Consider the following 281,374-nt stretch of genomic DNA (forward strand, 5'->3'; position numbering starts at 1 on the left):
GAGACAACAATTTCCCTTTATTTAATCTCCATATTCACGTCCCCTAAATATATATATTTGGTATTTTGTTAGAAGAAAGGAGATTGGGGATTAGGTATTAACACACATGGGGTGCAGAAAAAGCCCACTACAATTGCTTGCTTTGGCAGAGTAGGACCTGGTCCCAGTCTCTCATCAGGATGTGGTTGGCAGATCCTCAAGGAGGACAAAAGACTGGCAGATGCTGAGCTCACAAAGGAAACTTGAGACTATGGAGAATAAATAAATCCCTATTGCTTCTTAGACTTTTCAAACATAATCCCTACAAGATGAAGATCAAACCAGGGCTTCAAAATCCCATAAGGAAGAAACTCGGACCAAAGAGACAAGCCAGGTGAATGAAACAAAAGACCAGAGATACCACACAGTACAAAATAGTAATTATTTATATTTTCAAAAAGAAAAAGTTAACATTTGGAAGTCTCCCCTTTGGAAGAGGGGCTAATCAGAAGTGACAGGACTGGCTCCTATGCAGGCGACAAGTCAGATACAAACAGCCAGGCAATCTGGGCTGGGATTTTTTTCACATAGCAATAATAATAAAATTTCCTTTTCTCTTCTTTTTGTTTTATGCATTTTTTTGGATTTGTTTCTTCTTCTTCTTCTTTTTTTTTTTTTTAGAAAAAAAGGGAAGGAGAAGGGAAGAAAAAAAAATCAGAGAAAAATGAAAAAAAAAAAAAAAAAAAAAAGACAGTTTCCACGATATCTAAAAACAGAACCATAGTTCTTGTCAAGACAGTATGAATTCTGAATGAATTATTTTTTCCAGTTTTCAACACCAATAAAGATTTTTGCAAAAGCTACTACCATGAAAACTCATCTTCTGGATCAAATGGCCTCCTTCCCCCTTTGCCTTCACGCACCACTCTTCACGAGAGGACAAAAGGCTGGCTCTGCTCCTGCAGAGTAAGTGCTAACGAGAGAGCTCTTCTGATACTTGTACGGTGCAGTGAGGAGTTTCACAAATATCCAAGGTTTAGCACAGTTGGAAGGACTAAAATTTGCTTCTTTCAACATAAATACTACTGGAATCCACAAACTGATTTTTGAAAAAATTCTTCTCTCCTTTTCTCTTCTCTTAAAACTAAATGTCCTTTTTTTGTTTGTTTGTTTTTTCCTTTTTGCTCCAGGCACCTGACGATTTGTTCTGCTCAGTCAGATGCAGGCGGGTTTCTCCCAAGTACCGCTGCTGGGATGTGCTTGGGGCCAGCGCCTAAACTGAATCCCAGTGTCAAACTCGGTCAGGCCAAAGGGAACACGGTGACACAGCAACAGGGATTTTATTAGGTTGAGCAGCCCCGAGTCCTGGGCCCTTCCCTCCCCCCGTCCCCTAAGTTATTTAGTGCTGTTTGAAAGTCTGGGTCATGGTGCAGTCTTTCCCCCGACACAGTAAAAGCTCCACAGATTGCACTGTCTACCTGGTGGTCAGTGGCAGCAACAGTGGCTGCTGCTTCTGGAAAATAAACGGAGTCTCAGAACTGGCAGGATCTTAGGATTGCTTCAGGCGTTTGCGTGGGGGGCCCAGGAAAGGGCATTGTGCTGAAGCCAGAGAGCGGTAAGCTTCAGCCACTAAGTGGGGATGTGACACCACCATTGACTTCCACCCAGAGGTCTCCAAGACATCCGAAGCATGACTAGGAGAAATGTGGAGAGAGAGGTTACCAAAGGGAGTGTTCAAATGGACCAAACAGCTACCTATGTTTCCAGAGTTTGGTGTGAAGAGGTTAATGCAATAAGCACTAGCCAAACGAAACCCTTAACGTGCATAAGAATGTGCTTGCCAGACAATTTGCAGACCGGAAGACTGGGCTGTGGCTCTTCTAATTCCCAAAACTTGGACTCTGAGGTACTGCACTCTCAAAACGTGCTTGTTCATCAGACTCTTAACATTGTTGATGGCATTTACATTCCTGGATGCTAATAAAGAGAAAGAGCAAGCAAGGGCTCCCTCATTGTCCACCTCTGAGCGCCCACCTGGTGTTGCCATTTACTAGTCTTGTTGACCACAACGTACATCATGGCCAGGGCCTATCTGACGGTCAGAAAAGAGAAGAGCATAGCCACCTTTTGCTCAATGGCTGAGTCACCTTCTGAAAAGTAACAACTGCCTGTTCACCACAGTGAGCACACCTGACACTTACTGGTCCTTCCCTTCCTCCTCTGTCTCAGGCTAACATCTTAGAAACAACCATGTAGCTAGACCTAGAAGACATTATTTTCCCATATCTGGATATTTTCTGTATTAAAATTGTTCACTCATTTACCTGAACCTCTTAGATTTGTTAACCCCAAGGTGCTGTTGTGAAGGCTTTTCCCCCCCTCCAAATTTGGCTCCCCATCAGGCAAGGGAATAGTAAAGTACGTCCCAAGTAGAGAAGAAGGGCTATAGTCATAAGCTGTCTTAGCAACTCCAAACTACTTTAGAAAGTACTGTGGTGAGGTCACCTGTCACTGGGAATGAAATGACAGGTCTGGTGGACTGTTTGCTTTTCAAAATTGTCTTAACAACCAGTTAATGTCCATCAATTCTCTTTCCCTGAGCCTAACAGAGACTACAAAACATTTTTATTTTTCAGTAATTCATAAAAGATGAACCTCTATTCTAGAATCTCTCAGTCTTTCATCTTGCCAGTGAAAGTAAAATGAGATTGCTGTCATTTGGGGCACACAGCTTTTCCAGTCCAGCTAGTTATCACTACTAAGTTCTACCACTGTTTGGAACTAAGGAGCTTCACTCACAACTAGAACCTGATCCATGTAAGCAAAACCATGTAAGCTTACACACTGTGTAAGCTGAATGAAAAGATGAAAATTCTCTCTTACTACCAAAAGGTTAAGGGAGCTACTTGCTCACTTTATTCACTAACCCAAAGTCTTTCTTATTTCTTTATCCCAATTATTCTGAAAGAGTAACTTTGAAGATGCTACTTACTAGTTGATGAAATCCACTGCCTGAGTTTTCAGTTGATCGGCACTGTGGAGGTCAGCCAGGATGAGAATTTCTGCAGCGTTCTCCACGGAGAGGTTACTGCAGAGGGCGTCCTCGCACATGACCTTCAAGCGCTCCAGGGCGTACTGTAAAACAAGCAGTGCTCCGTCAGAGCAGCACTCTCTCAGGGCTAACTGCTACTCAAGTTGTTCTCCTTAGTGGTGCTGCTGGGTAACTGGGTATCTGAACAGAACGGCAGAGCAGGAGAAGCCAACACAGCAGTTATAAATGTACGCTCTGAAGGCCAGTTGTTTAAGCTTGACGTGGAGAGAACTGAAACAATGTGGACAGGGTCATCTATCAAGTTCTAAAGCTTACCTGTTAGAAAATGGCAATCAGAGCAGATTTATATTCCAAAGTTCTCTTTATCACCTGCTTTTTTCTTCTTCTTTTTACATTCTATACTTTTAAAAATTATTGATTTATTACTTATTACAATTTATTCACAAATTTAATTTATACAGTCTCCCGACTGTAGCACTCTCCCTCTCTTTTGTCCCCTTATGCCCCTTCCCTAGTCCACTGACAGTAGAAATCCTCCTCCCCTACTCTCTGACCCTAGCCTATTAGGTCTCATCAGGACTTGGTGTATCTTCTTCCTCTGTGGTCTGGCAAGACTGCCCCCCAAACAAGGTGAGGTGATCAAAGAGCAAGCCACTGAGTCCAGTCAGAGACAGTCCTTGCTCCTCTTACTAGGAAACCCACATAAAGACTGAGCTGCCTATGGTCTACATCTGAGCAGGGGGTCACCTGCCTTTCTTAAGCAATCACCACCTAACCTGACAGTGAGGCACTAGCCAGCTACAAGCCAGGAAAACACTGTATTACATCTTCTGCAGTCCTACTGCTTATAGCCAACTGAGCTGAAGCACAGGTTTTTTTGTTGTTGTTGTTTGTTTGTTTGTTTGAGACTGTGTAGCCCTGAATGTCCTGGAACTGTCTTTGTAAACCAGGCTGGCCTCGAACTCAGAGATCCGCCTGCCTCTGCCTCTGGAGTGTGAGGTTAAAGGCATATACCCCCACCACACCTGACACAGTTCTTTTTACTTAAGCATTGTCAATGCCCTGCCAAGATACCCCAACTGACCCATCAAGCTGTGAAAAGGGACTCTATGGTGGTTTTCATCAGCATCCCGGACACACATTGTTGCTGAGTGAGGGTGAAACCAAGGGCTTCTCTAAAACAGGAAAAGATAAATCAAGTTCTGTTTTATTGGGGTTGAGGTTAAGATTCCTAAGGTAAAAGGACAAAGCAGCAGAAATCTTGGTTTTGGCTTTAGTTTAAATACTCCTATTTTCTAAATAAATATCACAAACTTTCTGAAAATGGAAGATCTAGGTTAATGCTGGGCACACTGATCCAGCTGATTAGGTCTGATGCCATTGCTCCTTGCTCTCTAACATAGCATGAACTTACTAAGGAATAAAGGCATGAAACACAATGAATTAACAGGAGAAGCATTTGCTATGAGGCTTTCCACAGTCTCTCTATAGGGCCTCCAGCCTCAGGGCCTTAGAATTCAATGACAGAATGGCCCTCCAAGGCTGAATCATGGCAATCAAAACAAGACAATTTTATTATGAATTTCAGGCAAAGAGGTATACCTGCTGGCACTGTGATCTCCTGCAGTAAAAAAGAACTTTTATTGGTTTTGGTGCTGCTTTAATTTCTTATGTTCAAGCAACTGGAAACAGTTTTCATTGGAAAAGGGGAAATGACACTAGACAAGCAAGAAATGAGGGCGCTGGGGAAAGCTGAGTAGACGGTCAGTCTTTCTACAGAGCTAGAGACTGGCTCTCTTCTCCTGCTTTACACATTCCTTTAAAAGGACTTCTGCTGTGAATAGCTCTGATCCCGCCTGCATAATTAAACAAAAGTAGCCACTCTTGTCTCGTGGGGGGACAAAGTTTTTTTTTCCCCCCCTTAATTATGCTTCTGAAAACCCTGCCTAATGGCAGTACTTACTCGGGAGATTGAAACTGTGTCTCCTAGGCCTGGCCAGCATGTTTTGTTTTGTTTTTGGTCTAATTATACATGTCCCCAGGAGATTGGAAAGGCTCAGAAGAAGCTGTTTCAGCCTCCTGGGTAAATTCTAGGTGTTTAGATCCTTCCATGAAAGACTTCTTACTCTGTTTTACAAAACTCACAGAGAGGTATAAACATAAGGCATACCTTCAAACAGGCTTGGAGCAAAGGCCGCGCAGTGGGAAATTCTGAGTGGAATCTGAGAGTGCACATAGCAGCTTTTGATTACCCCACCCCATGCACTGGACAGGCTATGGTGTTCTTGGCTAGAGCCATTTTTTTCCTCAGAGACCCAGGACAAAGGCAGGTAGGCTCTGGACTCTAGCTAATGTGCCTCTACAATGAAAGTCAGTTCCCATTGTGTTCTCAGTCTTCTAATTAGATGTGATTCTTGAGGAAAGTGCTTCCAGGGTCAACTAAGCTGGAGAAATGCTGTCTGTTATTACTTGCTTTCAGAAATCTCTTAGTAAACTAAGTGGTGATATTCACTTTTGATCCCAGCCAGCACTTGGGAGGCAGAGGAAGACAGATTTAGAGTTCAAGGCCAGCCTGGTCTATAGTGCAAGTTCCAGGACAGTTAGGGCTACACGGAGAAACTCTTGTCTTGAAAAACCAGGTGATGGGGTGGGTGAAGGAGAGAAAATCTCAACTATCTTATCCTATCTATCTACTCTATCATATCTACGTACCCATCCATCCATCCATCCATCTAATTATCTATCTATCTATCTATCTATCTATCTATCTATCTATCTATCTATCTATCTAATTACCTACCTATCCATTCATCCACCCATCCATCCATCTATCTAATTATCTATCTATCTACCTACCTATCTATCTAATTATCTATCTATCTATCTATCTATCTAATTACCTATGTACCTACCTATTTATCCATCTATCTAATTACCTATGTACCTACCTATTTATCCATCTATCCATCCATCCATCCATCTATCTATCTATCTATCTATCTATCTATCTATCTATCTAATTACCTACCTATCTATCTATTGTAGAACTCAAAGGACAACTTGTAGTAGTCAGTTTCCCTACTCAGTGAATTCTGGGAATTGAACTCAGAGCTTCAGGCTTGGCAGCAAAGCACCCTTACCCACTGAGTACCTCACAGGCTCAAGACTATATATATTCTCTTTGATAAAGTTTGATAAGTGAATGATGTAAAAAAATCTTGAAAATTAGAAAGTACAGTGTAAATGTATTACCTAAATTTTTATTATTGATGAGGTTAAATTTAGCGTAGAATAAGAGGGGTGAATATCAAACATACCCTTCTTTTCCATAGTAGGGTGACCCTGATAGTTTACTATTCGGAGCAGGACACTTTTAGTACTGAAAGGTTATACATGTGTTGGAACAACATATATAAGTTAAGTTGTTCTGCCTAAATTAAGATGTATGTATGCTCACTTCACCCCTATATTAAGCCCTTTCAAAAAAACTGAAGGGGTCATAGTAACACCTGGTCCTGCGATTATTTTCCTATTTATGTCTTACCTTGTCAGCAGCTGCCAGCAAATCATCAGCCATTTTGTCAAGGTTTGGCGCTTTCCCCGTGTAGATGAAGCACATCATTTCCTTAAAAACTTCAGGTTCTACATCGTTAATTTCAACCCGATTCTATGCCAGAAAAGCCGAGAATGAGAAACATCCCCCCAAAACAAAATTCCCAAACTATTCATGATTTTAAGTTCTGGTGAGCAACTAAACCCTAACATGGTTAGAAAATGTCTCTCTCCTGACTGTTTTTTTAAGTAGCTTTCCTCCCATCACTGTAAACTACCTTTATTTCCTCAAATACAGTGTAGAACAACTACATATGTGATTTTTTTTTTTTTTTTTAAATCTCTGGACTTTCTAATATCCCAAACTGTTCAGATGACCTGCTGAGCACTAAGTAAGTCCACTTCACCTGAGATACTCCCAGGCAACCTCTCTGTTCTCAGGAGGTTATCTGTTCAAGAAAAACTCTACTTAATGACACGGCAAGAAAAAGATAATTAGGAAAATAAATCTGCCAGACTGGGAAAGGTCTGATTTTAATCACTGGGTTAAAAAGATGCATGTCCAACCTGTTACACACCTTTTTGCTCTCCTCCATTTCATGTTCAAACATGGCACTGAAAACTGGAGACCGAGCTAAAAGTAAGAGCGAAACAATGAGGTTATCACGTGGGAACTTTCAATTACCCCAGTAAGAATAAAGATCTTTGTTCTTCCTGTCCTATTCCCAAAGAAATGCTCTTGGACTCAAATCACATTGGAATTACAAAACATAAACATATGTTTTCAAAACATTTCACTGGCTCTATTTTAATAATCTACATTTTAAGAAAATTATCTGTGTGCCACAACAGTGGTAGAATATACTACTTGTATAGACTTTGAAATTCAAATGGAAGGTAGCCATGGTCTGAGTAGGGTGCTCTAATGCCTGGGTTTTGGCTGACACAAAGGTACCTCTATAGAGACCACAGAGCAAGAAGGTCAAAAGCTGGTTCAATGGCATACACTTGCTTGATAATGAAAGTTTAAGGCAAGTTGTCTGTTACTCTGGCTATGGGTTCTCAGTGACATTGATATCATCCCCAAAAAGGCTGTAAACAGCCTTACGTGGTATAATGGTTTACAGCCCTTCAAAACTCTCTTTACTTGATAGAATCATCTTCTTTAGCATTTAATTTCTTTCATTATGGAGAATTCAGTTTTTCTCTTTAGAAATGGGAATGAAGAAAAACAGTCAAGAAACAGAGCTATGGCCCATATACCTTTAATGAACACCCATGACACCTATGAAATGGTGCGCACGCATGCGCGCGCGCACACACACACTCACTCACAGAAATAACCTACTTTCAATCACAAGAAGTAATAAAATGACTAAGAACTCAAAAATGTTCATGTTGCTAAGTAAATCAAAGGTTGGGGTCAAAGTTGAAAGTCCAACCCTGTACCCAAGAGTGGGAGGACAGATGGAGAGGTAGGAAGGTGGAAAGAGACGTAGAACTTTTGGCCTGCAGTTTATGTGAGAAAGAACTAATTTTAGCTCTGTCATTTTCTAACCATCTTCTTGAGAAAATTATTTAACCTTCTGAATCTTTTCTTTTTTTAATTTATAAATGAACTAGGCATAGTAGCACACACCTGTAAGGCAGGATAATTCTGAGTGTGAGATCAGACTGGGTTACAAAGCAGAAATTTCTCCCTACTTTTTCAGCTTTCAATTGTGAACCTCAGTATTTTCATCTATTTCAGAAGGTGATATCTCGACATTCTTATCTCAAAAGAGTTACAGGCTCTATGGTACTCATGGGGTGGTGCTTTAACACAAGGAAGGGGTCCACATCAGCAGGGAGGGCTTAGAAAGTCACCAGCAGACAGACCACAGCTGATGCAATGGGAACAGAATCCCTGAGAGAACAGAGGGAATACTGAAGCAGACCCTTATGGCTAGCTGGTATCTGAAGGGAAAAGGAAGAGGGAGTGAAGCCACAGCATAGAAATAGCTGGGATGGAGTGCATGCCAAGCACACATGGGGCTCAGGGTTCAATTTTCTGAGCTGTAAGGGGAAAGAACAAGGTAGTCAAAGAACTGGGAGAAAAGTGGAACATGGAATCAACTAGTACATGATTGAGCCTCTCAAACTTAGAAACTAACAGGCCATTCACGTATCTTTAGAAAACTGCTTTCCTGGCAAGGAGGTGAACTGAGGACAATGTGTGGAAAGAAAGTAGACAGCGAGTGTGCTACCTCAAGATACTCAGCTCAGGTATGTGGGGGGAAAGAGAGCATATGCACTGAGAGAAAAAGGCTTCTGGAAAGGCAGGATGAGCTTCAGAGAGCAGAACTTCCATTCTGAAGTTGAGGATACCTCCTTGCCACTCAAAAGGCAGGTGGGCGGACAATAAGCATCAAGGGCCTCCTGCAAGGAATCACGGGCAAAGGCATCCTGTAGGAGTTGGAAGAGGTTGGAGGGGAATGGCTGAAGTCTGAAGTATCTACTGTTGGGAAAAAGAAAGGAAGCTAACTGCATCTACAGAAAGACATGGGGGGAGGGCAGGGGAATGGCTCAGTGGATAAAATAGTTGCTGTATATAAGTATGAAGACCTCTGGATCCCTAACACCACCTAAAAACCAGGTATGTATCCATAACTCCAGCACTGGGTGGAGACATGGGTGGGACACAAGTGGATCGCTGAGCCTCACTGACCAGTCAGTCCAGTAAAAATGGTAAGCTCCATACGACTGAGATGCCCTATCTCAAAAAGTGATGCAGAAAGTGACAGAAGAAGATATTCAACCTCTGTCCTCTGCTCATACACACAAAGTACATGTACTTTCATAGGCATGTGCAAATACAAGTTTGTACCACACACACAAGTAAGAGATAAATATTAAAAAGCGCATTGACAGCAATACTTAGTTGAGGCAGAAATGGGAAGTTGTCACATGAGTCAGGCTGAACTTATCTCAAGTGTGTACTTTAGAATGATGGCACTGAGACATCTCAGCAAAGGAGTCTTGGGAAAAAGTTTGCTACTTGGAGAGTCACTCGATCCTCTCACATGCTCTGTGGTCTGCAGAGCAGTGTGTGGCTAGAGCTCCCCTTCTATAACATGAAGTGAGCTCTCTTAGTTCCTCCTCTCATGTCTTTCTGGCCTTAAAAGATCAAGGACCTGACAGAACAAGACCTGATCCTCTGGGTCAGTAGCAATAGGCTCATTTTTCTTGCATGTTTATAGTGGACAGACAACTATCTGAGGCCTAGTCTCAGCTTGACAGCACTTTGTCTTTAGACTAGACTCCTTTTCACTGCATCAGAGCCCAACTAGGAGCTACCACCTGCTCTTAGGTACGCCAAGAGCTACCTTCCCAGTACAAAGATAAGCAATACCTTTGTATAACCATCGATTATACTTTGTCTACTCAAGACAAACCAGAAATGGTATTTCTATGGAGAATAGCCTTTTTTATGAAGACTGCCTTCAGAATATAAAAATACAGTCCAGGTATGGTGGCATACACATATTACTTCAGCACTAGGGGTAGAGGTAGGGGCTGAGGACTCAAAGTTTGAGGATAGTCTGGGCTAACAAGTTCCAAGTCAGCCTAAGCTATAAAGTGAGACCCTATCTCAAAACACCAAAATGAAAATGAATTTTAAAAATTTATTTAGGTGCAGAGTTCAAAAGTTGAAGTTGTTCCAAAGGGAATTTTGTAGCCACTATTTTTCCTATTGCATCAAAATTATAAAGTGAACCATGAATAAATACCAACCTGCTAAGATAGCCTTGTGAGCCTGGAATTCCTGGCCAGCCACACACAAGCAGCAGTCTGTGAATCGGGAATTCTCCCACAGCCCTCCTAACTCATCTGCCAACCGGCACTCAGGAACCTTTACCATGTTCATGGTATTCTGTCCAGAAATATTGACAGAATCTTGTACTACACTCACCTGTGAAATATAAGGAGACAAAAACAAAGCTTTTGTTACCAGCAACAGAGAGAGAATTTCTCCTTCAGTGCTACAGATAATTAGATACCACATTTTCTTGAAACTATCTCCACATATCAAGACTTTCTCCTTTGGATCAATTATTTCCTCATTTATTATAACCACACCTCCTTTATGCCATACTTCAGGACAATGACAGCCCCACAGTATAAGTTTTCCTCCAGTTCTAAGAAGTTCCATCCCCTTCCAAACCTAAGCACATCCACCAAGTAGAAACTGACAAGAACATATGCTTAACTTCAAGTATACCCCTTACCCAGCCTTAAAAAAAAAGTCACACACAAAGAGCTGTACAGAGGTCACCATATAAAACTCTGTAAAGAAATCAAGTAACTTAAGCCCAAAAGCATTTCACTTACTTTAGTTAGGTCAGGAAACACAGGTAAAGCATACTTTTTATAGGACTTGGTAAATAACTGGCATTTCTCAACAATGTTTGATTAATGAACATGATGGCCCAATGCCCAATGAAGACAGAGCTAGGAAGGCCTTCCAGTAGGGATAACTGGGCAGGTATACCCGAAGTTTTACACCTGAACTCAGTCATCTGTGACAATGACATTCAAGATGGCTAACTGCAGGTTACACATGTGTTTATAACCCTGGAATAGAAGGACAGAGCCAATCATACGGAAGGCTCCAACTTCCCACTCTGCCTTCAGTAACATGTTCCAACTAGTTGAATTAATTTAACCTAGATAGAAACCAAGCTAAATTTATAGATGGGTTATTGGAAGTCAGATGTTAAGATACCAATTATAAAGATTTACAAATCACATTAACATTATAAAATATGCCAGTCATCATACAAAAAATAAAATCCTGCAGTCATGCAACCATTATATCTACTGTATTTTCTCTCCTATAATATATTATGTTAGAAAAGTTAAGTCTAAGCAGAACGCAAGCCCTGAGAATTGACTTCCTTCTCTTCTACTGCTAAGAGTCTGATGAGAAAGACAGTTTAAGAACATCCTTGATGACCCAGATTTCTTTTGACCTTCAAGATGCAAGTCATCCTTTAGCTGCAGTCATAGACCCAGAGGCAAAGTTAATGCTTGATCCAAATGACCTATAATGCCGTCTGTGTAAGAGTGAGACATTTACTACCAGGTCAAGAAACTTATTCATTTGTTTAAAACCAGCTGTTACAATCTTGCACAAGGAGGCAGTCAAGTTAATCAGTTATGAATGTTCAGCATTAGAGCATACTTATCAGACATAGTTCATAACAGTATTCTAATAACAAGAACCCAGCACAGACCACCCCACAGGAGCCTCTCCTGTCCTTTCTAAGATTTCTAATATGGCTCAACCATTTTCTCATATTAATAGCACTCTCTTTTCTTTGATATAATATTAACACTAAAAGTGAAAGTTGTCAGTTCCCAGTTATAGTTCTAAATTCTGGTTTTAAAAAGAGGAAAAGACCAGTTAAACCCAACCTCCTCAAAGGGAAAGTCAGGAGCCCCAGGGACGGCCAATGAAGGGAATGGAGAAAGCTTTTGGCACTATGTTGCTGGTTTGAATTAAACCAGGCTGACAGGGGCCCAAAATCATTAGCGCTTAATAGCAACTGAGTAGACGGGGTAAAATGAATTGGCAAAAGCTAAGCTGAATGTCCAATGAACTACGGTTACCAGTGGACCTTCTGCTGGCTAGGTACATGCTTTGTAATGAGTGGGGCCCAAGAACGTGACACCTCTCAGGATGGCACTCCTTCTCTCTGGACACAGGAACACAGCAGCAAAGAGAATGTACCTTTCCTGTGTGAGCCGTGCTTATTCTGTAGATATATGGATGCTTGGACTCTCCAGAGCTCTGAATGTCTGGCACCTCTTACCAACATTAAATTCGCTTAATTAAAAATAAATTTTAAATGGCACTCACAAATGAGTCTTCAGAGCCCAAACTTTTAGCTTAGAGAGGGATTGTTTTCCTCTACAAATGATTATGCTAAAATGAGACCATTTGGAGAAAAACGAAAGACTTTTTTTATGCCTATAAAGTTGACTATGGAGACTCATTCAGAACTGCAGCTGTGAAGATGATGTGACTGTGACATTTATTTCGTCTTATAAATGAATGCATGAAAATGTCTCAGGAAGGCTGTATAATCTCCCAAGCTTCAAGTTATAGGAGGGTCTCACTTTTAAAGTCAACTTCTCTTTCCTCTCTCTCTCTCTCTCTCTTTTTTTTTTTGTTTTTTGAGACAGGTTTTTTTTTTTTTTCCTATGTAGCCCTGGCTGTCCTCAGATTCAGAGATATGCCTGCCTCTGCCTCCTGAGTATGGAATTAAAGGCTTGGGTCAGAATGCCCAGCTTCAACTTCTCTTTCCAAGAAAATGAAATCTAAAAATAAAAATTTAAAAAGAAAATTCATGAATGACTGAGGACTGTCAAGTGTTATATGTTCATCCACATAAAAGGGAAATCCATGAAAACATTTAATACTTATGAAAGACTAAGGACTATAGAATCTTGTACATTCATCTCCATAAATGGGAAAATCCACAGAACACTAGTGTCTCTGTAACTAAAAACTGGACCTAAGGTTTTTACAGTGTTTACAGTGCAGCGCATCGTTCAAAGCAAAACAATCACGAAGAACAAACTCTATAACCACAAAAGAGACTGCACTAAAAATAAACTGTGATTACATATAAAGTCCAAGTTTTAGAAACAATGTTAAAACAATAAAAGCAAGTCCTAAATGACAATAGTCAACAGTTTCATAAAACTCAAAACCAAGTAAATCTGAAGATTGTATTGTTTAGGCGTACCCTCACAGAATAATGTAAAAACTGACGTGACTTCCTTGCTCTCTGAGGGTCAGGGGACAGTAAGGGAACAGCACACACAGGCTTTCTTCACATTACTGACATCCTGGTGATATGTGTTTATTACATCAACATGCTTTATGACCTACAAATTTGCTGCATTATCACGTTAACGTCTTTGCGCATCAAGAGAAAATATTGGTTGTTTCATACAGTGCAATTAATGCATACCAACAATTCACTAGTAAAAAGGAAAAATGAATAGACATTTATTTAAAATTGGACAAAAGTACATAGTCTCAAGCAACCAAAGAAATGTTCTAGGCATGAGAATGGAAAGTGTGTTTGAGAAGCAAAAGCTAATGTCTGGCTACTTTGTAAGTGGTATTTCACACGGTGTTTCTATTTCTTTTTAACTACCACCTTACAAAGAGGACTCTTCCATCTGCACAGGCAATGAAGGGGGGGATATGTGCACCTTCACTGCTAACGAATATTTGTTTTCAATATAAGTAGCTGGAAAGGGTTAACTGAAGCTAAAAATGTTCACAAAGATTTTTCTATGGCCCAAATTATTAAGGAGAAAATTAAAATAATTTAAACTTTTTTTTAATGTTCTCCATTTCATTACCAAAGTAAATAGTCTCTGTTAAGAAAACTTGCTCTCCTGGGTGAATGGCATTCAGCTCTACTGAGTACAACATAGCAGACAGGAAGTGGGAAATGGAGAGCTGACATGGCCTTGACATTAATTTGCTGTACAACGTTAGGAAAAATTACCTGACCTCCCGAGGCACTGCTTTTCTCGGTGTAACAAGAAATGAAAAAACAAAACAAAACAACAGCAACAACAAAAAAAACAGAACTAACCCAGCTCAAAAGATTGTGATAAAGGATGATTCAAGAAATGCTTAGAAAATACTTGTAAGTATGTTAATTAAACAAAATCAACTTGGAAGAATCGCCATATTTCCTAATAGACACAAATCACCAAGACTTGAAGGTGGACCCCCTGCGGCACATTCTAAACCAGACCACCCACCTGATAGTTTCTGCTTACACGCTGACTTAAACTCTCAGCGGTAGTAACACCGCTGAAACAAAGGCTCAACACCCATGGGTGTGGCTCTCTGTCTTTCACTTAGGGTTCCCTCCTGACCTCTGACAGGACCCAGAACCTTTGAAGCAGTTTTTCTTAGTGCACATGAGGATAGCACAAAGTATCTGGGCACAGTCTGAGGGTGCAATGCAGCACAGTAGGTTCTTGCACCTCAATTTCAATGTGGATATCCTTTCATAAAAACCTCGAAATAATTAGAAAAAAATTAATAGAAAATAAAATATACACGAATTAGAATAAACTTATTTATAACTACTCTGCCAACACAGGAGAAACAGGTCAAAGTAATAGGACTTAAATGAAAAATGGTCTAGCTGTGAAAAGTGCTAAAAACTTGGATGAATTGCAGACATTTTAAAAACCCACACATCCAATACACACCCCCACGCAGCCGTCTTGCAGTGTTGAATGCTACTAAGTCCACAGAGAGCCTTGGAACAGGATCGAGTCTCACTAGGCACAAGACCAAGTATGAGAAGCAACACTCGGCACCTGTGGCCAACTGGGAAGTGTGAGAGGAACAGATGGCACACCTGGTTCTATGGCGAGAAAGCACGGCATCAGCAGAACCCAGCAGACGTTTCCCTGTTCAACATCTCCTCATTTCCAATGTGTCATCTCACTTCCCTTCTAAGTCAGTAAGGCAAATCTAAACTTAACCACAGGATTTCTCCTAAGAGAATTTCATCTGAGGAAGTGAAGAGAGAATGCTGGAACTCAGCCGCAGACCTAACCATCGGATAAGAGTAACCAAGTAAGGGCAGGCCAAATGGAACAGTATCGGGAAAGAGGAAGCAGCACAGAAGAAAAAGGATGGACCCACTCAGACCTGCAAATGCTACAAGTCACAGCACTGCCTAAATGCCAGAGGTAATATTTAGTGAAGATTTGCTTCAGAAAAGCTTGAAGACTGGCTTTCATTTCTAACAAAATTATAATTTTACACTATCTTAGAGTTTTTCTTGAAACACAAGTCTTCAGCACTCAGGAGGCTAAGCAGAAAGATAGCGGTGAGCTTGAGGTCCACCCTAGGCTACAGAGAAACCTGCTTAAAAAAAGAGGCGAGTGGGGGCTGGTCACGGTGGTGCACACCTTTAATCCCAGCACATTCAAGAGGCAGAGGCAGGTAGATCTCTGTGAGTTTGAGGATAGCCTGGTCTACAAAGAGTCCAGGATAGTCAAGGCTCTGTTACACAGAGAAACCCTGTCCGGAAAGGCCAAAAACAAAAAATTAAACAAAGAAACCCCCCACAAATCCCTAGGATAGGCAACAGGTAAAGATGGAAACTGATGTTGTTTATATAACATCTAAGCTCAAACAAAGCCGTTATAGTCATTCTCATTGTACTGCTCAGGCAAGTGAGTGTGACCTAACGCTAACAGGACATATGTTCATTAAACATAAAACAAGTGCCGTATGTCACATATTGATACAGATGCTGATATTCTACCATTTCATCCAGTCACTCTGCAATTAAAATGGAGAGGGAATTGCTATTATGCAAACTAAATTTTACCTTTTCAGTGTGCAAAGTTTCTTAATCATTAGCAATTATTTGTTACAATCCACAAGCATACTACTGCTGGCCATGCTTCTTTCCTGAAAGGGCAAGATTCCTAAGGGCTAAGTTTCTGGACTACACAGGTGTGGTACGCCTTTAGAATGGTCATTAACTCGCAGTACAAGCCTATTATTCGATGAGCTAGCTGACAATTGGGACTCTTGGCTGCACTCTGCCTCACGAAAGTACAATGGTTATTTGCTTGACTCTCAGACGTTTTCTGACTATGAGATGTACAGGAGTACTAATACTCTAGTTTACAGGGTAGAGCTTTTTCTTGTCAACCCAAGTTGCTTACATTCTAGTTGTATGGAAAATGGCATGAAATGACTCATTAAAATATACACTATCCATATTAAAAACCCCCTTTTAATTGGATCTTGGGTCAAGGAATTTTTCAAAGCTTCTTCAGAGGCTCTTAGGCCTCTGGTGAGAGAGACTGACCTTCCATTCTGACAATAGCCATCTCTCCCCCTCTAAGGTACACGTTTCCACAGTTTTCACCCTAGAAAAACTGGCCCCCCACTCTCCAACTCCAGCAAGACAAACCATGCACACCCAACTCCTGGAACACCTAGTTTACAGAGCAGGAAATGAGAGCACCACAGTCAAACACCTGGACTCGCCACTAAACAAGGAGCCAGGAACTTTAAGCAACAGATATACAAATTTAGTTGCAGATGCTAGCCGCTGCTCAGCTTGAAGTGTCAGACCTTCAAATATTGTTTGAAAAAAAAACAAAAACAAAAACAAAAAACAAAACCCACAGTTAAGAAAGAAAGAAAGAAAGAAAGAAAGAAAGAAAAAAAAAAAAAACAAAAAAAAAACAGTGAGGATCCTGACTCAAGCAACTCAAAACTGACAGATACAATCTTTGTTCCTATGAACAGTAACAAGTGGAGAGCTCAAGTGCCCAGCAACCTTGAAATCATAAGGCAGTTCAATCAGTCACATAAATAACGTTTGTGCAGAACCACTCCCCTTGGGAATTTTTCTCATTCCACATCCTTGACACAATACAATTAAGCTTACCAATACACACCAGGTCAGGGAATTGCCAGTCTCAAAGCAGAGCAAAAGGACTCACCTCGCAGAAGAGGGTGAGCTTGTCATCAGGGAGAAGCCCATTGGCCTCGTCCAAGAGAAAATCTCTACGGATGAATTTTTTGAATCCCCAGTCTTTGCCTTGCACGAACCTATAAGCTCGCTGACTCTCTGGGATGAAAAATGGAAAGAGTCATATTTAGAGTTACTTAAAGACCAACTCAAATACACAACTTATCGGTGTATGAAGGCACTGGAGGTGAAAGTAGAAAAACATTTACCCATAGCTTTGGTTTCTTCTCCCTTGGCATTCAGGATGGAGAACTTGAACTTTGCTCGAACTTCACTCTTTGGACAGCTGACCAACAGCAGATAAAGCGACAGGTAATCTTTGCTTTCTTCATCTAGCCCTTTCGGGTTTACTCGCAAACACCTGCTCAACACAGAAACCAAAGTGGGTCAAAAGAACAGTTATAGTTCCTGCACTCTAGCATGGAACATCAGAACCCAGAGAGTGTTTCTGTTTGTGCTGTTATAAGGTTTCGTTTTGTCAAACTCTTAGCCCCTTACCAGGACACTGGTTCAATAGAAACTTTTCTATAGCTTTTAAAAAACAGACAAAAATAAAAGGACATCCACATCCCTTACCTCTGCCATCCCTTTACAACTGCCAAGTCATTCACTTGCCTTACTCTAAAATATTTAAAAGTTGTTCAGGCTAGTCTTTCTTCACTCTTCTATCTCAGAAATGGTAGCCCTTAGTTTCTCATCAAGAAATAATTTTTTTAAAAAGTCAGGAGAGAGCCTTTTAGTAACACTGTGGGAAATTATTCTGGAGACTATAAACATAGTAACACTTTTTTGTTTGTTTGCTTTTCTAGACAGGGTTTCTCTGTGTAACAAACCTGGCTATGCTAGAACTTGCTGTGTAGACACGGCTGGCCTTGAACTCACAAAGATCCACCTGCTTCTCCTTCCCAGGTGTTGGGATTAAAGGCACATATCATCACCCCTGGCTGATACATACTCTTTTTATAGGTATTTTTTTGCATATGTGCACATGTGTGTGTGTGTGTGTGTGAGAGAGAGAGAGAGAGAGAGAGAGAGAGAGAGAGATCTATGGAGGTCAAAGACACGGGATTCCTCTAGAGCTGGAGTCAGGGGCTTGTGAGCCATCCAATGTGTACACTAGGAACTAAACTCAGATCCTCTGCAAGAATAGCAAGTATTCTCACCTGCTGAGCCACTTCTCTAACCTCCAGAAATTATATTTTAAGATTTAAAATAGCAGGGGCATTATGGAAGAAGCACAGATAAAAGTAAAACTCTTATTCTACAGGGGAATGTTTTAAGCTTGGCTTCTAAATATGAGTTTGAAATGCCAATCTGTTAAAGATGATTCAAAACAGAACTTAGACTGAACTTAATAGGTTCAACTGAGTGAAGTTGCAAATGCCATTAGCTGAAGTGCATGTAGTTCAAACACTGTTCTACCACACAGAATACACAAGCCACGTGTATCTTCAGGCCTAGCCAAAGTTATGTCACTTCTCTCAAACAGGTGGTCTAATCTAGTGCCTCTCTAGGGAGTACAGATGCCATATATATCACTGTACAAGATGTTAAAGAGGTTTAAATATAATGCCTGGGGAATAACATTTCGCTCTGTACTTAGTCTGCCGTTGAATGTACAAAGTCAACAAATATTAAATTAATAAACTCTTCAGTGGGTTATCAGAGATCAACGTGGTGGTTCAGAGACAAAATGTTTTGATCATTGCTGGGGACATATAGTTGTATCCTTAGCTACCTGCTCCTATTCCTCAAGATGACACTGAGGTTAGAAGGCACTCATCCTCATTCCCAGATCATATTTACCTGGCAATAGGCACTTATCCAGGGATCCCAGACTCAATCCATTTGTGCGTGAGCAACACACTCTTGACTATGCAGTCAATTCAGAGAACACTCAAAGACTTGTTGGCATGTGGTAGATATGCCCATTGTTACTTCAAGTATAGGGAAGCTATATTTAAGACATTTAATAGCATGGGGATAAGGTCTGCAATGCAACAATGTGTCTCCTGGATGAAATTTATCTCCATCCTGCCACTTACAAGGCCAAATAAATCTCTTATTGTGAAAAAGTAGGCTATTATTATTATCTGAGATAGGATCTTATGTGGTTCAGGCTGGCCTCAAACTCTCTATATAGTAAGGATGACTTTGAACCTTTGCCCTGCTCTCCTTTTTGAGAAACAGTCTCACTATAAAACCCTGGTTACCCTGGAACTTGCTATAGACCAGGTTGACCCTGAATTCAGAGATCCACTCTGGCCCCCGAGTTCAGGGATGAAAGGCCTGTGCCAGCATACCCAACCTCCCCAGGAACTTTTGTGAGAGGCGGAGAACCTCACCACCCCTGAGTGGTGGGATTCCAAGTGTCTACTGCTACGCCTCATGAGCTCTGGAGATGGAGTCTAAGTCTCCATGTGTGTGCAGACAACTTAAAAGTCAAGATTTTGTGTTAAAAAAATTTACATGTGTTGCCAGACAGGATGGCACATGCCTTTAATCTCAGCATTCAGGAAGTAGAGGCAGGTGGACCATCGTGAGTTCAAGGTTAGTCTGGCCTACATGGTGAGTTTCAGGCCAGCCAACACTACATAGTGAGATTGCATCTCAAAACAAACAAAAAGAAACCCAGAAAAATTGGACTTACTGCTTTTTTTTTTTTGAAAAGCCAGACAATCTGGTGGTAGTTGGCCCTTCACACAGAGTTCTGGTTAGCTAGAGCTGGGTGGCTGCCAGGTCTGCAGGTACTCACTGCAGTACCAAGAACAAGCCTTAACCCTCACACTGACAGATGAGCCGTCTGCTGCTGAGCTACACGCCCAGCCCTCCTTTAAAAATTTAAATTACCTTTATTAATTCCTTTTGTTTACCTGTAAGTGGGTCCATGAGTGCCACAGTTTGAGTGTGGAGGTCAGAGGACAACTTGAACAAATCAGTTCTTTTCCTTCCACCATGCGGGCCCCAGGGAGCAAACGTGGATCTTCAGGTAACACCAGCCCTCTTTTTTTCACTTTTATCAGCCTACACAACTTGAGTTTACTAAACTATACTAAACTCATTAAATTATTTCAACCACTTGTTAGTTAGCACCTACTGTGTCTGGCCCTACTATTGGCAATGGGGGATAAGAAACTAAAATCCTGCCTTTAAGAATTTACATTCTATCCATATCCTATTAAACCAGGAAACACAGCGACTTATAGAAAAAGTTTACAACTAGAGGCATTCTTCCTCACCATTTCAGTTTATCATTGGCTCCTGATGAAAAAGTTGAACTTTTTATGACTTCACCCATTTCCTCCCGGCAAAAACTAAAGTTATTGATGGTCCACATGTAGGAGAATTTCACTACCTTGATCTGTTGATAGAAAATTAGGAAGGAATTAAATAGGATGTGGGCAACCTGGAAAAAACAGGCTGAAGATCAGACAAGCATCCTTCCCTTATCCCCACAGGAAGACATCAGTTCATTATAAGAAATTAAAGAAATCTCAGTGACCTACTGTTTGATAACTTTTTCAACTTCTGAAAACACTGGCTGGAAGTAAGACAAGCACAGTCAAGGGAAGAACAGCAACAATAACAACAACAGATGGACAGGGTAGGTTGGGAATGTTAAAGCTCCGCCGCCCTTAAAAAGCCCATAACTTGAGATGCTGATGCCATCCCTAGGGCCGGGAATCTAAGCACTGCTCTGAGCTTTAGGACACCCTATCAAGGAGGACGTAAAAGATCCGGCCAAAGAGTCCCCCTGAAACCACCATAGAAAAGCACTACCCTTGGGAATTCAGATTGTATGTCAGAAAAACAAGAAATGCAAGGCTAAAAAGGACCTCATCTTGTGCTATTTGGCAGATACGCCCCAGAGAAACTAGGAAACTCAAGAGTTAGAAAGTGATTATGTTGCTTTTACCACTAGTGAAAACACAAACTTACCTGTGTATAGCACCAGCTCTCAGCCACGGGACCACTCGACATTTCTGCCGGAGGTGGAGGACTTGGAACCCTTGACATCGCCAGTTTGAAGGTTAAACTGGGTTTCCAAAGTCAGGAGGCAAAGATTTCTGGTTTTTCTTCACCCTGGTAAGACCCAATAATTAAAAAGATTTATTAGACTTTATTTTAGAATGGATTACTTTAATATTTTTAAATTTTTAAAAATTTATTCACTTTACATCCCGATCATAGGCCCTTCCTGATTCTACCCTCCCTCTTTCCTCCTTCCCCTCCCCAACTCCTCAGAAAGGGGGAACCCTCCTCTCCTACCAACTGAGCCCAGCCTATCAAGCCTCATCAGGACTGCCCAAATCCTCTTCCTCTGTACCAAGGGGAAGTGATTGAAGAGGGGCAACAGAGTCCATGTCAGAGACAGCTCCTGTTCCCTTATTAGGCCACCCACATGGTGACTGAGCTGCCTATCAGCTAACATCTGAGCAGGGGCCCTAGATCCTCTCCATACATGGTCCTCGGTTGGTACAACAGTCTCCACAGGCCTCCTGGGCCCAGATTTGTTGCCTCTGTTGGGGAGTTCCTGTCTCTTCCAGGTCCTTCTATCCCCCCATTTTCCCATAAGACTCTGGGTGCTCTGCCCAAAGTCTGGCTGTGAGTCTCAGCATCTGCTTTGATCCCTGCTGGGTGGAATCTTTCAGAAGACATTTGTGGTAGGCGAACATCCTGTTCTCTCTTTCAATTGCTTCCAGTGCTCCACCATACAACAACTATGTTCATAGCAGCTTTATTCATAAGAGCCAGAATCTGGAAGCAACCCAGATGTCCCTCAGATGAAGAATGGATAAACTGTGGTACATCTACACAATGGAATACTAGTCAGCTATTTAAAACAAGGACATCATTAAATTTGCAGGAAAATGAATAGACCTGGAAAAGTTCACCCTAAGTGAGGTAACCCAGACCCAGAAAGACACACATGGATATATATTCACTTCTAAGCGAGTATTAGCCATATAATACAGGAAAATCAGACCTACAATCCAGACCTGAAGAAACTAAGTAACAAGGGGGACCATAGGGAGGATGCTTAATTCTTATTCAGGTCAAATAGGATTACTTTAATGTTAATCTCAACTTTTAAATTCTTCTCTCAAATAATACATCCCAACTACAGTTTCCCCTCCCTCCACTCTTCCCAGTCTCCTTCCCCCTACTATCCTATTATTTGTTTCATCTTCTAAGAGACTAGAAACTTCGTGGCCTGCCTGAAATGTTCTATCCTGATTTAACTTCAGAGAAGACCATGTAGCCTCATAGGTAAAATTACATTATTGTCTAGGCATAGTGGCTTATACCTCTAATCCCAGCACACAGGAGGCAGACATAGGTGAATCTCTGTGAATGTGAGGCCTGCACAGCAAGTTCTAGGCCAGCCAGGGATACATGAGACCCTGTTTCAAATAAATGAATGAACTGAATAAATAAATAAAATACCCATCTGCATAATACTCAACATCATCTTTAAAAAACTGCTGGGCAGGGTGGCACACACTACCTCCCAACCCAGCACTCTAGAAATAGATGGTGGGTTTCTTGAATTTGAGGCCAACCTAGTCTACACAGCCAGGATCAAGTCAACATGTGCTATAGAGTGAAACAACACAACAACAACAACAACAAAAAGAGACAAACCTAACCAAAGGATATATTAAAGCACATTTCTGAAAAGGCTACTTAACAAAGAGTCAGCACAGTTAATACTAGATACCTCCTTGCCACCAGAACCTTCCCTTAGGACACAAATGCTCTACGCCTATTGAAAATGACCTTGGTAGCCTACCCTCCAATTTTTCTGGTCTCCTGTGCTTCACTGCAAACTTCAGAACAGCCTTCTGTTCCACTCCTCTGCCAGCTGCTCTCTTAAAGGGCAATGTCTTTACACTTCCTTTAGATATGTTCCTTTCTCTGTAACACCAAGTCAAAAATTTCACCTGACTCTCTAGATTTTTCTTGCTTTTTCTGCTAATCACCTCAATCTCAATTTCTATTTCTTTTTTCTTTTTAGATAGAGTCTCTCTATTATGTAGCTATGGCTGGTCTGGAACTCTCTACATAGATCAGAATGCCTGGAATTCAGAGATCTACCTTACCTGCCTCTGCCTTCCCAGTACTGGTATTAACAGTGTGTGCCAGGGCTAGAGAGATTAAGGTTAAGAGTACTGGCTGCTCTTCCAGAGGTCCTAAGTTCAATTCCCAGCAACCACATGCTGGCTCATAACCATCTATAACGAGATCTGGTTCCCTCTTCTGGACTGCAGGCAGAACACTGTATACATAATAAATAAATAAATCTTAAAAAAAAAAAAAGGTGTATGCTACCACATCTGGCACTCAATTTTTTTTTTTATTGGACTTTCTTTGTTACTCCACATGGTTAAATTCTTAATATACATTCTTAGGACAGTTATAATCCTTTCAACCGTATCAAATTTCTGTCAGCACACATTCCCAAGTCCCTTTAACTTACACTTCTCTCATGGCCCCAAACCCCTTTCAAACAGCTGCCATACATTTTGATGGGATGCACTACTAGTAAATAAAATCCAACTCAAATTATTTTTAAAATATTAAGTCATGGACCATTATGATGGTTTGGCAGATAAAGGAGCATGCCACCAAGCCTACTGATCTGATTTCAGCCCTAGACTACATAAGGTAGAAGGAAAGAACCAAGTCCCACATGACGTCCTCAGACCACATGTGTGCTGTAGTATAGGCATGGCATTTTTACAAAATAGAGCAAATAAGTGTAATAAAATTGTTAAAAATGCCTGATAGGACCTGATAGGCTAGGGTCAGATGGAAGGGGAGGAGGACCACCCCTATCAGTGGATTGGGGGAGGAGCAAGGGAGGAGAAGAGGGAGGGAGGATGGGACTGGAAGGGGATGAGGGAGGGAGCTACAGCTGGGATACAAAGTGAATAAATTGTAATTAATAAAAATTAAAAATTATTAAAAATGTAAGTTAGGACATGTGTGCTACTATACACCTGTGTCTCCGCACAGGAGTCAGAAGCAGCAGACCTTTGTGAGTTCAAGGCTAGTGTAGTCTACATAAAGAGTTCTAGGCCAGCCAGGGGTGAACAATGAGACCCTGTCTCAAAACAAACAGACAGACAGACAAACAAATGTATGTCCAAGGATGCAAAGTTGCAGAGATACAGGACAGCCACAGAGACTCTCTCAAACTCTTGGTGAGACAGTGAGTCAAGAAGTATACTTGACAGGCGATGGTGGCACACACCTTTAATGCCAGCACTTGGGAGGCAGAGGAACCAAATTATATTATGTGTGTAGGAATCTGGTCATATCTAGCAAGGTTTAAAGTACACATGCCACAGAATTTAGTACTCCCACTTTGAACAGAATGCACACTACAGCAGGGATTGCCAGGTTTGGAAGGCAACAGAATTACCTCTTAAGAAGCATGTTTATAGTACCCCCAAGCTTCTGACTTAGCAGTTTGGGATGGGCCCAAGAGACTGCATTTCTAGCAAGGTCCCAGGTGACCCTGCTTTGCTAGCCCTGGAACCACAGTGAGAGCCACTGCCCTAGAGAAATTCTACACTATGCACAAGACACGGTAGAGTGCCAATGTGACACAGTAAAAGCCAGAAGCTAACTAAAAACCCTTTAGTAAGGGACAGGTGAGTAAACTGAGTTATTTCCACATAATGGAAAACTCTTTTTAAGATTTAACAACTAGATCTGTAACACCATGGTTATCAAACAGAGTGCCAAAAAGGTGTTTGAAAGAGATAAGCCCTACTCTCTAGCTGGGCTGCCCTGTCTGGCCTCAATGGGAGATGATGCACTTAGGTCTGCTGTGCTTTGATATGCCAGGGTGGGTTGGTACCCATAGGGGGCCTCCTCTTCTCTGAGAAGAAAGGGAAGGAAGTGAAAGGGTATAAGGGTGAGACTGGGAGGAGAGGAAGGAGGGACCTTTAGTCAGGCTGTAAACTGATCAATCAAACAAACAAATGAAAAGATAAGTGTAGTACATTATTTCTGCAAATGTAAGCACTGGTAGAGATTAAAGCATGTTGTAGAAAAAACAAAAATAACAAAAACATGACAAGTTGTTACCAGAGAAAATGGGATTTGAAAAGAATAGAAGACACTTTGTCTCTCATGTTTTTGTTCTTAAAGATTTATTTTTATTTTGTGTATATAGGAATTTTTGCCTATTGTACACATATATGTGGCTGGTGCCCAAGAAGACCTGAAGAGGAAACCAGATCCCCTGGAACTGGAGTTACAACAGTTATGAGTTGCTATGTGGGTGCTGGGAATTGAACCCAGATCCTCTGGAAAAGCATCCTGTGCTACTAACCACTGAGCCATCTCTCCAGGCCCTCCAATGTTTGCTTTAAAATTAGGATGATAGGAAGCAAATAAAATGATACAAAGCTGCTTGAGTACCTACTATTCTTTAAATTGTTTGGCTTAAGTAATTTTAAAAATTATGATGATAGTGTATTGTGTGTGTGTGTGTGCAAAAATGAGTATATGTGTGTGAGCACATGCATGCTATGTATGTGGAAGTTAGAGGACAACTCTTTAAAGTCAGTTTTCTCTTCTCCATTTTACATGGATTTCAGGGATTGAACTCAGGCAGTCAGGTTTGCATTGTAAGTAAGTACTTACCCTCTTGAGCTATCTCACCAATATGCTACTTAAACGATCTATGACAAAATTTTTGACTCATCTCTTAAAATGACACTGTATATTCCTATTCTAAAAGCTTTGTTTTATATGTAATGATGCATTCAATCTACATCAGTTTAAATTTCATGAATTTTCTTTGCCTCTTTGCTATAATTCTCTGAGCTTTTCTGTTTCTTTTTTGAGGTAGTTTCTCTGTGTGTAGCTCTCACTGTCCTGGAACTTACTTTGTAGACCAGGCTGACCTGGAACTCACAGAGATCCGCCTGCCTCTGCCTCCCAAGTGCTGGGATTAAAGGTGTGCTCCAGCATTACGTGGCTGAACTATTATATTTTACGTGTGTGTGTGTGCGCACGCGCGCCTTCGTGCCAGAAGGTGATAAACAGTACCATCGATGGCTCACCACATTACTTTTTAAGATAGGATTTCTCCCTGAAACTAGAACTCAGAGATTCAACTAGGCTAGCTCTCTAGGAAACCTCCAGTCTCTGCCTCCCCAGTGCTGGCTTTTCATGGGTGCTAGGGAGCAGAACTCAGACCTTCATGATTACATGCATGTTTACTGACTGAGCTGTCTCCCGAGTATTTTTCCAGTCTTCCACAAATCCTGGTAGAAAATGCTATAAATAAATAACAGAAAAGAAAAAGAAAAAGAAATCAAAAGTAATTCAACACACAAATATTTGCTTAAAATATCACTGGCAGTGTTAATAAGATATATTTATACTACCCAGAATAAATATACTTATAAACGTAATTAAATGTTCCACTGGTCATAAACACTACCCTAGAAGTATTCAGAACGAAAGCACCATTCGCTGTCACAGATGAAGTTAACTGTCTTATAAACATGGCAAGCTGCTTCCTTGAACCTTTCAAACCACCGCATTTACTGGCCTGTGCAAACTTGTTCAAGTCGTGAGCACCAGTCTCATAGACTCGTTTGTCTAGGACAAGTAATATCCCTTAGGCAGTTTACACATCCCAGTTATCACTGCTGCTGAGAATGATGCTTCGGATTTCCTGTTTCTGGGCAGCCCAGCTAAGAAGATGTGAATTTTACATGTGAGGTAAGAGCTTAAAACCTGGCTCATGAGGCGTGTGTTGGAGGCTACACTCTACATCGAGTCATCACAAAATACTGATCTAAGCTGATTTTGAAGTTATTTTGCTTTTTAACCTTCAAATTCATATACCAAGCAACCATCTGCAGGGCTGGGCCTGGACTGGGTAGCAGAGAGCCTTCTCAGCCCCAGGCTCAATACCTATCATTTCAACAAATACAAATTAAAAAAAAAAAAAAAAAAAAGTCCAGAAAAAAGATCTTTTTCGAAGGACATTTTATTAATTCCCTAGTTTCTTTCCACTGAATATTATTCCATTATGAGAAAGAAATGCTATTTTGTTAGGATTGGGCAAGTGTTTGTTTGGATGCCTACTTTAATCTAGCAGCATGATGTTTTTGTTAGTTTATTACAACAAAGTGATTTTATTTAAAAAATTAAAATAATGTTTTAAAAAAGAAATATTATTTTGGTCTTGGCCATTTCCCCCCCCCCCCTTTTTATTTTTTTGAGAAAATAAAATAAAACACCACTTATTTAAATGTCCAGCACAGCACCTAAGAGAATTGGAGACTCGATCTCAGCTCTAACCATATAACCTGCTGGGAGGAAAATTGGCTAGGATAACAGAAGTCTAATTAATTTCACTCATAATGGGCACCATGGGCAAAGCGTCCATGAGCAAGGTAACCTGGTGCTGCATGAACTTGACAGCATTTCATGCCAACTGCTGCAGAAGCTCAACAAAAACAGTCTTGGGAAGAAGAGACCTATTTGAAGGCCATAGTTTGAGAATGCTTGCAAGAGACAACTAGAGCCAAAATATATTGTTCACAGCTTCAAACAAGTTAAGACACAACCACCCACGTTCTCTAATGAGAAAATGAGTTTCCCAAGCTTACCAAACTTTATTGCACTGACAACTCTAAACTGAGGGTGCCTTTATGTACCACCATTTATTTTTCTGCAGATTTTATAAAATCCTGACCTATAAGGAAAGACCTCTGTGGCAATTACACAGAAAAAATGTACTTCAGTACCTTCCTCTCAGCTCCAATGCTGGAGGCAGGGTTACTAGCTTGTGTCCACCTCTGATGGGAAGCTTCCTAGCCCTACTCTAAGACCCTGACATCACCAACCATCTTCTGGAAGGAGATTTAAGTCAATAAATATCATATATATATATATATATGTATATATATATGTGTGTGTGTATGATATTTATTGAAATAAATATATTTCAATATATATATTTATATATATATTTATAAATTTATATATATATATATATATATGTTAAACTAGAAGGTTAAAGTGTGGAAGGGAAAAGATTAATGCTATCGTGTGGAAACAGTGCTTTGGCCTGAGCCTGCACAGCTCACTTTCAGCTGGACCACCTCTTCCCGCCTTCTTGTAGGCTTACAAACACCCTGCTGCCTGTAGCAGAGTCTAAAGTCACTTAGAAATCGTTTCTATCTGCTCTTTGTGTCCACCCCTTACCATCTAGCATAGTGTCACGAAACAGAGGTATTACTCACTCAGTAAAAATATCCCCGTACATTAAGTTAGTTAACTTTTCTGATTTTTGTTGTTCCTTTTTGACAGACCTCTAAAACAGGCTTTCAAATAACACTAAGAACATCGGGTGTGTGTTGCAATGACAATCAGTAATTTGTTTTTTTGGATAAATTATAAATATTGGAAATGAGGGTTCTGGCCAGGATGAAGTGTGTCTTTCTTTCACAAAGGAAGAAAGATTGACTAATTTCCTTCATTTTAGCAATATAAATCAAGTGGGCTAATTGGTTGGGGTTAGTCAATAATTAATTTGGGCTAACTTCTTATACAATCAGAATTCTTCCAAGATAGATATAGACAGATTCCATTAATAGTAAACAGAACAGCCAATAGTTTATGCATGCTATTCGCTGAGCTAAGACAATATCTCTGGGAAGTGTAAAGCAGACAGCTTGTGCAATTATCTTCTTTAATTTTTCATAAGCGTTCCTTCATCATCAATCTAAGCTACTCATCCGGAGAATTAAATAAACAAATCAGTTCACACAGACATATCTCACTTGCGCTGCATACATGTTACCCGAGTTAGCCTTATGTCCACCAGTTTTTAAATGATAGGAACACTATCATGAAGATACTAAGTTGAACCATAAAACTTGTTTTGCATGCCAAAACAGGTGCATATTGGCACCTCCACGCGGTACAATGGATAATGCCCAGCACAAATGAGCTAGGAATAGTGTGAGCTTGGAACAGAGCTTTCTGACAGAGAGCAGTTAAGAACTTTAAAGTCTGCCTTTCTTAACAGCTTGAACAATTTCTAAAGGAAATTTCCAAGGCCATACCTATTTTAAACCTGAGAGACATTTCCATTTTCTAAAATATAAGATGCCAAAAACAACACTGTTGATTAAAAAGAAAAAATAGCAAAAACATATAAAAGACTTGGGTATATTCATTTTCAAGAGGCTAATGTGACCTAAAAGAAGTGTGTTTCTTCTGTTAGTGTGCTCCAGCATATTCAGCCCAGGGGGTAATTTTTCATTACCTTGGGGACAGGTCATATTGACATATTGACATATTTGAGTGAGTTTTGAGTGAGTTTAAAAGTAAACTCTCTGTATGTTTGGTCTAATCTAATGAAATATTAAAAACACAGGCTCTTCTTTTTTAATATAGAGACACTTCTTAAAATGAAACTACGAGTACTGAAGAGCAATCTCAATCAGCAAAGGAAAGGATGGGATTTCTTGTATGTCTCTAGCCAGTTTATAGTCTGTACAATCTTGTAAGACTACTGCTTTTTTGTTTTGATCATAAAAGTATCCTATGTACCTATAGAAGGACTTAGCAATAGTAAATGGATCTAGAGGCTGAAAAAAAAAAAACAAAAACAAAACAAAACAACAACAAAAATCCAGCTACTTCTAGCGTGGCCACGGCAGCCAATGCAACCATGAACACAATGCAGTTCTGAGGCTAAAGCTTATGGAAAAATGTATAGGATCAACAATTCACATTGTGATAAAAAAAATTGTTGGTACACCTCTAGCATTTATGACCTTGTCAATATGGTGCTGAAAGATGTCACAGAGTTTAAAGTTACACCAGGAGGAAAAAAAATTTACATTACATCAGATTTTACTAATGGAAATGATATAATAACATTGGTTCCTGGAGTAGAAGGGCCTAAAGTATAAATAGACTGTGCCAGATTCTGGCTGTTTTAAAATTTAACTTTTTATGGATTCTTTATGAATCCCACATCATGCACCCCAATCCCACTTATCTCCCTTCATATCTGCCCTCTGCTCTTGCAAGCTCTCTCTCCAAAAGAAAAGGAAAATCTTGTTGTGTAAGCTATAGCGTGTCACAGTATACCGTTTGTCCACACATCTCTTCTTGTTAATGTTCTCTGCAATGAGTCACTGGTCTGGTTTGGGGCCTCTGGCTTCTGCTCCACTATCAATACTGGATCCTCACTGGAACTGCTCTCGGACAGCCTGTTGTTACCTGTGTCATACAGCTTTGGATCTGCAGGACCAGCCTCTTCACATACTCCAGTAGATCATAGATGGGGTAAATGTTGGGGTGGGCCACCTCAAAGCCTGAATCTGGGCCTGGGGGGTAGCTGAGCTCACCATCTCCCCTGCACCCATACCACTAGGGTGAGCTCTCCAGCACTGGTCCTGCAATCCCACCCAATGCTGTAGCTGGCAAGGAGCAGGGCCAACTCTCCATGCTCCTGCTACCAGGGCCAGCTTTACTGTGCTGCTCAGGTAAAGTGCAGGGCCAGCTCTCTGGAGTTCTGAAGCTGGTAACGGGCGAGGCCAGCTTTGCACAGCCCTCTGACACCAACATGGCCCCAGGTGGCAGCCCAAACCAGAGACATCCACCTGGCTTTTGGTGGTAACAGACCCCTGCTGCTGCAGGGCCACAGACCTAGACATGGCCCGTGGACCTCACCATGGCCTTAGGTGGGGTCTTTGGCTACTCATATCAGGCTGTTCCTCGTTACCCTTGAATCTCCAGTTCTGTCTCTCTTTATTGTGTACACATCCTGTTTCTCTTTCTCTTCCATCTCTTTACTTCTTGCTTGCTCATGTTAGTGGCCATCAGGCCCTTTGGGTGTCTGGGGTTGTCTCAGGAGTGCTATGCCCCACCCATGTCTTGGCACAGGGCAGGGATTATCTTGGGCATGGTCTGCCTACCTGCGACCTGTGGCACCAGGCGGGGTTGTCTCAGGCTTGCTCTGCCTGCTCAGGTTGGGTGGCACTTGGCAGGGGACAAGGGTTATGAATCTGTCCCCCCCACCTTTTTATTTTTTTATTTTTTGGTCTTTAGAGACAGGGTCTCTCTGTATAACACTACTGGCTGTTCTGGAACTCACTCTGTAGACCAGGCTGGCCTCAAACTCACAGGGATCCACCTGCCTCTGCCTCCCAAGTGCTGAGATTAAAAGCTTGGGCCACTATGCCTGGCTGATGCTGGCTTTTAAAAAAAGCATAAGGACCTGAGTTCAGATCCCCACACCCTCATAGAGACTGAGTATGGCAGCACACATGCACACTTCCAGCGCTCAGGAGGCAGGAGGAAGCGGATCCCTGCATCTATAGCTAGCTAGTCTTGCCAAGTAGGTGAGCTCCAGGCTTGATAAGAGATCCTCTCTCAAAAAAGAAAAAAGCAAGAAAGAAAAAAGCTGGAGAACAATAGAGAAAGAACCCAGAGACCTACCTCAACATACAGTTTATACTGTTCTGAGTAAAATAAGCCTTCTAGTCCTGACCACCATGGCCTCTCTGCCTCATAACAATGCCTGCAGTTCTTTTTAATCAATATGCTTTATTTTATCTTTAATTCTATTGGCACAAATCACTACTGAGCACATGAACTTTCTCCTCAGCCTACAGAGCTTTCTCTCCTCATGTTCCCCCAATAGAGGACAGGGGTTGAGATAGGGTCTCACTCTGTAGCCCAGGTTGGCCTTCATCTCACTGTGAGCTTCTTGCCGTGGCCTCCTAAGTGTTGGGACTAGATAGCTGAGGCATGGTATCCATCAGGTGAGGCATGGCTCCATCAGGTCTTTATAGCTGACTCCTTCCTGTTATTTAGGTGTCCCATAAATAGTAGTATCCTAAGGTATCCTCTTACTGATCACCAGCTCTGGGGCAGTCCTCACTTCTAAGCCCATTTCCTTTTTTCCTTTATTGACAGTAACTAAAATTGCCTTGCTTTGTATTTCCACACGCGTCTCGTCTTCCCCACTAAAATTTATGTTCCATGGGAGAATAGCATCTCCCTGTGTCTCCAATTGTAACATGGCAGGCACTCAATAATATTTGTTCCATCAGCCTCTTGTTAAATAGCTAGAATCTTTGGGATATATTTTTCCTTAGTGTGTTCTACTTGGTAAATTAAACTCCATGAACTACTGAGTTAGTACAGATATACAAACTGTGGCATACCCTTACATAGATATGTAATTGCTTATTATATATGTATATATAAAGGTATATATATGCATGTGTGGTATGCAAGCATATATGTGTGTTCACGTGAGTGGGTGCGTGCGTGTGTGTGTGCAGGTGAGCCTGCTCTTATATATACATGTGCATAGGCCAAATCTGATGTCAGGTATCTTCCATCTCTCTCCCGTTCATTTACTAAGGTAGGACTATCACTGAATCCAGTAGCCTGCCAATTCTTCTTTGCCTAATAAGCCGGCTTGTCCCTGGATCCTGTTTCTGTCTGCTGGGATTACACGTGGCTACTGAAGGCAGGGGCAAGTGGATCTCTGAGTTTGAGGGCAGCCTGGTCCACATAATGACTTCCAGGACAGCCAGGGCTACACACAGAGAGCCCATTATTGATAAAACAAAACAAAAACCTATGAAAAGAGAAAGTAGCATTAAAGAAAGAAAGTAGTACTACCGTGTGCTTCTGCCAGGGTGCCAGTCTAAATCAAAGTTAAATTTCAAGTTAAATTCTATATAATAAAATTCCAATAAAATAATCAAATTGAGGCAGGTAGCATTTATTTAGATTTAACCTATAATTTTCCTATTTGACACAGCTTGATTACCTTAAAATTAACATATAAAACTGATAATTAAATGTGCACAAATATGTACAATGGTAGACACATCTATGTCTAGACACTTCACTAAGTTTCTCTAAACCAAGCTAAGATGTAGAGTATTTTTCTGGCATAGCCAAATATGTCTCTAACCAAGATTCAAGCCCAAGCATGGCAGTGTATAACTCCAGTCTCAGTTCCTTGGAAGGCTGAGGCAGAAGAATCAGTTGAGTGTTGGAGCTCAAGACCAGCCTATTCAGTGTCACCTCAAAGAGTTAAATTGTTTTTCAAACTACTGTATATGTGGAAAACTCTGAAACAAAGGTGGCATTTAGTGTACAAGTCAGTACCTTTAAGCAACATTTTTTCCTTCTTCTCCAGCATCATAAGCTAGAGTTTTACAGAAATAGACTGGTAGGATTCATGCTTACAAGTTAAGCTAGCAATGAACAAGTAGGTATATGAAAGACTATCAAGTTTTTCCCCAAATGTAATTGGTTAACAGCAGAATGTTCCTATTCATTCCAAGCATCAGGGTATGGTTTACAGCCTTACTGCCCTCCTCAGAAGGCAGTAAGTTATACATTACCACAAACTGTCCTTGTTTCTAAGGAGATCTAGCAGGTGTCTCAAAGGTTAAGATATAAAATAATGTTCACTTTAGATACGACTTTTCCAGATAGCAATAAAATAAAAAAGCAAAATAAAAATAAATACTGCCAATTTAGGGGTCTGGAAGTAATTTCCTTCCCCTAAAATCCATCCACCACTTTAAGTTACTGATACAATCATACAGGCATCAACCTGTACTCACAAAATATGCTGGGCAAAAGCAATGCATCTATACTCCAACTCAGAAGCTTGCCCTGGGAAGGAGATTCCATTCAACCACCTTGTTAAGTAGACCCTGGTATTAGCCAATACTACCAAGGCTCACCACATGTGTGCCCACACACAAGATACATAAGATGCGAGAGAAAACACAGATTGTATAAAGTTTTTATAGGCCTAGTTGAAGAAAGAATGGAAAGATCATAATATCAAGTCAAACAAGTGTAGGAGTTTTGACTCACAAAAAAATTCTCATTCACTCATTGATTCATTCATTCATCGTATGGAGTGTTGTACACACACACCAGGAACAAAACACACTGTGGGAGCTGGTTCTCTCCTACCATGTGGTTCCTAAGAATCGACTCGGGTCAGCAATCTTGGGGACAAGGGCCTTTAACCACTAACCATCTTGCTGGCTGAACCAAAACCTAAACATAGTAAACACACTCGAGAGATGTTTCAGCAGTTAAGAGCCATACAGCTCTTAAAGGAGACCCAAGTTTGGTTCTCAGTACCCAGTTCATGTGCCTCAAAACCCCCAGTAATTCCAGCTCCAGAGGGGGAATCCCAGCCCCCAGCATCCACAGGCACCTACTTACACACAAACACACACACACAGTATAGTTAAGAATACTTTTTAAGCTGGGCAGTGGTGGTGCATGGTTTTAATCCCAGCAATTGGGAGGCAAAGGGAGGTGGATCTCTTGTGAGTTTGGGGCCAGCCTGGTCTACAGAGAAGACAACCAGTGCTACAACAAAGAAACTCTGTCTCAAAAAGACAAAAAACAAACAAAACAAAAAACAAAAACAACAAAAAGAATACTTAAAAAAAAAAAGATTACCTCTATTGCTATGTATGTGTGTCTAGCACACAAGAATAAAAATTTTATTTTTTGTACATTGGTGTTTTGCCTGTATACATTTCTATGTGAGAGTGTCAGATCCCTGGAACTGGAGTCATAGCAGTTGTGAGCTACCATGTGGGTACTTGGAATTGAACCCAGGTCCTCTGGAAGAGCAGCCAGTGCTCTTAACTGCTGAACCATTTCTCCATCCCCCACATGCAAGGAATTAAAAAACTGAAACCATTTCACAAAAAAAGGAGAGCTGCCTATAACCCCATAATATCATCTAGTCTTATAGGAAGAAAACATTTAAGATACTTATTGCTAATAAAAATTGGCCAGATAGGGGGCCCACAGAATAAACATAAAAGGAAAGAGTCAGACTCACTACTGGGATATAGAGTATGGTAAATTCAATAACTTGGAAAAGAAAAGGCTCATGTGCTCCAGGGCATTTACCATACTACAAAAGCAAACATTGTGTTCTGAATTAACTACTATAACCTATCAGGGAACTCAATTTTCCTCAGAAACACTTTTTGAAAGGAAAAGCCCCAGTAACCCCTCCAACTAGGATAGACAAGCACTCTACCATAAAGCTACCTTCCCAGCCTCTTTGTGTGTGTGTGTAGTGTGTGGTGGGTTTGGGGTGGTGTGTATGTATGTATGTGTGTGCTGAGCTTAACATATTTTTCTTTAGGGTTATAACTAAATAATCTCCTGATTAAATGAAGCAAGACGCCTTATCTAAAAACTAAACACAGAATATAAATTCCTTCTTAAAAATAACCAAATTCGGGAGGGGGGAGGGTGGGATCGGGAGGGGAGGAGGGAGGGACTTATGGGGGGACGCAGAATGAATAAAGTGTATTTGATGAAAAATTAAACAAATAAAAATAAATAAAAAAAAAAACCAAATTCTAGGCTGGGCATGGAGCTCAGTTGGTGGAGTTCTTGCCTAGTATACATGAAGCTCTGGATTTGATTCTGGCACCACATAAACTGGTTATAATAGCACATGTCCAGGTGGCACACACTTTTAATCCCAGCACTCAGGAGGCAGAGACAGGCAGATCTCTGTGAGCACAAGGCCAGCTTGGTCTACAAAGCTAGTACAGTCAGGGTTACATTACACAGAGAAAACCTGTCTTAAAAAACAAACAAACAAAAAAGCACATGTCAGTAATCTCAGCATTTGGAAAGTGGAAGCAGAAACGTCCAACGGTTAAAAGGTCATCTTCAGTCACATTGTTTGAGGCCAGGAATAAGTGAGATTCTGTATGGGTGTGTGTGTTGGAGATGGTGGGGGGATGAAACAGAGAGATAGGAGAGGGGAGAAACAGATAGGGGGAACACTCAGAGGAGATGGCTCTTTGGGTAAAGTGTTACCAGAGACCTAGACTGGGAATCCAGCACTTGGAGGTAGATAAGGAGAGTCTTGGGAACTCAATGGACAGCCAGTCTAGTCAGGCATTGAACTATGTTAAGGATCTAAATAAACTCAACAGAACAAAGGAAAACCAGCATTCATTCCAAATTCCTGAGTCAAAGGGAAAGTAAAACACATAGGTAGACAAAACAGGGAAAAGCTGGACAGGATGTCCATCTTAAGAGAATGTCCTTAGTTCCTGATGACCTTTGTCAAAAAGATTACAATGCAGTAATACCTATTTTTTGCCCAGTAAAACTATGTAAAAAGTATACATAAAGGTTTGGGGCGAAAACCAGAGCACAGAGAGCATACTTTAAAAGAGCTGCCATTTGGTAGCAAGATTTTAAGTCAACATTAAAGAGCTGAGTTCTAAGGTACAATATAAAAAGGCAAATTGCTCAAAATTCTAACTCCTTTTACAGACCAAAAAAGCCACCACACCGCTTACGGCCTTTTGCTTTGTGAACTGTAATCCTAAGCCTCAGAGAAGTTCTTCTTACTCTGTTCCCATATCATGTATTAACCCTTGATTAAAAATTTAAACCTTGCTGGGACTGCTGGCATACACCTATAATCCTAGCCTTTGAGAGGGCTGAGGCAGAAGAAAGTGAGTTTGAGGACAGCCTGTGCTATACAGTGTCACTATGTCTCAAAAAAAAAAAAAATTTCAAATAGAAACATAATTGCTTCCCCCACCATTAGTAAGTATAATCTTTTCCTAGTATATAATAGTCACCAGAAAAGATACGACTAAAAGACTCCAGGAAATTCCCAGCAGGTATATTTAAGATAAAGCCTTTATTGAAGTAAAAAAAAAAAAAAAGTTTCTTTGGTTGGGCTGGGGAGATGGCTCAGTTGGTAAAGCTTGGCATGGTGGCACTCCTTGGAATCCCAGACTATCCTAATTGCTAACTCCAGGCCAGTGAGAGGCCTTTGTCTCACAGGAAATGGCTACTGCTGCTGAGGATGACTGAGACTGTCCTCTGCCCTCCACCTGCACATTTACACACATACAAGTACACACACATTAAAAAGAAAATTTACATTTTCCTTATACGATTTCAGTTTTACCTTCCATATGCACTAAAATCAAACAGTAGGTTTTACTAAAGATGTGGGTTTTCAGTCATAGGAAATATTTCTGTCTATTTTATTCTGCTTTACCCATTCAAGATTATATTGTATAAATAAAACTATATAAAAACCCACCAAGTCCAATCAGTTGGAAAACTCTAATTTGTCTTGTCTAGTAGCAAATCTCTGCTAGAAATAGAGATGATGAATCAGCTTACCTAGACTCTGAGTCTCAGACATGTCTTACTTTGGCTGTTCTTAAAAGGGAAAAAGGATCACAAAAATCAGGTGATATATTTACAATGAAATGACTGGTAAAAGGACTTAGAAGACAAAATTATTATTCTAACATCTCTAGCCTGAACGATCTATTTCTTGTTCAGAAAGAATACAATTAAAAAAAAAGAGTACACTTAAAATGAAAGTCAGAAAACCATAGTTGATTCTAACAAGCAAAAATGAAATATCATTTGCCCTGTGTTAATATTGAGAAAATATTATTACAAAGTATAAAATATCCTTTTATTAAAGGTACTATGTAGCTAAATTACACCAAGGCAAGACACATTTAAACAAAGTCATTTATCCTATGGTTTTAGGGAATAGCAGGGGGGAGCCCACAGAAGACCAGGTTATTAATATTGATTGTACAAGGGAGAGAAAGAAGTTTCTGCTGAAGACTGGTATCTTGGCTGCTGTCTGCAGCACAACTGCTCTAAAAATCTATCACATATCCTACAACAAGAATTGGGCTTCTAGGAACAGAACCTAGTCAAAGATAGGGAAGAGGGAGAGCCTATTCTTCCTTTCATGTAGGAAAATGAAGCACTGTATAAATCACTGCTTAGTCTTCAAAGTCTCTAAACTGTGGCACATGAACTGTAACACACTGGGATTATTTCCCTCAAGACCATAACAGATCTTGGTAAAACCAAATGTAGTTACTATTGGTAACAGAAAGGGCCATCACATCACCCTAAACAGGATGCTAGGGCAAAACAGCTTTAATCAGATACCATAAAACAAAAGTTAGAAAAATGTCACAAAGTTCTATCAACAGAACAGCAGTTAGATCAAATCTATTCAACAAACATTTGGTGAGCACCACTGTTCAAGACTTTTTTTTTTTTTTAATGGAAGTAGTGAATGGGACACAGCTCCTGACATCCCAAAGGCAGCAAGACAAATGCTTTAAAGTACTAACTTCCAAGCAGTAGGTAACCAACTTTTACAAATGAAAATTCTCTAAATATGTATGATTTTTTTTTCTTCTTCTGGAGACAGGGTCTCCCTACATAGCTCTGTCTGTCCTGAAACTCACTATGTAGAATAGGCTGACCTCTAACTCACAGAGAGCTACCTGCCTCTGCTTCTTGCATGCTGAGATGAAAGGCATGTGCCACCATGCCCAGTTTATAGGGGTGGTTCTTAAAACCTTTAGTCCTTTCCTTACTTTTTCTTAAGTTTCTGGGGTTTGTCTTCAACTAAAATTTCAGAATTAACATTTTTAGGCCCTAAACATCAGAAGAAATTAGAGAACCTGATGATACTAGCAAGGGCTAGAAGATGCAGAGACATTCGGTACTGATATAAAGACAAATGAGTGTCACTGTTTGGCAAATAAGCTTATTTTTTAAAATCTTGAAATTGGGCTGGCAAAATGACTCTGTGGGTAAAGGTTCCTGCCTTCCAGGCCTCATGACATGAGTTCAATTCTGCAGAATCAATAGGTTAAAGAGAAATGACTTGTTGCCAAATTATCTTCTGACCTCTATACGTCTGCTATAGCACAAGCATGTACACACACACACACACACACACACACACACAACAAAACTAAAATATAATAAAGTTTCATTTAAAAGCCTTTTTTTATGTTCTTTGTTTTTTTTTAATATTTATTTTATTGTGTATACAATATTTTGCCTGCATGTACACCTGAATGCCAGAAGAGGGCAACAGATTTCCTTATAGATGGTTATGAGCCACCATGTGGTTGCTGGGAATTGAACTCAGAACCTCTGGGAGAGCAAGCAGTGCCCTTAACCTCTGAGCCATTGCTCCAGCCCCATTTAAAAGCTTTTAAATTGACAAAAGAATTATACATTTATGAAGTTGAATGTGGTATCTTAATATTTATGTACAATAAACAACGATCAAACTAGGATAGTTAATATACCCCATCAACTCATTTTTATTTTCTCCCAAGACAAGAGTTTCTTTGCATAGCACCTGGCTGTCCTAGAACTCCTTCTGTAGACTGGGCTGGCCTTCAACTCAAAGTTACGATCTAGCCAGACATAGAGAGTGTCCTTCTGATGCAGGCAATGATGTATTTCTAGGCATTTAACTGATGGTTATGTAATTATTTGCTTTTTTTAAAATACTTAATCTTTAAACTATAAAGCCATATGTGCTGGTTAGTTTTTGTCAATTTGATACAAACTGGAATCAACTGGGAAGAGCCAACTGAGAAACTGTCTCCACTAGATCAGCCTGTGGGCATGACTGAGGTTTTTTTTTTTAATATTAATGATAGATATGGGAGGGCTCAGTGCATGCACTGTGGGCTGTGCCACCCTTGGGGAGGTGGTCCTGGGTTGTGTAAGAAGGCAAGATGAGAAAGCCAGGACAATGTTCCTCCTTGATCTCTGCTTCAGATCTTGCCTCCAGAGTCCTTGCTTTGAGCGCCTGCTTTGGCTCTCCTGGATAATAAACAATAAGCTATAAGCCAAATAAGTCCTTTCATTTGTGAGGTGCTTTTGGTCAGAGCAGTTTATCACAGCAACAGGAAACTAACCAGGACACCATGCTCTTGTGTACTTTTCTGTGTCATAATACATAATAAAAATGTTTGAAGCATACATTGTTAAAGTGACATTATGGTATATAGATATCTAGCTCCCTCAACTATAACAGTGAATAAAAGGTCTCCTACAGAACACACCTTTGTCTTTTTTCAAAAATGATTCAGGATTGAGAACTTGGTAATAAAGCAGGGTCACACAAGAATAAATACCTACAGCCTGTTATCTTATCATATTGCTTAAAATTTAATTTTAATACCTAAGATCTGTATTTCAGAAGTTTCCTCTATTGACATAAGTATTGAAATCACACATGTGTGACTATTCCCCAGAAACTATTACTTAATACTCCAATTATTTTAAGAAACAAACCTTCTGAAAAAAGCAAAATGAGGACAGAGTGGGTTTTTATGATTGTTTTTTTGTTGTTGGTTGGTTGGTTGGTTGGGTTTTTGTTTTGTTTTGCTTTGTGGAATGTCGCTGTGGTTGAAGAACTTTTTAATCACCCCTACCTTACTCTGAGCAAAAGCCACAGTCTGTACAATGGCCCAAAGGGCCCTGCACAAGCTGTGCTCTATCACCTCTCTGGTCTCTTCTCCAACTACATCTCCTGAGCTGTTCCAGCCATTCCACCTTTCTTTGTGGTAGATCCTCATAGCACAGGCCCATTCCTGCCTCGGGGCTTTGTGCTTACAGTGTGCTGTCTGGTTAATGTTTCCAGTCCCCAAGAGATTATCGGGGCATACTACCCACCACTGCCGACGCCATCTCTTTGAGAAGGTTCCCAGATACCCTTGAAATGCAGTCCTCTCTCCAGGAACAGTCTCACTTCTGCCTCATTTTTTTTCCTATGCTAGATAAAGTAAGTCATCTAGCAAAGTATATAGTTTTTACAATCTATTTCCTCTAACTGAAAAATAAGCTGTACAAAGGCAGACTTATGTGTTTTGTTGCTGCACCTAGACAGTGTCTGACACATGGCAGGCCAGAAACAAACCTATTTTAATAAATAGCTGAATTCAACTTTCGTTCTGACTTCCATCGTTTAAAGACTTTACAATAATGCTATATACATTCCTGTGGTGGCACATGTCTGTCATCCCAGCACAAGGAAAGATGAGGCCTGAGGATAAGTGTGAGGTCAGGGAGGGTTACAGACTAAAGCTTCCACCCAGCTTGAAATACATAAAGATACCCTGTCTCAAGACAAACAAACAAAAACTAACCTTTCTATAAATCAGCAATTTTTTGTTTTGGTTTGGGACAGGGTTTCCCTGCGAAGTCCTGACTATCCTGGAACTATGAGACCAGGCTAACTCAGAGATCTGCCTGCTTCTGCCTCTGAGTGCTGGGATTAAAGGAGTGTACCACCATGACTGGATTTAAAGATCTATCTATCTATCTATCTATCTATCTATCTATCTATCTATCTATCTATCTAATGTAAGCAGATATTTTTTTCTGCATGTATGTCTGCACAATAGAAGAGAACATCAGATCCCATGGGACTGCAGTTATAAATGGTTGTGAGCTGCCACGTGGGTGCTGGGAAATGAACCCAAGACCTTTGGAAGAGCAGCCATCTTAACCACTGAGCCATTTCTCCAGCCTCTTAAAATTAGCAATTTTTAATTAACAAGTTTTAGGTTTATGCATTTTATATTAATGGAACATGATTCCAGAACATTGATAAAAGTATAATTATATTTTCTCCCATCAAAGCAAAATAACAGTTTTAAATGATAATATCCTTGAGGGCAAAGAGTTAAGAAACCCCATGTTATGGGAACTATTTGACAATACACAACAGTGTTCCCTTTGTATCTTTTGTTATTTTTAAGTGTGTAAAAACTGAGCATGGATCAGGGGCCTCGAAGGCACAGCAATTATGCCTGCCTCTGCCTCCCTGAGTGCTGGGATTAAAGGCATGTGCCACCGCACCCAGCTTCCTTTATTTTTTTATACCATATTTTTAAAGATTTAGTTTTATTATGTATACATAAAGTGTTTTGCCTACATATGTGTGTGTGTGTGTGCTATGTGTGTGCTGTGCCTGCTAGAGACCAGAAGAGAGCACTGAATCCCCTGGTCTGGAGTTAACAGATGACTGTAATCTACTATCTGGGGCTGGGAACTGAACCCAGGTCTTCTGCAAAGGCAATTTCTCCAGCACCAAGACAAAGTTCCTGTTTTTTGCATTTATTTGTGTGTGTTTTATTGTGTGAGCATCAACATTAGAGTGGACATGTAAAGAGGACATTTGCAGGAGCACATTCTATCCTTTAACCATGTGGTTCCCAGGGAACAAACTCAGGTTGTCAGTCTTGGCAGCCACACCTTTATCTTTCACTGAGCCATCTTACTGGTCTGTAAGAAAAAAAATTCTTTTGTATTTTGATTGCCAAAGAATAACAGATGCTGTTATACATCCAGATGAAACAGCCCAAGAGGGTGATTAGAGTTAAAAAATACATATTTTGACTAAAAGAGATTCATTGAAATTTCTAGAACAGAAAGAACACTCCACAGTGTTAGTGTGAAGATGAAAGGTACAAACATGTTGTTGGGCTGGTGAGGCAGCCTAGTGGTCAAGAGCAAATAGTGCTCTTGCAGAGGACTCAAGTTTGTTTTCCAGCACCCACACTGGGCAGCTCACAACTGTCTGTAACTCCAGCTTCAGGGGAATCTGAGGACTCGGGACTCCAAAGGCAGACGCACATACCCAGACATACATACATTTAAGCAACCTAAAAAACAAACAAACAAACAAACAAAAATATCTTTGCAAAATAAAATGTAAAATGTGGAGCTGATGTGACAAAGAACAGGTAGGTTACCAATTCTATTTTAACTCCATGATTACCACGGTATAAGGAAGAATAATCACTAAATAAAACTGCCTAGTAGATGACATGAGACACATTATTTCAGCCTGTAGACAGCATTTGTTACTATGCTTATTCAATTCATTCATTCATTTTTGTGCAGGGTCTGGTTGTATAGCCCAGGCTTATCTAAAACTCTCCATTCTCCAGCCTTCCAAGCGCTGGGATTACAGGCTGGCAACAAGCCTCACTGCGTTTGCACTTTTGATGAAATACTTCATCCATGTAAAAGTGAGAATAAGCCTAGATCAAAGGAACTCTCCAACCCTGGTACTTACGATCTGAACCACAACCTAAAATGAGAACAAATCTGAAAGAACACTGACATCTGGGACTCTAGTTTTACTTATTACTGTGGTTTCCAATTCAAGGTCATATTTGTTATTAAAAAAACACCCAGTATGTAAGTTCTTCCCAAATTCTTAGATAGTCCAAATATTCATGAGACAGGTTTCTGCCCAAGGTAGTTGTTAGAGGAAGTCCTGCTTGACACTTGCAACAGGCAGTGTGTGTTATTAGAGAAGAGTAACAGTTTTCATTGTAACACTTTTAGATTCAAGTGCTGGAAACTCTGAATAGGATCCAGGTTTAAAGAGGGAAAAACATGCAGGGTGAAAATTAAAAATATACTCAACCTTTCAGTGACAAATAAAGCACAGCAAATTAAAGACCACAGAGAAAATATTTAAAGTGAAAATGATTGGTCACCAAAATATACGATCCCTTGGACAAAGTTTATATGTGGTAATTCTAAACGAATATCAATGAAAAATTATATTTTTAAAATGCTACCCTTGTCATTAAATCTGAGGGAGGCAGAAGGATGAGAAAAATCTTCCATAATTCAGAATATTAGTCCTCTGTTACTAGGGTGAGGCTCTGAAGTTTTCTTTCCTTATAGATTCTTTTAAGAATTTGATATCACGATAGCACTGCATTTTTAATTAGTAGCTACAACTAGGACACACAAGAACTGCACAAACCTGGTCAGAGGTCATTAAATAGTACCACACTGTAAATTAAAGTATCTGAGTAGTTAAAAATCAGGAAAAGAGCTGAGCATGGTGGTACAGCCTGTAATCCCAGCTCTTTGGAATCTGCTTCTGCAGGTTCAAGCACAGTTCAAGCAAGTTCACCACAAGTTCAAGACCAGCCTAGTTTATATAGAAGAAGCAAATCTCAATAGTTATGGAAGTTTATGGAAAACAGATTAGATATAAGACAATAAAATATTAAAATGCAAAGCTGTCATTATCAAATTTTCTGAAGAGTCCATAAAGAAAATTTTACCACCTTTCACACCAGTTTAAAAAAAAAAGTATTACATATATTTTAAAAGCTTTTCCTCATTCTTCTCCCTCCTCTCACCCAGAAAGAGGGGGGGGGGAGAGGAGGGTAGTGGGTGGTGGGATACCTGAATTCTTTGATGTTTTGTCTGTAATGGCAAATTAAATAACCATCAACAGAATTGTGATACTATGAAATAAAAATAGTATCATTAGAACAAGAAGCCTAGGGGCCGGCATGGTGATGCATGTCTTTAATTCTGGAACTCACCAGACAGAGGCAGGCGGATCTCTGTGAGTTCAAGGCCAACCTGGCCCACATACTGAGTTTCAGATTAGCCAGAGATACATAATGAGATCCTGTCTCAAAAAACAAACAAACAAAAAACCCCAACAACCAAAAACCAAAACAAACAGAACATACATGTCTGAGTATATATATACCAAAGTGGATAAGTGGTCAGAAAAATAAAAATAAATGAAAAAGTGCTTGCTGTAGAACCTTTCATTAAGTGTGGTAATCCCAGCCAGAGGCATTAGTATCTCTGAGTTCAAGACCAACCTGCTCTATGCTCTACATAGAAAGCTCCAGGACAATAAAAACTACATAGAGAGAGACTGTCTAGGAGAAAAGAAAAAGAATCTCCAAATAGATACAGTATATATATACACACATACACACACTACATGTGTCTACACATAAGTACTCACACATCCATATAAAATTTATTATATGAAGAACAAACACATAAAGCAATACATTTTCATATACATATGTACATAAATATATACACTACACCGAAAAAAATACATATTACATTTTCTGTGGAGCAAAGGTGGAAAACAAAGGATGACTTCTTTAACTGATAGTATCTCTCAATCTTTCTTTATTTGGCTTTGTAAAAAAGTCGGGAAGGAAGACCTCCCCTATCAGTGGACTAAGGGAGGAGCATAGGAGGGAGAAGAGGGAGGAAGATGGGAGTGGGAAGAGATGAGGGAGGGGGACTGTGGCAGGGTTACAAAGTGAAAAAATTGTAATAAGTAATAATAAAAGAAAAAGCTTAATCAAAGGAAATGGAGAATTAGAAGAGCTAAAACGGAGTAATCTTTTAAATAGACAATAATGTAGTGGAGCCCCACCACATCCTCAAAGCCAATGAATCTAACCAGATCTCATTAATGGAGACCTTGTTAGTGATTGATACCAATAATATTGCACTGGGTGACCTAAGCAGAGAGTCGAAAGAGACTGGCTCCATTTTAGTAAGGAAGCGTGTTTTAAACAAAAGTAATGCTCACAGAAATGCAATATGCCTCCAAAAAGGCTTGGTCTCTGTAGGAAATGTTCTTCACAGAGTTCCTCCTCACTCCTCTCTACCACGATACCCTGAAGAAGACCCTCTCTTCTCTGAAAACCAATCCTCCTCCTCTAATTTTAGTGTGTGGAAAAAAAAAAATGGGGATTTTTTTTTTGAAGGGAGAGAACTTAAAAAAAAAATTAAGTCTTTTTTTTCTTTCTAATGTTTTCTCCTTTCTTTACTTTTTCTGTTTGTTCTGTCTCTGGCAAACAAAATTTGTATTTTTCACTTCTTGATTGAAAATGTAATTCCAAATAAATCAAGTGAAATTCCACTTCACAGTCCAAATCTAAACTAAAGGGAGAAAAGGAGAAAAAGTAAGAAAAAAAACCACCTAACTTCATTTTGCTCTCTTCCTTTTAGTAATAAGTCTAGAAATAAAGTTCTGATTATCAAGTCAAAATTACTTGTACATCCTAACATTCAATTAATTCCGAGCCACCTCTTTCACAAATCACTTTACGAATGATAAAGCCCCTTGAATAGGTCTATGTATGTAACTGAATCTGTAACTTCAAAATTCAGAGCGAGGATACACTGATGTATCTCTACTTCATCCTCCTGGGCTCCTCCAAGGCCTTGCCTCCCAAGCCCTTTAGATCACGGCTCTGGACTATATAAGGACTCCCTCAAAAGCAGAGTTATACTCAGTGGCTTCAGTCTTGTTTTCAAAGCGCTCTGACATTCATGAACTTATTTGGGATTTTTACCAACTTGGTGAATCATGCAGAACAAGCATTTCACAAACAAGGAAATAGGCTTCCCAGCTGTCCTAGTCACATGGTTATTAAGAAGCTTAAGTTAGAGTACAAGCCTTTTAACTACTAATCTAATAGTCTAATCCTTTGACTTCCTGATTCTTACATAAGGTTATATATAAGAATATGTCTTTTATTCAACATGTAGAAGATTGGAGAAATATCTCACAGACAGCATGTTAATATATTCCAGCTTGAAGTTTGATTTGATTTTTATTTCATTTTTTGTTTTTTAGATAGGATCTTATGAGCACAGGCTCGCCTCCAAGTCCCTATGTAACTGAGGATGGCTTTTAAATTCTGATTGTTGCCTTGGCCTCCTTGGTGCTGGAATGTGTACGTTTTTAAGCGGCAACTCTGTACAAATGGTCTTAGCATTCTGAGCATCATTGTCCATGGAGACATAGCAGCCTACTGACTGGATTCATACCTTCCTCTAAGAACAGATACTATATACTTAATTCTTGCAGAATAGCTCTCAACACCTTAACACTTCATCAGCAGTTCTTTACAATAAAATGTTTATATTCCAACCTGTCAGAATAATATGCTACTGATCCCAGGAAACCTTTCCTTATAAAGACCTCTACCGCTCCCTTTCCAGTTACAGAACTAAAAAGCAGAATTTCTACAGTTCTTTAACTATATTTATCTATGCTATCTAGCATAACTACAATATTAACCGCCACAACCTTCAACACAGCTGCTCAGGCCAAACTTCTGTGTTTGCACATCCCACCCATTATCAAGTCCTACCAATCCCAAGGCTTCTTTAATCCCTACTGTCCACTGTGTCCAAGCCACAGTGTCTGCTTTCCGCTCACCTGAACAGTGGCAGCTGGTCCCTAAATGATCTCTTAGCTTCCTCTGTATCTCAGCTTATTCTCCACAAAATTGCCACGTTAAGTTTTTTAAAATGCCAACCAGATCACGCCATTTTTCCTCTTAACCACATTTAAAATAAAATTTAGCCTCTATAGGACCCTTACATATAGAAAACAGCATATGTTAAATTTCTGGCCTGCCTTTCTTCCTCATCTTTGACTCTACAATCACTGGCTTTCTACAAACATGCCAAGCTTATTTCCATCTCAGGACTTGCTCTTCCTTGCTGAGAAGTTCCTTAAAGACCATTTTCCTAAAAATTTACATTACTAGCTCCTTTATGTTATTTTTGTTTTTGGAGACTGGGTCTCACTATGTAGCCCTGGATGGCCTGGAACCCACTATGTAGGCTGGGCTTGCCTATTTAGACCTGGCTGACCTCATAAGAGATTCCTCTTGCTCTGCTTCTGCCTCCCAGAGCTGAGACTGAAGGTATGCATCACCACACTGGATCATTGCTATCTTCTTGCTACTAACTCAAGTCACCTCTTAAGAGGTAGGAAGAAAGGGGCTGGCGAGGGAAAAAGTGTCCTTTTTATAAAAACTTTCTGACCTCAATCAAAAGGAACAGCCTGGCCTCTACTCCTTTGGATGATTTCTTTCATAAGCATTAACACACTATGCTGTGTACATGCTAAAGTTCAATCATCATCTTGGTGCAGCTATGCCGTTCTAGTCAGTTGTGGTCTCACGTGCCTATAATTCCAGCTCTCTAGAGGCGAGCGTTCAAGGACAGCTTGAGCTATCTAGCCAGACCCTATAGAAACAAACAAAAAGCAACAGCAACAAAGACATTCTGTTCCTACAGAGCTGAGAACCAGGGCAAGGCACTGAGGCTCTCCTTAGAAAATGCTCATTTTTACACAGTGGCTTGCTTCTTTTCTTTTTGGTACCCAGTAGGATTTTCTCTTTCTTGGTCATAAACTTTTAAACAAAGCCACAGAGTTATGATATAGATTAGATAAACTGAGAGAGGAATTCACCATGCTACCTAGATTATGCCAATCTCCCAAGGTCAAGTGACCCTCCTACTTCAGCTTCCTGAGTAGCTGAAGGTGGTGCATGCCTCTATGTCCAACTCTAGGCCATCTTAAGCTCAGAAAATCCTGTTATATACAATTATTTAGGTCTGATTTTCAAAAATATTTTCAATTATTAGGCCTCTAGACTTTGTCTTTCTCTTTTGAGCCACGGAATCCAATTAGTGTGGTCCACATGCACAGGGACACGAAGAACCTACCAGCAGCTATACTTGTGAAGACAACCAACTCTTCCCTTCTCCAGCAGCCATCAACTGCCAATCACTAGCTCCTCAGCCAGCATGGTGGGGCTTCCTGAGCTGCTGCTTCTGCTCTTCTCTGACTGTGTGTGTCTCTGTAGGCACACATATGCCCGTGTGCACATGGAAGTCAAAGGACAACTTTCGGGAGTTGGTTCTCTCCTTCCATCTTGGGTTCTATGGATAGAACACTCAGGTTGCTAGGCTGCAAAAGAAGTGACTTTACACACAAGCCATCCAGCTAACCTCTGCCCTACTCCTACAATCCCCCTCCACTTCAAGAGAGATCATTAATTTAGGGCTGAGGGCATGGCTCCATGGTAGAGCTCCTGCCTAGCATTCTAAAGGCCCTGGACTCACCCCTACTACAGGAAGAATGAAAAGAGGGATGAAGGCAGGGAGGAGGGAAAAGGCAGACTATTCTTTTTGACCACTGACTCTCTACCTTACGTGTATGTGTATTTTGTCTACAAGTATGTCTGTACACCATGTGCATGCCTCGTGCCCAAGGATAACAGAGAAGATATATCAAATCTCCTGGGTTTGAAGTTACAAATGGGTGATGAGGCACCATGTAGATACGGGAAATAGAAGCCCAGCCTTCTACAAGAGCAACCGGTGCTCTTGACTGCTGAGTCATCTCTCCAGTTCTCTAAGCATTAACTCTTACTCTACAGATCTATGTAATGGATTCCAGGCCAGCCAGAGCTATCTAGTGATACTCTGTCTCAAAAAAGAAACAAAACAACTAATCATAATGAAACATGACAAAAACACCGTAATCTGTTCCCCAGGACGGAAACTTGCTTATAAAGTGGTGGGAGAGGTAGTAACATGAGTATTTTGGGAGATTAAGCCTCTATTCCTATTTTCCCTCTCCTGTACTCTCTTGTCCTCTCCCTGTCTCTCTACCCTGTTCCTCCTAACACATTGGGTCCAATTAGTTCTGTCCATAGCACATAGGCATGGGTCATTCACTGGGGCATGAGAACCAACCTGTGAGCACATGGTAAAACAAAACAAAAACAAAAAAACACACTGACCCTCCCTTCCTGCATCAACCATCTTAACAAATGTCTTATAACGTAAAAATGGAGAGAATTTGCTAATACTAATTTCTCAGAAGTAAAAGACTAAATTTATCTGAAGAAAGCAAAGGAAGTTCTTCGCAATGAATTCAACTACTCTCTTGAGAGAAAAGGACTTTACCAGAACATCCTCTACTGTGCCTGGCACAGAAAATGCACTCTATAAATGTTTGATTACTTAATAAAATAACACAGAGTTAAAAAAAAATTAAAAATCACTCTAAAGATATATCTAGCAACATAATTTTGTACTGCAGATCAGGAAGCTGAACTCCAAAGCAACTGAGTAGCTTGCCAAATGTGATATTGACACTGAAGCCAATAGCAGAGTTGAGACCAAACACAGTTCTATTGGGAAAGGGGAGTACTAGGCTGAAGAATTTCAGAGTGAGCAAAGGAAAGATAACACACTGATGACATACCATCCGACTGTAGCTAAGAACACTAGATTCATGGCGATGGGTAGGTTAAAAGCAATACCACAAAGCCTCTGTTGAGGTATTAGCTACCCATTACACAGAGTACAAATGCACTAAGCAAACCCTCTTCGTTATGAGGAAAGGTGCCATCAGCAAGTCAAACACAAATGCAGCACTGACCTTGCCCATGCTAGCTTTCCAGTCTACTGAATGTAACTGCTCAGCTTAAGTGAACTGTCAAGCCGCCTAGTCCACTGCTCAGTCACACCCACAACAAACTGGACTCCTCCCTAAGGATATGAGAGTATAAAGATAAATCTGGAAATCTATTTGCTCTTGACCACAGTAGCCCTTTTCCTTCACAATGCAACTAATTGTTACTGATTAAAACAGCACCTGCATAGTTTGACTCTGATGTTCAAAATATAAAAGGGCTTCCCCTCAAAACTCTCTTTCAAGCAGATTCATCCTATCAGCTAAATCAAATTACTTGAACTATTATCAAATATCTACAGCTCCCATTTGAGATAGGCCTGTGATTTACTTACATTTTATAAACATTTTCCCCACTCCTATTAGCAGTAAGGTTATGAGACAGATTTTTTTTTAAAAAAAAAATCCTAAATCTAACTTATTGTAACATTAGTAAATATGTTTCTACTGCTTGAGCCCTAAAGTCAATCAACCATAAAAATATTTATTGAAGGCTAGAGAGATGGCTCAAAGGTTAACAGCACTGGCTGGTTCTTGCAGAAGACCGGAGTACAATTCCAGCATCCACATACCATAACCATCTGTATCTCCAGACCTAGGAAACCCAATGCCCTCTTCTCTCCTCCTTGGGCACCAGACACATACATTGTGCATAGACATACAGGCATAAAAAACATTCACTCACACACATGCGATTTAAAAAAGCAATTTATTGAATGTAACCTGAATATCCAATCCTATATTGAGCTATCAAGTTCACCATTATTCATTTCCCTGCTTGGCATGAATAGAAAACGTTTTTGGCCTTGAAGAAGTAGGAAGACTCAAGTTATAGATAAAAGAAAAAGCATTTTCAAGAACTAAGAGCTTCTCCACAATATACATATTTTTTCCTCTTGAACAATTCCTAATCTCTTTTAAAGGGTTTGTTTTTAGACAACAAATCATTTAGAAGTCAGAGAATATTCATACCCTGGCATAGAAGATTGAATTTTTTAAAACATCATAAAATTAATCTAAAAATTTAGAATACGTAACTACTTAACTGGCTATTCAATAACTAGTTAACTAGTTCAATAAAAAAGAAAGCACTAGACTTTAGACATTTCATTCAAATAACAACGTAAAGATCTCATAAGTACATATACCTTTAAGGGGTCAATGGAATCCCTCAAACTTACAAATCATCAGAGGAATGACACCATTTCATCATGACTGGAAGACATAGTTACTTTAAAACTCGTCTTGTAGGTCCAACACTTTATTGGGTCTTCCAAGAAAATGGGAAATAGTCATTAGTTAAATAAACTTAAAAAAAAAAAAAGCAGGAGTTGCCAAAATATTCATAAGCTACTGCATTCTGGCACCTGAATTCTAGTGCATCCTACACATACATTCCTAAATCTGAATGTTCTAAACTGAGGGCAATAGCGTAAGACAGTCACAGAGACTATCTAATCTATTCACCCTGGGTACGAAATGAAATAAAAACAGTAAAATCCAGACTAGTCAGACACTAAAGTTCATCTGATTTCCCGTGATTACTTTCTGCGCCCTGGTGGAAATACTGTAAGAATTGTTACCTGGCTCTCTTTATAAATGAGTTTAAAAGCAGTTTATGTGATTCAAAAGTTATAAGAAGCATGGTGGCACAAGTCTACAACCTCTGTGATCCCTGCACTTGGGAAGCTGAGGTGTGATTTCTCACTGAGTATCTACCCATTCAAGATGGCCAGAGAAAGGGGGGAATGGAAAAGGGTCAGTGAGATTTAGACTAAAACAAAACAAACAGGTCGAATTGTCTTTCATGGACTAAGCGAGAAACTTCAACCAGAACCACAGCAGATGTGCTGCTCGGCCTGCCTATCGTCTGTCTGTAAGGTCCAGGTGCTGATGTTGACAGCAAGTGCATTACCACTCAGAGGGCAGGGAAACACCATGTGTTATGAATTCTACCAACCACAAAAAAAGGTCAGTTCTGTCTCAGATCAGGACGTATTTTACTAAGACACACGCTAATTTGGCCACTTTTGCTCAGAATGGGCTTCCAGCATAGTAAATATAATTTAGTTCCTTGCCTTTCTTACTTAGAATTCCTATGAATTCAGCTGACTTCTGCACATTAGTCTACGATTCTAAAGGTACTAAATGTGCTAACAAACAGGAAGAAGCTCTTGGTATTGCTACAGTTTTAAAATTAACAATTCATGTAACATCTAACGTAATAGATGTCCAGTAATAACTGATTTAGTTCATGGCATCTATTTTGGGTACTGTAATCTAATTTTTGTAATGGGAGTATTTGCAAAAAAACATGTAAATACCAGACAATCCTAAGAGCTTATATGTGTGGGGGAAAGGGTCATAAGAGTTCTTAAAAGCAAGATAAAACAAACTTCTTAATTTATTTCTCTGTAATTTGCTATTGTATACATTTATGAAACTTCAACTGTAGCATACTACCAGGTTTTAGAGGGAAATTAAAAATATTGTTTCAAGGAGGCTAAGGTAGAAAAATTGGGAACTAAAGGTCAGCCTGGGCTACAAAGCTAGGGCCACTATCAAAAAATAAAAACATTTTCAGCAAACGCTCTCTCTAGTTTAATATGGAAGAAAAAAACAATATATGACTACTCTCAATATAGTCTTTCTTCCTCACCTATGTAAAGCAACTATATCTAACATTTAAACTACTTAAGAAAATTGCCTCTCATTTCTGTTAGTATCAGGGATCAGCAACGTACAAGCTTCATAGTTGTAGACATTAATAGGAAGTACTCAGAATCAAGGGCAAGCTTATAGTCATCTACCGGTAAACTAACTATGCTGAAGGCCAGAACTTGTTCTCCAAATGAGACTTGTCTCTTAGCCCTTGTTCTTGTATCAGAACAGGACCCAACTGCGACATGGACTCACAGTACTAGAAGTATCATTCTAGTCACCCACAGAGACATCAAGAAGTACATTAGTTGGCTGGAATGTCAAATAAGGGGCAAGGGTGATGACTTGACCTTATAAACATGAGTTCCTAAGTTCAATTCCCAGTATCCCTGTTTGCTTGCTTGTTTGTTGGGGGGGGGATAATTTATATTTTTTAAATGCCCAAAGTGGTAGCACACACTTGTAATTCATGAACTGGGGGGCAGAGAAAGGCATTTCCCTGGGGCTTGCCAACCAGCCACCGTATGTAATTATTGAGCCATAAGTACTAGTGAGGGATAATGTTTCAAAAAACAAAGTGGGACAGATGCAGAGGAACAATACCAAGGTTGACCTTTGGCCTCCACACACATGTACACCCAGAAACATACAAGCAACCACACACAAAAGAAAGTAATTGGTCTGGCACACACCTTTAATTCCAGCATTTAGAATGTAGAAGCAGGTGAAGCTCTAAGAACAAGGCCAGCCTGATCTATATAACAAGATTCAGGCCAACCAGATAAAGTCAAAGAAAGATTACTTGGAAAATGATTAACAAAAAGTGTGGGTGGTCCCCAAATTCTGAGATGATTAAGCCTTGACCTGTAGGCTTTTGACTTGACTTTTAAGGCTTTTAAGAATTGACTGCAAGCTGAAGAAAAACTGAAGTCTTGTAGATGTGTTGGCAAATTTTACCTAATAGTTCAACATCCCATTTACCAGACAAATTCTACACATTAACAAGTAAGAATTTTCAAGTAAAAAAAAATTGAGCCAAAAAACTCCAAATATTCTAATCATAAAATGAACTGAGATAATATATGGTTTCTAAGACACAAAAACATACATCTTAGACTTAGGAATAGTGTTAAGTAGCAGTGGCTCAAGGAAAGAAAAATAAGCTACCTGATATTAATCCAAACAGCAAATCCAAAGATATCCAACACAACACTGACATGCCTACAGTGTAAAGAACACACTAAAGCAATTTTAGGCTGTGGCTGGCTATACACTGCCTGATAATTAAGCTGCATATACACTGGCTGCTATCCATTAGCACCAAAAAATTTTATCCAACCAGATTACATAATGCAAATCACTTACAAAAATACGTGACTTTAAAACTAATCACCAATGTTTTGATACTTTCATAGTATTTATAACTGACTCAATTGCTTTTATAAACTTTAAACTTTAATTTTCTCAAATTATATTGTTATATTATGGTTAGAAACAAAGATGATACTGTTTATTCTTTATTCTGGAATGAAATTATGACCTTGATTTATAATATCAGCCATAGTTGAATGAGCTCAAGAGCTCATTCAAAAATATTGAAAACACATTACTTTTGGCCAGGTGTGATAGTTTACACTTGTAATCCTAGCACTTGGCATGGAGAAGTAGGGATAATAAATTTAAGGTCACCTCAGCTACACTGTAAGAGGAAGGCTAGCCTCCCTCTTAAAAGAAACAAACAAAAAATATTTAGTGCATGCCTTTAATTCCAACACTTGGGAGGCAAAGGCAGGTGAATCTCTGTAAGTTTGAGGCCAGTATGGTCTACAAAGCAGAAAGAGGGAGAGAAAACAGAAGGGAAAGGGGAGAGAGGAGAGGGGAGAGGAGAAAGAGAAGAGGGGAGAGGGGAAAAGAGGAGAGAGGAGAAAGACAAGAGAGGAGAGAGGAAAGAGAGAAGAGAGTAGAGACTGAGATTAATTTAAAATAAATAAAATTAGGTTTTTAATATCATAAAAAGATCTAACTATATGCTGTCCAAGGGCCATAGACAGTAAAATATCCACAGAACTCTGAGCTAATATTTTTGTTACAATTTTACACCTTTTGGCACATAGTTCTGTAAACTCTTACATATATCTATAGTCATGCCACCCCAACCAAGACACAAAGCAATAGAGAGGTAAATTTCAGGACAACCACCTGATAAGAGCTAACCATTTATTTCAGTAGCTTTTTTTTTTTTTTTTTTTTTTTTTTACCAAGTTTGAAGCAGATAAATCAGATCTAAAAGTTTAGACCAGAAATAGGCATGGTAATATACACCTTTAATACATCACTCAGCAGGCAGATCTCGGAGTTCCAGGCCAGCCAGAGCTTCACAGTAAGACCCTGTCTCAAAATTTATATCAACAAAATAAAAATTTAAATGTGGATTTAATTAAAACAGAGAAATGGCCCATTCTCTACTTCTAATCCTGTCTGTAAGTCAGTCCAAACTACCCTATAATCCACCCATTTCACTGAGCTGAAAGCTTGCCTATCTCTGTAACTTTCTGCTACTCAAACAGCTCTCTATTTCTCCATTTTCTACTTAAAAAGTCTTTCCACAAAAAACCTGATTATCTTCCACAGTGATCCTACTATACATCCAAGAAGTCAGACGTGATGGTGTATGCCTTTTATCCCAGCACTCTAGAGACAGAGGCAGGGAGATCTCTGTAAATTCAGAACAGGCAGGGCTGTTCCTGTCTCAGAATCAAAAAAAAAAAAAAAAATTGTTGCAGGATATTTGATCCCACTGTGAACCCTGAGACTGTAAACTGTAAAAACCTATTTCTAAGGTGGTATGTCTCCATCTTTGCTCCTAGAGCTTTCTGTTTACTGTAACCAAGTACTTGCGGTGTGGCTCAGCCCTAGCACATACCTTTAATCCAAGAGTTAAATAAAGTAAACCTAGGTCAAGAGGCAGAGTAAGCAATCAGAATGACAGGAAGTGAGCATGGGGAAAAAACCATAAAGAGTGAGAGGAAGTCCAGAGAATGGATAGAGAAACACACAGGAAGTAGAATGGAGAGACTTTGAGTTGAAGAGTATTTAAGACAGCATGAAGAATGAGAAAGAACTTTTTCCTTCTGGGATGTAGCTGTGGCTTTTTCCTTCTGAGATGTCAGTTGGGTACTTTCTCTGCCTCTCTGAGATAGCAGGTTTTCACCCCAGCATCCAGCTCCTGAGTCTTTATTTACACAAAATAGTCAAACTAAAATCCCAGGAGTCAGCCTTCACTCCCCACTCTCTTCTCCCATCCCTACCTCAACTCCCCACCACCCAATTCTAGTCAATATTATCTTAGAAATACATCTGAAACTAATCTCTTTTTCTTGATCTATGTATCAGTCCAGAACACCAATATTCTAAAATGTTATTTTAAATGCAATACTACTCTCTCATTCCTACTAATAGTGAGCTCATTTTTGCTATGGCATCTTTGAAAGTTTTTCTTCTATCCGGAATGCTTTCAGTTCATCTTTGCAAACACCTTGTGATCTTTCCAAGGAAAATTAAATGCTTCCTCCTTACTCTCAATGTGGGTATCACTTCTTGTTGTAATTATTATTATTCTTTCCCACTAGACTGAGACTCCCTGGAGAACACATCCTATGTTGCATTAACCTTAGTAAGTCTGGTGTCTCAGCAGTAGTACCCAGCAAACTATAGGTGCTTAATAAACATGTGAAAAGGGAACGAGCATGTACACCGTGATTTAGAAAAGTCGGCCTGTAGCCATTTACTTTCCTTGGCTAAGACTTCAGGCTTAACCATGGAGTAGCGATTGTTTGATTACAGCAGAGAATATTAGTTATTAGATCGCAGCAAGTTACTTAAAAAAACCTTTCTGTGTTTTTCAGACTCTTCACCTGTAAAATACAGAGGAGAATATCTTATCAGAGTGCGATGAACATTGAATGAGCTAAACACATGTAAAATGTCTACTGCCATGCTTGACACTCCTGCTCAAATGTTCAGTAACTATTTTTAGCACTACTATGTCTCTAGGAAGGGAAAGGACCAAACAGAGAAGTGGTCTCTACTACAGACAATACTCTGAAGTACACTGACAAAATGCTATTCTAGTTTCTCTGTCATTCCCTGTGCGCTTAGTTACCTAAGAAAGTGCCCCTAGAAGAGAAATAAAGCAAGTGAATAATTGGCTTTCAGCATAATTATGTACTTTAGTAGGAATCTGGAGTTTTTGTTTTGTAAGGTTTTCCAAGACAGGGTTTCTCTGTGTAGCCTTGGATGAAACTCACTCTGTAGACCAGGCTGGCCTCTACCTCACAAAGACTTGACTGCCTCTGCTTTGAGAGCTGGGATTAAAGGTGTGCTCCACCACAGCCCGGCTGAAAGCTCTTGAGTCTATAAATTACTATTATTATCTGTAACAAGTATAAAAAATATGAATAATTAAAAATACTAAAAAAAAACTTTTAACATCTTACTTTCAAATGTTCTAACATAATTTTTCCTAAAGATTTATACCCAAATTATCTCCTCTATGAAATAATAATTTACATATCCTTGATATACATTAAAGCTATCATGGGCATGATAAAATAGGAAGCCAGCATGGGTAAATTGAAAACAATTATAATAACTCCTTTTGAACTCCTATTATCCTCCTGCTGCTTGCTCTCAGCCATAGGACACTTTAAAAGGAGACTCTCTGGGGAAGCAATGTGGCTCAGTGGGTAAGTTCTCCTGTGTCACCAAATATGAGGAACTAAGTTACAACCTTGATCTACATTGTAGAAGGACAGAACTGCCACAGGTTTGTCCTCTGACCACCACTCAACAACCATGGCATGCACATGTGCGTGAACACACACACACAAATATTATAAAAAAAATTAAAATCTCTAAATGGCATTTAAAAATGAAAGATTGAGAAAAAGCAAGTTGCGTGGAGTACTACTGTGCCTAAGAAGCCAGAAATGGGTACCAAACATGAATACAGACCAGTCATTTCATAAACCTCTTAATCCTCAAAAGTTCTGTAATAATTTCACTGTCAGAAAAGCTAAATAAACCCTTTAATTTTAAAGGAGAGTAAGATCCACAATAGTGGCAATGTGTCTACAAAATATACAGTAAAATAAATATTTGTTGTTTGGAAGTTCACTGTTTAAGTAATTTACACATAAATAAACCTTAATCTTTATTTCTTATAAAAACTGACTATACTGTTTCTAGTTTGTTTAAAATTGGGCTATGGCTGTCTACTTTATCTTGTATCTCTACACTATACAACTTAAATGTACTAAAAATAAAATGACTCTCCTGAGATACAACATAGCCCTCATAAAGCCTTTCAACTACATCACAAATAAACTCTCCTTTCCAACTAGCGGACTGTGGCCTCTTTGTCATCTCACTCACCTGCCTCTCTCAAATTGACTCACAGCACTCTGAAAGCTAAAAGCATTCTTCTTCCTCTCATCAGAATATTACTTCTCGAGATCCAGGTCAAGTTCCACCTTGCCGCCCCAGTTCGCGCTGAACTCCTATTACACTTACTGTAACGAACTTAGAAGTCAGGAGCCAACAAATAACTGGAAAGCCCGGAACTGTAGTTGCTCTATAAAGTCCTTCCTAAATTTCATATACCCCCTTTAAAATATTTAATTATTTAATGTGTCTGACTGTTTGCCTGCCAGGAGGACAGAGAGGGTGTATCCCCTGCAGTTAGTTATGGACAGCTGAAAATTGCCACGTGGGGGCTGCGAACCACACGCCAGTCCTCTGCAGTAAGAAGTGCTCTTAAGCGCTGACCCAGCTCTCTAGCCTCCTACATACACTTTTGCTAGAGCCAATGACACCGAGGAGAAGTGCTTATGAAAAAATAAAAAACGAGGGGCTGAAGAGATGGCTTGGAAGTGAGTCTTAGCATCAGGCACCTTTATCTACTGAACCATCTAATGGGTTCTGTTGCTCACACTTTCACAAAATAATAATGTCATTTCAGAAACCAATCCTAAGAGATCAGCATATGCACAAGGATGTCCATGACAGTATAATTTACAGATAAAACTAGAAAAAAAGTTTAATTAATAGAAAGTTGGTTAAATGGAGTATTATGTATTCAGGGACTAGGGATGCACCTCAATTAGTGGAGTATTTGGCTCGCATGCACAAAGCCCTGGGTTCTATTCTGAGAACCACATAAACTAGACATGATACATGCCTGTACTCCCAGCACTCACAGAGTTAAAGATAAAAGGATCAGAAGTTCAAAGTTATTCTTGGCCACACAGCAAGTTCCATGATAGTTCACATTACATGAGACCCTGTCTCAAAAATGAAACAACCCAACTAACTTAAAAAACAAGCAAACAAAACAACCCTAACTAAACAAAACACTAACATATTATGTATTCGCACAACAGATGTCTATGATTCCTTTACTTGTGTTTGTCTGTGCGTATGTGTGGCTTATGTGTAGTGTATGCACCTGAGTATGTAGGTCTGAGCAAGACAGTGTACATATGTAGAGGCCAGATGAAGATGTCACTTTTTTTTTTGTCTGTCATTCTTTGCTTTATTTCCTTCAGACAGTGTCTGTCATTGAATCAGAAGATCACAGTTTTCCCCATGGTGACTGGCCAATGAACCCACCAAGATTCCAGTTTCTAATGCTGGGGTTACAGGCATATACAGCAATGTGAAGCTTTTTATAGTTCTGGGGATTTGAACTCAGATCCTCATGGTTACACAGGAAGCATTTTCCTACCACACCATCTCCTTTGCACTGTTTTTGTTCTCATTTGAAACAAGATCACATGCAACCCAATCTTTAAGGCTGGTCTTAAAGTTCCTATAAGGGTAATACTGGTTTGAACTCATGATCCTCCTGCCTTCATCTCTCAAGTGCTGAGCTTACAAGAGTGTGCCAATATACTCTGCTTTCTATGGCGTTACTTTAAGAAATCTTTGTGGCCCCTACCTTTAATCCCAGCACAGGCAGATCTCCGAGTTCAAAGCCAACTTGGTCTACAAAGTGAGTTCGAGGACAGCCAAGACTACCCAAAGACACCTTGCCTCAAAAAGCCGAAATAAATAAATACATAAACCGTGTTTTCATCAACATGGAAAAAACACTGGTATTTTGAGATTTTATTTTGTGTACACGAGTGTTTCTGACTGGCATGTAAGTGCACATGTACATCCAGTGCCCATGGAGACCAGAGGAGGGCACTGGATCCCCTGGGACTGGCGGTGCAGCTGTGGGCTGCCACGTATGCTGGGGTTGAGCAGCTGAGCCATCTCCCCAGCCCTGATATAGGGAATTTTTAAGGCACTCTTTATTTTTTAAAACAGGGCTTCCTCATGTAGCCCTACCTGGCCTCTTACACATATCAGTCTGCCTCTGTCTTCTGAGTCTTGGAATTACGCATGTGCCAACACATCTAGCTCTAAAGGCAAATTTTAAAATAACTTATAATTCAATTTTTGAAAAAAATATATCTTTACGTAAATATATAATACATACATATGGATACTTAAAGAAACGCCCAATAAGAGTTAGTCAATATTGGGCTTATGAGATGGCTCACTGGGTAATCTCTGTCACTAAAAAAAAAGAAAGAGTGGGCTAGAGAGATGGCTACCGGTGTGTACTGCTCTTCCAGGGGACCCAAGTTTGATTCCCAGCACCCAAGTCAGGCAGCTCCCAACTGCCTGTAACTCAAGCTCCTGTGGGATCTAATGTCTTTGGCCTATGAGAGTACCTGCACTTATGTGAACAAGCCCACACAGTCATATACAATCCTACCTATTCTGCTGCTCCCACTGCCTTCACTGTGAGACAGGGGGCTAAGCGAGGAAAATCATGCAGAAGCTTGCGGACCAACTATCCTAGAGTAGACAGAGGCAGAAACAACACAAACCCTGCCTCAACACAGGACAAGATGAGAAATGACTCCTGAAAATTGTCTTTAACCTCCACATACCACAAATGGCATGTACATGCACACCCACAAACTTGCACTTAGACACAAACAGAAACAAACAAATGGTTTAGAAAAATGAAAATGTCAACCTCTGTTAATTCCATGTGATGGGTCTTGGGGTAATCTTTTCCACGTTTATTTATTTATTTTATGAACTATTTTAGAACGAGAAAAAGAGAATGCTTTTATTCTAAAAAAATATATAGGTTTTTCAAAAATTCTTTAAGGACTAGAATATGGGTCAATCACTCCATTTGCTATTATCACCACTACTTAAAGAGTGACAAAGTAGCTCATGAAGAGTGGTACTCACTAACAGTGTATCAAAGTTGGTTTAGCTAAATTTTCAGATTTTTTTTCTTTTTTTTCTTTTTCTTTTCCTCCATGCAATCCAGTCTGGCTTTCAACTTACTCTACCTGCCTGTTCCTACACCTCATTTAGAGACATACAGCACCACACCCAATTTATTTCTTGCTGGGGATCAAATTCAGAGCTTCTAGCATGCCAGGGAAGCACTGTGCCAACTGAGCTATACAGTTAGCTATCTTCTTCATAGTATTTCCAGAATTTTCTAAAATAATTTGGAGTCATTTTCACTGAAGGAAGTTTTTCACCCCTGTAAAAATTATTTCCATAAACAGGATGGATGACCATGAATCAAGTTATCACTGAATCAACTTATATTTCAAAGGTTAACCATCACTATCTTTCCAATGCTTTGGTGCCTTTGTGTAGACAGGGTTTCACCTTCACCAGTTTTCACAGCCATTCCATTTCAAATGCTTATCTGTACTACCATATCTTTAAAAAAAATTAATTTCATTTATTTATGTGTGTCTGAATGAATGCATACATATATGTGTGTCTGTATACACCCATGTGCATGTGAAGGCCAGAAGAGAAAGTTGGATCCCTCAGAGCTAGAGATACAGGCATATGTCAGATGCCTCGCTTATTAAATCGGTCCTGGGATCTGAACTCCAGTTTTCATGACTGTGCTCCAAGCTCTTAACCACTGAACTATCTCTCCTGCCCCTACTCCTATACCTAACTTTGGAAACTTTCTCCTCAGATACTAACTTCTGAAAAGTTACAAGGGAAAAATTAACTGGAAACACTAGAAACAGAAAAGACAGTACATCTCAAGTTGGTGACCAACGGGAAGCACTCCATTAAACAAAAGCAAGCAAGGACACGTGTCAGCAGGCTAACACATCAAAACTGGCTGTAGAAGTTGCTATTTTTATAAATCTTGGTGAATCACTTTTATACTAATGAAATTGTTTCATGGAAATGAATTCTAGAATTGTGTTTTGAACTTCATTTGCCCTTCTAAAACCCAGTGCAAAAAATCCAAACTGCCTGCTGCTGGGAATGTGTCCACTAAACGTTAACACATCAAAAGCCAACTACTTCCCAAACCAGCCACTTCTGACTGTTTTATATTGGCCAACAGACCCACTATTCATCCAAGGTTGACATTCCAAAGCTAGCTTCAATTCCTTGCCCACTGTGTCCGTCCATCTCCACAGGTCCTCAGATCTCCAATCTTCTCTCTGCTCTATCCACCAACACCACCCTCATTCACACTATCACCACTTCTTGTTCAGATAACTGCAAGAAGCTAACTAGTTCCCACAGTCCCAGATCTTCCTCCATCAAACTTACCTCATGTAAGATGTCATTTAGACACTGTAAACACCATCAATAAGCAGATGGTATACAAATGTATTACCTTAAGGTCTGATTTCACTTGAAGCTCCACTCATATATTTGCCTACTTAACATATTTATACTTAGCCTCATTAATATCCCAAATTTGACATATCTAAAATTTGACTCCTGAGTTTTGATCTTCCATCTAAATCCCACACCTACTCCCATTCTTCTTTATCTTTCAGTCTCAACTCAGTAAATGACACCTCTACCCATCCAGTTGCTTGAGCCAGAAACCTGGAATCATTCATGACACTTCCCTTTTCCTCAACCCCCACATTCAATCTATAATTAAATGGATTCCTTCTTTGACATACTTCTCAAATGCAGTCACTTCTCTCCCTCTTCTCTGCCACAGTCCCACCTGCAAAGATTTCTACTTCATCATACAGGTAGAGACCAGGAATTAGGACTCTTGCAGGCTACCCAGATCTGCTAAACCTAACAAGCAGCCAGCTACAGGAACTAGATGCATTAGCCTCTTCATTTCTACTTTTGTCTCACCTCATCCTAGGCATGCTGGCCTCCTTGCTGGGTCTCTGAACACACCAGATACTAGCATGCTCCATAGCTTTTGCCCTCTTGTCTCTTTGCCCTCCAAAAGACATTTCCTTAAATCTTATCTTTACAGAGATTTCAAGAGGCCCTCTCTAACTAAACCTAGGATTACAACCCAATACTCCCCATTTCCATAGTTTTGCTCCTCGAATTTTCTGTCTAAATTTCCCTTTCCCTTCTCTGCCAATCAAAAGTCAATATTTCTTGATTCCTAGGACCCATATGGTATACGGAGAGAACTGACTCCCCCAAATTGTTCTCTGGCTTGCACACATACATGTGCAAACACAAAATAAACAAAGATGCACTTAAATTTTTTTAATTTTTGAAAAAATGTTAATTTTATGTACTATAAGACATAAATATGTTATTAGTTTATGCCAAGAATATCACATACTTGAAAGAATATCTATCTCTTAAACTCTAGTATTTGAAAATGTTAATTCCTAGGATATGTTTCTGAGAAAGAAATCTAAACCATTTTATGCACTTCTAAAATACAGTATTCATTTTGACGTCATGTTCAGGAACTCAAAGTGACTACACTAGCAACCCAGTAAGATTACACCGTGATGCACTTGTCTCTACGTCATACACTTGCTTCTCCTCCTAAGACTGCAGTTCTCAAAGTATGGTATGCCAATGCTTGGCAGGGACCTTTTGAAAGGTCTTCAAAGTCATAACTATTTCAATAATAATAAGTTGTTGTTTAACTTTATAACTATATTGACATTTGTTCTGATGACACAAAGTAATCATGAACAGAAACTGCTGTGCCTTACATAAAGCAGGGGAAGTGGCATTAAATCAACGTCATCCACTAACAACTTAGAAATAAAGTCAACTGCACTAAGAATGTTCCTTCCGTTTTGTTGAGACAGGATCTAGTGTAGGCTGACCTTCAACCAAACTTCAGATCCTCTTCCTCAACTTCTGGAATGCTAGGATTACAAATGTAGACCACCATGCCTGGCTCAGGAATGTTCTTGATGAAGTAATAAAAATAAACCCATGAATATCTGTGAACAGACAGCACTTCTTAGTTTCTCGAGGACAATGGTTTTGAGGAAAAGAACTTGTGACTGGGTTTTCAGCTCAACTAGCTTCTTTTTCATGAAACACTACTTTTTTCTTGGAAAAAGAACAAACTAGTTATTCAGACATAAATACCTAGCAGACATTTTCTTGAAAATGAAGTGAGTCTGTCACATTAAGGAAAACAACTGACAGTATTTGTTGCCAATGATAAAATCTGAGTGTTTAATTAAAAAAATACAATTTTAGATAATTGTAGCTGCTCGACAGTTTCCCCAACACTGATTTTTTTTCATGAAAAGGATAGTGATCATAACTAAAGTGTTTCTTGAAAATAAGATGTTCTAGACATGTAGATCTGCTGAACTCAGTGAGTAAATAATTTTCCCAGTGACCAGTGCCTAACACTATTGGTAAATCCATCCAACTGTGAACTTGTTCCGACTCTCAGGGAGTTGAGAAAGATCCCTTGAAAGAGTTTGGAGCCAGTCTGGGCGACACGAGGAGATACTATCTCTTTAAATAAGTAATCCATTCAAATGCAAGACATACCAACATATGTCAACGTAACAGTTGCATCAATATAATTTGCAGATCAACACTGAAACCCAGCTTACAAGGAAACTAACATTTGTCAAGTTTTATTATAATATCAAATGTTTGTGATTGCCTGAAATGGCTATAAAATACCTCTCCCTTTTCTAATTGTCCTTTGAGACTACATTTGCTTCCCGTATTTCAACCAAAATTATCTACCACATCAGATTGAACACAGAAGCAGAGGGTCAGGAACATGGCTCAGCTGGTAAAAGTACTTGGCAGGAAGGCCCGACAACCTTGACCCCGAGTTGTCAGACTTCTGCAGCCCCAGCACTGCGATGCGGAGATGGGAGGCTCTCCCCACAGAATCACCCAGAGGCTCAGAAGCTGGCTAAACTGAAGCAAGCAGCCCTGTGGAGACGAGAGGCTCGTCCTCAGAAACAGGGTAGCAGGCGAGAGATCACTTCTCAAAGTCTGGTTCTTACTTACTCACACTGCACATATGTGCTCATGTTCTCTCGCAAATATACAAACACACTAAGCACATACAAACAACAACAATAATGCCTCACATGGGAGGCAGGGTTACATGGATTTCTGTGAGTTCGAGGACAGCCAGGGCTAAAGCAGAGAAACCCTGTCTCAAAAAACAAAAACAAAACAAACAAACAAAAACCCAAGAATATAGAACCTGATATGAAAATTTAACTTGTCTTCCATTAAGCTAGACATTAAAAGGATTTCAAAAATGTGTAAAAAAAAAAAAAAAGCCAATCTCACTACATTTTCAAGGTTTTGTTTGTTTGTCTCTTGAGACAGGATTTCCTTGTGTAGCCTTGGCTGTCCTTGAACTTACTTTTTAGACCAGGTTGGCCTCAAACTCATAGAGATCCATGTGAAACTCAGCCAATGGAATTAAAGGTATATGCCATCACCACCTGACTCAAGTTATTTTTTTTCTTTTTAAATACGATTTAGTGCCTAGGCCCCCCTGCACACATGTAGCTGATGGGAAGCTTTGTCTTCAAATGGGTCACCTGGCAAGTGGAGGGGGGGTTCTAACATGGATTCTATGGCTTGCTTTTGGATCACTTCTTCCTGGCAGGGCTGCCTTGCCTGGCCTCAGAGATGAAGATATGTGCAGTCCTAACGTGACATGATGTGCTGGGGAAGGTTAATATGGGCAGGGGAAGGGGAGAAGGCTCCCCTTTCTAGGGGAAAAGGGAGAGTAGAAGGGGGAAGGAAAAGAAGTGGGGGGACTGGGAAGAGGGGGGTACCCACAGGATGTAAAGTAAATAAACTAATATAAAATTTAAAAATAAAAGAAAAAATATGGCTGACCAAAAAAATACTATTTAGTGTAATATGAGATAAGTTCAGTTAGTTTGTTTATTTATTTTGAGACAGGGTCTTACTATATAGTCTTACTATAGTCCTGGCTGTCCTAGAACTCACTATAGACCAGGCTAACCTCAAACTCATGAGATCCACCTGCCTGTGTGCTGGGATTAAAGGCATTCCTCACCATGCCTTTAATGGTGATATGACTTTATGCACTCTGGGAGGCAGAGGCAGATGGATCTCTGTGAGTTCAAGGCCAGCCTGATGGGTTTTTTTTAAGAGTTATTTATTTTTTATACACTATTCTGCTTGCATATATGCCCTTCATGCCAGAGGAGGGCAACATTATAGATGGTGGTGAGCCACCACGTGGTTGCTGGGAATTGAACTCAGGACCTCTGGAAGAGCAGCCAGTGCTCTTAACCTCTGAGCCACCTCTCCAGTCCAAGGCCAGCCTGATTTACAAAACCAGGACAGCCATGGACCCATGTTTTGCACAATGTTTTCTTTTTTCTTTATTACATGTATTTAGCGTGTATATGCATGGCATGCTCAGTGAAGGTAAGAGGACAACTTGTAGAAGTTAATTCTCTTCTTCTGCCACAGTGGTGGTGAACACCTTTCTGTTGAGCCATCTGTGTTCTACGTTGTAATTTAGTAATGACCAATAGATATAACCCACATTCAAAAAAAGAAAACAAAGTTCTTTTTTTTTTTCTTTTGGTTTTTTTGAGACAGGGCTTCTCTGTGTAGCCTTGGCTGTCCTGGACTTGCTTTGTAAACCAGGCTGTCCTCAAACTCAAAGAGATCCACCTGGCTTCTGCCTCCCTGAGTGCTGGGATTACAGGCATGTGCCAGAATGCCTGGCTGAAAACAAAATTATTTAAGATACTCAAAAATTTTAAGATTATAAGGAGTCCTAAGATTCGTCATTACTCAAAAAAAAAAAAAAAAAAAAATCTGTCTTAATTCCAGCCATTCCCCAAATTTCTATTATATCAAACTTCCCCTTCCCCATAAACAACTGAAGTTGAACCTGAGGCACATATGAGGCCCATGGGAAATCAAGCCTTGGCCTGACCAAATCAGATCTCCCTTAGGAATCTGAATTAAGCTTCATGGAAACTAAAGCTTATTTATAGAGCACCAGAGTCTTCCAGTTCTTATTGCTGAAATCCCTGTGACTGTTCTGGTTCCAGGACTTTCTGAAACCTGGTTGTTTAGCTTTCCTTGTACTATACAGCTGATATATATCTTTTTGATAATTTCTTTGTTTAAATAGGTTCCATTATCCTTATAATCAAGGTTTTAATACTACTGGGCAGGGTGACTCACTTGTAATTCCAACTTTTAGGAAGTTGAGTCAGGAGGATTGCCACCAATTAGAAGCCAGTCTGAGATAAACTGAGATCATGTCTCAAAAACAAAAACAAAAAAAGGAGGAGGAAAGAAATCTTTAGCAGCATCAATTTCAATACTAATGCCATTACAAAACTGTTTTACTGTTGTTTTAATACAATCATACCAAGTCATCTTCCATGTGAAGATCTTATCTTTATATAAAAATTTTAAAAAAACCACACAAACGAAACAAAAGCGAATTGAAATTATAGGCTCATTCAGAACAAGTAATCAGTTGTTTGATAAGGAAGGAAGGCTTAATTTTCCCCCATTTTGGAGGCCACAATAACATCACAAGAACATATTTTAACAGTAAATGACTACATTAAAATGTAACAACCAACCAGACCAGGTTTTTTTAAGGAGCTTGATGAACATAAGAAAGAAAAAGATACTTGCTTATCAGAAAGAACAATCACTGTAAGTTTCTGATCATGAAAGCAGTATAGTAACAGCTCACAGGCAAGCTGGCCAAAGGCACAGAAAAGAAAATAGAGAGGCAATCCTCATATACATAAACAAACACAAATGACATTTTAACAAGAGTAGAGAACAGATGAATTATCCAAAACATAGGGCTGGGTCATTGGGTTATCCTCATGCAAAATTAGATTCATATTTTAGGAATATTCTTATAGAAAGGAAGAAGTTTTATCTTTTCCACACTGAATATCAAAATAAATTGAAGGTACAGACCTATACGTAAAAACTATAAAACATGTAGGAGAAAACAAGACTTAATCATTAGCCTAATATAAAAGAGAATTCCTTCTGTAACACACACACACACACACACACACGTATAGTGGCATATGCCTGGAATCCTAGCACTAGGGAGCCTGAAGCAGAAAGATCACAAGTTTGAAGCCAGCCTGTGTTATACTGCTCGAGAGACTCTGTTTCAAACAAACAAACATCAAAAGGAGCACAAAATACGTCTGACTGTTGTAAAGTTTATCCTGGTCACGAAGACCCACACTTGTAATCTAGAATCTAGTACCCGAGACACTAAGGAAGGAGGATCATGAGTTTCAAGCCAGCCTGGGCTACCAAGTGCAACTTTGTTCACCTCCCCCCCAAACAAAACAAAACTAAACCCTTGGGAACTGGAGAGATGGCTCAGCAGTTAAGAGTAGGTACTGCTCTTCTGGAGAACCAGAGTTGGTTCCAACATCATGGGGCTCAAAATCACCTCTAACTCCAACTCCAAGGAATATTGCGCCCTCTTCTGGCCCCCTGGGCACCCATATACTCATAGCACACAGACACATACACATAAATAAACAAAATTATGATGAATCTTTAAAAAATTAAAAATAAGTAAAACTTAAGACTCAACTTCAATAAAAGAAAAGCTAAAAAAGAATTTAATGACACCCAGTAGGACACCACTACCAAGAAGAAAAAAAACGTGCCAGCAAGGATGTGGAAAATTTGGAACATCTGCGTACTGTTGAAGGGAATGTAAAATGATACAGGCACCATGGAAAACAGAACGAAGGATCTTGAAAAAAAAATCAAAAATAGAACTACCATATGATTTATCAATTCCAACTCTAGATATACACTAAAGAACTGAAAGCAACATTTTGAAGAAAAGTTTGTATACCTATTATCAGAGCATTTCTAACTTAGATTCTGAAAAAGCAACACAAAAATGTCAGGCACTGGGGCTGGAGAAATAAATGGCTCAGCTGTTGAGAGCACTGATTGCTCTTACAGAGAACCAAGGTTTGGGTACGAGCATCCACAAGGCAATCCACAACTACCTGTAATTTCTGCTCCAGGTGATCCAACACCCTCTACTGGCCTTTGGAGACACACATGGTGAACACACATACTTTCAGGCAAACACTCATAAACTAAAAATAAATAAATATTTTTAATAAATGACTTTTTAAAAAAGGTTGGGCCCCATGGCTTAGGCTTGTAATCCCAGTGCTGTGTAGACAAAAGGATCCCTAGGGTAGCTTGCTGGCTAGCCAGTCTATACCAATTGCTCATAAGCTCCAGGCCAATTAGCGACCTCTCTCAAAGAAGTTGGTTTTGTTCCTGGCAATGGGACCCAAAGTTGTCCTCTGGCCTTCACACACACATATACACATGTAAAAAATGATTTCATATAGTTGGGTGGTGGTATACAATGGAACTACCCTCTCTGCTTTTCAACATGTTTAAAGTATTTTATACTCAAGATTATTTATTATTTTGGGGTAGTGAATATGGGTGCACGTGGAGGAAAAGGTTAATGTCAGGCACCTTCTTCAATCACTTCACGGTGTGCTTAGAGACAGAATCTTTCACTGAACCTACAGTTCGCTGATTTGGCTAGACTGTCTGTCAAGAAAGCCCCAGCAATCCTCCTGTCTCTGCCACCTGGCACTGTGATTATGGATACAAGGTGCCATGCTGGCTTTTTCTGGGTGCTAGCGATCCCAATTCAATCTACCAACTGAGTTTTCCCTAGCCCCTAAAACATAGACCAGACTGGGCTGGAATCTGAGGCAACCCTACCACGCTGCCTCTACCCTCCAAGCACTGAACTACTGGTGTGCACCACTACACTCAAATTATAATGTAAAATTTAGGGCAGGCAGTATAAATGGCGTCCTATATTAAAAAGCTTATTTTTATTTATAGCAATCTTCTACGTGTTGCCTTTTAATAAATATCAGGTAAAAGAGTATATACATCTCAATCTAGGGAGATAAATAATTACATTTTCCCTCTTACAAATAAAAAAGCAGATCTGCAGACAGGGGAAATGAGAAGTTTTTGGAAAACTTATGCAACCCCTCTCTGAGGTAGCTGGTGATGGCAGGAAAATTTATGGCAGCAGCTTCTCAGGAACAGTCAAGACTAATGGTCACTGTCTCAAGGAAGACTTACTCTGTTTAATTTCCACTCTTAAGAGCTGTATGCAGCTACCCTAAAGCTGCATAACCAGCTTTGCCACACGCAGAGAGCACCTCAGCAACTTCTGTCAACGTGAAAATGTGACTCTCAGACCTATGAGGTAGCTCAGTTGGTAGAGGCACTTGCTGTGAAGCCTAACAACCTGAGTTTCATCCCTGGGACCCACATGTTAGAAACTGAGAACCAACTCTGACTGCCACACACACACTGTGGCACACATGTACCCAAACATGCACACACTTACACACACACACATACAAACAAATAAATATAATTTTAAATAAATAAAATGTGGCTATAGGAATAAGAATGATGGCCCAAGAGTTCATTCAAAACTCTACTTCTAAAGTATTTTCCAATGATGGGAGCTTTACAAAAACAAAAGTGAAAAAAGCAACTGGATCCAATTTATTAGCAAATGTGTCCACAGAGCCTTTCAGAGTAATTTTACCATGCCTGAAAACAAACACAAGAAACAGGTGTGCTTCCTCAAATACACAAGCAGAATTTAATGTGGAGCCAGAAATGTTATGAAACCAAACTAGAATAAATAACCGTGTAAATATGAGATGATGGTAAAAAGAACTTGGGAAATGGCTTTCAAATAAGTATCAGAATATTGTTACTGTCTGCAATGCTTTGAGTAACCTGAAATCTGGGAGATTATTCAAACTATCACTGCATAGAAAGATCTAATTAAACATTTTTTTTACTAAGGCAAGAATTAGTTCCCACCCTAAGACCAGCTACAAAGTGTGGCTCTAGTGTAGCTTTTCTTTATGTTAGTCTTCATTAGTGTGACAGAATTGCAGAAAGTACTCAAATAAGCAGACATTTTCCCTGAGTCTACAGTACATAGTATTACAGGACACAGCAATGTTCCAGACCCCGAGTTAAGACAACTGGGAATCAGAGGTCATGGTTTGGCTGAAAATTTTCCCTAATTAAGAACAATTTGTCTTGCTCCTTTTTAAAGATGAAAAATCTAATGATAATGAAAAAAAATATGCTATAACAGCAGAATCTTACATAACATTCATGTAGGGAAATATATATAGAAATTTTAAAAGACATACTTTAAATGAAGAAAAGGAAAGAAAAGCAAATACTTATACACATACCCACAAAGACTTTTATATAATGTTAAAACACCACATGCTCCAAAAAGTTTGTGTGACAAACTCCCTATGTAGCTAAAGGCTGCCTTAAACTTCTCCTCCGGCTTCACATTCCAAGTGCTAGCTCATAGTTGTGGACCGCATGCCCAGTTTATGTGGTGCTGGGAATCAAATCCAGGGCTTCCTGCATGCTAAGCACATAGGTAAGCACTCTAAGAACTGAGCTACATTTCATATATTTCATCTCAGAAAAAAAAAAGGACCTCCAATGTTTCCTATAGCCAACTTTATGTTCACATACGAGATAGCAATGCTGTCACTTGGGACACTACCTAACTGTCACAAAGAATATTCAAGACAAATTGTGAGTTCTAAGATCTAGATCCCAGCAAAGCCAGTAGCAGAGAAGTGAGTCAAACACTGGGAATACAGAGTTAAAATAATGACAACTTCGTTTTTTAGAATTTAGCTACAGAACCCCATAAAGGAATGAACAACCTAATTTGCTGAAAAGGAAGCTATAGAAAGGTAAAGTGGGGGACTGGAGAGATGGCTCACTGGCTAAGAACACCAGCTGCTCTTCTAGAGGACTGGAGTTCAATTCCCAGCACCCACACTGCAGTTCATAACTGTTCAGGGGATTCCCTCTTCTAGTCTCCAACGGCACTGCATGAGTAAGGTGCACAGACACACATACAAGCAAAAGACCATGCACATAAAATAAAAATAAAGGTAAAAAAAAAAAAAATACAAAGGGGAAAAAGAAAGGTAAAATAAGGGTTGCACATCTGGGAGAGAAAAATTACAGAGCCAGAAACTTCTTACGGCAGAAAGCAAGGGTGCGCTCAGATGCTGAGCTGACAGGGCTCCGGAGGCAAAACAAGGGACATCCTGTGCATCGTAAAGAATGCTGTAACTGTTGGTAAGACAAATATATTAAAAGCCATGCATGCAAGATGGTACTAACAGAAAGAAAAAGAAGCTACTCATTTGCTACCAGTAAGGATGACTATTTGAGCTATGGGGATGACCTAAGGTAGAGCATTTACTTGTCTCCCGTGTTCCAGGCCTTCAATAAATCCCCAGGACTGCTGTTGATCTGTGGCCTTTCTAGCTGTCTATTAATTAAACCACCTCCTTACTCAGAAAATATTAAATGGAAAGAAAGATCCATCTCAACTTTTTTGTAGAAACTGTAATTTACTACTAACTAACTAGGGAGAAATTTATAGAAAATCGAAAATTAGTCAAAGGAAAAGAATGGCAGGATTTAAAAATCACCATTTTGCAACTACCGAATTAACTAAGGTTGGAACTGTCATCTTGCTGGAGAGATGGCTCAGCGCCTAAGAGCGCAGCTCTGCTCTTGCAGAGGTCCTCAGTTCAGTTCACGGCAGCCACATGGTGGCTCACCACCATCTATAATGCGGTCTGATGCCCTCTTTTGTCCTGCAGGTGCACATGCACATAAAGCACTCATACATTAAATAAATAAATAAATATTTTTAAAAAAACTGTCATCTTAAGAGAAAGGCTACTGGAAAAATAACAGTAGCCAAAGTGGGACCACTCTAAAGACTACCTGCTGATTATAAAAGGAGGGGATTTCACTGAGGAGTCTGGGCTTCTTCACCTAAAACACACAACCAAGCCCCATATCATTAACAGAGGACTCTGGTGCTATGCTTTCTCTAAAATTGTTCAATCAGACTCTAACCAAACCTTTCGGTCTCAGTATCAGCTTATACTGATAAAAGAACAAATTTATTGAAACAAACAAACAACAAAAAAAATTAGAAAATTCCAAGAGATGATATACAATGGAACACAAATGGCTGGTCTCTTCAAAAAGCAAACGCTGCTAATCCTGCGTGGCTTCAGATGGTTCTGAGACTAAAGAGACAAGTTTGAAACAGGGAAAACAAACAATGGCGGGAATGATGGTAATTGCCTTTGATCCCAGCACTTGAGAGGTAGAGGCAGGTGGCTTTCTATGAATTAAGCCAGTCTGGTCTACATAGTGAGACCTTGTCTCAAAATATAAAATAAAATTTGAAATTACTCATAATTGCTTTGTGACAAACACTGTAAGAACGACTGAGTAAAACAATGTATTTCAAGAAGATGCATCTAAAGGGTAAAATATATCTGCAATATATGTTTGTATATTATACATCCTAACATATATATCACATACAAATTTAAAAATACAGCAAAAGTGTGAACAATTGATGTGGAAAACAGAAGGGTAATAATTGTAGCATCCTTTCGTTATTTTGTCTTTTTTTTTTTTTTTTCCAGAGCTGAGGACTGAACCCAGACCCCTGTGCTTGCTAGGCAAACGCTCTACCATTGAGCTAAATCCCCAAATCCATGTAACATCCTCTCTACTTTGCTGAATGTTTAAACTTTCATTTCAACAGTTGGATAAAAACAGAAACCTCAGCATACACTTCCTCCAGAATCTTTTCATTCATTCATCTTTTGGGGGGAGAGGGAAGTAGGGTGGGTGGGGTCTCACTATGAAGTCCTGACTGGCCTTAAATCCCCAGAGACCTGCCTGCCTCTGCCTCCTGAGTGCTGGGATTAAAGGTGTGTGCCACCATAGCCAGCCTTCTCTGTTTCTTTACAGCTCATAGTAAGGTACTCTGCAATGAGAAGACTGCTAAGACCAACATTTTGATGGAGATAATAAACACTTGGTAAAGTACCTTAACCACTGGGTTGCCTTTTTGATTCAACAAAAAGCAGTTCACCTGCTTTTGGTCATAGCTGCCAAATATATTTGAGGCAAAACATCAAACGTAACTTTTGAAGTTCCACACAAAGAAACTAGAATCTGAGAGTAAAAAGGAAGAAACTGGAACTCAGGTCTCATATGCTCTCCTAGGACTGCCATGGGTTTACTGTTACCCAGGTGTGCGACGTCACTCTTATGGCATTGTCCTTCCACCGAGGAGTGTTCTCTAATGCTCCTGACACACAAAACAGTGACAATTCGTCCACAACGCAACGGAATGAAACTATATAACCAACTTAAAATCTCAGAGAAAACACTGCATAAGATTTATTTTTAAAGTATGAGAATGTTGATTAGGAAACAGGCAGATGAGCTGTTGGCAACAATATAAATTCATAAATCTCTGTGGAAAACAATTCAGTAATACTGCCAGTATTAAAATGCATTCATCTATTGGTCTGGCACATTCACACAAAATTAATCCAAGAGACACAGAAAAAAATGAATTGTGGCTCTGTGAGCCTAATGTTAGGTAAGAACTGGCTGATGGTGGAACATCATAATGCAATGCAACCCTTGTCACTTTTTAAAAAGGAGATAATAACACACACTATATGAAATGATCACCAAGATAAACTGAGTGAAAAAGTGAAAAATGGATATAGCACCTTACCATTTGTAGGGAAAAAAAAAAAAAAAAGATACCAGAGACTATGTAGGTGACTGGGCATGGTGGCACATGCTGTAAACCCAGCACTTGGGAGGCAGAGGCAGGCGGATCTTTGTGAGTTCAAGGCCAGCCTGGTCTACAGAGTTGAGTTCCAGGACAGCCAGGGCTACACAGAGAAACCCTGTCTCAGAAAAAGAAAGAGACAGAAAGAAAGAGAGAAAGAAAGGAAGGAAGGAAGGAAGGAAGGAAAGAGTATCTTAGTAGAAGTGGCACATACCTTTAATCCCAGCACTTAGGAAGCAGAGATAGGTGGATTTCTACGAGTTCAAGTCCAGCCTGATTTAGAAAGCAAGTTACTGGACAGCCAGAGCTACACAGAGAAACCCTGTCTCAGGCAAAAAAGAAAGAGAACAAGAAAGAAAAAAGAAAGAGTAACAGGAAGACTATGTAAATAGACTCTAGAAGCAGAAGATGCTACCTTTGGAAAGGTTAATTTGATGGACAGGAGGAGAATGATGGAAGGTTTTTCATTCTCACTGTGTACCTTTTGAATTTTTTCACATCTGTATTGCCTTTTATTTTTAAAACAAGTTTCAGCACCAATAAGAATTAATTAACAACTTATCTTAATCCTAAAAGTGTTCCATGCTTTTGTACCATCAAAAATTTAAATAAGGCTTTAGTGTATTCAAAGACAAAATGCTTCCAGATAAGAACAAAGCATCCTAGACGAAGAAAGCCTACTGTGAAGAAAGACGAGCATTACCCCAATAGTTTCACTTCTAGATTTTACAAGAGCCTGATCCAAGTGTGGAAGAAATGTGGGGCTGACACAATAACTTATATTACAGGTGGGGGATGGAAGCTGAGCGTCTAGCTCTTTCCCAACAGAATGATATACCCACCCACCCTGGCAACCACTGTGCTTCTTCTGTGTAATCTCCTAGTTCAAAGAGCAACATGGCAACTGAACACAGCACAATAGACAGCTGAACCACATAAAGGCCAGCATCAAATGAGGAAGTAAAACGCGTATATATACTTTAAAGCCCAGGAACATAAGGTTCTAGAGTTAAAATGGCAACCAAAACACATCTTGAAAGAATACCAAAGAAAGAACATGAAGGAAAGGGAATTTCAAAATAATGCTGAATTATATCCCACTCCCAGGAGTCTAGCCGCGGCACAGGTTAGCCAAACAACTGAAAAACAGAAAATGTCCATTCTCTCCACTGAACAATTTGGCTATTCATTTCAGTACAATAGCAAACTTCCTGCTAGTGAAGCGTTCACCTTTGGGACCCAGATGTGGTAGTGTACACCTAGCACTCAGCAGGCAGAGGTAAGCAGATCCCTGTAACTAGTCTTGAGACTCCATGGTCTGCATAGAGAGTTCCAGGCCAGCCATAGCTAAATGAGACCCTGATTGTTTCGAAGACAAACATGCAAACAACAACAACAGCAAAAAATCTTTTTCCCCTCATGGTAGACGCAAACTCTAGTGTGACAACACAGCAGCCAACTAAAAAACCAAGTATAGTCTGCCAACTAAAAGCCCAGGTCCTAAATCACTGTAATATTTTTGTAAAGTTTCTCGTTTTAATTTTTTTGGAACTTGCCAATATAAAAGAATTATCACTCGTTATTTGAAATGAATAATTCTGAACCAGTTGTTAAATTATTTCTGATTGCCTCCGTTTTCATATGGTCACAGAACATCACTGATGTACAGCTAAACTGAAACACTAAGGGAGTACTTTCTGACACACACACACACACACACACACACACACACCGCAAAGAGCCAAATAGGTCACACAAAGTAAGAGGGCTGAAATGAAGCTCCCGATCGCTTGATTTCCGTTTTGTTGTTGTTACCCCAAGCCTTAAACCGCGTGTGGCACTCATCGCTCCCTTCTCTAATTCTGTAAAGGCAACTTGGAATTTTACTAAGGAGGAATTCCCACCTCAGTTGATTTTCCATGGCCCTTAGTCCTTTCTTAACAAGGCTATCAAAATCCCCTGCCAGAGCAAATGAGTTGAACTCACTCCCAACATTGGGGAAAGTTTGTAGTAACGGTTCAGCGTGACGACAGGAGTGGTAGAGAGGGAAGTAACTCTAGAACTACAAGTTGCAGTCGGTTTCAAAAGAAGGGTCAGCGTGGGACACGCTGGCTCTAGGAAGGGTTGGTAGCCTGGGAGTCTCTAGGGCAACACCAGATGCGAAGAGTGCTTTGTCCTTAAATCCCTCGCATAATTTAAATTCTCCCTCTCGGATCGGAGCGACAAGCTCACTATTGGGTGGCAAGTCTAGCCCTGCCTGGGAAGAAGGCGGGCGCGTGGTCAAGAGGCTCTTTATCCCGCAGGTCCCTGCAACACAGCAATGCGCATGCGTCCTGAGGCAGCGACCAGGCACCCCGAGCTCCTTCACATTCGAGCATGCGCAGTTCTCCATCTCGCCGCAGGCGACAGCTCACTATTTGGCAAGGGGGATGGGGCTGGGATAGGATGGTGAGGGAGGCTGGAGGCAGGGGGCGCGTTTGTGTTTCCTGAATGCTTGAGGTAGGAAGAACGGACGGCTGACTAGGCTCTGGCTTCCTCAGGCCATGAAACCAGTGTAGGAAATGGGGCGGAGAATAATACACGAGGGAAAGTGTGTGTTGAGGGGGGGGTCAGCACTTCTCAAGGAAAACCCCCGCACCCCAACAGGCCAGCCCCCTTCCTCGACTCTTGACACACACACTCACCTGAGAACGGCGGCGACAGCTGCTGGTCCCCGTCCCCCTGCGCTCGCCTCATACTGCCCGCAACATCCGGGACCTGCGTGACCGCCGATACACAAATACACACTCTCGGAGCGCGCACACACATACAAACACACACACACACACACACACCACACATACACACACACACACACACACACACATACACACCGACACACACCGGCCTGGGCGTCCTGTCGTCAGCACGTCGACGCAGCGAGCGCGTACCCGCCGGGCCCCACCCCGCGCGGCCTCCTCCCCTGGCTTCCCGCCCCGCCCCGCCTCGCCCCGCCCCGTCCGGCCCCGCCCCGCCCCGCCCCTCTCAAAGCTAGTCCAGCTCCTCCTCCTCCTGTAAGACCCCGCCTACCTTGCCTAGTGCGCAAGCGTCGCGAGGCGGTGCCGGGGCCCGGGGATTTGAGCGGAAGGCGGGGCCAGAGTGGAAAGAGGCGGGAACTCGGAGGGGGGCGCGTGGAGCGCGCGGAAGTTCGCGCTGAGGTGCGAGGTCCGGAATGGAGAAGGCAGAGATCCAGGGACCCGGTGGGTGGAGCAGCGCAACAGGCATTTTACAACTGAAACCTGGGTGTGCAGTTTGTGGATTACAGATGATTTCGCTCGTACTTTCTTTTTTAGTCAACTCTCAGTAAAATGTTTTCTGGACTTTATAACGATTGCTAGAGACTTTAAAAAAAAAAAAAAGAACTTTTTACATTTTTGTTTTTGCATGGTTTTTGAGATAGGGTCTCACTACGTAGCACTGGCTGGCCCGGCACTCTTTGTGGACTGGCTGGCCCCAGATTCTTATGTGTGGCAAGCCTAGCCTGCAAATGCGAACAAGTACTTTGTTCCAGCGCTGTGGGACGCGGCTAAAACCCCCCAGCACTCAGGAGGCAGAGGCAGGACAACGTCTATGAGATTAAAGCCAGTTTGGTCTACATGCTGAGTTCCAGGCCAGCCAGAATTACACAGTGAGACCATGTCCCAAAAACTAACTAACTAAATTAACATTTAAAAACGACAACCAAAGAACCATTCTTTCTGGGAAAGGCAGAAGGGTGTGTGTGTGTGTGTGTGTGTGTGTGTGTGTGAGTGTGTGTGTGTGTGCGCGTGTGTGTGCGTGTGTGTGTGACCCAATGGAGAGGAAGCTGATTCTGCGACAATTTCTTGACCAGGACACCTGAGTCCCCAGTCTGCCTCATGTCTTTGCTCCCATGGACCAAAAGTGATTCCCAAGTTGAGTAGAATTATCTCAGACCATCTTAGCCCTCTAAGAAAACAGTCATCTTTACGTTGAAGTAATGATGTCAACATATTTGTTGTTACATTCTTTGATTGCCTTAAACTTAAAATAAAATTTAAAAAAAAGCCCTCAAAATCAGAAGCAGACTGTGTCTCCTGTATATACAAATCAGGCATGCAGCTAGTCCGGCCACCAAAGAGCAGCCACCCACTGACCCTGTGGGTCATGAGGTAACAAGGTTGCAGCCTATCTTGGGAACAGCTTCCTGGAGTCCTAACTGCTTTCCAGGCCTGTGGGACAGTCTCCAGGAGACTGTGCTCCTGTCTCTTGCCACATGCTTCTTGGTGAGCCTGTTCAGCAGGGAAGGCTGGCAGCCCAGGAACCGAGCCTGGGGGATGGAAAGAACCCCTGACAGCACCAAGCTGCCTTTAACTTTCAAGTACAGAGCAAACCCCATAATCCTCATTTTAAATGACCTAGGAATCACGGGCAAAACACTAGAACCCCCCAGAGCTTATACAACCTGTCTTCCAGATAAAAGTACTCTTCTTCTTCTTCTTCTTCTTCTTCTTCTTCTTCTTCTTCTTTTTTCTGCTTTATTATTTTGGGGGGTAGGGAGGGTTGTTTTGAGATGACATTACATAGTCCAGGCTAGCCCCAAACTCACTATTGTAACAGAGGATGGCTTTGAACTCCTGACTCTGAGTGCTAGGATTGTAGATGTGCTCCACCATGCCCAACCAAAATGATTTAAGCCCGGAGAGCCTAGACTCTCTAATGGTAGGGTCAGTGTGCTTGCCTCTGAAGTGAAAAGAAAGAGCTCTTGTCATCTGTTAGGCAGATGTTTGAAACTGCCCAGTTAGATTTCATTTATCATCATTATCAATAAACACTTCTCTCTTGAGCTGAAGCCAGAGAGGTGTTGGGTCCTTGTAAAAATGGAAAATGTCCCAGTGCTAACCTGGTGACCAGTTACAAGTCACTGGCTCTTCATGCCACTGAACCTGTTTAGCCACCTGTTCTGATTTCACAGGAAAAGCAGAGGGAGAAAGAGAAAGAGAGCCCCTAGGAAAAGGAGCATGGGGAAGAAGTGCAGAAAGACACGGTTACGGGAATGGACATCTGGTCCAGCTCCCTTACCATTGAGACTAATCCTTACAGTTTAACTAGACTCTGCCCAGGATATGGGAGAGGACTCCTCCGGGTCTAGAATCGGTGCCAGCAGCTTGTCCAGACTGAGCCTGAATCCCCAGTGATCCGGAGGGCCATAAGAGGTCCTGCTGCCATCTGCAGCTCGGCAGTGAGGCTCCCATTTTACTGTGAGGACCACACCACCCACCTGAGATATGATCCCACCAGCCTCTGCACAAAGGGCTTTGATTTGGTGTGGAGCTGATTAAATGATTGTAGATGTCCTTGGAAGCACTATGTGCAAGAATTTTAAACAGCTTCTCCTTTTTAATATGCACTTCCTCTTCGGTTTTAATTATTTTGTTCCTACATTTTCCCTTTCAATTTACTAAAATCTAGAAATGTAATTAGAGCAGAGGCCAGGCTCAGAGAAGGCTGCCAGGATTTCTACAGCATGATTAAATATACCAGGCATCCCTTTAGTGTGGGACTGAAAAATAAGATTCTCATTATTATCTTTCCCTTATCCAGGAAAGAATCGGCACCACGTACTGATCTGGATTTATTGAAAATGCAGCACTAATTAAAAACTCACCCAGCCTCTTGACAAGGTTTGGGTAAAGAAAAAAAAAGTTCAGTTATTTAATTATTTCCTCCATTTAATGTTTTGTTGTTGTAACCACAACAAGCAGAGAAGCCCCCGTTGCTCCTCTTTCCTCAAAATAAAATTTTTCTCTCCTCATGAGGGACTTAATGAGGCTTTTATCTATGCAACAACAATCAAGCTTACAATGGCACCAATTCAATTCACTGCTCCTTGTGAGGCTAGGAAACATGCAGAACTCATTTTCTTAATCCAAAACACAAACGACAAAATGTTCATTGGCTGTCACGAGCCACGTCTGGGCAAGGGATCTGTCCCCAAAGACCCTGGGATGTCTGCTGTTTATTTATTTTGCCAACACGGATCTTGGGCTCCATTTTACAGTTCAATAAGCAAAGGCACTTTTTTTTTTTTTTTTGGAACCATAGGGGAGGTAGAGGCAGGCCAGCCTGAAGAGAAGTATGTAAGCACTTTAAGAAGGCAGGTCTCTTGTCTTTGTAGAGTTCTTCAGTCGGTTCAATGACAGCTTTGAACCCCACCTCCCAATCCCCCCACAATGGCTGCCGTGTTGGGGTCCTTCGTAGCGATGGATTTACAGGAAGACCAGTAGGGAATACAGTTCTGGATGCTGGCAATGTCCAGCCTAAAGAAAAAGAGACAGGTGACACATTCAAAGACCCAGATGTAAGATCACAAACAAGAAAAAAAAAATCAAACAAGAAACAAGAACACATTGACAGCGCTGTTCTAGGGCCATGCCGAGGTTAATAGGAAACTGACAATGGAAACATGTTAATTGGTTGATTCAATTTCATGGTGACGCTGTGGCTTAATGAACGAGCAGGCTTCTCTGCAGACTCAAGTTCAAACCCAGCACTAACATTTACTATGATATAAATATAGATAAGCCTCCCCAAGACTCACATTTTCCAACTTATTATATGGTGATGAGGATGAGCTAAAATAATATTTGAACACAGCTCAGTCTCTGGCGCGAGAGACTTGCTTATTTATGCATGTGTCTTTGAGCGTGGATTTGGGGTAATTGTTCTCCGCTCACCTCTGTCGTCTGTGTACCCGGCTTACCCTGCGCCTCTGTGCCCTTTTGTAGAACTCTCCAGGCGGCACAGCCTCTCAGCCAGAACACTGCCTCTTGCCAATTATGGCTCCCATACAAAGTCTTCGACCTTGGAGCCAGTTTCTTTACATTTCCACAGGAGCACCCGGTTGCAAGAACTGCGCCAATTCTGGTTCCATCTACCCCAACTGGAATTTACTGAGGAAATACTGACAGGGGCTCCAGAGGCTGATTTGGAAATTCAGCTGGTAGAAGAAGAATCACCCTCAGACAGTGCGGTGAAGAGGTCCGGCCTCCGGACACTGACACAAAGTATCACCATCAGCGCTACAAAGGATACCTAATCTTTCCTCCATCCTTCCGCTCTGCTCCCTGCAGCGGCCCTGGACCCCACCTGAGAGCCGGTTCACCAAAGGGAGCGACGAGGAAGGGCTTCGCTGCTGGGGCGCATGCAGCACGCCCAGCGCTCATGTTCCACAGCAAGGGATTCACAGGAAGCAGGTCAAACGTTGGGCCACTGCCTTCCCTACCTCCTTGGCTAAATGGACCGTGCACCGTGGGATAATCCAAAGCATTGAACGATGTATTTGTTCAAAAGCTCTTGGCATATAAAAAGGTATTCTGTCATTTTGCTCTCCTCTTTAATAAAACAAAAGTCTGGGAATGATGTACTTACCTGAGTATTTGATTTCAATAAGCTTATAGATATTGAAGTTCTGAATTTTTAACCCGAGAAAATGGCTGGGAAACTTGCTGTCTGAAAGGTGGAGCGCCAGGCAAAAAAAAAAAAAAGCGCCAGTGAAAGAGCAGGGCAACTGCAGATTTAAATCCTAGGCTTTGGCTGGACCAGCCACACTGCTCCGTCTGCCTGTCTTCACTTTTCTAGATGGGTCTAAAGCCAGATGTAGCAGCTCATGCCCGTAGTCCCAGCACTTGGGATGCTGAGGCAGGTGGATCTTCCATGAGTTCAAGACCTGCCTGGGTTACACAGTGAGTTCCAGGCCACCCTGGGTGACAGAGTGAGACTGTTTCAAATCAATTAATAGTAAGTAAATGTTCTAGGAAAATCTCAGAACTCATCACTTCAGAGTAAATTATAGAAGCAGAATATTTGTTTTAAGCAAAGAATATATTGAGGTCAGGAGGCAGCGCTCCGTGAGTTGGAAACCAGACTGGTCAATATAGTCCAGAGTTGTATACTGAGACCCTATCTCAAAAAATTTTTTTTAAAAAAGGAAAGAAATGCAGAGATGGGGAAGATATACTAAAGAATTTTATCCACTTTACAACCCATTATCAATTATTATTGTGTATTTTGGGAGCGGTTGCTTTCTTATTTTATTTTTTTCTTTGAGACAAGGTCTCAGTATGTAGCCCCGGCGGCTGGCCTAGAGCTTGCCAGATAGACCAGGCTGGCCTCAAACTCAGAGAGATCTGCTTGCCTCTGCCTCCCAAGTGCTGAGGTTAAAGGTGCGGCCCTTCACACCTGGCTTTATTCTTTTTCTTTCTTTTCTGTTTTGAATGAGATTGATTCCCGGTTGACATCTGCCACAAAACAACATTTACCTAAATGGAGCTGCAGATAATTAACTTAGAAAAAAAAAAAAGGTTTTCTGCCTCCACTCACATTAGAATTACTTTGGATTTTACAATTTTTGATTAGCCTGGCCGTGGCTCTACTTTCTCCAGGTCAATTGACTTCAAATGAAAGTTTACCCTACGTTAGAATTCTTTTTGTTTTGTTTTGTTTTTCCCTGAGAATTTAATCTAAAATTCAATTATAGAAGTTTGGTACCCGAGTGAAAAGTCAACTATAGAGATTACTGAATTCTCCCTGAACATGGAGCTCCACCAGATACAACAGGATGAGTCCAAAGAAATCACAAGATTGTTCCAAATTTTCAGACTTTTCAGTCCAAAGCAGAATTAAATTACAACTGGAAGGGACCTCAGAGATTGCGGCTTGTTTCTCTGGGCTTCTGACAGTTTGCCCCGGGCTCTAAAGAAAGAGGGGACCAAGGGAGTTAGGACAGGCCAAACCTCTCTCTGCTGGTTTAGGGCAGAAGTTAGGCACAGTCTCCCAGCACCTCACACCAAATCTTTCGGGAACCCCCATAAATCCCAGTTTCAAATAGCTTCTGAATGCACAACTTTTTCACCGCCTCATTCCAGTTATAGCTAACATCCTCTTTTGCTTGAGTCTAGAAAGTCCTAACTGATCTTCTTCATCTTTTCATTTGTGTTTTTTAATTTGAGACAGGGTCTCACTATGTAGCCCTGGCCAGTCTAGCAATCTCCATGTAAACCAGGCTGGCCCCAAATTCAAAGAGGTCTGTCTCCCCAAAGAGGTCTGACATTAAAGCTATTCAACCATGCCAAGTATTTTCCTAATCTTTTATGTATTCCTTAATCTATTTTTCACTTAGCAACTAGGGCAATCTAACAAAAACTAAGGTCAAATGTAAGTCCCGATTAAAACCTTTGAATGGGCCAGGACTGGTAGGACTTGTCTGTAATCCTAGCACTGAAGAGATAGAGGCAGGAAATCAGGAGTTCAAGATCACAGTCAGCCAACAAATCAAGGCTGAGGCCAGCCTGAGATACATGAGACTCTGTCTCAAAAACAAACAAACAAACAAAACAAACAAGTGGCAACGGAAACAAGATTCTAAAGAAGGTGGCTCTTCACTTAAGAGTACATCCTGTTCTTACAAAGGACCTCGGTAAGGTTCCCAGAACCGGCAAGGTGGCCCCCAACCATCTATAATTCCAGTTCTAGGGTACCCAATGAGTCCTCCGGCTTCCTCGGGCATCAGGCAAAACACACATGCAGGTACTCACACCTACACATAAAATAAAAAAACAAATAAACCACACGAACATTTGCTCTGAACGGCCACTGCACCGAGAATGATATCCAAACATTGTGCTGCCAACTGCAGGCACCCAATGCCATGTGCCAGCCTATCAAGCAGCCTCGTTTTCTGTTCTTGCTCCGGTCCCGCTGGCCGTCTATCAGAGTGCCTAGACCCCGCGGAGCTCGCTCCCTGCACAGATCTTTGCTATTCCTGCTGCCTGAAACGCCTCCTTGGCTCTTCGCAGGACGGATTCCTTCAGGCCTCAGATTCATTTTTACATCCTCACAGGCCCTTCTCTGATCTATTCACTCTCTCCAAAATACAGATCTTCTGTTATTTTCCATCGTGGTACTCTGTTTTGTTTTGTTTCTTTTCGACACTAACAACCATTTATGCGCTTTTGTGCAATCGTTTGTTTATGAGCCTTCCCTGTTAAGATTATCAGCTCCCTGGGGAAATGTCAGTTCTGCTGTCCCTGAAGTGCTGGTATATAGCCCAGTACTGACCGTGGAGAGAAAGCGCTTAGCACATGCTTCCTGGAAGAGTGAGCAGTGACCACAACTCTGTCAGAAGGTCAGAGAAGACTTGAATGGACATAGAAGCTGTCCCACCTAGTTTGTTTTGTTTTGTTTTTTGTCAACTTGAGGCAAGGAAGAGTCATTTGGGAAGAGGAACCTCAACTGAGAAAATGCCTCCATCAGATCAACCTGTGGGCAAACCTGTGGCACATTTTCTTGATTAGTGATTCGTGTGGGAGGACCTAGAACATTGTGTGGGTTGCCGCCTCCGGGCAGGTCGTCCTGGGTGGTATATGAAAGCCAACTGAGTAAGCCATGAGGAACAAGCAGGTTTGCTCCCCTTGGCCCACGCTCCAGTCCCTGCCTCCAGGTTCTGGCCTTGATTTCCTGCTCTGACTTCTCATCCTGAAGGACTGTGAGCTATGATCTGAAATAAACCCTTTCCTCTCCAGGTTGCTCTTGGTCATGATGGTGGTTTGGTTTGGCTTGATTTTTTTGAGACAGGGGTTTCTTTGTGTAGTCCTGGCTATCCTGGAACTCACTCTATAGACCTGGCTGGCCTCGAACTCAGAGATCCGCCTGCCTCTGCACCCCAAGCATGGACTTAAAGGAGTATTCCACCACCACCACCAGGCATCGTGGCGATCTATCACAGCAATAGAAACCTAACTAGAAGAGAAATTGCTATCTGGATTGTCGGGTAGTTCTGTGACAGACCTGACTATGTTATATATTCGGGAGGATTGTGGAAGGACCTTTACTGAACTGTAGGTGTCAATATGAAATATACCCTTTTCTCCCCAAGTTGCTTTTGGTCAGTATTTAATCATGGCTCTAGGAAGCAAACTAGGGCAGAGATCTAAGTGAAAAACTGATATGGTAAGGGGTTATAGAGAAGACAAATGTGGAGGACAAACCATACAGATAGAGGCCAGGGAGGATATAGGGTATGTGTGTGTGTGTGTGTGTGCGCGCGCGCGTGCATCCATGAAAACTAGTAACTGAAGGACAGAGAGCAAGCAGGAGGGCAGTGTGAGATGGGCCAGGGGGGTGGGCAGAACCAGGCCTTGGGAGGCAAACCACAGAGATGAGGATGGGGGAGTGACGTTAAAGGGAACTTTCTAAAGGGAAGTTAAAGCACTATTGGAAAGAGAGGGAAGTCATCCCCTGAAGACCCCCAACCTTGCTTCCCCATTTCTCTCTGACTGCTTTTTCTGACACATCAGACTCTTTTCCTTAGCTATATTTGAACGCTGGCTTTCCTTGGATCTGTTCACTTCCTCTTGTCACACTGTCCTTACTTGCCTGGAGATGGCTCACTCTCTCTCAGCTCCACTGCCATCCATCTGCTAGAGAATATTTCCAATCTGCCTTGAGCCAGCCCTTCTCTCCAACCCTAGACTTACCCAGATATCTCCCTGGTGACCTAAAGACACCTAACCACAGCAGATCTGGAACCTGCTTCATCTGTCTCACCAGCAGCGCAAGCCTGGCAGCCTGGGAAGCAGGCTCAGCTCCCCCAGGCATCACTGCAGTGATCCAATGCATCACTGAGTTCTGACACTCATCCTTTGCTCATCTCTCAGTCCCACCCACTTCCTTCCACCTCTGCTGACGCATCCCCAGTTGTTCCCTGGACCACAAAGGCCTCCTCCTCCCAGGCCTCCCAGGCCTCCCAGCCCTTTGGTTCTCCACTCTCCAGCCAGAGTGAACACTCCAAATGCCAGTCTAATCTCTTCACTTGTTTGCATAAAACCCTTCCTCGGCGCCACTCCACCCTGAGGGAAATAAAGTCCAGACTCTTTCATAAAGAAGAAAGCCTCTTTGCTAAGTGACCTGTGCCCTTGTGACCTGTGCTTTGTCTCCAGGCTCCTCCTTCCCTTAGCAATGAAGTTTCTGGTCATACAGAGGCCTGCTTCCATTCCCTGAGTAGAACAGGTTCTAGCTGTTTACACATTTCCCCCTAACACCTTTCTAGGCCCTCACTCACCCACTGAGGGGCCAACAAGATGGTTCAGTGGGTAAAGAGGCTTGCCTCCAAGCCTGATGACCTGGCCTCAACTCCCTAGGTCCCCACAGGATGGAAGGAACAAACCAACAGCCCACAAGTTATTCTCTGACTTTTACGTGCAAGCCATAGCATGCAAATATGTCCTGTGGCATGCTCCCTTACACCTGCACGCACATAGAGGGAAATGAATATAATAAAAAGCCTTTAATTCTCTGCCGACTGTTGGGGCTCTTTTCCTAGCATGCCTCAGGACACTGTCTGGTGTTCACATCCCTGAGCTACTTGGTTATACCCACTGTCTCCTGCCCTGGGCTCTCCTTTTGGTTGTCATTGTCTGGTTCCTTCCTGTGTTACTGCCTAAACTATTCACTCCCACGGGTGGAGGTTTCCTTTTTTTTTTTTCTTCTTTCTCTTTCGTGATTCTACGACCAAGCAGCAAATCCAGCCCATGGCAGGTATTCGGATAAATGCCTGTGGGCTGAGTGTGTAAGTGAATGAGTGAAATAAACATTCCTCTCAAGACCGTGACTCCTGGTCTTTGGGGCACAGACGCTACCATTAGCTTCCTCTTCCTGAATCCATTGTTTAGCTGGAGCTGGTTCTGAGAACAGGATCACTCTTCCAAAAGGCTCCTTGGCTCAGCCCCTCTCCTAGGAGCCAAGCTTCCCTTAAAAGGCCACCTTATCGGAAAGTGCCCGCGATGGCATTTATGAGACCTATTTTTATCTGTGCTGGAAAGCCTCAAAGTTAATTCCCAAGCCAAGGACATTAAACTCAGGAACGTGGATGAGCAAGGATGCCTTTGAGTCAGAGCTTTGTTTTCTGTGGAAGGGCCTCGGATCCTCCCCACCACCAGCCCTTGTTTGTGAGGCCTGCCTGACTCTAAAAAGCGTTTGATCTTAACTTTTCTTAAAACTAGATCCTGTGGCCTTTCATGACCTGGACTGTGGTGTCATCTTCTCTGCTTGGCTGGAGCTCTCAGGGCAGGCAGAACACAGAGTAGCTTGCCTAACAGCTCCAGGGTTTTGGTTTTGGGTTTTTTTTTGTTGTTGTTGTTTTGTTTTGTTTTATTTTTTTTTTCAAACTGGTTTCCCAGCCCCACCCCCAAATGGAAATTAATCATTGGATGTTAGAAGGAGGCAGGATGGATCAGGGTGGCCAGAGAGAAGGGCTTCCGAGCAGCTTAGCCAGAGGGATAATTGGACAGAAGGTGCAGAAGCAAGGAGAGGAACCCAGCAGGGCTGTCTGTCAGGCAGTTGAGGGCCCGAGCCAAGGAAAGGATTCAGTGTGGTCACTCACTGCTGAGTTGGAGAAGAACACAGGAGTGTGGGGAGAAGGCCTGTTGGGAAGGGGCTTGGGAGCACCAGGAAAGAAGGGGAGGAAGGGGCAGCAAATATGGAAGGGTTCAGAGGGAAGAAAAGAGAGGGCACAGGCATCCCTCTTTAATCCAAGTGGGGTGGGAGAAAGTAGGTCAGAGTCAGGCGGTAGCCCCAGAGAGATAGCCAGTCCTGTCCTGAGCATTGACTAGAAATCTAGATGTTTGGATTAGAAATGAGAGCTGGGTTGGGCAGGGTGGTTCACACCTGTAATCTCAGCGTTTGGAAGGCTGGGACAAGAGTATTGGGATTTTCAGATCAGACTGAACTAGACAGTGAGACCCTGTCTACTGTCTAGAAAGAAAGAAAGAGAGAGAGGAGGGAAGGGAAGGGAAGGGAAGGGAAGGGAAGGGGAGGGGAGGGGAGGGGAGGGGAGGGGAGGGGAGGGGAGGGAAGGAAAGGAAAGGGAAGGGAAAAAGGGAAAGTGAGACTGTGGATTAGGCAGAGTACCGTCCAGCACACACCAAGTCCAGGGCTTATACCTCAGCACCAAGAAATCAAGCATAGGAGCACACATCTGCAATTACAGTATTCGGGAGGTACAGGCAGGAGGATCGTAAGTTCAAGGCCATCCTTGGATACATAGTGATGCTGAGGCCAGCCTGGGTTATATGAGACTCTGTCTCAAAGAAGAAAAGAAAGAAAAGAGGGAGCAAAGCAAGGAGGAGGGAGAAAGGGGTTAAGAAAAAAATGAGTAGGAAAGAAGACAGAGAAACAGAGGCAGAGAGAAAAGAAGACAGAGAAACAGAGGCAGAGAGAAATGCTAACATAAACCTGGACAATGGACTAATGAATGTTTTTGCTCCCAGACTCAACACCCAACAGACTTTATAAAGGAGTGTCCTGGTGCACTCTTATAATCTTGCCACTTGAGAGGCTGAAACAGGAGGATTATGAGTTTGAGTCCAGCCTGGGTCATAAAGCAAGATAATCCATCCAATAAATAAATAGGGGGCTGGAGAGATGGCTTAGTGGTTAACGGGACTCTGTGCTTATAGAAGACCCAGGTTTGTTTTCTATGGTGGCTCAAACCACCCGTAACTCCAGTTTCTGGGGCTCCAGGTGTTCCAGAAACTGCATGGGTGTGGTAACACATGCATACTGATCACACACACACACACACACACACACAAGTAAATATTCAAATAAATAAATGAGGGCCCGGGAGATGATTTAGTAGCTAAAGTGCTTGCCTTGCAAACATGAGGACCTGAGTTCGATCCCCAACACCCACTTAAAAAAGCCAGGCCTGATGGTATGCATCTGTCATCACACTGCTGGGGAGGCAGGCCCCAGCAGAGCCCCAGGCTCAGGGCCCAGCCAGCCTACTGGCTGTGTCATTGGTGAGGGAGAGACCCTATCTCCAAGAAACTGTGTGTGGGGCCTGAGGAACGATACCCAAGGTTGTCCTCTGTACACACACACACACATACACACACACACACACACACATACACACAAATAAATAAATACACCAGATCTTTCGTTTGCCACTATCTCTCGCCCTGGAAATTTAGGAAAGATATACCTTGTTATGTTTTATTTTGTTTTTGTTTTTGTTTTTTGAGACGGTTTCTCTGGGTAGCCCTGGCTGTCCTGGAACTCGCTCTGTAGACCAGGCTGGCCTCAAACGTACAGAGATCCACCTGCCTCTGCTTCCCCAAGTGCTGGGATCACAGGCGTGCGCCACCACACCCAGCCGGGAAGGCATACCTTGTTTTAAAAAACGCTGCAAGCTGCAAGACTGGACCACTCTGATTCTCCTTCCTCCTGGCAAAAGCCCCCCTGGCTCAGGATCTTTGTCTCATTTCCCCTTTCTCCTTCCCCTTTTTTATTCCCCTTCTCTGGTACTGTAGATGCACCGCAAGGACCACAGTTCTCTGGTACCTCTGTCTCATTTGCCACTCTGAGACAAGGACTAGACCTCGAGCTTGGAGCCTGAGCGTGTCAGAGCCGCCTGCCCTAGGGATCGCTTCCTGGAAAGTCTTGCTACAATGCTTCCTTCCCTGCCTTGCTCTGGGTGGCTGAGTCAGGCTGCGGGAGGTTGTTGTTTGTTTGTTTATTTATTTATTTATTTTCCTCATCAGAGAGAACAGCATGGAGCAGACGCTTCCAAACCCAGCCTAGAGAATAACTCCAATCTGCAGCAGCTTACCCCTGTCCCCTCTGCTCTACGCTATTCAAAAAGACTCCAGAGGCATTTCGGGGGCCAAGGTGGAGTCTCCGCTTCTCGAATGATCCGGGTACTTCGAAGATAAAATATGCCTCGGAAGCCTCAGATATCTGTTTTTCAAAGACGTGCCCTTATTCGCTGTGGCAGCGAGGATGCGTCTGGGCTGCTCTGTGTGGGCAGGAAGCAGCGTCCTCTCTAGATGAAAAGCACAGCACAGCCTTCCAGAAAAGCAGCAAGACTACGGCAGGGTCAAGCCGTAGTCAAGCGACTGTTCTGCTTCTGGGGGCCACAGTGAGGGGTGTGAGCCACCCCCGCCTTCCTTCTCTTTCACTTGCAAGTTTTGATCACTCGTACATCCTTTTCCCCCAACGCAGGCTAAGGGATCATGCTGATGATCTCATTTTGGACAAGTGAGAAGAGAAAGCTTTTTAACTCTGACCCACTCGACTGCTTGCTATGCAGTGGGCACTCTGGTATGTAGGCAGTGGGTGGCAGCAGCTGCCAGACACCTTCCCCCGGGGATGCATCAGTTGGTACCAAAAGCCTACAGAAACTCTTTCTCATCTTTATGCCAGTGGCTGCAGGTCCTGGAAGAAAGCCAGGAAGCCCTGCCTTCTTCCCCAGTCCCCCCTCCCCATCCTCCAAGAACGAGAAGGGCTAGCTGGAGAGCCCCGCCGAGAATGGAGCGGATGGTTCTTAGACGCGTCTTTCCAGCTGTCACACCTGCTAACATGGGAACTCATGTGTGTATGCACATATGCATACTCAGCAATAAATTCATTGTCAGGCTTTTGGGTTCCATCTGTTCCATGCCCAGAGCAACAGCAATAAGAGCTCCTATTCGCAAACTGTCACCCCGTCTCCTGCCTTTCTCTCTCCCTTCCTCTCTTTCACAAACATTTGTTGAACACTTAGAGCAAGCTGGTCAGTTAAAGCCCAAAAAAGCACTGATACTAGGCTCTGACAAAAGTGCTGTGGTGATGGCCGCCTGGTGGTCTTAGGACATAACTGACGAGAACGCTTGTCTGCTTTAAACTAGCGAAGAGTAAAGCGAACAAAGACCTGGGAAAGTTCTGGAAAAAGAGAGCATTTCCGCCCTCCTCCTCCCTCCATCCCCTCCCCTTCTTTTCCTTCCTTTGAGGCAGGGTCTCATGTGATCTAGGCTGACCTCAAACTCATTCTGTGTAGCTGAGAATTGGTCTTCATGCCTCTACCTTCCAAGCTCTGAGATTATGGTGACGTCTGGTTTATGAGGTCCTGGGGGTCAAATCCAGGACTTTGTGCACACTAGGTGAGCCGTTTGCCGACTGAACTATGTCCCCAGCCCTCCGTCTTCTCTTGAAGTGGCAAATGTCATTGATCCAGAGGATGTGAGGAGTTTCTGCACCCTCCAGGTGGTACATGCATCTCAGACTGTCTCAGACAGTTCCAGCCGGACCCCTTCACACCCCTTCCTTCCCTCCTGACTTCAGCCAATTATTTCGTCTACAAGTGTTCTCCAAAATGGCTGGGCAGGTGTCAGGATTTTGGACCCTTAACATGAGAGCTGTCAGAGAATCGGAGAGGGAACCCTCCATCTGGGGAAGACAGATCAGTCAACTTTTGAGCCAAGTCCAAGTACTTTGTTGTGTATTTACTTGTATCATCCTCCCCTCAGAGGGAATCACAGGGGAAGAGTTCCAGGCAGCCTTCTGCTCCACAGAGCACATTGCCACGGCCTGCCTGAGTGCATAGCACTGCAATATGTTGAACGAACAGTGTGGCTAAAAGTACCAAATGGAAAAAGGGGATTCCGAGCAAGGGAAGCTCTGGGCACAGAGGCACGACGGTAAATACCATACAAGGGAAGCTGCAAATAGTTCCTGGTGAATGAGAGTGCTGGGAACGTGAGGTGGGTGTGATGGAGCAGGCTGGAAGTCGTAGGAGTCGACGAAGGGAAAATAGACACCAGTGGGATCCTGAAGGGCTTTTTAAGCTGCATTGGGGAGGTAACGGTGGAACCTTGGAAGTGATTTCGGAGCCAAGTGACAGGATCAGGTTCTTGATCCACAGAAATAGCTCTGGCAGGGTGTTAGGTGAGACTTGAGCTCCGGGGAGGGGCGGGGGGGAGGGAAGAGGAGAGAAGCAACAAATAGAACCTTCAATTCGGTGTCACCACCTTTCCTTTCCTGAAGCCCCCAGAAATTCGCCTGGAGAATCTAATCTAGGAGAGTGGTGCCCCCTGCTGATCATGTCTGGTACTGCACCTCCCCGGGCCACCCAGGGAAATAAAAAACTTTGGCCCTGAACAAAAAGGACCTGAACGCCTGGAGCACCGAACAGCGCGACCTGAATGAAAACGAGAGCGCCTCCTTGGGAAGACAGGGGCCCACGAGAACATTTCGGGTAATGACTAATGCCAGATAAAATATAGAATGCTGGCTAAATTTGAATGCAGAGACATATACCAAAAATGTGTTGTTTATCTGAAACTCCAAGTGGGATAAGCAGCCTGTACTTTTATTCCCTGAACCTGGCAGCCCTGGAGAGCCTCTGGAGGGTCCAGGAGGAGACTGGGAATTCAGCTGGATGGGCTGCTGTGGTTGGTATCCGTGCCTTCAACCTCATCACCTCCTCATCCATACAGCCACCAAAAACAATGACCATATTTTGCAATGTGGCCTAGTTGCACTGCTCTCTTTATGAAATCACTGTGTGTGTGTGTGTGTGTGTGTGTGCACGCGAACTTGTGAATATGTAGACAAGGTCTCTCTACATATCCCAGGCTGGCCTCACAGAAATCTGCTTGCCTCTGCCTCCTGCGTGCTGGGATTAATGGTGTGTGCCACCGTGGCTGACTGGGAAGTCACTTTAAATTAAAGGAGTCCCGTGGTTATGATGGATCTTGTGTATGGAGCTCCCAGTGAATCTGAGGAGACTGTGGACCCTTTTCCACAGCCTGGAATCACACACACACACACACACACACACACACACACACACACACACACACTCTTCATGGAGTTCCCAGCCTTCATGTACAGAGCATGCCTGCGGCTACTGTCCAGTATGTTCCGGATGACATGGGAAGCTGTATGAGTGAAGCCAGTCTGAACATACTGTAAGGTTTCAGGAAAAGTCACAGGAGACCCCTTACAGTCCCTCTCAGGAAGTCCCGGAGCCTCCACAGCCTGTCCTCCACCTGGCCCCACAGAGGGGGCAGAGGCCAGGGGAGGTCACCTGGGGCTCTCAGATTGCTCTGAATCATGGACTTTTCCATCCCAGGTTGCTCCCTTGTGTCTTTTCCAGCGCACTTGACACTGCCCCTCGGTTGCACTGTGGAACACTGCAGGGGGTTGTACTTTTCCAGCACCAGGACTTGAACGCAAGGCCTCACTTATGCTAGGTAAATGCTCTGCCACTGAGCTACAGCCCCAGCCTTTTTGTAATTTCTGCTTTGAGACAGGGTCTTGCTAAGTTGCCTCGGCTGGCCTTGAACTTGCAATGTTCTGGCCTCTGCCCCTCAGTGGCTAATATTACCAGGAGCCAGCCACTGCACTAGCACAAACTGAAAACTGCACCACGTGAACACTCAGAGTAAAATACCGTGCGGTGTCTAATTGGAGAAAACATTAATGCAGGGGTGGGGACTGAGCCTAGGGCTTCACAAATGAGAGGCAAGTGCTCTGCCCCTGAGCTGTACCCCCGTCCCTGCTCCCCTTTGTTTTTGTCCTTTGAGAAAGGCTCTCATGTAGCCGAGGTTAACCTCAAGCCTGCTATTTAGTTAAGGATGATCCTTCTGCTCCCTCCTCCCCTCACTCCTGCGAGGGCTGGGGAGGCAGGCATGCTCTACCATGTCTGGTTTTGTGCTGTTCTGGCAATCTAAACTGGAGTTCACGCATACTCAGGCAAGAGCCCTGGCAAGCGCACTGCATCTCCAGGCCCGAGTCTCCCATTCCCCAGTCTGATCTTGAACTCTGTGCGGAGACAGGGATTATCTTGAATTCCTCATACTCTTGTCTCCATCTTCCAAATGCTGGGATTACATGCATGGCAACCATGCCCATCCACTCTCCTTGCTCATTTTTTTTTTTTTTTGTCGAGCTCTCATTAACTTGCCCAGGATGACCTTGAATTCATAACCCACCTTAGTCTCAAGTAGCTGAAATGAGAGGCATATACTAGGCCTTCGTACAGAAAATAACATTTTGTCCAGCATCTTCTGCAACTGAAAACTGAATTTATCATTAAGATAGTGGAATAATTATATTCTTTTTGGGAGAAAATGGATAGCCCTTCCCAATTTTTTTTTTTTTAAATGTTCGTTTTAAATGTTCGTTTCTGAACTGTAGTGGTGTTGGGCATGGCATTACACACCCTGTAATCCTAGCACTTGAAAGATAAAGACAGAAGTTTGTGTGTTTCTTCATTATCTGGATGTGCCTGTGTTGGGGGTTGTGCATGTGAGCATGGGTGCCCTCAGAGGTGTGAGGGCCTCTGGACCTGGGGTCACAGGTGGCTGCAAGCAACCAACATGGGTACTGGGAACCCAAGTTCAATCCTCTGCAAGAGCAGGAAGTGCCCTCAACCCCCACGCTCTCTCTCCATCATCTAGACAGCAGCTTAAGTTTAGTCCCAAGTACTGAGTCTTAAGTCACCCTGGCCTAGATGAGACCTGTCGCAGAAAAATAAAACAAAACAAAGTCAACCGTAACAGATTTTGGTTTGTATATATAAGCTGTTATAGGATATAGAATAGTATTGTATATTATCTATTATAATGTACACATTTATGGCCTACCATAGTATTATATATAACCTATGACAGCACTATATCTTACCTATTATATACACATTTATGTATACATATATAATTTAGACTATATTTGTCAGCATTATTTGCTGTCCTTCCCCAAGTTCTTTGGAGGTTATACTAGGAACTGTCAGAAAATACAGGCAGCTGAGATCCACCAGCTCAGTTTGCTGTGGGTTAAAGCAGTCCCTGACCCGGTGTAGGGAAACAAAACAGGCTGCCTTTAGCTCACACCCCAGAAGCCCCTCCCCCAGAGCTGTGTTCAACCTTCAGCCAACGCACCTTGGTGAATTTCAGGTTTCTTTCTTCCCATATGGGAGGCTGCTGGCCCAAGCTCTCCCCAAGAGTGCCTTAAGGATAACGTGGCACAGCCTAAAGAGCGCTGGGGAAGCAGGAGTGTTATAAACATGTGAGCTCAGTGTTCCCGCAGACAGCTGCTCTGCGTGCAATGGGAAGGTCTGAATGAGCCCGCAGAGACCAGGGGCCAATTTCTCTGCCAGGGCATCTGGGGGGAAATGACCAGTTCTGCTTGTAAAACACACAAACTGTTCCCTGACAAATGGAACCAGCTATTGGAGGCAACGGGCCTCCTGAGGGGCTTCACATTCCTCCTTTGGAGGGCACACGCCCAGGAGACAACTGGAAGACATACCAGAAACCTACAGCCCATCGGTCACCTAACCTTCCGGCACTCAGGTTCTCCCGTCTCTTAAAAAAAACAGACGTTTGTTCAGTGCTCCTTCCAAGCGTGTGACAGGGGGGTGAGGGTGAAAAGTCTGTTCCTTATGCATGATCTCCAGTAACACTTAAGACTTAACACTTCTACATCCTTTTAAAAGCAATATAATTTTTTTTATTTCTATTTAATTCCAGAATAGCTTTCCCTAAGATTACACTCCAAATAGCACTTATGGGGGTCAATCTTCCCTGCTGCAGGCCGAAACGGAAAATCACTTTACCTGGAGCCCAAACACGGACCCAGGGAAGGCGGACCTGGCGCTTTGACCAAACTAGAGCTAGGTGCAGTTCAGCCTATAGTAAAAACACAGGCTCGGGGAAGTCTGCAAGCTGGGTGCCTCCCTTCTGACATAGCTGAGAATTAACTGCACAGGAGCTCCTTTGATCTTTCAAAAACCTGAGGCCTCAGGTTGCCCGGGGTTAGAGATCAACAGCACCTGTTTGAACTTGCCTGGTATTTCAGTGGCAGGCCTGGTAGAGGCTGAACAGGAGGGCGGAGTTAGTTGATTCTGGCCTTCTCTTCCCATGCTTCTGCAGGCGGGCATGCCGGGCTGAACAAAGCTTAGCTTTTAGGTATCTTGGAGAAGATTGCTGCCTCAACTGAAAACCACCGTCCCACCACGTGTTCCCACCGAAACTAACTGGGCACGGCAGAGCAGGTGAGGGTGTGAGGCAGCTGCCTTTCCTGCTTGGCACCGAAGCCAAAGCTCCTTCTGCCCCGGCTTTCATCCTCCTACACTCTAGTCAGGCCTCACCTTGCCGAGACACCTTCCTGGGTATCCTGAGTCTCCGAGACGCAGTGGTTTGTTTTCCAGCCTCCCAGAAGCAAGCACCAGTCTTAGCTACCACTGAAGCTCCTGCGTGCTCACAGGAGGGACCGCCAGATGTCAGATGAGCAGACAGGAATACCCAGGAACTGGATTCCTGAGCACCCACTTGGCAGGACAAACTGACCCTATGAGCCCTCTCACCACGAGCTGCTGAAACTGGTCTCATCTTGGTGACCAGCTCAGGGTACTTCTGAAGACAGCTCAATGGCACGGGGAAAGAGCAAGTCTGAGAGCCAGGAAAGCAATGTTTCTTGTCAGAAAATCGGACACAGATGTTGGCCACCTGTGGGGCCCTGGCCTTGCTAACAGGCTCTAACTACCATCTGACCCAAAGGAGAACACCCAGGAAGAAACTGAGTGCAGCAGAGGAGCCAACAGCGTTCTGGGTGATAAAAAGACAAGAAGGGTGGAAGAAAAAAAGCCAACTCCACCACATGCATTTAAAACCCTCCCCCAAGAGAAAGGGGTTTGAGAAGGGGCCTTTAGAGGCGGAGCTTCGTGATACCCAGCCCCTAGGGAGCATGAGGAGTTCAAGGGAAGTGCTTAACAGGCTGGGCAGAGGGTGTCAAGGCAGCGCTCAGAAAGGAGGCCAGGCTCCCATCTGGAGAGCCAAGGGGCGGGGGCTGGAACAGATGGAGGGAAAGTTGCAGCTGGTGGCAGTGCACTTTCATGTGTAAAGTTTGGTCCTTGGAGGATGGTGATCCAGCTCTGAAGGCAGCAGTAGGCAGGTGGCTCTGCTCCATGCTCCTCCTTCTCCCCCCATTACCACCCAGAGCACTTGACAGCTGCTCTGAGCCAGGACTCAGCCACCCTGCCTTCCGCCAGCATCCCTTTCAACAGGCAGAAGCTGGCATGGTGACACCTTGGCATGCCAGAATGGCAGAGGACCGAGATGCTTCTGCTGAAGGGGGAAGGGGGACAGGAGGAACAAATCCAGGCTCCCAAGAGGGGGCTGGGTGGACAGGAAGAAGGTAGGGAATCAGGAGAAGCACCTTGGAAACACGTTCATGATTCCTGCACAGATTGTAGGTTAAGTTCTGGCAGGTGGCAGCTGGGGGACGAGACAAAAACCAGTGGATTCTGAGGTCCTGGGCCCGTTTCAACCTCAAGGTGTTCCTTGAGAAAGCACCTTTCATTTTTGGCGACTCGTTTGCCGCCATGCTTTGAAGTGATTTTACATCCTCTGGCTCTAGCAGCCAGCCACCTGTCTCAGCATATTTAGAGCTGCCCGTGGGAACAGAGGCTGCTGGTTCAACCCTGCCAACTCCCAAATCTCCCTCTGCTCATACACACTTCTATGCACTTCATGGGGGGGCCTTACCACCAGTCTCGCCAAGCCCCAGCCCAGCCCAGCCCAGCCCAGAGAGCAGCACCAGGGTCTTGCTTCCAGCTTGCTTTGCTTCTCTTTATTTGTGCTAGTCTGTGCAAAACCGGGAATTCGCAACCTGTCTTGTTAAACCCCAAGTGCTTTGTTTAGAATATCTGATCTTCCTTCCTTTGATTTTTTTTTTTAATATATATATAAAAAGATTGGAACCCAGTCCCTTATCGTGACTGAGTCCATTTTTCCAAGATGTCACTGTTGGAGATAATAACTTAAGTGTTTCTGGAGTGGAGGAAGACTCTGTCTTCCTAGTGGGAGGTCTTCTTTGTTCCTTTCCCAAACTTGGCATCAAGACCGAGACCTATGGAAAGGAGAAAAGCTGCTTACAACTCCGTGGGAGGACACAAAGGCAACCAACGATTTGAGAAAGCCAGCTTAGCTTCCCACAGGTGGGGCTTACGTACAACCAACTTTGCTTTGGTTTGGTTTGGTTTGAGACAGGGTCTCACTGTGTCCTTCTGGCTTTCCTGGAGCTCACTATGAGGACAAGAGATCTGCCTCTGCTGCCCAAGTACTAGGATTAAATAGCTTCCTCAAAGACGACAGAATGTCGTCAGATGAAAAGTCACCAAGACCAAAAGAAAAATCAGAATCAAAATTTCCCAGCTATTTCTCTCGGCTGTCATATACCACCTCGGGTTGGTAGGAGTAACTGTCAGACTCTGTCCCACTCAGGACCTTGAAAGCCCGTGTCTTGGGAGACATCACCAGACAAAATGCTAGGAGGAAGGCTGCACTAGACACAATGCTTCCTTTTCTCCTTTAGGGAAGTTTTCTCTAAAATAACAAGTCTCTGCCATTTCCCCTCTGTGGTCCCCGGAGGAACCTGCTGTGACAAAACTCACCCAGAAACACCAGCACGGTGCCCACCCACTGCATGTTGCTGATGGGGTTGGCGAAGAGGATCACAGAAGCCAAGATGGTGAAGAACTTCCGTGTTGTGGTGATGATGGAGCAGGTCAGGGGACCAAAATATACCACTGTCATGAAGATAAAGCTCTGGAAAGAGAGGGGTGTGTGAGACGCCCGAGCACCGCCGTGATGTCGCAACAGACACCTGGGCCAACTGTGCTGCCCCTCTGCTCCCAGGCGGCCGCCTCCTCCGGGGAACTCACCTGACCCAGGGCACTGGTCAGGCCAAAGAGCAGGATGTTATAGATGATGGTCGGGTACCTCTCGGCGAAGCTCAAGAACTCCCAGAGCTCCCCAGTGAACAGGATCCCTGGAAAGAAAAGAAGAGGTGAACGGCCCATCTTCTGCTTACCTACGCACCTGCATGCAGCCTGCTTAAGTGCCACGAGGGAGGCTGGGGGAGGGGCCGTCTGTGGAGTTTGTTCTCAGTTTCTTGTCTAGTTACAGAGACTGATGTGATGTTCCAAGAAAGGCTAGGAAGTTAATGATCTGCTTCTATCAGAGAATGATGCTGGGTATGTTTGGCTTGTGCCTGTAATCTCAGAATCTGGGACACTGAGGCAGAGGATGCTCAGATTTGGGAAGCTGATGGGGCTGGAGAGATGGCTCAGCAGTTAATAGCACTGACTTCTCTTCCAAAGGACCCAGGTTCAATTCTCAGCACCCACACGGCAGCTTGCAACTGTCTATAACCCCAAGATCTGATACACTCACACAGACATTTAGGCAAAACACCAGAGCACAAAGAAAAAAAAAAAATGGGGGGGAAGCTAAGACAGAAGGATTATGAGTTTCAGAATAGCCTAAATTAGACTGAGAAAATGCCTCAGAAAACAAAGTAAAAACCAAAGCCAGCAATTAAAAAAGTGATTAAACACGGAGATCCTCAGATGTTGCAGACACAGTGACCCATGGGTCTCCAGCTCAAGGAAGCTCCTGGAACCGGTCATCTCCAGCTACCGTTAACCCCAGCGCACTACATGAAAAAATACTTTCCTCATGTGCCCAGATTTGAGAAAGTTAGAAACCACTGATTCCAAAGCAAAGGCCTTCATACATGAACTCCATTCAGTTTACTCGCGAGCACTATACTGATATCTCATTTGCCTCACGAGAAGGAATGTTCCTAGACACCCCTGTGTTTCACTGTCTGTCTTCCCAGGACATCTGGAGCATGTCTAACCCTATAGTGTTAGTAACAGGGAGAGGAGAGATCCTGCCAGCACAGGTCTTTCCAGGAAGGTCTCTCAGGCCTTGGACAGGAGGGCATGTTGGAACCAAGTCAGGCCCTTGGCCTGCACAAAGAGAGCAACTGGCAGCTGAGCTGCTGAGCTAGGGATAACTAGAGAGCAGCCTGCCCTCTGGTGATCTGTGCAGAGAACAGCAGAGTGGCTCCTTACCAGCACCGAGCAGCAATGTGGACCAAAGGTTGATGTTCAACATCATGTGGTTAGAACCTGTTTGGTAATGAGCCCGCATATGGTCCTGGGACACACCTGTCAGTCCATCCAGGGTCAGAGACAAGAGCTGGGAAAGGAAAAGGAGCAGCTAGCAATGAGCTGTCTAGCAGGGCCACTCCCTAACCCAGGACGCAAGATCTCCTTTCAGGCACTTCAAAAAGCTGCTACCTTAAGACAGAGTCCTCAGAACTAAAGCTGCCTGTGGTCAGGTGTAGGGAGTAGAGAGAGACCACACTAGCCTTCCTTCTGGCAGGCACTGGACTGACTAACTGCGGTCAGAGTAGGGCAGGAAGCCCACCATTGCTCAATGTCAAAGCCGACAAGCTGATGCACAGGGACCAAGACAGGCCTTGGTAAGCTGGGCACGGGCTGCCTCCTCCTGTGGGTTGGCTTTCTGGCTTAGTAAGAACTACTCTCCAGAGACTAGATTCTGTGATCAGACTGCCTGGCTGGCATCCTGAATGCCATGTAAGTGTATAACTGGGCAAGTGACTCAGCCTCTCCTCAGTTTCGTCATTTGTCAAATGGAGAGAACACAACCCATGTTAGGAGCCTGTGGTAAAAGTTAATCAGTAAAGATGTGAAGCACTTGGGAAAGGGCCTGGTACTAAACAGTAGCTCCTGTTCACTCAAGTCCGGCTTCTAGGTTGCCTGAAAACCCAGGGAAGCACAGACCAGCTCTTGGGTCTCTCTGAGCTCACACTAGGATCTATGCACAGACCTCAGAGCACTCTTCTCCTGCTTAGCTTAGGAGAGCCTGCTTAGCTACCACTAATTATTTCAGGATTCCTGTTGTAGCCATAGCAGAGCCAGGGACCTTGCAGCAAAGATCTCCAACAGGGGCCGAGGGACAACACACCTTCCCTTGGCTGTCTGCCTGCCTCACTGGGGCTGTCCTTGGTGGAATCTGCTAGAAAAGGCTGCCTTCACAACAGGACGGCATACCAGAAGCAGCTCTCCAAGGCCGACTGTGTGCTCTTCCAGCCCAACCACTTTCTTGGGCTTGTACATGAAAAGAGCCACGCCAGCCACAATCAGCAACACACATAGGTACTTGGCCACTGGGTACTTCTTCTTCAAGAGGGTCACCCCAAGGAGCATAACTATAAAACAAAAACAAAAACATTGACAAGTCGCCCTTGGTGTTAGTGACCCCAACACCCTCCTCCAGAGAGCCATGTCGAGACTGAGGGAGGAAAGAAATGTCCGAGTAAGAAGCCCTTTACAGGGTGACAGGCTGGAGGAGTGTCAGGCTGGTACCTAGATAAAGACGATTGAGCAACAGGTTTGAGTAGTGAACAGGTAGAGAAGGGCAGGGGACAAAAGTCAAAGATCCAGGAAGGAGCTGGGCAGGGGTGGAGAACAAGGGAAAGAAGACACTGAAAGAAGAAAATGTTGGCCCAAATGGGACTCAGGACGTGAGCTGACAGTGTAAACACAGGGAAACACTCCAATGACTGAGGGCACAAAATAGGCAAGGTCGGCTTCTGGGTCCTATGCCACCTGTGCGCACCTGTGCACACGGATGACAGGAAGAGCACCAGAGAGACCTATCATGGGATGCGGAAACCCAGAGCCACTCAGAGCTCTAGGAGGAAGAGGAAGAGTGGGCACAGAAGATGGAGATCATCCTCTTTGCTTACCTGGGATTGGCTTGCAGGATTTACCAAGGACCTGAAATAAAAGCGAGCAAATGCTTTTTGAGCATCTGTGATGTGTCAGGGAGTAAGCCAGGCGCTACATTAAGAGGTGTTAACATTGGACCTGTACCAGAGAGCTTGGCCTCAAGAGACAGCCCTATCAGGGACAAACCCATACCTATACCCCAACTCTCTGTCCTCACTCTACATTCTTTCTCAAGTATACTCTGCTATGACTGTTTCTTCCCCTGTGCCCCTCTTCACCCCACCCCACCTTTTAACATAGTTTCAAGTAGCCCAGGCTGGCTTTGAACTGCATATGTAGCTATAGCTAAAGATGATCCTAAACCTCTGATTCTGATGCTCCAGCCTCTACCTCCTGAGTGCTAGTACTGCAGGCATGTGACACCGTGCCTGGCTCATGCAGTGCTCGGGATGGAACGCAGGTCTTCATGCATGCTAGGCAAGCTCTACTGACCGAGCTAGATCCCTTGCCCTCTAGGGTTGTTTCCTTTTATTTAAATCACAGACCTGAGGGAAGACCCCCTAAGTCCTGTCCACACAATTTCTGAGCCAACTCTCATCTCACCCTGAGACTTCACCTGAGTTGGGTAGTTGACAAACTGGAGTGCTGAGTTGCTGGAGACCATGGCACCCACATAGGAGACAGAGCAGGCAGCATAGAGCCAGGTCCGAGTACGATCCACCCTGGCAGTGTCAAAAAACTGGATCACTGGGAGAAGACAAAAAAATAAAACAAAAACAAACAAAACATACAAGAGAAACCAGGTGGGGCAAGGATGGACCACAAAGCAAAAGCTGAGGCCTTATGAGAGGAACTTGCCTGTCAACTAAGACAGCTATTTCTAGCCTCCTAAGCTGGGAAATCTCTAAAAATTATTCATCTCCCCAGTTCCCCTTAAGCCTAACAAGACCACATGCAGAGTGGAGGTAGGGATTCATTGAGCTCAAGAAAGGAGGGCTTAACTCTGCCGATAGGCTTCAAGGAACAAAGACATGTTTGAAGCTGACACACAAAGCAAAGTCAAAGGGATAAAGGGGGAAATGTTCTAAGTATTTTCAATGGGGATTTGGAATACAGAAGACCCGGTCATTCCTGCCTCAAAAGTTGGTATAATTTAGAGGACTAATATTTTAATCTCATTTCACAGCCATTGGTTTTACAGCCTGTATAGAGGCTGTTTAAATACTCAAGGGTATGGAGATAAGGAAAACTTAGCTTTCTAAAGATGAACCCACGTCTAATGCTCAGAATGTGGGGGAAGCAAAGTGCACCCAACAAATTACTATGAGGTACTCACAGATCTTGGCAAACATAGCATTGATCACACACTGGATGAAAACCAAAGTTAAGGCAAAGGTGAACGTCTCCTGTTTGGGTCCTTCCCCATACTTTCCTCTTGTTCTACGATGAAACACATTTTAAAAAGATGGGAGAAATTAGCATGTGTCACTCGGTGTCATCAAATATGCTCAGAGCCACTGACGGCTTTCAAAGTATCGAGCTTTTGTGGATGTAGTTAAGAGTTAGTAAGAACCACTGACCTTATTTACCCAAAGGGGCTGATCTGATTTACACCTAGAGGCTAGATGGCAGCCAACTGATACCATATCCATAAAAAACACAGGTAAGGGCAACAAGGAAAGTCGGACAGCGGAAAAGTACCCCCAGTTGGAAAATAAAGCAAAGCCAAGTGCAAAAAGATTAACGGTTTACAAGCATCTGAGAGTTTAAAATACAAATAAATAAATAAAGGACCTGGATCTCAGGCAACGGAACGTTCTTGGAATCAACAAAGGTAAAAATATCTAAAGGGAGGCGGGGAGAATCGCGTCCCTAAAATCCAGTGGTTTTTTTAATTACAAGGATGCTCAGCCGGCAATGCATAATAGCAGAGTGCAAAAAAAGGTCAGAGGGCCGAGCCAGGGAAGAAGGAAATCTGTACCAGACACAGGAAGTCTGTGGACCAGACCGTAAGGCGGACGGTGGGAACTGGATACCCGCCCTAGCAAGGGGATGTTAGCAGTCCTGCCCCCCAAAGGGTCCGCTCACATCTTCTCCTGCAGGATCCCATAATAGAAATAGCAGACAAAGACACCCAAGAAGCAGAGCGGCAGGCGCAGCCGGTCAGGCACCAGGGATCTGCTAGCGGCCATGAGACGCACGGACGAGTCGGCCGGAGACCCGCTCAGAGCAGGTAGCGGTAGCGGCGGCGAAGACGAAAGCTCCAGGCGGACATCGCCGGCCGGCGGCAGGGGCCTCATAGGAGCTGCGTGCGACCGCCGGCTCGTAGGACGGAGCAGCTACCTCCAGAAATGCCAGCTCAGATCTTCCGAGAGGAAAAGGCCTCCCGCCCCTGCAGGAGCGTTCTAGGAAAGAAGGCAGGCCTTGAGACCTTGGCTCCATTCCTGGTGGCCAGAAAAGCCAGCCATATCGAGGTTAATGGCGCATTGTCTAGAGTTTCCGATCAGGCAACGCCGAGGACACCTACAACCCGGAGCTCGGCGGGGAGGCCTACGAGACGACGCGGCGCAGAGTGATGACGTGACAGTATGTGGATGTTATCAATTGGCTACACGGAGTGAAAATAGACAGGTGGGCGGAGAAAGAGGCGGTGTGGCCAAGAGAGTGAATCAAAAAGTGTTTTTAGCCGTCAGCTCTCAGGCCTCGGCTGGGTCCTAACGCCAAGAATGCTTCCTAGAGCCGTAGCGCCCTCTAGCCGCTGCCCAGCGCCAGCGCCTCCATCCCCGTCTACCGGGCGTTCAAGACCTGGCTGAGGAGTAAAGGTCCTCTTCTTCAGGCACTCCACTAGGTTTTCAGAACTCTTGTCACTTAGGGGCAGCACAGCACATGTTACTTGAATTCCAAGCCATGGTTTTCTCACTCTGTAAACACCACCCTGTCGCCCACTGAATGTTCTGAGGGTTAAATGAGCTAAGGTTTGCCGAAGTGTTTTATAAACTGTAATGAGTATGGTGCAAGTCTGAGGTATTACTAGTCATCACATATATTTTTTTTTTTTCCAGCTCCAGTCTTCCTTCCTCACCTCTTGGAAGTGAAATTTTCAAGTTTATTGAAATGCCTTAAAAAAACAAAAAAACAAAAAAAGACAGGATCTCACGTAGCTCAGGCTGTCATCGATCCTGCTATGTAAGAGAATGACGCTGAACTCACAATCCTTTTCTCCTCTCCACCTCCCTCCCAAGTACTTAAGTGAATTTGTTCAAGACTTTGCAACTCTCCAATGAAGCAGTCCCCTAACAACACACCCCTTCCTATTACTGGGCTCATCGATGGACTCCTTCCTGATCCAATAGTTGGGTCTCCACCTGCTTGGCTGGAATTGCCAAAGCAAGACTAACCCCAGCTTACTGAGTCCCCCAACTAATAGCTGTCCCACGTCGCAGGCAGTCGTGTAGGCCTTGAGGTTGCTGTTCTCTTCCAGCAGCCCTGCTCCTTTGGCACAGCTTCAGGCAAAGGAAGGAAAGGCCGGGCAGCACCACACCCATCACTAGGGACCTGACTCAGTAAAGCTTTGGGGACAAGCCAGACATCTTTCAGGGACAGGAGGACCAAGAGAAGATAGGGTCTGTCCCTTGCCTAGTTGTCTCCTTTTGGGAAGATGAATTCCCACGTGTTTACTCTCTTGCCCTTTGCCCTACTGAATCAGCGGACACTTCCAGGGAACCAAACAGTAACTGGGTGAGTCTTGGATTCCATTTCTGCCTTTTTATTTACCAACTGAGATCTCAAACAATTCACTTGACTTGGATGGTTTTCCCATGTGAAATCAATGGCAATATAATAACCAGCAGGAGAGCTCTGTGGTCAGACATCACCAGCTGTGATGGATTAGGGTTCTAATCCTTACTCCCCCACCCCCATCCCACAAGTTGGTATGGTCTTTTTGGAAAAAGTTAATCTTTTTGACCCTCCTTCACTCATGGAGTGGTCCTTATATTTCTCTTATCCAATGATTGTCATATTTTCAATGACATTTCATTTAAAGCCCCTAATTTGGTTTGCTGGTGACTACCAAACCAATGGATAGTAGCTGGAACAACATGGCCTACGGGTCATTCCTGAGATCTTCTGAGACAGATGTAATTGTGCTCATTAGGGTAAACTTGCCACCCAGTAGAATGGAAATTGTCTTTTGTGGAAATGTTTCGTAAAGTCCACACACTAACAGAACGCTGGGATGGCAATTCCCACTTTTCTCAAATATCTAAGAGCTCTTACAACGGAGAGGCTTTCATAGAACAACAACGGTTTCTCTGTCCCCTCTAAGGCTGCAAACTATGCCTTGGGTACTCACCGAGATATGGATAAGCATGGTGGTGAGAACTTTAACACTGTCCTAGCAGAATGTTATGCCCTGGTCTCGTTGCCTTGCCAATGCAAGGAGTACCTGCAATGTCAAACTGTCTCCCCTCGGTTGCCCTCATGTTCTCTCTCAAGTTCACCGACTCTTATTAGGATGGGCCCCTCCCCTCGTGACTTCCGTATCTACTCGCAGGGCACAGCATGCTCTCCATTCTAGACAGGACTTCATGTGTCTACTGTTAGTGTGTCTTTGTGAAGAGTCTCTAGCAAGGCCCATGCACACAGCAACTAGACCGTTGTGTGTGTTAAATGGAGACTCCTTCTCTTGAAAACAGACTGAAGTGACAGATAGAATACCTTCCATGCTGCCCCACTCCTCCCACCCCAGGTATTCAGGAAGCTCAAACTGCTGGAATACTTATTTATTTAATCTAGTAACATCAAGATCTGAAAAAACAAAACGAAACCAAAAAAAAAAAAAAAAAACTCTAAACACAAGGTAAGAAAACTTGAACATTAACATTCTTCAATTTTGTGTAAGCTTTGCAGTACAGAAAATATACAAACTTCAAATAGCTGCAAAAATAGTGTCTTTGGGAGAAAATAGAGTTTCTACATCGATACAAGAAAAATAGGCATTTTGCTAATCCAACCCAACCCTGGGGCAGGTGGAGGGTCCGGAGCCACTGCATGCCCCTGAAGGAATGCCAGCTTGCCCTCTTCCCACTATCCACTTTGGGCTGGGATGCTGCTTAAGACAATCTTTAGTCAGGGTAAAAGTGAGATGAAAATGCCACTTGGGAAATCTCATGGTCCCCTTCCGACAGCTGATTGGTCAAGGGTTCTGGCCCTGAGGACCATTTCTGGTCAGCTCCTCTAGGAGGGAGCCATCTGGTCCCCTCTTCTGCGTCTCTAGAGGTGGAGCTGTAAGGAAGCCTGTGGCATCTCCCCTCTCAGTCACAGCCTACTTGTTCCATGACAAGAGCCTCCTATAAGTCATTTGAGCTCACACGCTAGGCTAGAAGACTCAAGATCTTCCAGTGAATAAGGGAAGCCGTAGGTACACAAGTGTAAGTTTGTGAGCTGCCTAGCTGCTAGTGGAAAAGGTAAGTCTCCTCCCTTTTGGAGGAGCTGATGTCCACCAAAGGACCCGGGACTTTGACACAATAAATGAAAGTGCTCAAAGGCCAAGAGGGAAGGGCTCCTCCATTGCCCAGCTTGGAAAGCTAATGAGGAGCTTGCCACCAAGGCACTAGTCTCCATGGTAAAGTGTGTGTAGGAGGGGGCAGGGGCACTCAGACTACCAAGGAGCTCTGGAAAAGCACAGACTCTTCTGACGGTGGGGTGCGCTGCCATGGTTCGAATGGCAGTGAGGAGGCCTTAGAAGCTTCTGGATCCTTCCGAGGTGGTGCCCTGGGGCTGGAGGGGGGAAGGGGGGAGCCAGGGCTGGAAGGGCAGTTACGGAAGATGAAGCCCATGCTGGGGAAAAGGGGCTTGATCAAGTTGACAGGGCAGAAGGCAGAGCCAGTCGGGTTGAAATGGACTTTGTTCTTGTCAGGACAGGAAGTCAAGAAGGCCAAGTCAGGACCTGGGGACCTGAGGGATGGAGAGAGACACAGACACATAAGTACACAGGGTAAAAAAATAGTCAGTGAAAGAAAGGAGATGCTGGGCGAGGTGGCGCATGACTGTAATCCCAGCACTCAGGAAGGCAAAGGCAAGGGGATCACTGTGAGCTCCAGGTCAGCCTGGCCAGGGCTATAAAGAGAAAGCTTGCATGACTGTAATCCCAGCACTCAGAAAGGCAAAGGCAGGGGGATCACTGTGAGCTCCAGGTCAGCCTGGCCAGGGCTATACAGAAAAACCCTGTCAAAAAAAAAAAAAAAGAAAAGAAAAGAAAAAAGAAAGAAAGAAAGAAAGAAAGAAAGAAAGAAAGAAAGGAAAGGAAAGGCGAAGAAAAGAAAGGAAGCGTGGTCCCTGTTCAGGAGGACAGTAACCTGGCCAAACCCAGCAAAGCTCTGCACTTTTCAGGCCCCTGAGGTCTAATTGCTGCTGTAGTGAATTTTGCCTGAAGCAAGATTCTCAGTCTTAGCTCTGTTGACATCTGGGGTTGAACAATTTCCTGTTGCAGGGAACATGGTAGACCACACTGCCCTGCATGTCACAGGACATTGAACAGCATCCTTGGACCTCACCAACCAGGTATCAGCAGGAGAGTGTCTGCTTCACCCTAGTTATGACAACTAAAAATGTGCCTTGGGCTAGGGAGGAATGTGCAAGGCCCTGAGTTCTATGGCCCAATACAGAAATATATACATCTAAGGAACTTCCCAGTAGGAAAGTTGCTGAAATAAAAAATCCCACTTCTTAGGAAATAACTGATCAACACTGCCTTTCTTAAAGGTCTAATGCAGAGTGGGAAGCCAGAGATGACTGTGAGACTGCCTCTAGCTTCATGAATCTATGACAGAATGGGGGCCAGTCACGGCCTCACTTCCACTCGAGTTTCTGGTGAGTGAGGGAAGCTAGAAGAACCCAGCCTGCATAAGCTATGAGGGAAAGCCTCTTTCCTCCACAACGCTTCAGAGGACCAGAAGCCGGAAGAACACCAGGCGGCAGTGGGAACAGTAACAAAGTCCTGCTGACAGAGGTTCTTCCAGAGCCCACCACCATGGCTTACCCTCTCCCTCAGTTTAGATATAAATGGTGCCCTCAATGCCCCAAGCCCAGACCTAGCCAAATCTCTACTCCCACACCATGACTAAACTTCCTGGCTGCTATCGAAACCACAACTTCCAGTGTGAATCTGCCCAAATGAATATAAAGCTGCAGGAGAAAATAGAGCAAGCTCTCCCAGGCCTGCAAAGGGGGCTGGGTAGCCTCTGGAAAGGCTAAACTCAAACCCACACAGATGGTAAGAGATCAGTGGATGGCCTCTGAACCACCCAATATGACTGAAAAATATTCCAAAGTTCTTTCTTGCAAGCATTCAAAATTTCTCTCCAGAAGAGTTAACACTAGAACTGAACAGCCAGAGGGTAAAGAAATACTGGTATGTTCATTCTCTCTCTTTCTCTCTCTCTCATTTATTCATATTCATCCTCTGTCTCTGCACTCCTCTCTTTCTGCCTCTCTGTCTCTCCCTCTGATTATGGTTTAGCAAGTCCTCACACTTTCCCCACGGATGGTAGAAAAAAAAAAAAAAAGAAAGAAACAAAAGGCTTAGGTTTCAGATCTCTTTCCCTTTCAGCGCCTGCTGCGCTTGTGGCTGGCATGTGGGCAGAAAGCAGGTTTCTATGGAGATAACGATAAGCAAAGATTTAAGTGCTCAGAGTAGGTAATGTCAACAAGTTTGATCATGGAAAATTTGCGAGACTGATGGTCTGACAACACCTCTAGACTGAGAGGCTGGAGCCTGGAGAAGGACCTGTCTGGTGGGATGACATGAGCGCACCCTCCTTGCTGTCCCTCCCTCCCATGCCTCATCCACGGGATGTACTCACGTGGCCTCCTCAAATACACGCACTCTCTCACAGCCTTCCGGGGGCTCCCGTTTGAAGACATAGCTGTGATTGGGCCGAGGGGAGGCAGCGAAGGCAAGGACTGGAGATGGGCTGCTATCTTCTGGGAAGGCTGGGCGGCCTGGAGAGGAGGCTACAAACAGAGAGAGCAGCGCTGAGTCAGTGGAGACAAAGGAAAACCTCTACTGTCCTCAGCCCAAGTCTTCTGTATTATGGCTCTGCTATTTAGGCTGGTGTGTTTCATGCTATGCCATTGGGGATGTGGGGGGAGCAGTGGGGAGTAGCTTAGCTGTAGAGCACTTGCTAAACAGTATGAGGCTATTCCCAGCAGCACCACCAAAGGGGACAAAAGTTGTTGAAAGACTCTTTTCAATCCTGTATACCCAGCAGCCAAAAGAATGCCTGGATCTCTGACATAAGGGAAACACCTGCTGTCCTTCTGCCTTCTCCTGGGGCCAGTGCCCTACCTGAGAAATACCATAGCTTCATCCTGTCTGCATCTGGGGAAAGCACTCCCCTCCTTGCAGAATGTACTCCTGTATTAACTCCAAGAAGCAACCTTGGCTCTACCCCACCCAGAGGATAAAATTTCTCTCACTTTCCATCCTGTGATTTGCACGATGAGAAGGCTGCAAATATTGACTTTCTCTGTGTTTCTCTTACATTTATTCCTCCTCATCCTGTGCTCTGTTTATTTCCCTGTGTGTATTGTCAGATCGTGCCCTTGACTAGCCTACCTCATGAGGTTACTGTGAGCAGCAATGGTGTGGGCAACAGTATTTTCTAACACAGGGTGTTAGTAGGATTCCTGCCTTACTCTAAGTGGACAGCCAAGTCATGAATGGGAGAAACTAGGGATTCAGAACCAGAAGGTTAAGATGTCAAGTCCAGGTTAAGCATGCAGGACCCTGAATAAGAGACATTTTCTTATGTAATTTATAACAGCTTTGAAGCTGGATATGAGTCAAGGGGACCCTTAAACAGAGATGCACTGGCTTTCTGCCTGGGCACCCTGAACCTCAGCCAAATAACGGGAATGGGAAAGGTTGCTCTTTTGGGTAAGAGACTTTATAATATAAGCTAGGAGTCAGAGTGCTATAAGGACCATTATTGCCACAGGTATGGTGTGCAGAGCGATGATTCACAAAGATGCTGCTTGGTTCATAACGCCAGGCCTGGAAGTGCTTCCTAGCTGCGGGCAGGGGATCCCCCTTGCTGCAGCCCAGAGCAGCTCTAGTGCTTTGGCTCCATGACTTACCTTTATTACTGGGGATGGCTGTAAGCTCCTCAGTGGCATCGCGGTGCTCCTCACGGCTGGCCTGGCCAGGAGGCTGGGGGGATGCCAGCGGAATGGAGGGAGAGCTGGTCAGGTTGCCTGACTCCAGGAGGAGGAGGGGATGGTCACAGCTGCTACTCTGTGGAGGAGCTGGGGCACGGTGCCCATCAGGGACCTCAAGGATCTGATGAGGAAGGAGAAGAGACTCAGTCCAGGGCCTTCTCAGGGCTGTGACACTGCAGTGACTCTCAGGGAACTCTGTGCACCTTGTCTCTTAGCCTCGAGGACAGAAGAATGTCACTTCCTCAAGCCATTTATTCCCTGACCTACCTTCAGTCTAGGAGAAACTCTGTTTCTCCCAGAGCATGTTTGTTCTTTTTCCTCGAGGTTTCTTAGTCCAATGTACACCCATGTTCATTTCTGTGATGTGATCAGTGCCCCTCTGTGTTCGAGTCTCTTGGACACAAAGGGGATTGGTACATCGGGTGACATAATATGGCAAGGCACCCGGACACTGCACATGCCATAAGTCACTGCAGGACCAACATGCAGGTGGTTATTATATGTTGAAAACCTAGAACCCTCCTTTTTAAACATCTGATGGTATTTGGACCCCCAGTGAACTAGTTGTGTACATGTATTTGGGGCATATGAAATCCTACCTAGATCCAATTTAAAGATCAGCCAGAAGCCAAGTGTTGTAGCACCCATCCTTAATCCCAACACTTGGTAGGCAGAGGCAGGCCAATCTCTGTGAGTTGATCTCTGTGCTCTGCCTGCCAAGAACAGACTAGTTTACATAGTGAGTTCCAGGACAGTCAGAGCTACATAGTGAGAACTTGTGTCAAATGAATGAATAAATGAATAAGTGATCAATCAATCAACCAGCCAGTAGGTAAATAATAATAAACTGAGGCCTATGCCCATCAGGATTATGTGCATACAGCCCAACTGCCATTCCCTAATTGAACTGTGTCAACATAAAAATGTGCCTGAGACTGCAAAAGAGGTAGCTGGTAATTCTGTCTGAGAGTGGGACAGGAAGAAGGCTGCGAATGGCAAGCGGGCATGAAGGCCTGGTGTCTGTATGTCACCAGTGAGAGACAGACGGAGGGAAGTCGTTACTGAAAGTGAAGTGCATGAGCTGAGGTGCATGTGGGGAAGGGTGGCCAGTCCTTAGGGACCAGTCAGCTGACAGTTTCCTCCTAGCTTCGCCCTCTGTGCTTATTTGTGAGGGGTAACTGTAGAGAAGTAAGAAGCCCAGCAGAAGCAATCTCTGAGCACATGTGTGAGGCATTAACTAAACTAGGCTAACGGAGGTGGGAAGAGCCACCATTAGTGGACACGCACCATTCCAAGGCAGGGGTCCCAGCCTGAATAAAAAGCAAAGAGCAAACTGAGCACAAGCATGCACTGCTCTCTGCTTCCTGACCATGGCTGCCTCAACCTCTTGTCACCATGACTTCCCTCCATGATGGATTACACCCTGGAACTGAGAGCCAAAATAAGCATTTCCTTCCTTATGTTGCTTTGTTGGGTATTTTGTCACAGCAAAGGCAAATAATCAACATGCCTGTCCCCACCATGGGGCCTTCCCTGGTGGCACCCACCCACCCCTGCTGCTCCTGTGCTCAAGTCCATTTGAGACAAATGAACCCCATTCATGACTTCTGGAAGGTGGGTGTTCACGTGTTGTTTACAGAGCTACAGCCTGGGAGGCCCCAGAGAGTGACACCACCATCTGCCCTTCTTCCCCCATGGAGCAGCCGGTCAGAACACTCAGGGCAGCCACCACTCACCCTCAGCAGCTCCTCTTCACCCTGCTCCTTCACAAACACCTCCTCCAGCTCCTGATTGAGCCCCTCCAGGCTTCTGTGTAGGCAAGGGCTGAGTCGCAGCACAGGGGATCCTGGGGGGAAGCTGGGAAGGGATGCCTAAGGAGAGGTAAATGAAGCAATCACAAGAAGTCCCTCCACAAAAGCCCCAGCCAGTTACCGGTTATGATTGGAAGTTATGATCATGTCCTAGCTTTTTCCTTTACCATTTTTTCCAAGTGAAAAAACAAACAAACAAACAAACAAAACAGGATAAATTGCCAGCAAGCCCTTTCAGAGGGGTTTTCTCCAAGAGCTGGAGCTTTGAGACATCCAGAAGATGCTGCCAGCGTCACTGCCTTGATTGCACAGGACCAGGGGCAGAGGAGAATGACACCAAGAAGAGTGAGAGGCCCTTCCACTGCCACCCAGCTGAACCCACCTTTGGGCTAAAACTTCTCCTGACCATCCATGTGGCCACAAAGCATCAGAGTGCTCTGTGCTCAGGGCTGCAAGGCTGGAGAGAACTCTCTCCACTACAGAGGCCTGCCATGGAGACAGAGGGGAACCGGTGCTCAGGGGAGGCAGCCTACCCTCACTGCTCCCCGTACAGCATGGTCCCCTTGGACAGGGGAGCTCCGCTCCTTCTCCTTCCCGCTGCGGCTCAGCTTCGTCCTCTGCAGCTGCTGCTTCAGCTTGGTGATCTGGCAGGCAGAGAGGGAGAAGAAAGACAGGGTGAGGCAAAGCCAAAGTATACTGGTTCCTTCCCCTAGGGGAGGCCCCTGTCCATGAAGTCACATGAAAGAGACATGAACATCAATTTTTTTTTTTTTTTTTTTTTTTTTTAAATCTCAGAACAGCTCGGTGTAAATCTATGTACCACATGCATGACTGGTGCCCACAGGATTCAGAAAAGCACACTAGATCCCCTGGAACCTGAGTTACAGATGGTTGCAAACCACCATATGGGTTCTGGGACTCAAACTCAGGTCCACAGTGGGGGGTGGGGGTGCAAGTGGCAATTGCTCTTAGCCACTAAGACAAAACATTCACACATATAAATCTTTGAAAAAATTAACTTTTTTCAAAGGTTTATTTTTAACTGCGTGTGTGCATGTGTATGAGTCTGTGTGTACAGGTGAGCGCAGGAGACCACAGGCACTGGACGCCCCTGGAGCTGGAGTTACATACAGGTGGCTGTGAGCTGTCCAACACAGGTGCTGGGAACGTTGAAGGAACAAGGCATGATCTTAACTGCTGAGCCATCTATCCAACCTGGCTGACAAGGTCTCGTTCTGTGTAGCCAGGCTGGCCTTGAACACAACAATCCTCCTGCCTTAGCTTCCTGAATGCCGAGATTATAGAAATGCGCTGAAAGTGGCATTTCCGAGGGTCAATAAAGCTTCATTTCTCAAATGGTTTTCAAGTACCCCAAAGACCTTGAGACCAGGGGTCTGAACATCCATTCCTCCCCCTCATTTAAAAGTAAACTATAAAGTAGAAAGATAGGCTCTCTAGAAAAGGGGCCACATTTCATCTGAACCAACACAGGGTAGCTAACATGTTTGCAGTGGTGGAGGAACATGCCTGTTGCAATCCCAGCACTCAGGAGGCTCAGTCAGAATTTTTAGTTGGAGGCCAGCCTAGGCTATACAGTGATAGCCTACCCTCTCCTCCTGCCAAAAATCCCCAAGCCAAACAAATAAGTAGACAAACACTTCTGAATATGATTCCTATCACACTTGTAATCCTGGGCCTTGAAACCATGTGCAGGATGCAAAGGGAGCTTAATGGAATTCAGAAAGTACATCTGCTGCCCACTGCCATAACAGTTGTGACAGTCGAGAAAAAAAAAGGGCTTTTGTTTTGTTTTGTTTTTCAAGACAGGGTTTCTCTGTGTAGCCCTGGCTGTCCTGGAACTCATTCTGTAGACCAGGCTTGCCTCCCAAGTGCTGGGATTAAAGGTATGCTCCACCACCGCCTGACTTAAAAAACTGCTTTTTAAAATTATTGTTTTAGATTTATTTAGTTTATGCATGTAAGGGTTTTGCCTGCATGCATGTGTGCCTGGTATCCATGGAAGTCGAAAGAGGGCATTGAATCCCCCAGAACTGGAGTTACTGATGGTTTGTGTGCCAACATGTGGATACTGGGAACAGAAACAGCTCCAAGTACTCTTATCTTCGGAGCCATCTCTCCAGCCCCTTGAGAATGCTCTGTAATTACAGTGCTGGGGACTGAGCCCAGGGCCTCACCCATGCTAAGCAGGCGCTCTACCACTGGGGCTGCGTCTCCCAGCCAAGGATATGCTTTCAGATTGGCTATGGTGGATCAATCAGACCACGAAGACCATGACTCCCTACCCTTCCTGCCATTCAAGGCTTTAAGAACTCTTTACATTTCCTCTTGGCTTTAAGCCTCCAGTCGCTTTCCATTTTCTCAGTACTCTAAGTAACGGGGAGGACAAAAACAGCTTCCCTCTGTAGTCAGGTCAGGGATGAATCCTGGTAAGCTCAACTTTTCTTTGGGCCACATGACATGTCAGAAAAAACTGGCTTAGAAGCCCTGGAATTCCAACCTATGGCTTTTTCGCCTTGGTGTCACTGCCTCCAGCCCTCCTGAGGCAGAGGGAGGGCCAGGACAAAGTATTTAGGATTATTTTTCTCTCCTTTTAAAAGAAAACTAGGTGGATGGTTAAATACTAAATGAGGCCAGCGGCTCCTGATTCCCAGGGCCTTGTTCCCTGTCTTCCTTCAGTCTCCGACTCACTTATCAGAGTCCAGCCCTCAAAGCAAATAAGCCAGCGACTCTCCCAACCAGGATGCTGGAATTCTCAGCAGCCACTGGCTGGGCTTTCTCTAGAAAGAGGGTCTGAGGACCTAAAACCAGGGCCCGGGAAGTCTGGGAGTTAGCTGAAGAGCCAGTCCCTTAGGAAGCTGGCTGGAAGCAGGAAAGACTGGGAGCATAGCATAGACCTGATAAAGCTGTCCCACAGTGCCAGGAGACGGAGGTGGTGGAGAGGGCGGTTACCTCTTTTCGGTGGTCCGTGCTGCCCCATGATGCTGATCGCTTGTGCATACAGAAACTGGCCCGCTCACCTTCTGGCTCTTGCCAGGACAGGGGTGTCTGCAGAAAAACATGCAGTAAGACAGGCAGCTCTGCAGGCAGGAAGCAGCTAGGCGGTTTCCTGGACAGAGGCAGTGGCCAGTGAAGCCTTTGGTTCATCACATCTGTTCATCACCACCACAGACACACCCAGCCTGCTTTATTCTTCCAGGCAGGAACGCGGAATGCCACGTGCATGGCCTCATCCCGATCTTTACTCTCCAGGAGACCTTCCCCAGTGCCCAACAGTGTTGACCTTCTCTCTCTTTTATTTATTTATAATTTTTATTGTGTGTTTGGTATTAGGGATAGAACACAGGGCCTTGAAAATGCTAGGCAAGTGTTCTAGCACTGAGCTGCACCAGCCCTTCCTTATCACTCTCATTCATGTGGAATAGTCTCCAGTCAGTCTGGGAGCACTCCAATGTTGAGGCCAAGTACTGTCCCTCTCCCAAGCAGCTTCAAAAGAGCCCTATATCCTTTATTCTTTCCCCACATATCCAGCAATGCCAGGTGCCTCTGAGCCCATGGAAAATAAGTCATCAGTCAGGATTCCAAAGAGGAAACAGGAGCAAGGCCTCCATGGGTGCCCCAGGATGAAGCAGGTGGCAACCGTGCAACACCGTGCCTCAAACTTATTTCATCACATGGAGGGAGTGCCGGAGACTCCGAACAAGCAAGGAAAAAAAGACGGTTTCAGAAAATGGAGCCAGAATTCTGACTCCAGCACGGATTCTTACCCCTTGGCCTGCTCACGCGCTCCTTCCCATGGGCCTTCCTTGCTCCTCATGGGGAAGGGCTTTCCATCTGTTGCCTTCCCTCCTCTACTGTGTGAATTCAGGGGATCCAAGATGGTGGTGGAGGAGTCCCCATTGAAAGAGGAAGTTATTGGCTCAAAGCATGAAGCTCAAGACACCCAGATCCCTCCCATCACCAACATCCTACTTCCATGCCAAGGGAGGGGCGGAGGGGAGTGCTCCAGAGGGACCAGCTTCTCTCTGACTACTGTGCACAAGCTGCCAAAAACACAGGGCCTGGGAACCAGCTCCTCTAAGAGATCTGCTGACCTCCCCCGAGAGGCTGCTGCACATGGAGAGGGGGAGGATCAGGGGAAAACAAGACTCCTCACCACCCGACAGCTGCTAAGAGAAGCTCACAGGACAGTCCAAGCTAGGACGGTCCAAACAGACTGCCTTGTGCGACAGCTGCATGCAGAGAAGCCACTGCAGACTGGACTGCTGGTCCTTCCCGTCTGCAGCTGCCCATAAGTGGGACCTTTACCAGGCTGTGTGCTATAGCCAGGATGAGACAGCTGGCATCACCGTAGAGCACATCCTCAGGTTCATTCCCATCACTCTCCCTTTAGGGAATGTGCAGCCAGGAATGCAATCATGTATCCCAAAGCCCTTGGGTGACACTGGCTCTGGAAACCAAGAAGCTGATCTCCTTCCAAATGCCCATTTCTCTCTAACCCAGGGTCTCAGACCTCAGAAGAGCTACTCGGGCTGGCAGGGAGGACACAGGACTCCGCACACAGACACACACATGTCCTGGTACGCCTAAGCCGAGCTCACAGATCACCAGTGCTGCTAGTATAGTTGAGCCCCATACATCCCTGTCACCTCTGGAAAAGGAGCAAAGACCACAGACGAGATGACAGAAGCTGAGAGGATGGCATTAATTCCTCACCTCTGAGAAGGTACTATGCTCACCGTGGATGGCGAAAGAGAAGAAGCACACTGTAGGTCAGGCTGCAACTGGCCACTAACACCTCTTCAAATGTCTCAACTACCTTCTTCTAGGAGATGAAGGGGTAAAAGCGAAGTGTGGGCCGGCACAGGAGCAGAGGAACTTCTACCGCCTGCCCGTGGGGAGCATCAGCCCATCCCCCAAACCAGGCAAACTCCTCTCTCTCTCCTTTTCTTTACCTTACCCATCCCACTGGTCTCTAAGCCTCTTCCCCTTTAAGATGGGGTGCCTTGTAGCCGTTCCCAGCCTTGCCAGAGTGTCCTTGTAAGAGAGGGGCTGAAGGAGCCGGTACATGCAGAGGAGAAAGCAATGTGACCACTAAAGCAGAGGCTAGAGCAAGGTGCTACCAGCTAAGAGAAGCCAACAGCCACTGGAAGCCAGAAGAGGCAAGCAGCAGGAAGACTGTATCCTGAACCAGGTGCCATGCACTTGCATGCAATCCCAGAGCTTAGGAAACGGAGACTGTTGGATTGCAATCTTCAAGGCTACGCTGGCTTCCATAGTAAGGACCCGACCCCAAAAAGTAAAACAAAAACAGCCCGGCCCTGCCAATACATTCATGTCAAGTCACTGCAACTGAACCTGGAGACTCCTAGAATCTAAAACTCTGCTGCTTTAAGCCACGAAGCCTGGAGTAATGGTTAGAGCGGCCTGAGGAAACTACCACAGCAGGGCTGCCTCAATTCCAAGCTGCTTACAGGCCGGTATGAGCATCAAGCCTGGCAGGCACGAAGGTCTAGCCTTACGCCTTTCTTACGCAGTGGGCATGTTAAGTAGGGGGACTGTGTACCACGTTGCTCAGGATCCTTCCTAAGCCTCACTACAAAAGTCTAGATCACAGTGTCCTTGGTGGACGGTAAAGTCACGGCTAAGACCCACCTCAGGGAGGTCACCGGGATAGGGTCAGGCCAAGCTGTGGGGCAGCAGGGTAGGTGGTTACTCTAGATGCTGTTTTGTCTAGAGGAGAGTCTGGGCATAGGGGGCCAAAAAGTCATGCTCGTCAGGGGACTGAAGCATTAGAATGGACTCACTCCACACCCTGGCTAAGGGAGCAACTGAGGGAGGGATGAGGCTACCACTTACTAATGATGAGTGGAGTGGCCAGACATGCATGGGTAGAGAACGAATGCCTTGCCAGGGATTCTAAGATTCAGGGCAACATGTGGAAGGATAGATGGGGGGGGGAGGAAGACAGCCTCCCAGGGAGCTAACAGAGCAATGAAAGGAAGGAGGATGGAACCTCCACACTGGACTGTCTCTCCTGGCCTCCAACCAGCTAAGTTTCTACCTGGAGGTCATGACCAGGAGGGAAGAGTCCAGGCCCTCAAAGTCTCCAGTGACCTTGGCTCCTGAGCATGCCCCAATTGCAGAGCTGGGCTGCGTCCTGGGAACACTGCCCACTGTACCTGTTAGAAGTAAAGAGCAGATGGGACTGGCTGGGGAGCAATGGTTGGTCAGAAGCCACATGGTGAGCTCAGTTCAGAAGGGAGCCAGTCCCTTAGGACTCTGGCCAAACAAAAAGGCTCAAGGGTGGTTCACTGGCCAGCACTAGAACTCTGGCTGCAAGTGGCCAAAGCCACCATTTCTAGCTCAAGTGTGACTAGACGACCCTCAGATTTTCCATCATGGCCCCATTTTCAAGTGCTTGCTGTATTATCAAGCCATGGTCCTGGTTGCTACTTTGGAAAACAGGCTCTGTGCCCAAGCCCTCACAACCACAGAGCGAAACAGTTTTTAAAGGTCTGTGACGGTCACGCTGAATGATGTGCCATCACTGAGCACCGAGGCACTAGCTCAGGGAAAGGGAGGACTCCTCACCCTAATGCAGGGAAAAGACAGAGAGGAGTTCCGCTCCAAACATCGGGCTGCCTCCACCTCTGGCATTTGGGATGCTCGGTGATGAGGTCTGTTAAGGACTTAGACTATTTTCCCCCAAAAGAGAAGACAGAGGTAAAGGGTACCTGGGGGAGTATAGGGATGGAATCACAGAGGCTTTACCATCTTACCAACTAATGAAGCAGAGATAGGGGTGGAAAGAAGCAGAGTGTGGGTGTAACCAGGCAGGGCAGGTACCCAAGGTCCCTTCTGTGGGCAGGATGCCACCAGCTGGGGGAACTTTGCTCAAACAGTCATCCCAGCTGTGGTAAGCCCACTTCCTCCCTCCAAAAGAGTACAAGGCTCAGATGCTTTGCACAGTAAGAAGGGAGAGAGGTGACCGCAGCCACTGGCATGTGCTGCCATCACTGGCCCAGGCCTGGGCCCAGCCACTAGGGAGAGACTAAACCCAAAGCACTTGGTGCCAGCCCTGGGTCACCAAATGGCCTGGGGGAAGGGCGGGCCACAGAGGAGAAAACACACTCCAGTGAACCCAGGCAATTCTGAAAAAGCTCCTCTCAGACACAGGACTTCCCACTGAAGATGGAGACACCGCAGGGGTGCTGAGGGAGTGACTTCCCAGTCCTGCTTGGCCCAGGCCAATGCTGGGGACACGTATCCACACCTTTTACGATGTTCTGCCGGGCTCAAAACATGCCGGGCTGAATGTCTAGCTCAGGAGCTGAGCATTTGGCCAGCAGGTACGGGCCCTAGGTTCTATCCCTAACACCATCAAAGATACAGGCAACAAAGCAATACTTCCATAGTACCCCTCCACAGTTGTCAAAGTCACACACACACACACACACACACACACCCTTCTTCCTTCTTAGAATAGCTCTTTTTCCACAATAGACCTTCCCTTCATTTGTTCCTTGTACCTCAAATAAGTGAGGAAGCTAGCTCCTATGTCAACCTCTGGCTGCCTGAGGACTGGCTTTGTACTTAACTGAAACACAGAACTCGGCCAGGAAGGGGATCCTGAAATTGCTGACAACACTGCCATCGACCCAAGAGCTGAGAGTTTTGTTTTGTGTCACATGCATAGATAGGCCTGAGGTGCGCAGCACACCCAGCTCCCTAGTGGCAGGTGTTGTATGTCTGGGGCCTGGCTGACACTGGATTGGAGGGAGCAAGGCCCTGGCCCCTCTAGGAGGTTTCTGGGTAAAGAGCTGCTTAGCCTCGGCCGTAACTGAAAAGCATGTCCCCTGGGTGTGTCAGGAATGAGATGGCCTCCAACCCGGGGCGTTCAGGCACCTAAGAGAGCGGTAACAGGTACCTGCCGGTTAGGCTGGGTGAAGCAAACTATGAAATGCTCCACTGCTGTGGCTAGGAGAGAATGGGCCCAAGTGAAGGGCAGGGTGGGAATAGCTGGTTTGCTCAAAGCCACTGGAAGAGGTCTGACACCCATCCACTCCTAACGGCTGAAAAGCTTTTAATGAGCTCAGGATGCAGCTTAGTGGTAGGGCATGAGTGCTTGCCCTGCATGCTTGAGGCCCTGGGCTCTATCTCTAATACCACAAACTAACTAACTAACTAAATACACACACACACACACACACACACACACACACACACTTTCAAAGATCTAGATTCTCTCCTCCCCAGTCCCTTTTTCCATACTCCCTGAAAATTTCTTCTTTAGCCATCCTTTCTGGGTGATCTTTCACTGTTCAGAGGGAAAAAACACAAGGTCTTCTGAGGAGGTGGCAGTTGAGCCTAGGGCTTTCACAGTGTAATGCCAGCGCTAAAAATGGTAGCTTGTGCCAGGCCAGGGGCCTCAAGGAGGAATTTGAGTGGAGCCCAAACCCAGGAGCAGAAAATTCCCTGAAGAGCAGGACTGGAAGATGGGCAGAGTGCAAACTTAGGCTTGGATGCACTGATCAGAATTCTCTCGCCTGCAGCCACAATATTGACAGGTTGCTAAGAGTTCCTCGAGGGCTGGAGCCCATCCCGGGGAAGAGGAAAGCTGGAGGGCTGGGCCTTGCCAGACCCATGGAGGCACATCGCTGACCTCTGTCTTGCTGTGGCAAGAAGCCCAGACTTGTTATATAAAAGATCTGGCCTGCAGCTGGAGCCGAAGCAAAAACATGCAGCTGAGAACCCAGGCCACTTCACTTGGCCAGAGGACATCTGAGGCGAGGCCTGCCTACGGGTGACCAAGAGAAACCCACATGAGGAGTGGGATGGTCACTCTGTGGAAGGCTGGCAAACAGGAAGTGACAGAGTTGGGGATAAGTGGGCCTGATGCTCCTGAGTCAGTCCACCACTTCAAGCCCCATTCCTGCAGGAAGCTCTCCCTGATTGAGTGCATCATCTGGTCTGAGCCATAGAGAAAGGGATGTGTACTGCCAGGCCCATGAGGGAAAGAGCATATCCTTTTATCTTTTTACAAGGATAGAGGGGAACAGTGCTGGGCTCCCAGGAGGACGCCCACTCCTCTTCCCTTCCCCTTCTACCTATACATCTAGAAAGGACCACTGACGACACCTTACTGTCTTAAACTTGTTTCAATTATTTTTGGTGCAGCATAGGCATTTCTGTGTGAATCTTGCTCCTCCAAACTTTGCCAGACACTGGCCCCATGACATCCCTTGGCTGTCTGTTCACGAGCCTTCGGGGCAGGAGAAACCGGGAGCAAGGAAACTAACTCTTGTTCCCATTGGAAAGGAGTGGGCATGCTAACATTCACTAATAACATCCAAAAATGGATCTCACGAAAAGAAAGGAACCAATGGGATGTGCTGAGGAGGCAGAGTGAGTTGCATGGGGCATGGGGCATGGGGTCCACACCCCTCGGCCACCATGCAGCACGCATGTGGGCAGGGCAGGTATGCTCTACTCAGCAAGCAAAGGAAGAGCTGCCTCACCCCATCCTGTCCTGTTACCTAGAATGGAGGGCTGAGCAGAGCTGGGTGTTCTTCCCTGCATCTCCACCCATCGAGAGAAACAACTTGACTGTTTTGAAGTTGACCGGACTCTGCTTACACTGGCCCCGAAGGGAGCCTTACTCTTAGCAACTCGGCTGCTAAGAAGCCTGAAGTCCTAGGTCAGACCAAGAATTATCTTTGGGCAATTTCCAGATGAGATGACTTCTTGCTGAGGCTAACACTGTCTTATTCAAAAGATGGACACATGGACTGGGTGCTCTGTGGGGATCCCTCCTAAGGGCAGGACTCGTCGTGAAAACACAGAAGGAGAGAAAGCTGGGCTGTGCAGGCCTGGGGTTAGAGACCTGCAGCCCCTAGCTTGGCTGCTGGCAAGATGTAGTTCTTCATGGGATGCCCTACTCCTACCCTTCCAATGGGGTCCATCCTGGTTCAGCAACCTCTTTGGCCACTGCCTGCGCTTCCTAGGGCATGCAAATCGGACTGAATGCTGGCTGTGATTTAGCCCCAGAAAGGCAAATCTCATTTTAAAAATCCTAAACTCCAAAGCCAGCTGCGGAGTCCCCACGTGTAAACCCTGAGAGGCAAACTGAAAACCCCAGCTTGATGTCTCTCTTCCACCAGGCAGGTGGAACACAAACTCATTTTCAAACCCATGTTCACAAAAGAAAAACGAAAACAAAAGACCCAGGGAAATAGCAGAAGATGAAAAGCTTCTATGTACAACCAAAACCCAGGACAAATTTCGGTGACAGAACTCGTGAGTGATGGACCAGCGGCCTCCTCAGCCAGCCCTCCCGCCCATCCTGACCCCATTAGGAGGAGATGGCTGCATTACCTGGGTGGCCTTGTCATTGGTACAGCAGGTGAAGGCCCCATCGGCATCTCGTGGCCACTGGCCCAGAAGGTAGGAACTGAGGATGGTGTCCAGGGAGAATGTACGCCGGACCTGGGGTGGCTGAGGCCTACACACTGACTTTTCTGGGGCCACCGAACACGGGACACTGGCTGAAAGAGAGCACAGCCCGCAACGCCATGACATCAGCATGGAGAAAGGAGTCTTGGCAACCAGCCTCCTCTCCTCCAGGACGCCTCACCTGCCTTGTGTCTTTCCTCCCCTCCTGAAAGAATTCATAGCAGCAAAAGCACATCCTGTCTGACCAGCTTTCCTGACTTCCCTTCCTCACCAGGGACAGTTTTCTCCACTTCACACTGAAATCCGGGGTTACTTTATGCACAGCCCTTGTTCCTGCTCTGTGTCCAGAACTCCAGACTCCAGAGTTTCCACCCTGAGGCTCCTGGGAGGAGCTCTGCTGCTTAGCCTCAGAGCTCCATGTTCATAAAACTAAGCTTTCTCCCCTTCTTTATTTTCTGTCCTCCTTCCCGCCTGCTGCATCCATTTTGGAGCTTCTGCACTGCCCTTGGCTCAATTCATTCAAAAAATTCTTTTCTTCTTTTTTTGTGGTACTGGGGGTTGGACCCGGAGCCTTATATTGGCTAAGCAAGCATTCTACCACAGAACTGGGTTCCACAACTCGACATTCCCCCCTGCCTTTTTTTTAAGATAGGCTCTCGCTACATTGCCCAGGATGGCCTTGAAATGGCTGTGTAGCTCAGGCCCACCCTGAACATCCTTCCGCATGTCTCTCAGACGGCTGGGATTCTAGGTATGTACCACCTTGCCCAGCATGAAAAACTCTCCCTGTTTCCTTCGGCCTAGGTGGTCTCAGGAGGACATGGGAACTTCACGGAAAAAAACCACACAACTACCGAAAGAGGAGTCCAGTGCAGGAGAATATCCAAGTTTGCGGGTCTTCCCCAACCCCTTCTCTGCTTTTTATCTGAATGGCAAAAACACACCACACACACACAAAAGGGGGGCAATTATAAGTGCATTCATTTCACATTGGTTAAAGATTTCTGGGAAATTGAAAGTTGAAACTCAGGGTTGGAGGGATGACTCAGTGGTTTAAGAGCACTGGTTATTCTTCCAAAGGACCTGGGTTCAAATACTAAACACCCACACGGCAGTTCACAACTGTCTATGATTCCATTTCCAAGGGATTTGACACCCTCACCAAGGACACACATGGAGGCAGAACACCAATGTAAAAGAAAGAAAGGGGGAGGGAGAGAAACTCTTTTTAAAATGTAAGGGTTCTGGGATCGTCCGGATGTTTCAGTGGTCTGGGCTGACCCTGTTTTCCATGGCCACATTAAAAACACTCTACTATCTGCTGATCTATAAAGACTCTCCTTTAAACAGAACAAAATGCTTTCACATCTATAGTAATCCCTTGGTAATTTATGTGTATTCAGTACCGCAGAAAGAACTGGGAACTGTGGGTATAAATAGACTTGAAGAGGTTTATATTAAAAAAGACACAAAAAGATTGGCAGTTCCTCAAAAAATTAAACAGAGAATTCCCTTAGGATCCAGAAATTCCACCTCTAGGTATGGACTCCCATGTAAAAAAACAAAACAGAAAATACCCAAAAGCAGAGATTTGAAAAGTTATCTGTACACCTTTGATCACAGTAGCATCAATTACAAAAGCCCCAAACTGGAGTCAACTGAAAACTGAAATAAGCCAGACACAGACAGACAGGCAAAGGTTGTGTGGGTCTACCTTCACGAACCATCTGGAATAGGCAAATCCATGGGGACAAGGAGGAGAGCAGAGGTGGCCATGGGCACAGAAGGAAGAGGAGTGGGGATTTCTGTTCATAGACGCCAACTGTCTGGGATTATAAAAAATTCTAGAAATGGTATGGTGATGGCTGTACTGTAAATGTACTCATGCCATGAACTGTAAACTTAAGATGCTTAAAATGGTGATTTGCTGCCGTTGTTGTTTTGTTTTCAAGACAGGGTTTCTCTGTGTAGCCCTGGCTGTCCTGGAACTCTCTCTCTCTGTAGACCAGGCTGGCCTCGGAACTCATAGAGATCCACCTGCCTCTGCCTCCCAAGCACTGATTAAAGGTGAGCACCACTGCTGCCCAGAGGTAAATTTTACATCATTTCTGTTAGCCACGGTTTAAAATAAGAGATATCAACAATGTCATATTCTTCAAGTTAATTACTTACATATATTTTGACAGGTTTATAATCAATACAAAAATATGTTTTGCCTTGTTCCAGACATTACAAAATACCAATTCAAAGTACCAATAATCTACATATTAGCTATTTTTCAAGACTGTATGATATCAAGGAGTAATTTGTTAACCATTCCTACATTGTTGGCCATTTGGTTTCCTCATCAATGTTAGTGCATGGCCAACCTTTAGTCTTAGTTTTTAACTTAACATCTGTCATGTTTCTAAATCATCTATCTCCCTCAGCCAGCAAATAAGTACTTGCTTCGAAGAACTTAAAACTGACTTTTAACGACAAAAATGTTAAGTATGAATTGTCAAAAAGGCAAGAACTATATAAACCAAAAAAAAAAAAAAAAAAAAAAAAAAAAAGCCAAACTAAACACAGAGGCACAAAACTTCACCTCATCACCCAGAGATAATCACTGTTCCACTGGTGGCTATGGTGGCCCATGCCTTTAATCACAGCACTCAGGAGGCAGATCTCTCAGTCTGAGGCCAGCCTTACACAGTGGGTTCTAGGCTAGCCAGGGCTACATAGAGATTCTGTCTTTAAAAAAAAAAAGGCTATCATCATGTAATCCTTACCTTGTAACGAAACACATACATTTTAAACTTAAAAAATGGGCTGGGTTTTGTGGCACACACCTTTAATCCAGAGGCTCATGGATCTGAGTTGAAGGTCAGCCTGGTCTACATACAGAGTGAGTTCCAGGACAACCAGGGCTAAACAGAGAAACCTTGTCCCAACAAGAACAACAACAATAATAAATAAACAATGGAAGCACATAAGACTGTTTGGCTGTGTTTCCACCTCCTTTCTAAGTCAATATATGTTGACTACGACATACTTTTGCAAGGAAGTTGTTTTATTTTTTGCCACAGTCACTCACTATAGCACCCAGGCAGACCTTGAAGGTTTTGTTTGGTTTGTTTGTTTTCAAAGACAGGGTTTCTCTGTGTGGCCATGGCTGTCCTGGAACTTGACTTGTAGACCAATCTGGCCTTCAACTCAGAGATCTGCCTGCTCTGCCTCTCATGTGCTGGTTGGGATTAAAGGCCTGTGCTACCACAGTGATTTTGGCTTTTTCAACCTCTCTCTCTCTCTCTCTCTCTCTCTCTCTGTCTCTCTCTCTCTCTCACTGTCTCTCTCTCAGGTTTTTCAAGCTAGGGTTTCTCTGTATAGCCCTGGCTGTCCTGAACTCACTTTGTAAACCAGGCTGTCCTCGAACTCACGGAGATCCACCTGCCTCTGCCTCCAGAGTGCTGGGATTACAGGTGTGTGTCACCGCACCTGGCTTCAGCTGGACTCTTTATATAGCCTAATCAGGCCTTAATCACTCCTCCCACCTCCACCTCCCGAGGATTATGGGCATGCACCTCCATGCGTGCCAATACATTATTTGAAATGATCATAAAATCTTTATGCTGAAAGTCTAAAAGGCACCCGATGGCAAGCCTAAAGACCAAAGTTTGATGGCCAGGACCCACAGATGGAAAGAATCAGCCATCTCCTGAATGCTGTTCAGGTTGTCCTCTGACCTGCACTCTCATGCCTTGGCCGTGCATGTGTACAAGACAGAGAGACAGACACACAGACACACACACACAAAGGTGAAAAAAAAAAAAAAAGCCAAAGCCATATGTCAGAGGCTCCATGTTCTGGCCCACTAACCTGTCCTGTGCATTCCATTCCTTCCTCTACATCCCAGGCAGGGCACACTGTACCGTTTCCCACCACTGACCAGGCCTTCCCTCCTCTGCCCGGTGTTGAAATCTGAGCCATTTGCCAGGCCAGCATAACTGCCTCCACCTCCTCCCCAGCCTGCAGATCCTGGGAATCCCCTGCAAGGAGTGGCTCAGGGCGTTTTGGGTTTGCTCAGTATACTCTGTACTTTTCTTGTACTTACTGTCCTCTCTTGGGCGGCAGGTATTTGTGACTCCAAGATAATGAACAGTCTGTAAGGTCAGGCTCTGATTTATCTTTGTAGCCCCCAGTGTGTATGTACGGTGTCCGAGGCATAGAAGCTGGCGAGAACCCAAGTACTTGACTAAAATTGAAAAATCTATAGTAGAACGATAAAGCTTCTGTAATTACACCACTGAGCCTGTGCAGATCCACGCCAGCTGCTCACCTGCCACTTATCTGTCTGTCCCTGTCTGAGGCTCTGGGGGGCTCCAGCTCTTCCTTTACTTTCATGTGACCTTGTTACTACAATTAAGTTAGTGTCAGGTCCACTAGTTCAAGCCTCAGGTTTACCTTCCATGCAAGCAATTCACTTACTCACTATTCTGGGATGGGCTTAAAAAAATGGGAAAGGTGGTAGTAGTTCAACTATTTCTGGGGCTTCTGGTCTACTACAGTAACCAGCTCAGACACTGAAATGCTGTCCTAGGGGCCTCCTTTAAGACGGTTCTTAGGAGCCCAGTGAGAAGGCAGGGCCTCTAGAAAGCACCTTTGCGGGACAGATGGAGAGGCAGGGAGAAAATGTCTGGCATGTAGGCTAGGATGCCATAGTCCTGGAGGCTGCTCCTTCCCATGTCGAAGGGCGGACTGTGACTCCGAGGCTGAGGAACAGCGGTGGGGAGAGGGGTCACTCAGAGCCATCTGCCTCATCCTCTCAGCTGGAAGGCTCTCCAGAGATCCTAAAATAACTCCTGCTTAGGTGACACCTTTCCGTCTTGCTCCGTTACAATAAAGTACTTTGGTGTGAGGTCATCCTCTCCTCTCTCATCAGCCCTGGACAGGGCTACGGAGACTGAGGAGAGTCAAGGCACAGAGCGACAGTGTCTCACGCACGACACCTCACATTTCACAAAGGTGGCTGCATCCTATACCTAAACCGAGCCTCTTTTCCCACCTTGCTCTGAGGTTGCTGGTTACCTGGAGGGGAGAATGAATGCCCTTTTAGCTCCTCTCAGGCAGACACATATGAGGTAGGGACAGACCTGATTTGGGGTCTCCTGTAAATTGTACTGGTTTCCATTTGTTTCTTATGAGGCCTCCGAAGCCTGTAACCGAGGAATCTATCGCCTAGTGACAACTGCCTCCACACTGGTTTTACAGCAGTTCCCATCACCCCTCCTGGCCACCCTAGTCAGTGAACTGCTTAGCTGGGCTCCAGTTTCGCTCACAGTACTGACAGACAGGGTTCAGCAAATACCCAAACTCCTGGAGTTGGTAAGAGGATCAAGTCTCCTTGATCCTACATTCTTCCCAACTGCCTCTGATCAGAATTCTTCATAAAGGCTGTGTGATTTGTTCCTCATATATATATAAAAAATAAAAACAATTTTTTTTTCTTTAAGGAGAAAAGAGAGAAAGGGAGGTAAGGAGAACATGGAATGAAGAAACGCTGCCCTGCCTCCCCTGCTGGCAGACAGACCTGCAAAGATGTCAGCTGAGCCCACCTGCTGGACCCACCTCGCTTTCCCCACCCCCTCAGGTGAGGTCACAGCTGGGCCCTAGCCTTATCTCCACAGCGGCCACATCTCAGCCCAGGGTGCTGGCTCAGCTCCTAGCTAGCCACAAGGTAGAATTACCTCCTGTCTCAGAGTCCTTAGCAAGGCTCCTCAGCCCCTCCCAAATCCCCAAATTCTTGGCATGCCCCAGCCCCTTTGAGGAGACTAAAATGCCATGTTTCTTTCATGCCTAGGAAGTAAAGGAGAGGGCACTTTAAAGAGATTAGATTTTTGACTAGGAAAAAAATAATCTGCCGCTTATTTCATAAACCTCCCCCGAAATGGTTTGGCAAGCACCTGCTGTTTCAGGCACCAAACTGAGTAAGAGCTAAACCAAGGCATCAATTTCCCCTAAAGACAAACCAAAGCCAAAATCAGATACTGATGTGATTCTGTGCCACGCTTAAAGGGGCTGCTGACCAGTGGACTCAGTGTGGGCCTCTGATACATGACGGGGGCTACACAGACAGCAAAGCCTGTCTGACAGCCACAGCCTCACTGTGCTGCGACTACAGCCAACACTGACACCTTCATGGTCCTGCCTTCTCTTGGAGAGCAGGGCCCAATGTGGCCCACCTTACTTCCAACGGATGCTGAAGAGAAAAGAAATGCAAATCTGCTTCTGTCCCTTAGGAAGTACAGGAGAGGAGGTGGAGAAAAAGGAGATTGCTGCAAAGCCTGGTCTGAGTAGGATCTAGCCACAGTATCTGGAGGCACGCGCATTCCTAACTGGGAAGGTGCATCACAGGCCTGGGGATTGGGCCTAGGGCCTCACACACACCAGGCATGCACTCTACCTGAGCTATCACCTCCACACTCTCTTCACTCTTTAGTTTAGGACAGGGTCTCACTAACTTGCCCCGGGTAGCCTTGAACTCAGTCTTTAGCTTCAGGAAGCCTTGAATTTACATTCCTTCTGTCCCAGCCTCCTCAGCAGTTGTGATTATAAGCCTGTCTCACCAGGCCTGACTGTGAAAGTCCTTTCCTTTACTAGGGACAGTCTATTGCTGCCCCGGATATCGTCTGAGATAAGTGGTCCAGGAAGCGAGCCAGGAGGCACACACCTGCAATCCCAGCACACGGGAGGCAGAGGCATTAGGAACATGAGTTCCAGGCCAGCCTTGGCCCTACGGCGATCCCTTGTCTCAAACAAACAACAATCAATAAAGCTTCTTAGAGACTTGGACCATCGGCATCTGTGGAGGAGGGCTTAGTTTCCATTGCTTGAAAGCATCTCCTCAGTAGTCTCATGACTGAGTGTAGCAGTGGTAGGGGCTTGCGGGCATACCGGAAACACCTAGGGAGAGGGCTCTGTCCTGCACTCCTGTGATTACTGCTAAAGGATAGGAAGTGTTGACAAGTCACAACGGTTGCTTGCAGCTGGAAGATGAACCGGTTTCGTTTCTGGAAAGCGGCCCTCTCAGATTTGGGAGCCTGGGAGAGCACCACAACAATCGGCTCCTGTATCAGAGAAGACAAGCCAGTATCATGACAGGCAATGACAAAGCAGCCGGCGCTGGGGCATGGGCTGGGTGCCTGCAGGAGGGTGGAGTGTCCTGTTTACAGCACCGTGGGGTATTATCAGCCCATCGCATGCAGCAGCCACCACAGCTCAGCCACCTGGCGAGGCACCCTGGCACCAGGCCAGACCATTTCACCACGCAGCTGAGCAGTGGCAGATGCTTTGGTTCTTGGGCAACAGCAAATGGAGAAAAAAACAAAACAGCACATACTAGATAAGGAGCCTTAGGTGCTATCTTCCAGAGCCACTTGGCCCTGTCTCCCAACTACTACACTTGTATGACTTCGGGGAGAGGGGCTGAGAGGGAAGAGGCCCAGCAGTCAGGTGGTATCTGCCCTTTAGGGGACTGTCGCTGGAGCCAGCAGCACACACAGCAGACAACACCTTTAGTAAATAGGTTTGAGTGCCCACTAAGCACCAACGCTCTGATAGTCTCTGCTGATAGGAGCAGGGATAGGACAAGAAGCGACTGGCAGGGTAGACGAGGGCAAGGCCGATGCCACTGCCCCCTCAGTGCCAGCCATATATCACCGGGCACACCCCCTGGGCGCTTTTGGAAGGGCCACCAATTCATCTCTATCTCTCCCAAGACCCCTCCCCGGAAATCAACCCAAGCTTAGCCCCAGCAGAGGAGCTCCAAGGACAAGTGGTACTTCTTAGGACGAAGACTACGGACAGTGGAGGACATTAGACGCTTCTGGTTCTTCTCAGCTTAGCCAGGGGTAGGGAACCAAGCGATTTGCCAGGAGAAATCAGCCCTGATCAAAGGGTTTTGGCTGGGCATCTGGAAGAACAATTCCATCGTTTCGCTATCTTTCAGGCCATGCAGGAGGGAAAAACCCAGATGGAAAGATGCATGTACTCTTTCCTCTGCTACCAGCTTGTGCCTGGCCTTTTTAGTATAATACTCCCCCCCACCCCCACCCCCCCAAAAAATGTAGGAGAGACATAATGAGATTTTACACCCAGCAAAAACTCAACAACTAGCTGGTTGGACAAACAAGGTATGAGTCATTTTCTCATGCCGTCAGGCTTCGAAGCATTCTCAGCGCTAGCCTTCCCACCTCCCCGCCCCCTCTTTTAAAGAGAAAATGGCGCTTATAATAAATGCTGCAGATATGTTACAGGAAAAAAGAAAATGCAGATGAGCGAAAACCCCAAACTAAGAGCTATCCGTGCCCTACCCAGAGGTCACCACGGTGCTACGTGTATCCTTTGTTTTCCCCCATGCACATACGCATGCTGGTGTTTACTTTTGTTTTTCAATCACTGATCTTCACTTAGGGGTGAGTAGCAGGGAAGGCCGGGGCATTATGTTGGGACACTACGGGTGGGACAGTATGGGGGGGTCCCGCCCCACCCTGTCCACTGTGGTGCAGCACTTGAGAAATCCAGAGACTAGAAAACAACAGGGTCTCAAAACTTCTAAATATTTCCCCAAGAACAGATTCGCAGCACACAGGGGAAGTTCCTCCACACAGCCTCACAGGGGTTGCCTTTACTATTTCTGGACACGGGCTGGGACTGAACAGCGTAGGTGGCCTCACGGGCTCCCTACGCTTCAGGGCCACTTCACTGTTTAGCTCGGGGACACGTGGGTTTTGGAGAGAGGTTGTAGTAAAACGGAAACCCCCGACATCATGACCCTACGAAGGTTAGAGGACCTCCATGGAAAGCCCGTCCATCCCAGGCATTAAGGCTGGGGCTCTGAGCAGGCTATCTTCCTTCTTTTTCCCAGAGCTGAAACTTGAACTCAGGGATGCACTCTGCCTCTGCACCATAACCCCAATCCTGACTAACATTTCCTTCAACACTAAGTCACGGCTAACTTCAACCTTCACTGGGAGAAGACACTCAAGAGGACTAGACTGGAGCTGGGGGAAAAGTTCCATCATGCTTCCTCTACTGAGAAGACTTTACCCAGGAAAGAGCAGAGGTATTTGTGTACACTCGAAGAGACTTCTCGGCCAAGCCCTCCATCAATCACTCTGACTCCATATTTAAACGTACAACTCAAGAGAGAACCACGGAAACCATGTCTGGCTTCATGTCTGACTTCCCAAAATGGAGATCACAGCTGCAGGCAGCCGGGGGAATGGGCCAAGAGAAGCTTTTTTGGAGATGTCACTGTGGGAAAGAAAGTAAGGAGTACACTAACTCTGTGCATCTCCCAGGAGGCAAAGGGTAACCCCAGAGTGTATGCCCGGCCGTCGGAGAGGCAGGCTGCAAGGGCCTCTGACATTTGTTCAGTTCTCGAGAAACTGCAGTCAGAAGAAAAGGAAGTAGTGTGAACTTTTCACCCTTTATCTCAAGTCTCTGAAGAGGAGTTCTGTAGGATTGTAGCATTCTAGAGACAAAACAAACCGCCAGCAGTTACTGATGGAAGCATGTTTTCCTTTATGATCTAATGGGAGCCTCTGCAAGCAGAGCACACGCAGTAGCCTAGCCTCCTCCCATAAAACAATCCTCACCTCGTGGCTGTCTGAAACCAACAGGCTCCTTGGGGACGTACAAATTCAAAGGATGGGCAAACATCTTTCTCCTTGCTTCACTTCTAACGGTAACCTGATTTCTATCAAACACAGAAGTCATGACACCCAGTCAGCTCTGAAGTTAGCTTTTGAGGTAGATGGTAAGAAGGGAGAACCAGATTGGGGAGGTTCATCAATAATGAATTTTGCAACAGGACAACTGTGAAACTGTACCCTGCTCTCTACGCAGTTTCTGGGCACCCCACATGCTCAGGCATTTCCCATGGGGCAGAGTAAAAGAGTATATCACCTCACACTGAAAGGTGAACTCATTACTCTAAGGTCAAAGTGCAAAGTGAGGCCCTTTCTTCCCCAAATAGAAGATTTTTTTTTTTTAATCAAAAACATTTCCCACCCTTATATTTAGTCAGACTCAACTGTTTCATGGCTTCCTGGCTGCCATGGTTCAGGAAATACTATGAACCGGAAGGTTTTAGTCCCTTCCAGGTAGGAACCAGATGATCCTACCTGGGACTCGGAAACATTGCTTTAGTCACTCAGCATGTCGGTCATCTTCATCAAGAAAAGATGAAGAGGATTAAAAGTGAGAGAAATTCTAGTGAGGAAGGTAGAACCAATTAAAGGAAAATAAGCTTACAAGCTATTTTTAAACAATCAAAATAATTTCCACTTTATGAATAAACCATTAGTAATTTTAACTCTATCCAGTCTGCTTTCTTTCTGGCTTCCAGTAAACTTCTAGGCAACATATGTTTAGTTTAAACAACTAATATGCAATTCAATATAATCCAAGTTACACGAAACCTCTATGAATGCTGACAGAATTTGACAGGCCTGTCTTGCTTCCATCCACCCAAAAAGGAAAATTGTTTTTGCTATTCCTCTTGTTGATTTGGTCCTGTCAATATTCTTTTCAGTTTGTGTTCATTCAGAACTGTCTTTATGGAATTCTTAATGTAAAGAGTTAACTGATGCCAAGACGACTGGGCCAAAGGTTATGAGGAAAAGGGTATTTACACAATGCCAAAATGTCACCCCATAAACCACTGAAGAGAACAATATGCGTTTACAGTGAGATCTGGTCGTCACTACCTGAACTGGTCTAATTTAGCATGACCAGGATGGAGGTACAGCTCATAGACACAGCATTTGTGTATGAAGCCCTTGTGTTCAATCCCTGAATCCCTGTCCCATCTTCAATGACAGCATTACTACTTAGGAACAGGCTGGTACTTTATACTTCCTAAAGTAACCAGTATGAAGACACAACTTTACCCATAAAAAGCCTATTTTTGTTTTGAGACAGCATTTCACTATGTTGCCCTGGCTAGCCTCGAACTCAGATTCACCTGCCCTTGTCTTCTGAGGAAACAGGAAAAAAAATACAGGGTCTAGAAAAGCTCAAAAATGACTTTTTTGATTTGTTTGTTTTCCTTGACAGGGTTTCCCTATGTAGCCTGACTACCCTGGAACTCGCTCTGCAGGCCAGGCTGGCCTCAAACTCAGAGATCTGCCTGGCTCTGCCCCAGTGCTGCTGGGATTAAAGGCATATATGTGATGGAGAATCTAGCTTGACAATGGGACAATCTCAACTCACTCATCCACACTGTGTGAGGGAGATTTTAAAGTTGTCTGCCCCTAAATACAGCACCAGGAAGAGATTATTACAGGTTCCTGACTCAATATTTGCCCTTGAGCCGTTCCAACTCCTAAATGGTAAAGAAGAGAGCGGCTGCTGGCCAATGGAGCTCAAGTGCAATCTCAGAACTCATGTTATCATCTGGGGCACAAGAGAGAAAAAGAAAACAGGACAAAGTCAGAGGTAAACACGCACAACAGGCAGCTAAGACAGCTGTGTTACAGGCGCCCAGATGTCCTTGCCCACCTCCTCCCAAGCATAAATAGTGCTTAATTTACCTGTGTCTGGCCACAGCAGAAGGCCTGGTCACATGGCTAGGCAAGCTGCAGTAAGCACCAAGCATGCTTAGGAGCACAGAGGGCACACAGGTTGCTGGCTTGCACGGCAACTGCTCGCTACAGTTCGCTAGCTTGGACTCTGACAGAATTCACTGCACTTAACTTTGGTTTTTGATTCATTCTGGGCTGGGCTGGGCTAGGGTCACATAACAAGGAACAAGGGCTCAGTTAGGTTCCTCAGAACCAAGAATGTCAGTCACTGAATCTGCTTGGCCTCATTGGTGAAAGCCTGTGGGAAGGTGATTGGGGGAGCAGTTCAGTAGTAGGGCATCTGTCTGGCATGGCTGAGGCCCTGGGTTCAATTCCCAATGCTGCCAAGAGCAAAAACAACAACAAAAATGTGTGAGGACGATCTCGTACCACTTGCAGAAAGCCTGGATCATCTCCTCGCTCAAGTTCTGTTTCACATCCCCAGCATCACACGGGAGACAACACAAAAGCTCTGCATCCCACATCGAGACTCCCTACCTGGGCCTTGACCTTCTGGGACTGAGCTGGAAACCAGTGGCAAATTACCATACTGTGCCCTGGCTATGGAAAAACCCCAGAGTGTGCTGGGCAACATTCCAGGGCAGCCCCTGCTCTGGAGTCCTGGTCTTTGCCAGTCATTCAGATTTCCTAAGAGAGGCACAGAGGTGTTGCAGTGCCTCCGGGCTGAGCCAGCCTGAAAAGCAAGGCTAGATGGCCCCAGTTTCCAGAGCCTTGACAACTGCAACTGAGCGGCCTCCTAACAGAAGGCTGTTCCCCGGTTACCTCTCCACGGGCAGCTTCCAGAGGCTGAGGGTAGGTGACACACCAGACCTCCTGCCCCAAGCTGCTTCATGGTAATGTCACCTCCTATAAGTAAAGGCCAATCTTACTGACACAAAAGGATAATTGGACCCAGGAAAACAGTATGGGATATTATCACCCACATGTCCTAATGCAGCTCCTGAGACCCAGAAGGTGAGTCCAGGTTAGCCCTTTGGAAGCAGACAGCGATGTATTTGCACAATGGCTCCCACACAGACAACTAAGCTTCAGACAACCCCCTGGGAGGTGGAGGGGGGGCAGCTTTGGGATAGGATCCAACCAGAATAGTGGTGGACATGGGCAGATACATAAAGAGGATCATGGATCTATAAAATCTGATTGTTTCCCAAGGGCAAGCAATCGGGAACACACGGTGGATGCCCAAGGTCTACTTCACATAGCTGTCTGGACAATGAAAAAAAAAAAAACAACCCTTTAAGGACAGCTTAATTACAGCCAGGCTAACCAAACGCACATCAGCAACAGCAAGCACCAGAGATAAAGGATGCATACCAAAAACCGAAGATTTTCAGAAAACCACCTTCAAAAAGAACAAAAAGATTTATTTCTTATTTTTAAGCATTGGTGTACTTGTGTGTCTGTGTGTGGGGTTGTGTATGTGTCCACAGGCGCCTGTAAAGGCCAGAAGAGAGTGTTGGGACCCCTGAAACTGGAGCTACAGGTGGTTGGGGGCTACCCAATGTGGGTACTGGGAACTGGATTTGGCGTCTCTGTAAGAGCAGCAAGTGCTCTTAACCTGTGCCATCTCTCCAGCCACAGAAAACTATGCTACACAGCAGAGCCACATGCGGTGACATACAATCTGCAGTCCCAGCAGTCAGACAGCGGAGGCAGGAGGACGGCAAGCTCTGCAGTAGCCTGGGCTACACGGTAAGAATCTGGCTCAACTGACCAGAATAAGTAGACTAGGGTTCACTCATTCCCTGCAGCATAAGCAAAAATGACAAGAATGATTAAATGTCTTTAAGGAGCATGGCCAGATGGCTGAGGTGCTGTGGAGTGAGAGGAAAGGGTAGGATACAAGGTCTGCCTGTTCCTCTAACTCTGCTTAGTAATCCCAGACCCAGCCTCCTTGGGCCTGGGGTTAAGGGAAACGTTCTAACTCCTGCCCCACTAGGTGCGGTGTCGGGCACTAAAACCACACAAACTCCCCTGGGGCCTACCACATTCTCAAGGCAGAGGGTACAGTAACTGCCCCGAATACGGCACAGAAGAGCCATCTGGCCTAGGCCCCGTGACCTGACATCACTTTCTACGCCAACCCTGTGGATTCACCCCTCTGTCCTCTCCTCTCTAAGCAAATGAGAAGTGGCTCTGGCACAGAGGAGCCTTCCAGTTCCACGTACTTTAAAAAATGAAGAGCTCAGGTGTTGAGCAGAGGAGTATGGTACGGGCGTTTGTTTCATATCCAAGAGAGGAGGTGCATTCCCGCAGGAGGCGCGTTCCCGCAGAAGACACTGGACACACAGGGCACGCTCAGAGTGGCGGCACGTTGGGGCAACCCTGTCCATTCTAATGCTGGATCAGTGCGGAGCAGGGACTGCATCTGCAAACACACAAACTGGTGCCCAGTCCATTCCCGGGGTCTCATACCAGTTTTGTCCAGCTGGAGAAGGACAAGCTTGCAGGCTCTTGAAAGGCCATCTAACATAGAGGCAAGACCCTGGCTCCAACCCAGCATGTTATGCAAACTCAAAACAGGTCCCATAACTTCTCAGGTATCAACTGTTCCATCTGTTAAGTGGGGAGAACAAGAGATGTTACAAACAAAGGAGGAGGAGCCTGACAGTCAGAGCGGCCTAGTGTTTACTAGCTAAATGTTTACTTGGAAATGATCTGAAACTGGTTGTTCCAAGAGGGAGTACACAGGACACATACATAATCTTTACCTAGATTTGCCTGCTAGCACGCATGCCATTTGGTTTACTGATCGCTGGCTGTCGCGTGCATTTCACACCCACCCACATACTTAACACGGACATGTTCACTCAACAAATACACAGAGAGAGAGAGAGACTTTTATTTCTCGAAAGGAATAGGCAATGACAAAATGAAAGGCTGGAGATGAAGAGAAAGGAAAAGGAAGGCTTGCTAACTGGTGAGGGCTTTTGGACTCTGCTCCTTCCCCTGTAAACAGCAAGCACTCAAATGTTCTGTTTTATGTGGACAGTGACCACACAGTTTAGACGAGTTATATAAACTGATATAGTCAGTTTCTGTCTCTTTCTGTGCTGTGGTGTGCATGTACGTGTGTGTGTGTGCGCGTGTGTGTGTGTGCGCATGTGTGTGCACATGCATGCACAAGTGGAGGCCAAAGTCTCCCTCAGTTGCTTCTCCACTGAATTTTAAATTATTTTGCTTGGCCAGGTGTGGTGGCGCATGCCTTTAATCCCAACACTCAGAGGAGGCAGAGGCAGGCAGATCTCTGTGAGTTTGAGGACAGCCTGGTCTACAAAGAGAGTCCAGGACAGCCAGGGCTTGTTACACAGAGAAACCCTGTCCCAAAAAACAAAACAAACAAACAAAAAATGTTTTGGTTTTGGGGGCCAGGATCTTACAATGGAGCCTTGGCTGTCCTGCAACTCAAAGAGATTTGCCTTCCTCTGTCTCTGGAGTGCTGGAATTAAAATCGTGCTCCACCACACTGAAACTTAATTTTTAAAAATTATTTGTGTGTGGGGGGGGGGGGGACTACAGGGAACAGCATGCCATGGTGTGCACGTGGAAGTCGGAGGACAACCTTCAGGAGTCAGTTCTCTCCTTCAACAATGGGATCTGGGGACTGAAGTCAGGTCAAGCCCGGGGAAGCAAGCGCTTTTACCCACTGAGCCATCCTACTAGCTCTACCTCATTTCTGAGACATGGTCTCTCACGAAACCCGAAGCTCACAGATTCAGCTGGGCTGGCTGGCGTAGGAGCTCAGAGATCTCTCTCTCCTCCCCCCAGCGCTGGAGTAGCGGTTGCGCACCACTGCGCCCTGCCTCTGCTCGAGGGCTGGGGATCTCAATCAGGGTCTCAGGCTCGCACAGCGCGCACTTTACCGACTGAGCCATCTCCTAGCCCTTCCTTCTTTCTTGTTGTTTTTTACTCAAAGACACCAAACTTATGAAACAAACAACAACAAAACATTATATAAGCCGAAACAACTTTATTATACAGAAATGTCCTTTATAATATTTGTTAAAATGAGATTTTTTTTTTTTTTTTTGCCTTACAAGGTTGGGTAGTAACTGCAAAAGAAAGTTTACATACAAGCATACAAACATTAGGATATGACATAATTCTATAGAGACAGGAAAGTGATCCTGTAGAGGAAATTAGTAACTCCAAGAAGCCGGCCAGGTGATGCTCGCTAGATGGAGATTTCACCCATAGTTCAAGCCCTCTGTTGTCCCCACTCCTGGGAGCCACTAAATACAAGGACCCCACTTCCAGTTAACTAAGAGCAAGATGAGAGACATGCTTTGGCAGACTGTGTGCTCCAGGCTTCTTTGCCATCAGGGATGTGGGAGTGGTGGTGCCAGGGGTTGGCCACCATGGAGGACTAAGTTGTTTTCATGGCACCTGATGGCCACTTGTGCCCACGCCCTGCCATAAGAACCCACTATCCACATCTGTCTTGCCCCCCCCTCCCCGCCCCGCACTGGGTGCTTTTTATGGTTTCACATGGTCACACATAAGAAAGATACCCTCTCTTAGGCATCCCTCAGGCACGTCTTCCTCACATGATTCCAAACTCAGGATCCACAGCCATGAGGGAGGAATGTCCGTGTGCCCCCAGTTCCCTACCTGTCCCTGGTGAGTTACTCCTTCCCGGTGGTAACTGCCTATCTCAGAACAGCCAGAAGCACTAAAAGGCCGCCACAGCCATACCACACATACATGCCACCATCCTCCCACTATCTGCCAGTCTATAGTTCGCAGGATAAGCCCAAGGTGTAGGCAAACCCATTGTGTGCAAACCCTGGAATGCCGAAAGAACTGACTTATCTTTGCAGCCCATTTCCGGTTCTCTTTTAATCAGTCTACCAGATGCACCTTGTGTCTGAAATACAGATATACAAACAAAAGGGAAACAAAAGCTGGGGATGCGGGAGGCCTGGGATGCCATGCCCGGGATCAAGCTCACAACAGACTTCCATGTGTGGGAAGAGACCTTTGCTGAGTCGAGCAAAAGGGCTTTGCCAGTCACACGGCTGTGGGCAAGTTCTTTTCTGGGTCTCAGTTTCCCTATCTGCTAAAACAAGGAAACCCATCCTCAGCAGCAGGACAGCGTGAAGGCAGATGTAAAGACGTGTGAGTGTCAATCATGAGCAGCAAGAGACAGACAAACGAACACTGTCAAAACAAAGCTATTTTAAGTCTCAAGTTCTCTGAACAATACAGGTGAATTCGGGGGCCTCTCAGATTTGGAATTCTCAGCCTCTTACTATGGAAACAGCTGTTGATTGCTTTTCTGCTGCGAATGCAGAGTGGCTCGTGCGACGGCGCCACTGAGAAAGCGCCCAGTGCTTCCCTCGGGTTAAGAGGTGCTTGTCCCCTGGGAGGTGGCTCCCACGGCCCTCCTCTCTCCTCTCCCTCCATGCTATGCTGTATTCACTATACAAGCCTCTGGCTGCACATCCTCCATCATCTACGAGATCCACACTCACCTTCCCACCTACCGAGTCCTCTGTAATATCTGCTGGGCATGAATTAAGTGGTCCTGGGACAGCCTGGCAGGTTTCTGCCCAGCTACGGCTGCGGGGCAGGGAATGCACGTGTTCGCAACAGTGGTTCTCTCGAAGCCATGTGGGGCGATCAAACAGGCTCAGAGAACTCTCAAGTGGAGGGAGTACAAAGGAGGGTGGAGGGAGGAAGGAGAAGAAAGAGGGAGGACCTCGGAGGGAAGAAGGGCTGTCTGCCCTCCTGATCGCATGTCCACTCTATTCAAAGTCACACCCAGCTAGGCAGGTTTGTTAAACCATTTTGTCTAAGTCACTAGACCCGGGGTTGGAAACAGGGAAACAGACTGGATAGCAGTCTAAACGTCCAGGGTTTGGACAATGATCGTGAATACCTCTCCTACCTTTCCCCACTTTAGCAGGGAAAGAGAAGGAACAGCCATATCTGACGTTAGGGGATGGTGTCTGGCAGAGGGAAGGGGGCTTTCAACCTGATCACACTTGGAAAAGCCACCCTAGGGTTCCACTAGTGATTCTGCCTAAAAAGCCTAAAAAGCCACTGACTAATTTTGCAATTCCTGCTTTTCCTTGCTGTACAGTACAGCGCGACCAAAAACCTGGTACTAGCCTGTCTGGTGTGAAAGGACACTGGGCACTCCGTCTCCTTGACCCACCAACCATACCTACTTCTAGGCCAACGGCCAGGTAGCTCAGACTGACACTCCACCAAAATCCTTCACATTGTCTGTTTCCATGGATCCACGTGGTGACTGCCCACATTTTCCCCCGGCTTTAAGTGTGTTTGGAAGAGAACCTATAGGCCTAGCAACGACTTCCATGGAAATGCAACACCTCAACCACCAGCTGCGCTTGAAGCCCAAAAGCCAGGATCAAAAGGATTCAAAGATGGAACACTGGCGCTTTGGGGAGCAGGCAGGTTGTCCTGCAAGTAACTGAAAAGGTAATCTAGAGGGGGACCAGAGCGTATGGGGACCAGGAGTGGGAAAGGCCCTTTCACATGAGCCTGTGCTGGAGGTGTGGCTCCCTTCTACACTCCACTGCATTTCCAGCAACTCAATCCAACAAGTATTTATTGAGGATGACACTCCCCATCAGCCCCAGGCCCTCCCTCAGTAAAAGCACTCAAATCTCTTCAAGCTGTGGGGTGGGTTCCACTGCCCTTGAAACATGAGGTACCTGCTTCTTAAAAAGGCACACACACAACTTCCAGGATGGGGCAGAATGAGCTACAGAGATTTGAGAACACTCCCGACTAGACAAGACTACAGCAATGGCACTCTGTGTATGGGGGTGGGGGTGGGGGTGGGGGTGGGGGTGGGGGTGGGTGCTCGTACGCACGTGTATGCACTGTTGGGGACAAACACAAAGTTTTGCACATGCTAAGCACACGATTTACCACTGCACTATATCCCAGGCTCCAAAAGATATTACTTTTGAAGGAGAAAGGAAAGAAGACAATAGACACCTATTTAACTTTAGGGAAAACACACTGGCCAACAGGAAGGAAGGAAGGGAGGGAGGGAGGGAGGGAGGGAGGAAGAAGAGAGGGAGGGAGGGAAAGAAAAGGAAGAAAGAAAAGAAGGAAAATAAAGGAAGGAAGGAAGGACCGACTGACAGACGAGGAAGGAAGGAAGGAAGGAAGGAAGGAAGGAAGGAAGGAAGGAAGGAAGGAAGGAAGGAAGGAAGGGATATTCAAAACCCTGTAGTTCTATAATTAGCCTTAACACACACTGACTATTCCTTTATTCTGTGCCTTCTCCAGCTTGCATTTATAATTCATTTGCTTGTGGATCTGATAGCACCTGCTTTCAGAGCGGTGTGTCAAATCCTACCTTTGACCTTAACACCTCAGTGCTCTTCTGAAGGTTGTCATTTCAGATCATGGGATAAGGGTCTTAGGTGGCAGAGCTGCTCGCACACTCACCTGTTCCCTAACAAGATGGTTCTCTGGAAAACGCTGCCGGCCATTAGCAGATAAGGAGCTACGGTCAGGGATGGGGGTGGGGGTGCCCTAAATTTACGACTTTGCCCTGCCGAATACTGTCCACCTTTTAAGATGACACATTCTGGCAGCCTCCAGTAGAACGCATCCACAGTTCTTAATCATGGCCCGACTGCCTGAGAGCAATCAAATCCTTCAGAAGAATCTTCCCAGGCTTCCACACGCTCCTTTTAATAGGGAGGTGGAAACACAAACTGCTAATGTGCAGGCGGGTGAAGCCTGAGGCACTCTGGCCTCCTCCTGTGTCAGCTGTCTCAGGCCCATGAGCGAATCTGCAGACCTGTGTGCCTCAACAGGGCAGGGTAAGTGTCTGTACATGGCCAAGACTTCGGTTCCAGGTCCCCTGGGGCTGGACTTGCAGTTTTCTTATTATGAAATACTCCGATAGCGTTCTTTTAAGTTCACTTAAGCTGTTCTTGATTGGCTGCGGTACTCCCACGCAGGAGAATCAACTGAAGCTTACTCAGCCCGAGGATAACCATTTAAATGGCTCCAAAGCCAGGCACGCGGCTTCGTTGTAACTCTAGGGAGGAAGCAAAGTGCTGGAAAGCTAGGATGTCCAGTGGGCACCGTGAGCTGGAAGTCTTCGCGTTCACGGCCAGCTGTGCCCAGGAACGACAGCCCAGCCGGAGCTCCAGAAGGAACTGGAGCACGGATAATTTATGAAGTTCAGATAGTATCCTCAACTCTTCCCTCCCTGAGACCAGGATTTGTTTTTGACCTAACCTTGTGAATAGATTTGGCTAGTGTTTGGTTAATTCATACTCTGCAAGCCAAATAATGGAATCTCTGTGAGGCTGTAACTCAGGCAGAGGAGAAAGCTGAGCTCGGTTCTTACTTGGCTCCTCTTGGCTTCTAAGACAGGGAGTAGGACAACTTCCATATCAGGAGGGCAGAAATTCCACATCAGGAAGGCAGAAATTATAAAGTCATCACGAGATTGTCCAACACTCCTTAAACTAGCTTGCTGCTGGGCATCTGTGCTGGTTAATTGTGATTGCCACCTTGTCCGGGTCTAGGATCATGGGAGAAGCAGGCCTCTGGGTACATCTCTGAGGGACTGCTTATACATATTAAGTTAATTGAAGTGGGGACACCTACCCTGAAAGTCTGGGTGGCACCATTCCTTGGTCTGCCTGGAAAGAAAGTGAGCGGTTTTTCCCTCTCTGCCTCCCTAGTGCAGCCGGGACAAGGGCATCGAGCTCCTACTCTGCGCTTCCCTGTCCTTTTGGGCTCTACCCTTGAACTGCAAGCCAAAATGAACTCCTCCTTCCTTTTTGGTCAGGTATCTTGTCTCAGCGACAAGATAAGTAACAAATATCCACTTGTCCTGTGAAACAGGAAAGAAACACCAGGTTTACTTTTCCAGGCCTTAAAAGGGCTCCAAGCTGCCCACAGGTAAGACCGGGCGAGACCAGGTAAGACCAGGCAGAACACTCGAGCTAGTATTGTTACAGGGCTTGATACACGTGACAGGATCTATTAAAAACTCCAAAGCTAGACCTGTCAGAAAATGTCAGGTTGCGACGTCAGAAGGACTCAGAGTGACACTTGGTAAGAACCTAGAGGCAGCTGCTTAATTCTTAACAGTCCTACTGGGATCAAGAGGATAGTGTGGACCTGGGGCCTACCGTGTGAGTCAGAACACGCTGACTTCAGCAGAGAGTGCAGGCAGAGTTCTCCTGGCTATCAAGCCCACCAACTGCTTTGGCAACACTCAAATCCACTTCGTAGCTATGAAAATTTTGTTTCCTAGAGATCTGTGTCTGGACCAGGAAGAACGGTATCCTCTTACCACCACGCTCCACAGTGTTCTACAGACCTGTGTCACATAAGGACTTCTCACACTACTGAATGCTGTGCTATCCAAAAACAAAAAAACAAACAAAAAAAACACCCTGAAGAACACATGGTCCCACATCCCTTTGGGTACCCAAAAGACTGGCAATTTCCCTGCTAATGACATCCTAGAAACCAGAGGCCCCTGACTTCAAGAGAGTCATCACTGTGGATAAACATTTAAGGGTCAGATGCTTCACAAATGCACTTCATGACCATACCTGAGCCTGGAGCAGCTATGGAAGACAACAGTTAGGAGCATCAGGCTAGGGAGAACCGGAGTGTCAACGCTCCCCAAATAGAAGCTGTCTCAACCACGGGTTACAGAACAACCGTGGCTCTTTAAGGATTTTAACTATACCCCCAAGCTTTATTGTACCAATGTGACTCCTTGGCAGAGAAAGTTGCAACTCTATTTTCATCTTCCATCTGTTTGTGGTACCACAGGCCACAAGGATGAGCACTCTCTCTCAGAACCTCTAATACACAACCTCTTTGCTATGGCTTCATAGCCTTCTAAACACCCGTCCTCCAAGAGCTAAGTTCTCAGAGCCAGGCAAGAAAAGGCCTTTAATAATTAGCGATAACATCACAAGTAGCAGTGTCACCTTATATTCAGGAAACAGCCACTCCGGAGAACACTCCCTATGTCCCTCTGGGGAATCTAGTATTTTAGGGCAGCCATGACTAATACCAGCGCTCACCGATCTGTTCGGAAAACCGAAAGGTAATGAGAAAAAGAAAAAAAAAAATTCAAAACAGGAGATAGGCCTCACGTGACTTCCGTTTAATTTTTAAAATATGTTCTCTGTAGTTGGAGTTGTTAGGTTGACGGTAGGGAGCCATCAGGAAAGAGAGGGAACAAATGTGCTTACCAGTTAAGAGTTTATGTAAATTCGAACGAGCTGCGTCTACCGAATACATGAGAGCTGACAAGCGTGGGGGTGGGGAATCTGTATGCCACTTGCTGATGATCTGCCACAGAGACTGAGGACTGACTAGAAACAGATGGCTCCGTTCACCCTAAAACATGAATAAGGGATACCGGATTGCCGCCTCACTCTACTTTAGGGTTTTCTGAAGTGTGCATTACAATTTTTTTTTTACATTGATTTTTACACTGGAGTAAGTAAGAGTCAGGTGCACTGTTTGGGACAAGGATAAACTTTTGTACAATGACTCAACTCTGCCACTGACAGCATGAAAACAGACCTAGCTAATGTCTAAAGAGTGTGGCTGTGTTCCAATAAAACTTTATTTACAAAAAACAGGCTCAGAGCCAGACAGAACCTACAGGCTATAATTACCCGCTCCTGGTTTAAAAAGGTTCTGGTGGAGTCTGGTGGTTCCCAGGCAGCATCTGGTTTCCCAGGTTTGCTGGAGAAATAATTAGCAAAGTTTAATTAACTGTTATCTTCATGGGGCAGGAGATGCAGATCTGTGGAAATGTTTGTGCAGCATTCGCAAAGCCCTGGGTTCAATCCTTAGCACCACAAAATAAACAACAAAACTAGTGTTTCCATTCTAGGGGTATGGAGAAGGAAAGAAACACTTAGGATAGATAAGACTGGAACCCAGGAGGAAAAAAAAAATCACTCCCTATCCCTGTTTTATCCATCATCATTAGGTTCTGGAAGCACACAAAAGTTAGCAGCCTCGAACTGGCTTCAGACACACACACACACACACACACAAACAAAAGAATTTACTTCAAGGGGCAACTGCATTGAGAAATTATATCCTGCGTTTCCACTACCCACCAGTGGCTCTTAGCTTTCTTAGAGTTGGCCCTCGTTTCTCTCTCAGCTCTTCCAGCTCCAGCTCATAAAAATAAAGCCATCCCTTCTGGATGAACAGTCAAGGAAGGTAAGGCCACTCTTTGCACCAGAACCCTTTACATAAGGCCTAATCTATCTTGTCAGGAACACAGCAGGGTGCGTGGCAAGAGATAACTGCATAGGCAGAATATTACATCATTGGGGATGGGAAACAGAACAGTGACGACACTTAATTGTTCCTGAAACCCAGTCCCAGCTCTAACAGTTGTGTTTCTGGGACCTGTTTAGAGAGCTCATTTTAAAACATGACAGAATAAAAATGCAAGAGGCCCTGAAATTCTGAAACCTGTAGCACTGGTTTCAGACCAATCTGGGTTTGCTCTTTGAAGCCCGAAACAGCAGTGGGCTCTTCCCTAACAGCAGTGCTCTCGGAGTAGTGCAGTGCAGCGAAGAGCAATGGGCACGGTAGCAGTACACACTTTACAGGGCCTTTCCTGTGCCAGGCACTCTTGAACTCAGTTAGCTCTTATGATATGGATGCTGCTGTCCACAGAAGAAAGGGAGTCCAGAGACTTCCTCAAGAGTACGCCAGCTAGTAAATAGAAGAGCCTGTATTCAAAACCCAGACTACTGACATCATTCTTTTCAGGGTCTGTGACAAAAAAAAAAAAATCCCTGGTACATGTCTTAATGTCCTCGAGGAAAAGTCCTGCACACTTCCCAAGACATAGAAGAAATAGAAATAACCTGAAGATACATGAAGGTAAGGCTCTCGGGCACAAGCCAAAAACCAGGGACATCTCCTTCCCCTCCCCCCCCTTTAATGTTTGGCCACAAAGAAGACCAATGGGCTCAGGCTACTGTTTCCTCCCTCTCTCCTACCTACTGAAAACCTAACGATAATCCTACCCCATAGGCAAATGTCTTTTGAATACCTCTGGGATATTAACAGGTGGAGAAACAATGGACCAACCAAATACATCATGCAGGAACCCATTCAATCTGCCCCAAGTCGCCTGACAAGTTACACAGACCTCTGGTTTCCTGTTTTCATCTGTGTCTTTAGAGACCCTGACCCTACAAAAGGAGCTGGCCACGTAAAGAACCCAAGCCTCCACGGTGCTTTCCCTTTTAATGCCAGCTCTGTAGGAAGCACAACACCACTGCTCTTCAAACAGCGTCTAAGCACGGCACAGGCGAGGCTCCTGTCCATTCCTACCCAAAGGTTCTGGGGCTTGCTGCTCCCACTTCCCTGGGTTTCAACAAAGCCCACACAAAAACCAACAGGTTTGTAGCCTTGTGGTTTGCTTTATAGTTGATGATAGGCATGAGTTTGTCTGGGCATTGCCGCCTTCTACACCACCAGATTCTACACATACTTTGACTACTCGGTCACCATCTTGCTACCAGATTTGACCAAGTTCTGCGTTCCAGGATGTGATACTAACACATACAATGGGATCCAAATAGACTTGGCTTTCCACCTCAAAGACCTGATGAATCCCATTCGTATCTAGCAAGACTCTTGTAAGAGAATACCTTCAGGAAGGGAATAGGAAACATCCAAGCTTAGCTTACCGTAATCTGCAAAAACCCTAAGAGACTGGCTTAGAGAATGTCACATTAAAATGGCAGGGACCATAACTTCTGTGCATTTGGTACAAACTTAGGCTTAGGAAGTGTGCAATGATCCTGTCACATCTGGTGTGAATCAAAAGCAAACTTCACTTTTAACTTACTGCCAACCTCCTCATGCAAGTAGGTTCCTTTTCCGTTCCAAAGGGCCTGCATTTGTGGGTCCCATCACAGCCTTGGGTGTGAAAGCAAGGTTAAATTTGCTCCACCCTAATTTCCCCACACCCACCACATCAAGCTGCTATTAAGAAACTGCTTCGGCGCTGTTCAGAAAGTGAGGTATTTGCCACAGCATACTGGATTGTAAGCACTACCACGTTGCCTGGGAATGCTCAGGACAAAACCACCTTCGGAGGAGGCAGGGTGCAAACTTGCCCAACTCCTGTTCATAAACCCACACGCATGGGATAACTGGAAGGAGACAGCCATATTAAGCAGGTCAAAGATAGGGGAACACAACTTCTGGGTTACACCGAGAGGAATGTAGAAAATCGGGAACAGAGGTGCGTTTGCACGGCAGTAAAAGCCGTTAAACTAACTAACTTATTCCAACGGGCTGGGTTCAAATCACCTCCTGGAAGAGGCATTATGGGGAGCGCACGTGAAGTGGTGGAGAAAGGAACTCAGAGAGCCATTCAGAGCGAGGCTGGGGCCAAACTCAAGCTGGAGAAGTAACACATGGCTCCACCCGGCTCTCTTCCATGCCCCTCCCCCTCGCCGAGCAGGCGTCCAGCGCCCACCGGCTCCCAGGGAAGCCCTCGGCTGCGGGAGCCCACAATACTCCCTGCACGCACCCCAGCCCTTCTCACTCCGCCCGGGCGGATGCTCCGGGCCACTTTTCGGTTACGCCCCCCAACCCCCACCCAAAGTTAGCTTCCATCTGCCAGGTCCCTCCCCTCACCTCCCAGACCGGACTCCCGGCACTCTCCGTCCGGGGGTTGCACCTCACGCTCGCAGCTGCTCGCCTCCGCTCCCTCCGCGAACTCTTGTGCGCCCCTTTTTCCCCTGCCTCGCCTCCCGGCCACCACCGCCCCCCTCTCCAGACCCTCGCCCCGGCACCCGCTCCGGACCCGGCTCACCTGCGCGGCCACCCCCGTCCCGGCGCTGGTGCGGCTGCTGCAGCTGGAAGGGGACCGTAGCCCTGAGTGGCTGCAGCCCGGCCCGGGGGGAGCCAGCGGGCGCCGGTGGAGAGCAGCCCCGCCGGAGACCCCCCGCCCCTCCGCGCCCCGGCCCCCAGGAACCTCCGCCTCTGCCGCCCGCTGCGGCCCCCGACATGGCCCACCCAGCTACCTGCCGCCTCAGACCCAGGGCGAGCCCCACACAGCCCCCAGCCCCGGCCGCCGCTACTTATCTGCCCTACGGGCGGAGACCGGCCCCCTCGACTTAGAGTTTCAATTGGCCTGTCGAGGTCCAGGACCTCCCCCCGAGCCAATCTACGGCGGGGGCTCTTCTTTTTCAGAGGGTGATTGGTCCGGGTGCTCAGCCATCACCACGAGACCCCACCCTCCCGCTTTTCTTTTTTTTTTTTTCCTTTTCTTCTTCTTCTTCTCCACCCCCCTACCCATGCCCTTAAGGCTGCCGATTGGTCCTTCCGATAGAGGGCTGGTTCTCCAGCACCGCCAATGAGAAGGCTCAGGGAGGAGACTCGTCACACCCAGGCCCAGGTAGTATGCAAATATATGCCACGTGATATAAGGCTGTGCAGGGGGCGGGGCTGAACGTGGATTGGACTCAAACACTAAAGAAATCTTTATACTGGGGTAGTATCAAACTCCTAAGCAGTTCTGGAGGGGCTGAGGAAGCCTAACTTCAAAAGCCATGACATTTAGTTTAACCTGAAAACATTGGTTTTCAATTCTCATTGAAAGTCCATTGCTGCTGGCAAACTCCAAACTGAGGTACTATGCATTTATACAACGTTTGCTATCCTTTGCGTGAGCTTTGCATTAAATTCGTACACTTAATGGCTACTTTGCCTCACATGACACTCATTTGTCTTCTTCGTTTCCAAATCCCTTCCTGAAGCTGGTCCAATCTCAACAAAAACAGCTGCTAGTCTGTAAATTAACTTGAGACTTTAAAAGGGAGCTGGGAATTTCCCTACAGAGCCATCCATTGTAAGTCTACCGAGCAAAACAAAGTGACTGATAAATCTGCCTGAGTTTGATAGTGGCTCCATTAGGAAATCTTGGTCTTCCCAGCTCAGTTGCTCTCTGACCTACAAGTCAAAGACCATATGGTCCCCAAAGAGCATCCTTGCAGTTGTGAAAATTTATGAGATATATAATATATATATATATATATATATATATATATATATATATATATATGAAGGCATTTTCAGGGGAAAAAACAGAATTTAAGACATTATTAAAACTATTGCTTCTTAAAAAAAAAATGGATTACCCTTGCTATTTTGTTCTATATATGGAAAAAGACACAAGTCAATCAACCCTGGACTGTCTGTGAGAAGGGACCATCCAAGTAATTGGATAATTCCCTTTAGATTTATATTTAGTTATGAATTCTAATTTTGACCTTGCTACTGATTTGTCTTTCTATTTCAGTCTTTGCCGAGTTTAGTGTTAAAAGAAAGGTATTCCCTTGAAGGCACACTTACTAATCAGGGGAAAGGAAGGAAGCTGGGAGTGTGCTGTGAGGGTACCTTGGGATTAAATACTGAAGACAGATAGTGCTCAAAGTGGGAATTCGAGGGTTGGCTGGATACTAAAATCAGCCTGTGAACACAAAAGAAATGAACATTCTGTAAAAAGATTTTTTTTTTTTTTTTGGAAAGACGCAACTTTCATGTTTTAAGGATTTGTTTCGAGATATGGCAATGAAAGAAAACAGTACTCCTTTTCCGGGAAGAGGACAATCTTACCATATGCAGATGGGGAATGAATAAAACCTGATGATCTGAATTAAAACTCAACCATTACCAAATTAACTCAGCTTAAAAAATATGTATCTTATGGTGGGGAATGGAGGTCAGTGGAACACTTGCTTGGCAGGCTCCAAGCCCTAGGTTTGATTTCTGGCCTGGGGAAGGGGAGAGAAAAGCAGATTGCATTCTCAATTTCAATTAGCTCAACATTTTCATGCACTAAAAAACACCCTCACAACTATCTGGACAAGGAGAAACACAAATTCTTCCACGGTATAAGTGGGAAAAATTGGGTTTCAAAGAGCTTTTTGATTCCTATCTCTGCCCTCTGCCAAGACTTCTACTACTTTGTCTCATAGCCTCAGTAATAAAATCAAAACCAATAGCACCTAACATTCAACGAATCCCTTTTTCCATGCCAGGTACATGTCAAGTCACGTAGGGCTTGTGACTGGAACGGGGAGTGAGGCTGCTACTACATCCTCTTTACTGAGTCTTTGGAAAGAAGTACCACGCTCAGGGTTATCCTGGAGGCTGACTACGGAGCTGAGCTTTGCTTGATTTCTATGCTTATAAAACTTTCTCATGAACTTTTTTCCTCCAACGAGGTATATCTGGCTACTGTGCTGACCCCTGCCTAGTGCTCTACAGCAATCATATCATCGTGTTACTTAATTCTCACTATAGACACGGAATGTAGAAAGTGCAAGTATGACTGTCTCCCACTCTATAAGAGGGTAGGTCACAGTGGCTGGACCATCTGCCCAAGATCTTTTGGCAGACACAGGATTTACAGCCTAGGTTTTCTGACTCCAGCTTCAAGCACTTTCCCAACTAACACTCAACTTTCTGACCACTGGAACTGCCTGGGAGGAGAAGGGTGAATATTTGTCTGATAATGTATACTATTTTAGGACCCCTCATATGTACATGGATCCTCAGATAGTCTCAGGCAATGATGAGCGGTTTTTATTGGTTGAGTACTTTGAGTGTGTGTTAGTGATAAAAAGCCTTGGACTGAGGGTTTTTGAAGCACATCAGGCAAGTGGCTTCCTCTCCCTGCAAGGATCAACCCTGATCCATCAACCTTACAAACGTCGTAAGAGTAAATTGACGCATTATTTTTATAGATGTAATTTTGCCTTGGGGAGAGGAGTCAGATGGTTAGATAGACACAAAGTTTAAACATTTTTCCAAAGCCAAGGTACCACCAGTGTGGAGGGCCTAGATGGTGGAAAAAGAGTCACTAAAGGTGGCACAAATGAAGAGTTGAATCTTCTGCATCCAGAAAGTTATGGTCTTTCCTGATAAGTTGCTGGCAGAAGACACTGACGTTGACCCTGGCTTGAGGCATAGGAGGCAGGCATGAATATAATTCCTGTCTTCTATTAGGTATCATGCCCAACCAGCTGTCTCTTGTTCACTTCTCTCTATGTGATAGCTTCCCCTAGCAAGGGCATGATAACAGGATAAGGGCCTCATCTGAAGACTGGCCCTTGTCTGCTTCTACTACAGAAAGAGCCCACAGTCAAGGCACTGGAGAAGCTGCATGATGCTGAGGGAGAGGCTTCCCTTCCTGGTTGGTATTGTTTTTCACTGTCATCCTTATCTACATCGTTGTCAGTAATTCATTCTTCACAGATTTGTTGACGAGACCGCGTGTCAGACTCTGAACTTACAGAATATCAAAAATGTTCAAGATGGGGTTCCTAGGACCAGGGAGATGGCCCAGTAAATACCATAAGGTTTGACAGCCTGAGTTTGATCCCTGGAACCCACAAAATGGAAGAAGAGAACTGATTTCCACATTTGTCCTCTATACCTCCAGAAGCACATCATCACACACACACACACCTACACACACACACTGTTAAAAATAGAAAAAGATGTTGTTCCTACCTTAAAGTTCACAGCACAGCAGTCTCTGAAGCTTGTGCACACGTATACAGAGGTGGTACAGGCTAGATGCTATTGCAGTAGGAAATCATGACCTGGTTTCTGCTTTCACGGGTGAGACGTAGCTCAGTCAGTCAAATGCTGGTGTCAGATGCATGAAGCCCTGGGTTCCATCCCCAGTGCTACATAAAACTGAGTATGGATATATAAACATGCCCGTCATCCTTGACTGAGGATGTGCAGGAAGGAAGATTAATAGTTTAGGATGCTCCTCCAGCTGTTCAAGAGCAAAAGGCCCTGCTACAAAAAGAAAAGAAGAAGGAGGAGGATGAGTTGGCCAGAGGCAGGTACTGAAAAACATCAAAAGTGGAGGATTCTATACAGCAAGAAGAGCAATACTCATTCACCAATTTCACACTAAATAGTTTAAGGTTTTTTGAGACCGGTTCACTATAGAAACGTGGGTGGTATAAAACTCTGCATGCAGAGCAGGCTGGCCTCTTGGAGATCTGCCCGCTTCTGCTTTGGTCCCAAGTGCTGGGACTGAAGTGTGTACTACCACATCTGGTGTTTAAGGGATGCCGACAGCAAATATATAGGAAAGGCCCTTGGTCTCAGGCTGCTCTTGGGATGGCCATGGCTGCTGCAGGTACTCAAGGAGCTGGAATTATTTCTCCTCAGACATGAGTCAAGATAGCCACTCCTCAAGCAGAGTCTATAAAACTCTGGGGCTTTAGAAGACCCCCGAGGGATTTCTGGGATAAAAGGCTCTGGGAGAAACGATGAGTCAGAGTCAGCAGGAAGGTCTTACCCTAGTGGCCATTGCATCAAGAAAGGATACAGTTGTCAGAGCCAAGAGGAATGTCACAACTCTAAAGGTTCAGGCTCTGCTCTCAGATATCCATTTATGGCACATATATGGGGATTCCAAATTTCTATGGTTCAAAATATGATAGCCAGTAGCAATTTCTCGGCAAAGACCGGAGAACTCTTGCTAGTCTTCTCTGAACTTCCTGGTAAATGTCTTGTCTTTGGCCCCATAGTTCCAAAATAATTAAGCAGACTATAAGTTGATGCAGACACGCAGTGTCTCTTTCTGACCTACCTCCTTTCCTCAGCCTCTGTCTGAAATGTCAGGCCTGGCTCCTCGGGGAACTAAATCCTGAGGAAATGGGGTCAGAGCTAAAGGAGCAGTGCAGCCTGAGAGGGATTGGGAAGGAGGGTTGAGGAAATGAATGAGGTTATGAGAACAGAAGTGTGGGGGAGTCCTATCCCTCAGCACCTCTTCCCGTTCTGGTAGCTTCTCTCTCCCTGTATCCCTTCCCTTACTCCCACGGTAACCAGCTGGCCTGGATTTTGACCTTTTATATTCTCTCTGACACATTTTGTCCCTTGCTGTGGCCCATACATTCTGTCTTCTTTGTCAGTTCTTTCTCACATTTTCTTCTCCTTGTGGCCATCAGTCCCTAACTCTCAGTAAGACTCTACTTTTCTTGCTAAACCACAACTGCTTTTAAAGATATCCTTATCCTTAACAAGGAAGGATACGGTAGAAATGTTCAAATAAGTAAAAAGTAAATAGAGGACAAAAGACCCTAAAATCCTAGAACATTGGGATGCCTGTTGGAACCCAGTAAAAATACAATTTACATTTTTGTTGTTGTTGTTGTTGTTGTTATTTTATTTACTTGTTTGAGATAGGGTCTTAGTAGATAGCCTTAAACTCTTGATCCTCCTGCCTCAGCTCCCAGAGCTGAGATCATATACCTGTATTACCATACTCAAGATTCAGGGTACATGTTTTTTAAGGATGTAGTTGCATTGTTTTAAGAAGTAATTAGGGGCTGATGGGATGGCTCACTGGGTGACTTACTTTTCTATTGCCATGACAATATGACCAAGACAAGTGATTAAAAAAAATTTTTTTTAAAGCATTTAATTTGGAGGCTTAGAGTCCATGACCATCATGGAGTGGAGGATGGCAGCAAACAGGCAAGTGCTGGAGCAGCAGCTGAGGGCTCACGTCTGATCCAGAAGTTCCAGGCAGAGAGGGAGCAAAGCGGGAATTGTGTGGGCTTTTGAAACCTCAAAGCTCACCCTCAGTGATCCATCTTCTCTAACAAGGCCACACCGAATCCTCCCCAAACTCTTCCACCAACTGGGAATCAAGCATTCAAACTCATGAGCCTATGGGGCCGTCCTCATTCAAACCATCACGCTGGCTTAAGGAAGGCTGCTGCAGCCAAGCCTGATGACCTGAGTTTATTCACTGAGACCCACATAATGGAAGGGGAAAATAATTCTCACAGACTATCCTCTGACCATCACACAAGTGCCCCAGTGAGAGTACACACACACACACACACACACACACACACACACACCATAAATGAAATTTTTAAAATGTAAAGAAGTAATTATATGCCAAGCTTGGCACAGCAGGCCTATAATCCTAGATTCTTAGGAGACTAAAGCAGGAAGATTCCAAGTTCGAGTGCTGCCTGGGATACAGGGTGGGTTTCAAGAAAGCCTGGGCAACTTAGTGAAGCCTTGTCTCAAGAAATAAAGAAAAAGAGGCTGAGGATACAGCTCCATGGCAGAACAGTAGCCTAACATGTGAAATCCCGGATTCAGTCTCCCACGACCACAAAAAGACAAACATGATTAGGGATACACTATGGATCTGATACTTAATTTAAAAAAGAAAATAAACAGGCTGGGCATGCCTTTAATTCCAGCACTGGAGAGGCAGAGGCAGGAGGATATCTATGAGTTCTAGGCCAGCCTGGTATGCAAAGCAAGCCCCAGGACAGCCAGGAACCTGTCTCAACAAGCAAACGAACAAACAAAAATGGATGTATTTTCTTTTGCATATTACACCTGAAAAAATTATTGAAGGAGATATCACAGATTCTCTGATTTAAGCCCCTTGTGTTACAGATGGAGAATCAGACACCCAAAAGAAGAACTTGCCAGAGGCCACTAGGCTAGACAGGATAAGCTAGAGGCAGGAGGAGGAGACTAAGTTTCCTGCATTCTGTTCAGTGTTGCCTCCAAACACAAATAACCTCTAAAAGAATTTTTTTTCAATACATGGTTTTTCTGTGTAGCCCTGGCTGTCCTGAAACTCACTCTAATAGACCAGGCTGGCTTCGAACTCAGAAATCCACCTGCCTCTGCCTCCCTGGTGCTAGAATTAAAGGTTGTGCCAGGCTCAAGCCAGGCCCCAGCTCATTTTTCAAAAGTGTTTTCCTTTCAGGTACTGCTGAAAGGTCATCCTGGCATTATTAGGTCACTTTGAGAGACTCAAGAACAGACATTACAAACTTAGGATACCTAAGGATACCCAACTTTTCTCAAGATTTACTTACGTGTGTGTGTGTTTGTGTGTGTGTGTGTGTACATCTGTGCAGGTGCCAGCAGAGGCTAGAAGATATCACATCCCCTGGACCTGGAACAAGAGGAAGGTGTGAACCAGTCACTTGATTTGGGTGCTAGGATCCAACCTAGGTCCTCTGGAAGAGTAGCAAGTGCTCTTAACTGCTGAGCCATCTCTCTAGCACCAGCATTCCTCATTTTTGAAAATAGATAAGTAAGCTTCCTAAGAAAACTAAAGGTTATCTTGCTTTTGTTTTATGTGTATAAGTGTTTTCAGTGCATGTAGTTACGTGCATTGCGTGAGTATCTGGTGCCCTTGGAGACCAGAAAAGGGTATTGGATTGGTTGGCACTAGAGTTACAGACAGTTGTGATCCACCATGCGGGAGTTGAACCTGTGTCCTCTGCAAAAGCACTAATGACTCTTGACCACTGAGCCTCATGTCCATTGCCTTGTTTTGTTTTTGTTGTTGTTTTGAGCTAGGGTCTCATAGAGCCCAGGCTAACCTCCAGATCATATATATAGCAGGGGCTGCCCTTGAACTCCAACTGCCACCATGCCCAGCTTAAAACAGGGGTGTCCTGCTCATTACTTTATAGCCTAGCACTGTGACCAGCGTGCAGATGGTAACTCACAGGAAAAGAAATTAAAATACACTTTAGGGCAGGTGATATGGATCAGCAGGTAAAGATGCTTTTGGCCAAGCCTAACAACCCAAGTTCAATTCTTGGAACCCCCACACACGGGAGAAGAGAGCCAAGTTCTGTAACTTGTCCTTGGACCTCCGTTGGTATGAGGTGGCGGCGTGCTATGCCCCTCCCCCAAGAGTGCCTAAATGAGGTTGCTCAGCAGTTAGGAGAGCTTGTTGCTCTGTCAGAGATCTGAATTCAGTTCCCAGCCCCCACATCAGCTCACTCACAAGTGTGAGTCTAACTCCAGGGAATCTGTTTTCTTCTGGCCTCTGTGGGCACCCACAGTCACATGCACGTCCTCACACACATGCAACATACATAAAAAAAAATAATCATTTCCATAAATATACTTTCAGGTTGGGTGTGGTGGTTTGTGCTTTTAATCCCAGCCCTTGGGAGGCAGAAGCAGGTGGATCCCTGTGAGTTCAAGACCAGCCTGGCCTAGCTAAGACAGGACAGGTTGTGTCAGTCAGGAAGGCCAACACTGCGGAGAAAACAAAACAAACAAACAAACAAACAAGCCACTATAGATAGGTCCATCATGCCGCGTGGTTTGTGTTGTGTACCTCTGGGAGCCAGCTGGCTTCTAGGACAGCACCCCACACCTAACTCCTGCCCCAAAGATGAAAGTCTCTGGGGAGGTCATGTAAGCTCAGTACTCTCTCAGGGGACTGTGCAGAGACCAAAAGACATACTTGCTTCACTCTCACTTTAGAGTTCTCTCTGCTCCACCAGCGTTCTCATTTAAATCCTTTACGTCTGCCTTAAAAATGTAATAGCCCCTGGGGAAAAAAGCTACAATACTTTTGAAAGTCTCCATCTGATTTTACATTCAGTCCCTCTCTAACTCTCATACATACCATGCGCCAAGTCAGGCATCAAAATCCTAGCAAAGACAAAAAGTCCCAACAGGAAAGGCTGATTTGAAAGTCTGTCTTTAGTTTGCTTTCTTCCTTGCCAAGAGCTTAGCTCTAGAGCTTGCCTTCAGGACCAGCATCATCCTCTGCAAAAGGCTTAATCCCAGCACCTGAGAGGTGGAGGCCGGTGACTTCGCCTGATCCCTGTGACTTCAAGGCCAGCCTGGTCTACATAGCAAGTTGTAGGCTAACCAGGGCTGCACAATGAGACCTTATTTTAAAATAAATAAATGAAATCTAAAGGCCTTTGTAATAAATAACTGTGGAGTTGAGATTATAGATTTGCTTACTTATTCATGTATTTTTTGAGACAGGATCTCACTATGTAGCCTCGAACTGGCCTGGAACTTATGATGTAGACCAACCAAGCTTGCCTCAAACTCATAAAGATCTGCTTTCCTCTGCCTCCTGAGCGCCGGTTTTATCTTTGAGGCTTGATTAATGAGAATTTCCCCTGTCCTGGAATGCCATCTTCTTCATCATCCTTTACTTCAACCTGCACTTCTATTCTGCAAATGCCCCTCAGCTAACCTCGTCAGACCCTGACTATCCTCTCAGGGCTAAGGGGCTTTACAGCCTGCTATCTCATAGTAGCATCTGAGCACCTTTGTTATTTTTCCTAAACATATGTGGATGCGCGTTTGTCATTTCTTTCTGAAGAAGGGGACCTCTGCTATCTTGTCAGCAAGCCATTGCATCCATCAAAGCTGAGGTGGTGTCACTTAGGTAGGCATTTCTCCAACATTTTTGGTTACTATTGAACTAAGGCTCAAAGCCCTAAAAACCGAAAGCAGGGAAGGCTCCAAGTTTTGTGAGGCCCAATGCTACTCGCTGTTGGTCCTTTTTCTCTTTTCTCCTCTGTGCTCCTCCTCCTTCTGTGTAGGTAAGTGGTCTACCACTAAGTGACAGTCCCAGACCTTAAAAATAAAATAAAATAAAATAAAACAAAACTGTGTGTGTGTGTGTTTGGGGGAGTATGTGCTCATGCATTTTGTGGGTCCACAGGAAGTTGTCTGGTGTCCTGCTCTATCATTTTCTACCACTAGGCTGGCAGGCAGCAAGCTCCAGTGATCCTCCTGTCTCTATCGCTAACACCATTACAGTGCTGGAGTAACAGGCACCCAGCTAGCTAAGCCTGGCTTTTTACACAGTGCTGGGGATTTGAACTCAGGCCCCTAGCAAGCATTCTCACCCAGTCCCCAGTCCCAGCCCCAGCTCTTCTTTTTTAAAGAATTGTTTTACTGTTTCTCTTAAAGAATTTAAATTAAAAGAAAAAAACTATAAATATAGAATTAGGTGGAGAGCCTTGGAAGGGAACTTTGACACTGTTTCATTAGCATCTTAGTAAATCTGTTCTGACTGAAAGAATAAAGCCTGCTTACATCCTAGCCAATTCTTCAGATCTGACTGAATTAGGTGCCTATTCCTGGCTTTTCCTGTGGATTTCCTGTACCCAACACATTTATTCCACAAAATGGCTCTGGCTCAACTAAATGGCCTTGACAGCCAAGTCTCTCTGGCTAATGAAAAATCCCAATGTGCTGGGTTACCACTCCTTCTCCTTAGTAACCTGGTGGCACTTAGAATGATGTTGTTTTCAGAGCAGGTGGTTTTTCCTGCCATAGGAAATCTTAGGAAGCGCCAGTCCATTCCACCAGGGGTCTCAGAGAGAACCTGCTTCCATTCACCTTTGGCAAAAGCCTCCTAGCTTACAAAGTAGCTTACATTCTATTCGGGTAGGAAGCAGCTTAGTCTTGCTTTTTCCATGGCACTCTGATAATATCACACACACTGGCACCTTTCCTGGAGGTCCCACCCAAAAGTGCTGTCCAACTCTCTGGCCTCCTGAGTCGCCTGAAATGTTGAGTCAGAGTACAAACACCAACTCTGTCGATTTCATGGCTCTGAACACACCCAATTCTGAATTTCCCCAAACACGTTAGAGGGCGTAGGATTCTTGAATCAGTGAGGGCATCTCTGACGCCAGGGAAGGGCCAAGGAGCCCCTTACCTATAAGGACACTAAGACCGTCGCTCTAGAAGCAACGGCGCCATAACGTTATGGGATAGGTGCCTGAACCACACAGCACAGAAGACAGGAAGCCACTTGCATACATCGTCCCGTTTTACCATCCTGCCGCCTTCGTGATTACTCTCTAGAGCAGGCACTTTTGCCCCCAACTCACAGGCTGGGACGATGAGAAGTCAGGACATATACCTATGAGTTTACACAGGTAGAAGTGACAGCACAAAGACTGCGTCACTACTCAAGAGGCAGTGTCCTGGGTCAGACGAATCCAGATCTAGAGGTGTACTCCTGACCCAGAGGTTAAGGGTCAGCATTAGGCCATATAGGCCACATCAGTCTCGACACAACACAGCTCCCCCTACCCCCCACCACACACACCTAAACTTTCCGAAACTCTGATTTTGTTTATGCTACTCAGAAATTATGCAGGTGAATCCGATTGGGTGTAACTGCTCCCACCCCTGCGCCTCCTTAGGACTTTAATTTCTCCTCTAAAATATTGTCATGTGTTTGCTTTGGTAGCTAGGCCAGGGCCAATTCCAATTTTCTCTGAGTTTCCTACCTTGGGGGAGGAGAAAAGAGTGAGGGGGTGGGGATAGAGGCCTCACAGAAAAAAGGACAAGGGAGGTGGCAGGGTGGTGCTACTCTTTAAGGCCTGCCAAAGCGTTTGAGCCAGAACTCTTTAAGAAGCACAGCAGTGTGCCAGGGCAAGTGAGAGAGCTCTTTGTGAGGTCAAAAGAGAAGCCATTAAAGGAAACCCAGGTAAACACTTGGAGGAAAAGAGTGGGAGAGAAGAAAACAATCCATCTACACTTGAGAGGCAGAGGCAGACAAGTCTCTGTGAGTTCAAGGCCAGTCTTGTCTACAGAGCAAGTTCAAGGACAGCCAGGGCTACAATCAGAAACCCTGCCTTGAAAAAAGCCAATCAAAAAGAATCTATCCAGGGATGACAGTATTAATTCTGAAGCCACTATAAAACAAAAGAGAAAAGGATTTGCCCCTTCATTCTGTCCCCCTATCTTGGACAGCAAAGTAAGAGGACCTCACACCTGATCGGACCAGCAGGGATGCTGTTTGCACAGCTCTCTCCAGAGCCAGAAAACCCTGGCTGCAACGCCTGCTATGCCTGCCAAAATGCTGTTGGGCACAGTAACTGCCCACCACGTCTGCTTGGTAAGTGATGGGCACCCCTGCCTGCTGCCTTTCTCTCTTTGCTCCCTACTTAATGTGTAGCCGCTGCCTGGCAGGGAGCCTCCAAGCAGGGGTTGGAGATCCTCCAGGCAATATTTTAAACACAGTGATTTATGAGCTCCTGGAAGGGGCCTAGGTGGGAGGGCAGAGAGAAGACCCCAGACTAGTTTCCATGAATCCCACTGACAAGAATCAAGGTACTCGTGTTCTTGACACCTGTGACTTCAGGCCACCTTTGGGACAGGATATAACCTTCCCTATTCTTGGGGCCCAAGACCCTGGCTCTGTATTGACTAAAACCAGTGGAACTGGCAGAATAAGACATTAATGGACGTTTGTGCAAATCCTCAGCCTTGAAATAAGTGAGGCGAGCCGCTCAGTGACTGCTAGTTTTGCAGGATTTATTATTATTTTTTTTTTAACATGAAAGAATTCTTTTGAACCCTCCATGGCTCCAAGAAAAACTATTTGAAATGTCCTTTCTTAGAGGGCCATGGGGTTAAGTGCCAGGGATGGTAGGCTGAATGCCAGGGATGCTGGTTGCATGGATCTTGGGAGCAAGGCTAATGGCATCCCCGCTGTGGACTCGGGAATGCCAGGACCAGGCACTGGTTGCCCAGAGAGATGCAGCCATTTTTACTTCTGACTGAAGGACACCACCTTCTGGGATCTCCCCTTCTGTGGTGGGAAACAGAGCAGCGTATGCCCAAAGGATCAACAGGGCACCTAAGAGTGTGCAGGCTGGGAAGAAGATCACTTGAGAGCCCAAGATAGGGTGAGACAAGTCAGTGATTGATATTGTTCAGATTTTGGTTCCTGCTGGTGGAGAGAAGATGCATTTTGTGAGAGCTGCATGGTAATTGCCCTTCGTAAGGATGATCTCAAAAGGTCAAGGAATGGGTCTTGAATGGCCCTAATGTCCCTGAAACAGTCCATTGTATAGCTATTGTCCACACATGTAAAGGAACTCTTCTTGACCCTATTCATGCTTTTCTCTTTTGGTCCCCAGGGTTTCCCAAGTGAATAATTACATACTACCTTATTCTAGAGCAAAGACTATCTCTTTTTCACATACACACACACAATGGTTCAATACATATTTCTTGAGCTCCTACTATGTGTCCAGTATCATGCTAGGTGAGTGGGACATATAGATGAATTACACCTATATGTCTGAAGCCTGGTTTTCAAAATATTTCCTAATGACCTTTGGGATCTAGTAAGAAAATCTTCATCTACCCCTTTATATTTCCTACACATGGTTTATAAGCTCAACTTCCATCTTCCTGCACTCTCTTCAAGAACTTTTACTTATGCGTGTGTGTGTGTGTGTGTATCACTGCACGAGTTTCTGTGCACCCCATTCATTGACCTGCCCACAGAGGCCAGATGAGAATTTGGATCCCCTGGAACTAGAATTATAGATGGTTGTGAGGTGCCCAGTGTAGATGCTGAGAACAGAATCCAGGTATTTCACAAGGGCAGCAAATGCTCTTAAGAGCTGAGCCACCTCTCCCTTCTTGCAATCTTTTAATTTGGCCTCACATGCTAAAACCTTTGGTTTGACCAATTTGGATGACTTTCTCTGTACTCTAGTATGTCCTCCTTAGCAGGCAGGGTAACCAGAATTAGGCACTATATTTTAAATGCAAATACTATATGAATGAGTACAACACTAAGTTAATTAACATCCTTTATCCACCCGTTATTTGTTTACATGCCAGTAGTTCTTGAAAGCCTGCTGGGCACCATGCACTCTCCTGAGTGAACAGAGTAGACAGTCCCATGACAGAGGCTAGCATCTGGGTATGTTTGGGAAACAGGAGGTAAAGACTCCAAATATCACACAACTGAGTATGCAATTAGAAACGGAGACAGACAAACATTATGAAGAAAGTACTGGGTGCCATGCGTGTAAAAGTGGAGTTCTGGTATAGTCTAGAAGGCTTAGAGAGGGGTCTCCTGAGGACCTAATATTTGAGCTGAGACCTAAAAGATTAGTGCGAATAGGTGAAACAGAATATGGGAAGAATGGCCCAGGCAAAGTAAAGGGCAGGTGCCAAGGTCCTGTGGGAAGGGGAAGCAGTGTACCCCAAGAACTGCAGGAAGGCCCATGATGCTGCAGCACAGAGCATGAGGCAGGGTTGTATGAGAAGGGTCCTGAGGGTCAGGCAGAGGGCTGACCAAGAGGATGCCACCGGCCTTTCCCACAGTGCAAAGGTGTATGGAATGAAGGTTGTACAAAAGAACCCAAAGCGGATCCTTTTCTCAGATCACTGTTGCTTTTTTCTTTACCCCTTAAGAGTGATAAAGATGGTTTGAACCGCTAAGAACTTTCTTATCGTCCTGACGTAGTACGGCTGCTCCCAAACTATTGGGTCAGCCTGTTTGGATAGAAAGTCAGGGTGGAGTGCTTTGCCTGAGGTATCAGCTCCACAGTGACATTTGGAACAGCCCCAGGACTATAGTCCTTGTTCCCAGATAACTCTGTCACGTCTGCCCTCCCACCCCCGCTGAAATTCTTCACCTGCCTTGCCTCTCTGTAGCAGCTTTGCTCCCCCACCCAAACTGGGAAAGGTATCTGGATAAGAATTCTGACTCTGCCCAGCACCTGGAGTCTTGATCTGATGAGTTTATGCCACAGTTTTGTTGAGGTGTGTGTGTGTGTGTGTGTGTGTGTGTGTATATCCTTAATCATTTTCCAGAGGTACTAATGGAAGCCATGGGGAAAGAGAGTCAGGAGGATCAGGCCTGGCCTTTCGGAAGCCCTTCCTTTTATTCTAAGTATATCTTTGGAGAATGTGGCTTGGTGCAGTGACATCTGCTGGCAAGGCTGGGCAGGTAATGAAATGACCAGATGCCCACTCATCTTCACTTAATTTCCAGAGTAGTAGGAATGTCATCATAGTAGACCTGGTGGTTAGGCCTGTAATCTCAGCTACTCACAGGCAGAAACAGGAGGGCAAATTCAAGGCCTGTTGAGCTATGGAGTAAATTCAAGGCTGCCCTGGGCAATTTAGTAAGACTTTGTCTCAAAAAGCACAAAAAAAGGCTAGGGATATATATATATATTGCTCAGGAGGAGGGTGCTTGCCTAACATTTGTGAGGTCTTGGGTTCAACCCCTTGCGTTCTACATACTTCTGAGATGCTGGAGAGATATGGCTGTTACAAACACTTGTGGCTCTTATTGTTGTTTTTTTTTTTTTTTTTTTTTTTTTTTTTTGTGTGTGTGTGTGTGTGTGTGTGTTTTGAGACAGGTTTTCTCTGTGTAGCCTTGGTTGTCCTGAACTCACTTTGTAGACCAGGCTGGCCTTGAACCCAGAGATCCGCCTGCCTCTGCCTCCCAGAGTGCTGGCACTACAGGTGTGCACCACTGTGCCTGTTTAACACTTGTGGCTATTCTGGAGGACCTCAGTTCAGTTCCCAGCACCCATGCTGAGCAGTTCACAACTTTCCATATGTACCTCCAGTTCTGAGATCTAATGTCCTCTTCTGACCTCTGCATGTACCCACAAACAAGTGACATACCCTCACGAAGACACACTTGTACAACATTCATATACATCTTTTTTTTTTAAGTAAAGTAAAACTGAAGAAAAAGAAGAGGAAGAGAGAAAGAGGAAGAAATAAAGAAACAAAATAATACCTTAAAATAAAGGTTTTAAAAAGTAAAAAAGGCTGGATAGTGGTAGAGCATGTCACTAACCCCAGGACTCAGGGGGCAGAGGCAAAGGCAAAGGCAAAGGCAAAGGCAAGTAGATCTCTGTGTTCGAGGCCAATCTGGTCTACAGAGAGAGTGTCAGGACAGGCAGAGATAATACCACACTGTCTCGAAAAACCATAGCTAGCTAGATAGCTAGATAGCTAGATAGATGATAGATAGACAAGCAAATAAATAAATAAATAAGCAAGCAAACAAGTAGAAAAGTCTGAAGCTGTAGGTTTGAGCCATAGGCTAGTTTGTGCTAAGTGATGAAAGTGCTTCTTCTGGTGCTAACTTGTAACCCATGTTGGCCATTTAAGTACAGTTAGTCACAGAGGAAGTTTGGGTAAACACATGTAATGACTCAGGGGGACCCAATTCTAGTCCTTGTTTCTGGGAAAGCTTATTTCCACAAATAAAAAGACTCGTTTTAAAAATAGGAGGAGGCAGAGGTGGTTTTTTTTTTTCTGGTTTTTTTTTTTTCATTATTTATTTTTATTTATTAAGACAAAAGTTTCTCTGTGTAGTCCTTGGTTGTCCTGAAACTCACTCTGTAGACCAGGCTGGCCTCAAACTCACAGAGATCCATCTGTATCTGCCTCTCAAGTGCTGGGATTAAAGGAGTGCGCCACCATAGCTCAGCATCAGATTACCAGGGAAATGGTGTAGACAGAAACATTTTCATGGTTCCTACAGTGCTAGGAAGAGATAGCTGTTATTGTTGTAGTTGTTTGTTTGTTTTTGGTCCTAGGGTTAGCACCTTACACATGCCAGGCAAACACTTCATCACTGAGCTATGTCCCCAGTTGTGACTACAGGGATTAAGGTGAACCCTTATGAGGTGTGGGGTACGGTACAACCTGCCTGACTGCCCTCAGGCACTTTATGCAGGCGTCCCATTCAGTTTCCCTCTTTACTGATAGCATGTACACTTGGCAGAATTCACCAGTGGTGTGACTGGGAAGCCAAAGAGAAAGAGAGAGCAGTCAACACTGGAGAAAGAATTATGCAGCAAATATCCTGTCTTCCTCATACCAATTCCTCTGTAATTGAATGTGGCTCAGATAAAGGCCAGCCCACTCTCAATCTCTATTTCTCGTCCAAACTTAAAAACCAAGGGCCCATTAGAGAAGTTGGAAATGAACAGAATTTCATAAAAATGAAAGACACACACACACACACACACACACACACACAGGACTAGCATGCCATCCTCTTAAGAAACAAGACAAAAGTAGATTTGAGGGGCTAGGGATGTGGCTCAGTTGCCTATCATACACAAAGTGCTGCATTTGATTCCTAGCACAGCATAAAAAATAGGTGTGGTGCCACATGCCTGTAATTCCTTAGCTTGGGAAGCAAAAGAGGTTGCGATCGGCCTGGGCTACAGGAGGCCCCACCTCATTAAACAAATATTCTTTTGAGCTATATAACACTTTAACTCTGGAACTATCTTAGTTTGGCACTCTCATACCAGTGAATATGCGCTAGTGACTGTGCACACCCTTTGAAGGAAGAAAGAGAGAACACATTTGAGGCAGAAATAAAAGCAGCGGGGGCAAGCGGACACTGCAATGTTCTGACATAGAAGACCCTGAAGACTGGAGAAAAGAAAACGCATTTAGAGCCACAGTGCAATGTCACATGGGATAGATAGATAGATAGATAGATAGATAGATAGATAGATAGGCAAATAAATAAATAAATAAGAAGGCAAGCAAGCAAGCAATGATATTCGATTATGAAGACCATAGAGAAACACAGAAGATAATTGTTATTCTAGTTCGCTTCTTTGTTGCTGTGGTAACTCTAGTACCAAATCCAATTTGGGGAAGGGAAAGGATAATCTGTTTTACAGTTCATCATCTAAGGAAGCCAAGGCAGGAACTGAAACACCGGCCACAGCGGAATGTTGCTTAGCAGTTTGCTCCTCCAGCCACCTTTTCCACGCGGCCTAGGAGTGCCTGCCTATGGGTGACACTGTTCCCTGTGTGTTTGGCTTTCCTACATCAACCAGGCTCCTCGCGAGGGCTGCAGAGATGGCTCGGTAAGTGCACTCACTCACTGGCTGCTCTCCCAGAGGACCTGGGTTCAATTCCCTGCATCCACAGGGTGGCTCACAACCACCTCTAACCCCATTTCCAGAGGATCCAATACCTTCTTCTGACCTCCAAGAGCACCAGGCATGAACCTGGTGTACCTACATACGTGTGAGCAAAGTATTCATACACATAAAAATCTTTTTTTAAATTACCAGAAAGGAAATCCTAATGTCTTTCTTTCTAAATGTGTGTGTGTGTGCGCGCGCGTGCGTGCATGTGTGTGATTTACAGTAGCAGTAAATTTTAGGAAGCCTCGCTTTCCTCATTAGCTTGCCTTATGTTATCATACTGGCTTAATCATTTTTGGAAAGGCAGAGGGGGCTGCATGCGGGTGAAAGCCATGCTCCGCAGCCCCCTCCTGTAAGCAGTTGTCTCCAGTCAATGGCCTTATTCCCTGTTCACTCACTTCCCGGCCCAATGGCCCCCACAGACCAGATGCTTCGTAAATATTTGGTGAGTCAATGAAAATGCCTGCGATCTGAAAGTCACAATCCAGGCTTACTGAGTGTGTTCCGCCTTGAAGGATAAAAGGGAATCCAGTTTTCCTGGAGTCTACAACATAGAGGGTCATCCATAATGGCAATTCCCTGGTCTTCTTGATAAGTGAATTTGAGCACAGAGAACCCAAAGAAAGACAGTCTGCTAGAGAAAACCCAATTACACTGAGGAACATATGTTGCCCCGAGGCCTCTGCTGCCATAACCACATCATGTAACTATAACTACAGCCCTGGAGGGCCCTGGCCCCGTCAAATATGGAAAAGGATGTCTCCATCATAGGACAGCTTTTGTGCTCACATACACGTCCCTGGAGGGCTTGGATCAGGGAAGGGAGATAAATTAAGTGGAAGAGAAAGGGGGTGGGGCGAAGGACAGGAGAGAAGAACCGCGACTGAAGCAGCATAATGACTTTTCTTTTTTTTTTAAAACGATTTTCAAAATGTGGTTATTTGACTGTTTAGCTTCGGTGGTTATTTATAACCCCAGCTGCAGAGGCGGGAAGCTGTGCTGGCGCCTACCGGGATCTGGCCAGTAACTTCCCCCAGGGTGGGCTGTGGGTGGGGGCTAAGGATGACACAAGAACCAACCTAACCAGTGGCCAGAACATTAAGAGACGCTTCGGGCCACAGCCAGCAGGGGAAAAGAACGGCTCACCCTTTTTTGTTGTTGTTAAGACAGGGTCTGTGTAGCTCTCACAGACCTGGAACTCTGTGCAGACAAGGCTGGCCTCCAACTCACAGAACCCTGCTTCCCCCCCACCCCCCACCCCTGGCTGGGATTAAGGGTGCGAGCTACAGCACCTCCATCCTCCCCTCTTCTCCTACCATTTTGTAACTGTGTCTTGCTATGTAATTCTGGCAAATCTGGAACTTACTGTGTAAATCAGGCCGGCCTTAAATTTGCAGTTCCCTTAAATTTGAACTTCCCTCTCTATATTAGAGGTGTGCTTCACCACGACAGACTGACTTTATTTATTTATTTTTCCCTTTTTTGGTTTTTCCATACATGGTTTCCGGTTTCTCTGCGTGTAGCCCTGGCTGTTGCTTTATTGAGGCGTGTGCCACCATGCTTTTTTTCTTTTTTATTGTTTCTTTTTTTTTTTTTTTTTAGAGGGGAGGGTTGTCTGCTGTTTGGTTTGGTTTGACTGACTCTATTCTTAAGGCAAATGTAAAGAAAGATTTTAATATGAATTATGGTGACATCAGCAACTGCTGAGATTCTCCCAAAGGGATAGAAGGTAGATCAATACTTTTGGCTGAAAGTTATCAGATGAGATGGGTCTAGTTACAGTAGCATTGTCTTGAAAAGGTCCAGGTGGGCTTCACTCACTTTACAAGTCAGTATCTGAATACAGAGGGAATGCCTTATCTTTAACCCTGAGGATATAAGCCTGGTCAGAGAAAAGAGGATGTCTTTCCTAGCTGAGTCAACACCTGTCCCTGGGGTCTGGAACATTTAATTTGGGACTAGCCCATTTATTGAGTCCTTTAGATGCCAAGCTGCAAGAGTGAATGAAGCTGCAGGCAGTGTGACAATGGTGACAAAGTTCCTAGCCTTCAGGAACTCTAAGGCCTTTGAAGCAGGTAATGAGCAATTGAAACTGTATTTGAAGTATGGTACCTATCATTTTACTGATAAGGAATTTTTTTTAAACCTCTGAATTTCTTTTAATAAAATCACTTTATTGTAATGAACTCACAAATGAAACACCACACAGCTAGATTATATTAGCTGCTGAGACACTTACTGAGTCCCAAACTCCATCCCAAGTTTAGCAAACTTCCATATAGTTAGAATGGCTATTCTGAAGCAATGGAACCTGGCTTGGAATTTTACACTAGTTTAGAATTTTGCACATTTTTATTTGCTTATCCACTGAAAAGAAAAAAGAAAAACTATTGCAGAACAGAAACTAGGGGAAAATGGTCTTACCTTTATACCCTCTTCCATGAATCAGGTGTTCTTGCCTGCATTCTGTCCTTCCTCATCACCTAATATTACCCTTTTTGGTTTACTTTAAAGGAAACTGAGAAACTTTTTGACTGCATGTAAGTCTGTGTGTCAGATCCCCTGGAACTGTAGTTACAGACAGTTGTGAGTTGTCATAAGGACATGAAGACTTAAACCCTGGTCTTGTGGAAGAACAGTCAGTGCTCTTAACCAATGAGCCATCTCTCCAGCCCTGGAAGCTGAGGAACTCTTTAGGGCACTCAAAAATGTAACTGAGGAGACAGGACACAGATACACGTAAAGACAATATGCAGAAACAGCCACAGCTGTCCCGTCTGTCACAGCCCACTTCTGCTATCCCCCATCTTTTGCTCAGGAGGTTGCAGCAGCACTTTAATTCACCTACTTTGGGCTTCCCTGCTACTCTGCTCATTCCTCTAAAAGCTGCCAAAAATAAATCTCTAAAATGCAAGTCTGGTCATGGGACTTGTCTGCTTACAGTACTTCAGTACGAGCCTAGCACATCCAATCTAGTCTCCCTACCCAGGCATCAAAGGTCCTGCATGAACTGGTTCCCAGCACCGTTTTGGCAACCACTTCACTCCCCCTTGCCAAGTGAGTTACCCCAGACACGATGCTTGCTCCACACCTCGACTTCTGAACATGTTGTACTCTTTGCCTGGAAAGCCCCTATTTCCTGTGTCACCCGCCTATTAAATTCCATTTTTTTATTCACTCCTCTTATGAATCTTTAGCTACACTTTCCAGATGAAATAGCCTGCCTCCTTCTCTGTACCCAGTGGACCTTCCCCATACTTTTTTTTTTTTTCTTCTTCTTCTTTTTGTTGAGGCAGGGTTTCTCTGTGTAGCCTTGGCTGTCCTGGACTTGATTTGTGGACCAGGCAGGTGTCAAACTCACATGGATCCACCTGCCCCTGCCTCCCTGAGCACTGGGATCACAGGTGTATGCCACCTGGTTCTTTTTTTTTTTTTTTTTTTTTAAATACTCCATAGTATTTTAGAACTATGAACTTAGTGGCCAGTTTTCCCCACTGGACTCATAGCTCCACCGAGGGAAGGTGATGTTTTCTTCATCTTGGTATGACACAGTGTTTGTGTAATTGCTGTGTTTCTAAAGCTGAAGTGAGGTTAAGTAGATAAAGGCAACCACTGACACCACATGAAAATACCAAACAGTAGGATGTTAGAGTCATGATTAGGGACACTAATCATGATTAGGGACACTATGGACACAAAAGTCATGTGTTGAGCTTATTCTAGCTCAGGAACTTGCTGAGTATTTAAAAACACTCATTTCCTTCACTCCTTAAAACCACTTACTAAGCTAGTCATTAGCACACACATTTTAAGATGAGAAAACCCAGGTCAATTTAAAAACTTGTCCAAGAGCAACACAGAGAGGAAAAAAAAAGGACAGAACTGATTCAAATCTACAACTGACATCAAAGCCTTGTTACTCGATATTAGTAAAGCTGACAAATAGGACTTACATTCCTATTGGCTGAGAAATAGAGTGGGGAACAAAATATCCAAACAATTTTAAGAGGCGAATATATCGTAGTCACTGCAAAATAATGTCACGGTGCTCTACTATCTTACAAACAGTAAATCAGGAAAGACTGAAGAAAGAAAAGAAATTACAGAGGGCTGGACAGTTCATCCAGCCTGGGCTGTCTAGAAGCATGTAGTTGAAAACCTTAAACTGAATCTCCCGCTTCCTGCTTTAAGGCCTGGGATCACAGATGTGTGTCACCACAGCTAACTTAAAATAAGATCATTCAAATACAAGAGGTTGTTATCATTAGTTAGGGAGTTAGAACATTCCAAAGTAACCCCAGGAACACATCCATGAAGGTGAAAGAACAGTGATATTGTGGAATTAAATACAGGAGCACTAAAATAATACAAAGAAAAAAATCTGAGCCATGTTCAAGCAAGCTAATGTGCAGCTCAACTCACATAGATTATTCAAAGGTATTTATACTAAGTACTAAGAGGGAAATACTAAATGCTGCCTGTGTCAACAATGGCTCAAGCTATTCCCAAGGAATGTGGGCTAAGGGTCTGGAACCTTTTAACTCTAAAGAGTCCTCTGTTTAGCATATCAGTCAGGTGTTTGTAATCTGTTTTTAAAGCCTCCCTCCAGTTTAGTTTGCCTCTGATTGAAATTCTGATAGAGGCCTGTGATGGCTCTGGTGGATAAAGGTGCTTGCTTTTCCAGCAAGCCTGGTGATCCCTGAGACCCCATAAAGGAGGAAAAAGAGAATCTACTCCACCAAGTTGTCCTCTGAGCACTCACCCAGTCATAGCTGTACACACACACAAATCTGGAACAACAACAACAAAATCCTAACTTCGTAATTAAGCTTGCTTGGATCCCAGCGAATCAATCCTGATCAAGCTTTGGTTCTCTCAAGTAATCAGTGGTTAAAACTTCAAGGCCAGCTGGGTGGGCGCTCAAGGAGGCAGAGGCATCATTGTGAGTTCGAGGCCAGCCTGGTCTACAAAGCGAGTCCAGGACAGCCAAGGGTGTACAGAGAAACCGTGTCTCAACAAAACAAAACAAAATCCCAACCCCAAACAAGCAAGCAAACAAAAATCTTCAAGACTTGCTAACCAATTTCCAGCCTTTTCTTTTTTGAGACAGCATCTGGCCTGGAATTCGCTGTGTAGACAGGTCTTGAACTCAAAAAATCTGCCTCCCTCAAAAAGCCTGAACCGCCACACCCGGTTCCACGCTTTTCTTAATGACTCTTCTTCCAGTCTTCCAAAGCTCTCAAAAACCAAAGCAGAGTTATCTGCTGGTAAGCCGGGGGCAGACCTAAACTGGGAATTCTTTAGCGCCGCGGCACTCGGCGAATGGCTCTGCATCATCCTGTAACGTGGACGTAACTTACTTGGCTGTTCTCTTAACGCAAGGGCGATGTCTCCTCTACCAGACAGGAAACTTCATGATTGACAGAACACTGTCAATCCTTTAATCAAGCCCCATTCACACCATTCCGGAACACAGAATTGCTCTTTTTTTTCCCCTCACTTTTTTATTATCATTTATTAAAATTTATTCACTTTGTATCCCGGCTGTAGCCCCCTCCCTCGTCTCCTCTCAGCGGAATTGCTCTTAAAACAGTTCCTTGCGCAAAATATCTCCCAACTCCCGAGTTTACGTGATAAACGGAAACGTCCTTTGACCGATTAGGAAACGAAAGGGTTAAAACCCGATAACCTGATGGATTCTGGGGTTTTCCTTCCTCCACGCCAGACACGAAAATGACCAGGAAGTGAGATTTTGCCCGAGGTAAAGATGAAAACGGTTAACTTCAAGTGTCAGACTTCTGCCCTAAACAATCATGGCTACCTAGTTCGACAAACGATGCCACACGCCTAACTAGAACTAGCTGTTCCAAGGTTTCACAATTGGCGTGGCTTTCTGCCCAACTCCAAAATGGCGCTCACCAGCCTCACTGAAAGCTGCGAGACTCCCAGAGTGCTCTCTGGCCGACACTTCCGGTGACGCGAGCCTCAGCCGGAAGTGAAGGAAAGAGCGCTTCAGCCCGCGGCGCCTGCGCAGAAGCCTCTAGACGCTTAGAGGCAGGAGGCACTTGGGATCGTCCGCAGGGTTTGGGACTGCTACAGAGGCCGCCACGGAGCCCTCCGGAGCCACCGTTCCTGCTGCTGCTGCCGCCGCCGCCCGAGTCGGAACCGTCGGGCTGCAGCCGCCGGCAATGCCGCGAAGGAAGGTGAGAATTGGCAGAGAAGGGATGGCGGGTTTCTAAGGAGAGTCGATTGAGCAACGTGACGCAGTTTGCCATGCCTCGCAGTGGTTGGGTTCCAACTTCCCGCTCCCCCGAACCTAGCCTAGCCCTCCTGTCTCCTCTTGGTACCAGGCAGAAAAATGCGGGCCCTACCCTGGCCTCGGCCTATGCCTGTAACTAATTCCCGCCCTCTGCTTGCCTAGCTCGGAGGCGTTCTTCTTGTTAATTGGCCGCTGAAACGTCTTAAAGCATATTGATTGGGTGGTGACGCCGCCTATTTGGGCCCAACGGTCACCTCCCCGCGTGCGTGGGCGGTGTCTGGGTCTCGTCCTGGTGCTCGGCGACTGGTTGTGGAGAATGCTCTCCCTTCGCTTCATTGGCCCAGCTTCGCCGTCTCTCCTTGTGGCGGGTGCGGCTTAGCAAGGCCTGGATTGGGTCGCCCACCGCCCCGCCCTTCCGGAGAGAGAGACGGCGATAGGTGCAGAGGCGAGTTGGGGAGACCACTTTCCGTTCCAGGTGGGAGGTATAACAAAGCTGAAGAATGAGTGATAGAGAAACCAGCGCCCACTCCCAAGGGATAGCTCGCAGGCCTGTTGCATCCCAGACAACGTCTTCCACTTACTTGTTCAGTTTGACGTTGCCTGGAAAATGCAATTTGGAAAAAACACAAAACTTCTGGGAATAGAAGTCTTTTCAATCTTGAAATAGGAAAGCTATGATCCTTGAACATGTGGGCACGGGTGACTGACAAGGCTTGAGCAGGACATCTTCCTCTATTTTTCCTTACTGCCAGGAGGGTCTTACTGAACCAGAACCTGTGTTATCTGACCAGCAAGCTCTCTGGATCCACCTGTCCTGTCTTTCCAGCGCTAGGGTTCCAGGATCGTGTAGTTTTGTTTTGTTGTTTTAAATGCATGCTGGGGATCTGTACCAAGGCGTTTATGCTTGTGCTCTGCCTGGATAAGCCATCTCCTCATCCGGGACCCTGCGCTTTACATGTTAAAACTGAATATACGGAGGACAGGTAAACTGGGTCTAAGGCACTGATCAGGCAAATGTAATGCAGTTCAACAAATATTTAGTGACCTCTTGCTACATGCTAGTTTCTAGGGATTTAAAAAATTATGTGTGATCACTGCTTTAAAAAGGGTTATCACAGTTGAGTGGAGAACACAGACAAAGAAGGCTGCAGTACAACCTCTGCTTGAAATTGTGTCCACTGTAAGGAAGTTGTGGGCTCGGAAAATAAACAGGTGAAGAGCCAGTTTTCAGAGTTAAGCCAGGAAGATTGATAGGTCATGAATTCCCATCCAGGTTATTGGATGAGGTGACTTTTGAGTGATGCTCTGTGACTTACTTACTTGTTTTGAATAAAATGTTTCAATGGATGGACGGTGGGTATTCATATTTTTGCAGAAGTCATTCATCATGAAGGTTTTCCAAGTTAAATATTTATATTAATGTCTCTTACAGTGACCAGAGTTGACAGGTAACATTTATATCCAGGCATACCAAATGCAAGAGACGTATGTATTGGTATGTTTGAATAGGTCCTGTCTCTGTCTAGCAGTTTCCAAATAATCAGAGTCCTGGAAGATGTAAATTCTTACAGTATGTTATTGTACAGGCCTTTAATCCCAGCACTTGGGAAGTGGATCTCTAGCTTGAGGTACCTGCTCTACTATACTGAGAGGTTCTGTCTCAAAAAGAAAGAAAGAAAAAAGATGAAAATGTAAGCTCTTGCTGGGTATAATGGCACACACCTAGCACTCTGGAGGCTGAGGCAGGAGGATCACCTAGGAGGAGCTCAAGGCTAGCCTAGGCTATATAGTAAATTACAGGCCAGCCTGAGCTACATAGCAAAATTCTCTCTCAAAAACAACAAGACCCCAAATGTAAATATGTCACTAACTTGTTTGTTGGCAAATCTGTTCTAAAGCACCCTTAGGCTATTTTTTTAAAGACTTATTTATTTATTATGTATACAATGTTCTGCCTGCACGCCAGAAGAGGGTACTAGATCTCATTATAGATGGTTGGGAGCCACCATGTGGGTGCTGGGAATTGAACTCAGGACCTCTGGAAGGGCAGCCAGTGTTCTTAACTGCTGAGCCATCTCTCCAGCCCCTTAGGCTAATTTTTTTTAATGTCTCATTTAATGTTACACTAAATTTCTATTTTCTATAGAAATATTAATGTGTTTGGTATGAGGTGTTATTTGCAGGATATATGTGTTCTTTCCAAGAACTAAAGAATTATTAACTCCAAGCATATTTGGCCCCAGGCATTTTATTCTTGGAATAAAGAATTGGGACCTGGAGCTGTGGTGTGTAGATAGTGCCTTGAAACCCTGCGTTCGGTCCCTACTGCATCCCACTTCTCGTCCCTGCCAAAAATATTAGGACTTCAGTTTGGGGACATGCTGAAGTTTCAGCAAATGCTGTTCTATTTTTGGCTTAGAAAGGGGCATAGTGTAAATGCGTAATTGATAAAAGTAATCTTCATGGCTAATCACTGCTCAGGAGGCTGACAGTTATGACTGGGATGTGATGTGACTTTGCTAAAGCCTGGCATATCGGGCTGGAGAGGTAGCTCAACAGTTTAGAGCACTTGTTGCTCCTGCAGAGTTGGAGGCACCCACATCTTGGCTCACAACCATTTGTGACTCCAGTTCCAGGTGATTTGATAACCTCCCTTGACCGCTGAGGGCGTCTATGTGAGAAATAGACATGCAGGCAAAACTTTCATACATATAGAATAAAATAAATCTTAACTTTTTTAAAACCTGGTTTTGAATACTTATGAGTCTTTAGTATAAATTCCTTTCCCAGCACTTGACATCCATGTGGAGAAACTTCAAGGACAGATGGCTAAGAAAATAATTTGTATCTTTTTCTGGTTAAATTATTTTTGGATTAGAGTTCTAGACTATAACATGTTTGTTTTAAATTTTTGCATGTATAATGTGTGTGTGTATATATGCATGTATATTGATTTAACCAGTTTTTAGCTAGGTGCCCATAGATGCCTGAAGAGATTTTTGGGTCACCTAGAACTGGAGTTCCAGGGAGTTATGAGCCACCATGTGGTTGCTGGGAATTGAACTCGGGATCTCTGCGAGAGCAGCAAGTGCTCTTAACCACTGAACCATCTCTTCAACCATAAGACCATATTTTGTTTTTGAGTCAGGGTCTGTCTATGTAGCTTTGGCTGTCGTGAAAACTCATGTAGACCAGTCTGGCCTGGAACTCACAGAGATCTTTCTACCTACCAGCTAATGTGATTTTTGTTGATCTGGAGTTTGAATAAAATTTACCCTGAAATTAAATGGGACCTAGCCTTAACATTTTATATACTACCTTGGACTTTTTCTTGTTTTTATAAAATACTTAGATATATTATTTTTAATTATGTGTATGTATGTATGAGTACAGGTGCCTGAGGAGGCATTGGCCTCCCCTAGAGCTGGAGTTATAGGCAGTTGTGAGCCACCATGTGGGTGCTGGAAATTGAATTTAGGTCCTCTGCCAGAGCAGTATTCTCTTAGCCACTGGGTCATCTCACCATCTTTGCTTGCACGTTCTCTTTCACTCTCTCTTTTTCTCTCTCCCTTTTCTTTTCTCTTTTCTTTTCTGACACGGTTATGCTAGCCAGACTATTTTGATTTGAGTGTTTTGTTGTTGGGTTGGGTGCTTTTATTTCCAGCTTATGCTTATCTTTTATGAAAGTTGTAACTTTGAATTGTCTCAGAGTTAGTGATAATACAGTAAGAATTGCTTCACTTTCAAGTTTGTTTAGTAGAGGTGTCTTAGTTGTAGGTTGTTCCACTAAAATGTCTGAAATGAAGGGCTCCCTCTGAGCAGCAGGGAGAGGAAGTGCCTGTGGCAGAGTTCTTTTCTTGTGTTGGAACTTGGTACTTCAGCATCTGGTTCATTTTACTTCCAGTGCTAATAGAAACCCACAGTAAATGCTTTCGTGCTAATGTCTGGATCTATGGTATTACAGAGAAATGCAGGCAGTAGTTCAGATGGAACCGAAGATTCCGATTTTTCTACAGATCTCGAGCACACAGACAGTTCAGAGAGCGATGGCACATCGCGCCGCTCTGCCCGAGTCACCCGCTCTTCAGCCAGGCTAAGCCAGAGTTCTCAAGGTAAAAGTCTTCTTTTTTTTTTCCTAACTGTTCCTCACAGTGGACAGTTTGGGACAGATTGGTGTCATTGTGCTAACTCTTAGAGAAAATGGTCCTTTGGCTCGGTGTAGATCAGTGGTTCTCATTCTCCCTAATGCTGTGTCTGTTTGATACAGTTCATGTTGTGGTGACCCCCAAACATAACATTATTAACATTATTTTTCTTGCTACTTCATAACTAATTCATAACTAGTGTTATAAATCATAATGTAAATATTTGATATGCAGGCTGTCTGATTGTGACCCTTATGAAAAGGTCATTTGACACCCCACCCTTAAAGGGATTATGACCCACAGGTTGAGAACCTCTGGTGTAGATTCTAGAATGTGTCGGAGTGTAAGGCAGATGCAGAAATACCCTGTCTTCAGAATGGTTTCTGTCAGGTACCATGCTCTGTTTATAGGTTGGGGCTTGCATGCATGTGAGACAGAGGTGCCCTGAGTATTTTTTTTTACGACTCTGTGGTGCTGTCAGTCATCATAAAATGGTAATGTTATCCCACCGCTTTATAAATTCAATGGCTTAAGTGCTTAAAATGCCTATTGAATGTGTTAGTGTGGCTTAAAGCTTGTAAAAGCATGTTTGATTTTAGAGTGCAGTCACAGTTTGATAGATACAACTTAATAAATAACCAGAATTTTGCTTTGGTGGGGGGGGAAGGCTTGTGGTTGGAAGGTTGTGGGAAATCTCTCTAGTGTTCTTTGTCACTTGGGCTTAGTTAGAGGGTAACCTTTTGCCCCTCATAGTTCTGTTCAGTGTGGAAGAAAGGCTTCAGCTAATACACAAAGGTGATTATCAATCTGTAGTGATAGGGGTCTGGGGGTGGTGGTGCACACCGTTAGCCCTAGAGCTTGAGGCATGCAGGTCTCTCAATTCAATGAGTACATGGAGAGTTCAGGGCTGGCCAGAGCTACATATTGAATGAGACTCTAACTCGCAACAAAACAAAACAAACAAACAAAAAGAGAATACATATTTATATAGATAGATGTTCATACATAAATATAGCTTGATGGATATCTATGCATGTACACACACAAATAAAGTGATTTCTAAAGAATCTATGGAAGCCTAGAGGTGGGACAGCCACATCGTTGTGGGAAGGCCTCCTAGAACAGGGTGGTAGCAGTCTAGTAGGATGTTACAGATTTAAAGGTTTGAAAACTGTTTTAGGCAAAGGAAGTCATATATGTAAAGAGGCATAATGGTTCTTAGACACTCTAATTAACTATGCCCTAATGATGACACATATTTTAAACGGCTAGACACGTGAGCTTGGGGGTTTCTGTAGTTATTTTATTTCATGGCCACGGAGCTGCACAACTCTTGAGCATAGGTCACCAGGTAAGGCCTCACTCCCTAGTGTGAAGAATAGACAGTTTTGTGAAAAGAGCCCCCGAAAGTATAGAGACCTGGGGACCTGGCCTGGTACTAACTTACCTGTTCTGACAGCCTGAGAGCTTCAACTTACACATTGTCATAGGACACTGTTATTTAAAATACTCTTCAATTTCAGCTTTTAGTTTATTTTCTTTAAGAGGCAACAGGTTAGAGATATGAAAGGTCTATGAAGGTTACAGAGTAGGTTTCTCAATGGGAAGCATGTAAGGACTGGAGCTATGGCCCAGCAGTTTAAGAGTGCTTAGTTGCTTTTGCGGAGTGCCTGAGTTTGACTCCTAGCACACACATGGTGGTATCTCACACCATTGGTAACTCCAGTTTCAGAGGACTCAATGCCCTTCTCCGCTCATACATATAAAAATAAAGCTTAAAAAAAAAACCTTAAAATTTTGTTTTATTTGTTTGTTTTGAGACAGAGTGTAGGTAGATCAGGCTGGCCTGGAAGTTACTATCCTCCTGTCTCAGACTCCCAAGTAGTAGGAGAACTTGTATCACTAGGTCTGTCTTAAATTAGAATTCATTATGACTTCACATAAGGTACAAGGATAGCCAGTATTTGTGTACTATTTTGCTAGTTTTAAGACATCTGTATTATGATGGGTTATAGCAAGGGGTGAAACTTTTCTATAGTACTGGGGAAGAACTTTTCTCCTGCTGGGCAGTGCTGGCGCACACCTTTAGTTCCAGCACTAGAGACAGAGGCAGATGGATCTTGAGTGTGAGGCCAGCCTGGTCTATAGAGTAAGTTCTAGGAGAGCCAAGGCTACACAGAGAAACCGTGTTTAGGAACACCAAAAAGCCTTTTCATAGTAAGCTTGAGGAATATACTACTAGTGTTTTTCTTTTTTCTTTTTTTCCCAAGCTAAGGTGAGTGAGTATTTTTCTTTGGGTTAAGAAGCAAGCTTGGAGACATTAACTTCCCCAAGATTCCACAGATGGTTGCTATGGTAGAGTGGAATCTAAGGGTGCTCAGCCTTCACTGCAGAGCCTGCCCTGCTGCTATGGTATCATAGCAGCATGAGCTCCTTTGTCATATATTAATTAGGGAGATCAGTGTATTCTAAGGTTTTGTGAAGAGAAGGAACTGCGTTCTGATTAATCTTGTGGATGAGAATAAAATGGATTTTCTTCTTTATTTTATGACCTTTTAAAACTGGGGTCAGATTCCAGCCCTGTTCGAAATTTGCCATCTTTCGGCACTGAGGAACCTGCCTATTCTACCAGAAGAGTGACCCGTAGTCAGCAGCAGCCCACCCCAGTGACTCCAAAAAAGTACCCTCTCCGGCAGACTCGCTCTTCCGGCTCTGAAACGGAACAGGTGGTTGATTTTTCAGATAGAGGTAAGTAGGTCTGTGTGACGGGTACCGTACAGAGGATCTGGTCACTTTCTTTTACGGGAGGCTTTGGCACTGCAGAGAGATTGTCAGAGTTTAGGTAAGCAAACATGATACTTTTTTGTTTGGTTGGTTTGGTTTTGTGTGTTGCTTGTAGGTTTTCAAACAGGGCTCTCAGTATGTAGCCTCAAACTTGTGATCCTCTTGCTTCAGCCTCCAGAGTGCTCTACTTATCTGGTTTCTTACTGTCTTGCACAATATATTTTGGTTGCTAGAGTGTTAGGGTCCAAGAAGCTGGAGTGTGTTAGATTGGATATGTAATAAAAAGAAGGAAGTAGAACCTTCTGAACCTTCACAGGAAGAATGTCTGACCCAGATTTAGTTAGAGCCATGATTGCTAGTCCACTTCACCTCCAGACTGCTGACCAGCAGTGACCTTGAGTAGCAGGCAGTGTTAAGCTATTGAGGTTTATGACCCAGTACTTCAGGAGCTTTAGAGCAAAAAGTGTTAGATCTTAGAAGCTACTGAGGTTCTTCAGTCAGGCAACATGATTGGTTTCAAATGGTCTGTGCAGTTTCAGTCATTTTTAACTTTCTTGGTAATACTTAGAAATACAAAGATTTTTATATAAAAAGCTGCACTAAGTTTTAAAATTTCATTTATTTTATGTATATTGGTATCTGGTGTACATTTAAGTCTGTGGACTACATTTGTTCCTCCTGGTACACATGGAGGCGAGGAGAGGGTATAAGATCTCCTGGAACAGAAGTTAAAATTGTGAGCTGCTATGTGGGTACTAGTAATCAAACTCTGGTCCTCTGTAAGAATAGCCAGTGTTTAAACAACGAATCATCTCTTCAGTCCCAGTACTTAATTTTTTGGTTGTGTTTTGTTGTTGTTTTGTTTTTTGTGTTTTTGTTGTTGTTTTGGGTTTTTTGTTGTTGTTGTTGTTGTTGTTGTTTGTTTTTTTGATACAGGCTCTCTACACAGCTCTGGCTAGCCTGGAACTCACTATCTATCTATATCAGGCTGGCTTTGAATTCATATATCAGTAGTTAATTTGTTTTGTTTTGTTTGTTTTTTGAGACAGGTTTTCTCTGTGTAACAGAGCCCTGGCTGTCCTGGACTCATTCTTTAGACTAGGCTGGCCTGGAACTCACAGAGATCCACCTGTTTCTGCCTCCCGGGTGCTGGGATTAAAGGCGTGTACCACTAACTTCCCAGTAGTTAAGATTTAAAACAGGAAGATGTAGAAATATTGGATGGCCATTTACTCACATAGTAATTTTTGACTGGAGCTGAAGAATAGTTGTCACCTCTGGATAGACAGTGAAATAATTTACTGTGTCCAACCCTGCAGGCATCTGGTTTTTAGACTTTAAGAATGTGCAGTTTCTGGGGCTGGAGAGATGTCTTAGTTAAGAGCATGTACTGCTCCCTCTTCCCCTCCCACCCCCCTCCATCCCCCCAGGGGTAAGGGAGCAGGGTTTCTTTCTATATTCCTAGCTGCTCTGGAATTCATTATATAGACCAGGTGGGCTGTAAATTTACAAATCGGAATGCCTCTGCCTCCCAAATGGTGGGATTAAAGGCATGTGCCACCAAGCACAGCACATGCACTGCTTGATCTTGTTGAGGACCTGAGTGAAGTTCCCAGCAGACGCCTGCTGGCTCGCAGCTACCTGCAACTCCAGCTCTAGACCTGACAGCCTCTTCTGGGTCTGCCAACACCCACCCACCCACAGTATACCTGCATTCACATAATTAAAAATAAAATCTTAAAAAGAAAAAAATATTGGTGCTAAATGTCTTTAATCCGAGCATTTGGGAGGTAGAGGCAGGTAGATCCCTGTGTGTGTAGGGCCCACCTGCCTTACATAGAGAGTTCCGGGCCAGCCAGGGACACATAGTGAGAACTACTAATAAAGAAAAGAAAAGGTGCATTTCAGGATTTCGAGACTCCTGAGGTAGAGACTTCAGGTAGCAGGCATGTTGATGATGCACACACAGAGATGGCTCTTAGCCCTTAAAAGAAACATTTTAAATCAGTTTCGCTTCTTTTATTTTTCTTTTTTCTTTTTTTCTTTTTTTAAAGTGGGGGTTGGTTTTGAGACAGGGCCTCTGTCTGTAGCCTTGCTCTGTAGTTCAGGCTGGCCCTGAACTCATAGAGAACACCCACCTCTGCCTCCTGAGTGCTGGGATTAAAGGAGGCCACCACCACACCCAGCTCATTTATTTTCCGTCTTGTGTGTCTTCAGGAAAACAGGTTGATTATTACTGTTTTTTTCAATAAGGAATAAAGAATAAATACATTTTGGTGAATTTTTTTGGCATAATTTTAAGTTTCACTACTAAACAACACTTGGAATGGCAGAAAACACAGTTTATCATACTCGGGTCCTTTTGGTAGTTTTTCAAAGACTTTGTTTATATTTTGATTACTCACATTAAGAGCTTAGGAGAACCGTGGAAAAGTAACATGTAGTAGGTGAACCCCAGATTTGTATTCAGTCAGACTTCAAAGTTATACCAAAGTGATGGTTGCATTGTCTTACAGCAGATAAGTAGCTAAAAATTACTGGTTAGGTCTGGGAAGACTGTAGATGTAGCTCATTTGTAGACTGCTGGCTTAGCCTGTGTGAGCCCCTGATTTTGTTACCTAGCTGCATAAAGCCAGGCATAAGCTCAGACTAGGAAAGTAGAGGCAGGTAGGGGAGGTCATTCTTAGCTACCTAGAGAGCTTGGGCTACATGACTCCTTGTCTTTAAAAAAAGGAAAAAAAAAAAAAAAAGACAATTGTAGAAAGAGAACTGCAGAGTCCATAAACTCTTCTATCTAGGCAATCTGAAAATAAAGGAACCCACCAATTTCTTTTTCTGTAGAAACAAAAACTACAGCTGATCATGATGAGTCACCACCTCGAACTCCAACTGGAAACGCACCTTCTTCTGAGTCTGACATAGACATCTCCAGCCCCAACGCGTCTCATGATGAGAGCATTGCCAAGGACATGTCTCTGAAGGACTCAGGCAGTGATCTCTCTCACCGGCCCAAGCGCCGTCGATTTCATGAGAGCTACAATTTCAATATGAAGTGTCCCACGCCAGGCTGCAACTCTCTAGGTAAGCGCCCCAGCTTCCTGACTGTTGTGGACCCTTCAGTGGTCGGGAACTCAGCAAGCATGAGTAAGAACTATTCTTGGCCTATTGTCTGTGCATAATAACAGACCTAGTTGCAGTGAGATGTAATAAGATGAACCATTCACTGTATTCAACATGCTTTTCACCGTGAAAAATTCCCACCTTCCCTCAGCAGAAGCAAACTTAGGAAAACAAGTTCTCTTGAAATGCCTCATCATGTGGCACATGGTTGATGCTCATAAGTACTGATACAGTATAAGATAGTGCCTAAAATTGGAAGAATGGCCATAGCTATTAAAGAAACGAGGAAAACAGTTCTTAAGAGGCTATAAATCCAAGAGAGTTTGCGTGAGACCTGGCCTTTTTTGACCAGGAGTTTGTCAAATTCTTATGGCTTTGTGTATTTAGTTAGTATAGGTAGGATAAACTCTTCTGATAACTATGTTGTTTCCCTAAGAGTAAGTGAATCACTTTGGAGATTCTTACAGTGACTTCAAGCTTATTTGTGCTGCTTGAGTGAGCAGAGATGCAGTTGTTGAGTGGGAACTTTTGCCTGAAGTTGGAAGGTCCTGATTGATAGATAAGGTGTCTTCCAGTATGATTTTGGTTTACAGTGCATGTAAAACTTACCTTTATGCTTATACTGTGGTCTATGAAGTGTGCCAACAGCATTGTGGTCGTTTTGCTTTGTTTTGTTTTTCGAGACAGGGTGTCTGTGCAGCCCTGGCTGTCCTGGACTTGCTTTGTAGACCAAGCTGGCCTCGAACTTGCAGAGATCTGCCTGCCTTGCCTCCCACGTGCTATCATGTTCAGCTAGCTGTTTATTGTTTTAAAGGTAAATACTTTCTAAAATGCTTTCTTAAAGATGCTAATGATTTAGAAGCATTTGGGAAATTGATACCAGCAGACTTAACAAAGTGGCCACAGCCTTCAGATTGTAAAACATGCACTCTATGAAAGCAGGCTTGCACAGTACTGACACAGCACTTTATACTTGGTGTTTGATCACTGAACATTTTTCTCTAAGAAATGGCCTCATGTTGCTTAATTTAAAGCAAGGATAAATTTTCGCAAACTCAGATGATAGAGCTTACGCTACACTCAGGCTGGTGAATGTATGTTCGTCTGCATTTATTTATGGCACACCCCAATGAACAAAGCAGTCTGAGGTAAGTCAGACACAAGGAGAACGTGGTCCAGTTTAGAGAGTTGATAAACTCGAAATGTAGGTGACGGTTGCTAGTGTGACTTGGATGCTGCTTTACTGTGACCTTTTTTATTAACTAGAAGGAGTACACTGAAATAATGATTAGGTGGGGATTGTGGTTTCAGGTACCTTTAACTTCAGCACTCAGGAGGCCTAGATAGAAGGGCTTGAGTTCAAGGCCAGTTTGGGCTGTCTAGTGAGTCTATCTCTAAATAAATAAGAGAACAATGAAAAATTTAACAAATACCCTAAACCGATAACATAGTTGCTTATATTATATTGTCAGTCATTGTGTGCTCTGTAGAATTGTGTGTGCTGTATTTTTCTATGATCTACACAGTAGGTTTGTTTCTGTCAGAGTGAGCACAGATCCGTGAGTTGTGCAACTGCAGTATCACAAACTAATAGAAACTTTTTAGCCCCACTCTGTCATAGAACCCTTATCTGTGTGGTCTGCTATTTTTATGTTTAAAGGGCCGTTATTTACTCAACATTAGGCAGTATATGACTAAGTATGTGGTTCTCTAAAAGTTATAATTTGTTTCCTTATATCTTAATTTGTTTTGAGATAGGTTTTTGCTATGTGGCCCTGACTGGCTTGATTATCACTTTGTAGCCCAAGTTGGTCTCAAATTTATGTCAAGACTTATTTAGGATGTTTGTTTCTGTATGTTTATTAGTGGTTTGCCAGCATGTATATATGCATAGCACATTTGTATCTGGTGCCTGAGGAGGTCAAAAAGGTTGTGGGATCAGAACTGGAGTTCTGATTGGTGGTTGTGGGTATTGGGATCCAAACCTGGGTCCTTTAGAGGAGCAACAAGTACTTTCTGAGTCATAGTCCTCTCTCCCGCTCCCAGAGAAATTGATTCAGTCTTTCAAGTACAAGTATTACAGGTATGTCCACCATGCCTGACTAAAATACAATCCTAGAGAACTGACAGCCTGCATGTCATAAAATACCACTCCTTCATGCTTGGATTAGTTTCATTCTTCAAAGCTTACTCCATGGATTATACTGTGTTTCTTTATGTTTTTATTTATTTTTGAGAATTTCATGCTGTGTATTTTGATTATATCTTTTCCCCTGACCCCTCCCAGATTCAACCCCACCTCCCTGCTGTTTAATTTTGAAAATTCTAATGTCTCTTTAACCCTCCAAAATCATGTTTTCACTGTGAAAGAGCAGTGAACCTTCTGAAAAAAATTGTGTGGTGTATGTATGTGCAGATGCCTGAGCCAAGTGCATGGATAGTGGGTGTCCTCAGGAGGTGAAGGTTTTTGTAGGCTTGCAGTTTAGCTTGACTAGTTGGTCTTCTCTACCTCTTTGAATCATTGGTATTTTATAATCCTCTTGGAAGAGATATATGGCAAAGAAATAATGTTCAGCTTTCTGTATTTTTAAAGTTTGTTATGTATGTAGAGGTGGGAGCACTTGTCACGGCATGAGTGTGGAGAAAGAGGACTTACTTTTGGAGGCAGTTCTCTCTGTCACCTTTATGTGGGTTCCAGATATCGAACTCACATTGTCAAACTTGAATCCCCGGAAAGCTGACATAGTGAGACCCTGTCGATTGATAGATAGATAGATAGATAGATAGATAGATAGATAGATAGATAGATTAGATAGTGCCTAAGGGGTCCAGAAAGATGGCTCTGTGGGTGAATGTGCTTGCCTTAAAAGCAAGCCTAATGATGGAAACCTTATAAAGTGTCTCAGATAAGCCCAGTGTTCCTACTACCCTGAAATGGGAGGCAGAGGTAGAATTGTTGGTGGAAGCTGGCAGAGCCAGGAATGCTGCCACAAAGGCACCCACAACGAGCTCCCGTCTCAGGGTGGAAAGCAAAAAGAAAAAAACAAAAGTGCAAGTTCTCTTTCATTATAGAATCTATACACACACTGTACATGTAAACAAATGTACATATGGGCACAAAATAACATGTAAGAACAAATAGAAAGGGCAGCTGAAGAACTGAATGCAAGTAATGGGCACTTAAGTCATTAAAGAGGACATAAAACTAATTTTGTCGTGGGATTTTTGTTGTTTTGTTTTTGTTTGATGTTAAGTACATATATTTAATAACAAAAGTGTAAAACTCAATGTGAGGTTACACAGCTTCAGAATGGTTATTCTAACTATAGGAGTTCATTGAGATGTCTAGTTATTCCTTGTGTGATGTTCTTCTGTATTCAGGTTCTTTATAATAGCAAGTTTTAATAAATTATAAACAAACAAAAAGAAGGTAGAAGTTAAGAAACAATTTCCAGGGCTGGAGAGATGGCTCAGAGGTTAAGAGCACTGGCTGTTCTTCCAGAGGTCCTGAGTTCAATTCCCAGCAACCACATGGTGGCTCAAACCATCTATAATGAGATCTGATGCCCTCTTCTGACCTGTAGGCATACATGTATAAATAATAAATAAATAATTAAAAAAAAGGAAACAATTTCCAAAAGTTGTCTTCTTCAGCACACATGAGTTAGTAATGACAACAATAATAATAATTCTAGCCAGGTGGTAGTGGTACAGGCCTTTAATCCCAGCACTTGGGGGCCAGAGGCAGGCAGAACTTTGTGAGTTTGAGGCCAGAGTTCCAACCCAGCCAAGGCCACACAGTGAAACCCTGTCTCAAAAGAAGAAAACAAAGAAAAAGCCATCTGTGTGAAAACTGGAAGAATGGATAGAAATGTAGCTCTGTAGGAGAGTGCTTGTCTAGCATGACTTAGGCCCTGGGTTACAGTCCCTTTAGCAATGTTTTTTTTTTTTTTTTTTTTTTAAAAAAAAAAAAAAGGAGAAAGAGCAAGAAGAGGGAGGAAGACTAGGAAGACTGCCCTTTAGTTAGAACAAGCTTCCTGTGTCATCCTAGTGTTTTTTTCTAAGAAGGCCTTATGCTACTTGCCCCGTCTTAGAGTTTAGTTGTATAAGTTCAAATCTTGAAATATTCATCCTTTGAAAAAAGCATGTTGAATCTCATTCAGAATTATCAAAATATGTTTCTATATTGAAGAAATAGCCATTTTCTTCACTTTTAATGAATTTTCTTTTGATTTTTGAAAGGAGTTAAATATAGGATAGTTTTGCATAGTAGAAAGAATAGTATACTTTTTTTTTCAAATTTCTTAAAACTGGATTAATTTAACAAAGTTGTTTATTTGTTTGCTTGCTTGCTTTTTGTTTTTAGAGACAGGATTTCTCTGTGTAGCTCTGGCTGTCCTGGACTCACTCTGTAGACCAGGCTGCCCTCACTCGGAGATCTGCCTGGCCCTGCCTCCTGAGTGCTGGGATTAAAGGCGTGACACCACCACCCAGCTACCTAAGGGGTTTAATTCCTCCAAAAGAAAGCGTTCCTATTTATAATGTTGTGTGTTGTAGCTGTGGGACTCTGTCATTTAGGGATTTGATACTTCTTCCAATAAGAAGGGACTGCGCTTGATACGGAATGTGTTCAGTTATCCCACTCGGGAGGCAGAGGCCAGTTTTGTCTGCATAGTGACTGCCTCAGAAAGCAAACCAACGTGTACTCAAAGACTGCCAGGTCTGCTCTGTGGAAGAAAGCAACACATGGTGGACACAAGTCGCGATCTTGACAGCACTTAAATTTGGTAACATTTATTTAATAAAATGGAACACTAAAAACATTTGTTGTTGAGAATAATTTCAGCTCCTGAGTGTGCATGTTCTTCCTGGAAATTAAGTTTTCCCTCCTTTAACAGGACATCTTACAGGGAAACACGAGAGACATTTCTCCATCTCAGGATGCCCGCTCTATCACAACCTCTCGGCTGATGAATGCAAGGTAACCGTGTGCTTCTCTACCCAGGGTGTGCTCCCGGGTGCTTGCTCTCGACCTGCCGTGTGCTGCGCACTTGGGGTACATCAGTGAACAAGGGGAGCAAGGTTTTGTCCTTACCTGTCAATGGAGGAAGCAATGAAAAAAAAATTGTGTTTTTTTTTTTTTTTTTTTTTAACAAAAGCTAACTACATGAACAAACAAAAGAATTGTAGTATGTAGTGGGTGTTCAAGAGGAAATTAGTAGGTAGGTTTATCTTTAGAATACCGGGAACTTCACAACTATTGCATTCATTTCCTTGGTAAGACTTGATCCTGCCAGGGACAGATCTTTTCTACTCAGGTGGAACTCACATAGATAGTTGACCCCCACTGTTCCACCATAGGTTCTCTTAACAAGTACATGAAGTTGTTTTGCTTTTTCAAATGTTGTTCTTCTGTTCATTTCTGCAGATACTGTTTTCTTGGCTTTTATCATTCACATCTGTTCTTGGCTAGTTCTTTTAAATTCTTCAAAAACACAGTTCCTAAATAACCTTCCGGACTTGGGTGATGTGTCTGAGACTCGAGCCTGAGGTCCTCTTTTGTGCATTCCTGCCTGAGTTACTGCTACCGAGGATGGAATCACAGCTAATTATGGGGAAGCAAGACTTGCAAGTAGTAATTAGACAGCTCAGGTAGTCTTTGGACAAGTTATCCAAACTAAATACTTTGACTACAGCAGAGTGTTAGTTACTTTTTGTTGTTCTTTTGCTCACAAGGCCTGGGGGTCACAGGTTTATGCTTGTATGAGCAGGTCTCATTTGGAAAAGAATTCAATTTCCTGTTCTCCTTGCTTCAGGAACTTGTTCTTATTTACAAGGTCTAAGGGTGGATTTGGGGGAGTGTCTCTTTACATGTTTAAATTTTCACCAAGTAAAACTTGAAATGCTTACATGTATATTACTGCTAAAGACCCTGCTCTTTGCCTTAATTCCACATCTGTCTGTGTAAGACAGCTTGCCTTCTGTGTGGGCTCTTCCTGCTGTCTTCCACTGTCTGCAGGTGGGTAAGAGCAAGCATGGCTGTGTCAGCACCTGATTCAGAAGCTGCCCAGACACTCACACTCTTTTTCCTGAAAATAACTGTGATGGTGTTTTCATAATGTTCCTCTACTGTTTGTCCTTAAACATAGCCATCTGATAGCGCTTTGTCTTGCATCTCTCTTCCTAAAGCATGGCTTTGGAGAGTATGGCTTGAAGCAATATCTGCACCTTAAGTCCCTTCAGTGGTTTATTTCAGAAATTTCAGGAAAACTTCAGACCAGGGGAAGAAATCATGAATAAAGGGAACCATTTCTGTTATAAATTTTTCCTCTGTCTCCTCTCCAGGGGAAATGAGGCTAGCATTATTCATCTTTTTGCTAGTGGACCATGTGCTTGGAGGCCACTGGGAAGCAGAGCCTTTGTAGATATTAGGCAAGTGCGCCACTATTGAGCTGCTTCTCTAGCCTGGTGAAAGTGCCTAAATTTTAAACTACCTGCTTATGCATGATTGCTCTTGCATTTCCTGGTGTATTGTGTGGTTGCATGTAACTTTATGGACAGCTGAGGATTCAGTGACTAAGATAAAAAATCAAAACCCAAAAAACACCTGCAGTCAAGGAATTTGTTTTCCCATGGGGAAACCTGTAAATTAATAAGTAAATATAAGTTTATGTAATGATAAACCAAAGGAGAAAGAGTCTGTTTTCAAGGTGGGAATAACATAGTACTTTTGCTAGAGGTCAGAGAAGCCCTCCTTGAGTCTGGGGTATGATCTAGAATGTGGATGGTGTCAAAGTAACAACAGGTAAAAACCAAAGAGTGGAGATAGCCAAGGAGAAAGAATAGCAAGTGCAGTGACCATGAGCAGGGGACAGACTGTTGGGTTTGAAGGTAGGTTGTATGATGGGAGCATGATTGGAAATGAAGAAGCAGAGTCGGATCCTAAAGGCCCATAGGCCTTGGCACAAGGATTATGTTTTATTCTCATGGCAGTTGGAGTCATGTGGAGGGTCCAGGAAGAGGAAGGGTATGTCACTGAAACAACGATTTAGCCTGAGGAGAATGACAGGAGAAGAAAGAGATGACGCAGGATAGGTGCGCTGGAAGCCTTTTAGAAGTTCTTGCAGTAATTGAGGGCTTGGCCCAGCATGGTGTCTGTAAAATGTCCTAAGAAATGATTGGATTCAGGATGTGGTTTGAAGGAGAGCAAGCCAGTAGAAGATGGGCTCAGTGTGGAGATGGGATAAAAATGAAGGATTATGCCCAAGTTTTGAATTGATCAGCCGTTGAGGTGGTGCCATTTCTTTCAGTGGAGCAGATGGGAGAAATATTGGTCCTCTCAGTGATGCAGCCCACCAGGCAGGTGTGTCAGTTCCCAAAGGGTGAAATGGAAACTAATGAGAGCGATGTGATTTGTCTGAGGTTTTGTATCTACAGTCTGTTTCCCTATAGATGTGAATTCAGGTTTCCCCCTTCCTTCCCAGCCCTTGTGGTGGGGTCTTATTTCCCTATGCTGCATAGGTTGGTCTTGAACTCCTAAGCTGTGTCAGTCTGTCTACTAACTAGGACTACAGGCAGAATCACTGTGCCCATCCTAAACTCAGATTTTTCTGATGTTTTCTTCATATTTCCTTACTCTATTTACTTCTTCATAGTTTTCCAGCATAGTGGAAGAACTCCAGGCCACAGTCATCATTTTTATCAAAAGTCTCAACTTTACAACATTTAACTGTGATCGTTTCATTTCTTTGCTATTTATTCATTTAGTGGTTGAGAAAGCACCTTGTGAGGCCTCATTTTTTTTTCTAATAGAGATAGCAATAATCAATAAGAATACTTATACTTTCAAAGTATCGTGCAAACACAAAGGATATCACAAATTCTTATGCTTTAAGTAAATGTAGTCTTAGAAGCAGGTGGATTTATTGACATTGTTGATGGTTGCAGGTGAGAGCACAGAGCCGGGATAAGCAGATAGAAGAAAGGATGCTGTCCCACAGGCAAGATGACAACAACAGGCATGCAACCAGGCACCAGGTATGGGCCTTGTGAAAGCTCTGGCCAGCCACAGTTTGAGGTCTGCCTTGCATCTCCTTTGCTCCATAACTGTCTTTATAGGCAAATCCATGCCTCTTGTTTCCCATGACACATCAGAATCACTGGTCTTCCAGACATCAACTTGAAATGATGTTTGGTTTCAACTGTTAATTTTTCATAAAGCAAACATTGCTGTCTCATAAGTGGTGGAATCAAGCTATTTGTAATCATAGTAACAGTAGTAAGTAATAGTATAAAATATTTTGGTTATTTGAAAGGTTACATTGTATGGCCATTTTCTCATTTTGCATCTTTATTTTAACCTGTTGTCGTTGGCTTTTAAACACCTTTGACTTTGCTGGCATATTTTTTATATCACCAGTGGCATTTTCTTAGTATTTGACACTTGTCAGCTGAGCTACTTTCCACTTCAGTTTTTCTGTGATTTGCAGAAAGCATCCTTGTTCTGACCTCATCATCGTCTCTGGACATTCAGGGTGCATGGATTGCCTTTAACTCCTTCCTTCTTCTTAAATGACTTTGATCTTTCTGAGAACTCTATATCATTACCAAGAAGAGATTACATACATATCCTTCCAGGCCTTGAGCAAGTCTTCGCTCTTACAGGAATTCTTCCAAGACCTTCTCCCACAATTAGTAAATCTTCCTGTGTATTCCTCTTGTGTACTTTCCCCCAGATGTCGGCCTTTGTAGAGTATTAGTCATAGCTCTGTCGTCTAGTGTCTGTGTCTGCAGTTAGGTGATAGGTGACTAGCCGAGGAGGCACCGTGGTAAGGAGCCAAACATCTGGATCTGAAAACTCCTGTTCTCCTATTAGCTGTGTGTCCTGGGCAGGCCAGATGGTAAACTTGATTTCTTTGTTAATCTGAAGGAGTGAGTAATGCCTGCCTGTGGGGACAGTCATCTAACGTGTGTAATATCTCACCTTAGGGCTTGGTAGGCAAACACAGTCTGTAATCTGTAATTAATCCTTATTCTTTTCTATTCTGTCATAGAGTTTTATTTTTGCCCTCCTCCTTCTTTCCCCCAAGACAGGGTTCCTCTATGTAGCTCTGACAGTCCTGGAACTCGCTCTGTAGACCAGGCTGGCCTCCAACTCACAGAGACCCACCTGGCTCTGCCTCCTGAGTGCTGGAATTAAAGGTGTGTACCACAATCATCCAGCATGTGTGTGTGTGTGTGTGTGTGTGTGTGTGTGTGTGTGTGTGTGTGTATGTGTGTGTATGGGGGGGGATTCTTGTTATAGAGCTTTTATCGATCTGGCCTGTAATTTGTAGCAGTCTTTTTGCTTCTGCTGGGATTATAAACATGAATCATAATGCTCCTCCCTCCTCCATTGTGACTTTCAGTCTTCATTCATACTAGTGAAAATAAGTCTGCATTCCTGAAAGGGCAATGAGAACTTATTTCTTACAACTTAACAAAGTAAGAACTGTGGTTTAGATGGTAAAAGAATCTACTTTAGAATCATAAAATTAATATTATTAGTTAGCTGTGTGGCAGTATTGTTTCTGGCAATTTTTTTTTTCTTTCCGGTTTGTGTTTTTTTTTTTTTTAAAGCTCAGTATGGTAGTCCATGCTTATAATTTCAGCACTCTTAAGAGAAAGAAGGATTGCCAGCCAGGACTATATAGAGAAGACTGACTCTTTTTTTTTTTTTTTTTTTTTTAAACATGGCAGTTTGGATTTGTAATTCCAGCAAGATGGAATTAGGAGGTAGAAGCAAGAGCAGAAATTCCAGGTTGGAGGCCAGCTTGGGTTATAGAGAACCTGTCTTATTAAAAAGAAAAAAAAATTTTAAAAGATGTGATTTTGAGGTTTACATTGTTGAATTTTCTAGGTAGTTTCTCAGTTTTGTTTTTCTTTCTGTTGAATTTTCTAGGTAGTTTCTCAGTTTTGTTTTTCTTTCAGGCACCGACAGAGAGACAGCTTCGGTATAAGGAAAAAGTGGCTGAACTCAGGAAGAAAAGAAATTCTGGACTAAGCAAAGAGCAGAAAGAGAAATACATGGTGAGGAAAACTCCAGTACTTAATGAGACTGGACTCCCAGTCTGAGCGTCTGCCTTTCAGATTACTTAGCTGTTTTCTACAAGAGTATCCAGTGAGGTCTGGGGGACTCTTAACATCCCAGTACCCTCCCCAGGTTGGAGCTGTTGAGTGGAGAGCAGGGGGATTGCACAGGTGAAATAAAGTTTTGGTTTTCTGAGAACTCCATCCTCTGGACCTGGGGATGGAGCTCAGTTGGCAAAACTCCTTCACTAAAGTTTTAAGTGATTACAGTTAAAGAGATCCTGTTGGTGTGGCTCTGTAGTCCCAGCTGCTCTGAAGGCTGAGTGAGGCGAGAGGGTATGAGATCCAGGCCTCCCTAGCTACCAAGTGAGTTCCTGGCCAGCCTCAGCAGTTTAGCAAAGCCCCTGTTGCCAATGAAAAGTAAAGGCCTGGTCTTATACATCAGTAGTAGCATGTGTAAAGGGTCTTGGTTCACTTGGCAGTCCCAGGGGAAGGAGGCAAATTTGCCTACTAGAACAAATGGCTGTCTAAATATTCAGGGACTAGGGGCAGAGCTAAACATCAGAGCACTAACTTTGAATGTAATAAGTTTTATACTAATAAGGAAAAATTAGGAAGATACAGAAGATAAGATTAATCTACCTAAAAGTAGTGTTTATCAAGTTTTTAGCTTTTTATATTTTAACTACATAATTTGTTATTTTCATCATTATACTTATACATACTACCTAGTTGTTCTTTTTTTCACGTAATGATCTTGAACCAGTGTCCTCATTAAAGTTCAAGACATTAACAAGTCTTCAAACCTTTTTTGCATAAAATACAGCTTTTTAGGTAAAGATTTACTTTTCCTGGAAATGTTTTAGTATATGTTTTCTACTGAAATAAAGCCAGCCATGGTGGTCTGTGCCTGGTAGCTAACATTGCAAGACCCTGTTTCAAAAACAAAAGAGAAGAAAGGCCAGTCAGGAGTGGTGACTCAACACCTGCAGGGAGGCCATGGGCTGGAGGCCAGCATGGGCCACAAACTGAGACTAAGCCATGCTAGATGAGACAAGGAGACCCTGTCTTGGGGGTGGTTGGGATGGAAGAGGGACCAAACGTAGAGGATATTCCCCATAAAAATCACCCACCTGAGATGTAGGTATATGTTATGTCACGTGTTGATGTGTGTCTTTTGGTCTGAGTATCTTTTCTTCATAGAATTTTAATGCTATTCTGCTCTGTCATGAGAACAGGCAATAAATGTACGATTTATAAGTTGTAGCTGAACTTACTGAGAATCTGTAGCTAAATACATGCAGTGCCAGTGCTGGTTTTATGGACTGGTTGGAGGTCCCCGGTAGTGGATGCAAGTGTGCCCTGCCTATTCATTGTTGATAAGTATAGTTGTGGAAACACAAGGATGTCATTCACTGAGAGGCTATGATACACTCTCTGTTCACTCTGGGAAAGGGCTTAGAAAAGGTAACAGACCTTCCAGTTAACACAGGGAGAAAGAGCATCTCATATAAAAAAGCTCTTGAGCTGTTTAACCTTGCAGACATCTGCTTTTCACTAGCTTGAGACAGGTTATTTGGGTTCTTCCTGATTTAAAATGCAAGATAGATATTTTTCTTGTTGCTTATTTTTTGCCTTTTCAAATAGGGTCTCATATGGCAGAGGTTGGCCTTGAATTTGCTAATGTGTCACTAGGGCTGTTCTTAGGCTGATTCTATACCTCCCAAGTGCTGAGATTGCAGGCCTGTGACCCTACCCCTGTCTAGTTTGTTTTTGTCTGGAGAAGTTGCTCAGTTGGTTGCCTGTATGCAGAACATGCACATTGATCCCCCAGCAGTGTGGCTCAGCATGCCTGTAGGCCCAGCATTGGGGAGTGGAGGCAGGGGGCTACGTCAGATCCTTTCTCAAAAGGTGAGAAATGGGGAAAGGTGTGTTATCCTTTGTAGAAGTAGAAGAAATCATTAATTCCTAGAACCTAAATTTTAGGTCCCAGAGTCCAAATTTCAAAAAGATTGAACTCAATATTAGCCATAGGAAATGTTCATAGGATGAGTGTTTTCCTTAGATGCGGATGTGTGTTAAGTGTTGAATCTTCCTGGGATGAGTCTTCTACTCCAGGTAACTACCATTGTCTTCCTGGGGACGTGGAGCCTAGAATAAAGAGGGAAGGGCTAGAATCAGTTTTAAAGAAAAGTCTCCCTCCTCCTCAACCTTCCTTTCATGGAAAGGAAACTTGTAGTGACTAGCTTGGTAAGATTTGAAAGTTACTTAAAACTGGATTCCTTTTATGTTTTTAATTATTTTTAATTTTTCTTGATGTTAATAAGGCACTGTTAAACATTCCAGGAGCTGCTTTCCTTGTCTACTTGGCTGGGGTTGTAACATGGGAGCCTTACAAGTCAGACAGTGAAGTAATGTCAGAAGCAGCTTACAGAAACCCACTAGTCCAGCTGCCTTCCCTTGCTTAACGTTTTCCTTCCAGGCAGCGTCTTCAAGCACCAAGGCTTGGAGAATGCTGCTTTGTCAGGAGTGTCATCAATGGAGGAGACCGCCACCACACACACAGACCTGGATTAGGCACAAACTATACCCAAGCACCTATTTTCTCAGAGAGATCCTTTATTAAGTGGGGAAGAAAAATTAAAGTGGCCGCTCTCTGACTCAGGCAGAAAAACAGCAGCAAATGGCCTTCCAGGTGTAATTTATAAGAAAAGAACAAGGGGGAGGGCTTTGTTAGAGGGCTAGGATGTGGTAGTACATTTTGATTGGGCATACTAAATTAAGTGAACCAAAGGGGGCTTTTGATTGCTGGACTTAAGTACTTTGATAGGTGGACTTTGGTAGTCAGCCTCAGGAAGAGGAAGTAACCAAATAAGGGAATAGATTTTCCTGGCTAGTTTTGGGAGTGTAATCTAGTGATTTCTAGCAAGGCAGAGAGAATGAGGGAGAAGGGCAAGACCTGCCAGAGCCATGCTTGCCTAGCTTGAGCTGGCCAGAGTCCCTTCAGCCAGCTCTAGGATTCTAGGATCTGTAGTGCCTTGTGGGAGCTGTTGGCCTTTATGTTGCTCAGATTCATAGGGTGAGCAGGGGGCAGGCTCTGGCACTGACCTGCTGCAGTTGTGCCTGAGCTCAGTCCTCCTGACCCAATGATAGGTACTCTGTAAATAGCTTTGTAGCCTTTGGGATGAAATTAACCAGGTTCTGCACAGACAGTCTCGACCCCTGGTTATTTTTCCTAGGAACACAGACAGACCTATGGGAATACTCGGGAGCCTCTCTTGGAAAACCTGACAAGCGAATATGACTTAGATCTTTTCCGTAGAGCGCAAGCCCGGGCTTCTGAGGATTTGGTAAGTATCAAACCCCCACAATGGGGGGAGGACCCTTGTGAAAAGCCCTTAGAACTTCCAAGAAGAGTGATTATCAACCAGTCTGATGGGAATTGCGTGCATTACTGATGAAATCTCTTCCCTTTCACCCTAGCTGTCTTTAGAGATAGTCTTCCTTCATCACCCTCTTCTCATCCCCTTCCCTTCTCTATCTCCCTCATCCAGTTTGGCTTGAGGTAGGGGGTGGTTAAGCTCTAGGTACCCTTTTGTCTCTTGGGTGAAATTTACAATTCTGAGATCCTCAGGACTTGGGGGGCCTGCAGCACCATTCTTTTTGTAAGGTTTCTTTTTATTTCAATACATTTACCCTAAAAGAATGAAAATAACAGCGAAGAAAAATGAAGACTGCAATCAGATATTTAATTGAATGTATTTATTTTTGACAAGGGGTTTCATTTTGTTGTCTAAGCAAGATTGGAACTTTTGGTTCATACTGGGTTCATATCATCCTTCCACTGAGTCTATAGGTGTGTGTGATACCCAGGCAGAAATGCTCTTTTTTGTTCGCTTCTAATACAGTCTTGTTATATACCCGTTGCTGGTCTAGAAAAACAGTAGTGTTGATTTCATCTCCTCCCCTCATTCCTTTTATTAATTACATCAGTCGCAGGAGGAGGGTTTGGTGACTGCTCCGGTCTGGAATATTTATTGGTTGCCTCCTGCTTTTCTTTTCCATCATGAAGGTCATTGCCTAAGGCCAGCCATTCCAAATGATCCATCTGGCTACTACAAAAAGTAATTGCCTAGTGTGCACTTACAATCTAGCCCTAGTGAGGTGGAGGAAGGAGGACCAGGAAGCCACCTGCTGACAAGCCTGAGTTCAAGCCTGAATATCCTCAGCATTTACATGCACATATTTTTAAAATTAATTAAAAAATTAAAAACAAAGCCAGAAATGGGCTAGTACTGTAGTTCTTTTGGCAGTGTGCTTACCTGGGGTTCAGGACACCCTGGGGCCCATCTCCAGCACCACATAAATCTGCTGTGGTGCCTGCTTGTAACTGAAGTGTCTGGAAATGAAGGCAGAAAAGTCAGGAATTCAAGGTCATCTTCATTATCCTCATTTGAGGCTGAGCCAAAATATAAGAAACCTTTTCTTTTTCTTTTTTCTTTTCTTTTTTTAAAGATACCTGGGCAGTATGGCTGGCATGTTTTGTGTGAACTTGCTTGATTTTTCCATGCTCTGCTAACTCTCCTTAGTGGCCATCTCATTGATAGAGGCCAAATCTAGCTGATTATTTTTATAGCTTACATGCCGGCCTGGTAGAGGCTTCCAAAAACAAGAATAATAGGGGCTGGAAATGACTTAACGATTAAATACTTGCTGTTTTTTTTTTTTTTTTTTTTTTGCAGAGAACCCACATATAGTTCCCAGCACCCACAGGGTGGCTCATAGCCACCCTGTAAGTCTTAATTTTAGGACATCTGGTGCCCTTTCCTTTCTGTAGGCACTAGATATGCATGTGGAATATATGTGTATATATATATGTATGTATTATGTAAAATCATCTATACACATAGATAAAAATCTAATTTTAAAACCAAAGATAAGGGATTCTAATTCTTATTTGTTTTGGTTTCTTCTTGGTGATAGGAGAAGTTAAGGCTTCAAGGCCAAATCACAGAGGGAAGCAACATGATTAAAACAATTGCTTTTGGCCGCTATGAGTTGGATACTTGGTACCATTCTCCCTATCCTGAAGAATATGCACGGCTGGGACGTCTCTACATGTGTGAATTCTGTTTAAAATACATGAAGAGCCAGACAATACTCCGCCGACACATGGTATGTTCTCTTGAGTTCCATTGCTGTGACCGTGGCCATGAGGGTACTTTTACACAATTTCCCAATTGTGTCCTAGAGATTACATCTCCCAAGTATCCTGAGCAATGGGTAGAGATAGAAGGAACTAAAAGTTACATTTCGGGATAACCCTCTGCGAGAGCTGGTACTGCATGGCATTTGATTACATCCTGTCCACAAACATCTTCTGTTTCTTCCTACAGTTTGTGTTTGTACCAGACTCAATGAAAACATATTTTAGTGGATAGGACAGTATGGCTTATATTTTAGATGGTAGGTATCTGTGAAATGTGTGTCGAGCGAATATATAGAGAAATCCACCTGTAATGGATGATGAAAGTAACAGAAGGGTTGGTAGTTTGTGTTCAGAACATTGTATTAAAATAGGAAAAGATGTGCATGCATGTAACTGAGCTGTGTTTCCAAACCTGGAACATAATTCCTGAAGGATGAGTGTGTGGTTTTTGTTTGTTTCAGATAGGGTCTCTAGCTTAGGCTAGCCCCACACTTAGAGTTTGTTTTCCTGTTTCTTGAGTGCTGGCGTGACCAGCGTGGACCAACGACTAGGCCCAGTGGAAGTTTATGCTTACGTTGTTAAAAAGTTGTAGTGAATTGTTTGATGAGGATTTTTTATGTGTGTAAACTTTGTGTGTGTGTGCGTGTGCACACACACGACGGCGTGTGTGAAGATGAGAGAACCTGTGGGGTTAGTTCTTTCCTTCTACCCTGTAGGTTCCCAGGATTGACCGTGAGTCATCAGACTCGGCAGCCAACACCTGTACCTGCTTCAGCTTCTCACTGCGGGCCCAGGTTAATTTAGTGGTAGAGAACTTGGCTTGTTGCCCAAGATGCTGGGTACTACTCCAGCACCATGAATTGAACATTTTGAGAATAAGGAAAAAGGTTATTTTGGAACCAAGTGCCTTCCAGCTTCCTGTTGCTAAGCCCAGGTCTCCTGTCTTTAAAAGAAGCCGTAGAAGGATTTTCTCTTTATCTAGCATATGGCAGGAGGTGGGCAGAAAGTGAGTGGCTGTGATCTTCATCATTGTGGGTCTGTTTTGCAGTCTGCAAACAGATGATGAAAGTAGGATGGTAATGGGAAGTGACTGGTAAAGGAGAGCGTAACTTATTTAGCAACACTAAGCTGCCAGATTAAGCCGCTTAAGAACTTCCTGTTAGCATGAGACATTTTATTGTAAGCAAGGATATTCTTATTTATCTAGCGTTTACGTAGTGGGTGATTCAATATCTTGGGCTGAGATAATGTCAGAAATAATCCAGAAAACTTGAGCTCCAAACAGCCATAGAAATTCCATAGATGTATTGCAACAGCTTAAGAAGGCTTTAACTTTTCTGAAAACAATTGATTTCACTGTCCTCAAGTGTGTTCAACTGTCCATTAACTCAGTTAACCACATTTAACCTGCAATTCCTTTTCCCAGTGAAGGAACAGGGTTTCAGAAAAATTTTACTGCTTCATGTGAACTCCATTCTCTTGTAGGCCAAGTGTGTGTGGAAACACCCCCCTGGTGATGAGATTTATCGCAAAGGCTCCATCTCTGTGTTTGAAGTAGATGGCAAAAAAAACAAGGTAAAAAGTGGTGGCTTGAAAAAGAGGTGATAGTGGCAAGCTTTGATAGGGTTCCAAAGGAATGTTTTGTCTTCACAAAACATTTGTGAGGGAGGTAGAAATTAATTCTGTTTTGTGAATAGTGCTGGTATAGTCATTCTTTTTAGGTTTTGGTTTGGGTGAGTTTAGAAGTTCACTGGCCTTCACAAACTCCTTTTTCTGCTTCCAGATTTACTGCCAAAACCTCTGCCTTTTGGCGAAGCTTTTTCTGGATCATAAGACGTTATACTATGATGTAGAACCTTTCCTGTTCTACGTTATGACAGAAGCAGACAATACTGGCTGTCACCTGATTGGCTATTTTTCTAAGGTCAGCAGGATCTGGTGTTTTAGAAGCTTAACAACTACAACAGCGTTATGGGTATTGGCATCAGAGGGCTCAGCTCTCTGATGGAGAAGCAGATGACAGTGATAGCCTTCCTATAAGCAAAAAAGGCAAAGTGAACAGGTACCATAGATAGTTCATGAAAATATTCAGTTCAGGATCTTCCTCTGATATCCAGGCTCGCCTGGAATCATATGCAGGCTAGGCCAGCATCAAAACTGGGAGAGTCTTCCTGTCTCAACCTCTAAGATTGGGATTACAGACTTGTTCCGGGACACCTGGCTCACCCTGTCATTAGAAGTTTACTCTGTATTTTCTGGGCTTGTGGGTTGGAGCTATTAATTTCTGGCATGGACCCTTCCTATGAATTTAAAACACATCTTGTAGTCAAGCCAACTCTTTGGGCTTTGCCTTCCTCTGTGTTAGGTTAAAATCAGGCACATATTATGGTTGCTTCTTCTCCAGCTGGGTTCACTCTAGCACAGCGAATTTCTTCAGTGGTGGTACCTGTTTACTTTAAAAGATGCAAGGCCAAATCTAGCTTATGGGTTTCTTTTGTTTTGTTGAAGCAGGGTCTCCCTGTTGGTCCTGGCTAGCCTATAACTAGCTCACAGAGATCCATCTGCTTTTGCCTCCCCTGTGCTGGCATTAAAGGTCACCACAGCTATGGTTACGGGTTTTTGATTGTTATGTACCAACTTAAAATACAATGTACTATACAATTCAGCACTTAAACTGTACAGAGCAGTGTCTTGTAGTATATTAACAGTTCTGTGACCAGTGCAGTCCTCACAGTTTTCAAGAAAAAACATTGGTAGTCTGTGCATATTTTATTGACCCTTCCTGGCCCTTTTGATTCTGGAGATTTTATATACGTACGTACATATGTATGTGTGTATTTTTTTTTCCCCTGAGTCAGGGTTTCTCTGTGTATCCCTGGCTATCCTGGAACTTGCTATATAGACCAGGCTGGCCTCGAACTCAGAGATCCACCTACCTCCAACTCGGGAGTGCTGGGATTAATTTTAGTCTGGATGTTTATAAAGTCATGTAATACATGATTTGGTTATATTTTGGCCTTCTAGGGGAGCTCTGTTTGGTCTGTCTTTCCACTAGGCAAGCTGCCTTCTGTAGCGCTTTTTAAAGAGTGCCCTTGTAGGCTGACTCAGCAATCTTGGCTTTAGCATGCTCTTGGAGTTTGTAGCCCAAAATCGGCACTGGAAGTCTCAGCTAGAGAGAACCTCAAGTTAATAGCTTGGCCATTATGAAGTGGTAACAGCTGTTGGGCCTGTTCCTAGTAGTAAAAATTTTGCAAGCAGCCTTAGAATCCAGTGGTTCTCAAGTGTTGGTTTCAATCCCTTTAGAGGTGGGGCTCAAATGACCCTTTCACAGGGGTTGCCTAAGACCATCAGAAAAACAGATATAATTTACAATTCATAACTAGCAGAACTCAGTTATACTCAGAAGTAGCAACGAAAATAATTTTATGGTTGGTCATCACAACACGAGGAACTTTGTTAAAGGGTCACAGTATTAGGAAGGTTGAGAACCGCTGCTCTAGATTCGTTTTGTATGTAGGATTGGAGTGTTGGTGGTGAAACTTCTGGTTTCAGTGCCTCATTATCTGCTGTTCTGTTCTTGATTTTAGGAGAAGAATTCATTTCTCAACTACAATGTATCCTGCATCCTCACCATGCCTCAGTATATGAGACAGGGCTATGGCAAGATGCTCATTGATTTCAGTAAGTGATGCAGCTGAGCATCAGCTCCTCAAGGCCAGGACCCTGGGGATGTTTTTTGTCCTGTTATCTTGACAGTTCCTAACATGCAGTGACAACTAGTTAGTGGATGAACAAAAAGGGGAACTATGAACACTTAATCAATGACTAGAGAACCTTGAGTTGCTAATGGATTAGTAGGAGATGCAGAGAATAATAAAGTATGCTCTGTAGGCTTACACCATCTGAGACTGAAACAGCACAGTTGTGTGCCCAGTGCTTAAAACTCTCCTTTGATGCTTGGGATTTCATTTATGTAAGCACTTATGGAGGTAATCCATGTACCTGACTCAGGCTTTGGGTATTATATCCTCTCCTCATTAATCCTGGGTATCAGGTTTGAATTTGTCTACCCACTAATGTGTAACTCGCAGAAGGATTGGGCAGTAGTTCTAACTACACTTGTTTGTTAGTTTGTGGAGATTAGAGGACAAATTGCAGAAGTGTTCTCCCACCTCTGTGGGTTCTGGGTGTGAACTATGATCATCAGTTTGATGGCAAGTGCTTAAACCTGGTTCTCAACCTATGGGAGTCACATCAGTTATTTACACTACGATTCGGAACAGTAGCGAAATTACAGTTATGAAATAGCAAGCGAAAAATTAATTTTATGGTTTGGGGTCACTACAACATGAACTGTATTAAAAGGGTCAGCATTAGGAAGGTTAAGAACCACTGCCATAAACTGTTGATTTAGAATGGCTATCAGCATTGTGCTGACAAGCTCTCTGCAGACATGAATTACAGTGCTGTGGGCTGTGAGTACAGTGTCTGAGTCAACAGAATGTGTTGTAAGATGTTTTTAAGCAGAAATTTAGAAAAGGACGTTACACAGAAAAAAGTTGATGATTCTCTGGCCAAAAGCTCTCAAGAAGCAAGCTTCACTCCTGTATTTGCTACGTCAGTATTCGCTAAGTTGGCATTCCCATTGGCTGCAGAGCATAACCACTGTGACAAACGAGTGTCGTAGTCAGCATCCACCATCATTGAATTAGTCAAAGTAGAGTGGGGGTGTGGAACAGATGGCTCAGTGAAGACTTAACTGCTCTTTCAGAGAACCCAGGTTTCAGGCTCCTGTATCCACATGGCAGATTTACAACCAGCTGTGACCCCGGTTCCAGGGAACCTGACACCCTCTTCTGGCCTCCACACATCGTGCCCATACATAAATGCATACATGTGGGTAGACATAAAATACAAATAAATGTTTTTTAAGTTTTTTTTTGTTTTGTTTTGTTTTTTTGTTTTTTGTCATGAGTTTGTATGTTCACCTGTGGTGGCCAGAAATTGATGTCCTCCTCCACTTCTGGCTGATTTATTGACAGAACATCTCTCACTAAACTGAGAGCTCACCTACTTTGGCTAGTCTAGCATGTCCCAGAGAGCCCATCTATGCCTCTAAAAGGCTGAGGTTCCTGGCATCCACCATGTCTGACCTACTTTTATAAGGGTTCTAGGAGTCCATACTTGGGTTCCCATGCTTACATGGAAAGTATCTTATCTGCTGAGCCACCTCACTAGCCCAAACTAAGAATTTTTAAAGCCAGACATGGTGGTTCACACATAATTCCAGCACTCCTATCTCTAGAACATTGTCACACATTCATGGCCAGCCTGGGTTAACTTAAAAAAAGGAAAAGAAACGGTTGCTGTATTGTGTAATGAAAGGATTTCTACCTCAGTTCTTAGCAAATACCTCCAGAGAACCAGTGCTAGAGGTCTTTGTCATGGCTTCGAGGGTTGCTTCTGTGTGCCTGTTATAAGACACACTGTGAACACATTCTTCCACTCCTGTTTATACAAAGCACATGCTCTCTCTCCAGTACTACAAGGCAGGCGTCCTTCTTAAATCTTCTATGTCTGTACACTGGTTTTTGATGTTAGGATGAGGTTTGGTGTTGTTTTAAAAAGTCTAGCTGGGTTTCCCAACGCTAGAGACAGAAACAGTGGGGAAATTTTCACTGCATGTTCAAGACTGGCCTGGTCTATAGTATATTATAGGCCAACCAGCACAACCTAGTGAGATCTTGTATCAGCAGAGCCTCTCACCCAAGAGCTGAGATAGCTCAGTGGGTAAAGACGCTTGCTGCCAGGATAAGGTCCCGAGTTCAATTCCCAGAACCCACATGGTAGAAAGAACTAATTTCTGCAAGTTGTTCTTTAATCTCCATGCCAACATGCACACAAAATAAGGAATTACATTTTTAAGGTCCCCCTCTCCAAATAAAAACAACAAGATCCAGGTCTGTGTTTTTCTTGGTAGGTTATTTACTTTCCAAAGTGGAAGAGAAAGTCGGCTCTCCGGAGCGCCCACTGTCAGACCTGGGGCTCATAAGCTACCGCAGCTACTGGAAAGAAGTGCTGCTCCGGTACCTGCACAACTTCCAGGGCAAGGAGATTTCCATCAAAGGTCGGTTGCACTCAGTTACATGGCCCCATTCTGTTTAACCTGACCGTGACCGCGAGACATTGCAGAGACCGCACTGCAGGCCTAAACATCCCAGAACACTGGGTCCTGGGAATGGCTATAAAGTGGTTTTTCCTGCCTGGAGTTGTTTACACTTAATTCTTATTAAAAAACAAGAGGAAGCGCTATAAAAACGAAGAGCATTGGCTGTTCTTCCAGAAGACCTGGCTTCAAGTTACAGCCACCTATATTGTAGCTTGCAACCATGTGTAACTCTAGTTCAGGCACACACATGGTGCATAGACATCCAGGCAAAACACCCATACACATAAAGTGCACACATACATACACATACATATATATCATTTCTTTGTTGATTTCTTTTTTGAGACAGGGTTTTTCTCTGTAGACTTGGCTGGCCTTGAACTCACAGAGATCCACCCATCCCTGCTTCCCAAGTGCTGGGATTAAAGGTGTGCACCACTATGTCCAGCTTCTCATTTCTTTAAAAATCAAGGAGAAAGACTTCAAGAAGAAACATGTGAACTTTAGGAAAGCCATCTTCTTACTCCAGAAGAATTTAGAGGTTCCATATTTGACCTTGATTTCTAAGGGGCCAAGAGTAGCTTCTTACCATTAAATTTGTTTTTTGTAGTTACTTGGACTGGTGAAACATTCTGAACAGGTTGGCCCAAGTACTACAGATTTGGCCTCTGGAAACAGGCATGAAAGAGGCCTTGGGAGACATGGGGTATGGGAGTCTGTGCTTCCGCTGGGATCTCAATGGCTCCTCTGTTACAGAAATCAGCCAGGAAACAGCTGTGAATCCCGTGGACATTGTCAGTACTCTGCAAGCCCTTCAGATGCTCAAGTATTGGAAAGGCAAGCACCTAGTTTTAAAGAGACAGGTGAGATTTTCCTCGGCTACCTGTGCTGTCCTTGAAGCCTGGGAGAGCTCAATGGGACCGCACTACCCACAGTTAACTTCCCTTAGAGGATTTAACTGGAAGCTCCTTTGAGGCCCATTCCAGCTGGCAGCAAAGTCCACAAGCCTTTGTTGCTAAGCTTATCTTTTCCCTTGTCCTTATCAGAGCTTTTGGTAAGCTCTGTCAGATCTGGATGACACACGCTAAGCGGCTTTGTGTGGCATTACGCTTCTGCCCATAGCTGCAAGTTCTAGGACTCTTGCAACTGGTTTGGAATTGTTTTGTCGAATGCCACCTCAGCTCAGGCCCATTTTGCATTTTTAGTTACATGTCATAAGCATAAATGAATAATGATTTTCAGTTCTCACTGAAGGCAGACTAGGAATAGATTAGAGAGAAAAGAGTGCAAATTCAAAGATAATATCATCTCGTACCTTTAATATATTATTAGGCCTGGGATGAATCCTGTTTATAGTCATTTTGGGATCTGTTTTAAAGCGTGTTAGTTCATGTATGTAATAGTTGCTCCCTTATTCTTCACAGGACCTGATAGATGAATGGATAGCCAAAGAGGCCAAAAGGTCCAACTCCAATAAAACCATGGATCCAAGCTGTTTAAAATGGACCCCTCCCAAGGGCACTTAAGTGACCTGTCATTCCGAGCCAGCAAGCCCCAGCAGTAGGAATCCGTACCCTAGGGATCTGTCTGTCATTTCTGTTGCTCTTGTGATTGGCAAGTACAGTATCCTTTGGGAAGGCCACCCCCTCAGGACTGTCCTGGCTCCGACCTTCATGTACACTGCAGACACTAGTTCTGAGGAACTGTTGTTTCGGCCTCAGTGAGGTTGCCTGGACGGATCTGTATCAGGCTGAGTACAGATCCCGCATAGCACTGACCCAAGGAGTTGTGTTATGGTACTGTACCTGTCCAGTCACTGGTTCTCTCCTTGTCTTCTTTAGCCCCGTGAGATTTGTTGTGTCCTAAACTTTGTGCTCGTGCTTTTCTGCCTGGGTACCAGACCGCCAAACATGGTTGCTACCCAGGGGCCCTTTCCAGGTACTCCTCACTCATTCTTTGTGAAGGGGTGGGCAAGAGACAGTACCTGTGAGTATATGTGTGTCTACTGGGAGGCATCTCTTCACCCTGGATTTCATCTCATAGTCACTTATTTTTCTCATTTTTGTCAAAAGACTTGCCTTTTGACAAGCCCAGGCTGACCAGAGCTAGGAACTTCTGACATTCCCCAGGGGTTCACAGCACATTGTCCATCTGAGTGAGATGGGTGAAGAGTAAGGTGGCTACTCCATGTTTTCCTTTGTATTCACTGGCGGGTACTAGGGCAGCATTTCGCTGGAAGGAAATAATCCTTTTGCCACAGCAGAAAGTGGCCCCACTTTGCTTTTTATTTTCCGCCCCCTTTTATGTTGGCAGTTGCCGAAATATTTTCAGATTTGTTCATGTCACATGTTAATTGACAAATCACGCTGCAGATCTCTCTGCCTGCCTTTGCCAGTTTGGTATGAGGTAGCCATACTTCCACATAAGTTGCACTGACTTTGTCCAGAGCTTCCTGGGAGAAGTGGAAAATGGTTGAAAATGACTTGTTTCTTGGCCCATGACTCAGCAAGACAGAGTGGCCACACTGCTAGGGTTTGCGTCCCTTTTCAACAGTGCCTCCCCCTCCAACAGGCTGAAGTGCTTCTGCCCCTCCAAGAGCTCCATTTCCCTTTTGGGACTTGCCACCATCATCTTGTTTCTGGTTTCCTATTTTTGGTGGTGTTAAGTGAAGGAAGAAATGTTCCCTCTAATTTCTCCCTGTCCCGTTATATAACCTGCTATCTTGGGGCAGCTTTTGATGTCTGACATGTCACCCTTCCCAACTTGTCCTCCTCCAGCACTGCTGTCTTCACGTGGCACCCTCACCACAACCCTAACTCTGGTCATTTGTGCCTTTCTCTTGTCATCTCTGTACACTACTAATATTCACTGTGGGTTGGAGGGAGCTGATTTTAAGCATGTTCTGTGGCAGCTCCCCTCCAGTTTCAGTGTCACTGTTAAAATGTATCCAAAAGCCGCTTCCCTGGGGTTTTTCTGAAGGGCTAAAGGCCATCTACAGATGCCGAGCCCTTCCCCACAGGTGGTAGAATGTGCTCTTCTGTATCTACTCAATAAAGCATGTTCTCTGCTCATGGCCGACTGGTCTGAGGCTCGTTTATATGTGAAAGTGGTGGGACTTATCTGTGGTTAATGGTTTGGTGAAGTGTTAGTGGGGTTTGTAGCTGTGGATTATTTTTCCCCCGTGAAGCAGATTATTGACTGGGTGTCTTCTCTCAACTCATAATTGGTAGAACAAATTGAATCTGCCTCCTTTGGCTCCAGGAACCAGTTATGCACAACAGGGACTAGCTACTATAACTCATTCTTCAATTCATCTGCCTCTGGTTTGGTGGAATCAAGGAACCAATGGGAAGTTAAGGTGGGTGGGGTAAACCATGGACGTTTGTATTCCTTTTCTCCAAGTACGTTCACCAGTAGCAAGCCATGCCATCTCTAAACATGTCAAGCCGGATTGTGCATCTGGAAGTAGCTGCATTTTGCTTGTGTTTGCTTGGCAGGGATAGGGAGATTGGACACTGCCATCTGTATGGTCAAAAGAGTGCTGTTTGCTGGGGGGGGGGGGGGGGGGAGCTGCTCACTGGCAGGGCCTCGCACTTCAGGTGGGAAATAGAATGGAGAAAAATAACCTCCCTTTCTAGTCATCTTAGAACAGGGTTTGTTCAAGTCTGCTGTAAACATTTTGTGGCAAAGGGAAGTTTTGTTCTTTCACAGTTTGAAAATTGAAGGTAGGTGACATGGACCCTGAGGACTTGAGTGCTGAGAGAGAAATGTAGCACAGCCCTGATGCTGTCTCTAATACTAGTCAGCACCAAAGTTGACACTCTTACTGGTGTGGAAGTGTTCGCCTCCCTTGACAGCTCACTTGCCCTTCCTACCTAGAGGAGAAGTTTGGAGCGATATTCTGTAGTCGTTCCTGGGTCTGATTCTTGAGAGCCGCTCAGCGGAGGCCCGTGTGGGGCGGCAGCATGTGTGCTCAGCACTGCTTCCCTGGACCCTTGCATTAGTGTCTGCAGTCTGCGCATCCGGGTCACATAGAAGGAAACTGCGGCCTACTGCAGCACGTGAGCCAAGAAGCCAGGAAGCCCATTGTACTCTGTCCCATTTGAGAATCTGTAGCACCTCCGCCATTGCCTTCCTCGGCTTCAGTTCCTAGTGTTTAATCATCCTTTCTCTTGTAGGTAGAGACACTTGTTAGAAACAGGCATGTTTCTGGAGCAGCGGTTCTCAGCCTGTGGGTCACAACCCTGTCACAGGGGTTGCCTAGTACCATTGGAAAACGTTCACATTGTGATTCATAACAGCAAAATTACAGTTTCGAGACAGGGTTTCTCTGTGTAGCCTTGGCTGTCCTGGATTCACTTTGTAGACCAGGCTGGCCTCAAACTCACAGAGATCCACCTGCCTCTCTGACTCCCAGAGTGCTGGGATTATAGGTATCTGCCACGAAAATAATCTGTGAAAATAATCTTAATGGTTGGGGTCACCACAACACAGGGAACTGTATTAAAGGGTCTCAGCATTAGAAAGATTTGAGAACTCTTCTTTTGCAAGAGTGCTCCTTAACCTAGTGAGAACTTTCAGATAGTGAATGAGAGCGAGCTTTGGTTCTCTTGCCTCCAAAAGCCATGTAGTGGTGCAGCCTGGTCACCTAGGTCTTTATTGTTTTCCCGTTCCTCGTGAGAATCCCAAGTCCTGCTGAGTAGTTTTTAGCAGTGTAGTATACACTTTGTGTAGAGCACATTGGTGCTTCCCTCGTCCTGATTTGAGAAGCCTCAGTGATAAAGCAGGAAACAATTCTGCCTGCTTTGCTCTGCTCAGGACTCTGAACTAGTTTTTGTAACCCGCTTTGAGGAGTGGTGAAGTACTGAGTGAGGTCTGTTCCACTAGCTGCTGGCCCTCGTGGGGTGTGTGTCTTGAGACTAGAAGATGAGAACACCTTTGCTAATAATAGGATGTGGTGTGTGCTAGGAATTGGATGGGAACTGGTTTTACTTCAGGTCTTTTGGCCACAGGCTTGCAAATGACTGCCTCTCCAGACTGATGGGGGGCAGTGTAATTGCTCACTTCCTTTGTGGTATCTTCAGCAATTCCAGTGAATGTCACTAAACCAGAAACAAGACTCACCGGCGAGGAAAATGTCCCCCCTGGGCGAAGAGTCACTTTGTTCCCTCCCTTTCATGCAGTGCCTTCTGGCATTTGTTTGGACGCCTGGCTTTGTTTACGTGTGCCTAGAAGTGAAGAAAATAACCTGGCCTATTGGCCACTTCGGCTCCTTGGTGCCTCCCATGCGTTTTGTTTTAGAGAGAAATAGCTTTATTCTTGGCAAGTCACGTTCCAATAGGGGCTGTTTCTGGAAAACAGCTAACACTGTGTCTCAAGTTGTTGGAGATTTGTCTCTTATTTCACAGTATGAGCCCTCTAGATCCCGCTGTGTCCCTCTATGTGAGTGAGGCCCCTCGTGGTGGTTCCCTTTCTTCCTTGAGTGTGGACCAGACTTTGGATTTTGAGTCCTAGAAAGTTACAAAAGCTGGGACTGTTGGATATGGTGGTGCACACCTGTAATCCCAACACTCAGGGAGGTAGAGGCAGGCGGATCACTGAGTTCCAGACTAACATGGTGTACAGAATGAGTCCAAGACAGCCAAAACTATACAGAGAAACCCTGTCTCAAAAAAAGCAAAACAGTAACAAAAAGATGGAACTAGAGAGATGGTTCAATGATTAAGAGCACTAGTTGCTCTTCCAGAGCAATTCCTAGAACCCCCGTGGCAGCTCACAACTGTTTGTTAAACCAATTCTAGAGAATCTGGCATTGTCACAGACATGCAGGCAAAATACCAGTGCACATAAGTAAAAATATGGAAATGAAAGAAAGGTTACAGAAGTGATGGATTGATGCTTGTGGACCAGAAGCAGAAGCTGGCCTGCAGTGTAGAGACTGGATACAACTGAGGTACTCTGGCTGTCAGAACCAAAAGCCCACTCTTGGGGTTCTTGAACTCCCATTCTAATGCAGGAAATCAAGGTTGACTTTGAATTCCTGATCCCCCTGCCTGACCTTGAGGACAGGAGAACAGGCCTGGAGCAAGAGTGAGGCAGAGACTCTCTGAACCCTGACATCTCATCTTGAGACCAGCAGTGTTAAGGATCAAGGACCATCCCTCTCTTCTGGGCCTGAAAGTTCTGGTCCACAGTAGTCTTGCAACCCTCCACCTCTGTCATCCCTTGAAGTAGTGAAGTACCCTGGTGACCGGGTTTCAGGTTTCCTCATAAAAACATGTCCAGCTAGCACCTGGAATTCCTCTCCATGCAAATGAACCATTCCCAGCACCGCAGCCCCAGGCAATGATATAAAACCTCACTTCACCCAAAAACCCCTACCTTCTAAGGTTATTAGAACCCTTATTTCTACCACCCTCCCCCAAATAAAGATAGCTGTATCACTGTAAGAGCGTGGAAGAAGGCTGTGTCAGACCTGTGTCGAGCGCCTGTCTGTCCGGTTAACCCCACCCCCACGACCCTGCATTCAGTGCAGAATCAAGATCCTGCTAACCCACCCACCTGGCTAAGCTTCATTCCTTCAAGTCGAGCTGCATCTGGACACATCAGTGACTGGATGCCCTGAGGGGAAGAAGCAGACCCCGGGCTCTGGAACAACACCTGCCTCCACCTTTGAATGCTGGGATTTCAGGTATCTGTTAGCATACTTACTTGAGACACTACGAGTTGCAGAACTTTTGTCTACTCAGGATGGCCACTATTTCAGTAAGCTGTACGGTGTAGCTCCCTGGAGACACACTCCTTGAAAACGACATTCCGAGTCTTTCAGAATACTCTCCAAAGACCTCAACACTGCCATTGCTGGAGTTAGGCAGTGACTGAGGAACCCCGCCTTCCTGAAAGACCAGCTAAGCATTTAGAGCACCAGTGTTCTCTTAACCACTTAGCAGAGTGGCGACAAGTGAGCGCTGAGGAGGCAGCTGATGATTCCTGAGTAGCTACTGTTAGAGAAACTGGCCAGGCCATGCACTAGAAATCAGTGGAAAGGAGCTAGTATGTGTGCAGAGATGGGAGCTTGGGGGAACGTGGTGGGTTCGACAGGTACCCAGAGGGGGCTTCCGGAATGCATACCTCTTGCCTCTCCTAACAGCTGGCAAGGCTTTCAAATCCCCAGCGGCATCTGAGCTCCCATCAGGCGCATTTGGCCCAGTCGGTGAATTTTATTTTTTCCTAAACCTCCCAAGCTTGAAGCAAAAGAATAAAAGTCGCTTCCCTTGCTGAGTCTTGACTGGGCTGACTGCAGGGAACCACCCCAGGACCACAACCTGGATGGACCTGGGGGTGAAAGGCACCTTGATGCTCTGTGGATTGGGAGGTGGGCAGATGAAGTGTATCAGCTGGGAGAGTCTGCTGTAAGGACAGACTCCAAGGAGGGAGCCCGTTCTGTCCCCCACTCCATGTTCATCCTCACGGGAGGAGAAAGGCTCGAGATTCGCTTGGATCTCGGTAAGCAAGAAGAGTCACCACAGAGCAGATTCACTGTAGGCTTCATTGCAGGCTGCCTGGGGGTGGCGTACAGAATCGTAGCACTCAGGAGGCTCAGCTTGCAGGAGGCTTGCAGGTTCAGAGCCATCCTGGGTTACCCTCTCAAGAAGAAAGGAGGGAGGAACAAAGTAAAGGCTGACCGACTGGGTCTCCTCTCTTCAGCAGCCTCTGCTGTCATCCAGACGCCTACCCGCGCCTGTGTGCGCGCAGGCACGTGTGAACACCGCACCATGCATTGGATTCAGAGGATAAGTTTTGGGGGTCCGTTCTCCCTTTCATCGGGTGGGTCTGAGGGATTGCCTTGGGTCTGGAGCAGCAAGCTCTGAGCCATCCCACTAGAACAGGATTTTTTTTTTTTTTGGTCTTGAGATAGTTTCAGCATGTTATCCAGGCTGAATTCCTGAGCTCAAGCCTCAGCCTCCTGAGGGCTGACACTACAGATAAATAGCACTGTACCTAGATTCTGATGTCTCTAAACACCAGGGTCCTTTGTCACAGGCACAAGGATTTCCTAGATGGGGCCAGCTGGAGCTGTTTTCTCTGGAGTTCTTCCCTGGTGTATGAATGAGGACCACTAACTCTTCTTAAAACAAAGCAGTTGAAGGGCCACCTTATACAAGAAGATGGATGAGTCACCTGGGACCAGATTATACTCTCAGGAGGACTGGGTTAGAGAGGTGACCTCTTTGAGAAACGTTTGTTTTAAAATTTTATTTTTTTGTATACACATGCCATGACACATGTCAAATGACAACTTGGAGAATTTTACTTTTTCTTCCACGTTGTGGGTCCTAGGGATTGACCGCAAGTTGTCAGTCTTGGCAACAATTACCTTAACTCACTGAGCCATGTCATTGGCCCAAAGGGTGACCCCTGTTGGTAGGATTACCGGGAACCTAAAGGGAAAAAGGCCGCTGACCCCACCCCCAAATACATGCTGCACTTTCCCCACCAGGACATTTGCCATGTTTGTATTGCCATTCTTAGCCAGGCCCCAAGCTCTTTTCCCAGCTGAGGATGGACTTGAGCCCTGTAATCTTGCTCTCTGCTTTTCTGGCATCCCACCCTCCACCCCGCGTGGCTGAGGAAGCTACTGCTTCCTGCTACGGTATGTTGGGCGTGGGGAGAAGCTAACCCTGTAATGCCTGGGCGCAAGGGAGAGCTGGCTCACTCCAGCTTGTGAGGCATTGGTGCTGTGTATGCCATAGATACCTGATGCTGAGAGTCCTGGAAGAAATGCAGAGGTCAGTGCGGGCGTGGCAGGAAATGAATGCCCCAGCGGAGGACAGAAGACACAAGCCTGTTGGTCTTGAGGCTCTTCGGCTGTGATGTTCAGGAAAGAGATGGGCGTGGCATCCTTGGGGCTCACTTTGAACCCTGGCCGTCCTCTTCTGGGCCTAGGGACAGCCCTACGAGTTGCTGGTGATGAGAGAAGTCTGGTGTTCCTCTTTGAGTCTGGAGGCCTTCTCTGGCTACTGCTCCGGGCCCTGCAGCCTGGTGGTGTGCCTCCTGTCCGCAGGTTCCTAAAGCAGTTAAATTACAGGCTCGTCTGCCACCTCCCCAGCCAGCCCTCGGCCATCCTCCACAGAAAGGGGAATGGTATCCTGAAGCCCAAAAGCTCTCCCTGGGCACGTGGAGCTGCCACTGACCAGGAAACTGGTTTTGTTTCTAGCTCACTGTGTGACCTAGGGCAAATTACTTGCTCCATCCCTGGAAAACGATGTCTGTAACCAGCCACCTCACCGTGCATGTAAGGCATTCATCTCAATATTGGGGTGAGTTCCAGCGTTCCTCTGAAACACTCAAGTGCCTTGAGAAAAGTCTCGGGGAAAACAGGATTCATGGCCTGTCTTCCCAATAGCCACTGTTCTCTCTTTCAGGAAAGATAGGAAGGGGCCAGATGTCAGCACAAGAGGGAAGCAGCCTGGAGCTCCCTGTGGCCCGCATCTGCCGATCACTGTTTCATCCACTGCCCTTGCTCTGACTCACAGGCTCTGTGCTCCTCCCCTAGCCTGAATCATTTATTTTCTTGCCTGGCTTCTTTAGGGACCATTTGACAATACAGCTCCTGCTTGAGTGTTTGAGGCAGGGGGTGGTGTTTGCTGCTTAGGGTATCCTCTCTCATGGGGCTGCTCACTTCATGACAGCTGTTAAAGGCAGCCTCTTTAAGACAACATTCCTGACCTAGGGATCAACAACCAGGACTGTACAGATAGACAAAGATAAGGAGTCTGCAGAACATCATATTTTGTGGCTCCACTGAAACTAAGAGGGAATGGGCTAGGGGAGATACAGCTTTCAAGATCATCAGGGCTAGCAAGACAGCTCAGCTTGTCAAGTCTGCCCACCCGGAGTTGGGTCTCTGGCACAGGATGAAAGAAGAAAACCAACTCTTGCAACTTGACCTCTGACCTCCACACACCTGCTGTAGCACACACAAACATACACAAATAATCATCAGAGGCCTTTTCTTCTTGTACCTCAGCTCTCACCTCCCACAGTCCCTTCTGCCAGACAGCTATTCTATCTGATGGCAGTACAGCGCCTGGCTGTTTCCCCATGATGCCCTTGCCTACCTTCTATGGACAGACCACTCGTGCCAAGGAGGTCCTGCACTATTCGTCCCAGCTGATATCCTGATGAGAGGGAGAAAGAAGAGTTAAAAGAGCCGTAAAGGAAGGCTGCCTTGCACGTGGGGGAAGGACAGGGACGGTAGGGCCCTACAAATGCAGCCATTCTCATTATGGGGCGTGAAGAAATGCCCTGGATCCCTTCGTTCATCTATGGCCTTACTCATTGATTCCTTAATCTTGCTGGTCCATGTATAGAAACCAGGCTGAGTATTAAGGATGCAAAGTGGCCAAGGCCTTGGGTCTTCCTGCAGGGAGTTTCCAGGCTGGGAACAAGAGCCATGTGACACAGCAGGACAATGCAGTGTGCCAAGAAGAGCATCATTCCTAGTTCATGGAGACAAGCTGTCTGCAGTCGTCCATTAGCTGCTAGGGATGGGGCTGTGAAATCAGTAACAGCCCCAAAGGGCATGAAGGGGCCAGGCCTGATTCACACAGCATTCAGGAGTTGTGGGAACAGGTTGCTATTTTCTGTCTTATTTTGTTTCATTTGAGACAGGTTCTTGCTTTGTAGTCCAGGCTGGCCACTGTAATCCCTCTGCCTCAGCCTTCCAAGTGCTGGGATTACAGATGTGAGCTACCACACCCAAACTTTCTTTTTGGATTCCCTCTCTGATGAAGGGCTTAAGCAGAATAAAGCCTACCTGGATTTGCAGTTCTTACATCCTCTGGAGGCAAAGGGTTGCATCTCTGAGCTCTCTAATCTTTCTGGTTGATTCATTTTCTTAACTTGGCAGCCCTGGCCCCGTCTCCTACCCCTGCAGGCATTCCTGCATGGATATCCCACCCTCTGGGGAAATAGCCAGAAAGCCTATCTTCTGGTCAAGTCACAGCATCCCTCTAACGGTACAGCAGTGCCAACCAGGCATGCACCCAGCTGGAGCTTCACTGCTTATTCCAGGGTGGCTAATAGCCAGCACAGTGCGCCCCACCCCAAGGAGGACGCTGAGGGTAAGGCAGGGCAGCACTCACCCATTCTCTCCCTTGGCTGGATCGGATGTATTCCTGGGAGAAGGAAAGGGGGATGAAGACTGTCCTGCTTCCCTGGGGGCTTGCGGAGAGGTGTGAGGGTTCTTCATGGGAACTCTAGCCATCCCACTGTCCTTTCGTGACAGTGGGGGCATGCCCAGAGGAGCTCATGCACCAGTTGGGGAAGGCACCCTTGGGAAAAGCACTTACTATCAGAACCTCAGTCACCTGCTGGGCATATGGGGGTGTCATTGCCCTAGAGAGCTGACTGTGGTGAGGTTCTGCTGTGCTCACGGGCAAAAAAAAAAAAAAAAAGAGACAAGGTTTCACCATGTAGTCTAGTAGGGAGCTTGTGACAGTTCTGCCTCTGGAGTGCCAGGATAAAGGGCAGGTGTCATCCCCAGCCCACTTAAGCATTTTGTTTGTTTTGCCGGAGCCGGGGATTAAAGGCCTAGCATACCCCTTTTACCACTGAGATCCACGGCTAGCTCAATTCCTCATCGTTTTCAATGTCTCATTCTACATAGTCTCAAGTTGTTATTCCCCCCTCCAAAATGTGTGTGTGTGTGTAAATAGAGGCCAGAGGTGAACACTGATTGTCTTCTTGGATCACTGTCCACTTGGTTTTTGAGGTAGGCTTCTCACTGAAGCTCACCGACTTAGTTTCACTGGTTGGCTGCAAGTCCCAAATGTTGTCCCATCTTCACCTCCCCAGGGCTGGAATTACAGGTGAACTGCCTAGCTTTTCATGTGGCTGTTGGGTGCTAAATTCAGCCTCTCGTGTTTGTGCTGAGCCATCTCCCTGATCCCTAGGTTGTTGTTTTGTTTTTTTAAGACAGGATCTCATATAGCCTGTGCTGGCCTCAAACTCACTATGTAGCCGAGAATGACCTTGAACTTCTAATCATTTTGTGTCTACCTCCCGAGTGTAGGGATTATAGGCATGTGCCACCATGTCCCATTTATGTTCTATTTATTTAGTTATTTAATGTCTGAGTGTTTATCTGCATTTACACCTGCATGCCAGAAGAGGGTATCAGTTCATATTATAGATTGTGATGAGCTACGATGTGGTTGCCCGGACTTGAACTCAGGACGTCTGGAAGAGCAGACAGTGCTCTTAATCACTGAGCCATCTCTCCAGCCCCCATTTATGTTCTCTATTTTGACCTTTCCCCCATTGGTGGTATTATGTTTTGCAAAATCTTGCTGAAAACGATCAGCTTGACAATGCACCCTGTGTGCAAACACCTCAAGGCTCACATGGCATTCTCATGAAAATTTGAGACTCCCTGATTGTGAAACTATTGGTCCAAAGCACATGCATTTCCAACTTTGATGGCTGCAGCCAGTGTGCCCCAAATGGACAGTGCAAGTGCCGACACCTGAGCATGCCTGTGAGCATGCCTGTGAGCATGACTGTGAGCATGCCGAGAGAACCTGAGCTCTGTCCAGCCCGACTTCTCTCTTCGCTGGACAGCTTCCTTGTTTCAGTACCCTCAATAACTGTGCTCATCTGCGCAGAACTGGCTGGAGAGCCTGCCATGCCCTTATCTCACGGCTGCTGTCCAGCCCCACAACATTCTCCCCATCACCCAGGTGTGGAACCAGTGTGCAAAGCCTCAGCCCCCCTCATATGCCGGACAGACCCTAGATACCTGTTGCCATTGGCTCTCCCTGGAGCATCCTGCTTGGGTGATGACTGGTGGGGGGTGTACCTCACCCTCCCATGGGCATCCTCTACTCAGTATGGCAGGACCCACTCAGAATCACACCCACTGCCTTTGTCACTCACCCTCCACCCGCTTCCCCATCAGACCATAGAACTGGCGAGTCCTGCTTCTCTTCACCTCCGGAAGCTGGAGCCTGATGCTGGGGACAGGGGTTCCCTGGGGAAGCAGAGAGTTAGCATTAGGGTGTGCCACAGAGGAGGAGATGTGGGGTGCAGAGCCATCTCAACAACAGCCTGGCACCCCAAACAGCACACTGTATTAATGATACAGGATCTCACAAACTGGGTTCCTGGCACTGCCCTAAGCACTTTAATTTAGTAACTCACTAATTGTCACCCAAACCTCATGAAAATAGTACCTAATTACTATTTTCATGAGGTTTGGGTGAGAATTACTATTACTGTCGCCACTTAGCAGATGAAGACATACAGGTACACAGAGATGAAATATGTCCAAAAATAACATAACTAAGTGAGAAATGGAGTCAGAACTTAAACCCAAGCCATGTAGCTCAAAGGGAAGGCTCTCAAATACTCCAGTCAAAATTTCAGTATTAACCTCCATTAGACTATGGAACTGGCTATGTTGGCATGAGAATGCAGCCCTAGCACTTGAGTGGCTGAGGCAGGAGCATTGTGAGTACAAAGTCAACCTGAACCACATAGCCAAAACACTGCCACCAACACTACCACACAAACACATTGGGAGGCAGGAGGATTGCTATGAAATAGATGTTAGACTAGTATACATACAGTTTCAGGCCAACTAGGGATATACAGTGACACTGTCTCAAAAAGAGTGTGATCCTCTGCCCATTTTTACCTATGTGGAAACTGAGGTAGCTAATACCTTTCACCAGGGTAACACACAAGCTGAAACAGGATTCGAAAGTCTTGAGAAATGTTCTTTTTCATCTTGAGTCACCTTGCCAACAAAGACCAGAGTTGGGCTGCCGCTTAATAGGACAGAGCAACAGAGCTAATAGCTACTCTCTCCCCTCCCCTGTTGTCCCAGACTTACCCTCCCCAGAGCCCAGCATCCTGGGGGGCTGGGTGGAGCTATTACCCAGGGAAAAGCCATTTTAATCGTCCAGCCCAACTGGCAATATTCTTCCCCAAATGCTGTAGACCCAAAATCTCTTTCCCCCACTCCCTCTGTGACCTTGGCCGAAGCCTTCTCCCTTTCTGATCTTAAGTCTCTGAGGGATCACCTTTTTTTTTTCTGTGACCATCTCTGAACGGAGACAGGTGGGAACCACCTTTTCCAACAAGGCTTGAAGATAGGCCAACAACCTCCAGTGAGGCTGGGAGCTGGATCAGATCAGGGACTCTCGCTAGATCTGGGGAGCCTAGGGATCCAGCTGGGAGTCTCGGAAGACCCACGTGCTGTTTGGGGCTGGTCCCACCCTATTTTTGTGATTGGGGTAGACTGTTTTCTAAGCCTTGGCCTAATTTGGTCTTCTAATCTGTCTCTCTAGGACGTCAGTGACTGGGGCAGCTGTCGCCAGCTGGAGTCGCCCAGCCTAGCCAGAAACCAGAGAAAAGTCTCCTTAGAGATTTAGGCCTATCTTTGAAAAAGCTCATGAAAACCACTTCGCCTTAATAAAGGGCATCCTTCAAGTGCAAACTGGAAAGAGCGGTCTTTTACGGATTAAATGAAGCAGCCGCTTCTATCCACCAGGTTTCTGCTAGGGGGAGAGGAAGCAGTAGGAGGACCATTCTAGTTTACCCAGGAAGCCCAGGGGTGATGACTGCAGGCGGGGCAGCCTGGGAACTGGGAGCTGCCAGCATGTCCCATCCCGTCTGTAGTGATACTTAGCAACTTGCAGAGCATGTCGGTACTGCCGCTCTTCTAGCCTAGCCTCTTCTCTCTTATTGCAAACCTCGTGTCTTGGGAGAGGAGGGGGCAAGATTCAAGAGTCACTCCCAAAGGGTGAGCGCACGACTACAGGTAGAAACCAACCAGCGCTGCCGACGCCAGCCATGTGACGCTGATGGCACGTCCATGTGGCCGTGTCCAGAGATCCCCACGGCCCAACAGGACTTTTCACTCATTGCGTGTCTGTCACTGACTCCAAACAAAAAAATGTGTCATAGCTCCAGAATGAGCTAGGGGCTGTTTTCTTTCTCCCTCCATCGTGCAGGTTTAAGGAAACTGAGGCCGAGAATGACAGGAGTCGGCAGACAAGCTGAGACTTGAGTCCAGGGTCTCCCAAGCCTGCTGGCTTGTCCCTCTGTCCACATTTCCCCAGTCAAACCAGAGGGGAGCCTCCCACCCTCCAAGGGGCTGTCTGGGCACGGCTTTTCCTGGGGTCCCATTTTTAGTTCTGCCCTCCTCCCTACGCCAGCCTTGAACTCCCTGTGCAACCAAGAATGACCCTGAACTTCTGATCTCCCTGCCTCTACCTCCTGAGTGCCGGGGGGCCAGGACTAAGGCATGCATCACCTCCCAGTTTCATGTGACGTTGGGGATTGAACCCGGGGCTTCACGTAGGCTACTCAAGCCCTTTGCCAACTGAGCCCCATCCCTAACCCCTCAATTCCAAGAGCTTCCAGGGACTTCACATGACCCAGTGAAATACACCAAAATCAGCTGAGTGTTCTTTCCATCCTGGGACCGTGAGGAGACAGGCTCCAGTTACCCTCCTGTGCAAGCTTTTCTGAATGCCAGTCTCTTCTTGTGGTTCCCTGATGAGAGCTTGGGGGCTTCAAGGTCAGAGTCTTGGCCTAGGTCAGAGGTATTGGAGCTCAGAGTAGGGTTGGGGCTCCAGCTTTGACATTTCTTTCCAGTGGCGGTATGCAGGGGGGTGGAGGGGCAGGATGGGGTGGGGTAGATGCCAACTTAGTCAAACACCAGTGCTCGTCAGGAGACTAAAGTGTTTCATTACGCGTGACAAAATAGTGACCCTGCTCCAGCTGGTCCCTCAAGAAGAAATTCTGGAAACTCTCTTATGCACAGATGCATAGAGTCAGAACATAGCTAAGGCGGGAAAAAGCTATGCTTTTGAAGCAGCACATCTTGGACTAGCTACTTGACCTCTCCGTGCCTCGGTTTTCTCAGCCGTGAAATGGGGATGACGATGGTGTTTTTGTCCGTGAGGCTGAAGTGGGTTTTCGTCTCTAAGGTAGTCGGGACAGTCTTGGGAACACAGTGGTTCACACTAAGTCTTCCCATACACACAGCACGCACTGTTGCCCTCACTTGCACAAGCCGCGCGTCCCTCTGGTGGTTGGACACATCAGGACCCATGACCTCGAGCCTCCCCACCCAAGGGAGTTAACGAGCCTACCTTGCCGTCAAAGTGCTTAGGGCCGTGCCCTCTGCCCTCCTGGCAGCCTCAGAAGGGGTCTCCCAGCCCTCCACTGTATGTCACCATTTCAGAAAGGTACCTTCGAGGTCATGGTCACCCAAGACTCTGCTTCCTCTGTGTCTCCCACTGCAGTGCACGCCGGCCCGATCAGGAGACACAGGGCAAGGAGGGACAGCATGGTGAGGGAGCGCCCCTCTGTCCAGGTTGTCCAGGGAGCTCCTCTCAGCCTGACTCAGCCTCCTCCTCCCGCAGGCTCAGGTCCGCACCCAGGGCCGCTCCAGTGTGGGTGGGAAACCTCCCCTTGTTCTCCAGGTCCTCTAGCGTCTCTGCTTCCTTCCTGTGCGGTTTATCCCACCCCTGGGCAGCTTCATGTAACAGCCTCTCTCCCAGGCTGATGGAGCCAGTGACATCAAGAGCCTAGACCTTCCCCCTCCGCCATTTGATCCCAAGGCTTAACGCTGATGCAACACCAGCCTTACCTTTGGCTGAGTTCCCTCCTGGGACAGGTGCACAATGGCACAGTATGTGCGGCCTGGAGATTACAGCTTGCCAGGGACAACCCCGGGACTCTCTCTCCTGCTGGAAGAGGGGCTATATGGTGCTTTCTTCCTGTGCTTTCCGAGGTTCAGCAGTGGGTCACTGCTCATCAGCCACTCCCACCCCATCTCTTCTTCCTCTGTACTCTGCCCAAACTTGGTCCCCGTCTGTGCTTAGAACACACTGAATGCCCCACGAGGTGCCAGCCCTTAAAGAAGCGAGGCCTCTTGTGAGAGGAAACTGGGGTTTGCCAGAAAATGGCTTCAGAGCCCAAATGTCAGCCACTGACCATCAGTGATTTTCCTTCTAACACTGAAACACACTTGCCCTCTCTGCTTGTAGGCCCTGTGTCACTCCAAGCTGCTGGCTACGCTCATTTCCTGTCTGTTCAGCTTCTCCCTCTGCCCTACCACTCATCCACCTGACAGCCTAGAACGAGGGCCCTGTGGTCGGTGAGATCCAGAGATCCAGTTGTAGCTTCATTATTGAAGACTATGCGACCTCTGGCTGTTACTTAACCCTCTACACCTTAGGATCTTCCCGGGTAACAGGAGGCCAAGAACGACCCTCTGCAAGGGCTGAGGATGAAATGAGGTTAACCGATGTGGAACATTCAGCACAATGTGGAGTGGTAAATATTTAATGTCCATCAACTATTGTTAATGTTACTTTTTTTTTTTTTGAGGTAACAGTTTCTCTGTGTAGCTCTGGCTGTCCTGGAGCTAGCTCTGTAGACCAGGCTGGCTCAAACTCACAAAAAGCCACCTGCCTCTGTCTCCCTAGCGCTGGGATTAAAGGCACATGACACCACGCCTGGCTAACTTGTTACTAATATTGGGACTGGTTGGGAAGATGAAGAGGACACTGTGCCTGACCCCAACACCGGAAACCTCTGGTGGGTTGCAATGAGAACTGTCTCAGAATGCCAGCACATGCTAAAATGCAGATTTCCTGGTTCGGCCCGCCACAGGGAGGAACTCAACCTGTCTTTTACTCAACTCTCCCAAGGCCCCACCCTCGTTTTGGGCTTTCCATCAACGTCCTTAACAAATTCTTCCTCATAGGTATCACTTTTGCCCACTTCGTTTTGCAGATGTGGAAACAGGCAGCTCAGGCTTGTTCTTAAGTATGCTGGACCCCAGTACCACTGGGAGCTTGCAGGCTGGCCTGGGGAACCCCAGCATTGATCCCAGCGGGAGGTGGCCTTCCACAGTGCAGGCTTTGACTTCAGTGCAGATTGACTTTAGTCCGTAAGCCTCGGTTTACCCGTCTGCAAACTTGCCAGGGTAGGGCAAGCAGTTCAAGAATGACCGGTTAAGTTGTTCACAGGCACAGGGGAAACCTGGACCTCGGCACTGGTCTTGAGGCTCCCCACGTCGCCTGCAAAGGAACCACAGTGCATGTGGGGCAGGATGTGGTGGGCGCACTGTGTGGACGCGGCGGGAGGCACGGGGCAGATGAAAAGGTGGAGGGAAGAAGAGAGAGAAACCCCAAAGGTCCGGAAGGCCCAGAGGGAGGCAGGGCACCAGCTGCAAACCGCGGCTATTTGCAGCGTCGCCCTCGGTTTGCGGTCAGGCACAGGCTGGAAGGCCCGGAGACCCGCTTCGCAGTCCCGCCCGGTGCCCTCGGCCACCCGGGCGAGGTCCTGGCCGGTGAGTCCCTTCGCTTGCTGCGTTGAGGCCCGGGGGTGAGGGTGGTGGCTGGGTTAGAGCGCCGAAGAGACAAAGTCACAGCAGAGCCCCGAGCGGGCCAGGTAGGGCGAGGTTCCCAGGAAAACGCGGGGTGGGCGGGGCCCTGGAAGGTTCCGGTCTGGGATGGACCCAGGAGTGGGCGGGGCCCCGGCATCACCCACGGAGGTCGAGCACGCCTGGGAGAGCAGCGCCCTCCAGCGGCCGAGCTGGGTAGTGCCCTCCCGGCCGGGTGAGTTGGGCAGCGCCCCCTATCGGCCGAGGCCGGCAGCGGCCCTCGCCGACCCACTAGCGCAGGTTCAGCTCCGGAACGACCGCGCGTGGGCGACCCGGTGCCGGGCGGCGCTCTGGCCGCGGGGCGGGTCGCGGCAGCGGTGAGGTCCGCTGGGCGCCGGGTGGGCGCGAAGGATTGCTAAAGGCTGCGGTTTGGCCAGGATTGCGGAGCCGGGAAGGAAAAGATGCAAGCGCGGAGGGATGAAAAAAAAAAAAAAGAAAGAAAAAGAAAAAGCCGAGGGAGAAAAGGGAAACCCTAGATCCCGCGGGCGAGCTGCGGGCAGGAAGCCGACGCTTCCGAGCGCCCACTCGGCCAGAGGAGGGGGACCGTGGGCCCGGTGGCACAGACAGGCTCCGGGAGGCCAGGCGCCATGGGTGGCGGAGTCTGGATTCGAACCAGGATCCTCATGTGGCTTGTTTTGTTCCTTTACTTCCTAGACGGAGGAACCGGAACAGGGGAGGAATGAGTAGCGGGGCAGGGAGGGGCTCGGGTGAGAGGTCTCGGCTGCCTCGTGGGGACACTTGCGAAGAAGGCCCGCGGTTAGAGAACGCTTGGAGGAGGCCGCTGGACCCTGCTTCCGGCCTTCTCACGCCCTTCCAGCGCCCCCACGTGGAAACTTCCGACCGACTCACCGCAGCTTGTCGGTAGCTGCGTTGATGGGCTCTGATGAGCAGTTCTTTGCATAGAGGGACAATGGGTTCCTTCCATTTGGAAGGGAAGTGGCCCAGGTTACCCCCCGAACCCAGACCTGGGCCGACAAATACAAACTCTCTGCTTGGACATGTCGCTCTTGCTCACAGTTACCTTACTGCTCCCCTTCGTTGGCCGTGGACTTACTGAACATTCGCTTTGACACAGCAGGGCGTCCACAGAAGAGCAAGAGCGCTGGGCAGAATGCCCCGTCTGGCCACACTGGGACGTGATCCGGTCCTTGCGCCCAGAGTTCGGGTGGGCAGATACTTACCCACTTTTGGAAGGCTTTAACCCAAATCTCTGTGTTCTTGGCATCTCTAGCCTTGTTAGGCTGTTGGCCTCTATTCCTGCCACCCCCATTTCTGGAAGGGTCTAGAGTCTAGAAAGGGCCTGAAAGTGTTGCCAAGTCTACTGCTAGCAGATCAGAGTTGTTTTGTTTTGTCTGTTCTTTTAACCTTTTGTTTTATGTGTATGGCGTTTTGTCTCCATGTTTGCCTCTGTCCTGCAAGTGTTCTCTGCCTGTGGAGGCCAGAAGAGGGCGTCGCATTCCTTGGGCCTGGAGTTAGGTTGCGAGCCACAATACGGATTCTGGAAATGGAACCAGGGTCCTCCGGAAGGACAATCAGTGTTCTTCACTGCTGAGCCCCCAGATCAGAGTTTTGAGAATGATCAGGAGAGCACCCCTCTTCTCCACCACCCCATCACCAGCCCCTTCCCCACCCTATCAAAGACAACAGGCTCAGGTGGGGGGCGGGGGGAGAAAGAGAGAGGAGATTGATTGATTGTTGGGGCTAAGAAGATAAGAAAACTCTGGGCAGCCTTTGTTTAGCTCCCTGTCGGCATATAATAAATGGCAGCAATTATTGCCGTTAATAATATAATTAAACAACAGCCTCTATCCACATTCCCTGGGAAAGCCCGGATTAAAGAAAGCCATGGGGCAGTCCCCGGTGTTTCACCATCCAGTTGCCTCTTAAGGATGGCGACTGGGTGCCTGCTATCAGGCTGGATCTTGCTGTGTGGAGTCTCTTCCTTAGAGAACATTTAGCATCCTAGATCTTAAAGGGTGGGCCCAGGGAGACCGGGGAAGTTGGGTATCAGGAGTTCTGGGTTCTAGAACTGCCCCTCGCCTCGGGGAGAACCAAAGAACCTGCTCACCTCTCCAGGGCCTGCAAGCAGTGAATCCCTCTGGTTTGACCCCGTTAGCCAGGGGAGGGAAGCTCTGTTTAAAACCAGCCCTCTCTTCCTGGAGCCTGCTGTCAGTGCTGGAGGAGAGTGCACTGCTAATTGAAAATGTTGATAATGCATTGTCCCTGGTCTACTGAACGGAGCCTCTGGTTCCCACTGTCTGCAGATCAGCCTGCCGCTCTCCCCTGAAAAAAAAGACTCCAGTGTGGAAACAGTATCTTGGAGTGGGAGTCTGCCTGGCTGACTCAGGGAGCACTGGGGCTATCCTTGCAGGACATACATTGTCCTGCTTTCCTGGACCACTACCCAGACTCCTGAGCCACCACAGCTCGATGTGAAGGACTCCCATGTCCTCCTCATCCCCTTCCTGGATCTGCCAAACCCTTCTATGGGGCAGCTGGGGACACCTTGGGGTTAGGAGAGAAATCCATTTCTGGCCCGATGTTTGAGCACTTAGGATGAGGCAGAGAGGGCTGTTGAAGTCAAAGTCAAGATGGCTGGCGTTCCCTGGGCCTACCAGGTCTGGCGCTGGGACCTAGGCCCTGCCACTCCTGGTGGGTCTGATCCCTGTTCCTACAGTTCTGACCCCCGAAGATGCCGACAGCCAAGGGTCATTTCACATCCCATCTCTGCTCAGTCCTTAGAGACTACAAAGTCTAAATCTGTCTTACCTTTTAGAAAAATTGTATTTTGTTTTCCGTGTACGGGTGTTTCCCCTAGGTCTCTGTGCAGCACCTGTATGCACACGGAGGCCAGAACAAGTATCAGGTGTCCTGGGACTGAAACTGCAGAAGGTTGTGGGCCACCTTGTTGGTGCTGAGAATCCAACCATAGTCCTTTGGAAGTGCAGCCAGTGCTCATAATTGCTGAGTCATCTCTACAGACCCCAGGCTGGCCTTGAACTCAGAATCTTTCTGTTTCTGTCTCTCTAGCGCTAGGACTTTAAGCATGTTCTACCATGCCCAGCTGAGCCTCTCTTAAAAAAAAAAAAAAACAAAAAAAAACAAACTCACAAACAAGGATCTGGGACGTCCAGCCAAACTGGGCCAGGGCTCTTCCACGGGTGTGGTAGAACTTTATCCAGAGAATGTGTGTGCCTACGAGGTGAGGTAGAGAGAGGATCATTGCAATAGCCCAGGGATGACCCGGAGTGGGGCTGGTTGAGGCCAGTCCTGAGCTAGAGAAGAGAGGGCTGAGCTCCGTGAAAACAGAGGGTGTCCTGGGTGTGAGGTCTGGCAGACAGGAAATGGGAAACACGGGGACGATGAAAGGCAGCTTGGCTCAAGGAAATCGGATGCCTGAGTGCTACTCTGGACAGTTTGGCAGCCTGTGACCATCCAGAAGGAGGTTCGTGGGCCTCAAAGAGCAAGGTGTGGAGGCTAGTGCGTGGGGAACACCAAGAAACACCTCCCCCTGCACACACACACAATGCTGGGGAGATGGCTCAGTGTGAGGACCTGAGCGCAAACCCTGAGAACCCACAGAAAAGCCAGATGGGGTTAGCATGAGCCTGTGAGTCCCACACTCCTAAGGGGAGATGGGAGTCAGAGACAGGAGAAGTACTAAAGAAGTTCAAGGGCAGATTGGGGCATGCCCAGCCTCAATCAGGGTGGAAGGCAAGAGCTGACCAATAAGGGTGGCCTTTGACCTCTGTGATGAACACATGGGTGGGGGGCAGAGGACACCCAGAGAACTGTAGATGAGTGGACTGAGGAGGAAGACTGTGGGATACCACAAACCAGTGAAATGGATCAATTAGAGGTACATACAGCAGTTAGATAAAACTAAAAGAAAGGGGCCAGGCACAGTAGGATGCTTGTAATGTGATTCCATGTGTTTAATAACATTAATGAACATGTCCGTTTATAAATGGATGCACTCGGATGCCAGGAAAATATTTTTTTTGTTTTGTTTGTTTGTTTGTTTTGTTTTTAATTCCAGACAGGATTTGTCTGTGTTGCCTTGGCTGTCCCAGACTTGCTTTGTAGACCAGGCTGACCTCGAACTCACAGAGATCCGCCTGCCTCTGCCTCCCGGAGTGCTGGGATGACAGGCTACAGCATGTGTGGTCAGGGAACAACTGTGGGGGTTTGTTCTATCCCTCCATCCTGTAAGCCCCAGAGACTGACCTCGGGTCATTGCAGCTGGCGACAGGCAGAGTCGTTTGACCAGCCCACGCTGTAGTGTTCTGACCTGGGCTGTGATTCTCATTAGCACACTTTGGTGTGCCTTGTGCGATGAGCAGATTCTGGAAAAGAGGGCTGCGTTGGGAATCTTGAGAACCCTGGAGGAGAGCTTCAAATGTGGCTGTGATACAGTGCTTGCCTGGCATGCTTGAGGTCATGGGTTCAAACCCCAAGCACTGAGCAGGGGTGGGAGGGGCTGATGTCTCAGGACTTAAGGCAGTGTCAGTGACCTCACTAGCCAGTGGAGCTGGGGAGTTGCGGGGTCGTTAGCCCTGAGGCAGGGGGATGACCGTGCTGAATTCTACAGGAGTCGGTGAGTCTCCAGTGCCCAAGGGCTGGTGGGTAAGGACAGTGTTGAGACTTGAAGATTGGAGAGTCAAGCCCCGGTGCCTGGGCATGAGAGTGGGTTTCGCCTGGGTTTGGCAGGCAGCAGGGTAAAGGATACAGTGCCAAGCTGGGCAGAGGGGCTGCCAGGGTAGAAGATCAGAGGAGCGGATGGGGGTGCCGGGGCACTGTCAGGGCTTGAACCAAGAGGCTGACGGGGGTGGAGTGTGGAGGAGCAGCAAAGCTTGGGGGAGGCCAAGAGGAAGTGGGCATTGCCAAGAGTGTGGTGGGAAGCAGTTGGTGCCAGCTCAGGGCTGTGGGGCAGAGGGCAGGGGTGGGTACCCTGGGCCTAGTCTCCCCTAAGTTTCCCTCAGCTATTCAATTTTGTAATATACACAGTTTTGCTACTACCATATTGTAGTATCCTGGACTTTCAAGGTCCCTCCATACAGAAAAGGACAGCCATGCCCAGGGGTGGAGGATTGGCCTAGGTGAGGCCACCCTGTGAGCCTAGTGGCAAGACCTGGACTGAAGCTGTCTGTGTGTTTGGATCTGTGCAAACCCTGGGTTTGCACGGTGAAGGGTGTTTCTGAGGGGCCCATTGGGAAGGCCATTCTTGGGGCCAAAAGCCCTGCGGGGCCCAAATCCTTCCAAACGGGACAGACGGAAAGCCATGAACACTTACTGGGTACTTGTTCAGGACCAACAGTGGGGTGATTCTCAGTCTTAGGGAAGAGGGTCCCACAGAATCTGTAGCTTTTACAGAGTAGCAAAGAATTAGAAGCTTTTAGCTCCAATAAGAACTTGTTTGTTTATTTATTTTTGAGACAGGGTCTCCATAGGTAGCCCTGGCTGTCCTGGAACTTTCTATGTAGAGCAGGCTGGCCGTGAACTCACAGAGATCCACCTGCCTCTGCTTCCAGATTACAGGCATGTGCCACCATGTCCACTTTAAGAATTTATTTTCAAGCCAGTTGTGGTGGTGCAAGCCTTTAATGCCAGCAACTTGGGAAGCAGAGGCAGGCAGATCTCTGTGAGTTTGAGGCCGGCCTGGTCTACAAAGAGAGATTCCAGGACATACCAAGGCTACACGGAGAAACTGTTGTTGGTGGTGGTGGGGCTAGGGTTGGGGGAGAATTTATTTTCAGAGCTGAGTGTTAATCCCAGGACTCAGAAACCTGAGACACAAAGCTTGTTGAATTTGAGGCTATGTGTAACAGTACTATGTGCTATGTGTAACAGTACTCAACAAAACAAAGCAAACAACAGAAAGCCAACATTTGCTTGGGAGTTCAGTTGATAGATTGTTTGCTTAGCGTATACCAAGCCCTGGGTTTGATTCCTAGTAGCACAGGAAAAAGGAAGTGTGTATCTGTAATCCCAGCTATCAGGAAGTGGAGATGGGAGGATCAAGGTCATCCTTCACTACACGGTAAATTTGATTTGAAGCCAGCCTGGGCTACATGAAACCTTCCTTCAAAACTTCAAAACAAAACAAAACAAAAAAAACAAAAAACAACTATTTGAAAACAAAGACTTAAAAAAAAACTTTTATTTTTATTTTATGTGTATAGATGTATTACCTGCATGTGTATCTGTACATGTGTGTTTGTATATCACACGTGTATCTGTTCATGTATGTATTTTTGTGTATTACAAGTGTGCAATGCCCACTGAGACCAGAAGAGGGTGTCATGCCTTCTGGAGCTGTAGTCATGGATAGTTGTGTGTTGTCACGTGGGCCCTCTGGGATAACAGCCAGTGCTCTTAACCACTGAGCCATCTCTCCAGCCCCAGAATCGTTTTTTGTTTTGTTTTATTCCATTCTATTTTATTTTATTTATGGAAACCAAATGCTCCATGATGCCAGGACAGACTTTGGAAGGGAAGACACACTGAGAAGATGAGCTTGTTACTCAGGCCAGGACTTGTTCCTCTGAGGAGCAGAGATTCCTTGAGGCCCCTGTACCAGCCCGGGGACAGAGCTAAGGGCTTCTCTCAGGGTTTTGTCTACTGTGGCCCCGGGAGCAGGAACTGGAGTGGAGGGCAGAGATCAGGTGGGATGTGGCCCCCTGGAGGACTTGGAGCTCCATCTCAGCAGACTAAGGCCCAGAGAGAAGTCACATGACCACCAGATCCCATTCAGGTCAGAAGTATGTTTGGGGCTTGTAACTGCGGGAGTTTGTGGCATACTAGGAGGGCACTGGCTTGAGCCGGGCTGCCCCTGGGGGGCTGAGAACAGTTCTGCAAAGCAAGCCCGGCTGGACACAGAGGAAGCAGGGCACCTCCTCTGGCGCCCTCAGCCCAGAGGAGGTCGCCTGACCCTCGTGCCCTCTCCACCCGCCCTCCCAGAGGTGCCCGACTGCTCTGGAAGGGTGGGGTGTGCAGTGGCTCCTGGGAATGCAGGACAGGACCCATTTAGCCTCAGCAGTCATCTGACCCCCGTGACTCAGGCCTGGCCCTGCCCGTGGAAGGCACAGGGCCAGTCTGAGCTCATCTCCACTGCCCGGAGCAGAAGTGGTAAACAGGTTCACCTTCCACCCCCACCCCACGTGAAGAAGGAGAGAAGAGTGAATCGCCCCCCTCACCCCCCCCCGCCCCGTGGCAGTGCACCCAGCAGCTTGCACCACCCAGGTGCATGCTCTGGGTCCCCCCAGGACTGGTCGGTGTGTCGTGGGCTCTTGTGTGGGTGACCGTTGATTTCGTGCATCCTTTGGAGGACTGGCAGATGACGGGCCCCGGAGAGGCTAGGGTCCGGCAGCTGAAGATACGCTGAGCCCATCCTAGGACCGGTGGCCCATCATGGAGTAATACTTTGCTTTACCTGGATCTCCACCCTACGGGTGCCTGGGAGTCCTTGAGGTGCCACAGGAAAATATCCACAGTCTATTGCTCCTCCATCCTGCCCGGGCCACTGAAACATGACAGGGGTCAGGGTCTTCTACAGAACCTGCCTCTCACTGGGGCTTCAGGCCTCTCTTGTTTTTTCATATCCCCCCTTTTCAGTCCTTTTCCTGCGTTCCTGGGCGTCCACTTTTCAGACACCTCACTCGCCCTTCAACTAGGTGGCTGTCGTTGCCACTTGTGGCCAGCAGATGGCGAAAGCGCATCATGTGTTCTCTCGTGGCACACCTCTAGCGCGGGACCCGGAGTGAACCCACCATTCTTAGCCTCTCTCACACAGCACTCCCACCATGCCCTGTGCTTCTTTGAAGCTCCAGGCACCTGGAAGACAGGAGCTCCCAGGCCCAGGGTGGCTCCGCTGGGACACTCCTGTCTCGAAGTCAAGAAGAGCAGGGCGTGGTGGCACAAGCCTGTGATCCCAGCACTCAGAAAGGCAGAGGCAGGTGGAACTCTGTAAGTTCGAGGCCAGCCTGGTCTACCAAGTGAGTCCAGGACAGAGAAATGAACCTGTGTTGCGGAAGGGACTTAAATCTAAGCTTTGAGGGTTCCAAAACACTGGGTATTTCTGAGTGTCGGGGGTCCTCAGATCAGATCTCTCTCATACGCAGCCTCTGCCACCACCCCTTCTACTGTGGGATCCAGAAACCTGAGCATCAGCCGGTGCTTCTCCTGCCCTCGGTCTGCTAATGCTCGCACATATGTTCTGGTACTCCCTGCTGCTGTGATGGCTGAGCTGGGGAAAGGCATCTAGGCAGGCTCCTTGGAGGAGGAGGGCATCAAGCCAGGTGAGGGCAGTGTCCCTTTGCAACACCCTGTGTGTGTGTGTATGTGTGTGTGTGTGTGTTGGGGGAGTATTCGGTGACTTTCAGGTATGTATGGGAAGCAGAGGAGGCCCGGCTGCCGAAGCCCTGCTCGCCCCACCCCCACCTCCTGGCTCTGGGTCCCACTGGGAGGCCCCTGCGGACTGGGGGGGCAGAGGGCAAGGGTGGAGTCCTTCCCTGGGCCTCAGCTGTATCCTGAGCAGGCTGTGGCAGCGCCCAGGAGAAGCCAGAGAGTGGCCGCCACCCCCCATCCAGGGTCCCTCTGTAATTAGGGCTATTTTTAGGCCTCTCTTCCTTCCCATTTCAGGCCTCTGGAAGAGGCTGGAGAGTGGGCTGTCCTGGGGCCGCGGGCCTGGAGCCGCTAAAGTAAGCCGAGGCGTGGGAGCTCCAGCCACAGTGCCGACCACAGGTGGGCGGGGTCCTGGTCGGAGGAGCTCAAGACGTGGCCGGAGCAGGGCTGGGGGAGGGGGCGTGTCCCGGCCCACGGACCCCTCACTGATCTTCGCCAAGGTGGCCCACCCCTCTACCCTGCCCTGCTGGTCTGAAACAGTTAGCCCTGAGCCTCAGTCTTTGAGTCTAAGGTTGGGTACCCATTATCTTCAGAACGGTGGGCCCTTGGGAGGGCACCGAGGGTAACGTTTGCTGTTTTATATGTGCGTGTGCATGCCTGTGCTGGCATGCACACTCATGTGTGCCCATGCAGAGGCCAGGGCTCAACATCTTCCTCTCTAGCCCCAGCGCTCGAAGAGATCCACCTGCCTCTGTGTCCTGAGGACCAGAATCGAAGGTGAACCCCACCATGCCTGGGCCGTGCGGCCCTTTAAAAAAGTACTTTTAACGTCATTATTACTGTGTTGTTTTGTTTTAGGGTGGGTGTGTGTGTGTGTGTTCGTGTGTGTGATATCAGTGTCTGAGTTTAGCTACCTCCCTGTCACAGTGTGTGTGTAGGCCACGGGGCAGCTTTTGGAGTCAGTTTGCTTCCTTCACAGTTGGCTCGTGGGGCCCACGCTTGCAAGGGTAACTCGTTTACCCACTGAGCCATCTCCCTGGCCTCAGCTTACTTTTTGAACCCCCTGATTGTTCACACCGTCTCCCCAAGATCCTCCCGCCTCAGCCCGCCCACCCCCCGGAACCCAAGAGCATGCTGCCATGCCCAGCCTTCTGGAGTTCCAAACTCTGTCCTCCTGTTCCTGCAGCCAGCATTGCCCTTCCTGAGCCATCTTCCCAGTCCCTACGACCAGGCTTCACTGAGCACTTACTGTGTGCCGGAAGCTGTCCCAGCCCTTTCCCTGTGTTAATTCACTGTGGACAACATTCTGAGGTCAGGATTATTTTATTCCCATTTTAAAGGTAGGAAAACCAAGGCTGTCAAGCCCATGGGCTGGGCTTGGTCTTACATGATTGACTCTCTCATCCCTGTCTTTGATGATGCTAGAGGAAGAAAGGTCTCCAGAGTCTGGTCTCTTCCCGGTCTATTTCCAGACTCTGTTTCTTGGGTCTGGGGCGATTAGGCGTGGCATGGCGTGGCATGCCTGTCTGTCCAGGGATGGCCCATGGCCTGTCCTGCAGGAGGAAGGGTGAGTCTTGCCCAGCTGGTTCCAGTTAGGCTCTAGAAAGCAGGCGAGGGGTATATTTAGCCCTGGTTTCTGGAGGAGCCAGGGAATCTTTCATCCTCGGAGACGCCGGCCACAGTGGGACTCGGCTTGCCACAGCTGGGCCCCTGGGCTGCAGGGCGGGCAGGCTTCAGGGCAGGGCGGGAAGGGTCCAGCGTGAACTGGCCTCTCCCTGACACTACTAGGAGGTGGTGGCAAGTGCTGGTGTCAACTGGGGCAACTGAGCTTGGCTTTAATGGTCGGGATCTGACCCGCAAGGTTGGGGGCTGCTGAAGAGATTGACGGCACCAGTGGCACCTGCTGCCTGCCTGTTCTTCCAGCTCAGGAATGGTCTGGCTTAGTTCTTCCCCATGGAGGGCTTACTCGCTGTATTTAGGCCAGAGCATCAGGGCCCATCCTTCATCAGGAGAGGTAGACAGACGACAGAGGTTGGGACACAGCAAGGCAGCCTCTTTATTCCTTTATTTACTTACATATATATATATATTAAAGATTTTGTTTTATTTTAAAGTGTCCTGTGTTTGCATGGGCCCATCTGTGTGTGCATGCACATGAGTGCACTGCCTGAAGAGACCAGAAGAGGGCAGCAGATCCTATGGCACTGGACTTAGAGGGGTTCGTGAGCTGCCTAACATGGGTGCTAGGAATCAAACTTAGATCTTCTGTAAGAGCAGAACGTGCCCTTAACCAAGCCACCTTTAGAGGCCCTATTTATTAATTTTGAGAGTCTCATGTAGCCCAGGATGGCCTCCTGTCTACACTTCCTGCATGCTAGGATCATAGGCACATGCTACGGTACCCAGTTTATGCAGTGCTGGGGGTCAGCCCCAAGGCTTAGTCCATATTAAACAAGCACCCTCCTGACAAAGCTGCACCCCAGCCCCTTTTCATTCTTTCTTAAGAGACTCACTGATATGTTTGGCGTTCATATTTGCAGAGGGCTGAGTGGGCCGGGGGCAGGTAGATACAGACAACAGAGAGAGGGTTCATCCTATGCTGGCTCTGCGGAAGGGGCTGGTATTTCCCGAGCACCCTCTCTGTGCCCCTGGGCATCCTGGCGCCCTGTGGGTTGCAGCCCTGTTGCTGTGGAGGACCGAGTTGCTGCGCGTGAGGCGACCCCCAGGTGACTGTGGCATTTGCTCAGTGTGGGTAGCGAGGCTGGTGGTGACCCCAGTGTGGTGTGTGGTGGCAGAGGCCAGATGCAAGTTTGCCTCTGTGTGAGACTGTAAACACACGGGGATGTCGGCTGTTGGTTTAGACGGTGTGTGTGTGTGTGTGTGTGTGTGTGTGTGTGTTGACTCTGAGTCTGAGTATGACGGGATATGTGACTGCCGTGTCCCAGGAGCCACCCACGCATTCCCACTGCACACAAGGCCCGATCTCGACTGTGGTTCATGCCCCATTGCCCTTCCGGGGACACCCCCCCCAACTGCCGTAGGCCTGTGGGTCTGTGCTGGGGAACCCTACTAGCCGGGAGCATCTGTCTCTGCTCTAATCCTTTCACCCCCACTCCCTCCAGCCCATCCTCCACTAGGCAGGCTTCTACCTGCCCCGGGGCGGAGGCTGGGAGAGAAAGAGGAGCCGGCAGCCTGCCCGCCGCCCTCTGCGTCTCCCCTAGCAGACAAAGAGCTCACCCTGGTCTCTGTGGGCGTCTGCGAGACGCTGGGGGGATTAGCTCTGCGAGCCGCCCTCTCCCCATCTCATGCCAGCCCACCCAGCTGGCACCCACACCTCAAGCCCAGGGGTGGTGCCCTTGCCACAGCCTCTGCACCAGGGTGTGAGTGTGTGTGTGAATAAGACTGTGTGTGAGTGTGAGTGTGTGAGTGTGTGTGTTTTGCAGGCAGCTGTGGGATGTGTCCCAGCGCTCCACCTTCCATAGGCCTCACTTTACTTTCTCCCCTGCTTTTTCAGCCTTTGTGCCTCAGTTGGTACCCGCTGCCCATCCCATGTGCGTGCGCCTTCTCTTGAGACAGGGAGGGCCTCATGCAGTCCACACTGGCCTCCCTCAAACTTGTCGTGTCGCCAAGAATGATTTTGAACTTCTGATCTTCTTGCCTTCAGCTTCCAAGTGCCGGGATTCCAAGTGTGCATGTCCACACCCCGGTTCCGTGGTCCTGGGGATGGAACCCAGCCGGGGCCTGGTACATTCAGCTGCTTCCCCAACCACTTCAGTTGACATTCCTGTTTTCAGACCTCCCTGACCTCATCTGTGCCCCTTCCCTGCTGGCACTGGCAGCTCAAACTCTGCTCTTCCTCCTTCCCTTGTCTTTGTTGGGGAGGGCAGGATTGGCTGAGAGAGGGGGAGCTCCCCTGAGAGATGCAGCTCCAGGGGGTGCTTGGGGTGGCAGTGGGGAGTGCGTTGGGGTGGTATTGGGATGACACTGGCTGTTTGTTAGGGCTGGCATGAGGGTGTGGCATTGAGCTGTTTCTCCCGCTTCTGATGAGCTCCCTGTGGCTTCTCCTGTGATGGTTGGGGTAACAGCCACCACGACTTTCACACCTTAGGTCTCAGGCCGCCTTTGTGCTGTGCAAAACTAGACATGGTCCTCCGAGCCCTAACATGTGTAATGTGAGATTTCTGCACTGAGAGCCTCCATTTCAGAGGAGTTTTAAAGCAAGGCTCTGCAGTCAGGGACTTGAGAGACTGAGCAACAGCACCTACCCTGTGACCCACGACCTCACGTCAGATGCTTCACAGTCGATGTCACCTGGCCTTGGCCTCCTGAGGACCTGTTCCCTCCACTCCTGTGTTCTTGGGAAACTGGAATGGGGACAAGCCACGGGAAGCTGGAAGAGATGCTGGCCCCTCGCTGAGTCACACCTCATCCTTAAATGACTGAGGCCCATTCCATGGACAGTTCTCATTGTCCAGCCCATACATTAGAAGTATCCATGGAAACCTTCCCTCCTGCTTCGTGGGCTGGGAGCTTCTTGCTTCTTAACCCTCCTCCTTCCCCCTCCCCAGGACCTGGAGAGATGGCTCAGTGGTTAGGAGCACTTCCAGAGGACCCGGGTTTGATTCTCGGCACCCACATGATGGCTCACAGCTATGTATAACTTTAGGTTCTGACATGATATATAGACACACATGTGGACAAAATATACACATTAAAAATAAATGGAAACTTTTTAAGCTTAAAAAAAAGCCCTGCATATTTTTCACTTCTATTAAGTGCTAGTGTAAGCTTTGGCCCCTGGCCCAGGTGCAATCTGTTGCCTTCTGTCTGGTCGTCCATGGAGCTGTGGAGACCACGGCCATCTTTTCTCAGGCGATAGGCTACCAATAAAGAGGCAGGATATCCCAATGAGGTGGGGAGGTTAGGGATCCTGCCCAGTGTCTGGGATGGAAGAGGAGATCCAGAGAGGCAGGTGAGTGGGCAGGAGGCCACATGGAAGCAGGCAGGGTGGAGAGGAGCTCTTTTGGGGTAAGCATGTGGGGAAGGAGGTCAGTGGATGAAGTGGGAGGAGAGCGGGGTGTTTGAAGTCTGGGTGGGTCCTTAAGTCATGGGGGTGGGGGTGATGAGAGGATGGGAGGAGGGGATATAGATGGACAGAAAAAGGCAAAACACAGGTGGACAAGAGAACAGTTACATACCTGGGCCTCCGGGCAGGTTTGGGCAGGGCCTTTAGAAGACAGGTGACATGGCACATTGGGTATGTATTTTTCACAATCCTAGTTGGTTGGGGTTTTTTTGTTTTGTTTTGTTTGTTTGTTTTTTGTTTTTCGAAGCAGGGTTTCTCTGTGTAGCTTTGTCTGTCCTGTAGACCGGGCTGGCCTTGAACCCAGAGATCCGCCTGCCTCTGAGGACCGGGATCAAAGGTGTGAGCTGCCGCCACCACCACCACCCGGCTTCCTTGGTTGGTTTTGTTTGTTTGGTTTTGTTTTGATTTTTCGAGCCAGCGTCTCAAGTAGCCCAGGGTGGTCCCTAACTCCCAAAGGCCTATGTAGCTGAGGATGACCTTGAACTCCTGAACCTTTTGTTTCCACCTCGAAGGTCCTGGGATTTCAGGCATGTGCCCCTGCCCTGTACCTCATATGTGACCTTGTTTTCTTTTCTTTTCTTTTTTCCCACCCAATTATCTAGCCTGAGAGAGAGAGAGAGAGAGAGAGAGAGAGAGAGAGAGAGACTGTGGTATGGAAAAATCTATAAGATGATGGTGGTTTCATCCCAACCAAGGTCACATTCCAAGGGGTGACTTTAGGGCCTCCCTTGTGAGATGGGGTGTGAGGTATCTAGACACTGAAATTCCAAGTTGTACAGGTAGGGATGGCTTGCTCGGGGTTCTGCTCTGACTCTCTCCTGGTCCTGCCCCACCTTCCTTTTCTGGGAGGGCAGTACATGACCTCAGTGGTTGAAAGTGCAGGCAACACAGGGTGGGGGGGGCAGTTCCAGCACAGGGAAAAGGAGTTGTCCCCGTGAACATGCTGGTTCAGAGAAGAGGCTGGCCCAGGACCTGCCCAGCTGGACAGATGCGGACAGCGGCAAAGTGGCCTGACAGCAGAAGGCGGGTACAAGGGGGAGGCAAATGGAAACTGAGTCAAGGCAGGAGGGGCCTGGAGCTGGGGTGTGGTGCCTAGTTTTGGAAGGCTTGTGCTGTGCTGTGTCAATACTTCTGCTGGAGTTCTCGCCCTCTCTCTGCACAGGGAAGGGTCTCCTCTGCTCCCTTCCAGAAATGACTTCCCTGGCAGTCTGATGGTCCTCTGTCCATATAAGCACCTGGAGAGCCTATATAAGGTTTGGAGAACCTTGCTGCAAGCCAGCTGCCTTCGACATGTGACCGAGTTCAAGTCTCACAATGTTTTTGAGGCAGAAGGTAGTGAGTGCATACCTCCCTCACAGAGGAGGAAACAGAGGAAGCTCAGAAATGCCGGCTTGGGGCACACAGCTGGTTGCTCGCCGCCACGCGGGAGACCCTCCATTGCCTCTCTCGCACAGAGCATTGCACAGATGGAGGCTGGCGGTCCATGTCTGTAATCCCAGTGACTGGGAGCTAGGTCAGAAGTTGAACATCATTCTCCACACATAGTGCATGTGAGCTGACCTGGTTAGACTACAATTGACCTCAGAAAAAGAGGATGGGGAGGATGAGGAGGAAGAAGAGGAGGAAGGATAGGAAGAGAAAGATGAGGAGAAAGAGAGGGAAGGGGAGACAGGAGAGGAGGGGGAGAAAAGATAAAGGGGAGAAGGTGACATCTAAAAGATATGCCCAGTTGTCGACGAGTGGAGAGTCAGGAGGATTCCCATCCCTGTCACCTGACGGCTCCGCTTCATGCCACCTGTCCGTTCCTGAAGTCACCATCCTTTCTCGGCTCCCGCTGGGGAGCCAAAAGAACATATTAGAGAGATGTCCCAGAGACCACCGCTAGAGGACAAGACCTGTGAAATGGGCCCAGTGGTGGGCCTCCCAGACTGGCATGTTGGGCAGGGACATGATTTGGGGGTGAGAAGTCCTGACCTGGAGGGATGTAGGACTCTGTTGCATTCATGCAGTGAGGCAGGAGACTGCCTGGAGCCGTCTTGGGCGGTCCCTTTGCCACCCAGCATGGTGGATATTCTCTCTTTGTTGGAAAACTCTAAAGCTTAATAGTTTGGGGTTTGAGGGATACAGAGTCATCAGGATGGGTTCCGGGATGCCAAAGCTGAGTGGCTTGGGATCCTCCCACCCGAGGACCCCAAATATGGGTCTGAGAGATGCTGAGAACACACTTTCTGGGAGATGGGGAGATGGAGGCTACAGGGACCGTGAGAGGAGCCTTTCTCGGGCCATGGCTTGCTCTTGCTCTGGAAACCTGAGGCCCTGTTCGTGACCAGGTGGCTCGGGACTCTGGCTATGTGAGCACCTGAGTAAGAAGAGTGCTGGCCTGGCCAGCAGGCAGACAGTGTGGTCCCTCCTTCATCTCCCCAGGTCTCTGGCCTGCCTCCTGACCCTTTGATGCTTCCCTCACCACAGACTTCAAACAGGCTACCAGCCCTGCTGCCCTCCCCCCCTGCCTGCTGTAATTAGAACTCCCCTGAGCTCAGCAGGCCTTCCACCGGCAATGTCCTCCCTTCACTCTTCTGGCTTTCTGCTCTCTCCACCCCTGGCTCCCCACCTTGTTTCCAGCTCTGTTCCTGCTCCTCCGTCTAGACCGGGGGACTAGTTCCAGATGGGTCCCGTGAGTTGCCTAGGTGCTGGCTTCTCCAGGATACTGAGGGGAGGGTGGGGGTTAGGCACCCATGGCCCCCAGCTGAGGGTGTTCCCCTTGGTCACAGGAGAACCTCAGTGTGTCCAACACGAGTGTAGCACGGTTGGCTGTGTCCCTGTTACAGACGAGGACACTGAGGTGGAATCAGGCTCGAGCACCACTCTCCATGCCCCCCCCCACATAAGGAGGGCAGGCTGGCTGGTGTGGGGACTCAGGGCCCCCAGAAGTCAAGACTCCCACATAAGACACATGTCCCTGGCTAGGCCTCGCTCACTGGCTTTCAGCCCCGGGTCGTTTTTGCAGGTCTTGAGTGGTATGATGGGTATCTGTTGGGTTGATGGGAGCTGAAGAGATGAGAAGCCACGACAGGGACCTCCTAGAGAAGATCTGCTTGGGGATGGGGGGAGGACATGTACAGGGATGCTTGAGACCAAAAGCAGGATAGACCGGGAAGTCGCTTGTTCCGGCCAGTTCTGAGAAAACAGGGCTTGGCCCACCATCCACAGACACGTGAGTATTTTTGTATTTGTGTGTGTGTGTGTGTGTGTGAGTGTGAGTGTGGTGTGTTGTGAGGGGGTGTGGGCTCTGTGGAACCATCTTCATGTTCGGCGTGTGTGCATGACTAGATAGGCGTGCAAGGAGAGTGTGGCTGTGTGAGCAGATGGGGGTGAGTGAGGACAGTGGCGTCAAGGGCTGAATCCTGAGTCGTCCTTCCTGTGGGTAGGACTCGATTCCGCCTCCGAGGCTGAGAGGACTGAGAGTGTGCGCGCATGGGGTGAGGGCGCAGCTCAGTTGGCAGAACACTCACCCGGCATTGACAAAGCTCCGAGTTGAGTCCCCAGCGCCATGTAAACCTGGCAAGCTGGGCACACATCCATGTTTGGGAAAGCGGAGGCGGGAGGAGCAGAAGTTCAGGGTTCTCTTTGGTGACAGAGGAAGCTTGAGGCCAGCTAAGGCTACTTGAGACCTTATCTTTAAAAAAAGAAGTGTGCATGGTGTGCTTTGGTGTGAGTTGCATGATTATATGAGCATACCTAGCACCTTGCTGTCTTCTCTAAGCCCCTCTAGCACCCAGCTGCTTCCTTTTTCCTTTCTCCTTTCTCCTTCCTCTCCTGTGACCATTGCATGAAGTTCTGTGTGCTCCCCATTCCTGAGGTGGCCCTTGCTCTTTTTACTGTCAGGAAGGGAGGGACACAGTCCACCCCCCTCCTCCCCCATCCCAGGTGAGGTGTAGACTCATGTCACCCCCGTGGTCCATCTGGGCTGTCTGGAAGCTGAGGTGGCTTCCTCCACCTCCTTTCCCCACACCAGCCCCAGGCCCAGGGCTGCCATCTAGGACCTGCGTGGAGAGCCGTGTGGTCCAGGGTCCTCACAGGTCATCAGCAGCCCCCAATGATCTGGTCCCTGGGCCTTACCTACCTTCTAAGGGCTGCCTGTATTCTAAGACCTGGTTCGACCCTCTCCCCTCCTCAGTGGCTTTTGGCCTGTTTCCCTGGCTCTGCCAGCGTGGCGGGGCCTGCGGTCTGAGGTTCTTGGCTGGGGAGGAGGCTGGAGGAGTGAGGGAGGTTTTTTTTTTTTTTTGCCTTTAGAAATCAGGGATTTGGGCTGAGGTTGGCTTGCTCACTCCAGACAGACTTGTCCAAGCACAGCTCTGCTGTGGGGAGGGACTGGCTCCAGCACTGGCCAGCTCCTGTTCCTCCTGCCACCCTTTGGGGGTGGCTGCCTCGTGGATATACAGAGCGCTAGCTCTGGGGAACCCTGCTTTGAGTTGAGGCGGGGACTCAGGCCTAGGAATCCCTCAGTTTGGTGAGAGAGATTAGGTACCCTGGGCTTCTGAAAGCTGGGCACACACACCCTAGAATAGAGAGGTGCTTCTGAGCTAGACAGAACGAAGCAGGGAGCTGGTTCTGCTGGAATCCTACAGCACCCAGGAGGTTTGAGGCAGGAGGACTGTGAATTCAGGGGCGGCCTGAACAAATAAGTACCCCCTTCCCCATCTGCCCCTTCTCCCCCAAGAAAAGAGTAAATGAAAGGAAGAGAGAATAGCAAGAGGGAAGGAGAGAGAGGGAGAGGACAGTCTTGAGCCAGGACCTGAGCAGCCGCCCGGAGGCCACCAGGGCGTAAGAACAATCCAGTCTGTTCCCCTAAAAGCAGACTTGTGGAGGTTAGAAGAGAACTTTTGGAAATCACTGTGTGTCTCAGGCTGGCCTCCAGTTCTCTATGTAAGTGAGGATGACCTTGAACTTATGACCCTGAGTCTTAGAATGCAGGCCTGAGCCACCCAGTGTGGGCTGTCATCCAGCTTTTGAAGAGGAGGCATGGTCCTCAGCACAGAAGGATGGGGTGGTCCAGTTATGGCCCCCAGATCTAGTTCACCTCCGTCTTGGTTGTGTGTTAGTTATTTTTGTGTCACTGTAACAAAATAACTGACAGTGGCAATTTAGTGGAGGGAAGATTTATTGTGTCTCGGGGTTTCAGTTCACCGTAGTATAGAAGAAGAGCCTGAAGAGCTGTTTATGGCAGTGGGAGTGTATGGCTGCGGCTGTTTACATAGTGGCAGATTGGGAAGTGGAGAGAGAAGCCAGACCCGGGGCTGAGGATGACCCTCCAAGCCTGTCTTTGCCCTCCTCCTAATGGTCTCCAGATTGAAACAACAGCCTTCTCTCTGCCTCCCCAGACCCTAGAAGTCATAGACGGAGTACCCCAGCCTCCTCAACAGTGAGGGATAATGGGGCTTGGTGGAGGAGGGGCTGAATTTCAGTGGAAAGAACTCCTAGGTTGACCCCGGTCCAGTACTGGAGAGCCGCTGCAGGAGAGAGAGATCCAGAGGACAGAAACAGAGGAGTCACTGGGTTTCATGACTCACCCACTCCCAGTGTGCTTTCAAGGCTGCCTGGAGCCTCTTAACATCAGGCTGGTGGATGGAGAAGGACTCGGGGCTCTCCCTCCTCTCAGACTCAGAGTATGATCAGGTCACATGGTCCCTGCACCGAGGAGGAGGGGGTGATGGGATGACCAGTCATGGGCAGATCTAGAAGAAAACCTTGGTAACAGATTCCCGCCCTACTCCCTCCCTGGTGGAAGGTCAAAAGATTGTTTTCCCTCCCTCAAGAGTGTGGGGAGGCAGTTGCCAGATGGCTGGGCCATGGTGCTGGAAACTGTATTTGAAGCTGACAGACAGTCGCAGGAGGGGACCAGTTTTGGAATGCTACTTAGTTTGTACAGGTAGACACCGTTATCGTTTGGAGTTCCTTGGTGAGGCACCGGTGTGAGAGGGATCACCACTCCTTCCACCTGCAGCCAAGGACACCAGAGGCTCAGGATACGGATTGTATGTCTGTCTGCATCTCAGCCTGGGCTCCACACCCAACTCCCACCTCACCAACATACCTTATTCTCTACCAAATTTCCAAGATAATTTGGTCACCCAGATGCACTGGGCAACCGTGTGAGATCAAGGGTCTGGGGCCAGGGGAGAGAGGACAGTGGGAATCAGGCTGAAATTCCAGACTCAGACCTCAGTACCAAGCTCCGGTAGGCTCAACGCAGCTGGCGGGAAGTCCCACCGGGTAGCTGTCCTCTTCCTCCCAGAGACAGGGTCCGGCAGGAACAGCCAGTGACTCTAGGGGCTGCTGGAGGCTGGCCACAGGCAGCCGTGTCTCCCTGTGGCGAGAGGGAGACAGGTGTGGGAACCCTTAGATGTGGTTCCAGCCATCCCCAAAACTCCAGTGTCACCGTGACCCCCACTGGTGACTGGCTGCCGGAGCCTGCTGGCAGAGTTGAACAGTACCTGAGTGGGGAGTGAGGACAACTCACACTTCACACGGGATCGGCTCTCTGAGAGGGCTGTCAATCTGAAGCAGCGCGGGTTTGTTCCAGGGTTCACTGTTTATAGGCAAAGCAGACAAGTCCCATCAATACAAAAAGAGCCTAACTTTTTTTTTCTTCAAAAATTACTTCCCCAGGTGAAAACGCAACAAAGCAGCTTAACAAGCAACTCTCCACCCCACAGCGTGAGTCCTAGTGATCCAACTCAGCTGGTCAAGCTTGGCCTTGGCCACGGGTGTGTTGCTTTAGCAAGAGGCCGTTTGCATCCAGGTGCGGGGGCAGGGGGCTTCCCGGTTACCTGGAGCACTCTGGACTGTCTCTCAGGCTGGCTTTGTCTGAAGCTGTGTCCCACTGCTCTCCACAGCTGGCCAGCCATTCCGGAGCATATTCTTCTCCGGGTGATCAGGACCCTCTCCACTATAGTCCCTAGCCAGAGACCCCTGCCCCTCCTGACCTACTAACCAACCTAAACACCAACCTGCCATCCCGAAGTCCCTCTTCTTCCCCCCTTCTGCTCTGCATTGAGCTGTTACCATGTGCCAGGCATGTGCAGTAGGCCCTTTATCCAGGCAATCTCATTAAGTTTACATACAAGTAGGTAACTGTGAACCCTCCCACTCCATTTTGGGGAAAAGGTTCAGGAAGGTAGAGTAACCTACCTAAGGTCACACAGCTAGGCAGCTGCTAGAGATGAGATCCACAAGGTCAGGTGCCAAGTAGGGCAGAGAAGAAGTGGGCATAGAGGTGCAGGGGGAGCTGACAGCTCGGGGAGGGCTTTGGATGTCTCAAGGGGGAGCAAGCCCCGGCTTGATCTCATAGGTGTGGGGACTGGCAGCATGGGGCAGCCTAGGGCTAGGAGGGAGAGGGCTGGTGAGGGGCAGCCTGGAAGGAGCAGAGACGGTAAGGTGTGAGGCTAGGGGAGGATGAGTCCCATAGGACCTGTAGCTGGGTCTGCATGCAAAGGGCCTGATGGACGGGGAGGGAGCCAGCTCTAGCCCAGATGGGAGATGAAAACATCTGTCCGAAGAGCCCAAATCCTGCTTGTGCAGCAGAGGCTGGGGTCTCCCCTGGAATTGCAGCTGACCTAAGCCTGCTCCTCCTCAGCTCTGAATCCTTCACAACCCCATGGGGGATCATCAGCAATGGCCCTGGGGCCAATCAGAAGGCAAGGGGTACAGAGCCCTGGAGGGGCAGTCCAAGCCTGAGAGTTGGAGGCAGCAGGTTGGGCCTTGAGTGGAGCAGAGTAATAGGAGATCTCTGCCATCCCTCTTTCCCTTCTTTCCTCTTAATTTTCATTACATGTATTTATTTTGCGTGCATGTGTATATTTGTGTGTGTGTGTGTGTGTGTGTAGTCTGTGCAGTGGTATAGCATGTGCAGGAACATTCGCAGGAATCTGTTCTCACCTTCCACCATACGTGTCCAGAGATCAAACTCAGATTGCCAGGCTTGGCAGCTTTACCTTCTGAGCCACAGCCCTGGTCCCTTATCATTTCATTTCAAGACAGGGCTTTGCTACAGGCTACAGTTAACCCAGGCAGGTTTCATACCTGAGGTGATCCTCCTGCCTCAGTCTCCAGAGTGTGGGGGTGAGTCCCCACATATGTGTCTTCCCTTTGGTTCTTGTTCTAGCAAGGTGCCCCGGGCACAGAGGCTCCGAGTGTCTCTCACTCCACAAGCTGAGCTTAAGGCGTATGGTCTGTGGTTTCTGCTGGTGTGCAGTTCCTAGAGACAGCGGTGGGACAGCAAGGAGCCTAATGGAGGCAATGGGCAGAGTCATCGGAGGAGATGGAGGAGGGGTTCCCGTTAGAACCCACACAAGGGATTTTACCAACGCATCCTTGCCTTTTCACATCAGTAGAGACCGGGCCAGGGCAAGAGAGTGGTACCTCCTAGGGGCATGGGAGATGTTCATTTCCGGGTTTAAGTGAATCCTCACTAACAATTATCCAGTGAAAGAGACCCATGGAAAGTTCCAGGGATGTCCCTTAAAGGCAGTGCCTCCCACAAACCATCAGCAGGAACACCCATCACCATTTTTTTTTGCACCTGAGACTTTTTTGGTGCCAACAGATCTGATGTCAGTCCAAACTGAAGGCTAAACTCTGCCACTTACTAGGGGTGTGACTTGGGCCCATCCCTGAATCCCTGTGCCTCTGTTTCCTCACCTGTGAAGTGGGGATAATAGCACTTGCCTCATAGCGTTATTTGGAAGGTGGCCAGAAGGGTGCCTGTGTATAGAAACTGCTTTGTGGATGTTTGTGACATATAATAAGGAAACAAGTACTGATGTCTGTGATATCATGGTTTGGCATACACACGTCAATGCTGAGAACGAAGGGTGGGGAGGTGATGTAGTTCCGCAGAGTGCTTTCTAGCCTGCACCAAGCCCTGGGTTCCAGCCCTCACACCGCATCGACTGGGTGTGGTGGAATATGCCTGCAGCCCCAGCCCTGAGGACAGACAGGGAGGCAAGAGGAGAGTTCAGTTGAAGCTAGCCTAGGCGACATGAGACCCTGTCTCAAAAAGAAATCTATCTGTCCATCTGTCTATCTATCTATCCATCTGTCTATATCTTAACAAGGTATGCCTAAAGCGACCTTTCACAGTGACCACCTTCAACTGGCGCGGATGAACCTACGGTGGCCATCTTCCTACCTCGGTCTCCTGAGTGCTGGAGTTACAGGCAGGCACCAACACCCCAGGTGTGTGTTTATTGGTTCCCTGTGGCCATGTCTTTTCTGGGGTGCTTCTGCCGTGGACAGCAGGGCTGCTGTTAGAACCACTGTCCCACAAGAAACATTTGTGCCCCTGGCATCTTCAGTCTTCTCCAGGAGCTGCTGCTCCAGTGACCCACCCTGACAGAGCGGTCATTCCCACAAACACCCTGAGCATCACCTTCCGTGAACCTAGACGAGAGAGGAGTCTGGAAATGGAGACCAGGGTGGGGAGAGTCCAGGCCCGTACACTCTGCCTGCCATTCATCCTGCTGTTTGATTGGCTCAAGATCCCCCCATTTGCAGGCAGAGTAACCAGGTGGCCCTAGAAACTTCCATAGGAGTTAGGATGTGAGAGGTTTCTCCACAGAACCCTCCACCCCCTGGAAGGATGCAGCCGGTTAAAGAAGAGAAGCTGCCTGAGCCTGGAGGATTCTCAGGACGTAGCACTCAGGGCTCCAGCGCCCCTAAGCTCTGCTCAGAGACAGGGATTCCCAAGAAGAAGGTGGGATTGCAGCAGGTGCCACCAAGGGCAGACAGCAGAGACTTCCCACGAGGTCCATGGCTGGTGGGCAGTTCTGGAGGTAGCTAGTGACAGCGATGATTGGCATTGTTGTGGGTTTAAGACAGGGTGGCAGGCCGGGCGTGGTGGTGCACATCTTTATTCCTACCATTCGGGAGGCAGAGGCAGATGGATCTCCATGAGTTCGAGGCCACCCTGGTCAACAGAGCAAGTTCCAGAACAAGTTTCTACACAGAGAAACCCTATCTCAAACAAAACAAAACAAAAACAACAACAACAAAAGCAAAACAACAACAACAACAAGATGCTGGAAAAAGCCACCCATAGTGGTGTGTGAGGTAGAGGCAGGAAGATCAGGACTTCTGGGACAACCTTGGCTACGTAGCAAGTGTAAGGCTACCCTGAGCTACAAGAGAAACTGCCTCAAAGAAACAACAGAAGATGAGTAGAGAGGGGCTTCACAGTAAGACCCTTCCATGGTGATGGGAGAGGGGCTGGGTCAGGCTCAGGGAGAACCTCTCCAGTGGTTTTAACAGACACCTGAAGGTCACCCAGATAGCCCTTCGGGTCATATAGAAGGTCAACCCAGGCATGCTCTTGCCTCAGATTCATTGCTCCTTTGCTTCCTCAGGAGGGAGCTCCTGGAGTTCAAATCCCTAAGTTTGAATCTCAGCAGCTCCCCTCTCTTGCTCTGGGCAATGGTGGTCCTCGGTTTCCTCATCTCTGAAACAAGGGTGAGGACGGTGTCTGCCTTCCCGAGGATAGATTGACACAGTGCTTGGCACATAGGTGCTGTTCAGTGGGCACTCGTGGTTCCCCACAGGCCCTGTGGTCACCCAGGGCCCTCCCGGAAGTTCTTTCTGCTGCCCATCCTCCACGTCACCTGTGCCGGTGACCCAATGTCATCTTTTTAAGTTTACATTAGGAAGCAGGACAAGTGGACATGTCGGTCCCTTTCTGGCTTCAGTTTCTCTCCCCACTCAGAGCTGGTTCTGTTCTCTGTTTCCCCCTTCCTCCCTCCCTCCCACCCACCCACCCAGCAGGCCTGCACGGTGAGATAATGTCTAAGAGATACTCCGAGTGACTTGGAGGAAGAGGCCAGACAGTGAGTGACCAGAGGTGATTATCTGGCGTGACTAAGGCGGGTGGTTTCCCTCCCCCAGCCTGGGCAGAGGGAGGGGCATCTGAGGCTGCCTGCAGTGGGGGTGCTCCTTAGAGAGGGTTAGACCTGGGCAAGTGACCTCAGGTGAGGGTGAGGAAGCGTGAGTCTGGACACTCCGTGCTAGGTAGATATTCATGGAAAAGTGGACGCAAGAAAACACAATGTATCCTATGTGAAGGAGCTTGGAGGATGGGGCCCCAACCAAATGCCCTCTCCACCCTGCGTTCTTTTCTTCTTTGGATAGCTCTCCGAACTTCCCCCCTGTCCTTGCAGCCTGGGGCTAGCCCGATCTTGGCACCTCGGGCCATGCCGCCCTGTCCAGCCAGGAAGGCCCTGGCCTAGGCTTTTCAGCTAGGAGCAGGTGAAAGCTAGGCCCCGCCCCGCCCCGGCCCTGCCCTCGGAGGCCGCCCCGCCCCTGGCGGACCGCATGCAGTTTCCGTTCTGGCCTCTGGGTGTCGCTCGACAGCTGTGGTTGGTCCAACGCGCCCCCCCAACACCCCCACAAGCTGGTCCTCACCTTCTCTCAACCTTTTTTGCTGCTTCTCCTGGGCTGCCATCCCACGGCCGCTGCTTGTATTTAGGAAAAGGGAAACAGCCACCCCTAAGAAGTATTTTCACAAACGTCTCATTTGATCCTTTCGTTGTTAGCGATCTGACCTGACTCACTAACATGGTGAGGCCAGGTGGCCTCGCTCCGATCTACAGATGAGGGAGAGGGCCTTTTTAGGAATGGAGAATTGAGTCTTCTGTGTGTGAAGGTTGTCCCAATGCCTGCTCTGGCTTGTATGGGGTCCCAAGGAGAAGGAAAAGAGTCTGTGTAGCCTTGGGAAGATCCTGCTGTGCTTATTTCCCAATAAGTTAAATTTCCCCCTCGGAGGGCGGAGGGCCGTTCAAGGAACTCTCCTTTAGAAAACAAATCCTGAGAGCAAACCGCGCATATCTGGGCAGATAGGGGCAGGTTGGGTGAAGGACCCTGTTTCCTGCTCATAGTCCCAGATTCAGGGTCCCTGCCCTCTTCCTGTCCTGGGGTTGAAGGTGAGGCTCTCCCTCTTTCTCTTTCCCTCTCTCTCTCTCTCTCTCTCTCTCTCTCACACACACACACACACATACACACACACACACACTCCCTGTCCATGAGGCAAGAAGAATGTCCCAGAAGTCATTGCTTCCTTCCTGTTGCTTTAAGAGTCAGGCAAAGTCTCCCCTGACCTGCCTCAGCTCCTCCCATCTACCCCTGAATTATATTTATTTTAACAAAATGTTTTGGGACATAGGGTGTAGCTCAGTGCTTGGCCTTGGAGTTCAGTTCCCCGGGGCCCCAGGAGACCATGGAGATGAATTCATTTAGGAAGTTCTAAGTTGGGCCTGGTGGCTCAGGCCTGCAATCCCAGTGACTTGGAGGCTGCGGTGGGAGGATCATGAGTTCAAGGCCTGCTTGGGCTTCAGAGAGAGTGCCAGGCCAGCCTGGGCAAGTTAGTGAGACAGACTCTGCCTCAACAGTTTTAAAAGGGGCCTGGAGAGACGGCTCAGTGTTTGAGAACACCGGCTGTTTCTCCAGATAGACCTGGGTTCCAGATAGACAGGTTCCCAGCACCTGTCAAGTGGCTCTCAACCATCTGTAACTCAAATTCTAGGGGATCTGACACCCTTTTCTGACTTCTGTGCGCACTGCCTACACACGGAACACTTAAATAGATGCAGGTGAGCCCTCATACATAAAATCAAAATAAAGTCTTTTTTTTTTTAAGTTAGTATTACATCGAAAAGGCTGAGCCTACAACTCAGTGGTATAGGCTTGTTGAGAGGCCTGAGGAAGGGGGTGGGGTGGGGAACTGGGTTTCTGTCACTGAAAGCTTGTATTAGTGCTCCCTGCCCATCATAAGCCTTCAAGAGAAGTCAGCAGGGCTCACGGTATTCCTGGAGCCCTGTCTCTACCCGAGGAGTGAAGTTATGCTTCCTCCAAGATCTTTCTTAACATCTCAAGAAAAACACTCACAGACCCATTCATCTAAGTCCTGCGCTGGGCCTGGGCACACAATACCAGCTCTCCCAAACTGTGTCACATGGCTGTACTCTCGCCTAGTTTGGCCCCTCTCATCAGCAGGCATTCAGGACACCGAGTCCGCTGGTGTACTCACACTGCTGTGGGCATGCTCGCCCCAGCTGGCAGGATGGCAGGACCAGCAGGGTGTGAACCTGATCCCTTGCTAGCTCCAGAGGAAGCACTCTGTCATCTCTGCAGCCCTAGGACAGGGAGGTCAGAAAGTTCTTCCCCTGGTCTGACCCAGCTCCCGTGGGAGGGAAACAGAGCAGACCCCCTGATCTGGTTCCTCATCTCCGGGTGACAGCTGGCTGTGGTCTGCGACAGCTCCTCTGCCCCTGTTGTTTGTGTTGTGTTGTATTGTGTGTGTTGGGATTAGGGGCTCATTCCTCCCCTTGTAGGACAATTCTGGCAGAAAGGGAAGAAGAGTTCTGGAAAGGACCCAGGAAACTTGGGGATAACTGGCACTGGCTTGTTTTCTGAGAGCTAGGAGTGGTGGGCACTTCCTGCCTCCCAGGTCCCTGTTTGATAAGGACACCAAGTCCTCGCAGCTAGGAAATGGACCTTTTGAAGCATTTATTGGATTCCTGCAAAGATTTCTCTCAGGTATTAGGGGACAGTGGCTTCTGCAAACGCCAGAGGGAGTGCAGGCAGAGCTTGGGAAAGAACCCAGCTGTCCCATCCCTCCCGAGTGGCCCTTGTCTCTGGCTGGTTCCACCACCTGCCAAGTGTGAGGCTTTAAGGTTGTGGATGTCACTGTATACATACATACATGTCTCCATGCTCACCAAGTAACTCAGAATACCAAGGTTCTTGGGACTAAGGGTCATCGGGGTCAGCATTCATCCTTTGGGGTTTACCCAGCGCATAGGGCTGTGGCTACTCAGCTAAAACCCATAGCCCAATCCTAAGAGCCCAGAGCTCCGGGACAGTGCCGGCACCCCTTCTTCAGGCTGCTGTAGCCTTGCTCCTGGTCTTTGCCCTTGGAACACCGTCCACTTCCTGGAAAGCACAGCCCTGCTGAATGCGCGCTGCATTGTGTGGTGCTTTTGAGGCAGAAGGGAGGCCTATCCCACAGGCTGTGAGAGGGCAGCCTGAGGAAAATCACTATTAGACACACTCAGAGGGGCTGGAGAGATGGCTCAGTGGTTAAGAACACCTGCATTTGCTGGAAACCTGGCCAGGGTTCCCAGCACCTGGGTTTCAGTCCCCAGGGTGGAACAGAGCCATTTATTACTCCAGTTCCAGGGGCTCCAGCTTGCTCTTTTCTGGTTTTGTGAGTACCAGGTATCCACGTGATACACATACATACATGTAGGCAAAACTCATACATTTAAAGGAATTTTTTAAAATTTTAATTTAATTAAAATTTTTTTTTTTCTGGGTGGTGGTGGTGTCAGTGGTATCAGTGCACACCTGTGATCCCAGCACTTGGGGAGGCAGAGGCAGGCGTGTCTCTGTGGGTTCGAGGCCAGCCTGGTCTATAGCGAAAGTTCCAGGACAGCCAGAGAGGGCTACACGGAAAAACCCTGCCTCCAAAAAAGAAACAAAGAAAATCTCCAGGGAAGAAGGGCGTTCATTCCCAGACACTTGCTGTAGGACTTTCCTCTCGTAGTGCAGACAGAGCTTTCCATCAGAGCTTGCAAAGGCTTCTGGGTCTAGATGGCTGGCCTTGAGAAATAGTGTCTAAGATACAGACACCGAAGCTCACCGAAGAGCTTTCTACATAGCTTAGAAGCATTGCTGGGCAGCACAAGCCTTTCAGGAGGTAGAGGCAGGTGGATCTCTGAGTTTGAGGTCAGCCTGGTCTACAGAGTGAGTTCCAGGATAGCCAGGGCTACACAGAGAAACCCCGTCAAAAGCCAAAAGCCAAAAGCCAAAAGCCAAAAGCCAAAGCAACAACAGCAACAGAAAAGAGGAGGAGGAGGAAAAGAAAGAAGAGGAGGAGGAGGAGGAGGAAAAGGAGGGGAAGCATGGGCTTGGCTGTGGATATCTGATGGGGAATGCTGATAGCATGCAGGTTCTTGGGGGAGCTGCGGGGCTCACACTTTGATTGGATATCCCCTGTCTAAGGCAGTGGGGTCCCATACCTGTGTTTAGAATATGCTAACTCCATCCATTCGGTGGGAGCTTACCTGTTCTTTTTCTGTCTGGTTCCCTAAAAGAGACACTGGCCACTGCGGCCTGAGGGATGTGGCTGGTTGACTAGAACCCACCATTCCACGGGCCAGGCATGTGCTGGGGAGGAAATGAGAGAGGGGCCAGGAAACAGAGGCGGAGTTCTGAGAAGGTCAGTAGGCCAGTTTGGGGATTGAATGGTGTTGATTGGCCCCCAGAGCCCCTCCCTTTTCTCTTCTCACCACTCCCCCTCCCCCTACAGGTAGTCCTGGAAGCTGGGAGGTAGTGCCTTGTCTCACCCTAGTCCCATGCCTAACCCTGGAAAAAGACAAGGGCTGGAGAGAGGGCCCAAGTCACAACCTAAGGTTGTACCTCCCAGGCTCATGCATGCAGACAGCCACTCTCTTCTTAACACCCTTCCCACACACCTCTGCTGTGTGGCAATGATGAATTTGTTCACTGGGGGAAGTTCTTCTTGATGTCTAGCTTCAAGCCGGCCTGCTGACAAGAAAGCCATCTTCCCTCTTAGGCTGGGGGAAGGGGAGGGGCCTGGACTCCCATCTATCCCGTTCCTGAAGCTTTTGGCTTACTTGTTTCCGTCTTTTCTCTATCCCTGTGCTTCTCTGGGCCTTCTCTCTGTCCCCACCCTCCTCCTATTCCCAACCCAGTGGAATGTCAGGAACCTCCTCAACTCTAGGCTGCTGGGGGGTGGGGGTGGGGGGGCAGGAAGACCAGTTTTTCCAGCCAGCTCTCTGACAGTGGTGAGACCTGCCCGCCCCCAGGGGCTCTTCGGAGCTCGGTGGAAAGGCAACCCAGGCCTCCTCGGAATGCAGCCGATCAGGCTCCTGATGCCACCAGCTGAGGGAGGCTGAAGGTAGCCAGGGAGCAGAATTTCAGCTCCATCTCTCACACCAGGTTCCGTTCATACTTGGGGGCACTAACGACTTTTCACACCTGGCCCCCTCTCTTCGGAGGTGTGTGGGTGGTGGTGTCTTCCGCCGCCTCCCACCCGTCTGTGCCTCCCTAACTAGCATCTGGCCATCCTTTCTTGTTCACTAGCTGCCTCTAGGAGGTCCTCTCTAATCGAGAGTTGGGGTCACTCCAGATGCTGGTAACCCGTGCTGGCACCCTGCCTGTGTCCATCTCTTCCGTGAACGAACCTCCACACAGCGCATCCGGTACACTAGAGCGCATCCAGCGACTGACACCTGCCTACCTGGCGTGGCTCACCTGGACCCTGGCTGTCCTTGCCCTGCAGGGCTCAGAAAGGCATGGAGGGGTCCTCTTGACACTTTGTTTCCTATCCCTCACCCAAACACAGAATGGCTCAGCTACCAGCCCCCTCCATTCCCACCTCCCCGGGAGGCGAGGCCATCAGCAAGGAACCTTTTCTCCCTGGATGAGCCTTGACCGCTGGAGTCCATGAGTCAAGTGCTCAGTAGTATCCCATTCCCGACTTTCCCTGGGGGCTTGGAGTCCCTGCTGGTCCAGGTTGGCTCATTCTGACGCCTATGGTCCCTTTGGAGTACCCTGGAGGCCAGGCAGGTGATGTACAGTGGGAGGAGGCCAGAGGCGAAGGTGGATTCCTGCGACGCAGGGACCCACTCAGTTCGTGACAGTCAGGCGGCCCTCAAGGCATCCTGGCCTGCTGATGCAGTCAAGTAATCGCACACCTTGGCAGCCATGACACCTGCCACATGCTGAGGTCCTTAAGGTATGCCAGGTCCCGAGAACTTCCACGTGCAATTTCACTTAAGCCTCACGACAACCTTACACAGAAGGCACTGTCACATTACTGTCCTTTTACAGGCGAGCGGGCTCAGGCTTTAGCTTCCACTTCGAACGAAGGGACACATCTCAGCCTTCTAACTTCGGAACCTAGTGAGGCCCTGAGCACCAAGGCTGCAAAGGAACACACACACACACACACACACACACACACACACACACGCACGCACACACGCACACATGCGCGCGCGCCAATTCTCTCTTCACACAGCCTGTGCTCTAAAGCCCCTCCCCCCTCGGCGCCAGGCCGAGGCTACCCCTCTCACAGCCAGCGATTCCTTAATCTAGGGGTGGAGCCAGGCTGGAGACTCGCTCCACTACGTCTGTTTCCTAAGGATCCAGGGAGGTGGAGACCGTGACAGGAGGAAGTTTGGGCAGATCGGGACAGCCCCGAGGCCCCGGAGCCCAAGGGTTTCTCCCCAGTTCTGGGGCTCCATGGGCACGTGGGGGGGGGGGCAGATGTGTTCCAGGCTGGGCATTGAGGGGCTGCAAGGAAGACCTGACCCGCGGTGCCTGGGCTACGGGGTTGCTGGCTGAGGTCTTCTGCTGGTGCCCTCGGGGCAGCTCTGGTGGGTGGGGCCGTTGTCAGGCTTCTGTTGTGATGTTCTGGGCGGGAGGGCGGGTGCAGCGCAGGCCCTGACCTGGTTGGGCAGGTTGGCCCACCCTGAGTGGCACCTGTGACCAGGCGCCAACCCCACCCACCGCCCTTTGAAGTCATCCTGCTGCGCTCAAAGCCTAGCTAGCCCCAGTTCTTGCTCGCCTCACCCCCCCAAAAAAGCTTGGCGGAGAGGGGGGGTCCTAGGAGGAGAAGGCTGCTTTTGATTAGGGGCGGCTGGGATGGAGGTCGATGGTAAGGCAGGCCTGGGCCTGGCTGGAGCAGGGCCATCCCTACCCCCTCAACACAGTCCCTTTTGGAGCTTGGGGCTGGGGTCTACCGGGATTGACAGGAGCCCAAGGGGAGAGAGCCGAGCAAGGGGGGGAGGGCTAGGAAAGATGGGCGGGTGGGCTGGCCAGAGGGATGAACCTCTGTGGAGGTGGGCTCTCCCGAATCACACCCACCCCCAGCTTGCCGTCGGTACACACAGGTGGCCACGTTTCAGGCCCCCAGCCCTCGTCAGCGCGCCCCTCACGTTGTGCCTCTCCGTGGCTCCGCCGTCGGATTTGAGTCTTAAATCCGACAGACACCAAGGGGCCTGTCCCAGCTTGGGGCGGAGTCCCAGCGCCGTCCCTAGAACCTCGCCCCGCGACTCTGGGCACCGCGGGTTGGCTTAGCACAAAAGCCACCTGGCTCCACCCACCCCTCTTGGCACGTGCGGAGTCCCAGGCCCTAACCTAGTCCTGGCCCGCCGCCACGCCCCGAGGGGATCGACCTCTAATCCCTGGGGCTCCTCGGAAAACCATTAGGCGGCGGGGCCGCGCCCCGCGGGTCCCACCCGGCCATTTGGGCGCCCGCTCCCGCCGCCCCTCTGTCGCGCTCCGCCGTCGCCCGCCGGATTTCTACCGCGGCGGATGTCTGCTCGAACCCGGGACCGCAAGGCTGGCCTCCGAGGTTTGGAGCCTTGCGTCCGCGCCTCAGCTCTCTGCCACTGCCCTAGTCCTGCCAATTTTTGAAGCAGACTCTTTATTCCCACCCCAACCCCCCAACCCGCTTGGCCAGCCTGGCGGAAGTGTCCGGAAGCCCCGTTTCTGCTCACTTTGGCATGACCCAACAACCCAACAACCCAGCTCCCAGAGGTTGGTAGATAACCGTTGACCCTGACTCTCTGAGGCTGTGTACCCAACCCTAAATTGGGTGAATTGGGGTCCTGAATGCAGTAAGTGAATGGGGGAAAGTCAAGTCGGGGACCTAGATCTCCCTCCAAGAAGAGTTAGGTCCATCTGTGGCCTTTGTCCACAGAGCCTGGCAAGGGAGAGAGAGCCACCCATGACCTCCCTGCCTCAAAGGTTCCAGAGGACAGGAGGCAAGGGTGTCTGCCTCTGCCAGGAAATGGGGAGGCGCTCCCCACAGCTCTCAGTTGAGAGGGCTCAGGCCTGAGGATCCAAGGAGAGGATTCCCCAGGAGGAGAGGATCTGGCTCATCTTCTTCCTTTGGTTGTTACAGAGAATCAGCAGCTTGTGTGGGGGGGTGAGGATCCCCCTCCTAGCCCGTGTGAACTGGGAAGGGACACCCCCTTATTAACGACCCAAGTATCTCCCTCTCAGGTTGGATGGGATCTGCTTAGAGCAGATAAAGTCTTGACAATTGCTGAGCGGGCAGAATTTTTGGAGCAAACACAGCAGAGTAAATCATCTTCTAATCAAGATGGATGACAGACACAACAGAAATATCTACTGCATGAAGCAATATGTGTAATTTTAGCTGAATCTTGCTTTTTTTTTTTTCCTGCGAAATTCCAGTCTTTATCAGCCAGGCCCATTGGTGTGTGTTTAATAATAAAAGTTTTCGTTTGCTGTCACTTACCCGTTGCCCAGGACTGTGCAAAAGCACCTCTCAGGCATCTCCTATCCTTCACCTGCACGTTTCTTCAGGATTACTTCGGGCCACTATGCACGGGGATATACTTGGAGGGCAGGAGGACCTTGAGGCATCTCAAAAAGCTGGGGCTAGGGATGTAGCTCGACAATGGAGAGCCTGTCTAGCATGTGAAATGTCCTGGGTTCCATCTCAAGCACTGGAAAAAAGGAGAGAGGTTAATTTAGGGAATATTTATCAAGGATCTACTGTGTGCGAGGCATTATTTTAGACACTGGCTGTGGATCTGGTAACAACAAAATCAAGCAAGAGCTCTGTTCTCTTGGGCAGATACTCTGGTGAGAAAAGGAGAAAAACAAATAAGAAACTACAGTCAAGAATTGTGCTGCACACACACACACACACACACACACATGCTGTTGTTTTTTTGTTTTGTTTTGTTTTTTGTTTTTTGTTTTTTGTTTTTGAGACAGAGTTTCACTGTGCAGCCCTGGCTGGCCTGGAACTCTATGTAAACCATCCTGGCCTTGAACTCATGGAGATCCACCTGACTTTACCTCTCTAGTGCTGGGAATAAACCAAGTACACATTTATCACCTCGGCATTTGGATAGCTGAAGCAGGAGAATTCGATGTTTTTGTTTGTTTGTTTGTTCCTTGTTGTTTTGAATTTTGGAGACAAGGTTTCTTTCTCTTGTGTGGCCTTGGCTGTCCTGGACTCACTTTGTAGACCACGCTAGCCTGGAACTCACAGAGATCTGCCTGCCTCTGCCTCCTGAAGTGCTGGGATTAAAGGCATGTGCCACCATGCCCAGCTGAGAATTCAAAGTTTAAGGCCATCTTAGATTACATAGTGTCTCAAAATTATTATTATTACTATTATTATTGAAGACCTGGTCTCATATATCCCAGGCTGGCCTCAAGCTCAATATCTAGTCAAAGATGACTTTGAACTTCTTATGCTCCTGCCCCTATCTTTGGTGCTCTAGGATTACAGGTGTGCATGGCCACACTCAGTTTATATAGTGCCGGAGAGCAAACCCACGGCCTTGTGCATGCCAGGCAAACACTGTAAAAACGGAATCACACCTCCAGCCTCAACAAGCAGTCCCTAACCGAGTCCCGGCCTGCTGCCTGTCAAATAGAAAAAAGAGGTAGGATCCAATACAGCGTCTTACATTAGATGCTTTCTCACCCATAGCCCTCACCCCTGGCATTGGGGAAAGGCATATAGTGATTTCGAAGGAAATATCTGTAGAGCGAATGGCGGAACATTAGCTAGGTGGAGAGACTGATTTTCTCCAGAAGCCTACAGTTTCCAGGAGATTAAGTTGCTTGCTGTGGGAGGGATCTTTATAGACCTGAGCTGAACCCCTTAAGTTTACAGAGGAGGAGTCCAAGGTGCAGAGTGATGGCGGATGAAGAAAGATGCCGTGTGGGAGGACGGAAGGTGTGCCAGCCTCTTTTTCGGTACTCCCCAGAATTGGAAATGCCAAGGGCTCTTCTCTGGGCAGGAACAAAGGTTTGGATCAGCTGGAAATGGGAACACAGAGGTGTGTATGAAGCCATGGTTATTTACATTGTGGAAAAACCTGAGATAAACGGGGCCTGCCGGGAAGTCAGGGGTGGGAAACTTGGCAAAACTTAGAGACAGGTCCAGTTATTGAGAGAAGAAATGATTGTCAGATCTGGCCCAAGGAAACTTACTAGATATTGTTCCCCAGTGTCCCCCACCCATCTGTCCACTTTGTCCACCCAGATCTTATCCTCTCTGTTTTCTCACTCCAAGCGCCTTCTCAGCTATAGACACGTTGCGTCCACTAGAAGATTTCTGAACAGCCTGATGCATCTAAGGAGTTTTCAAGGAAAAGAAAAATCAGCCTAGAAATTGTTTTAGGAGACTCTTTTTCTTAAGGCACATTTGGAAACCGCATAAAAGCGAAAGGCATATATACGTAAATATTAGTGAAGATAAGATAGAAGGGCTGGGGTGTACCTCACTTGATAGAATGCTTGCCTCTCAGGTACGAAGCACTGGGTTCAAGCTCTGGGGATGAATACACTGGGCACAGTGTGGAATGTGCCCATCGTGTCAGCACTAGAAAGGCAGAGGCAGGAAGAACAGATATTCAAGGTCACTGGGTGTGGTGATGCATGCCTTTGATCCCAGCACTCAGGAGGCAGGAGGATCTTTGTGAGTTTGAGGCTAGCCTGGTCTACGTAGAGAGTTACAGGACAGCAGGGGCTCTGTAGAGAGACACAGTCTCAAAAAGCCAATAAAAGGCTGGGCGGTGGTGGCACACTCATTTAATCCCAGGGCTTGGGAGTCAGAGACAGGCAGATCTGTATGAGCTCAAGGCCAGCCCGGTCTACAGAGTGAATTCCAGAATAGCCAGGGCTCCACAGAGAAACACCGTCTCAAACAACAACAACAAACAAACAAACAAACAAACAAGATGGCACAGCGGGTAAAGAGGTTTGCTTCCAAGTCTGCTGATCTGAGTTCAATCCCCCAACTCGCATAGTAGAAAGAGAGAACTAACTCCTGCAAATTGTCCTTTGACCTCCACGTGTGCACTGTCCCACTCCCTCCTTCAAATAAAAGCACAAATAAGTGTCAACACACAGATGAAAGATAAAACAGAACCCTGCATTAAACTAACCAATCATGGGCCTCGGCACCGTTTTGCTTCACCTTTTCCTCAATGCCTGCTCATAGCGGTGCCCCCCAGCTGAATTCCGACAACTATTGTTTGCCAACAGCCCACTGTATTTCATGTTCTCAGGACAGGGGTCACTCCAGAATGAGGATGTCACCCTCAGAGCCAGAGCATAGGCAAAGATTCTGGGCACCACTCCTGGTATCAAGCTGGCAGCGCCCTCCCTGGGTCAGAGCAACAAGAGGGAGTGCTGGTTTCTAGGGAAAGCTGTTTGGAGCTTAGCAGTTCCCCAGCGGCGGCAGAAGGGGATGAGTGTGTGTCCACAGGCCTGGGAGGTGGCAGGTTTCAGCAAGAGGAGGCCTGAGCTGCTGGCACCAGCTGGCCCTGGCACTCACTGCTCCGCCCAAGGCTTGGTGCAGACTTGGTCTGCAAGCCACCACTGTGCCACCCTAGAGAGAAGTGGCAGGATGCCAGAGGGGTGGCATGAAGATGCAGAGACAGGGAGGAGGAGGTCACAGGTTGCAAGCAGGGCAAGGACACCAAGAGGGGTCAGTCCTGGCGACAGTCAGTTGCCATCACCGGCCTTTCTCGGTGGAACCAGGCAGACTGTCTACCGTCCCTGGGTCTTGGGGGAGAATGGCTCTGGGAAAGCTACTGAACCCAGGGCTTCCTGATGGCTCCTGGGGGAGGTGGGGGCTGTGGGGCAGTCAGAGTGGAGGGAGAGGAGGGACCCTGGGACAGAGGTCAAGCCCGGCAGGCACTGAAGAAGGGTCCTACTTTGCATGTTGGGCAAAAGACAGTCATGCTCACTGAACTAAGGAAGCACCCCGTTCTGTGATCTTCACTCCGACCGACTCATTTCGTCCTCACAGTAAACTCAACAGGTAGGAGCTTTGATTGTTGTCCACCTCGCAGGAAGGCACGGAGATGTGGAAAGGTTAGGTTGCTCCTCTTGGGCTGGGGAGATGGCTCTGTGAATGGCTGCACAGCGTAAGAACGGTCTCCAGCACCCACTTTAAAAGCTAGGTGTGCCTGTCTGTAAGTCCAGCAGCAGGAGGTAGTGATAAGCGGACCTGGCGACTCACCGGCTGGCCAGCGCAGCCTGAATGGCCAGCTCAGGGTTCAGTGGGAGCCCCTGTCTCAGACAAGATGGCTCAGGCAAGTGAAAGGTACTTGCCACCAAGCCTGACAACCTGAGGAGGTCCATCCCCAGAGCCTGCACAGTGTAAGAGGAAAACCAGCTTTCATAAACTTTAGGGCCGTGGGATGCACACGTACCCCGAAATAACAAATAAATGCAATAAACAAAAGAGGCGGCCTAGACCTTTAATCTCAGGACGCAGACTGCAGAGAGTTTGTATGTGTGTGTGTTGGGGGGAACTGTGTCAGAAAACGAGGTGGGAGGGAGGGCTGGCAGGGTGCTTCAGCAGGTAAAAGGTGCTTGTCACACAACCCTGGAAACCTGAGTTCGGTCCCTGGAACCCGAGTAAAGGTGGAAAGAGCAAACAGGCTCCACAGGGCTGTTCCCTGACTTCTCCAAGCATATTGTGGTTCACAGGCCTCTCTCCCGACCCCATAAATACACACGAACACAGCAATAAAAATAAAAAATCAAAAGGAAGAAACTGACAGGGGAAGACATTTGACATTAGCTTCTGGCCTCCACATTTGTACAAACGTCTACACATAACTTAAAGAGTCCCTCTGCTGGGCCAGAGAGATGACTCAGTGGTCAAGAGCACTGGCTGTTCTTCCAGAGGCCCTGAGTTCAATTCCCAGCAGCCACAGGGTGGCTCCCAACCATCTGTAACGAGATCTGGCGCCCTCTTCTGGTGTGTATGTAATAAATAAATAAATAAATAAATAAATAAATAAATAGATAAATAGATAAATAAATAAATAAATGACAAAACATAAATAGAAGTCTGTATGCCTCTCTCTCTCTCTCTCTCTCTCTCTCTCTCTCTCTCTCTCTGTGTGTGTGTGTGTGTGCATAAAAGGGTCTCAAACAGACCTTGAGCCTCTCAGGTAGCCAAAATTCAAGGCTGACCTTGAACTCGTGGCCCTCCTGCCTCTACCTCCCAAGTGCTGGGATTATGGGCTTTTGCCACCCTGCCAGCTACTCCACAGCTGCTCCACTCCTCCTTCCTCCTTTTCTTTCTTCCCACTCCTCGCTCCTCCCTCCTCCTCCACTTTCTTCTTTTGACAGTAGCCAGGCTGGTCTTGAATTTGCAATCCTTCTGCCTTAAGCCTCCCAAGTGCTGGGATTCCAGGAAAACTCACATGTCCATTACTTACTGAACAAGCTACCGTGTGTGGTAGGCCCTTCTGCCGCTGGCCTGGGGGAGTTTCTGTAGCCCTCATAGTCATCAAGTACATTTCCTACTTCACAAATGAGGAAACAGGTATCGAGAGAGCTCACACACCTCGCTCGCGGTGACATAGGGCTAGGTGGTTGGTCACAGAGCAAGGCAGTGACAGAACTAGAATCCATACCCAGGTCAAGGTGACTCTAGGCCTGAGAAAGAAACCTATTAGTGAAGGTGGGTCCCCAAATCATCTAGGAACCTGAGAGTGTTTATGATAGAAATGCAGAGGAGCCTCCCATGGTGGTGCACGCCTGTAATCCCAGCACCCTGGGGTCAGAGGCAGGTGGATCTCTGTGAGTTCAAGGCCAGTCTGGTCTGCAGAGTGAGTCCCAGGCCAGCCAGGGCTACATAGTAATACCTTGTCTTAAAAATGAATAAATACATAAATAAATACATACATAAATAAATAAAATCAATAACACAAACCCAGATGGCCGAAGCAGGAGGATTGCCATGAGGCCAGCCTGGAGTACAGGGTGAGACCCTGTCTCCAAAAACCAAAACCGTATAAATAGATAAAAACAGGAAGGAAGGGAGGAAGGAAGGGAAAAGGAGCGAAAAGCCCAGTGTTTCAAGATATCGCTTCCCGTCTGTGCTTGACTCTCTGGAATCCAGTTTATAGCCCTGCCAAAAGGGGGCGCTCTAGTTACCCAGGGATAACAAGAAAGGAGCAAAGGCAGGTGCCTGGATTTAGGCTAGCAGCATCATGGTCAGTGGGGGTAGGGTGAGGTAATCATGGGGATTTTTATTTATTTATTTAATTTTTTTTTTTTTTGAGACAAAATCTTCTGTAGCCTGGAGCTCCAATGTAACCAAGGATGGCCTTGATACTCTTGCTTCAGCCTCCCAAATGTGCCACAACATCTGCCTGGGATTTTTCTCGAGAACTCGAGTCAGTTGGTGGGGCTGAGGGGAGTCTAGTCAGCCATCCCTTCCCTGTGCTCAGCCTTCTTCCCCTTGGGCTGGGCTCTCAGCTCTTTCTCCCCTCAGGAGCAGTGAGTCCGACCTGGTGGAAAGGTGTGGCCACACCAGGTGCCTCCCCACTGTCCCAGAAGCTGGTGCTCTGCTCCCAGTAGCCCACCTGGATGGAATGTTCTAAAGGAGGGCAGAGGGTAACAGGATCAGCCTGCCAGAGTTTTTGGGCTGGGGTGAAAGGTGAGCTGGGACCATCCTGAAGGGCTATCCTGAAGGGAGGAATAGCTTCACCGGAGGTCAGGGAGAGCAGGAATGCAGGAGGGGCCAGAAAAATGAAAGGTGTTTTCTTCCCCAGAGCTGGCCTGCCTGGAACCCTGAGGCCTCTACCTTCTCCCCAGTCCTGTCCCTTCTCCTCCTCAGGTGCAGGGTGTGGGACAGGGCTCAGCCTCATTCTCCTTAGCCCCAACCTTAAGGCCTCTGGGTCCCTGACTCTGTCCTCAAGGGTCAATAGCTCCAGTCTGGCCACTCCCAGCAAGACCCCTTCCCCAAGAGTGAGGGCTTTATACATCCTGAGGAGGCTCACCTTACCCCTTTCTAGACCCTGGACTCCAGAATTTCTGTCCTCTTTCTAGACCTTGGATTCCAGAATTTCTGCTTAAACTTCTGTGACACTGGCTGGATATGCTGGCTTTCTCTGTATTCCAGCTAGCCCAAACACAGTCTCATGAACCTTTTGGGCCTCAGGTTGTTTATGTAAGGGGAAGGAGGGTTAGAAAACCAGAGGGTGGGGCCCCCCTGCTAGCCGAGCACCCCTTCCTGGGATAAAACAGAAAGATGCTGTAAGGCCATCCACACCTGCCTGTGGGATCCTGATCTCTGTGTTTCTAGTCGGCTTTCTGAAACCCAATGAGAGGGAGGTGGGGGTCGTCCGTGCCCAGAGCAGCTATCCTGCTACGATCTGAACCATCGGTGTTATTTCTTCAGTGATGAGGATCAAGTCCGGGGCTTCATACAGGCTAGACAAGCGCTCTAACAGGGAGTTACATTGTCTGCCCCAGCATGTGTTTCTGGGGCAAGAATTCAAGAGGTGAGCTAGGCATGGTGGCACTCCCTTATAGTCCCAGGACTTGTGAGGCTGAGGCACAAAGGCTGTGGGTTCAAGGCAATTCTGCTCTGAGTCCTTAGCTTACAAAAAAAAAAAAAAAAAAAAGCCTAGGGGTTTAGTGAATGAGCTCTTTTGCCCCTTTCACCAGTCTGTAAGGGACCTGAAAACAAAAACAAAAACAAAAAACCAAAACAAAAAATGCTACTAAGAGGTGTCCTGGTCTTGCGGTAAAGTACCCCTTAATCTCTCCTGGAAACTGTCTCCGCTCATCCCAAGATTGTTCTAATTCTCTAGTTCCCGTCTCTGCCGCCTGGTTCCAGGGAGCAGATGCTCCAGTCCCTTTTCCTTCTCCTCAGGATCCCTAAACAGTGTGACATCAGCACCCTGGGCTAGGGGCCGGCAGTGACAGAGGAGAGGCAAGCCCAAGCCAGAAAGGCCTCGGCACCTTTCCCCACTGCTAGGCTGTCAGCTGGCCAGCCCCAGCTCTGGGGCAAAAGTGCTTCCATGCAGGAGGGAGGGAACCGCCGCTCAGTGGGAGAAAGATGAAGCTGGTCCCCCCACGTGTCAGTGAACAAATTGGGCCAATTTGGTGTGATTAGTGAAGAATTCACATCTGGCCAGCAGAGGCCTCCCCCAGCCCTGCCCAGCCTGGCTCCTGCTCCCCATTACAAGCTATTTTCTCTGACGGCTCCATTTGTCTCTGGAGTGGGGGATTTGACAGCTCCCTGGCCAGCCTGGGGGGCCTGGCTCTGAGGGAGAGGCCCAAGGCCAGGCTGCTTGCCTGCCCACCATGAGACCTGATGCCGGGCAATGCCACGCTCCCTACAGACACCTGTCTGTCTCATCTCTGCGCTGTGTGCTAAGCCCGGGCCTGGGTGCATTGTCGCTGAGCTCTCCTGCCCAGGTCTCCCGAGGGTCACACTTGGTTCTCTTCTCTGCACCACAAGGTTCTGAGATTGACAGGGCCTTGTGTGTGGAAGGGGGCAAGGGTCTGGTGTTTTCTGAGAGAAGGTAGCTGGGCACACAGGGGGAGGGACTTCTCCTACTCCCTCACCCCTTCTGCACCCCCACCCATCATCCCATAATGCCTCTGATGCGGCCACTCCTCGGGGATGCCTGTGGAAGAGGGCTGCTGCACAGCTGGAAGGCTCGCCCCAGAAATGGCTTCAAGGTAGTATGGGGGTGTGGCCTTCAAAGTCTTGGGTCTTCCTCCCCCAGCAGTGACCCCAGGTTGCCTGTGTCAAAGGCAATTTGGGGCTGTTTAAAGGAGTCCGACCTAGGGGTCACCTGGGAAAAAGCTCCTCCTTGAGGAATTACCACCAGATGGCAACCTGGGGCTTGCCTGCTCCAAGGTAGTGCCTGCTTTGCTAGGAGTCTCCTGGCACTGTTGCTGCCGCCGCCGTGTGTGTGTGTGTGTGTGTGTGTGTGTGTGTGTGTGTGTGTGTCTGTGTCTGTGTCTGTGTCTGTGTGTCTGTGTGCATGCACGGATGCACCTGTACCATGTAGACATATGTGCCTGTATGTGAGGTCTACATGTGTATATGCGTGATGTGTCTGTGGGAAGGTATGTAGGCGTTCGTGTATGTCTGTGGGCACGTGTGTGCACACATCACATCTGTACTGACCCAGGACAACAATCCCTGGGATGAGAAGGCTCACTGGATAACAGATAATGGGCCTACCCCTCTGTGCAGCGGAGGGTGAGCGGCTCTGCTGTGACGTCACATCTCTGGGGGGTGGGCAGTGCGAGCCCGTCGGGCCTTCAGCGTTTTGCACGCATGTGGGTGTTACGGGAGGCCGGCAGAGTGGGGAGACGTCTGCAAGCTGCACCGTCTCCAGTCTTCAGACTGACTGGGAGGAAGTCAGTTCGCTTCAGCATGAAAAGCTGCTAGGCCGTGGGCCTTTCAGTAGGAAAGCCAGGGCGGTCTTAGGCAATCTGGGAGCGCTGGCCACTGTCCCCTAAGCCCAGGCCTCAGAGGCCAGGCAGACTGATGGAGGGGAAACCAGTTTTCTGTCTCGCTGCCTGCTTCAAAAAAATCTTTACAACATTTATTTATTTTGTGTGTATGCACAGGCTCACGTGTGCCGTGTAGACATATGTGCGTGGTTCTCTCCTTCCACGGTGTGGGGTCTGGGGATCTCAGGCTGTCAGGCTTGGTGGCAGGCATTTTTACCTGCCCGGTGTCATCCTGGGCCTAATTCAAGCCTTAGGTGGATATAGCCTGGTGCTTTGTTATCATTCCTAGGACTGTAGCTGTTTTTGTTTTTTCAGAGTAAGGCCTGGGATGGTGGGAGGAGGCTCCTACTCCTGGCTTTATCTCATTCAAGCTGAGAAGCACAGCTTGGGGTGTATCCTTAGTGTCCAGGTTGCCCTGCCCTCCCAGGGCGCTGACCACCCAACAGCCCTCTTTAACTAGCAGATGCACCTTCAATATGCCCACTGTTTGGCTATTGGAGTTATTATCCCATTTTAGAGATGGAATAACGGAGGTGGAGTCAGAGGTCCTAGGGCTGGCTGAGTTGGGGGAGAGAGAAGCAGGGTTTCCTGGCTTTTGACCCGTGCCTGGGAGTCCTCTGCTCTGGAAAAGCTGCCTCCTTTCTTCATTTCTTTTATTTATTTATTTATTTATTTATTTGAGGCAGGGCCTCATATAAACCAAGTCAGCCTCAAACTCACTCTATAGCCAGGGATGACCTTGAATTCCTGATCCTCCTGCCTCCATTCCCAAATGCTGAGATTACAAGCATACGCCACATGGGCCTGGGTAGACAGCTCTGTTCTTGAGACTAGGAGTAAATTCTGTCAGCAACCTGCTGGTCCTTCCAGGCAGACTGTTCTAGACTCTACTGGCCAGACATAAGAGACATAATTAAAGATGGAAAAGGTCACCCTGGCAGAACAGCAAAGGCAGAGAGAGGTCTTCAGAAAAAAAAAAAAAAATGTAGACATTAGACCCAACCTCTGCCTTTGTTCATAGAGGCCTCCAGGTAAGGAAAAATAAGGAGAGGCAACTTAGAGATGCTTTAAAAAGAGAACCCTGTTTCTGCAGCCTCACCTGCCTCTCTCCATGGCTGCTCTGAAGTTCTCCTCTGCATGGACCTAGGCCCCTTACGGAGATGGCCCCTTCAGTAGAACTGGATAGGAATCAGACTTTCAGAGAATTCTCTTCTTTTAGTTCACTCTGGGTCTGAGAATTGCCAAGCATGCTAGGCTCTGCTAATGAGACCAGAAGCTATGACTCATAGGTCTGGGTCACTCAGCCCCCTTTTCTAGAGGGCTTCAGTGGACGAGATGACCTCAAGAGATTTTTGGCTCCCAGGAGAGAGCCTGGAAATCTGTGGAAATGGGGCTGGGGCTTAGCTTTGTATCCTGGAGAGGCTCATCCTAGGAACTGTACCCCTCTGCAAAGACCCCTCTGCAATCCTGGGAATGTTCTCCCAGGGAGCCTCCTGGCCCCAGGAGTGAAATAGTGTATATCCTTTCAGAGAGCCCTCCTCCTGCAGGAGGACACGGTGGCTTCCATTTTGGAACCCAGTCTCACCCAGTTTCTCCTGGAGGAGAAGCCTCAGGTGGGGTACCCGCCTGTTTACACCCCTGCTGAAGTTTGCTTCAGGCCTAAGGCAACTTCCTGTTTGCACCAACAGGTCCAGAAGAGATCAAAGGCCCGGGCTGGTGAGTTCAGGGGCCAGGAATTGAGGATGGCCATCCAGCCGCCCCGGTGTCATGGGAGGGTGGAAGTATGGAAAGGACATCGGGAACAGTGCCCATCCCAGGGCCCTGGGCCTAGGCCTGGCTGGGTTGATCTTGTGGCGACAGACATCCGGCCATGCTTACCACCTTTCTGATGTCTGGCAGTGTCCTGGCTCTTTCAGACGTTCTGATCCCTCTCCTCTCACAAAGCCCCTCCAGGCCCAAGGCCTCAGCAACAGGGGCAACCCCCCCCCACCCCCGCCAACACACATACACACACACACACACACACACACACACACACACACACATATACACACACACACACACACACTCACTCCACGGTGGACCAGCCCCTGCCCCTCCTCCGCAGCGGGCGTGGCCGCGCGGCTGTCACTCACTGAGAGGAATGCAGACGGCAGGGCTGCCCTGTGGTCACGTCTCCGCCCCACAGGCGAGGTAGGCGCCCAGGTACCCAGCCTGTGGGCCTTGGGAGTCCGCCAAGCTGCTGATGAAAGGCGCTGCCAGATTAACCCTTTCTTGCCCGCACCCCCTCACTGCCGCCGGCTGCTGGGTGGTCGCTGACCTGGAGGTGCACTAGGCATGGAGCCTGAATGGGCAGGCTGGGAGAGGCTTCAGCGTGCTGGCGGGTGGGGAATCCCAGTGGCCGCAGATCCCCACTACCCGCCCCTCCCCGCCGAGCGCACACTTCTGCTCTGGGAACAGGGCTCCCAGTAACAGAAGGACTCTCCATTAGGCACAGCTGAAGAGCGCGGGGCAGAGTCCAGAAAGCTTCGCATCCATCCCTTTTCATTTTAAGAGCGAGAGAGTCAGCTCAGCTGTTAGAGTGAGAGAAACGCCAGTGGGCTTTCCGTCCCGCGTCCCGTCCCCCACCCCTGTCCACAGGGTAGGGAATGGTAGCCTGGATTAAAGGCTACCCCCACCCCCACCCCGCGCCAGCTCTAGCAACCTCTATTCTGCCCCGACTCGGAATCTCAGGCAGATATCCAGGCTGTACCCCAAAGGGGAGAGATTCTGCTTGGGGGGCAGGAGAAGATGGGGTCACTTCCATCCTGGCTCTGCCACTCTCCTGAGAAAACTCACCCCTGGCCCCTGGCCCCTGGCCAGTTTGGGGAGTTCTGTGAGTTAGGTGTGCTGTGAAGTAGGCTTTTTCAGCATCTGTGTGTGTGTGTGTGTGTGTGTGTGTGTGTGTGTGTGTGTGTTGGGGTTGAGGGTATTCTGGGGCCGTGGGGCTGTCTCCTGCTTCCTGGGTCTAGGTGATGTGTTCCTGCCCTGTGGGGAGGGCCATAGCTTTGGTCTTGAGGTCCTCATTTTCTAGCCCATGTCCTGAAGCCTGAGCTTCTGGTCTACTTCAAGTATGACCCAGCACACTGCCAGGTGGAGCCACGCTCATGTTCCCCTACCCCATCCAAACCCTCCTCTCTCATTGTTCCCTTCAGAGTTCTAAGGATCCAGGGGCAAGGAGAAACCTCACTTGTGCACTGGAGTATGCGGTGGGCAGGTGAGGAGAGCAAAGCTCTTGGGGCTGAACCTGCCAAACCTCAGGTTCAGCCTCCCCGAAGCCCCTGCCCCACCCTCTACCTGCCAGTGATCTTCCACAGATCAGATCTCACTGTTAACCCTCACTGAATGGGTCATGGTCTGGGAGCGCCCATCTCCTCTAGCTGTCAGGGGCAGGAGAGAGGTGGTTGAAGGAGGAGGCCAATAGCCCTCAGTCCTCCCACAATGCCTCTGCTCCTTTCACTCTGGGGGAGCTGTGGCACCCTGGAGAGGGGTTTCCATGAGGCCTGGGGACATGGCTTTGGGTTACAATAAAGCTGGAGTACAGACACCAGAAAAACAAAACAAAACAAAGCAAAACAACAACTTTCTGATCTATGTGTTCACACCTCCCTCTGACACTGGTGCCTTGGGTCGGCCTAGTCAGCCTAAACATGTCACCACCTCCAAGACAGGGGCCCTGGAAAATTGCCAGCTGTTCATTTGTTAGATAGGTTAGGCTTCAGACTGGCCTCAAACTCGGTATGTATCCCCAGCCAGTTCCAAATTCAAAATCCTCCTCGGGCTCCTAGAGTGCTGGAATTATGGGCATGAGTGACCAGGCCTTGCTTGCCAGTCATCCTCAACATCCCATCCCCCTCCCCATCCACACTTGACAAGTCCCATTGTCTCTGCAGCTGCTGCATTGGTCCTTGGCGAGAAGGTTTCCTCTGTTTCCCCCTGTCTCTGTCCTGACCCACTTCAGCCTGTTCTCACCAGTTCCTGAGACTATTTTGCAACAGTGGCTATTTCCCCTAGCTCCAGGGAGCACCCCCCCCCATCCTCCCTTCCCTCCTCCGCACGGCACTGAGAGACATCCTAGAACACAGGTTGGAGCATGTACTCTTACACTCAGAAACCTTTGATGGCTCCCTGTTGCCGGCAGGATAAAGTCCCAGCGTTGCCTGGCATTTACAGTCTGCCCTGATCTGATGCCAACTTCCCTTGCCAGCCTGGGTCCCCATCTTCCACTCCACTCCCTTCAACCCCAGCCACGTCCTATAGCTCCGTGTTACCTCAGACCTGCTGTGTGTTTTCGTGGCCGACCACCTTGGCACACCACACAGATGAGCTTGTTTCTGGCTCTTAGGGTGTTGTGGGGGAGGAGGATTAATCCAGTGGGGGAGGAGCATTAATCCTGTAATCCCATAAATAAATATATCTTTGCATACTCTCATAAGAGCAGCCTGTTGTTGGGAACTAGAGGGGAAGCTAGAACAGGGACAGGGCAGATTCAGGTGGGGTCTCCGAGAAGGCTTTGAAGCTTTAGAGGCACCTGGTGGTAGGAGATTTGAGTTACCCCTTGAATGCTGGAGTGTGAGTTCATGTCTTTCTCCATTTGTATACTGTGTCCTTGGCATGTCTTTCCTAGCCTGCTTCTCCTCCTTGAGCCTTTTTTTGGAGCACGACTCCAAGACTAAGCAGCTGAAGACAGAGACTGTTGCTCATTTATTCACGCTTAGGGTGCTGCCTTTGCACACAGTAGGCCTTTTCTAGGCATCTTCTTACTTCTGAAGTGCAAGCATGCCTACTCCTGTGCTGAACAAACAGGGCAATGACAGGAAGGAGGCTCCCAGAAGTGTTCCGCAAGGTGTGGCACAGAAGCACGGGATGGGCGAGGACTCTTGGATATTCCTTTTGGAGGATGGAGTTCTGTTCTTTCCCCATCCAAATGTGCCCTCCACCAAACCTGTCCTTCTCAGGTACCTAGGAACAGTTTCTGAACATTGACCCAGTGGCTCTGCCCTCAGGTAGGTCATCCTTACTGGGATGGAGAGGGTCTGTGGGGAACCTCGGGGTCCTCAGGCTGGCAATCAGATGCCTCAGCCACCCACGGTTCCCCCCTATAGGTTTCCCAGCTGACTACAGATGGGGAGAGGAAAGTGCCCCTTTCCCCGCCTTGACTGTTTCCTACTATACTTCACCACAAGTTCTGCTGCCTGTTCCCTAACATAGCACAAAGGAATGGAGGGTGCTGGGAGAGAGATAGGAGGGATGCTTCTCCGAGAATGATCCTCAACTAGAGACTATCTCTTACCCCTTGCTTCCCCTGCCCCACAGGCAATTCCCCAGGTTGTCTAGTTCTCAGAGGCTGCCCCATCCCTCTCTGGGACTTTCCCATGGGTCCTGTCAGTGGAGAACTCGAATCAAGCAAGATGGAGAGACTGTTGAAGCCATGGAGGTGAGAGGCTGACCCATCTCATGCCAGCCCAGGCCCTCTGGAGCAGGCTCTCCCATCCAGGGAGCCTTTGGTCTGACAATGGGTGCCCAGCTTTGGCCTCCAAGGGACATGGGTCCTGGCCTCAGGGAGCTTCCTGGTCTGAGGCTGTGGAGCAGCTCTGGCTCTGAGGACCTCCCAAGTGGCTGAGGACACAAACTCTGCAGTGAGGTGCCCAGCAGAGTGCCCACATCCCCCAGATCCTTTCCTCCGGGTGCTGTGTTTGATCACCACCTCACACTGTCTTCCTGTGGAGTTCAGGCCAGTGGTGGGCCTGGAGGTACAGGTGGCCAGCAGGTGGTGAGATCGAGGGAGGAGGAATGTGCCTGGGGCCTGGGCAGGATGCCACACTGGACCTTCCCAGCCATTCCACCTCCTCCCCATGACCTGCTCACCCTGTGTCCTGCCAGCCGCCATCATAGTCCCCATGCTAAGGGTCATAACCAGGTCCCAGCTTCTGGATAGCCATTCCCAGGAGGATACCTGGCCTCCAGACACAAGGGGCATCTTGTGGGGTATTAGTCACTGCCATAACTGCCACTTCATTAACGCCGACCTTGGGCTGGCTTATTTAACCCTGGCAGTTAAACACTGGATGACCCTCATCTTACAGCTGGAGACTCTGTGGACACCTGGGGAGATAGGGCATTCCTTTGCAGCCTGTCCTGAGGAAGTTGTGGATGGGGGTCCCAGAGGGGGGGAGGGCCCAACAGCAGACCTGCAGCTCCAAGGAGGGTTTGCTTTCAGCCTAAGAAGGAATTTGTCCCTGTAGTGAGAGGGATTGCACAAGGCTAGGAATGGGCGCAGCAATTGGGGGCGGGGTGGGGACAGACTCAGTGAACAGGCATACTTTCCCCAGCACCTCCATTTAGCAAGGGTCCCCCTCTTTTCTCCCTTCCCCAAGCTGAGGGAACAGGGCTGGGGGGGGAAATGGAGGCTCCCTGGAACCCCTGAGCAGCCTAGGCAGAGAGCCTGCGTCCTGTTGTGGCCGCCCAGGTGCCCCACTGTCTTGAGGCTGCCCAGGGACTCGGCTTAGAAATCTAGCAAGATTGAGCTCTGTTCTGCAAGGCTTCTGTTTCCTGCTCCCCACCCCAAACCCCCACTACCCGCTTCTACCAGCTTCCCTTCCAAACACTCATTCAACCCCCAGACCACCTACAAACCACCCATTTGCCCAGACCACACAGCTCCTCTGCCCAGCTCAGCTCCCGGGATAAGGACCTCCCTGCCCCCACCCACTCAGCCTGTACCCCCAAGCCTAATTACCACCCTGGCACCTCCAGGGCAGGGCCGGGGGGGGGGGCACTGACCTCTGTTTATGCTTGACATTCTCTAGGGCAGAGGAGGCTTGTTTTCCTCTGGACATCAAGGGACAGAAGCAAATTAGAGAGAGAGAGACCCTCAACTGGACCCCCTCCGGTTGGTCCCTCCCACCCTACCGCAGGCCACCACCTGGTTCCTGGTTCCAGGCTGTTGTCAAGGCAAGGGTGGGCATGAAGGCAAGCTGGAGAAGGCCTGATGTTTGCTGGTCCATCCTTCTGGGCATGGTTAAGGGACCTCTGAAGGACCAGACCCTTGTTCTGTCCTTTTGGTGTGGCACTAGGCAAAACATATGCACATACATGCATACACAAACACACACTCACAAAGCACTGCCCCAGTAGTCAAGGACAGAGTTTGTGCTGTTCCTTCAGGGCCCAGCTCCCCTGGCGGGAAAGATGAAGCTTGTCACCAGGGTCTTCAGGCACTCTTCCAGCTGAGAGCCCCAAACCCCAGAGGGGCACCTGAGTGAGGCCAACGGATAGTAAGAGGCCTCCTTGCAAAGAACAGGGTGTGCCAGGAGGAGGCTGTGGAGGGCAAGGTGGTCAGAGACAGTAGAGAGTGCAGGGCAGGCCTGACATTGTCGCTACCGGTGGGGGAGGCTGGGGATGGGGTGGCAGAAGGCAGAAGTCCCTCAGAGTTCAGGGGGTGGTGTGCTCTGCTTCAAGATTCAAGACAGAGCTAGAGAAGGCACCTTTCTGAAGGCTTCTGAAACAACTCCCTCTGTAGCATCTACGCTGACCCGTTGACCCGGGTCCTGCCCAAGGCGGGCAGGAACCACTGTCTTTATTCAGCACAAGCCTGGCTCACAGAGGGTGCTTGGGAAGTGTTGAATGGATCTGGATTGACTGGGGAGACCGAGGCAAGCAGGGCTAGGGAAGCAGAGCCTGTGGCTCACTCTGAGCTGGGAGGGCAGGGGGGGGGGACGGTGGGGTAGGTACCCACGGGTTCACCCGAACCCAGGCAGAGCAGAGGCAGGCTGAGGGCCTTGGGGCTGGGGCCACCAGGGCTGGTCCGGGGCGGATGAGGTGGTCTCTGTGGGGTCCCTCTCAGGATCCCTTCTTCCCCCATAATTACTTCTGATTAGCTTCACCGCAACAGTCAGACTGGAAAGAGAGGGGTGTTTGGGACATGGGGGGAGGGAGAGGGGACAAGGTAAAACAGAACACTGGGGACAACCCACCCACGGCCCCCAGCTGAGTTCCCTCCCTGGAAGAGCTGATACACACACAGAGAAGGGGGTGGAAAATTTTGAAGGGCCCCCATCTACACAGGCCGGGGAGCTACAGCAAAGCATCAGGTCCTTTGGGCAACTCAACCGTGGCATTAACCCAAAATGCCCCTTCATGGTACCAGGGAGGAAGAGTAGGGGGCAGAGCATCCTCTCCAAGAGGGAGAGGGGACATGATGACTATTTCAGGCCAGAAGGGGCCCACATGTACTCCCCCTGCCCCCCACATCCTCCTCCCTCCCCCCCCCCCCCCGCAGCAACTCAGAAAGTTCTCCCTGTATCTAGCTGTCACTTCTGTGTGGAGCAGAAGGACCATCAGACAGATCCGCTTCTGGTACCCTGTCATCCACCTTCTCTCCTCCAGGCACCCCATGCTAGAGATATCTCTGCAAGCCGAGAGGCTGGGGTCTCTTGGCCTCTAACTCATGGTGGGATCTCCCCCCTCCCGCCATTCCTCAGCAGGCCTGGCAGGTGCTGGCTCAGGCTACTCCAGCACCCCCCCGGAATCATATTATGGCCGTTTGGGGAGGTAGAACTGTTTACTAGTGCTAGAAGTGGGCTGGAGAAGGGAATGATGTAGCTTTCTGCTAAGCTCATTCTTTGGGGAAACGTTCCTATACAATCAGTAGTATTAGTTAGCCGTTTAATCGTTCTTATAACAAATCTTACCCGGCGGTGGCGCATGCTTTCCATCCCAGCCCTGGAGAGGCAGAGGCAGGCAGATCTCTGAGTTTGAGTTCGAGGCCAGCCTGGTCCACAAAGCGAGTGCCAGGACAGCCAGGGATACACAAGCAGACCTCGTCTAAACAAAACAAAACAAAAACATAATCGGGCTAGAGATATCAGAGACAGGGGTCAATTATATATTTACCAGGCACACACAAGACCTAAGCCTGATCCGTAGCACAGAGTAAACCAGATGGTGCGTTACCTGTAATGTCAGCACTTGGAAGTGGAGGCAGAAGATCAAAGTCGTTATCCACTAAAAAAAAAAATGTTTGATCCTAGTGTGGGAATAGCCTCCCCCCCCAAAAAAAAATAAAAAGGCTTATGTATCGAGGATGGCAGAGTCAAGGCTAGCCTGAACTCCATAGAGAGCCTCCCTGTCTCCTAGCAGGGACAAACCAGCAGCTCACATTTGCTGGGGACCTGACCTCTTGCCTAAAAGGAGCAGCTGGCTTTCACAGGGAGCCCTCATAGGTGGCAGAGCGGGGCAACGCGGGCTAGGTGCCGGCTCTCTGGTGGCGGTGGGCTGCCTGGAGGATGTCTCCCCGGGGCGGCGGCGCTCCCACGACCCGGGCAAGGGCGTCTGGGCGCCGTCTCCGGTCTCGGGGCCTGCGGTCGGGGCACAGCGGGGCCGCGTTTGAGCCGGTCAGCTCCCTGCGGAAATTACAGGGGCGCTCGGCACTGCGGTCGCGCCCCCCGGGGGCAGCACCCGCCGGTTGGAGGCGTTTAAATTGAAAGCAGCTTTGGGGAGAGGAGGCGGGCACGGACCGACGAGCGAGGGGAGGGGGCTCTGGGCACAGCGACCCCATTGTCTGCGCCCTCGGAGGGGCGGAATCCTGCGGTGAGCGCGGCGGCGGCCCCTCACCGCACAGGGCCCAGAACCGCTCCCAGCCGGTTCCCACGCTGCCCAGGGACTGGCGGGGCAGTGACTCTTCCTCAGTCTCCACCTGGCACCAGCCCTGCACTCCCCTTCCCTCTCCACGCTTTCTCTGGTTCGGTTCCCCTCCAAGTATCTTCCTCTGATCAGGTGTCCTTGGGTCCTGGAAGGTCAGGAGGCCTAGGCTGAATCCTTTGCAAGGCTCAGTCACCTTGGGACTTATCTCTATCCTTTGGGTAAAAGGGAGGCTGCCTCACCCAAAATGCTCCCCCCCCCCCCCCCGTCTCTGGTCAATTTGAAGATAGTTTGAACCCACTTAAGGAATGGGAATTCTGACGGGGAGGGTGCTGTCAGCATGTGAGGGACAGTGCTCATCTGTCACAGCCTCCTGTGTGGTGGTGTTTGTAATCCCAGTACTAGGGAGTGGAGGCAGGAAGATCAAAAGTTTAAGGTCAGCCTTGGCTACAAGTTGGAAGCCAACCTGGGCTACAGGAGACCTATTTCAGAAGAAGAAGAAGAAGGAGAAGAAGAAGAGGAGGAGGAGGAGGGAGAGAAGGAGGAGGAGGAGGAGGAGGAAGAAGAAGAAGAGGAGGAGGAGAAGGAGGAAGAAGAAGAGGAGGAGGAGAAGGAGAAGAAGAAGAGGAGGAGGAAGAAGAAGAAGAAGGAAAAGAAAAGGAGGAGGAAGAAAAAGAAGAAGGAGAAGAAGAGGAGGAGGAGGAAGAAGAAGGAGGAGGAGGAGAGGAGGAGGAGAAGGAGGAGGAGGAGGAGGAAGAAGAAGAAGAAGAAGAAGAAGAAGAAGAAGAAGAAGAAGAAGCTCTTCTATACCTATCAGTAGGTGTGTAGGAGGTATATATACTGTGTGGGCCACCAAAGCGGAGGCTGCACAATCCCGGTAGACTTCCTGGAAGAGGGAAATGTGGAGGCCAGCTGGGAAGGCTGAACAATGTTCAAAGAAGAGAGGGTCAGGAGGTGCGGTGGAGCCAAGGAAGAGAGGCATCGTAAAGTGAACAGGTCCTGCTGGAGTAACATGATTTGGAAAAAAAAAAGAAGAAGAAGGTAGGCGGCGCCAGCTCCTGGTGCCATCTCCTGGGTATGTAGAATGCTCCCCTGGGTGGCCTCCCAGGTCTTTTTCATAAGGCATTGGACACCTAGAGGCCGTCCCTGGGCTCCGGGCACCAGGTGTGAGGAGCTGGGGCTGTTGTTTCCTGGGCTTGCAGCCACAGAAGTTGTTTGCCAGGCTTGGTGCCCAGGGACGTGCCCACTCGCTCCACATCTGGCAGAGCCACGTGCGTTTCTGCCTTGCCTTCTGGAGGTCCCCAGTGGGTAGCCAGGTATGGGAACAAAGACAGTGGAGCCAGTCCCTGTTACAAGGAACCTGAGACCCACACGTGGGTGTAAGGAGAGGGGGGCGCCTGCTGGTTGGATGAGGCGGGCGTAAGGGAGACTCAGGTGCAGCCTCGGAGGGACGAGGGAAGCAGAGAGGCTGGGCCACATGTGCCCTCAGAGGTGTGGGGCTTCAGCGTTCTTTCTTTATCCCTCTCCACCTCTGACCACCCCTCTCCCTGAGACATTCTTTCCTCCAAGAGGGCTTGGATCCTCCTTCTCACCTCTTCTCCTGGCCCCGTTACCAGCTTGGGCAGCCGATGGGCATCCTTGTTGGCCTAGGGAAAGTGATGTCATGGAAAAAGGAGGAGGGATCCAGGGTAGGGACAGTGACCACAGGAATACCATTGTTCACAGAGGACCTAGGGCCCAGGTTTGTGTTAGGTAAGGATGGCAGGGGGACAGGAAAGTCCTCATCCCTACAGCTGAGTAGCCCCAGATTACCGCTCCTAGAACCCCCATCCTTTGCTTTGGAAGGGCTCAGGGTATCTGGCCCCCATCTCTCCTGGACCTCCTCCCTAAAAGCCTGGATAATTCCTTTGCTGTGGAACAGGGGAGGCTTGGGATGGTAAATTGAGACTCTTAGTGCCTGGGCATGTCCTAGACACCACATTCAGAGCTCGTAGCTCTCAGGACCCCTGTACCCAGGCTAACGTCTCCCCAGAGGTCTTTAAGATATTTTTTTCTCCCTTCTTCTTTGTATCTCCTGCTACTCATCTCATACCTCATCTCATCAGAGACCAGTTTCTTTTTAAATGTATGTGTGTGTATGTGTGTCTGTCTGTCTGTATGTACGTGTTTTTGCTGCGTGTGTGCATGCAGGAACATTTGTGGAGTTACCGCGCGACAAATTTGGGGAGTCGCTTCTCTCCTTTTACCTTTATGTGGGTTGAGCTCTAGTTGACAAGCTGGCCTGCTGAGCCAGCCATCTCTCAAGTACCACGCGGGCTTCTTGCAGAGACCACACAGTCCGGGACTTTGGTAGCCCTTCCTGCTATGGCCTACCCTGCCAGCTTCCGTCCTGAAGGAAGGTTCAGTCCTGAGGCTGGGTCCTCTGCAGACTCTGGACCCTGACTGTTGCTCTGGGTTCAGCACCTGCGTGAAACCGCATAGAATCCTGGGAAGGGATACAGCTGGATGGGACTAGAATGAAGGCTCATTCACCCTTTGGGGCCATCCCCATCATCAAATTATCCCACGAGCAGGTGTCACAAGCAGCAGCAGTCACAGAAAGTCCTTGTTGTCAGGAACTCAAGCCTGATTTGTCTAGAAAGGCCAGGCAGGAGGAGGGCCCCCTCGGATGAGAAAGCCAGGTGCTCCAGGTGGCCACTCAGGGCTGCTGTGGGCTGTAAGGATGTAAAGTTACAGTTCAGGCTCTGCACAAAAAGGGGTATTGGCGATTGTGGCCAAGCAGCTTGGTGTCATTGACACCTTCAGTTTCTTGCTTTCCACCACTTTCCCTGCTTCCTGTCTGCAGTCAGAGAGCCTGGCCATGGGCTCCTGATGTGAAAGTTTCCCCTTCCTCCCTCTCTTCCTCCTCCTCCTCCTCCTTCTTCATCATCTGCTTCTTCTCTTCCTCCTCCTCCTTCTTCCTCTTCTTTTTTTGTCTCCCCCCCCCCAAAGATAGGGTTTCTCTGTGTAGCCCTGGCTGTCCTGGAACTCACTCTGTAGACCAGGCTGGCCTCAAACTCACAGACATCCCCCAGCCTCTGCCTGTGCTGGGATTTGCCACAATTTTCCCAGTTGCAGCTTCTTTTCCGAGACTTCTGCCCTGTTGTCTCTGCGCTGGCTCAAGAACTCTCCTTGGAGCCTCTGCCATGATGTTGCCCCTCTGTCTGCCCATGACTTTAATAATTCTTCTAAGAACCTCAGTAATAATCCTCAGTAATTTGTCTCAGTGTCTTATTGAACCTGCCTCACCCAAAAACCTAACAACTGTGTAGGTTTTGTAGAATCTGAGATCCTAAATAGGACATACTCCCTAGATGTTGAAATGGCAGTGACTGTTATGGTAACAGCTTCAGCTGCTGGGCTACCCACCCAGCTCACTCCCTGCTCTGCCTTGAAGGTAGTAAGGCTGGGAAGTCAAATCCAACACTGGACCCAGGTGAAGACTGGCTGGATCCTCACAGGGAAGCAACGGAGACCATAATTCCTGCTCCTTGCCTCCACCTGGGCCTGAAAAGCCTGCACAAAAGAGGAAAATAGGCAGGAATCTGAGGGAGAAAGGATTGGTCAGAATGGCTAGTGGGGGTTGGCCAGTCAGGGACATTAGGGTGCCCTGGGAGGGACATGGCATTGTTAGTGATGGTTGGAGGGACTCAGGAGACAAAGAATGAGGAAGAAGTCTGGTTTGGCCGCATTCCCCTCCTCCACCAGCCTGGCTCAGACCCCAAGGGGCAAGCAGGGCTGTAGCTTGAGGAGAGAAAACACCTCCCGGGCCTCCTCAGCCGCACCTCTCCAGGCGTTAGCCCTCAGCCGCAGGCTGGAAGCCACTTTCAGCCAGTGTCAGGCGGAACCCTGGGGAGGCCCAGCAGGCCCTCTCTCAGGACTGATTAACAGCAAACAGCTGGAGGCAAACATCTGCTCTTCCCCTAGGGAGAGGCCAGGCCTTGTTCCACAAGTTATAGCTATCTGTCCTGGCCTAGGAGCCAGCACCGCCTTTGCAGGCCTCCTCAGAGCCTGCACAGAGGAGACAAACCCTTGTGTAGCAACAGTCTTCAGGTGAGCAGCCCTATCCGTGTTTTGCCAAGGGGGAAGACTGTGACACACGCGCAGGTGCAGGCTCCCAAAGCCCCCACAGAGGTCACAGAGATGAATGCCTGTCTTTTGGTCCTTCTCAGGCTCTGAGGTGCTACCGGGAGTCCGGGCAGGCTCGGTCCGCAGCTCTTCATCCTACTTAAGAAGGAGCTTGGGAGTCTGTGTGGGAGCTGGAGTATCCTTGGGGCTGCTATCAGGAGGCAGGGTAGAAAGCGAGGCTCCCAGCCACCCCAGGGTAGGCCCAGCCATCACATCTGATGGCCAGGAAGCATGGAGCAGCCTTTGAGGCAGGTCCTGTGGCTCTCTCCCTGTTCTGCAGCGAGAAAAGGGGACTCAGGAAGGTAATGAGCTATTGATACCCAGAACTTTCTCTCCTACTCCCTTTGGTGGACACAGTTGCTTTCACGTTGTCCCCCAGCTCCCCTCTCAGGGTCCAGCTGGGCTGGAAGAGCAAACCCTCACCTGCCTGCCCTCTGACCTCCTCTCTTCTCATCCCAGAAGGATTAGCCCAGGGCACCGCTCCTCTAGGCCTGCCTGCCCAGTCCAGGTGCAGGGGCTGCCCAAGGAAAGGTCAAAGATCAAGCGGTGAGTCCAACATCCTCTGCTCTCAACCCTGTCACATACAGGGGTTCCACCGCCTCCACAGTCAGACGGAAGTCATCTTATGTGATATCTGGTGTTTGGAAAGTGAATCAAGCACAGGCTTATATATTGTGCTCTTGCTGGCTGTAGGGCCCGGGGCAAATGACTTATCCTTTCCGGGCCTCACTGTTGGTATCTATAAAGTGAGGCATATCGGGCTTCTGGCTAATAACAGGATCAAGCTGGAAAGGACTGTCAGGACACTGGCGCGGTGACTTCTCATTATTATTCGCTGGAGGATCCAGAGGGGCTGTTTAAAAAGAGAGAGGCCTGGAAATGTGGGCAAGTCTAATAAAAAAACAAAACAAAAACAACATGCTTGATAGGGGAAGTGTCTAGATTCCAAAGGAAAGGGTAGCTGGCTGGATGGGCTTCTAGACGCCAGTCCTCCATCCCCACCCCCACCCCCAGGGAGGAGAACATTCCTTCCAGGTCTCCTTGCCCCTCCGGGTGCCTGAGAGCCTGGTCTGAATGGGAGCCCGGCCCACCTGGGGGCAGTCAGGCTTCCTCTGCCTCTCCTGTGAGTCAGGGCTGCTGGAGGGGCCAAGGGCTCCGGTGTATCCCTGTGAACTGGGAGGCCCCTCAGGGGGATGTTTGTGAGGTCCCACTGGGACCTGTGAGAAATGGGTGGATTGGTGGAGCGGCTCTGAGGCCGAGGAGCAGAAGCCTGTGTGGGGCTGGGCTTTCGGCAGCCATCCCGCCCGACACCCCCAGCCCCCAGGATGCATCTGTGTGTCTGGTTTGGGTCCTGATTAGGCACCTGGAGGACAATCCCATCATTTCCCCCGCCGATATCTCCGTCTCCATCCTGAGGCCCCAGAGGCAGGCTTCCTGCAGAACTTCTGAACCCCAGCCCTGTCCTTGCTCCCGCAGGAAGGGCCTGCACAGAGGAGCGAGCCTAAGTGAGAGCCGCTGGCCCTCTGGCACAATGGAGAGGAGCTGGAAGTGAAGGGGAAGATGACAGGCTTCTAGGGGGAGGGTAGATGGGTGGCCTGGAGGGGAGGACCAGGGCTGAGAGTAAGGCCCGGGGACACCTGATCCTGCCTTGGTGTGTGCCTCTCCACATCCTGCCTACTCTCCTCCATCTCGCTCACCCATTTAGGCCTACTTCTCTGAACAGGACCTCTGAAACCCTTCCCCAGCTGCCTGGAGCTGTTCTGTCACAAAATGGGCCCAAGAGACAAGCAGTGAGCTTCTCCTCATGCCATCACCCAAGCACCTTGCTGTAGATGCAGACTTCTCTTGCTCAAAAGCCTTCTATGACCCCTTATTGCCTTCAGGAAAACTTCAGTATTCCTTCACCCGTCTTTCAACGACTTTTACTAGCGGGCCCCAAGGTCTTAGCCATCATAATACATAATAACCTCGGTTCCCTTTCCATTCCTTGCCAACCATCTGCCTGAAGCCCATCTATGACATCCATTTTAGGCTCAGGCTGTGGGAGAAATGACTGGGGCACAACTCTTTCTGTGTCTTCAGCACCCAGTAGCTGGTACATAGTAGTTGCTCAATAAATGGAAGCTAGCAGTTGAGTGAGTCAGTGGTAAGCAGGCCCTGCCTTTCAGCTTGGAGGACTCCCATCTTGTCAGCAGTTGCCAAAGTCTCACTCATTCTCTGAAGTCATCTCAGTGCCTCTCGGCCCTGACCCCTTCCCTGGGGTCCCCATCTGTGAGGTTAAGCCACTGTTACAGAATGTTCCTGTCACCCTTGAGCCCAGTGACCTTCCCATTGCCCCTTTTGAGGCTGAAGTTGAATGAGTTTCCCTTCACATCACCGAACTATTTTCAGTGTTGGTGTGGCCTCAAGGCTTTCAAATTGGCAGGAGAGTGGTGGCAAATTCCTGTGATT

The 281,374-nt window shown here is 46.6% G+C and overlaps 5 protein-coding genes, 1 long non-coding RNA gene and 1 pseudogene across 12 annotated transcripts; 3 read left to right on the forward strand and 4 right to left on the reverse strand.

Moving 5' to 3' along the window:
• Positions 1-407: 407 nt before the first annotated feature.
• Spop (speckle type BTB/POZ protein) lies at positions 408-77,879 on the reverse strand. The gene is made up of 10 exons (XM_021641638.2): positions 77,621-77,879; positions 21,112-21,255; positions 20,412-20,533; positions 17,382-17,533; positions 17,144-17,271; positions 10,358-10,535; positions 7,162-7,217; positions 6,576-6,698; positions 2,972-3,114; positions 408-1,673 (listed from the first exon to the last, which is right to left on the reverse strand). The coding sequence occupies exons 2-10, from the start codon at positions 21,187-21,189 to the stop codon at positions 1,529-1,531; spliced, it is 1,125 nt and encodes a 374-aa protein (XP_021497313.1). The 5' UTR covers positions 21,190-21,255; positions 77,621-77,879; the 3' UTR covers positions 408-1,528.
• LOC110551214 (U6 snRNA-associated Sm-like protein LSm5) lies at positions 27,579-30,134 on the forward strand (annotated as a pseudogene).
• A 20,485-nt stretch (positions 77,880-98,364) lies between the features above and the next one.
• Slc35b1 (solute carrier family 35 member B1) lies at positions 98,365-104,832 on the reverse strand. Of its 2 annotated transcripts, none has more exons than XM_021641642.2 (9): positions 104,455-104,832; positions 103,703-103,806; positions 102,983-103,113; positions 102,384-102,414; positions 101,686-101,843; positions 100,681-100,807; positions 99,484-99,590; positions 99,214-99,367; positions 98,365-98,669 (listed from the first exon to the last, which is right to left on the reverse strand). In XM_021641642.2, the coding sequence occupies exons 1-9, from the start codon at positions 104,664-104,666 to the stop codon at positions 98,617-98,619; spliced, it is 1,077 nt and encodes a 358-aa protein (XP_021497317.1). In that variant the 5' UTR covers positions 104,667-104,832; the 3' UTR covers positions 98,365-98,616. The 2 variants fall into 2 exon arrangements, with proteins under 2 accessions (XP_021497317.1, XP_021497318.1); XM_021641643.2 differs by having other exon boundaries at positions 102,983-103,088; positions 104,455-104,512.
• Positions 104,833-105,434: 602 nt separating this feature from the next.
• On the forward strand, positions 105,435-130,649 carry LOC132655160 (uncharacterized). Its single transcript, XR_009592826.1, has 4 exons — positions 105,435-106,104; positions 109,132-109,239; positions 129,365-129,501; positions 130,512-130,649. It is a non-coding gene; the product is annotated as an uncharacterized LOC132655160 (long non-coding RNA).
• Positions 107,136-173,059, reverse strand: Fam117a (family with sequence similarity 117 member A). Of its 4 annotated transcripts, XM_060386899.1 has the most exons (9): positions 172,754-173,059; positions 153,047-153,343; positions 123,795-123,964; positions 116,370-116,465; positions 113,933-114,043; positions 113,325-113,459; positions 111,508-111,709; positions 110,232-110,382; positions 107,136-108,324 (listed from the first exon to the last, which is right to left on the reverse strand). In XM_060386899.1, exons 4-9 carry the CDS (start codon positions 116,415-116,417, stop codon positions 108,024-108,026), a joined length of 948 nt encoding a protein of 315 aa, XP_060242882.1. In that variant the 5' UTR covers positions 116,418-116,465; positions 123,795-123,964; positions 153,047-153,343; positions 172,754-173,059; the 3' UTR covers positions 107,136-108,023. The 4 variants fall into 4 exon arrangements, with proteins under 4 accessions (XP_060242882.1, XP_021497323.1, XP_021497324.1 ...); XM_021641648.2 differs by lacking the exons at positions 153,047-153,343; positions 172,754-173,059 and adding an exon at positions 149,340-149,747; XM_021641649.2 differs by lacking the exons at positions 153,047-153,343; positions 172,754-173,059 and adding an exon at positions 130,806-130,961.
• Positions 173,060-173,093: 34 nt separating this feature from the next.
• Positions 173,094-207,891, forward strand: Kat7 (lysine acetyltransferase 7). 2 transcript variants are annotated; one of them, XM_021641617.2, is made up of 15 exons: positions 173,094-173,267; positions 177,288-177,435; positions 180,040-180,216; positions 183,094-183,333; positions 188,271-188,353; positions 191,320-191,409; positions 193,342-193,440; positions 196,680-196,790; positions 198,424-198,615; positions 200,135-200,224; positions 200,433-200,573; positions 202,237-202,330; positions 204,630-204,776; positions 205,575-205,681; positions 206,243-207,891. In XM_021641617.2, the coding sequence occupies exons 1-15, from the start codon at positions 173,253-173,255 to the stop codon at positions 206,342-206,344; spliced, it is 1,836 nt and encodes a 611-aa protein (XP_021497292.1). In that variant the 5' UTR covers positions 173,094-173,252; the 3' UTR covers positions 206,345-207,891. The 2 variants fall into 2 exon arrangements, with proteins under 2 accessions (XP_021497292.1, XP_021497293.1); XM_021641618.2 differs by lacking the exon at positions 191,320-191,409.
• A 5,208-nt stretch (positions 207,892-213,099) lies between these two features.
• Tac4 (tachykinin precursor 4) lies at positions 213,100-221,183 on the reverse strand. 2 transcript variants are annotated; one of them, XM_021641622.2, is made up of 5 exons: positions 221,085-221,183; positions 217,758-217,851; positions 215,966-215,998; positions 214,940-214,999; positions 213,100-213,886 (listed from the first exon to the last, which is right to left on the reverse strand). In XM_021641622.2, the coding sequence occupies exons 1-5, from the start codon at positions 221,181-221,183 to the stop codon at positions 213,729-213,731; spliced, it is 444 nt and encodes a 147-aa protein (XP_021497297.1). In that variant the 3' UTR covers positions 213,100-213,728. The 2 variants fall into 2 exon arrangements, with proteins under 2 accessions (XP_021497297.1, XP_060242884.1); XM_060386901.1 differs by lacking the exon at positions 221,085-221,183 and adding an exon at positions 218,906-219,325.
• Positions 221,184-281,374: the final 60,191 nt, after the last annotated feature.

Source organism: Meriones unguiculatus, chromosome 7 (genome assembly GCF_030254825.1).
Source record: "Meriones unguiculatus strain TT.TT164.6M chromosome 7, Bangor_MerUng_6.1, whole genome shotgun sequence".
Classification (NCBI taxonomy): domain Eukaryota; kingdom Metazoa; phylum Chordata; class Mammalia; order Rodentia; family Muridae; genus Meriones; species Meriones unguiculatus.

Bases quoted from the DNA above. Each gene is read 5' to 3' on its own strand.
- Spop (XM_021641638.2), bottom strand. From the start codon at position 21,189: ATGTCAAGGGTTCCAAGTCCTCCACCTCCGGCAGAAATGTCGAGTGGT. The intron at 7,218-10,357 runs GTTGGTATTTAT...TCTTACTTTTAG, and splicing joins TCACAAGGCTATCTTAGCAG to CTCGGTCTCCAGTTTTCAGT. The intron at 1,674-2,971 runs GTAAGTAGCATC...CATTTCTCCTAG, and splicing joins GCAGTGGATTTCATCAACTA to TCATGCTTCGGATGTCTTGG.
- Slc35b1 (XM_021641642.2), bottom strand. From the start codon at position 104,666: ATGAGGCCCCTGCCGCCGGCCGGCGATGTCCGCCTGGAGCTTTCGTCT. The intron at 103,807-104,454 runs GTGAGCGGACCC...GTTTCATCGTAG, and splicing joins GGGATCCTGCAGGAGAAGAT to AACAAGAGGAAAGTATGGGG. The intron at 99,591-100,680 runs GTAAGGAGCCAC...TTTTCTTTCCAG, and splicing joins CACATTGCTGCTCGGTGCTG to GGATCCTGTTCACTGGGGAG.
- Fam117a (XM_021641648.2), bottom strand. From the start codon at position 149,535: ATGTCGGGGGCCGCAGCGGGCGGCAGAGGCGGAGGTTCCTGGGGGCCG. The intron at 114,044-116,369 runs GTAACCGCCCTC...TCTGCCTGCCAG, and splicing joins GCACGGACCACCGAAAAGAG to ATCACCAAGCTGAAGCAGCA. The intron at 111,710-113,324 runs GTGAGTGGTGGC...CTTCCTCATCAG, and splicing joins GTGAAGAGGAGCTGCTGAGG to ATCCTTGAGGTCCCTGATGG.
- Kat7 (XM_021641617.2), top strand. The intron at 177,436-180,039 runs GTAAAAGTCTTC...AACTGGGGTCAG, and splicing joins GCTAAGCCAGAGTTCTCAAG to ATTCCAGCCCTGTTCGAAAT. The intron at 188,354-191,319 runs GTAACCGTGTGC...TGATGGTTGCAG, and splicing joins TCTCGGCTGATGAATGCAAG to GTGAGAGCACAGAGCCGGGA.
- Tac4 (XM_021641622.2), bottom strand. From the start codon at position 221,183: ATGCTGTCCCTCCTTGCCCTGTGTCTCCTGATCGGGCCGGCGTGCACT. The intron at 217,852-221,084 runs GTACCTTTCTGA...CTGCTTCCCCAG, and splicing joins GGGTGACCATGACCTCGAAG to GGAACCCCTGTCCCCAGCAT. The intron at 213,887-214,939 runs GTAGGCAAGGGC...TAACTGCTTTAG, and splicing joins GAGTGGTCTGTCCATAGAAG to GAACCTGCGGACAGGAGGCA.